At 43.9% G+C, this 250,589-nt stretch overlaps 4 protein-coding genes across 5 annotated transcripts; 1 reads left to right on the top strand and 3 right to left on the bottom strand.

The window, feature by feature from the left end:
* The first annotated feature begins 7,864 nt into the window (after positions 1-7,864).
* LOC119660822 (39S ribosomal protein L21, mitochondrial) lies at positions 7,865-8,603 on the top strand. Its single transcript, XM_038069682.1, has 2 exons — positions 7,865-8,025; positions 8,087-8,603. The coding sequence occupies exons 1-2, from the start codon at positions 7,971-7,973 to the stop codon at positions 8,551-8,553; spliced, it is 522 nt and encodes a 173-aa protein (XP_037925610.1). The 5' UTR covers positions 7,865-7,970; the 3' UTR covers positions 8,554-8,603.
* A 7,561-nt stretch (positions 8,604-16,164) lies between these two features.
* On the bottom strand, positions 16,165-17,270 carry LOC119660821. The gene is made up of 3 exons (XM_038069681.1): positions 17,058-17,270; positions 16,329-16,913; positions 16,165-16,260 (listed from the first exon to the last, which is right to left on the bottom strand). The coding sequence occupies exons 1-2, from the start codon at positions 17,173-17,175 to the stop codon at positions 16,387-16,389; spliced, it is 645 nt and encodes a 214-aa protein (XP_037925609.1). The 5' UTR covers positions 17,176-17,270; the 3' UTR covers positions 16,165-16,260; positions 16,329-16,386.
* A 9,485-nt stretch (positions 17,271-26,755) lies between these two features.
* Positions 26,756-142,596, bottom strand: LOC119660814 (epidermal growth factor receptor kinase substrate 8-like protein 1). 2 transcript variants are annotated; one of them, XM_038069655.1, is made up of 10 exons: positions 142,429-142,515; positions 141,312-142,286; positions 107,974-108,363; positions 107,770-107,913; positions 106,439-107,656; positions 104,009-104,197; positions 76,571-76,670; positions 58,845-59,111; positions 27,271-27,602; positions 26,756-27,172 (listed from the first exon to the last, which is right to left on the bottom strand). In XM_038069655.1, the coding sequence occupies exons 3-10, from the start codon at positions 108,259-108,261 to the stop codon at positions 27,059-27,061; spliced, it is 2,652 nt and encodes an 883-aa protein (XP_037925583.1). In that variant the 5' UTR covers positions 108,262-108,363; positions 141,312-142,286; positions 142,429-142,515; the 3' UTR covers positions 26,756-27,058. The 2 variants fall into 2 exon arrangements, with proteins under 2 accessions (XP_037925583.1, XP_037925585.1); XM_038069657.1 differs by lacking the exons at positions 141,312-142,286; positions 142,429-142,515 and adding an exon at positions 142,575-142,596.
* Positions 142,597-170,570: 27,974 nt separating this feature from the next.
* LOC119660815 (inositol polyphosphate 5-phosphatase OCRL) lies at positions 170,571-177,187 on the bottom strand. Its single transcript, XM_038069658.1, has 10 exons — positions 176,551-177,187; positions 175,892-176,493; positions 175,647-175,820; positions 173,820-174,149; positions 172,412-172,612; positions 172,203-172,338; positions 171,531-172,061; positions 171,287-171,476; positions 170,974-171,204; positions 170,571-170,882 (listed from the first exon to the last, which is right to left on the bottom strand). The coding sequence occupies exons 1-10, from the start codon at positions 176,635-176,637 to the stop codon at positions 170,752-170,754; spliced, it is 2,613 nt and encodes an 870-aa protein (XP_037925586.1). The 5' UTR covers positions 176,638-177,187; the 3' UTR covers positions 170,571-170,751.
* Positions 177,188-250,589: the final 73,402 nt, after the last annotated feature.

Below are 250,589 nucleotides of genomic sequence, written 5' to 3'. Positions count from 1 at the left end.
TAAAGTATAAATATTTCACTATTGCAGTATTCATAATAATTGCCTTATTAAGCCAAGTAGATGGACAAGTTATCAAAATCGTAGATATGGATAAGGGACCAGGATACATAGTGACCCAAGGGGAAAACCAAGAATTAATAAAGGCGTATGAACAGAAAATATACATGTTCAATATTACTGATTATCTGGTAAATATTAATACTTTGAAAGAACTATACAATAACAATAGTCACTATCAAAATCAATTTGCTTACAAAAAATTACTCAAGCTAGAAAATATGATCACGCATTTAAATAATAGAAGTAAAAGAGGGCTAATCAATGTTGTAGGAAAAGGACTTAAATACTTATATGGTACCTTAGACGACGATGATAGAATTAAAATAATGTCAGAAATAGATAACTTACATGAAAACCAGAAAAATATAATTAAAGAAAGTAATAAATTTAGCAGAATATCCGACATATTAAATAATGAGATTAGAAACATAACAAACGCACTAAATACTCAAAACAGGAATTTGAAAGATATAGTCCAAACAACCAATTCCAAATTAGATTCTTTTAACGAAATGATTATGCGAAATGATTTCCTGCAGCACCTTATCGAAATTGAAAATCATGTAACCGAATTAAAACAAGCCATTAACTTTTCAAAACAAGGAATACCAGACAGTAGACTAATTTCCGAATCCGAAATAAACTTAAAACAATTCACGAATATTAAAGTAGGTACATTTTTAAAAGAAAATATTATTCATTATATCATTCAAATCCCCATATATTCAGAAAAAAAATATTTTATTGTAAACATTATACCTATATGTAAAAAGGAAAACATTAAACTTAATATAACTCCAAGCCAATATTTAGTTAGAAATAAAGAAATTTTCCATGTAACAAACAAAGAGACAGATTTAGTAGATGTCAAAGATGGCTGTATTTTAATTGCAATATGCATAATAACCTTCTGCTACATGTATGTAAAATGTCAAAAGAATAAAACGAAAATTATAGTTAAGACCGAGCCTAGCGTTGAATATCAGCCCACAGCTTTTAAAAGAACTCCTACCCCAGATTCATTTAAACGAGTTGTTTTTCCACCTATGGATAATCCTATTAAAAATTCGACTTTCTAAATTTTTCGGGGACGAAAAAACTTAAGGAGGGGGGAGTTACATATGCATAATGACTATCCTCTGATAAGACCGACTGTAAGATAAACAGATGAACATTAACATGAACATTCACATCTGTTTATCATAAGATAGGATAAGAAATGCATAGTGATAAGAAGTAGTCATCGACTCCTACCACTCATGAGTCATGTGTATGTAAGTAGTGATAAGTTTGAAATGTATGTAAATGTAAGGATCAAAGTACGAGCCTGATCTCCTATAAAATGTCATGCAAGATGGTCAGCTCGCCAGTTGTATTTGACGTATCGGAAGATACGTGTCGAAAATAATAAAAAACGAAAATATAGAAATAAAATTCTTCTACCAAACCCTATCTCCACCTCCACGTGGTGATCGCTGGAAGTTCTTTCTTTATGGAAAACTGCAGACGGAGAAGGATGAAGCCGAGTCTCCGCGCCTAAAAACGGGACAAAATATACCAACTGGTCCTCCAGGTTCGGGGTTGGGTAGGACTGACAACCCTATACGGAAAACCGATGTTACGAAGCCACGAAAGGAGCCTCGGACAGGATGGATCATATAACGACGAACCCGGCAACGACAACGGATTAACGATTTGAACATTTTCTCATGGAACGTGCGCTCCTTGTACAGACCAAATGCTGCTGAGCAGCTAGTGGATACCCGGTCCCAATAGAAGGCTGATGTAACAGTGCATCTCTTGTAGCGATGGACAGGGAGCGGTTTCCTGGAAAAGAACCACTACACCATATATTATAGTGCTATATAAACCATGTGCTCGGAGTAGGTTTCTTAGTCAGCCAAAAAATGAAACCTGCTGTTATCGGCTTTGGCAACATAAGCGAAAGGCTATGCACTCTGCGTTTGCGGGGCAAGTTTAGAAATGTAAGCCTCATAAACGTTCACGCCCCTACAAAGGAGACTGCAGAGTTGGAGAAGGATATCTTCTATGAAGCAGTTGAGGGGACCCTCGAAGCCTGTCCTAGATATGATATCAAAATCATACTTGGAGATTTCAAAATTCAAGTAGCGACGGAGCCCGTATTCAGGCGATACGTTGGCTCCCATAGCTTACACAGGGATACCAATGATAAGGGCCTGCGGATTATTCAGTTAGCAGCATCACACAAAATGGTTGTTGGGTGTACCTGGTTTGCACGGAAAGTGGTCTACAAACACACGTGGGCCTCTTCAGACGTCCTGATTGAACGCCGCCACCTCTCAGCCTTCATGCATGTCAGAACATATAAGGGGTCCAATACAGGCTCGGACCACTATTTCGTTGGCATGGTGCTCCGAGCTTGAGTTACGACACCACCTACAATCCCCTCTGACAATCAGGTGAGAGTGAATACTGAAGTCATTTCTTATCGCGAACTCCGTCGGGCGGAGAAGCGAATTTACAGACGGGAAAAGGAAGCCCAGGAGAACTAACAAGTCTATGAACTAGAAAAGTACGGGGAGCAACCGCACCAGGCGCGGAAGTTTTACCAACAAGTCAGCAGGATGAAGCCTTATACACCACGATGCTCATCCTGCCGAGACAAAAAGGGAAATCTGATTTCCGACAGAATGAGCGTATTAGAGCGATGGGTTGAGTACTTTGATGAACTACTGAACAAACAGAATATCGACGAGTTGGAGATCCCGCCAACTAAAGACGGCGGACAAATACTGCCACCACCAAGTATAAGAGAAAGAGTCCGTACAATTCATCGGCTTAAAAATCATAAGTTGCCAGGAGCCGATGGAATTACAGCGAATCAATGCCTCACGTCTGGCAAAGCGGCATTATGTGTCTCATACATAAAAAGGAGATATCACACAGTGCAGCAATTATAGAGGTACCACGTTGCTGAGTACCATCTATAAAATATTCTCCGCTATATTGCTAGGCCGGATAGCCTCATACCAAAGAGGCTTCACTCCAGGCAAATCCGCAACAGATCAGATTTTCTCTCTACGGCAAGCGATGGAAAACCTGTTGCAATATGGACAACAGTTGCACCATCTATTCATCGACTTTAAAGCCGCCCATGATAGCATAACCAGGGTAAAACTCTACACGGCCATGAGAGAATTGGCCATCCCGACGAAACTTATAAGAATGACTAGGCTGACCCTGACCAATGTGCGAGGCCAGGTAAAAGCAACATGCTCACTCTCAAGACCATTCGACATCAACAAGGGTCTACGACAAGGGGATGTCCTATCATGAGTTCTCTTTAACTTGGCCCTCGAAAAATTGATGCGTAATGCTGAGGTAAATGCAAGGGGTACGATCTTCTTTAAGTCCACCCAACTACTGGCCTATGCTGACGATATCGACATCATGGGAAGAACCACCCGAGATGTACAAACTGCCTTCATCCAGATCGAGCAGGCGGCTATCAGGGCGAGATTTTGGCCTGCACATCAATGAAGGCAAGACAAAGTATATGATAACAACGTCAGCACCGAAAATCAACCAACCCGCAGCATCGAACCGCACTGGTCAAGCTGGGAGAATAAGGATAGGAGACTAGAACTTTGAGACCGTTGATAATTTCTCCTATCTAGGGTTGAAAATCACAATCGATAACAGCTACAATGAGGAAATCCGCCCACGGTTGTTGTCAGCCAACAGAGCCTATTTCAGCTTACAAAAACTGTTCCGCTCGAAACGTCTCACCATAGGGTCAAAACTCTTACTTACAAAACTCTTAGAAGACAGTGATCGTGCCAGTTTTTATGTATTCCTTGGAGACTTGGGTTCTTAGCAAGAAGAATTGCAAACTCTTGCCCGCGTTCGAAAGAAGAATCCTCCGAAGAATTTTTGGCCCCCTACATGAGGATGGATGTTATAGTGGGCGGGTTGCTTAATCCGTATGGATGAGAATGATCCAGCCCGGAAAGTGTATACGGGCAATATCTATGGTAGGAAAAGAAGACGAGGCAGACCCTGCCTGAGATAGAGCGATGACGTACTTCAGGACGCCACACAGCTTTTAGGGATATCGAATTGGTGGACCTCGGCGCAACACCGGGATGTCTGGTGTTCCTTATTAAGGCAGGCCTAGACCGGATTCCGCTTGTTGCGCCGTTGATGATGTTGGAGAAACCTGCTCCGAACGCATAGTTTACTGGATGGTCGCTGTGTAGCGACTCTTCTCCAGGAAACCGGTCCCTGTTCAGCGCATTTCCTGCAACACTGTTACATCAGCCCTATATTGGGACAGGGTATCAGCAAGCTGAGAAAATGCCCAAATCGTTATTCCGTTTCCGTTGCGAGGTTCGTCGTTGTAAAATCCATTCTGTCCGAGGGTCCTTTCGTGGCTTCGTAACAAGTTGCTTTCCGTGTAGTGTTGTCAGCCCTACCCAACCCCCAACCTGGAGGGCCAGTTGGTGCAATCTGTTCCGTTTTTAGGCACCGGAGACTCGCTTTCGTCCTTCTCCGTCTGCATCCTTTAATTAAGAAAGAGCTCCCAGCGGTCACCACCTGGAGGTGGAGGCAGGGTTTGGTAGTAGAGCTGTTGGTGTTGTTTCAGCAGGCGTTTCCCAGGTTATATGCTCCTTCGTGGGTACCAGTCGTCTAGAGAGCTCAAATTTGTCGCCAAGAAGTTCATTGAAGTTTATTCAAACCGTTTTTCTAGGGTTCAGTCCTTGTATTACAAGCTGTTCGCATGCAATAGTCAGACTAAATTCTAAGTAAAGGTGATTTGAGAGTAAGACTCCATCAAGTACTCGCCAGTTTCTAATCAACTCTAACAAGTTTGAAGTGCAGATTGCTAGGTCAGTTAATTCACCTCATCTTGGCCTCACAAATGTAGGAGCGCACACTACGTTCGCGGTCATCAGATCAGCTGAGCGTTCGTATCACAACCTATTAAAAGCTCAAGGCTACTTGATTCTGCATACACTACCAGATCCTTTAATTCTTGCCTTGGCGGAGGACACAAAGAGTCATAGGATAAGTAAACAGATTCTACATATCCTCATTCCCAAAAAACTTCGCCTTCTTTGGCAGTACCTTCCGTTGTCGTCGCCTAAGAGCCCACGCAGGTTTACGGTGTCCGGGGTACATGGATCTGTTTCCACATACCGGCGTTAGACCAGTTGCGTCCATATTACTAGCTTCCCTTTCTTCTATTTATCCGGGTACAGGCGGCCCTGTAGTCCCCTCTCCTTTACGGTTAAAGTTTCGGAAGAAGAAGAAGAACTGGATATCTATTTTGGCTTAGTGTGGCAAAAGGTTTATTAAAGTCGGGCTAGCAGAGTTCGATTTTTTCCTGTAACTTTTCCTTTAATACCACTATTGATTTTATAGCTTCTTCATTCAATTCAATTTTTACGTATTTGCTTTTATTCCTTTTCTTAATAAATCGCAAATTTCTCCTTTACAGATTCGTTGTCACTCATAGGATATGAATATTGCTTTGTCCAAATTGTAGAGATATCTGTGGCGCAGCAGGGTTAACAACATTTGAAATTTATTTCGAATGGTAGTTGCGGCTGATAAGGTGCATGAGGTGCAAGCGCGTCCAGCTATAGCGGCTGTTCAGCAACCTTCTGACGGAGTTGGCGAACTGAAGCGGGAGATGGCCACTCTTGTGGCCAGTATGGCTGAGATGAGGGCGACGCTGGACGTTCAACGTTCAGGCAGCAGGTTGCGAGCTCGTTCACGGTCTACTCCTTGAAAAGGGCGGCCGGATAGCAGGTCGTCAGAACAACCCACGGACCCAAGCATTTGTTGGTACCATCGCACGTTCGGCGAAAAAGCTACCAGAAGTACGCTCCCGTGTAAATTCGCGCCTATCTCAAAAACCTAGATCCGCGGGGGGTCCTAGCGACGGCCACTCAGAACGCAGCGCCACGTCGCCTAACAATTTGTAGCCCTCCCAGCAGGCGGAGTTATCTTGTAGATACTGGTGCGCAGGTTTCGTTTCTTTTCGTACCCCAGCATCATCGGCTATTTCCTTAACCTTTGAAACTTGCGCGCATTAACATCTACGGATACGAGCACTAAAAAAAAATACTTGCGGGATTGAGTTTGGTGATCCCCATGTACAGTTAGTCATAAACCAGACCACTCCAGATAAGAAAAATGAAACGACAACGACAAATAGAGATAAATTTGAGACGCGAGAATCAATTTTCTGATTAGGCTTAAAATGCGTATGAGCAGAAAGATGCATTTTAATGAGTCGACGCGATAATGTATTTCAGATAATTCTAATAAGCGTTTCATTTTTCTTATCTAGTCAATAGTTCAAAGGTTGATCTTAAGATAATGTTGTCCACATATAAGGACACCAAAAAGACATGGAACGAGCAGTTGAGTTGTTAGAGTTGAGTGTTAGAGTTGAGTTTGTCGAAACAAATAAAATTATATTAATAAGTAAATCGCGCGTTTTCATTTTCAAGGAAACATATATCTAGTTGGAGACAACTAATATTCACACGCTGATGAAGGGATTCAATTGCACCAGCGGTTAAAAGACTTGACCGCGTGGTCTATTGAGTCACAGCTCAGCAAAGATGGAATGTTGCGACAAAAGTGCGTTCGAAAATGAAAACGTCACAAACTTCGGCCGCGCTTGGTGCTTTCGCCTAATGGAACACTTCGCAGGCTTTGCGTGGATGGCAAGCGCTTAGTTCCATTCGTCTCCTATTGGTAACTTTTGGAGCGGGTCGTTTGGTGCTCGCCCGGCTCGTGATCGAAATATTCCGGTGATTGTTGTCAGTTTTCGATCCACTTCGGATTTTTACTTTAAAACTTTCACTCGAAATGTCAAATCAGGAGAGGAAAAAAGAAAACATTTCATTAAATCGCATCGCATGCTATACATACGATTATATCAAGCATTTCCTGAATAATTACCTCCTCAAAGTTACGTTTTGTCAATTATACGCTCATGCGCTGTTTTCGATGGTGGTTACTGCAAATTAGTCTTCCTTGTTGTTTGGGATAATGAGGCATCCTAAGCTCGCATCCACTTGATGCTAGACTGGACCAAATGGGGACCAACTTATCCTCACGTTTTTGGTCTACGGACCCTTCGTTTGGGGCATAGCATCAAAAATAGAGACTAACGGTCTCGTCCAGGGCAGAGGCAATTCTACAGATGCTGCCCCACTTCTGCCCTGGGAGCAGCCTGACCGAATGTAGCAAGAGGTGGAAAATGGTCCTTCATATAATCGCAAAAACACGACAAGGGTGCTAATTATACCCAAGTCAAACAGCCAATAGTTTGAGCCTAAGCTAGACTAAAGCTAGATTATTGTTTGGGATAATGAGGGGTCTTAGTTCCACATTCCCTTGATTACAATAACGAACATCTCGTACCTACCCTTTCAACAAGCAAGGTAATAATGTTTCTGAGGGTTAATATGCTTATTGCATACAAATGTTGTAACTGGGATGCCCGCACGTAGCTCCCCACCTCTTCTGGTAGGTGGTTGTGATCGTCCATGTTAATAAACGAAAGAAAGTCCTTTTGACAGTAGAATGAAAATTCAGGGATGTGGTTCTGAGAAAGACGAAATCATAGAGGCAATTCTAATCTCATTTCAAAATTTCCTATCACAGTTAATTGAGCTCGCTAAAAACATTTGAATGTGCCATGACAGTTCAGCCCGCAAAGACATTGCGACTTAAAAAGTTCAAAATCAAATGGAACGCCATTCACTCCGGTAGTGGCTTGTCCGAGCGCATAATCCAAAGTGGCTTTAATCGTCCGAACTGTCAGCACAGAGGATGACATTCTGGTTATAACCAACGAAAGAGTGCCTCGTTTCTGATTTTTAAATAATTTCTGTGCTAAGTAGGGAATGCTGGCTAATGTCGGAAGGTTATTACGGAGCTTATCCATTGCGTCCGTGCAAGGTACGATTTGTGCGCTTATCAACGTTCAAAAATTGTTAGAAGTGCTTTAATTTAACTTCAGGTGTAACGCTTAGGAGGGGCTTATGCAGTGTAAAGGATTTTGAACCAAGCAATGATGTCCTCACAAAAGTGCAACATCAAATCAATAACCAGAACACAGGCCGAAACTTCGCAGTTGTTCATCTTTGCGGGAAACAATTTAAAGTATCAACAGGTGACATAGTTATCGTGGAAGGATATTGGCCACCTACAGTCGGCGATCAGGTTCGGTTAGAAAAAGTGATGTTGGCGGGCTGTAAGGATTTCACTCTATTCGGTCGTCCCATCTTGGAACCAGGCACGGTTGATGTGCAAGCTACCGTCGTTGATAAAACCCTGTCGCATACAAAAACCCATTTCCGAAAGAAACGAAGGAAACAGTATATGCGAATCAATTTCCAGAGAGTTTACCAGACAATGTTGCGAATTAATTCGATTCAGATGCGAGGGCTAGACCAAGGAAGTAATATTCAAAAAAGCTTGTTTTAAAGTAGGAACTGTTCTAGATTAGCGTTTGGAAAAATACAAAGTTGTAAATGCTACTTGTTTCAATGAGCTCGGCGGGTTAGTACGGTTAGGATTGCCATGTTTTGGGCAATTACTGACCGCGAAAACCGAAGGACAACTGTGGGTGAAGACGCTTCTCTCAAAATGGAGACTTTGATTGAATGAAGCCTACATTCCCGTTTCAAAACGTTGTAAAATAACAAATAAGATTGATACCAAATTATACGAATGGTCACTGTGTATTGCGCAAGATAATTCCTTTATTTGAAGAGATGAGATTTCAATTTTTCAAACGGCCAACCCATAAGAGTGGGGTTTTTCCCTACTAAAACCACCTCCCGCTATTGTGTGACCACATTTTCTCTATCCAACAGCTTGCTTTGCATAACTTAGGTTCATATTTGTGGATGCAATGTCCTGTGGGCACTTGGCTTTCTTGTGAAACTGAATATTCCTCGTTAGCATTAGTCCTCAGCCAATTTATTCTTGATGAGAATAAGTTCTTCGGCTTAACTTTTACCAAATGCCTTGACGGACTAAAAATCGCGCTTAATTCCTAGTTTTCTTGAAAAATATATTTTCCGTTGCACAGATATAGTTTCATTCGATTTGAGTTTCTGTGCGCTTATCCATTCTATAATATGTTCAATAACTGTTCGTAGCTTTTTCACTGCTCAGCATTTTTCGTAGCAAAGAAGGCAGTGTCATCCGTAAATATCGCCAGTTTAGCTTCGTAACTGAAAGGACAAATATAAAAAAACAGTATTATACCAAAAAACACTGCCCTGGCTGAATTTTTTTAATGTATTGTAGTATATATTAACTCCAGAGCACACCCTGCGTTATTTATAACAATATGATTATACATTTTAAGGTCTTGCGTGAAACAAAACCTTATTAGAATCGATTCGATGTCGGTCTGTCTGTCACACCCGATTTATTCGGAAACCGCTGGATCGTTAGTCACGAAATTCGGTGACAACGTGTGGTCTGTAATCCCCTTTACATATAGCAAGTGGCGTCATTTGGCGAGAGGGGGGTGCAATTTTTTTTTCACAGAATATGGTCGCGGTATCAAATGAAAGGGCTCAATTAGTACTTTTCAAAACTGGTCTCATATTTGATGTCTGGTGAAATGACGGGAAGTGGCACCTCAAAAATAACCTTCAAAAAGTGTGTAGGTCTCAAGATATATCCCGTTCCGAAATTTGTACAAATAAAGTTAATAATAGTATATTAGCATATTTTGGAAATTTTACCGAAAACCATGCTAAAAAAAATTGGCAACAGCATAAGAGATAACATAATTAATAACTTTAACACAAAACCTTTATACCCGAGGCAGCAGCTTCCGGTATTTCGGCATGTTTTGTAAATTCTTTTAATATTCATGCTATAGAGAGCCGTATAGGGCATCCGTGGTTCCAATATTCAGACCCTTAGTAGGTCTATTGTAATATAGATATATCTATTCCCTTTAGCCAAACACAAACATCCATGACTAATCATGGGCAAGGCGTTGAGATCGTTAGATTATCGTGTCAACCATCTGAGCCATCGCATCGCCCCAGGAGTCTTAATAGAAAGCACTTTTTTTTATTCGTTTTGAGAATGAAGAGGGGTCCTAAGTCCGCATCAACTTAATGCAGGACCGGACCAATTGAGGAGCAACTTACTCCTTCTTTTCTGGTCCACGGACCCCTCGCTGGGCGTGGGGTCCTGCATTAAGTTGATGCGGACTTAGGACCCCTCTTCATTCTCAAAACGAATATTTCAGCCATGGCCAGCTTTGGTCAGCAAGGCGGATTTGCGCGCAATATAATTCGTAGGCATGTCGTGTTTTACGAATTATATAAAGGAGCATTCAACATCTGCGAGCCGCTACGGTCACGCTGCTCCCAGGGCAGAGGTGAGGCAGCGTCTGACGATTTGCCTCTGTCCTGGTAAGAAACCGTAAAGCCGCCGTCACTTCACTTTTTTTTATGTTGATTTGTTCAGCATGTTTACATGGCGTACGATGTCCTTTATGGTTCTGATTGTTGGTCGATCACTAAACACAATCAACGGTACCTCACTGTTGCGGCGAATCAGTGGTGGTACACGCATTGCTTATGTTCGAAATGAGGACATCCACGATCAATATTTGATTGCAGCCATTGTAAAAAAATTGTTAGAGATGCCTCTGCAGTCATGTAATTCACGCTAACGGACGCTCTGAGTTTTAAAATTATTTTATTTTTGACCGTATGATACATTTACAAATTCCTAAGTAGGTGGAGCAAGTAAAAAACTTATCTTACAAGCTAGGAACATTTATTAAAACTAAATCGCCATGTAGGACACTCAGAGTAAATATCATTTCATATTTTTTTCCTTAAATTGATGCTTAACATATTTATTACATTAGATATTTTTTATTAATAATTTGTATCGAGTAATGGTCGAAAACTTAGTGCTTTCAGAATTAGCTTCTTGGTTATAAAAGATACTTCTAAGCAAATACATACATTCTAATATTTGAATATGTTTATATACCTTAATCTAAAAATACGTATCTTAATTTACTTTAATCTAAATTGATATCATTTTTCTTTATTTCTATATTTTTTTTTGTTTATATTTTTAATCTATCTGCTCATGTATGTATGCATGTGCATGTATATGAACATACACTTACATTATAGTAACAGCTCAATGTTCCATATATTTGAATTATTCATTCTTGAGTAGTTCTAAAGTTGCCATCTTTACATATATTTACATATTTGCCGATTTCTTTTTTCGTAAAGTCTAGCTGGCTCTTTGAATGATGGTAATTTTCCATTAATTTGGTATTATGGAAGCAAATTAACCATTAACAGTTCTGCTGAAAAGTTCGCAGGCTGGCATAGAATTTTTTTTATGGTGCTCTTCTTCCTTTTTTTTCCTTGAGCCTTTGTCCCGTTCACAAGCGGGGTCGGCTCGTCGTAATCATAACGCAGTTCTCCATTGGCTGATAGCGTTGACCCGAGATATTTAAATCGTTCAGTTCTGGCAGATCACTGGTGCTGACAATGTTCGTGCGTGTTTCATGGAGATCGGTCGTGAAAAGTTCAGTTTTGTTTAGATTCAATCTGAGACCGTGTTGCATGAGGCGATTTCATGCTAGCAAAACATCCTTTACATAAACGTTGGATATCCCGTGTGACGGACTCCATAACAAGAACAAAGAGGAGTGGTGAGAGGGCGCTTTCTTGATGAACAACAACAGAGACACGAAGCGGTTTTGATACACCCGCCGTACTTAGAACTTTACTTTTCGGATCGTGGTAGAGCAATTGAACCCAGTGCACAACAAGTGCAAACAGAGTAAATTGTGTGTTGTGTGTTTCTCCATGAATAACCGCGCAGTGTGTATTGCGTCAGTAGTTCCGCAGTTTTTAATAAATCTGGCTTGATTGACGCGATTTCGCGAATACGGTTGTCAAGAATGCGTTCAGAAATGGTATGGGAAAATAACCGGATCGGACGGTAATATGAACATTCTGCTGGACTACCTTTCTTTTTCCATATTGCAGTGGTACTTTCTTGTCGGTCAGATGATGTTCTTCCTTTCTTAATAATCCGATTAACGAATCCACTGAGCCACAGTGTGGAGTCTCAACTCTTCGCTTTCCAGAGCTCAGACGCGATGTCGTCAGGTCTTGTAGCTTTCCCCTATTTCATTCGCTTTATTGCCTCCTCGACTTCAATTGTGCTGCCAGCGATAAATGACTCTGCGGGGAGGTCGTCAGGGCCAGTGGCTTAACTCCGTTTGAACGGCACCTTCCGTCTCGCTGAACAACGCATACTACGCTGAACTTCCCGAGATTTACTTCGGAGACTACGTATCGGAATTCAAGCGCATAGTACTCGCAGCGATCCATAGAGGCTCTCACGGTTCCGCAGTCAGTCAGATCTTATGACATCTTTTCAACATTCTCAGGCGGATCGCAGTTCTCCAACCCTGAGAAGTGGCCGACGCAACATTCAAATGAACGTTAGCGACCATCACATGGTGACCTCTTTCGAGGTCGATGTCAGTGTTTCTCTTGTTAAACACATCCAAGAGACAACTTTACATTCTCTTGATTGCAAAGTGGTCCATCTGATTGCTCAGTTGAAATACCACTGACTTTATAGCAGTTTCTGCACTCGAGCAATGCGCTACCAATGACAGGGCAGTGTGAGCTGCCGAACCGTGCTTCATCATCACATGTCCACATGATCGAGCGAGGTGCTATCAGAGCCTAACTTGGCATTCAGGTCAGCCATCACGACCACGGTGTCCTCTTTAGAAAGTTTCCCATTAACTGTGTTTAATTGCTTGTAGAAAGTATCCTTCTCTACTAAATCCGAAGTCTCCATTGGTTCATAGCACTGTACAATTGTGATGTTCCTTAACATGGACCGGAATCTTGCAATCAGAAGTGTGTGAGAAACCGGCTCTCAGTTATAGAGAGCTTCGCGATAGCCGTCACAAGTAATCCGACACCGGAATCGCGTCTATTAACACTTAGCTTTTCAGAGTAAAAATCACATTTCCATTAGTGTGGTAAGAGGGCGAGGAGTACTCTCCAGAGTCCCACCATTTTACTTCGCCTAAGCCCAGAATGTGCAGTTTATATCGTTGGAATTCCCGCTCAAGTTGGAGAAAGCGAATATTCTGAAGAGCCTCACTACCATTGTAGAGGAGCGTGCGCACATTCCAGAAATCAATCACAGTTCGTTTTCGATAACCAAAGCTCGTTGTCGTCAGTTCAGTCCCTATCCGAAGCGTTGTTGACGTTTCTGTAGCAATGAAGTTTCAACATTGGTAGGTTGTTAGTCCACACATGTCGTTCCTTACGACAAGCAGGGAAGGCTTTGGGCCCCAACTCACAGGACACCTCCTACGATTTTAGCTTTTCTGGAATTAACGTTTCAATGTGCGTGGTTCGGTAAGTTTTGAGCTCATCGACTTGTTGTTTCCCAGGGTAACTTCATATCTTCTACCAAACTCCGGCGACCGGAGAGACATAAATCATTGTAAGAACTGAATTCAGTTCTCCCAGTAACTTTTTCAATGCTCTGTGCCCGAAGCCTGTTGTTCCCCCCAGAGATATAAATAAGTAATGCATTTGGAGTTGCGAGTTTAAGAGTTCTTTGCAGTGCGGCTAGTTTACAGTGAAAAATTTCTATCTTACCTTATCAGGAAAAATTTCTATCTTACCTTATCAGAGAAGGCGTTTTGCTCTTACTATTTGATTAATGTCCTCTGTGATTTCCTGGTGGGTGAAAACCTCTTTTCAGTGCGAGACGGGAAAGTTTTTTCTCGAAATTCAAAAAAAAACGTAGTTTTAAGGAATGTAGGTTCTCAATTTTTCATTTTTGCCGAAATCGCTCGCATTCTTTACAGTGTCAAGAATGACACAAAAACATGAGGAAGTGTTTTTTTTTGTGTCAGTGATACCATTTAAATTGAGGTTTTTGATCGCTTCGAAAAAGCGTAGATCATCTAGGCTTTTCCTGGTTTTGTCGCAGCGGAAAACTTTGGTAACTAGCGCTGGGAAGAATTTCTTGATGGATGCGTTCGTTATGACTATTAGCTCGTCTCTTCCATTTTAGGGGAAGTCTTTCAGCAGGGGCTGAAACTATAAACTTGGAAAAATTGGAGGCATATATAAGACGCGGGGATACTGACCCAGCTCTTTGTTTCCGTCTCTTCTTTTTGGGACATATTTAGAGCATGGACATGGATACATGTGAACCAAAACAGCGGCCTCCACTTATAATCAGCGCGTTGGGAACGGAAATGATTGGCTTACTCTTTTGTTTTTTTAACAACAAAATCTGCCCATATAGGACCAGTGGTACTGACTGGCATGTAGCAACAAGGCTGAAGTCGATAATTTCCATGTAGAACCACGTGCTTATTGACGCTGTCAAATGTCCGACAAAACTTGCCAAGCAAAGCAAAGCTCAACCCGAACCTCACTCTCACTTATTGCAATAGGACATAAAAAATGTCATTCACCCACCAACACATGATAATAATAATCGCTGGCGCAACAATCCAATAAGGTCAGGGCCTCGAAGATTGCTAGAGCACCTTATTCAAAACTGTAACGGTACACTATAGGATTATAGTACCCTATAAGAAGCAATGTGGTCAGCATTGCGCTCGCTCGAGATCATTACCCTGATTTGACCCAGGTACTCGTTCACAATTGAGTCGGCTGGTATCCGACGTCAAATCACGATACACATCCGACTGTCACCAATGAGATTTGAACCGCGACCTTCCGTACGATGGCCTTGTGCTCTAACCACTCAGCTATCCGAACATTAGCAAATACCGACCTAAATATTGGCGCCGCTTCGATCACCCACTTGTTGCAAAAAACTGTAATATCGAATCTAAAGCTGTCCTTGAGGAGCAGGTAGATGAGGTCTCGAGTGACACGCGTTAGGTGCACATATGCTCGAATCCAAGACTTACCACTGGAGAATGCATAAAGTTGCACCCTATCAACTTGTTCCGAGCAGGGCCCAAACGGCAATTCCTCAACAAGTACATGATAACATCTCTTACATCGCAGTTTACGACCAGGTTCATTAGAAGGATGCACACTTAAAAAAGAGCGACAAATACATCGGGAACCATGCTTTGTAATGGAAACGACTATTCTATGATGGGCAGCGAATATGTCGTCGTAGAGGCGCTTGGCGCAGATTAGCCGAAGATCCTTGGAAAGAAACTTAGATAGGATAAGTTATGGCACATTCTGACATCTAAACAGCCCGAAACGTGAAAAGAATACGTAGCAGAGTCTTAGAAGGGAGATAGTGGTGAATGAATCACATATAAGGAAAGAACGGCAATCCAAATAGGCCTGAAGGGCCTCCTCAGAAACCTGTTTCTGTTTTGCGGGTTATCGATGATTCTAGCAGTGTACAAGTTATATGCAGACTTCAAGAAGTGGCAAAGTGAATACATTGTGAATACTGAACAACAGCTATGAACACATTCTGTTAAGGGAAAGTCGCACCGCGTCCTTGAAGAACTATTGTGCCCTATGAACACATTACACTTCACTAAGCAAGTGCCATCGACCAGATTTTCCAGATGCATTTTACTTCTCCTACTGTCCGGATAGCTGAGTGGTTAGAACGCCAGGCTGTAGTACGGAAGGTCGCGGTTCAAATCTCACTGGTGGCAGTGGAATTTGTATCGTGATTTGACGTCGGATACCAGTCGACTCAGCTGTGAATGAGTACCTGAGTCAAATCAGGGTAATAATCTCGGGCGAGCGCAATGCTGACCACATTGCCTCCTAGTGTACCGTTACGGTCTTGAATGAAGTGCTCCAACACGCTTGAAGGCCCTGATCCAACATGGATTGTTGCGCCAACGATTATTATTTTACTTCTGTTTGGTGTTCCCATAGGCAACAATGCTGGCCGGTGCGGCAGCCCTAGCTTTACTTCTTACGCTTCAGATTGAACAAATTGTTCGAACCATATGAAGCCGCGGAAAGCAAAATAACTTTGTATATCGAAGCTAAAGTCAATTCGCTCCAAAAACACTAAACGTTTCAAATGGATTTTGCAACTTTCATTTATTACTCTTCTCCTGCCTCACAGATTATGACAACACTAGTGATAGGACCCGAAATCAATGCGCGACATCTGAAATAATTGAATAAAAAATAATATAATAATGCGCTTCGTTCTGTTGATGTTGAAATGACACCTGCCTCCTTGTTTTTCCCACAACTCTTGTCTTGTCTAGGATCACTTATCTATTTATTCTTCTTATTGGCCGCGCTGTGGCCCTTTCTCCTCGCCATCTAATTTCCTAATTCGATTTTGACTAACGCAATTGGTGAAAGCAGTGACTTTTTCAGCACACTTTAAACTCTCGCTAGGATGGGCGCGATAGCACTCAATCAGTTGGGATTTAAGGTCCTGACACGGTGGAAGCTGGTGTGTTGGCGGAGCATTTTGGAATCGAGCACGCACATCTTCAATTGCAGCAGAGTATTCCTTCTCCATAATTGCGTTAGTTTTGTTTAGTGTCTGTTCATGTTGTGCCATCCGCCGGCGCCAGTATAAATCATTTTGCGCCAGTTCAGCATCCTTCTGTCGACGGACTTCAATGGCTGTGATTGTTGGTTCGCCACCGTGCTCTTGGACAAAGGCTGCCTGCGAATATCTCCCGGGACTCGGGTACGAGCTGGGAATCCCAACACCAGGTGATGGTGGTGGCACCGGTTTCGGTTGTTTTGCGTTGCCGGCACCGTCAGTGGACGGGCTTGGTTTTTCCTTAGTGGCAGTTTCGCCTAGAAACAAGAACAATTTAAAAGCTTGTATTGTTGCATAACGAACCGAAACCACATATTTAGGGTTAGGTGCGGGTTGATGCTCAAGCAATACAAAAGCCGCCGTACAAACATTTCGTACTGAAGAATCGGGAGACTTCTTACCTTTCGCTAAGTTGTTACGAAGGCGATGGACTACGGCATCTGAGATGTCAATTACACCCGCGGGCGTCGGATTTTCCATGGTTACAGTTCGCGTTTGACCCGACTGACTAGCCCCCATGATTTCTCACACGGATTAATTGCTATGTCGTAAACGGCCACTAGCAATCGTACCGCGAACTCTTGGACTATTGTCAATGTGAAGTTACAAGCATATTTGCTTATTGGAATAGCGTAAAGTGCTTTGCTTATTGGAATAGCGTAAAGTTTTGTACTAGAATCTCTGCATTTGGAGGTAAAATTTGATTTAAAAATAAAACTTACAGAAGATGAATTCGTCTTCATTACCAATTCCATCAACCTGGAGCTGAAAGTTACACTGGCTAAGCAAGATGTAATATCACATAACTTTCGAGAAAAGTCATGTTACAGTAAAATATTACCAGCACCGCCTTTTACTACCCTAACGGTTCATGACAACATCAAATATATATAAACACTTAACCACAGTTAGATACTAGACAGCTACCACACTCCTCCTTTCCCCTCAAGGGGGGAAGTCAGTGCGAGTACACACGATTTCAAATTGTTTTGCCCTTGAGCATGAGCGAGCTGTATCGAAAACCCGATCAGCTGTGTTTGACATTCCGCCCGGACTTGCCAATGGATTGGTGAGATTGGCAAGTGTTTGCTTATGCATAAGTGAATACGTGAAACAACTTTTTGATCTATGGGTGAGCACCCCGTGTACCAGAATAGCAAAAGCTCACCGATCTCTCTCTTACCAATACGATTTGTCAAAGATTATGCCTTTTCCTTGTTTAGCCTCTCTGATGTGTACAGATAAGCTTTTGCGGCAGAGTGGGGACATTTTAGTGTGGGTACTGCCTATAGTAGATCTACTGTGGCTGATACTACCAAATGTTACTTATTACGGTACAATTCCTATTACTTATTGCGGCACAATTGTTGTTTGTTTCCGCGCCTCCGCAATTTGATGAAGTTCTCAAATTGACGCATATGCGGAATTTGTGTGAATTTGTGTCCGTGGGCCCCTTGATGACAGATTCTGGTGTTGTATATTGTATGTATATTTCTTTCGTTTTTCTGTGGGTCGCGATTTAATGATGGATTCTGACACAATGGATTAAAATAACGCTAATATAATCAGTAAAAGTTTTCGATATCTGCTTTCGTTTTCGAAATATTGAAGAATGAATTTTCCAAATTGTGTCATAGCCATGGTCCCGATGGCTGCGGGATGATAGATTTTCATCAAATAAAATAAAGTGGGAAATAAACCAAAATGGAACGAAAATAAATAAAATGTTTTTGTTCCCGGTTAGCAATTTGTCGTTTCGTATTAATTAAATGGATAAACTCCATGAATTATTTTTTCGAAAATATAATTTAAGAAATGCGGCAGGAGTTACTTTGCACTGCCCTCGAAGATAGGTTTGGATTTGTGTAATGTCACTCTTCTTCCCTATCAGTATTCTCTTATACATTTCTTGCTGATCGGTATTCCCCAAGAAGACTAAGACAAGCAAATCCAGTGGCAAAATAGCACGGAATCTTATTGTATACGTTTCGGGTAGGGACGAGGTAGATAAGTGGCCCCTGACTTATGCGGTTAATTTATTGGTGTGCTGATGCTGCCTAGATTGGTTTCCTGCGTATCTTCCCCATCGTATCTCAGCAAGAAACGAATGCATCCGAAAGATTGATCTTGGGTGCATCTATTTCTAGAAATGTCCTTTGACATGTGCGAATCAAGTTCGACTACGCTCGGTGTAGCCGAGGGAATCCATAAGCAACTGCGCAATGTCTAATGTTATAACTGCCACGTGCTCGTCGCAGGGCACTAACGTATGAGCAGACTTTTTGTTACGCAACTACTATCTCGTTCAAAGATGTTAACGATTTTCCGCCACCGTAAAATTTCAAAGAATGCGCTGGCAGTTCCAGTTCATATATTCTCCTTGATATTCCCCTATACATACGCGACGAGAATGTAGTTAATTCTAAAGCCTAAGATAATAACAATAATCGTTGGCGCAACAATCCATATTGGATCAGGGCCTTGAAGTGTGTTAGAGCACTTCATTCAAGACCGTAACGGTACACTACAGTTCACTGTACGAGGCAATGTCGTCAGCATTGCGCTCGCCCGGGATTATTACCCTGATTTGACTCAGGTACTCATCCACAGCTGAGTCGACTGGTATCCGACTTCAAATCACGATACAAATCCCGCTGCCACCAGCGAGATTTGAACCGCGACCTTCCGTACGACAACCTTCCCTAACATCCGACACAATAATGGATGCGTTCGCGCGTGGTAGGATAGCTGTCAAATCAAGTTCATTAGACGGATTTGTATGGAGCAATATACAATAAGTCCAATGCGCCATGCGTCTCGCAGAAAAGTTCGGAAAATTGAACTTTTGGGATGCGTGACGGCAGGCAGTTTTCTGACACTTCACGTCATTTCCAATTTCATTGCCCGTTTCATTTTCGACAGTTACTTTTGAAAGTTTTGAGTGAATTCCTTTTTAAGAGTGCAAAAGCTAATTATTGGAAATTGAATTTAGGCCGGAGCTATGCGTACTCTTAGTGGCATTTATTGTATAATTTTCACAGCATAAAATATGCACACAGGACGATTGTCCGGGGAGAAAATCATGGCGTTGCATATACTCTTTTCAAGTTTATGCAATGCATCTTTGTATCTTTTATGCTATGGAAATCACAAAATTATATGCCACGGAATAGAACCGACGCTAATTATTAGTACTTGCAACTCAATTCTTCAGTTTTCACAACGCAATGTTCATTCAAATTCAAACGTAACTGTTGATAATGAAAAGCACCGCCAAATTGTAAATGACCGAACTTAGCCGACCTGAAATCTTCATTATACATTCACTGCGTTTCGTATGAAGATTGCGAGCTTCGCGGACGCGCACGACAAGTTTACCTGTAAAACGGAATTTTGAGGAGGTAATTATTTTGGAGATACTTTATGTAATTGTATGTATTGTATCAAAATGCGATTCCTCATTTGGTCTGCCATTATCTTGCAATCCCTTCAAGTCACAACGCAGAAGCTATCAAAAGCTGACAAAACGCACCGTGGTTAAAGCCAAATCTGAAACGGTACGGTTGACGGCGCTCGCGAGCGTTGTGAACTTCAAATCACATTCACCTATTCATGCTGCGTATGGTTCGGAGATAGGCTGGTGCGTAGTATCCACGTATTTTATTGATTTTCTGCTTAAATCTCGGAAAGGCATCTGCGCCATCTATGAAAATCTAACTATGCCAGGGTTCGAACTGGAAATGCATAATATGACATTGTGTCCATTATTATTTTTGAATTGTATGGCCTATTCATTTTCGTCGGAATTTCCGTCCCGCCAGTCTCTCCAGTGTCGGATACTGCGCAGGTCACGAGCACCGAGAGGCATGAAGTGTTTTTCCACTGGATACCCGGATTTTTTTCATTCTCGGGGGTTCGTGAAATGAGAAACCACCTCATGAGCGGTCACCATGTGCAGGGATAAACCGACATGAATGATCCGAAGATAAACAGGCGGCGCTGCAACAACCCGCCTCCGAGATCAGCTATCCTACTCAAACTCCGCCCCCAGTACCCCACCTTCTTTTTCTTCAGCATTTTGTCCCGTTCGCAAGCGGGGTCGGCTCATCGTGATTGGTTTCGAAATTTGGCTCTATCGAATGCCTGATCTGGGTGCAATCTTGGGGCTTTCAAATCCCCATCCACCGTATCAAGCCACCGTGGTTTGGGCCTGCCTTTTGGTCGTCTACAATCGACTTCGATGTTCAGACCAATCTTAGCGAGTGAATTCTCGTTAGCACGAATTGCGTGACCACACCATCAAAAACGCCTCTTTCGCAATTTTTCCACGATCGGTACAACCCTATAACGATCGCTGACGCTTAAGTTAAGTCCTTGAGGGTTTCACGTGAGCACCTGCCTGGAAGACTTAATTCCACGGTCTTCTTAGGACACGGATTGATTTTGTGACCACAATCAAAGCCTCATTGAGACAAGCAACAACGGTACCAGTCTATACCAAGTGCATGGCTTGAGGGTTTCACGTGAGCACCTGCCTGGAAGACTTAATCCCACGGTCTTCTTAGGACACGGATTGATTTTGTGACCACAATCAAAGCCTCATTGAGACAAGCAACAACGGTACCAGTCTATACCAAGTGCATGGCTTAGCATTCATACTGGTGGATGCAAGACCTACTTAAATCTCTACCGAACAAGGGAGTACAGCACCCGTGTTGAAACGCAACACCACGCCGATGCCCGAAGGTCTCTTCTCGCTTGATCATTACCACAACCCTCATGAAACTCCCACTAGGGAGACAACCGCAAATAACCGAGCTGTACTCACATACAACGGGAGTTCACCCGAAGTATGAGAGTCCAGGGGCTATACCGGTTCCCATGGTACCAGTATACTCCTGGTAAGGTTTCGTGACCAAATTGACACTTCAGCTGAGTCCCCGTGCAGACTCGGGTCTGATCGCCCTGATTAGGCCTCCGGAGCATTCGCCTACTGCATCACGGCCGGTGCCGCCACTATGGAGGCTCTCCTCGGTCACTTGGTTTTGGTTTGGCCGACAGGGTTGCCGCCCCGTCTTCCTCACCGCCACCTCTGAGGACCAGTTGCGCTGACATGTGGAACTGGTCCAAATGTCGGCAATGTTTGTGGAAGTGGACGATAAGCAAATTCTTCAGTTCAAATCTGCTCGAAGTATTCTCGCCACCTATCCGTTCCGGCTCGACGGTTGGTAAGCAAAGTACCGTTCTTGCCATTAACGCAACAGAAGTGTTCGATATCCTGCGTGCATTCATTACGGCTTTTAGCAAGTCAATACAAATCTCTCTTGCCATCCCGAGTGTCTAGTTTATCGTAAAGATTTTTGAAATGGTTCCCTCGGGTGACAGCGAACGCTTTCTTTGCATCCCGGTTGACATTCTTATAAATTTGTGGCGGCAGGATTCGTAGCATTCGAAATTTATTTCGAATGTTGCGAATGCGAACAAATAGATGGCGAGGAACTCTCCACTTTTTATAACTCGTCACGGGAGTGGAGGACTAGCGGTGAGACAATGCCGTTGCTTGGGACAGGAAAAGACCGCATGGAAATAAGCGGGTCTCTTCTGTCTCCAACCTCGCCTGTGGACAGCCGTGTTTTTGTTGGTGATAACGGTGAATTAAATCAATTTAACCGTTTGGGATCATTGTCTGGAATTCGATCTTCGGAGTGAGGTGTTTTGTGGCTGCTAGTTGGACCGTGATCGCATCCTCAGGATTGATTCGGATTTCACGTTAATTGCAGTACAGGAGACTGTCGGTGAGGGTTCTCGCTTCGGCGCAGTTCGGGAATTGGAAAATGAACAAAACTAATATAACCTTTCCGTTCTTTTGGAAGACATCACCGACCCTCGTGTTCGGATACTTCTCCAAAAGTTCAGCCAGATTACTACCGAGTGTAGTCTCTCAAAACCAGTGAAGCACAATGTGCAGCACCACATTAACACTACTGGTTCCCCGATCTTCTCGAAGGTGCGCCCTCTTCCACCCCAGAAACTGGCTATTGCGCGGAAAGAATTTGAACAACTTGTTCAACAGGGTATCTGCATATGGTCCCTAAGCCAAATGTCGAATGGCGCCCCTGTGGGGATTACAGAAGGCTAAATGCACAGACTGTTCCTGACCGATATCCAATTCCCCTCATCCATAACTTTGCGCATCAACTCGCGAATTGCCGCATCTTTTCGACCTTGGACTAAGCCAAGGCTTATCACCAAATCCCAGTAGCTCCTGAAGACATTCCAAAGACGGCAATATGCACACCCTTTGGACTCTTCGAGTTCACCCGAATGACTTTCGGATTGTGCAATTCATTCACTCAGTCCTGCGAAACCTCGATTTCTGTTCCGTATATTTGGATGATATTTTGGTCGCTTCTTCCACTGTGTCTGAGCACTTAGCCCATCTCGAGTGCATTTTTCAACGTCTCCTTGAGACCGGTTTAGTCCTAAACGTTGAGAAATGCAAATTCCTTCAAAAACAGGTGAGATTTCTCGGCCACTCCATTTCCCCTGAAGGAATACAGCCCGATCCAGACAAGGTGCAAGCAATTACAAGCTTCCCGCGTCCGAAGATAGTGAGGGAGTTGACGAGGTTCTTGGGCATGCTAAACTTCTATCGTCGTTTCCTGCCCAAGGCCGCCCATCACCAGTCCGTTTTGAACGCGTACTTGTCTGGCCCCAAAACTAAGGACACACGAGAGATCGTGTCGTCTGAAGAGGCTATCCGCGCGGTTGACAAATCCCGTCAACAGCTGGCCGACGCTATACTCTTGGCATTTCCTCTGCAAGATGCACCCCTAGCCGTTTTTGTTGATGCCTCTGACATCGCAGTAGGTGCTGCCCTTCACCAAAAGGTGGATTAAGTCTGGCAGCCGTTGAGCTTCTTCTCGAAATAGTTGAATCCCGCTCAACGGAACTGCAGTACCTACGATCGCGAACTGCTCGCCGCGTACTTGAGCATCAAATACTTCCGTTTCTCCCTAGAAGGCAGGCCGTTCACAGTGTTCACGGACCATAAGCCTCTCACGTATGCTTTGAAACAAAAGCCCGACAAAGCGTCCCCTCATCAGCTTCGACACCTGAGCTTTATAAGTCAGTTTACGTCAGACATCCAGCACGTGTCCGGTAAGGACAACATAGTTGCTGACGCTTTGTCTCGTGTCTCCGAGGTTAACATCCCCGCCTCACTCGATTTCTCGGCTATTGCCAAGGCGCAGGAGGATGACGCAGCACTTCAGAGCCTCAAATCCAACCCCAAATACAAATTTCGGGAGTTGCCCATATTCGGCTCAAACCTCTCTCTCTGCTGCGAAGACTCGGAAAAGGGACCTCGGCCATACATTCCGGCGACATTTCGCAAGGAAGTGTTCCACGCAGTTCACGACTTGGCGCATCCAGGCATCAGGACAACAAATCGGCTAGTCGCCGAGAAATACTTCTGGCCCTCCATGAACAAGGATAACAATTCCTGGGCCAGAGAGTGCATCGCATACCAGAAGTGTAAAGTCTCCAGGCATGTAAGGAAAGAAGTGGGCTCATTCCCCCGCACTACCAAGCGTTTCCACACGATACACTTCGCCATAGTAGGGCCTTTGCGAGACTCGCACGGTTACAAGTATTGCCTCACAATCATCGACAGGTTCACGCGGTTGCCTGAGGCAATACCTCTGAAAGACATTACGGCGCAATCTTGTGCCGAAGCCCTCTGCCGAGAGTGGATACGTCGCTTTGGCATCCCTGCAGTGGTCATCACTGACCAGGGAATGCAATTTGAATCCACCCTTTTCTCGGAGTTAGGCAAACTCCTTGGTTTTAAACGCCAGCGGACTACTGCATACCACTCGCAATCCCATGGGATTCTAGAACGTTGGCACCGGACGCTGAAAGCCGCCATTATGGCACGCGACGATCCGTCCTGGACTCAAGTCTTGCCTTTCGTCCTACTCGGCCTACGTACAACCCGACGAGAGGAATTTGCTGCCTGCCCCGCGGAGCTGGTATACGGGGAAAACCCAAGACTCCCAAGCGATCCGGTTTTCGACAAGAGATGGGGTCTCACAGAATCGGGGTTGGTGCGTCTGCTGAGGGACAATCTCCGACGCATCAAAGCCACACCACCCACCCGACACTCGTCCACACATGCCTGTTCGCCCAAGGAACTGGACACGTGCACGCACGTTCTGGTCAGGACGGAGGCCGTCCGGACGCCGCTGCAGCCTCCATTTGAGGGCCCGTACCGCGTTCTCGAGCGGGGAGAACATTAGGTTTCATCTGGGGGCGGAGTGATGTGGCGCGGCAGGATTCGTGGCATTCGAAATTTATTTCGAATGTTGCGAATGCGAACAAATAGATGGCGAGGAACTCTCCACTTTTTATAACTCGCCACGGGAGGGGAGGACTAGCGGTGAGGCAGTGCCGTTGGTTGGGACAGGAAAAGACCGCATGGAAATAAGCTGGTCTCTTCTGTCTCCAAACTCGCCTGTGGACAGCCGTGTTTTTGTTGGTGATAACGGTGAACTAAATCAATTTAACCTTTTGTGATCATTGTCTGGAATTCGATCTTCGGAATGAGGTGTTTTGTGGCTGCTGGTTGGACCGTGATCGCATCCTGAGGATTGATTCGGATTTCACGCTAAGCAATACAGGAGGCTGTCGGTGAGGGTTCTCGCTTCGGTGCAGTTCGGGAATTGGAAAATGAACAAAACTAAAAATTTACCAAATAGCAGGAGTTTTATCGTCGAGAAATTTGTGGTAGAGGCGTTTCTTTTTACGGACCTTCATTTTAAAATCATCATTCCAAATCCAAGTGGTGACTCCGAGTGTTGAGAGGCCGCTTTGTGGATCGTGTCTTTCATTTGGTTCCACGATTCTTCCACATTCGTAATGGTCGACAATCGTATGAGTGAGATCGTTTCTTCTTTCTTCTCACCAAATCGCCACCATTTAATGCGCGGCGGGCCAGTGCGTTCCTCACGCTGTTTTATCGGTGGCTTAATTCGCAGGGCGCCAATCAACGGTCGATGTTGAAGTGCGATGGTCTCATAGGGAACGACTTTGCAATCAGTGACGGTGGTAAAATGTTGGCGTCTTATGAGAATATTATTGATTTGCGTTTTGCTGTTCCCACTATAAAATGTTGGAAGATGAGACAATCGTTTGATAAACCGTTTATTCATAAGTACAAGGTCATGGGTGTCCGCAAAATCGATTATACGCTCGCCACCCTCATTGCACGCTCCGAACCCCTTTCCCCCATGGCACCTGTTACCATCTGCCTTTTCATCCACATCAACATTAAGGTCGCCGGCAATAATAATATAGTCGTCAGCAGGTCATCATAAGTCTTTTCATCGAGAAGTTGCCAGAAGGCATCTTTCTCGGCATCAGGTCGACCTGTCTGTGGTGCGTACGCGGTGATGAAGTGAATAGTGTGATGAGCTGATATAATGGTGAGCTTCATCAGTCGATCATCAAATCGTTCGGCTTCTTTAATGGCATCACGGAAACCCTCTGAGATGACAATGCCAACACCATATTGAGTGTGTCGGTTATCAAACTAGAGAAGTTTATTGCCATTTTTACCGCGTTCCATGTCGCAGCTTTTGGCACCAGACCATCGGGTTTCTTGCAGAGCGCAGATATCAATGCGCCTCTTGCGAAGGGCTCTTGCGAGTCTCTCCGTCTTTCCAGTTAGGGTACCAACATTTAGCGTGCAGACACGTATTTGTTTTGTTCGATCTCGTCCTTAAAATTGAGGCTCCTTGGTCAGATTGCTACCATGGTGTCCAGCACTGTATAGTCCACATCGAATTGTTTGAGCATCGCCCTCCTTCCCAGGTAGTTTTAGCATAGGAAAAAACTACTTCTTTAACATTTAAAACAATTCACAAGTCGGTGACGATACACATATACTATATGCACATATATCGTTTTAGCAATATGTATGACCTATTCTTACTCAACATTAAATTTAATAATTGAAACCTGCTTTTAGTAGTATTAGAAAGATATATTTAATAATATCAAATTGGACATGACATAATAACACAACAACAAAATGGTATAATTTGTTTCTTCCTTTTAGTTTTATTTTTAAATATATAAGTAAATAGTTGTCTCTAGCTTCGATTGTATATGAGTGTTGTATTTAAATATTTATTTATTTACTATGTATATGTTTATATAAGGGTATTCGATATGCTATAAATTCTTCCTATGACTGAATAACAAGTAAAACCGATAACAATGTGGACGATTGGTGTATCTTTTTCTAGTAAACACTGGAAGGCACTGTCAGAATTGCGTTTGAAGCAGAATCCGCTTTTAGGATTTTTGTATAAATTCGTTTTTACGATCGGAAGTTTGCCTATACAGCATCTTCTTGCACCGATGGGGTTGAAGTATTCTGTGTTTCCAAATCAGTTTTCCTCCGAGCTTTCGCCAGGATTGCTTGCAACTCCGATGTTCGAGCGGTTTTATACTAAATAAATTTTACAAAAAAATATAAAAGAAAAAGCAGAATTAAAGATTTAGTTGCTGACAATTTGAAAGTAAAAAACACGGCCAACTCAAACTTACCCCTGAAACATTGCGCTGGATGATTAGCTGCGATGCAAGCCTCTTTCCCTCGTCATGACCACAATAGTCTTCCAAAGTTGTTCGTTTCAGTGCAAACAACTCGTTTCCATTCAAACCTTTCATTTTTTTTATTACCTTCTCGGAAAATCCTTTGGCTCGTAACCATTGCTCTACCTCCTTTGCTGTGGAAGTCTGTTGTATGTAAATTTCCGGTGTTTTCAAAATATCCAGTGTGCGGCGTTTCTCACGGAAATGAGCAAGGACTGTTCGAAGTTCCTCTTGCATTTCGTTTTGGGGATCGTTTGAAGTTGACTGTTGTGATTTCAAAGTAGCTATTGATAGCAAGTGTTTGGAATGAGAATAAAAATTCAAAATTAGGGAAGCCCAAACAGGTTAGAAAGTAAATTTAAAGAGAAACTAGTGCAAAAACTAAATGCCAACTTTGGGTTCAGTGAAATTGTGTACTTGACCGATTAAGGCTTTTTGGCTACACGTGTATAATTGGAACAATGTACCGTAAGACTAGCAAAATAGAATTAGAGTATACTATTATGCTAGCTCCACAGGCTTAGCACACTTGTTTCACACAAAACCTTCAAAAGATATGGCCGATTATTTGTTGGTATTTACAGTATTCACCAAGAATGACTACTTAGGATTAAAAATAAAAAAACATTAACGTTTTTTACGGAACCTAGCCGCTTCTGGTATAAAGGTTTTGTGTCATCTTCACATATTTCAAATGCACGTTTTTCAATTCGGACTAAGAATTTAAAATCTTCCTTCGTACATGTACATGGTATGTAGAATATGAACATATTAAAGGCATAAATATTGTATACTGACGCGTACATACATATATGTATATACCTTTGCGGGTTTACCTTCTTTATTCCTAAAAGGGACACAGTGTCGAATCCCGCAGATGCAAGATCTATCGCTCACTCACCAACCCTCTAAAAATTCATAGCGTCCGAAACCAAGAACCAAATTCTTATCGAGTTGGTAGTTGTGGGATAGCCAACTAGGAGCCGAAAAATTTTCTTTAATTGCTACATGGATTACGCCACGCCTTTGTCACCACAAGCCAAATACCGAACATTGGTGACATCAACATCCGAGTTATAACCGTGACAGACTTTTACTAGTGCTTAGGAATTCTGCAAGTAACCTATGCCTTCAGCACCTCGAGGATTTCTTCGATTGGCATATCATTGGACAGATGGTAGTTTCCAATGTTCGCAACGCATCTGTGCACTCTTGACGATGGATTTCCAAGGATTACTTGCGTGACACGACCAATTTTCTTTCTCAACTTTTCGACTCTTTTGTTGAGTCGAAACATCCAGAACGGTAAAGTCCTTCTGCGCATACCTATGTTATTCGCTCGTTGTTGATTATGCAGACGAATAACGGTCGCAGCTGCAACGTAGACCAGGCTATGAACCTATGTTGCAGTAATCTTACTAGCCAAACGACCAACCACAATTCTGTCAACGGCAGCAATAATGTTCACAGTTGCAAAGTAAACTTTACTTTTGTGATCCCTGGTCTAGCGTCTGGAAGAATATCAGCATATTCTGTAAATGCGACCTGGAATGCGGTCAAACCCTCATTATAAATTGGGTCGACATCCCCAGTCACTAAGCTACTCCTGATTAGTGGGTTCATGGAATGCCTTACAGGTGGAGTATTCGTGTTGCTCCTTTGTTCGGTTCGGTAAGTTGATGACTCCAGACCGAATTCAAGTAAAATTTCGTAGAAAATTTATTGCCTGGTTGGTAGGACAACTCCATTATTTTTCACTATAACCCGGTATTAATTGACGACGTTCTGCTCCGGAACATGACGCAATGTACATTTCGACAATATGCCATGTTTGACTTGGAACCTGTATTTGTTTTCATGCAGAAGATGGGATAGTGGATTCAAAGCGAAATAAAACCGCAGTGGGCTTAGAGACTCACCTTGGAAAATGCCACGCCTGATTGTTATCTCTCCTGATGTTTGTGAGGATACCGATAACTTGGTGCTCTAATTCTTCATTACTGTTCTCAAGCGAAGAACCATACTCGGGTTGATTTTGTACAAGTGTAACACTTGTAGTAACCACGAATGTGATATGGAGTCAGAGGCTGATTTATAATCGATGTTGGCTGTCGAGATATTTCGTTTTTTATGGACCGCCTGTTTTACAACTACCATATCGATTTTTACAGCCTCGGGAGCCTTTTGTGCAAGTTATGTATAAATAGACATCCGGTCCCATTAATTCCCATGATACCAAAATTCTGGTAGATCAGGTGAAACTGCACATGCCGGAAATGCAATCGCAAGCATAATATGCAGGTGTAATGTGCAGACGCTGCCATCAGCATTTTACAATAATAAATACGGCTGGTCATACATAGCAAGAGAAGTCCGATTAATTAGCCTAAGAACGTCACTATGTCCGACGGTGGATTGATATTTTAAAGTAAATAAAGTTTTGTTATTGAATTAGAAATTGGTGTACGTTATTTGAGTGAAATTTCTTTTTTTCTCTTTTTTTATCCGCTCGGCTACCTAACTACAAAACTGGCGTTGTCGGTAAACGCCACAATCGAGTAAATAAATCGCGAAGGAAAACTTATTCGAACATTGTGAATGAAAAAGGTGTCGTTTAAAAGCCGCGAAGGTACAAACGAATCACGAAACTAATAAAAACCAGAAATCGCGACGTGAAATTAATTAATAAACAAGTCGGAATACCGGAAGCTCGCGCTTTGGGTATAAAGGTTTTGTGTTTATCTTATGTAAGAAACTTCAACACACATTTTTCTATCCGTACATAACTACAAATCCAACATAATCCTTCATATTTTTCCAAACTACGAGACATACATACATATTACAACAATAGATATTACGCTCACCCTAAACAAACAAACTGCCTATTTCCGAATACTGTACACATATATGCACGTATATAAATTGTTCGTATCCATATTTCCGATTTACTTCTTATATCTATCTGAATTAGGCACTACCTTGCGGGTAGTTCATTAGCACGCGTATATTATATACCTACATACACATGTCTGGTTGACAAATAACTAAAAAACTAAAACAAAATAATTCTCTGCGACCCAATTCATAAGAACTCATTTCGTTGTGGTATTGACGAATTGATATGTGATGATGACATCATGCAGGTTGTAGAATGCACGAAATTCACAAAAAATGGTAACATTTTACCCCCTATAACTTTGTTAATAATAGTTGAATTTTCTTCAAACTTGACCAAATTGTGCATTATGTTCTTCATTATACGCATGCCACTGGGATGAACATAAGGGGGGTTTCCGGGTAAATTTCTAAAATGTGGAAATATACTATTATTAACTTTATATGTGCACATATCGGAACCGGACATATTTTGAGGCCTAGATTTCGTAGTGATGCACCACTGTGATTTTTTTCAGATTTTTCGGTTGGATAGGTTCCGAGAACGAGACCTGTTACACTTTATGGGGGTCATATTTTGAGCCCTCACTCCCCTATGTTTCACCGAATATCAGATATTGAACCAGTTTCAGAAAGAATTAATTGAGACCTTTGATTTGACACCCCACATGGTTACATTCTGTGAAAAAAAAATTTGCCTCCTCCATTCACATGTATGCGGAGCCCCCCTTAAACTTAACACAAAATGGCGCCACTTACTGCATGTAAAGGCAACACCAGATTACATACTCTCACCAATTTTCATGACAATCGGTCTAGCCGTTTCCGAATAAATCGGGTGTGACAAACAGACAGACGGACAGACCTGTGAGGAACGGCCAGATCTCCCATCAGGCGCGATCCCAGCTGGCGGATTGGGGCATACCTATTGATGTGTAAATATGTGTTCATGCACTTTTCTTTTCTGACTGTGCATGGGCTAGTGTTTGCTCATCTCTGGTGCGGGGACCAAAAAGGCTATAGGAAGGACACCCAGAAAATAAAACCAACAGGACGAATTGAGAAGGAGTAAAGTTACGGTGCAGGGGCCCGGAAGCCCAGTACCGGCGGCTTTTGGGAGTGAGCAAGCGGGCTCCCGGCCGTCGATATCCTTCGACCGCAGTGCCTCGGTGGTGGACAACTTGGCCACCGTTGCATCTAATACTACAAGTGTTTTAGATTTGGAGAAGGAGGTGTTCAAACGAAGCACAACTCTTCCAAGAACGCCAATTGTAAAGGCAAAGAATGATGGGCTAAAAGTTGATAGCTGGCCAAAAAAGATCAATAGATCCATTCAGGAGAAACTCATCAATTTTACGATCTCCTCCAATATCAAAGCCGGCAAAAGAGAAAGCTCATGGGAGCTCAACAACTGGAAAAGGTGAAGGAGTCAGTAAAAGGAGTAATCTGGCCAGGACTCACGGACAACAGAGCCCTGACCCAGAACAACAACTTTTACGCAGCTTGGGACTAAAATAGTTGAGCTGTCCGAATTGATCAAGGACAAGCACAACGTGCACCAAGCCATTAAGAACATGGTGGGAGCCATCAGGGTGCTTTACAATAGGTCACAGGAAGAAATAAGAAAGCCTAAGGAAAAGCCGGACATCCCAGCCTCAACAGTGTCACACGCGACCCAAGTGACACCCAAGCACAAAGTCGCCGACCTTCGCTCAAGTAAAAGAGTGTGAGACAAGGAGGGGAAAGCTTTGGGGAATCAACAGGCCCCAAAAAGGAAAAAAAGGGTCTTGACCAGTCCAACAAACGGAACTAAAAGTTCAGAAGGGCCCAAAGTACCAAAAGTAGTAAAGTCGGCTAGTGAACCGAAACTGAAAGAAAATAAGAACGATGGTTGGACTAAGGTCGTGGATAAAGAAAGAAATAAGAAACCAAAGGTGCGAATTCGCCCGGAGGCAATTGTAATCTCCAGCAAAGGACATCTTACATATGCGGAGATACTGAAGAAGGTGAAATCTGACCCCGACCTAAAAGACCTAGGCGGAAGTGTCAGTAAAATCCGGAGGACCCAGAAGGGGGATCTCATGTTTGAGTTGAAAAAATCCAGCGTGGGAAAAACCGACGGCTTTCGTAACCAAGTTATAAACTCACTTGGGGAGAATGTCGCGGTTCGTTCCCAAAAACATGAGGTCTATATACAGTGTAAGAATCACGATGAGGTAACCACCAGAGAAGAGATTTGCACTGCCTTGAAGAAACAATTCAAATTGGAGGAATTCAGGGAAGAATCCATCGTAAGCCTAAGAAAAGCTTATGGAGGTACTCAAACGGCCAAAATGCGACTGCCAGTGGAGTCAGCGCAGAAGTTGTTGGCCGTGGGGAAGATTCGAATTGGATGGACTGTTTGCCGACTAAGGGAATAGATCTCTAATGTTGCCTAATGTTTGGGCACTTCGCGAAGGCATGCACTAGCGGCATCGATGTCGAAGATGTGGGGAAAAAGGACATATTGCCAAAGAGTGCAATAGAGACCCCAAATGCATTTTGTGCGAAGAAAAGGAGGGAAGGGATAACCGGCATATTGCCGGAAGTGGTAAACGCCCAGAATTTAGGAAGGCGTTAAATGCAGTGAAAAAATGAGGTTAATACAAATAAACCTTAATCATTGCACGGTTGCACAAGATTTGCTTGCGCAGATCACTTACGAATCCGCGATGGAGACTACTATTATTAGTGAACCGTACAGAAATCTTTACGATGGTGTATGGGTCACAGATTCGACTAAAGGAGCGGCGATATGGGCGTGTGGTCGTCAAGCCATACAATATTGCATGGGTCAGGCGGCTACAGGCTTTGTGTGGGCAAAACTAAGCGGTATCTCTAGCTGTTACCCCCACCGAGCCTCACACTGCCTGAGTTTGAAGACCTGCTAAACGATCTTGTTCACGACGCAAGGGAACGAAGTCCAAAGGTAATAGCCGGTGACTTTAATGCGTGGGCTATCGAGTGGGGCAGCAAAAAGACTAACGCAAGGGGACGGTGCTTATTAGAAGCATTCACCCAGCTGGATGTAGTTCTGGCCAACGAAGGCGATATAAACATCATCATCATCATCAACGGCGCGACAACCGGTATCCGGTCTAGGCCTGCCTTAATAAGGAACTCCAGACATCCCGGTTTTGCGCCGAGGTCCACCAATTCGATATCCCTAACAGCTGTCTAGCGTCCTGACCTACGCCATCGCTCCATCTTAGGCAGGGTCTGAATCGTCTTCTTTTTCTACCATAGATATTGCCCTTATAGACTTTCCGGGTAGAATCATCCTCATCCATACGGATTAAGTGACCCGCCCACCGTAACCTATTGAGTCGGATTTTATCCACAACCGGACGGTCATGATATCGCTCATAGATTTCGTCATTGTGTAGGCTACGGAATCGTCCATCCTCACGTAAGGGTCCAAAAATTCTTCGGAGGATTCTACTCTCGAACGCGCCCAATAGTTCGCAATTTTTCTTGCTAAGAACCCAAGTTTTCGAGGAATACATGAGGACTGGCAAGATCATAGTTTTGTACAGTAAGAGCTTTGACCCTATGGTGAGACGTTTCGAGCGGAACAGTCTTTGTAAGCTGAAATAGGCTCTGTTCGCTGACAACAACCGTGCGCGGATTTCATCATCGTAGCTGTTATCGGTTGTGATTTTCGACCCTAGATAGGAGAAATTGTCAGCGGTCTCAAAGTTGTTTTCTCCTATCCTTATTCTTCTTCGTGTTTGACCAGTGCGGTTTGATGTTGTTGGTTCATTCGTCTTCGGTGCTGACGTTGCCACCATATATTTTGTCTTGCCTTCATTGATGTGCAGCCGAAGATTTCGCGCCGCCTGCTCGATCTGGATGAAGGCAGTTTGTACGTCTCGGGTGGTTCTTCCCATGATGTCGATATCGTCTGCATAGGCCAGTAGTTGGGTGGACTTGAAGAGGATCGTACCTCTTGCATTTACCTCAGCATCACCATATTTAACCAATTCGGCTGTAATTCCATCGGCTCCTGGCGACTTATGATTTTTTAGCCGATGACTTGCACGGACTGTTTCTCCTAAACTTGGTGGTGGCAGTATTTGTCCGTCGTCTTCAGTTGGCGGGACCTCCAACTCGCCGATGTTCTGGTTGTTCAGTAGCTCATCAAAGTACTCAACCCATCGCTCTAATATGCCCATTCTGTCGGAAATCAGATTTCCCTCTTTGTCTCGACAGGATGAGCATCGAGGTGTATAAGGCTTCATCCTGCTGATTTGTTGGTAAAACTTCCGCCCCTGGTGCGGTTGCTCCCTGTGCTTTTCGAGTTCACAGACTTGTTGGTTCTCCCAGGATTCCTTTTTCCGTCTATGAACTCGCTTCTCCACTCGACCGAGTTCATGATAAGTCTCTGCGCGTGCCTGCATTCTTTGAGAATGCAACATTACTCGGTATGCGGCATTTTTCCGTTCCGTTGCTAGTTTACATTCATCGCCAAACTGGCCGTTCCGACTCCTTTTGCGGCTGGGGCCAAGTATGTTTGTGGCCCTATCCATGATAACGTTTTTCAGGTGATTGTGAAGATCATTTGTTGATGCTTCATCTCCAGGTCCTCTGTAGACTGCAGTTATTGCGGCATCCATTTCCCTCTTATAGGTGTCGCGGAGGGCTGTGTTGTGGATGGCTTCGGTATTCACCTGATTGTCAGAGAGGATTATAGGTCTATATTGGCCCCCCTATATGTTCTGACATTCATCAAGGCTGAGAGGTGGCGGCGTTCGATCAACTCGTGGTCAATTTGGTTGAAAGTGGTCCCGTCTGCGGACGCCCACATATGTTTGTGGGCCGCTTTCCGCGCACACCAGGTACTTCTAACAACCATTTCGTGTGACCCTGCTAATTGAATAATCCGCAGTCCGTTATCATTTGTTTTTTCGTGTAAGCTATGGGAGCCAGCGTATCGCCTGAATACGGGCTCCTTCCCTACCTGGCTGTTAAAATCCCCAAGTATGATTTTAATATTATATCTGGGACAGGCTTCGAGGGTTCGTTCTACTGCCTCGTAGAAGATATCCTTCTCCGACTCTGCAGTCTCCTCTGTAGGGGCGTGAACGTTAATGAGGCTTATATTTCTAAACTTGCCTCGCAAGCGCAGAGTGCATAGCCGTTCGCTTATGTTTTCAAAGTCGATAACAGCAGGTTTCATTTTTTGGCTGACTAAGAAACCTACTCCGAGCACATGGTTTACTGGATGACCGCTATAATATATGGGTAGCGGCTCTTCTCCAGGAAGCCGGTCCCTGTCCATCGCATCTCTTGTAACGCTGTTATATCAGCCCTATATTGGGACAGCTTCATCTCTGTACAGGGAGCGCACGTTCCATGAGAAAATGCGCAAATCGTTAATCCGTTGTCGTTGCCGGGTCCGTCGTTTTAAAGTCCATTCTGTCCGAGGCTCCTTTCGTGGCTCCGTAACATCGGTTTTCCGTGTAGGGTTGTCAGCCCTACCCAACCCCCAACCTGGAGGACCAGTTGGTACAGTTTGTCCCGTTTTTAGGCACGGGAGGCTCGCTTTCATCCTTCTCCGTCTGCAGCTTTTCGTTACGAAAGAGCTTCCAGCAGTCACCACGTGAAGGTGGAGATAGGGTTTGGTAGTAGAGCTGTTGGTGTTGGTTCAGCAGGCATTTCCCAGGTTTTATGCTCCATCGTGGATACCAATGCACGTTTCGCCCTGGAACCTATACTACCCTTTGGCGATATAAACACTTGTCGGAAAAGGGGAACTGGTTCAATTGTAGATCTAACTTTTGTCAGCCCTGCGTTAGCACGTGACTTGTCCTGGCAAGTTAGCGAGGACTTAACGTACAGCGACCACCATACTATCACTTTTGAACTAAGGATGGAACCACAAGGCAGGAAACCCGCACGCAGGAATCCGAAATCCAGAAGAACACCAGGATGGTCTGCCAAAGCGATAGATGAGTAGACATTCATGGAGATGTGGTTAGACTTGCCTAGCAAAGCAGGCGCCTTCATGGATAGAGCTCTCCATGTAACACAGAGTATCTTTAAAGGATGCGACGCGTCGATGCCTCGGAGATGCTCATTCCCCACTAGAAGACCCAATTATTGGTGGAATAGCGACCTCGAAGACTCGCAAGAACCTCAAACTCGCCATCCAGTGGAGTAAGAGGGAATGTTTTAAGGAGCTCCGTTCGGAAGCGGACATAAATCCGTGGGATAGCGCCTATAAAATCGTGACAGGACGATTCAGAGGCCGATCGTCTCCGTAGATCACGTGCCCTATACTCTTGTTGAAAATAATCCAGGGGTTATCTCCCCAGCAAGAGGGGGGTACTGACACCTTCCAGCGCCCCCAGTCACTAGGGACGAGCTAATGGAGATCTGCACTCGAATAGGCGACAGTAAAGCCCGGGTCTTGACGGCATACCCAATAAGGCCCTCAAACTTGCCGTCAAATGTAGACCGGATATGTTCGCGGAGCTGTTCGAAACGTGCATGTCGGAGGGTATCTTTCCTGCACCATGGAAGGAGCAGAAGCTGGTGCTGTTGCCTAAGGCTGGCAAACCGCCAGGGGAACCGTCCTCCCATAGACCCATATGTCTTCTAGACATCATCATCATCAACGGCGCAACAACCGGTATCCGGTCTAGGCCTGCCTTAATAAGGAACTCCAGACATCCTGGTTTTGCGCCGAGGTCCACCAATTCGATATCCCTAAAAGCAGTCTGGCGTCCTGACCCACGCCATCGCTCCATCTTAGGCAGGGTCTGCCTCGTCTTCTTTTCCTACCATAGATATTGCCCTTATACACTTTCCGGGTGGGATCATCTTCATCCATACGGATTAAGTGACCCGCCCACCGTAACCTATTGAGCCGGATTTTATCCACAACCGGACGGTCATGGTATCGCTCATAGATTTCGTCATTGTGTAGGCTACGGAATCGTCCATCCTCATGTAGGGGGCCAAAAATTCTTCGGAGGATTCTTCTCTCGAACGCGGCCAAGAGTTCGCAATTTTTCTTGCTAAGAACCCAAGTTTCCGAGGAATACATGAGGACTGGCAAGATCATAGTCTTGTACAGTAAGAGCTTTGACCCTATGGTGAGACGTTTCGAGCGGAACAGTCTTTGTAAGCTGAAGTAGGCTCTGTTGGCTGACAACAACCGTGCGCGGATTTCATCATCGTAGTTGTTATCGGTTGTGATTTTCGACCCTAGATAGGAGAAATTGTCAACGGTCTCAAAGTTGTATTCCCCTATCCTTATTCTTGTTCGTGCTTGTGTTTGACCAGTGCGATTTGATGTTGTTGGTTGATTCGTCTTCGGTGCTGACGTTGCCACCATGTATTTTGTCTTGCCTTCATTGATGTGCAGCCCAAGATCTCGCGCCGCCTGCTCGATCTGGATGAAGGCAGTTTGAACGTCTCGGGTGGTTCTTCCCATGATGTCGATATCGTCAGCATAGGCCAGTAGTTGGGTGGACTTGAAGAGGATCGTACCTCTTGCATTCACCTCAGCATCACGGATCACCTTCTCGAGGGCCAGGTTAAAGAGGACGCATGATAGCGCATCCCCTTGTCGTAGACCGTTGTTGATGTCAAATGGTCTTGAGAGTGATCCTGCTGCTTTTATCTGGCCTCGCACATTGGTCAGGGTCAGCCTAGTCAGTCTTATTAATTTCGTCGGGATACCGAATTCCCTCATGGCCGTGTACAGTTTTACCCTGGCTATGCTATCATAGGCGGCTTTAAAGTCGATGAACAGATGGTGCAACTGTTGTCCATATTCCAACAGTTTTTCCATCGCCTGCCGCAGAGAGAAAATCTGATCTGTTGCTGATTTGCCTGGAGTGAAGCCTCTTTGGTATGGGCCAATGATGTTCTGGGCGTATGGGGCTATCCGGCCTAGCAAGATAGTGGAGAATATCTTATATATGGTACTCAGCAACGTGATACCTCTATAATTGCTGCACTGTGTTATATCTCCCTTTTTATGTATGAGACAGATTATGCCTCGCTGCCAATCGTCAGGCATTGATTCGCTGTCCCATACCTTGAGCACAAGTTGATGAACCACTTGGTGTAACTGGTCGCCTCCATATTTAACCAATTCGGCTGTAATTCCATCGGCCCCTGGCGACTTATGATTTTTTAGCCGATGAATTGCACGGACTGTTTCTCCTAAACTTGGTGGTGGCAGTATTTGTCCGTCGTCTTCAGTTGGCGGGACCTCCAACTCGCCGATGTTCTGGTTGTTCAGTAGCTCATCAAAGTACTCAACCCATCGCTCTAATATGCCCATTCTGTCGGAAATCAGATTTCCCTCTTTGTCTCGGCAGGATGAGCATCGAGGTGTATAAGGCTTCATCCTGCTGACTTGTTGGTAAAACTTCCGCGCCTGGTGCGGTTGTTCCCTGTACTTTTCTAGTTCACAGACTTGTTGGTTCTCCCAGGCTTCCTTTTTCCGTCTGTGAAGTCGCTTCTCCGCTCGACGGAGTTCGTGATAAGTCTCCGCGCGTGCCCGCGTTCTTTGAGAATGCAACATTACTCGGTATGCGGCATTCTTCCGTTCCGTTGCTAGCTTACATTCATCGTCAAACCAGCCGTTCCGACTCCTTTTGCGGCTGGGGCCAAGTATATTTGTGGCCGTATCCATGATAACGTTCTTCAGGTGGTTGTGAAGATCATTAGTTGATGCTTCATCTCCAGGTCCTCTATTGACTGCGGTTATTGCGGCATCCATTTCCCTCTTATAGGTGTCGCGGAGGGTTGTGTTGTGGATGGCTTCAGTGTTCACTCTCACCTGATTGTCAGAGGGGCTTCTAGGTGGTATTGTTATTCGAGCTCGGAGCACCATGCCAACGAGATAGTGATCCGAGTCTATATTGGCCCCCCTATATGTTCTGACATTCATCAAGGCTGAGAGGTGGCGGCGTTCGATCAACACGTGGTCAATTTGGTTGAAAGTGGTCCCGTCTGGAGAGGCCCACGTATGTTTGTGGACCGCTTTCCGCGCAAACCAGGTACTTCCAACAACCATTTCGTGTGACCCTGCTAATTGAATAGTCCGCAGTCCGTTATCATTTGTTTTTTCGTGTAAGCTATGGTAGCCAACGTATCGCCTGAATACGGGCTCCTTCCCTACTTGGCTGTTAAAATCCCCAAGTATGATTTTGATATCATATCTGGGACAGGCTTCGAGGGTTCTTTCTACTGCCTCGTAGAAGGTATCCTTCTCCGACTCTGCAGTCTCCTCTGTAGGGGCGTGAACGTTTATGAGGCTTATATTTCTAAACTTGCCTCGCAAGCGCAGAGTGCATAGCCGTTCGCTTATACTTTCAAAGCCGATAACAGCAGGTTTCATTTTTTGGCTGACTAAGAAACCTACTCCGAGCACATGGTTTACTGGATGGCCGCTATAATATATGGTGTAGTGGCTCTTCTCCAGGAAACCGGTCCCTGTCCATCGCATCTCTTGCAACGCTGTTACATTAGCCCTATATTGGGACAGGGTATCGGCTAGCTGCTTATCAGCTTCATCTCTGTACAGGGAGCGCACGTTCCATGAGAAAATGCGCAAATCGTTGTTCCTTTGTCGTTGCCGGGTCCGTCGTTTTAATATCCATCCTATCCGAGGCTCCTGTTGTGGCTTCGTAACGGTTGTTTTCCGTGTAGGGTTGTCAGCCCTACCCAACCCCCAACCTGGAGGACCAGTTGGTACAATTTGTCCCGTTTTTAGGCGCGGGAGACTCGCCTTCATCCTTCTCCGTCTGCAGCTTTTCGTCAAGAAAGAGCTCCCAGCGGTCACCACGTGGAGGTGGAGATAGGGTTTGGTAGTAGAGCTGTTGGTGTTGGTTCAGCAGGCATTTCCCAGGTTTTATGCTCCATCGTGGGTACCAATCCACGTTTCGCCCCGGGACCTATACTACCCTTTGACCAGTGTCTTCTAGACACTATGGGAAAAATGTTGGCGCGGGTCATTTATAATAGATTATTTGCAGTCGTCGAGAGTCAAGGGGGCCTTTCAGATAGGCAGTATGGGTTCCGTTAAACCAGATCAACCATTGATGCCATCAAAATGGCTACTGGCTTGGCCGAAAATGCAATTCACGGAAGGGGTTGTACCAGCAAATATTGCGTGGTGGTGACCCTGGATATGAGGAATTCATTTAACACGGCCAATTGGAACCTTATACGAAAGTCTCTGGCGACGATTGGTGTTCCCACATACCCCGCCGCTATTATCGACAGCTACTTGAAAGAGCGAACACTCTGGTATGATATGGATGATGGACCTAAAGAGTACGTTGTCTCCGCGGGTGTCCCACAGGGCTCTGTACTAGGACCACTACTGTGGAACATCATGTATAATGATGTACTCAACCTTCCGGTTCCGGAGGAGGCCACGGTGGTGGGTTACGCCGATGATATAGCACTGGTTGTGGTCGCAAAGCATTTCGAGTATGCTGAGTTGTACTCAAGCGAAGCAATCAGTGCTGTTAAGGCTTGGTTAGAGAGTGCTGGACTGGCACTCGCGGAGGAAAAGACGGAAGCGGTCCTCATCATCACGAATATTGCCCTGGCAAGGATGATGCCGAACGTAGGAGGCCCGCGGTATAATTGCAGGCTGCTCATAGCATGCAGTCCCAGGTTGGGGAAAAGCACTGCAGGTTTTAGGCAATACACATAAACGGAGTACGGTTTACAGAAGAACATCCCTAAGGGTGTGTTCTACCTTCAGGACCGTCTCAGACGATGCAGCATTCGTCATCTCGGCAATGATGCCGATGGACATTCTGGCAACCGGAATTATGAACATTTATAACACCAGGTCCATCTCTCCCTTATCTCAGGTGAAAAAAGCCGAAAGGAAGAGATCCATAAGCAGATGGCAACAGCGATGGGACCAGTCAAAAAAGGGTCGTTGGACTTACAGGTTGATCCCTTCCATCGGTGAGTGGCTGGAGAGAAAGCATGGGGAGATCAATTATAATCTCACCCAGTTTCTCACCGGCCATGGAGGGTACCGTCAATACGTGTACAGGTTTAAATTGGACACCTCGTCTAATTGTTCAAACTGCGGGGTTCCAGAAGAACCAGCGCACGTTTTCAGGTTCGTGGAAGAAAGGAAGAGCCTAGTGGAAACTCTAGGTGAAGTGCTATCACCGGAAAATTTTGTCCGGAGAATGGTAGCCTGTCAGGAAGACTGGGATGCGATCAATTCCATGATCGCTGTAATCCAGGGGGTAGAACCGGGGTTGTTTTAATGGGTAAAAATCCCACACTCTGGGATGCCCAGGCCGGAGTCTTTTGAAGATTTCCACCTTCTCAAAAAAAAAAAGACAGACAGACATTGAAACGATTTTAATAAGGTTTTGTTTTGCAAACAAAACCCTTTAAAAACATACTATATGTGTGTAATACTGTTAAAATCCAACATCTTCTCACATTTAATACATTGTACTCCTGCCCTCATTTTTAATTGCAGCTCTCATGCGATTAGGTGTATTGCGAATACAATTTCTAATAATTGTTTCTAAATCAATGTCATTATACCGTATTTTAAGACCATCTTTGAAATTTGTAAACCTAACAATTCTTTATCGGGTTTAAGTCCGGAGAATTGCCGGGCCAAAGCAGTAGATCCGCATCCAGTGACTTTAGATAATTCATGCTACCTAGGATAATTGATGCACAGGAACTGCAGAATATTAACTCCGCCATGCTATTAACATAGTATGCTGGTCCCAGGCCCAGGTAAAGGAGGAGGGTTTGAGGCAACGTGCTCTGTACTATCCTCAGTAAAACAAAAATAAAATGCTGAGATCAGGGAAAGAGATAAATAGAGTATAGTTGGAGTTATCCTACTATGCTAAATCCTACCTGATCTCTCTCTCCGCGACAGGTCGACCAAGAAAATGCATAGAATGTCGTTACAAACATGATGATCGGATTAAGTCACAGGCCTCGGAGAAATGCTAGGGCGTCCACCTCAGTCGACGCAGCAGGACGGGCCCCGGTCCTGTCGAGAAATGGGCAAGGTTTCTTGATGCATGGACGGCGTCAGGACGTAAGCAAGTTAGTCCGCACACAACGAACAAAACAAATACGTGTCTGCACGCTAAATGTTGGTACCCTAACTGGAAAGACCGAGGAACTCGCAAGAGCCCTTCGGAAAAGATGCATTGACATCTGCGGTCTGCAAGAAACCCGATGGTTTGGTTCCAAAAGCTGCGACATTGAACGCGGTAAAAATGGCTACAAACTTCTCTATTTTGGTAACCCACACACTCAATATGGTGTTGGCATTGCCATCTCAGAGGGTTTCCGTGATGCCATTAAAGAAGTCGAATGATTTGATGATCGGCTGATGAAGCTCACCATTATATCAGCTGATCGCACTACTCACTTCTTCACCGCGTATGCACCACAGACAGGCCGACCTGATGCCGAGAAAGATGCCTTCTGGCAACTTCTCGATGAAAACACTTGTCACGTGCCTGCTGACGATTACATAATCATTGCCGGCGACCTTAATGGTCATGTGGGTGAAAAGGCAGACGATAACAAGTGCCATGGGGGAAAGGGGTTCGGAGCGCGCAATGAAGGTGGCGAGCGTATAATCGATTTTGCGGACACCCATGACCTTGTACTTATGAATACATGGTTCATCAAACGATTGTCTCATCTTCCCACATTTTATAGTGGGAACAATAAAACGCAAATCGATTATATTCTCATAAGACGCCAACATTTTACCACTGTCACTGATTGCAAAGTCGTTCCCTATGAGACCATCGCACCTCAACATCGGCCGTTGATTGCCGTCCTGCGAATTAAGCCACCGATAAAACAGCGTGAGGAACGCACTGGCCCGCCGCGAATTAAATGGTGGCGATTTGGTGAGAAGAAGGATAAAACGCCTGCTAATTGGCAAATTTATAAGAATGCCAACCGGGAAACAAAGAAAGCGGTCGCTGTCACCCGAACGAACCATTTCAAAAATCTTTACGATAAACTGGACACTCGGGATGGCGAGAGAGATCTGTATCGACTTGCTAAAAGCCGTGATGAACGCACACAGGATATCGAACACTTCTGTTGTGTTAATAACAAGAACGGTACTTTGCTTACCAACCGTCGAGCCGCAACGGATAGATGGCGAGAATACTTCGAGCAGATTTCAACTGAAGAATTTGCTCATCCTCCACAATCATTGCCGACATTTGAAACAGTTCCACCAGTCAGCGCAACTGAAGTCGAGGAGGCAATAAAACAAATGAAATCGGGGAAAGCAACAGGACCTGACGACATCGCATCTGAGCTCTGGAAAGCGAAGAGCTGGGACCCAACACTGTGGCTCAGTGAATTCTTTAACCGGGTTATTCAGGAAGGAAGAACACCATCTGACTGGCAAGAAAGTACCACTGTTCCAATATGGAAAAAGAAAGACAGCCCAGCAGAATGTTCAAATTACCGTCCGATCCGGTTACTTTCCTATACCATGAAGATTTTTGAACGCATTCTTGACAACCGTATTCACGAAATCGTTGAAATAACCGTGAATCAAGCCGGATTTGTCAAGAACTGCGGAACTACTGACGCAATACACGCTGCGCGGTTACTCATGGAGAAACACCGTGAGAAGCATCGCCCTCTTTCCATTGCCTTTCTGGATCTAGAGAAAGCGTTTGACCGTGTACCACACGAACTCATCTGGTATGCTTTACGACAACACTTCGTGCCAGAAGAACTCGTGTGCTGGGTTCAATTGCTCTACCACGAGCCGAAAAGTAAAGTTCGAAGTATGGCGGGTGTATCAAAACCGCTTCGTGTCCTTGTTGGTGTTCATCAAGGAAGCGCCCTCTCACCACTCCTCTTTGTCCTTGTTATGGACACCGTCACACGGGATATCCAACGTCCAGCGCCCTACACACTGCTTTATGCAGATGATGTTTTCCTAGCATCTGATAGCAAAAATGATCTCGAGCATAAAACAACCCCATAAAACAGGCACAATCACTGTCAGCGGCAGTGATCTGCCCAGAACTGAGCGATTTAAATACCTCGGGTCAACGCTATCAGCCAATGGAGAGCTGCGTTATGAAATTGCCACACGCATTAACGCAACCTGGATGAAGTGGCGTTCCACATCTGGTATCCTTTGTGATCGACGTATCAACGAACGTCTCAAATCTAAAATTTACCGCAATGTCGTCCGTCCAGTCGCTCTCTATGGTTCTGAGTGTTGGCCGACCATAAAAGACAATGAACGGCATCTTGCGGTAATGGAGACGAAGATGCTACGTTGGACTAGTGGCGTCACACGTTTAGATCACATCCGAAATGAGGATATCCGCGATCGTTATGGGGTTGCACCGATCATGGAAAAGTTGCGAGAGAGGCGTCTTCGATGGTATGGTCACGCAATTCGTGCAAACGAGAATTCACTTGCAAAGATTGGCTGAAGGCTGAAGAAAAAGAAGAGGAACTGCAGAATATTGATATATGACACAAAAACCCATTGTATTACGTTGACGTACTACCAAGGTCGCGATGTATCTTCAATAAATTGTAGGCCCCTCTTCAGGAATGTCTGTAGTTGCATCATCATTACTGCTGGTGGATATTTAATCTTTTTAACCATACAGCCATCAGACAAGTGTTCATAATTTGCCACCGCGGTCAATGCCTCTAGGTGACATTCATGAGTAAAAATCACTTAAAGAAATGAAAAATAGAAAAACTTCTTTTACCCAATTTGTCTTTCTCAAATAAGCGGCCCATAAAAATCATTATTGCCGCATCGATTCTGTTAACTTTGGCTTTTTAGCTGGTCTCCTGCATTTCAACCCCTTGCGTAACGTGATGGTATATCTCAACGCAAGTTTATCTTGAGTCATCCAAAGTACTCTGGCAGGTTGCATTTCGAGCCTCCTGAAACTTTGCCAAAATTAATCGGTCTTCCTTTTCACTAGCCTTCCGCTTTCTCTTGCAGTTTTTTCGACTACTCTGAAAAATTTCTGCTTTTTCGTGTGCAGTACTGAATCTTCTCGCTCCTTTTAGCCACTGATAACTCGAAATGCGGTCATTTCAGGTAATCACTACACGCTACGCTTCCCTCATTCAAAAAGGGCACAACTCACATCTACCTCCTTTTTCACCCATTTCCTGTTAATTTGCCATTATTAAAAAACTGAAGTGCATATCCAAACTAAAATCCATGTTTTCACTCATTGTACCGTTAACCACACTACAAATCTGGCAAATAACTATTCTAAGCTTAAATTCCTGATTTTTCTCAGAGAACGAAAAGCACAACAAATTGAAAAATCGACCAGCTTAAAATACAACTTTCGACAGAATGAATCGACTGGCAATTAAATAACGGTGCTAATTCTATTTTAACATCTCACTATAGGTAGTGGGAAAACAAATGAAGGTGACAATATATTCTGATTTTTCCTCACAATTAAAAACCCAGGGATATAGTAAATTTTCTCAAAAAAATTCATCGTTTATAATTCAAAGGGGAGATACTGTACATAGACTTACAACGAATCGACAATACCTGCAACATAGCGTAGCCTTTCTGTTTTGTGAAAATTTAATTTTTGTCCAATTTAGCCCTTCTACATTAAGTTGGGTTTTTTTGGGTGAATCAACGCCAAAGAGCTCCCAGCAGAAGGAATGTGGAATGTATTTTTCGATTAATTCAGGCGATCGTACCGCGACTCATAAAAATAGTTACTGTTATGAAGGAAAAGGCATAATCTTCGTCAAATCGTATTGGTAAGAGAGAGATCGGAGAGCTTTTGCTATTCTGGTACTACTGCCGTGCTCTTCCATAAGCAAAAACTTGCCGATCTCACCAATCCACTGGCAAGTCCGGGCGGTATGTCAAACACAGCTGATCGAATTTTCGTTACATCTCGCTCATGCTCAAGAGCAAAACAATTTAAAATCGTACGTACTAGCACTGATTTCCCCCCTTGAGGGGCAAGGGGGAGTGTGGTAGCTGTCTAGTATCTAACTGTGAGCACGGTAACGAAACCGCTAATCGTGGGGCGGTTCGTAATCTAGGAGCCACGATAACCAGTAGCATTACTCCGCCTGATGCAGCTGTTTCGCCATAAATCGTCTGGAACGTCAGCGGGACACACTAAGCCAAGGCATTACTAGGTTAATTCAAATCAGCACTTACAATGCCAGCAGACGGATGAGAAATAAAGTGCAGCGTGTATACCAGAGCTATACCATCATTTCAATGCCGAGCATTCATCGCAAATTCATAGATTGTATGGAGCCAATGCGATGAATTGCATTCCAGTGCAAGTGTTTTTTATATTTGCCTCCAGGGCAGCGGAATTGGTTGCTGATGGATCGTGTGGTGTATTAGTCCGATAAAAATGAACAATAAATGCTTGAGTTTTCAATTTGATTTGCATTTGTGTGTAGTGCATCGATAGTAAAGCTTTTTGCACATGATGAATTTGCAATTGGTTGTGATTTAAAATAAAAAGTTTCGAATTGTTTTATTGAATCAAGGTAAAGATTCATTTTTGTGCGATTGGTGATCCGCTGAGGTAATCTTTTGGATCGCGGTCATTTGCCATCAAGAGAAAAATTGTTGATAAGATATTGAAAAAAAGACTTACGTTCGCCTTATTAAAATCGGTTCAATGTCTGTCTGTCTGTCTGTCACACGCACTTTTTCGGAAACGGCTATACCGATCCAGACGAAATTTGGTGAGAAGGTGGGAACTGTGAACGCCCAGATATGCAGTGAGTGATATCCTTCTACGTTGAGATTTGGAAGAGGTCCCCATACATGCAGAAGGGGCATACAACATTTACAGTTTATCCCAGAGTTATAAAAGTTGGTGGTAGTATAGAATATAATATGAAACATTATTCCCGAGTTTGATCACAATCATACTATTACTAACAAAGGTACAGTAGTTCAAAGTTGAGTTTACCGTGTAAATTTACTGCAACTAAATATCAATATCCCATTAAAGTGAGTAGTCTGACATGCTAAATGCATATACATAACGGGCTACGTACAAATAGTTCTGCACTCAAATATACTCACAGAAGAAGCAAACAAAACCTTTCATACCTGAAGCGCTGAGCTTCCGATTTCCCAACTTGTTTGTAAGTTGTAACATATAATGTTGCGAATTGGCTCAACGACTGCGATGTTAAGAATAAATTCCTTTGTTGGTCGCGTGTGCTATTTTCTACCGATGCGATAAAATCCTCGAATGTCGAATATTTTTCCAGTCAAGGCTTTCCCAGCCACTGTTATGGATGTCGGGCTATCTTTTAACCATTTCCTTTCAGAAATTGTTGATACGCTTAATGAAGAAACTAGCTTCCTAATTCTTCACGGTATGAAAACTACAAGTCGAAATTTCCCGACGATTTGCTTTGCAATCTCTCGGAAACAGACCTCACTGTGCTTTTTTTTCGATGAGGACTAAAAAAGCAAAATAGTTCCAGCAATATCCAGCATATTTTTTATGCGAAAATTTTTACAACAACATTATCGACAGCTTTCAAAGATAGAAGAATTGAACTAAAATAAAAATCAAATTTTTTTTGAATACTTTGTCTTTCTCTAAAGACATGTTAATTATTCAAAATTTGTGTATATCTTAAATAACGAATTTTTTGTTAGTTATTAAAGAATTATTAATTGAAGTACTACCCTTTTATGTAACTATTTTGATGACTTGTATAGTATATATTTTCTCATGCATGTTATTGCATGCTATGTTGTTAGCATTTAAATCATTTTAATAAATACCAGTTACCATACAAAAACTATTTTGTTTATTTATTTATTAACGAATTTATTTAGATATATACATATAAATATTTATTTATATATATTTTTTATGGTTTCGGTATGCAAAATGGGGGCCAAAACGTTTTGAAATCAGTGTTCATACTTCAACGTCCTCAGTCATGCCCTGGGTGCACAAAGCAGCTAACGAGAGAGATTCTGACTCCTCAAAATGATTTTGAAAGCTCAGCTCTTCAAATTAAAGAAAAGTTACATCCCTTCATTCTCAACCCATGCCACGCCACTATTCCAGGCGTGATCAGAATGAAACGTACGCGAGGAGCCAGCTTAGTTTTTTCAGATCAATAAACGAATTCCAACAGCGCGTCCAGACAGTATAGTTTTCGGTGACGAAAACGAAAGGATATTGGGGTAGACTTTGGGGGTTACCTCCCTCTACAAATTCATAGCGTCCATAATTAGTGGAAGGGTCAATGCACACCTAGAGGCCAATAACATTCTGTCCGAGGAGCAGAAGGGCTACCAAGTCGGGTCAAGGGATTGCAAAGAGCAACTCATTATCGACTCGGTAGTTGTAGGACAAGCAACTAGAGGCCAAAGAAACCTCCTTAGTTACTATATCGATTATGCCACAGCTTTCCAGAGGGTTCGGTTCGTTGAGTCCCCTTTGGTTTTACATGGCACTGAACCCTCCTTCATGGCTACCGAATGATGCTTGAGGGTACGGTTTTGCAATAAAATATGGCCTACGTACTAAGTGCGAGCTGATCCTTGATGTTGTATCTTGTATATTGGTTCTAATGAAGTGTCTAATCCAAATCATCCGCAAAGGTCATCATGAGGCAGATGTCTGACATAGTATTGGTGACCTCCACATCCAAACTATAACCGAGAGAGACCTTGTAGAAGTCTCTCCTACCTAGGAATTCTGCAAGGAACCCATGTTCAAATTGATGATCTGAAGGATGCCCCGCATTCCGAATTGCTGCGATGTGTAAACTTGATGCTGAAACCGCATCTTTCGGGGAAGAATAAAGTAAGTGCATTGAATGTATTGGTTATTCATTCACCGGCATATGGATTCGTAATATAGCCGTGGACGAAAACTGATCTAGAAAACGTCCAGCGGCGGATGCGAACTACTGGGTGTCTATTCCAAATGCATCACCCAAACTCTGTTGTGGTGCAGATCAACCTGCCTCGTAACATCGGAGACAGGGACGTGGTTGCCGTGGTGGTACAAGATCATCGGCAAGTCGACTCAGTGTTTTACAGCAAAGAACAGGTGAGTCCCTTGCATGCGGCTGTTTGTAAGGCAGACTCTGGCCTGTCTTTACTTAACTTGAAGAATCAATCTTTCAACCCTCTGAGTGGGGCCCCACTGAATGGAATTCAAAAGCAATGCACGGTGAACACATGAATTTCTTTGGCAGCTATTTGTGTGTGTGGGGAGCTCCTTGCTGTGACAGACCTCAGGATCTCCTCGACAATGTTGTCTGGAGAGAGATGCCCTGTGTGTAAATAGAGCTGCTGACAAATCCCATCCAATCTTCCAGAAGGAAAAAAAGTGTGATAGATGTCGTCCACAACTCCATTGCAAAACACATAATCCGGATATCGTGCCTTTCCAATCTTGTGCAGGTAAGACTGAAAACCTCCATGCCCACTTAAAAATTGGGTAAGGGAATAGTCAGTCTCACCATGCTTCCGAATCAGCCGCGCACCTAAGTTGCCGATGAGCCGCACAGTCCATCTGCCTCTATTTTCATTTTGCCAAGAGAGCTGTGTCCGGATAGCTGAGTGGTTAGAGCACAAGGCTGTCGTACGGAAGGTCGCGGTTCAAATCTCACTGGTGGCAGTGGAATTTGTATCGTGATTTGACGTCGGATACCAGTCGACTCAGCTGTGAATGAGTACCTGAGTCAAATCAGGGTAATAATCTCGGGCGAGCACAATGCTGACCACATTGCCTCCTAGTGTACCGTTACGGTTTTGAATGAAGTGCTCTTACACAATTCAAGGCCCTGATCCAACATGGATTGTTGCGCCAACGATTATTATTATTATTATTAAGAGAGCTGAAATTAGTCTAGAGTGCGTCGCCGTTCTTCACGAGCAACAACCTCTCTTGGCTCTTCTCCCTTGCGCTTGTATATGACTTGACGCTCCTTAGCAAGAAAAGCAACGGGGATCACTTCACTGTTCGCTGCTGCTTTAATTTACTCAAAAAGCTTATCTTTGAGTTAACGGTCAGCCCGAGGTACTTTACGGCTGGTTTTGACTCGATTGTCGACTCGCCGAACGATATGGGACGCAGGGTCGGAATTCTTTTTTTAGTCAGGATGACTACTTCGGTTCTTTCCAGTGCAAAGTTGAAATCATGCGCTCCGTGTACAGAGATGAAGCTGCTGAGCAGCTAGCTGATACCCACTATAGGGCTGATGTAACAGCGTTACAGGAGATGCGTTGGACAGGGACCGGTTTCCTGGAGAAGAGCCCCTACACCATATATTATAGTGGCCATCCAGTAAACCATGAACTCGGAGTAGGTTTCTTAGTCAGCCAAAAAATGAAACCTGCTGTTATCGGCTTTGAAAGCATAAGGGAACGGCTATGCACTCTGCGCTTGCGAGGCAAGTTTAGAACCACCAGTTTCCCCGATGACCTCAAGTCGAACACGCTCCCTCATCATGGCCGGGATTGTATCGCTGGGAGTTATAAATCGATATTGGTCTGCGACTCACTGCAAAGCCACCTGCGCGAATTGTGGGAAACGCTCGGCGAATTTCTGGTGCAAAAAGGGTCGGTAAGCTGTTGTACCGTCCCGCCGTTATTTCGTAGTGGGAGCGGATGATGAAGTTGTTCATTTCCTCAGTCCAATTCATCCGCTGCCTACGCGAACCTGCTGTAATGGTCGCCACAGATTGTAATGCTGCAGCAGGCGGAAGTAATGCTCCTGGTCACTCCACGATTAGCGGTTTCGACGCCGTGCTCTCAATTTCCGGAACCCGACCCAGACACCAAGTCAGATGACTCTCGCTGGTTATTCGTATCAGATCTCAAATTTCTCCTTCTTCTAATTTTTGGGTTTGCTTTTTATGCCTAACTGCCAGGTGTGGTAATACCTTCCTCAATGAGTAATCTGCAAAACTGCAAAGTTCCTGCACCTTCCTAACCTACCCCCGAGACGCTCTATTGGTGTACAGCCACTAAAAATTAAAGCGTTTAAAGAAAAGTCAATTACGAGGTGATATTGAGATTCGCCTGAACTTCGTACCAGAGTGGCGTAATTCACCACGAAGCGAAACTCCCCCACCGGAGTGGCTCGCCTATTTGTTGTTGGCGTATTGACGGCCGTTGGACTGGCGAAGCCGCCTAGGAGAGTTAGTATGCGGTGACAGGCAAACAGAATCACCAATTTTAGGATTTCGAATTTATTTTCATCTTTGATGATTGTTATTAAATGTAGAAGATTTGCAATTTTTAATTATTGTTATTAAATGTAAAACATTTTCAGTTTTAATGATTGTTGTTAACTGTAAAAGAGGTAATACAAATAATGATTTGTTATTAAAATAAATATAGTTAGAATTGCATTCACAAAGACCACGAATTACGACACAAAAAAACCTAATTGCCTGCGAACAGTGCTAAGACGAACCGAAGGTGACATAATTACAATGCAAAAGGATTTGCATTTTATCCACAAACAGACGGTTCTGGTATCGTTCATAGATTTCGTCGATACGTAGGCTACAGAAACGTCCATCCTCATGTAGGGGGCCAAAAATTCTTCGGAGGATTCTTCTCTAGAACGCGACCAACAGTTCGAAATTTTCTTGTTTAGAACCCAGATCTCTGAGGAATACATAAGGACTGGTAAGGTCATAGTCTTGTAAAGTAACAGCTTTGACCCTATGGTGAGACGTTGTGAGCGAAATGGTTTTTGTTAGCTGAAATAAGCTCTGTTGGCTGCCAACAATTGTGCGCGGATGTCATCGTCATAGATGTTATCAGTTGTGATTTTCGATATTAGACATATCTCATAAGAAATTTTCAAGGGTCTCAAAGTTGTAGTTTCCTATCTTTATAGTTTTCGTTTGATCAGAGTCATTCGATGTTGTTCGTTCTTTGTTCTTTGGCGCTGACGTTGCCACCATGCACTTCGCCTTTCCTTCATTAATGTGCAGCCCAAGGTTTCGCACCACAAGCTCGATCTGGATGAAAGTAGGCTGTACATCTCGGGTTATTATTCCCATAATGTCAATATCGTCAGCGTAGGCCAGTAATTGGGTGCACTTGAAGAGGATGGTACCTCTTATATTGACATCTGCATCGCGAATCACTTCTCCAGGGCCAAATTAAAGAGAGGACCCATGATAGGGCATACCCTTGTCTCAGACCATGTTGATGTTGAATGGTCTCGAGAGTGATCCTGCTGCTTTTATCAAGCCTTGCACCTTGGTCAAGGTCAGGTCAGTCTTATCATTTGCGTTAGGATACCGAATTCTGTTATAGCCGTGTACAGTTTTACCCTGGCTTTACTGTCATAGGCGGCTTTAAAGTCGATAAAGATGATGAAACTGATGGCCATATTCCAGCAGTTTTTCCATCACTTGTCACAGAGAGAAAATCTGATCTGTTGCTGATTTGCCTGGAGTGAATCCTCTTTGATATGGGCTAATGATGTTCTGCGCGTATATCGCGAATATCTTATAGATCGTACTCAGGGACATGATATCTCTATAATTCTGCACTACATGATATCCCCCTTTTCATGTATGAGACAGGTAATGCTTCGTTGACAGTTGCCAAAAATTGAACTGGAGCACCTATGATTGTGAGTTATTAGCCGCCCACATGGTAATAAAGTACTTGCAATACTCCCTAGAAATCAGGCCGCTCAGTGTTCACGGGTGACAAGCCTCTTACCTTCACTTTTAAGCAGCAGCCCGACAAAGCGTTCCGTCGCCAACTCCAACATTTGAGCTTCATAAGCCAGTTTACTTCGGACAGGCCGCTATAATGGCACACGATGACTCTTCGTAGTCGCAAGTCCTACCTTTCGTTTTACTTGACCTCCGTACAGCCCATCGTGAAGAGTTTGCCGGCAGCTCCGCCAAGCTAGTATATGGGGGGATTTGAGACTTCGCAGAGATCCTGCGTTCGACACCAAGTCTGCCTTTCCACTACTGGGTTTTTGTGTTTGCTCCGGGACACGGTGGCAAGATTAAAATCACCTCCGCCATCTCATCATTCTTCGACGAGGGTTAACATTCCCAAGGAACTGGTCTCGGCCCACGTGGATGCTTTCTGGAAGTCATTGTAAGCACCATATTAGGGCCCATATGAAGTGTTGAAAAAAAGGGAGCACTTCTTAAGGGTTGACCTCGGCGGTAGGCCCAAAAGCATTTCCGTGTCCAGGTTAAAGCCTTCTGTCCACGGGGCTGAGTTCTGTCTGAAGTCTCTGGGCCAGGAGTCGGGTTTTGTCGCTGAAACCCAGTATCAAGTGGGGTTGGGGTAGTGTGGAGTCGGTTAGCGGAGATTCGTCTGAACTCCACACCAGAGTGGCGTGATTCACCACGAAACGCCTGTTGGTAGTGGATTGACGGCCACGGGGCCGGCGAGGCAACCTAGGAGAGTTACTCTGCGACGACATGCAAAAAGAGAAGCATGAATTTTATTTACTTTTAATGATTGTTATTAAATGAAAAAGATTTTCAAATTTTAATGATTGTTATTAAATGTAAAAGATTTTCAACTTTAATGGTTGTTAAATGTAAAAGAGGTAATATAAATAATGATTTGTTATTAAAATAAATATAGTTAAACTAATACTAATACTAAAGCTCTTTGCCAACCAAGACGCAAATCAACGAAAAATCACGATTGTTGTCAGCCAGCAGAGCCTATTTCAGCTTACAAAAACTTTTCCGCTTGAAACGTCTCACCATAGGGTCAAAGCTCTTGCTGTACAAGACTATGATCTTGCCAGTCCTCATGTATTCCTCGGAAACTTGGGTTCTTAGCAAGAAAAATTACGAACTCTTGGCCGCGTTCGAGAGAAGAATCCTCCGAAGAATTTTTGGCCCCCTACGTGAGGATGGACGATTCCGTAGCCTACACAATGACGAAATCTATGAGCGATATCATGACCGTCCGGTTGTGGATAAAATCCGGCTCAATAGGTTACGGTGGGCGGGTCACCTAATCCCTATGGATGAGGGTGATCCCACCCGGAAAGTCTATAAGGGCAATATCTATGGCAGAAAAAGAAGACGAGGCAGACCCTGCCTAAGATGCCTGCTAAGAAGGGCGATGGCATAGGCCAGGATGCCAGACAGCTTTTAGGGATATCGAATTGGTGGACCTCGGCACAAAATCGGGATGTCTGGAGTTCCTTATTAAGGCAGGCCTAGATCGGATACCGGTTGTCGCGTCGTTGATAATGATGATGATTTTATTACATTAATTATAATCGTTAACGCAACAATCCAATTGGACCAAAGCCTTGAAGTGTGTTAGAGCACTTTATTCAAGACCATAACGGTACACTATAGGACACTGTAGGAGACAATGTGGTCAGCATTGCGCTCGCCCGAGATTACTACCCTGGCTCAGGTACTCATTCACAGCTGAGTTGACTGGTATCCGACTACCAGTTACGATAACAAATCTCTCTGCCACTAGTGAGATTTAAACTGCGATCTTCGGCCACGATAGCCCAGTGCTCTAACCACTTGAGCCATCTGGACACGTTTATTACATTACAAACATTTGGTATCAAAAACCTAACAAGTTCACGACAATATACACTCAAAGGGAGCCCACAGCGTAACGAACTTCACAACGCGTTTACACTCTTCAAGATCTCGCAATGAAATGAAGTTGCAAGACCGGTTCATCCGTGTGTGACAAACGAACCGCTTGGGACATCAGTGTATACACTAGTACCTCTATTTCTAGAGCAATATGGCTCAAATTATTGCTCTCTGAAATTAGTAATGTTCACACCACAGTATTTCTAATAAGCAGTACCCACGCTAAAATGCCCCGACTTGCAAATGGATTGGGGAAGCCTATCCCTACACTTGATACGCCCCAAAGAAGGACAAAGCATAATCTTCGCCAAATCGTAATAGTAAGAGAGAGATTAAAAGAGCATGTCAGCCATATTTGATTGAACGAAGAAGTACATATGTGTCATGGCCGCTGCCAAATTTGTATATTTTTGTATTTTGAATCGAGAAAAAAATAAATTTCTGAATGAAAAAAAAGCATTTGAATGGCATCTATTTCGCGTAGTCTCAAGCAAACTCTATTCGGAAGTTGCCGATGCTATAGTTTCATTCATGAAATGCTTGCACCGCGAAAATTTCATTCCAAAAGTTGAAAATTTAAAGTGTACGTTTCATTGTTTACTTCAGTGCAAATAAAAAGTAAACAGAGGTGATACAACGAAACGTGAGTTTTGAGAAGCAATGGAAGGGGAAATTTTATTTGAAAAGGTTTAGTTTATCTCGAAGTATTTTTACTTTTATTGGAAAAGTAACAGAAATGGGATCAGTATTTGTATAAAAAGAGTTTCTTACGGCAAAGTTTAAATGTAATGGCTAAATTTGTAACAAAAATGCATCATTTATACGTGTTCGCCATTCAAAGTTTCCTCTTTACTTGGAAGTGATGAAACTTTTCGTAAGAACAATAAGAGCGTATTACATCAAAGTTGTTATTATTATTTTTTATACAATCATTTTAATCTCATAGACCAAAACAAACTAAAACAAGAAATGAGTACCAAGTTTAAAAATTTGTAATTGTTAATCTATTCTGCTAGTATCAGTAATCATGGTCAGTGAAATAAGTGTTTATTGCCGGAAATGAGGTATAAAGCTAATCGACGACTGAATGACGTCAGTTATGCTTTTACTAGATTTATAACCGATATCCAGAATATAATTGGATGACAATTTAAGATAGATTAACAATTTCACTATGCACTGTATTTCGTTCAAAATGCCAAACGGTCCTAATTACTTCCAAATTGACATCGGATTGGTCCCAAACATTTTGACGATAGCTTCTCATCTGGTAATATCAATTGGATGAGCTTTTGCTATTCTGGCACTAATACCTTGTTCACCCACATGGCCAAAAGTAGTTTCACGTATTCACTTATCTATATACAAAAACGTGCCAATCTTACCTATCGATTGACAAGCCCGGGTGGCATCTCAAACACAGCTGATCCGATTTTCGTTATATCTCGCTTATGCTCGACCGCGGCGAATTGCGTCACCCAAAGTCCGCGCCCATAAAGATTCATTTCGGATTAATTGTAGTGGATCTTATTAGAATTACTGAGCGAATGATACATTTAAAATTCCTCTATAGAAAGCTTGGTGGAAGCAAGAATATGAAACATTCTCGGCGCTAGATCCATGTTTGCTCTCCTACCAAGTGAGGATGAAAGAAGTAAAAGCATCCAAGATTAATCTTTTGGATTCCGTGGCCCTTTATCGCTGCAGTTGCTCCTCCTGTGTATAGTCTTCTTGTTACACACGTTTTTGAAAAATTCATTAAGAATTAACAAAAAGTGTCGTGGATAATCACATGCTTTGAACATAATACACACTGGCGCGGGGTTGGTTGAGAATGAAGGGTAGTAAAACCAATATATACAAATAATTATTTACATATATACTTATAAATAAATAAATAACAAGGTGCATAATAGACAGGCTTTAACAATCAACTGGGTATAGGAGACACGAGCGACATTTAGATACGTTATACAGGGTGCGGCAGCATAACTTCCTTTTTTAAAATGCGCGCCACTCAGTTAGTTGATGTCATAGCGGAGCGCTAGTGGTCTCGTTCAATAGGGGATACTGTAAAGTTTTGTCCCGACACGGTTCAGTCGCCATCATGCGTTGGAATAGTGAGGAGCGTGCCTTTGCCATTGAGGTTTACTTTTCAAGCGGATTTTCGGTTATTGCAACACAGCGTGCATTTCGAAATCGCTTTAATTTAGCCCCGTTGGCTCCCGTCCCAGACCGCAAATCAATTGTTACATGGGTCACTACATTCAGACAAACTGCAAGTGTGACAAAAAGAAGAACTGGAGTCCCTCGGCCCGTTAGATCACCTGAGAACATTGAAGCAGTGAGAGCGTCAATGTTGCGATCGCCACGGCGTTCTGCGCGCAAACACGCATCTGCCCTTGGACTATCCGATCGTTCTGTGAGGAGAATTCTTCGTGATGATCTTCATTTTCATCACTATAAGATGGCGATAGTGCAGGAACTTTCAGAACGTGACTTTAATTCTCGGATGAACGCGTGTGAGCTTCTTCTTGATGTCGTTCCCGAGGGTGCTATTGTTTTTTTAACGATGAACCCCGTTTTCATTTGTGTGGGTCTGTTAACAAACAAAACATGCGCTACTGGGCTGATACCAACCCTCGAGAATTGCATCAAAAGCCTTCGCATTTACCCAAAGTCAGAGTGTGGTGTGCAATTTTATCAGTTGGAATTATTGGTCCCTGGTTTTTTGAGGAAAATGAGGTTACAGTGACAGTGAATTCGGACCGGTATGTAAACATGCTACAGAATTTTTTTTCCCACAGCTAAAAAATTTGGTTTTGGGGGACACTTGGTTCCAACAAGATGGTGCAATAGCACACACTTCAAGAGCATCGATGGCTGTTTTGAGGGAACACTTTCCAGAGCGCCTTATCTCAATTAGAGGCGATTTGGAATGGCCGGCACGCTCTCCCGATCTGTCCCCTTGTGATTTTTTTCTATGGGGTTTTTTGAAATCCCGTGTTTATGTGAACCGTCCAAGAACCCTACAAGATTTGAAGACCAACATCCAAGAAGAAATTGCCAACATAACACCTGCTATGCTAACAAGAGTCATGACAAACACCAGAAATCGGTTTACGCAATGTATGGAGAATGGGGGACGTCACCTAACAGATTTGATCCTCAAAACAATATAAATAAAAAAACTTTAGACATGTACCTACATTATAAAAAATAAATAAATATTTTCCGATGCATACAATAGTTTTTATTGAGTTTTGAAAAAAGGAAGTTATGCTGCCGCACCCTGTATTAGCGGCTTTTGAATTGAATTTGAAATATTTGCTTGTTTTATTTTCCAAAAATTGGTATTGTTTTCTTGTTGTTTTGTCAGATTGCTCTGGAAAATGAGGCGGGAAGTCTGTTCAACGTGATTAGTGTATTTGGCACTTATCGATGAAATTTTCAAAGTCTTATATAAGCTTCTTCAGCCATTGGCATGTTAAAATATAGTTGGCAAACTGGCCAACCTAAAACTAGGCGGTACAAAACGGTCAAGGAGAAATATAGGAGTATTTTTTGTGGAAGACCACATTAATCATTTGCGTAATTTATTTAGATGTATATTCTGTGGAACTTGGAACTAGCTATAAGAGTGTTAAGAGTTCCTTGCAGCCGTAACGAGCAATTTTTGCATTCTATTACAAAATAAAAGTTTTCTATTTAAGATAGTTTTCCTATGTGACAGTTTCCAGAGATCGACTTTTCGTTTTATATATATTTTGAATATGTTTGGAGTATACCCGTGTCTACAAAACGAAAACATTAAACGCATTTTTCTCGAAACCAAATTTTTTCAACATTTATTATAAATGTGACTGAAATGATTACATTTAAAAAAAAATCTGAAGGTTCAAATATCGCGGGTCACATAGGAAAATCCCCTTCAAAAATATATTAAAATTTCTACTTACAATTAAGGGTGTTAGTGCGAGATGATGATTGTGAACTTCCTTCTGTAACCGGTACCGGGGGTGGAGGAGGTGGCGGTGGTGGAACGTTTGGTACGCTATTAAAAATAAAATTATTGACACGTTGCGGCTGTTGCGTTGGGGTTGCGCTTTTCCGGGATTTCTCATAAGAATTTTGGTCATTTTGATCAGCCTGGGGAGAGTATGTACCGTTGTAAATTTCCTCGTTCCCGTTGGTTTGATGATCACGTAGGTATGAGTGTGGCTTTTCTAAATTGTAAATAAGGATAAAGAAATTTCTTTTGTCATAAGTTGATTCTATTTTAATATTGAGAAATGCGTTTCATATGCTCCCTAGAATACAATAAAGTGTACAATACCATTTTCCAATTGCAGGAAAGAAAACACAGTCAAAACGAATTAGCTATAAAACAATCAAATGCAATAAAAAGTCAACATAAACCACTGAAAGTAAAATACTGAATAAGGTAGAAAACCAGAAGCTGGAGGCTTCAGGTATGAAAGGCTTTGTGTACGGAAGTTTCAATGTTTCGCAGCTAAAATTTAAAAATATTCCTTCATGTATTTCCAAACAACAAGCTATACCAATGTGTATACATATTGAAGATATAATTGCAGGAAAGTGGCGATGATTGGTATTTCCGTGTATTCGTACACATTTGCCGGTCTCCCGAGTCAATTTTCCTTATTTTGTACTGTCGATAATTGGTAATCCCGACAATTCGTACCAAACAGCCAGTCCCTTAACAATACGAATTATCGGAATTCTACTGTATTCGATCATCTTAAACAAATAAACATTGCCAATTATCCCTTGCTGGTGGTACAAACATATACAATTTATCTACGTTACAAGTTTGACAGTAGGAATATTTCAGCTTTACTCCATACACAAAACCAAATTTATCCGAATTGACGTCCATATATACAGGTATGTGTAGACTCGGGAAACTGAAATTGATATACATACAAGCAACTGAAAAAAGCTAAAAAAAATTAAAACAACATATTTTCATACGACCTGCGTATGCATACTATACGTGGATTCTCCGTACTTTAGCCCTTTATTGTAATATTGTATATTGTAACAGTATCTGCCCATCGAATTATGAACGATAAACTTTTTCTGGAAAAATGTTTCCCATGGATACGAAAGGTCGTGTAGGCTATCAAACGAAAGGGCTCAATTAGTACTTTCAAAAATGATTTTCTTTCTTATATTGAGTGAAACACAGCGTTGTGAGGACTTAAAATATTTACTCCAAAAAATGAAACAGGTTTCGTTCTCAGAACGCATCCAACTATTACTAACAAAGTTAAAGGTCGATTGTTTTTTTTGTATTCCACGTGAATTCATTGTTCTCCAAGACGTGCGTGACGTCATCGCCATATAAAGTGAACTCACACAAACGGACGCATTCTAGTTTTCCCTAGCTTGATTCTTTTTAGTTATTTGCAAATTAGTATCATATACTCGAGACAGACGAATGCTTATCTATTTGTTAATAAAGTTTCCGGGGAGTACAACTACTTCTTGGTAAGGGATAATTATTGGTTAATACGGTCCGCCGTCTACTGATTATTAGGCCGCATTAATTTAAGAAGCAGCTCGCTCCACCATTCAGTGGATCACGGGCTCCGTTCCGCTTATTCCTAAACAAAAGAAGTTGTATTAGCTGAAACCACTTTAGTTGCAAACTTGGCGGTTTCAAACGATATAATTCATATCCTTGTCGGATTTTGAATTAAATAAAAAGAGAGAAATATGCCAGCTGTAACCGATTTCGAACACTGCTCCACAGGGTGGAGACGCGAGGCAGAGTCTGATGAGATCGCCTCCTCGCCATAAACAACATTTACGGATAATATTCTATCAAGCACTTTAGTACCAGCGTCATTCAACCATTCAGACCAGCCTAACATCTTTCTCGGTCTCCATAACTCAAAGAAGACAGTTTAACTAGTCGCCAAAATATACATATTTGCACAATAGAAATAATTAGTAAAGGAAACGTAGTTTTTTTGTTTATAGTTCATTTATTGTTCCAAAAATTTACTTCATCGTTTTTGACGCAGGTTTTTGTTAACAAATGTTTCCCTGACGATGTACTATTCTATGATTCCAAAGCATTCCTAACGTCAATTCAGGATGCTTCCCTCAAAAATAAAATCTATAAATGGTGCCTTCTTCATACCTTCTTAATCACCAAGTCCAGTTGTAGGCTATGCAACTATACAGTACACAAACCTCCATGCAGCATGTTGGGCAGAACCAAGTACATCAATTAACATAGCTCCGTCTGCAAGATTCTCTATCAAAACTTTGCATTGAAATATAACTTACTGGCAAACTACCATCCGTGTTATAAGTTTATACTGGAGGATTTTTCTTAAGAGAACAAATTTCTCTAAAGAGGTGCTTTAAATGCCTCATGTTTGGGCACTTCGCGAAGGTATGCACCAGTAGCATTGATCGATCCGATCGATGCAGAAGGTGTGGGAAGAAGGACCATATTGCCAGGGAGTGCAATAGGGACCCCAAATGCCTATTGTGCGAGGTGAAAGAGGGACAAGATAACCGGCATATTGCCGGAAGTAGAAAATGTCCTGAATTTAGGAAGGCGCTCACTGCAATAAGAAAATGAGGTTTATTCAGATAAACCTCAATCATTGCAGGGTCGCTCAGGATTTACATGAGCAGACCACGTTTGAATCAGAGATGGAAATCGCCATCATAAGTGAGCCGTACAGAAGCCGTCACGGTGGCGTATGGGTCACAGATTCGACTGGTGGAGCGCCGATATGGGCTTACGGTCGACAGGCCATACAATGTACTGCAAGTCAGGCAGCCAGTGGCTTTGTGTGGGCGAAAATAAGTGGTGTATATGTATACAGCTGCTACGCCCCACCAAGTTTTACACTGTCTGAATTCGAGCAAATGCTTGATAATATTGTTCTCGACGCGAGGGAACGAAGTCTAAAGGTGATTGCTGGTGATTTCAATGCTTGGGCCCTAGAATGAGATAGCGGGGAATCAAATGCTAGGGGGCGCAGTTTATTAGAAGCTTTTGCGCAGATGAACATAGTTTTGGCTAACGAAGGTGCTGTAAACACCTTTCAGAAAGTGGGATCAGGCTTGGTTGTAAACCTGAAATTTGTCAACCCTGCGCTGGCGCGGGATATGTCGTGGTGCGTCAGCATTCACCAGGCAATTTTCTTTGAGACATATATCGAGCGACAGGGCCAAGAGCTATCATGCCCGAAACCGAAAAAGATTTCAGGCTGGTCTGCAAAATCTTTGGATGAGCACACTTTCGTAGAGGTTTGGTTAGATCAACCTGATAAAGCAGGCGCTTCTACGGAAAGATCCGTCCATCTGACTCAATGCATCGCCAAAGCATGTGAAGCGTCCATGACTAGGAGGTGCTCATTCCCCAGCAGAAGACCAAACTACTGGTGGAATGATGAACTGACCGGCCTTCGATCAGCCTGCCACCGAGCCAGAAGATCAAGGGCAGAAAGAGTGCGCCTATAAGGCAGCCCGCAAAACCCTCAAGCTCGCCATCCAGCAAAGTAAAAGGACATGCTCTAAAGAACCCTGCTGAGAAGCGGACGTAAACCCGTAGGGGAGTGCTTATAGAATCGTGATGGGACGATTTAGAGGCCATTCATCTCCGCAGATCACGTGTCCCACTCTCTTGCTGAAAATCATCCACCACCTGCTGCTGGAGATCTGCGGTAGAATAGGAGACAATAAAGTGCGAGCCTGGGTGGAGGCCCTTAAGCTTGCCGTGAAATTCAGGCTGGACCTGTTTGCTGAGTTATTCGAAGCGTGCATGCCCGAAGGGATATTTCCAGCGGCATGGACACCGATGACCGACCCCAGGAGTACGTTGTTTTCACAGGTGTCCCGCAGGGCTCCGTATTGTTTCCATTGTTTCCACTACTGTGGAGCATCATGTACAACAATGTCCTTAATCCTCCCCTTCCGGAGGAAGCCATAGTGGTAGGTTTCGCTGACGACATAACGCTGGTTGTTGTCGCAAAGCAACTCGAAGATGCTGAGTTATACTCAAGCGAGGCAATCAGAGCTGTGTAAAAGTTGGCTAGAAAGCTCGGGTTTGATACTTGCGGAGGAAAAAACAGAAGCGGTCCTCATCACTTAGCGCCGGAAGAGAAATTACGCCTGTATTAGAATCGGGAATAATATCATCACTTCAAGCCGGTCAACAAATACTTAGAGGTGATGACAGAAAGGAAGCTCAGCTATAAGCAACACGTACAGTATGTTTGCGGTAAATCATCCACTGCTAGTATGGCCCTGGCGACGATGATGCGGAACATGGGAGGGCCACGGTATACCTCGAGGCTGCTTATAGTCAGAGTGGTGACCTCAATCATGCTCTATACGACCCCACTTTGGAGGGAGGCGTTGCAGATGCCAGTTAACACTAACAAACAGTCTACCGGAGGACAGACCTGAGGGTATGCTCTGCCTTCAGGACTGTCTCAGATGATGCAGCATTCGTCATCTCTGGAATGATACAAATTGACATCTTGGCAGATGAGATGGCGAATATATACAATGCAATGGGAGAGATCCATAAATAGATGGCAAGAACAATGAGAACGCTCAGGAAAGGGTCAGTGGACTCACAATCTGAGTCCTGCCATGGAGGAGTGGTTGGAGAGATGACACGGTGAGATTAATTATAATCTCACCCAGTTTCTCACGGGACATGGAGGTTTAAATTGGACACCTCACCCGACTGTCCAAATTGCGATGGAGTCCCAGAGAACCCAGAGCATGTCTTCTTCCATTGAGGTGCTGGTACCAAAAAATCTGGTGCCAAAAATAGTAGCACATCAAGAAAATTGGGATGCGATCAACTCCATAATCGCATCTAACCAATCCAAACTGCGAAATGCAGAGGAGAGGAGAAAAACGTGGTCACCTGCCCCGCGTATAGAAGAAAGGTGACTAAGCTAGAATGAATTGACTCCGCCCCGTGATCGTGGTTCCGCGGGGCAGGGAGGGAGTCGGGAGTGGTTTTAGTGGGTAAAAGTCCCACACACTGGTGTGTCCAGAACAGTGCCTTATAGATTTCCACCTCCTGAAAAAAAAGACAGACAGACACCGACTCGATTCTAGTAAGGTTTTGTTTCACACAAAACCTTAAAAATGGGGTGACACCTGCATTGTTCAATCTGGCACTGGAACAAATTATGCGAAAATTACCTATGCCTATGAATCGTCGCATATGTCGATATAAACATCATGGCGCGATTTTGCACAAGCAGCAAACCAAGTTTTTTTACGAACTTATGAAAACAAGACGAAAATTATGACGTAAACTAGAAAAATGGCGCCCACCAGACAAAACGTAACGATTGATGAAAATAAATTAGAAAATGAAGATAACTTTCATATACTTGAGTACAGCTGAAGAAAAATGAGTTGTATTAAATACTTGACGATCTGTTACGATATGAAAAGTCTCCGCCGAAACATTCAAACACGTTTGGTATGTAGCACTAAGAAAGTACTGCCCCGAGGCGAGCCAGTGTAGGGAGCGAATAAGTCTCCCGTACTGTGTCGTTCCGAGTACTCGCACGCCTACTTACGCCAACCAGTTCTCACCATGTGCTTCCAGGGATCGTTATTTCTTATATACACATTATGAAAGTCATGCATATTGTCTGTCTGTCGATTTATCGCCTCAGAAACAGTCACTCCTATTGATACCAAATTTGGTGGAAAGGTAGAAACTGTGAATCCTCTTGCATATAGCGAATACCATCATTTAAGGGGTGTCCCTATATATGCAAAAGGGAGGTGTACAATTTTTTTTCACCGAATATAGCCCTTTGTTTTCACCGAATATAGCCCTGCAAACATTAGTTGCAAAGAGGAGTCCGGGGGCCGAAACGGACCAATTATCTCGGCAAAGGTAGCGAGGGTCCTCAGAATGGTCGCTTTCTTCAACTTGAGCGAGAATTCCAGCAAGCAAATTCCCAGGTGCTGGGACTCCTCTCCCTTTTTAGGCAATTTTTGTACTCTGGAAAGGCAAGTGGTAGCAGATGCGAATTCGATGTCTGGTTGCTGCTGACTTCTACCGCAAGGCACGCTCTCTTTACTTCAGAGCTGATTTCTGACAGACCTCTATCTATAAGATTCCGATCCAGATGAAGGACCATCACAATTGTACAATATTACGCACCGACGGAGACTTCTTATATAGAGGAGAAGGATGCTTTCTACGAGCAATTAAACGCAGTTCAGGGGAGGTTTCCTAAAGGTGACATAGTGATCGTGATATGTGATTTGAATGCCAAGGTGGGATCTAACAACACCTTGCTGGGACATGTCATGGGGAAACACAGTCTTGGCGACCGCAATTGTAATGATGGGAGGTTCGTGGATTTTTGCAACTTCCACCGCCTCGTCATTGGTAGTACATTTTTCGAGCACAGTGCCTGCCATAAGATCAGTTGGGTTTCAACTGACCGACGCCATACGAGCATTCAGATCGACCAGTTCGTGATCATCTGCACGTGCGTAACAAGAGAGGCGCTGACATCGGCGTCGAAAGAGATCACCATCTGATGGTCGCTTACGTTTATTTGCCAGGTTTGGAGAGCTGCGACCCCCTAAGTTCAACATCGACCGCTTATATGACCCAACTGTCGCTCGAGAGTTGCAGAAGATTGGGCCGCTATCAACAGTGCTCTTTTCTCGGGTGCTACACAGGTTGTCGGCCACGTCCCAAAGGGGCGTTATAAGATCTAGCTTACTGCAGAATAGTGGAAGCGGATCGATGAAAGGAAGGGTTTGAATACTCTACTGACTGCTGCCAGTGATGACGGTCGTGACGCGCTCCAACTACGATACCGAGCGAAATCCTGAAAAGTTCAGCGTAGTGTAGTAAAGCCGCTGGGCTTGACGGTCTCCCGTAGAGTTATTCATCACTTCACCTGCAGTTACTGCCGATTTGCTGTTTGCACTCGAACAGAAATCTTGGGAATCTGAGCCTTTCCAAGAGAGCGGAAAATGAGGATTATCTACAAGATCGTGAAGAAGGGGACCCATTTCGAATGTGACGATGGGAGCGGTATTTGCGTGCTCCCCGCCGTTGCAAAGATAATAGCTAAAATTAATCTGGAATGCATGAAAAAACATTTCGAAAAGATGATAGACAGAGAGCAGGTTGGTTCCCGCTCGGGATCCTCCTGCATTGACCACATCAACACCCAACGGATCATTTTGGAACAGTGCGCAGTGTTTAGATATCTTCAATGCACCTGCTCTTTATCGATTTCGGGAAGCTTTCGATAGCGTTAACAGGGAGTGTACCTGGACCGCTCTATGCAAAACGTACATTCCAAAGAAACTAATAGCTATTATCAGAGCGACATATAATGGCGAAAATGTCACGGGGCACCGGGGCAAAATCTCGGAGGATTTTCAGGTCTAAAGCGGAGTCCGCCAGTTGCATTCTGTCGCCGATATTTTTTTTTGTTATCGGTGACGTTCTTCATGCTGCTTTGTCTGGAGGACGTGCAGGAGTTCAATGGATGATGACATCTTTCCTCAAACACCTCGGTTATGCTGATGACATACGCTTGCTCTCTCATAGGGTCCTGGACCTTGGTCAAATGGCTCTAGATTTAAATAAACACCAATAAAACCAAGGTTCTCAGTCTAACGAGTCAACACACTCTCCCTATCTGCATTCATGAGCAGAGCATCGAAAGTGTTGATCAATTTGTATATCTAGGAAGCGCGGTTTCTGCTGACGGTGACACCGAACTGGATTTTGCCCGACGCATTAACAGCACTTCGCTGCCCTGTCTAAAATCTGCAAATATGCAAATAAAAATGCAATTATCTCAACACCAAGATCAACTTGAGACTGGTCTGGGCTAGTGTTTTGTTTTTGTATTGCAATGTGGGAGTTGCACATGAAAGTGAACTCCACTGTTACTCAAAAACTTCAAGTTTTCGCCAATACCTGTATGCGTCGTGTCATCGGAGTGCGCTGGCTTGACACTACCTCAAATGAAGAACTTTTGGTTGTACTATATATAGCGTGGTTGGTTGTACTATATACAGCGTGCCCAAAAAGCCAACGATAAAAATAATAATAATAACAATCGTTGGTGCAACAATTCATATTGGATCAGGGCCTTTAAGTGTGTTAGGGTACTCCTTTCAAGACCGTAACGGTACACTACAGGACACTGTAGGAGGCAATATAGTCAGCATTGCGCTCGCCAGAGAGTATTACCCTGATTTTACTCAGATACTTATTCACAGCTGAGTCGACTGGTATCCGACATCATATTAAAATACAAATCCCACTGCCACCAGTGAGATTTGAACCGCGATCTTCTGTACGACAGCCTTGCGCTTTAATCACTGAGCTATCCAGACACAAAAGTCAATGACAATACTTAAAAAGCTGGTAGAGTAACTTACACGTATCCAGAAAAACATAAAATGCCATTAGTAAAACGTTGATGGGTTTCGAGATAATGGCTATTCAATAGAATTCGTTAAAATCGTCATCTTCATTCAGATTTTCGAGTGTCCCTGCTAAAAAAATTCGTACTAGATTTTTATTTTAACTTTTCTCTACAGATTGGCCGCTTCATTAATCAAATACAAATACAACAAATTTTTTTTAAACTCAAATATGATATTTTTTATTTTTCATCCCTAAAGTTTGAATCCTCATACACCTAAAAAAATATTGAGCTAACTTCGCCAGTGACCTGGAAACTACATTAAATGATAATGTAGTTTTGAAAACTAGACAGCATCTGCCAGGTATTCATCAACGAAAAGACGGTACTGAAAAGACGGTTTTACTGAACAAAGAATTCATTGTTCAGTAAAATGTTGGTACTGTTGTTAATCCACTTTTGGGATTATTTCACAAAATAAGCAATTTGAATTGTGTTTAAAGTACCGTTTTTATTCACCGTAACCAAAATTAAATAACATGTCCGAATTGCCTACCACCAACGCAAACGATTGCATGTACGTCTTGCATTTTTTGAAACATTCAGTTCTTGGTCCGCGTCAGTTAATTGCAGACTTAAGTAATTTTTTTATTTATTCTGCTTGGCATAAGCCTAACCTTTTATTCAACCTCAGTAAAAAAAATCTGGCGAGTTCAATTCTGGCGACCTGGGAGGGCATAAAATCGGATCAACTCGGCAAATCCATCTCTAAAGGTACATAATGTCGGATTTCACGAACATAATGGATTGAGCAGCTATCATTTGAGACGAAATAGATCGGAGTGTGGCCGAAGCCTGTTGTCGATCTGTTAGATAATTTTACAAAAAATGTAGTTAAGCTGTCAGTTCAGATTTCCTGGTAATTTGAACGTCCGTTGAAGATGCCGGTCCACAACTTTGAATCGGTATGGTTCTCGAATGGAGTGAAAATTTTCCCATGCATAACTATGCAAATTGTTTAATGATATAGACAGCAGATTATTCTACAATTGCTTACTATAAAGTAAAATTGATAGACCTCAAAACTATAAATTTTAGTTTTCAATTTAGATATATATTTCGGGAGCAACTTGCCCCTTCAAATTTTAATGGCTTTGTACTGATGAAGGGGGCAAGTTGCTCCCGAAATATATATCTACATTGAAAACTAAAATTTGTAGTTTGGAGGAAGCTACTTGTCTATCAATTTTAGGCTATACTACAAATAGCAGACAATATCTAACCTCTTACTATAAACTGTTCGCGGTACGCTCACAATAATTTGATTTATTACTTTAAAGATGGTAGTCCCGTCTTTTTTCCAGTATGTGGGTTCAAATTTTAGGGATGGAAAATAAAAAAAAGTTATATTTCAGTTTAATTTTAAATTAAATATTAAAATGCATATTTGAATTGTTAGTCAAATGTTGCTTTTTGATTAATAAACAGTATAGAATTCTATTAAATTGCCATTACCTCGAAAACCATCTAGTTTTCACTAAGGCTATTTTATGTTTTTTTTATGTTTGTGAGTTGTTCTACCAGCCCTTTAAGTATTATCGTTGACTTTTTGGACACCCTGTATAATAGAAGCAATGGATAAAAGATAATAGAAAATTAATTGGTGTGGGAAAAGTGGCAACGTGCGGAGTAACACTCAGATGAGACTAGGTTCTAGAGAAACCAGCAAATCTTAAATGTACTGCTGTACTTTAAGTCTCATGGTGCATGGTGGCAGTGCATAAAATTTAGGCGCAATCGGCACGCACTATCAACTCGCGATGGTCTATTCTCACATCATTCTATCCATACAATATATAGTTCCGTAAACATCATAACACAACTGCCTACCCTCATGTACTTATATTTACGTATCTAGCCAAATATTCAATTACGTCCCAAGTCAAAAGCAGACAGCGCGATACAGATGACAAACATGTGAACACATTTCCCGTTTATTACCTCCGAGCTCACGCGACCTTGTATAGTATCAAATTGTAAACGTGCACTTCACATGTCTTGCATTCAAAATGGCACATGTGCACCCCACCGTTAAGAGAATGGGTGGTGACGAAGTGATGGTGTCTTTCGATGTGAAGGCATTTTTTACCAACACGCGAGTGAAAGGCTCAACTTTCGAACTCGAGAGATGACTGAGCCAGTTTGGATCTGGGCCGGAATGGAGAAGATAAGTTTATATCTATGCAAACCTTGCCAGGCTCTGCATGAACGAAAACTATTTCACGTTTCGGGGTAGATTCTACAAAACTGCTTCGGGACTAGCGATGGGGAACCCCTCTCGCCGTTACTTACTGAAAGGTTCATGTCATCAATCGAAGAAGAAATTGAATTCAGGGGAATAATGCCTAAAGGATGGGTTAGGTAAGTAGACGACGTATTTGCGATTGTAAGAAGAGACGATATCGACATGGTCATCTCCTCTATAAAATAGAGGTAGAAAAGAATGGGGCTCTACCCTTCCTAGATCTAAATATTGTCAACTCTACCGGGAAGCTTAAGTTCGAGATATCCCGTAAACCAACAGCAACGCAGAGAACGATACCAACATACATTTTCCCAAAAAATGGCTGCCTATAATTGCAAGATTCACCGTCTGAACACGTACCCTCTTTCGGAATACGGTTTCAATAAATAACGACAGCATATTATTGACACCGCTATTAAGAATGGGTATAATTCTCAGAAAATTGAGAAACTGATCGGAGCAACACAATAGCATAAGGAGGCAACCACCAGACGGATGGGTATCCCGTATTCCTATTTAACACCATCAGGAATTGGATAAAAAGGTTTCAACTAGAAGTCGTAGGTTGGAGTCGATCCTCCTCCTTGCGGAATTTGCTGGCAAGCGTTAAGGATGCTTTGGTAGCGGAAGAAAAAAGCAGAATCTACCGAATAACGTTCAGCGACTGTAATAAGCTATACCTATAGTAGGACAGACTAAACTGGATTTAATGAACACATCAAGCAAGCGGTAGGTAGTGTTCGGAAACAAAACTCGTGTATAAGATCATCAGGGGCAGCACACATAGTCAAACAAGCCCATGCCATTCAACAGGAAAATCTTGAGCTCTTGCGTCATACAAACCAAACGGCAACCTTGGACCCTTGGGAAAGTCTAGAAATTTTGAGAGAAGAGGTGACGCGGTTTTTAAACGCAAATTCAGGTAACTGCTCTTCAAAATTAATAAGATTCGCCGCGGTAATTAACAGGTAATTAGGTTAATAATTTAAAAAAAAATTTAAGTAATTAGTGATTAAGTATAAAAGAACCGTATAATCACAATTGCTTTTAGTAGCTTTGAACTGATGAAGGGGGCAAATTACTCCCGAAATATATATCTACATTGAAAACTTAAATTGGAGTTTGGAGAAAGCTATTATACTTGTCTATTCAATTTTAGAATAGTAAGCTAAATTGATGTCTGTTAAAATATTGTAGCATAAGCATATTCTGTGTATATATAAGACATAACCTAAACTAATAACTTATCATTCATGCGTTGCGTTTGACATTAACGACGATAGCATCGGTAGTATTTGCTTCACAGAAATCGACAGTAAGCGCCTGATAAAAATCGACAGAAATACCATTTTAAAATAGGCAAGCGTATTACGCGACCGAGCAAATTGAGCGAAATTCGCTCCAACTAATTATAACTTAAATATAGTTGATGTTTTTTATTTTTACTCTAGCGTTTTCTTTTTACATCATCCTGATTATCCACGACATGGCGATCCGCACCATTCACTACAAAATTTTGGTGCAGCCGATAGTGCTTTGCGCATTACCAATCCGGTAGGATTAAGGAAGCACGTAATAGCTTGAAAACCCTACACACGAACCATTGCTACCTTCCTCACAAGGCAATTGGACAGCTGACATAAATAGTTTAGTTAATAGTCTAACACTTCGTGCAGAAAAAGGGGTATTTGGCTAAACATTTGTTTTGAAAACCGGACTTGTCAGAAAAGTAATTGATAAAAACATGAAGAGGGGGATATGTAAAGTCATAACCTTAAAAGCTTGAACTCTTAAATCACTTAGCACAATATTAAAGACAAAAACGGACCCGAATGTCAACCACACCCACCAGCATGAAGGAGAAACAGCCGCCGGGACGACTATGCAGAGATACCATTTTAGGAAGAACATTAAATAAGTAAATAAGCTTCAATTGATCTACGAGAATGAACTAACATATTCCGATTGGGAAACGTTAAATAGACATTTCGAACAAAGGCAGCAAAAAGTGAGTGAAATAAAAGGAGTCACCGATAAATTTAAGGCAGATTTATTGATATTTAAACACCCCTGTCTCTCTCTCCAGACAAAAAATAGTCCAACACGAGACATAAGTTTAGCGGAGAATAGTTTTAGTATAACTGTATGCAAGGTTTCCAAAACATAACCATGCCTACTCGCTAGTCCAGAGCAACAGTCTTTACGTGCTACGTTCTAATGGGGCAAATACACACTCAAACGTCCTTATATAAGAAATACACAAAACGTTTCATACCTGAAGCGTCCAGCTTCCAGGAGTCAGTGTGAATCCCTAACATTGATGCGGGGTTTTTCTAAGATTTGCTCCTTCATCCATAAGAGAAAAGAAGAAACCTTTTGCACCAGTTGGAAAGTGATCAGAAAACCAGATATGATGATTAACTACTATTAATAGTTAACTACTCAACAAAAGTGTCGTGTGCTGAGCCGTGCAACTTTCTCATAGGACGCGGGTACGCATAGAAAATTACCGTTAATTTTAACGTTTTTGACAAATAGCGGAATCTAATCTCCGATCGAACAGGCATAGCGATGAATAGAATACTTCGAACTTTGCTTAACGCCCAATCTTTTCAGTTCCAGATTCTGATAGCTGGATTCGATGGAATATTTACACCACCACCATTCACCGAAGAAACAATCCGTGGATTATACCACCACCACAATTCACCGAAGAAACAATCCGTGAATTATACGATTACATAAAAACAAATCAGATCATGCGTCAGTTGCTGGAAAAAGTTACTACTAAATTTTCATCGAGTTAAAGTTGAAATGGCACCAATTACAACTGAATTTATCGAGTTAAAGTCAAAATGAGACCTAACTACTATTAAATTTTCATCGAATTAAAGTCGATATTATACCAATGATGGAGCACAAAATGCGCCAAACAACTGCTGAAGCAACGGCAAAAGATCCGTGCTACCAGCAAATAGTATTTCCATTTCCATGTAGTGACCGCTGGGAATTCTTTCTTTAAAAAAACGTTGGGTTGGATAGGACTGACAATCCTATACGAAAAACGATTATTAAGAGGAAACACAGGGAACTTCAAACTGGATTGATTTTACAACGACGGACCCGAACAAATAATGTGTGCATTTTCTCATACAAGGTGAACTCAATGCACAGAATAGGAGCTAATAATTAGTTAGCCGATACCCTAGTGTTCCAATATAAGGCTGATACCACAGTGTAACAAGGCAGAGACCCCATCCCTGGAGAAGAGCCTGCTCTTAGCCTTGATGAATGCACGAACATAGAGAAGCCGATGCAGACTTGCATCGCTATCTTGTTAGCATGGTGCTCCAGGCTCAAAAAACAACATCACCTCGAATTTCCTCTGACCCGGTGACTCTGGTGAGAGTGAACACTGAAGCCATCCATACCAAAGTCCACCACACCATCCATACAGGGAAATTGGATGCCACAATAATCGCAGCTAACAGAGGTTCAAGAGATGAAACAACGCCAAATGGCCTTCATAGTCACCTGAAAGACGCTACCTTGTACCAATGATACACAAACATATTTCACCCCAGCTCCGGAAAAAGCTTGGCTCAATAATGATTGTTACCTAACAATGGTAGGACGGGAAACCGGAAGCTAGACCCTTCAGGTATGAAAGGTTTTGTTTGCTTGTTATGTAAATATATTTAAGTGCAGAACTATTTCATTTGTACGTAGCCCATAATGTATATATACAGATATTTAGCATATCAAACTACTGACTTTAATATGATATTGGTATTCAGTATTTGGGTTGCATTAAATTCACATGGAAACGGTAATTTCGAGCTTTTGTAACTTTGTAAGTAATAGTACGATTTTGATCAATTTGAAGATATGCTTCATACTGTACTCTAGATTACTGCAAATTTTTGTAACTCTAAGACAAAACTCAAGCGGGGTTTCTACTCAATTTCCCCAAAATTATAGAAATATACTTGTATTAACTTAATTTGAGCAAATATCGATATGGGAAGTATTTTGAGGCCTGGACACCGTATTGAGGCAGGTACACAATTTTTTTTTTCAAATTTTTCGGTTGGGTGGTTTGCGAGAATGGGCCCGTTAAAAAAGGCAACATTTTCGACCCCCGCACTACCCGCTTTTCCAACAAATGTGAAAACTAAGGTCGGCTTCGAAAAGTACCAATCGACATCTTATATTCGGTGAAAAAAAAAATAAAACCCCCCTTTGCATATATCCCTTCTTAAACTCAACATAGAAAGATGAAATTTATTGCATGTGTAGGCGTTCATAGATCCTACTTTTCTACCATATTTCGTGTCAATCGGTATAGCCGTTTCTGAGAAAAGTGCGTGCGACAGACAGACGGACAGACATTGAGCCGATTTTAATAAGGTTTTGTTTTACAAACATTAACAGGTACGTACCATGAACTCGATCGAGCGGAGAAGGAACTTCACAGATAGAAGAAGGGAGCGTGAGAAAACCAACAGGCCTATAAACTCGAACAGAACAGAGAGTAAGACGCGAGAGTTTCAACAACAATTCAGCAGGATGCAGAAATATATACTCCCACGGTAGTCATGTCAAAACAAAGAAGGAAATCTCATTTCCGATCCTCTCAACTGAAGACATAGGGAATGTTGTGAATGAAAGGCACTACCATCTTCAGGTCCCCCGGCTACTGGTCTGTGCTGCCGATATTGACATAAGCGAAACCAGCAATATACAAACTGCCTTCATGCACATCGAGCAGCAGACGAGAGATCTTGGGTTGCACACTAAGTAATGCAAGACGAAATGCAAGGTGGTAACATTAGCATCAAAAACGAAGGAAATGTTGTCAAGGTTGCATCTAGGCTGAGTAGGTAATGCAACATATGGGACTGTACATTAACTCATGCTAGACAAAATTTACGATGGGAAACATATGCAGTTATAGAAAGGAAGATGCAACTTCGAAATAAATTTTTCCATCTGGGATAAAAAGTATAGCTGATAACAATGTTAATGAAGAAATCTGCACACGAATGTTAGTAGCCAATAGAGCCCCTTTTTAGTCCCTCAAAATCCTTCCGCACAAACTATTTTTTCAAAAGGTTAAAGCTCTAACTACAAAACCGTGATCTTGCTAGTCCTCATGTATTTTGCTTGGGTTATAAGCAAACATTGTGAACTCTTAGCCACTTAGTTTGATGCGGGACTCAATTGATCCCAATGAAGGCTCTGAATAGGAAGTCCATATGGGTAAGTTTAGATAGGTAATTTCTGCTTTCCGCAACCTATACCAGGAAGGCTGCGATAAGCCAGTTGTCACAGCCACTATTTCCGGATAGCCAACGACGAATGACGAAGAGCACGTAAAGGGAGCGTCAAAAAGCAATCAAAACAAATCAATTCCCCGCAGAGGATAACTACGAGTACAGTTTAATTAAGCAGAAATAATAATTGAGAATTCCACCTTCCAACCACAACAAAACTTTCAGTTAGTACAAAACACTCCTTTCATTCGTGCCCTTAGCCGAAGTGATAACAACAACACCACACTCTGGATGCACCCAAGGAAAGTTGAGGAATTCTACAAATATGGCATGTAACAGAACCCGAGAAGTATGTGTTGTTTCACCGAAACCATTGTTGTTTATTGCACGAATGAACTGCTTCAATTTAAACAAATAGGTAACGAAATGTGAGGTATACATTGTTCTTGTCTTTTTATTTAACTTACAGTGTACTCTTCGTTACTTGTTATAATAGATACATATGTAGAATATAGATTTATATATAAAATAAAAATAATAGATAACAAGTATCAAGAATATTTACGAGCTCTGCCGATATAGGATGCGTAGCATAGCATATATATATATATATATATACTGGTATTAAATTGAATATTTGTTTTAAAATCATTTTTTGTCTCTTTCATTATATTATTCTGTTAAAATAAAAATAACATGCCCTTAGGGAGTTTGCGCTACTTCAGATGTCAGCTACAACTAGCTCAAATACCGGAATGTTAAAGATTAGATAATATTGTGGGACCGAAATCGTGCTCCTTTTTATTGCTAATTAATTAAATATCAACTGGAAAACAAAAGGAGAAAGCAATCCTTGGCGAATAAATCGAAATATGAACTACAGAAATATTGAAATTGAGTAGTCTAAAACAAATTGGAAATTTCCAAAATATTCATAGACCAAAAAAAAAATATGCAAAAGGAAATAGTCCCAACAGAACAATTTAAGAAATAAAAAAATTAATCTCACAAATGTGACAAACAGTAGAAAGTAAACGTGGAAAATCACAACAAAATTGAAATTAGATTAAATATTTTCGTTTGAATGTGTTCGTGTACATTATAAGTGTTTGTAGCTTATACTAACATACATATATATAGTTTTAACTTTCCCTTCTAATTCTAGATACAACACAAACATACTGAAGCTATCGAATTATAGTTTTTAGCTGTGGAATAACATTATAAACGAGAAAATAATAAACAACATAAACATTTCACAAAAATATGGAAAAATGAATATATAATTGCAAATTTATAGTTTCTAAGCATGGAATGATAATATTTAGCCTTAAATATGAAAAGATGTATTCCCAGTACTTTACTTTTGATTTTGTTTCTAACTCCTATCCATGACAAGGCACAATACAGAAAAGTTTTGCTAAACCACATGCTTATTGCTGAACTATGTGAAGGAAGAACAAATTCACAGAAAACTCAAATAGAAAATTGAAACACGAACAAACAACTGGACAAAGTACACATAAAATATTAAAAAGAGTGTTTATGCTCTGTGCCTTTCTTGTTATAAATATACTACTGTAAATGTTTAATGATTTCAAAAAACACAAAAAATCTTTTTAAAGTGATTTTTTAAAAATATCGGAACTCTCCTTTCTTACCGATGTGCTTGTTTCGTACCCAATCAGCGGAGTTCGGTGTAGTCGATGGACCAACCATCATATCATTTCCAGATTGCACATATCGTTCAGAGACGGGATCCTGAAAAAGGAAAAGAAACATGTAATAAATTTACATCATAGTATCTTAAGCAGGGATAATACGGAAAAGGCCAAAGCACTATATTTAAATTCCAAAAATTCAAGAAGGTTGGTGAAATATTATTTCGTGTCTTGCTGTGCAAATAATTCAGCATAAAAAACACGCATGCAGGAGTTAGTTTTATACTTTCAATTTTTGGAGATTTTCCGTCTTCGCTGCCGCCTTCAATTATTTCGTTCTATAGCACTCAACATTTGTATCACACAGAAGGTGTTCTCTAAATTCATCCCCGAAATGATCAAATCAATAGCTTTTTTATCGATAAAAGCAGTTCTGGAAGGCTTAAATTATTCAGATTGATGAACCCTCTACTTTTGAAACAGTTTACTATTGTGGTGGGAGCAGCTGCAGCTTCTAGGATAGAAGTTGTTTTTGCAAAATGTTACCGCGAAAATTCGCTTTATAACGCTAAGAGCTGTTTTGACTCTATTATTCATTGATTGAGCAACTGAATCACGCTGGTAATATTTGGAGGCTATTCTAAAATTGACAAATTTTCTGTTTAAGTTGTTGTAGCTGCGTTGACCACAATAAGCAATTGAATTATAATATGGAACACAGACTGTCTACTTTTAAAGAAGTGAAATTTTTTTGCACTTCCGATCATGAACCATCGAAATCGCACAGTAACAGCACAGGTAGTCTCTGCATACACATCTTTATACTAGGGACACTGTCGTACTTTATAATATAGGGTTGACGTTGTAGTTTAATCGTAGCTTAAGAAGAGCCAAACACTATTACACTATTATTAATTTTATTTGTGCAGATATTGGAACCGGATGCATTTTGCGGCCTGGATTTCCATGCACCACTATGATATTCCTCAGATTTTTCGGTTGGATAGGTTCTGAGAACGAGACCTGTTCCACTTCCTGAGGCACACATTTTGAACCCTCTCCTCCTCCTCTATGTTTCACCCAATATCAGAAAAATTTCATTTTCGAGAAGTACTAATCGAACCCTTTCATTTGAAATCCCACATGATCATAATTGGTGAAAAAAAATTTACACCCCCCTTTCACATGTATGGGGAACCTCCTGGCCGAACGCAAGATGCACAAGAAAATTCACTCCAGTCTTTTACCTGGGTGGCGATAGAATCTACGCAAGTTTTTTGAAAATTCGTCAAAATATCGGTTTTTTCACTGAGCGATATTTGAACCTTGGGCCGGATAAATATTCAACGAAACATCTTGTATACATTATAGCCTACATTGCTGCTCGTGGTGCTAGAATGAACTTAAGGCAGGTTCTGCAGCCAATTACTGAAAATTATAGTAATGTACTATTATTAGGGTACCTACCCTACCATACTGTTATTACCTTTATTTGAAGGAATATCGATATGGAAGGTATTTCGGAGCCTCTTGACTTCTTTTTCAGATTTTTCGATTGGACAGTTTCTGAGAATGGCCCCGTTAAATAAATGATCACTTTCGATTCCCCGAACTCCCCGTCTTTCCAACACAACATATCTAAACTAACACCAGCTACGGAAGGTACTAACCGAGACCTTTCATTTGATACCCCACATGACTTTATTTGGTGAAAAAAAATGTACGCCCCCCTTAAATTCGACGTAACAGGATGTAACTTACTATATGCGTGAGCGTTCACAGTTCCCAACTTTCCACCAAATTTAGTGTCAATCGCTGTTACAGTGTCCGAGAAAAATGCGTGTGACGGACGACAGACAGGCAGACAGTAAATCGGTTTTGATAAGGTTTTGTTTTACACAAAACCTTGCAAATGAACTGAAAAAATGTATGAAATTGTAAATATTTAAATAATAGCAAATAAATATTAAATCGAATCTTAAAAGCTACAATCGCTGACCAATTAACGAACGGGCTTGTATCATCGGAAAACTGAGACCGTCTCCGTAGCAGTGGCTCTCAAATATTCGCGAATCAACATACCGCCAGTGCTCTTAACGAGACCAGCAATAAGACGACTATTCGAATAGAAAACTACGAAGGACGAGACCGAACCGTAAGCAACAGTCTTATTGTTCGTTTCAGTTTGAATTGTCATTTGTTGGACTCGGACGCGGTTTTGCCCTTAAGCGGTTTTGGTGTTCGAAATTTTGAGAATACGAAAGCAGCGTACAAAATCCCAGCGAAGTATACGAATTCATCTGTGCTACGAGCCGACGGAAACAACGCAGCATCGTAAACCTTCGGCACCCTACGACGGGCACAGGCGGGAAATTTATTTAATTTATTCTTTTGTTCTTATTTTTTTAACTTTTCCTTCTTTTTTACATTTATATTTTTTTTTTGTTTAACTGAATTTGAATTACTAGTGCACTGCAAGTGTCGGTGGGGAGTCCAATTTTTGTGACAATCGGTCTAGCGGTTTCCGAATAAATCGGGTGTGAAAGACAGACGGACAGACAGACACCGTCTCGATTCTAATAAGGTTTTGTTTCACACAAAACCTTTAAAACTAGGCTCGCTGGGTGCCTCGGCGACGGCTACACGAAGCGCAGTACCAAGTCGACTTATAATCTTCGACCGCCTGAATAGACGTTGCTTTCTAGTCGACACGGGTGATGAGCTATCGGTTCTCCCGGTACTACGACTGGCTGCCGCCAGTAATAATTTCGAGGAGCGCAGTGCTGACCATATTGCCTCCTACAGGGCGCTGTAATCCCGCAGTGTACCGTTACGGTCTTGAATGAAGTGCTCTAACACACTTCAAGGCCCCGACTCAAGTGGATTGTTGTGCCAACGATTATTATTATTACTTGAAAACTGCCGTATTTTCATGACATTGGATTTGGCGAAGACGTATCATCAAATCCTTGTCGCTCTCGAAGACATACCGAAAACGCCTATCTGGACACCTTTCGAACTGTCGAGTTCACCAAGATGACTTTCGGCTTTTACAACGTTGCGCAGACTTTCCAGAGGTTCATCTACTCTGTCCTACGAAACCTAGACTCCTGCTTCGCTAGCATGGACGATGTTTTGGTCGCATATTCTTCCGAAACTGAGCTCTTGGAAGATGCATCAACGTCTCCTTTAGGCTGGACTTGTTCTAAATGTTGAAAAACGCAGATTCGTACAGAAGCAGGTGAAATTTCTCGATCCTATGATTACCCCTAACGATATCCAGCTCAACCCAGACAAGGTTGAAGCGATAAAGAACTTTCCCTTGCCAACCACGGTGAAGGACTTGCAAAGGTTCTAGGGCATGTTAGACTTCTACCGTCGTTTCTTGCCCAAGGCCGCCCATCATCAAGTGATCATCAATGCTTACTTGTCTGGGCCCAAAAATAAAGACTCCCGCGAGCTTGCGTGATCTACCGAAGTCGTCCAGGCGTTTGAGACGGTCGAACAATGGTTTGTTGATGCAACGCTGCTGGCATTTCCTCAGTCAGTCCCTAGCCGTGTTCGCCAATGCCTCAGACACCGCGGTAGGCGCCGCTCCTCACCAACGGGTGTATCAAACCTGGCAACCGTTGAGCTTCCTTTCGAAGCAACTCCACCCAGCTCAACGTAACTACAGCGCCTACGATCGTGAGCTACTCGCCGCGCACCTCTCCATAAAATACTTCCGCTTCTCCCTTCAGGACAGGCCGTTCTTTGTATTCACGGACCACTAGCTCCTTACTTGCGCGCTTAAACAAAGTTCAATGCTGACCACATTGCCTTCTATAGGGTACTGTAATCTTGCAGTGTACCGTTACGGTCTTGAATGAAGTGCTCTAACGCACTTCAAGGCTCTGATCCAATTGAATTGTTGCGCCAACGATTATTATTATTAGAAGATTTTATGGTTAGTAGTTACATTCTAATTTTAAATGTGGATTTCTCGAAACTGCATGATCAAAATCAGGTGCCACCATAGCCCAAATTTCCAATGAAATTCGTTGAATTCTTAGTTCCTTTGTACTTCAATAGTGAACTATGATATCGGGCTGAAAAAAATGCTACGCATGCTCAAGATATTAATAAGCATATTGTGAAAAATGCGCCTTTGTATCAAGTTCTTTACGAAAAATTCCCAAACAAAGGAGAACATCAGCACTAAAAAACAGAAGCAACAGCATCAAACCGCATTGGTCAAATGAGAACAATAAAAGTGGGCGACTACAACTTTGATACCGTTGATAATTTCTCTATTTCAGTTTAGAAAAACTGTTTCGCTCGAAACGTCTCACCATAGGGTCAAAGCTCTTACTGTACAAGACAATGATCTTGCCAGTCCTCATGTATTCTTTGGAGACTTGTGTTTTTAGCAAGAAAAATTGCCTTAGAATTCCTATAGGCGTTTTGTTGTGTATCACCCAGACCCGATGGTTTCTCAGTGAATGGTAATGATACAACGAAGCGCTCACTGCTGTCTCGTTTAATTGCCTGCGCAAAGTGAATTTCACATTGTTTTTCTGTCATTGATAGAATAAACGATTCTATCCTGAATTGAAGTTACGTTACGTTACGATGCCAAACAGTGGAGTGCAGGATAGATTGACGCGGAATATAGTTCCCTGGGAGCCAACCTGTCTCTCTCTGAGGGTGATATGTCTCTCTTCGAGGGTGATACCTGATCGCCTCAGTGAATAAGTCTGACTTTACCGTATTACGCGACCCAGTACCGCACACAAACTGGTCAACCAGGCAGAGGAACATCTCCGAAATACTGAGAGCCAAGTGATGACACTCAAAAAGGAAGAAGTCGGGGCGTCAAGTAATGGAGCCAATGCCAATGTCAATGCGACGACTTCAACTCATCATCAACGGCGCAACAACCGGTATCCGGTCTAGGCCTGCCTTAATAAGGAACTCCAGACATCCCGGTTTTGCGCCGAGGTCCACCAATTCGATATCCCTAAAAGCTGTCTGGCGTCCTGACCTAGGCCATCGCTCCATCTTAGGCAGGGTCTGCCCCGTCTTCTTTTTCTACCATAGATATTGCCCTTATAGACTTTCCGGGTGGCATCATCCTCATCCATACGGATTAAGTGACCCGCCCACCGTAACCTATTGAGCCGGATTTTATCCACAACCGGACGGTCATGGTATCGCTCATAGATTTCGTCATTGTGTAGGCTACAGAATCGTCCATCCTCATATAGGGGGCCAAAAATTCTTCGGAGGATTCTTCTCTCGAACGCGGCCAAGAGTTCGCAATTTTTCTTGCTAAGAACCCAAGTTTTCGAGGAATACATGAGGACTGGCACGATCATAGTCTTGTACAGTAATAGCTTTGACCCTATCGTGAGACGTTTCCAGCGGAACAGTTTTTGCAAGCTGAAATAGGCTCTGTTGGCTGACAACAACTGTGCGCGGATTTCATCATCGTAGTGGTTATCGGTTGTGATTTTCGACCCTAGATAGGAGAAATTGTCAACGGTCTTAAAGTTGTATTTTCCTATCCTTATTCTTTTTCGTGTTTGTGTTTGACCAATGCGGTTTGATGTTGTTGGTTGATTCGTTTTCGGTGCTGACGTTGCCACCATATATTTTCTCTTGCCTTCATTGATGTGCAGCCCAAGATCTCGCGCCGCCTGCTCGATCTGGATGAAGGCAGTTTGTACGTCTCGGGTGGTTCTTCCCATGATGTCGATATCGTCAGCATAGGCCAGTAGTTGGGTGGACTTGAAGAGGATCGTACCTCTTGCATCTACCTTAGCATCACGGATCAGTTTCTCGAGGGCCAGGTTAAAGAGGACGCATGATAGCGCATCCCCTTGTCGTAGACCGTTGTTCATATCGAATGGTCTTGAGAGTGATCCTGCTGCTGTTATCTGGCCTCGCACATTGGTCAGGGTCAGCCTAGTCAATCTTATTAATTTCGTCGGGATACCGAATTCTCTCATGGCCGTGTACAGTTTTACCCTGGCTATGCTATCATAGGCGGCTTTAAAATCGATGAACAGATGGTGCAACTGTTGTCCATATTCCAACACTTTTTCCATCGCTTGCCGCACAGAGAAAATCTGATCTGTTGCTGATTTGCCTGGAGTGAAGCCTCTTTGGTATGGGCCAATGATGTTCTGGGCGTATGGGGCTATCCGGCCTAGCAAGATAGTGGAGAATATCTTATAGATGGTACTCAGCAACGTGATACCTCTATAATTGCTGCACTGTGTGATATCTCCCTTTTTATGTAATGACACAGATAATGCCTCGTTGCCAATCGTCAGGCATTGATTCGCTGTCCCATACCTTGAGCACAAGTTGATGAACCACTTGGTGTAACTGGTCGCCTCCATATTTAACCAATTCGGCTGTAATTCCATCGGCTCCTGGCGACTTATGATTTTTTAGCCGATGAATTGCACGGACTGTTTCTCCTAAACTTGGTGGTGGCAGTATTTGTCCGTCGTCTTCAGTTGGCGGGACCTCCAACTCGCCGATGTTCTGGTTGTTCAGTAGCTCATCAAAGTACTCAACCCATCGCTCTAATATGCCCATTCTGTCGGAAATCAGATTTCCCTCTTTGTCTCGGCAGGATGAGCATCGAGGTGTATAAGGCTTCATCCTGCTGACTTGTTGGTAAAACTTCCGCCCCTCGAGCGGTTGCTTCCTGTACTTTTCTAGTTCACAGACTTATTGCTTCTCCCAGGCTTCCTTTTTCCGTCTGTGAAGTCGCTTCTCCCCTCGACGGAGTTCGTGATAAGTCTCTGCGCGTGCCCGCGTTCTTTGAGAATGCAACATTACTCGGTATGCGGCATTCTTCCGTTCCGTTGCTAGCTTACGTTCATCGTCAAACCAGCCGTTCCGACTCCTGTTGCGACTGGGGCCAAGTATGTTTGTGGCCGTATCCATGATAACGTTCTTCAGATGATTGTGAAGATCATTTGTTGATGCTTCATGTCCAGGTCCTCTGTTGACTGCGGTTATTGCGGCGTCCATTTCCCTCTTATAGGTGTCGCGGAGGGTTGTGTTGTGGATGGCTTCAGTGTTCACTCTCACCTGATTGTCAGAGGGGATTCTAGGTGGTATTGTTATTCGAGCTCGGAGCACCATGCCAACGAGATAGTGATCCGAGTCTATATTGACCCTCCCTATATGTTCTGACATTCATCAAGGCTGAGAGGTGGCGGCGTTCGATCAACACGTGGTCAATTTGGTTGAAAGTGGTCCCGTTTGGAGAGGCCCACGTATGTTTGTGGACCGCTTTCCGCGCAAACCAGGTACTTCCAACAACCATTTCGTGTGACCCTGCTAATTGAATAGTCCGCAGTCCGTTATCATTTGTTTTTTCGTGTAAGCTCTGGGAGCCAACGTATCGCCTGAATACTGGCTCTTTCCCTACTTGGCTGTTAAAATCCCCAAGTATGATTTTGATATCATATCTGGGACAGGGTTCGAGGGTTCGTTCTACTGCGATGATTTTGATATCATATCTGGGACAGGTTTCGAGGGTTCGTTCTACTGCGACGACTTCAACTAACTGCTTAAAAAGCGTGGACAAACAAAAGCAGATCAGTATATCAGACGTCAGGAAGGAGATAGGCCTCAGTGCCACAGGTGCTAATTTGCCCCTGAGTTATCTGAAGGAAGGCTTGAAACCAGAAGAGGCCCTGAATAAGACTCAGGATAGACCTAAGCCATCGGAGCCAAGAAGGCGGGAAAAAGCGATTTGTCCACATGCGAGGAATGCTCCCAAAAATCCCGACCCTGAACACAAGACGAGGTAAACCCCGAGTAGGTCAGAGTAAGAAGCCCGCAATTATGTCAACCGTAAGGAGCAGGAAACTATTGAAGACCTTGGTGTCAGGCAGATGTATAAGGGATGGAGTGCGATGTTTTTAACCAGGCCATATAGCCAGTGAGGAATGGCTTAGGACTATAATCCCAAAATTTACACGCTAAAAAGGAGTAGAATTGTCGACATGTGCTGTCGACGGTATACCAAGGTAACACAAGGTCTTTCTTCCTAAAGCCACAGAACGATGATCTCCATACGTGATTATGGATAGTCTTCAGAAGCAAGGTGGGGGGCCAAAGGTAAACTGCTCAAGATCGAAGTAGATCGCCGATCCCTGCATCGAAATGAGATAATAATTGTAGATATAGATACCTGTGCAAGTGCACAGGGAAAAGCCGAGAAAAGACACTTCGGAGAAGACATCGGGTGGAAAAACTACCGAGGTCCCCGCAGGAATCTCGGAGACCATAGAGGCTGAAAGGGCTGGATCAAGCAGTGAAATATACCCACACTGAAGGGGAGAAGCTAGACGATTTAGACCTCAATCTTCCAGGGCACAGGGTGGACAGCGACTTGCAAGAAAGTGCAACGTCGGAGGAGGAGAATAATACTCCAATAGTGGAGAAAAGCTCCAAAAACTAACGGAGCCAACGGCCAGCACAAAGATAACCCAGACAAGCCTCCACCATGCAAAAGTTGCATCTGCAGTAATTGCAAGGGCAAGTTCTAAGGATAACATTCGAATAGTGCTGGCTCAGGAGCCCTGGGTGTACTGGCGGAGATTCGCGGTCTGCAAGGAGGAAGCATGCAGGTAATTTGGGACTCCTCTGCATCATTCAGAGTTCCTGACCCGAGACCTCGTGGCTGTACAAGTCTCATTGAAAGCCAGGAGGAGCACTTAAGAGGCAGTCGTGGCATCGAGCTCCTTTTCGGTAGACGACATCTGGACCCCACTGGAGCTAGTCGCTAGACTGGTGAAGTTCTACGAGAGAAGCGCGCCAAAAGACAAGAGGTACTAGACATAACTCCAGGGAATAGTCTTGTAGAAATCACTAACTGTGGAGATCACTCCACTAACTTCTGGATATTCCTATTTTTAACTTAACCCGCTTGGGCACGCCTCAAATGTCGAGGGTAAAGTGATGCGGACCTCCCTCAAGAACTTTATGAGGTCCGTCGTATAGTGTTTCCACCGGCCTCCGGGAGGTGTCAATCCTTAACAAAACGTGTGTGCACGACTCAAGATCCCTGGGCACGCTGGCGACGTTTTCCGTGTGGTTGGAATTTAGGCTCAATCTCATATCGAGAGCTGAATGATTGGGGAGTCCCAGGTTCTCCCCGTATACAAGTCCCGCGGAGCTTGCAGCAAACTTCTCGTGGCTGATTGTCCGTAGCCCAAATAGGACGAAAGGCAGAACTTACTTCCAGGAAGTGGCCTTTAGCTTCCTGTGTGTGCTAGGCAGTTTTTCAGTGGCGTTTGAACCTAGGGGTTTGCCAAATTTCGAGAAAAGAGAGGATTCAAACTGCATTCCCTCGTCGGTGATGATGACCGCCGGCACACCAAAGCTTAATGTATTTCAGGAGAATCGCCTCAGGCCACCGCATTATTGAGCCAATATTTGAAACCGTACGAGTGTCTCTTTTCTCACATGCTTCGAACTTTACCACTTCTGACATGCGATGCACTGTATGGCCCAAGAATGTTCATGGACGGACAGAAATATTTCGCTGTGACTAACAGGTTCGTCGTCCGGATGCGCTTGCGAAAAGCGGCCGAAATATATGGCCTTGGTCGCAGTATAATGTAGAGGTTGAGCCGAAAATAGGGAATGTCAAAGTGTATTTGGAGCTACTCAGATCCTGAAGAACTACGCCGCCTTTTTGCGCCTTCGCGATTGCCGGGATTGTGGCGAGGATCTTGATCTCTTCAATGCGCGGCAAAGCGTCAGCAACTATGTTATTTTTTCTAGACACGCATTGGCTGTTGGAGATGGAACTGGTTTATGAAGCTCAGGTGCCTCAGTTGACGGGGAGACGCTTTGTCGGGGTTTTGTTTTCAGGCAAATGTAAGAGGCTTGTGATCCGTGAACACTGTGAACGACCGGCATTCTGAGGAATAGCAAAAGCATTTTATTGCGAGGTACGCAACTATTAACTCATGATCGTAGGTGGTGTAGTTCCGTTGGGCGAGGTTCAACTGTTTCGAGAAGAAGTTCAACGGTTGCCAGCTTTGGTTCACATTTTATTGAAGAACAACATGTCTAAGGCATCGACGAAAACGGCTAGGGGTGCATCTTTTTCAGGAAATGCCAGGAGCGTGACTTTCACCAACTGCTGCTTGCTTGACTCAAATGCCTGCATAGCCATTGTGGATCACTCAGTCAGTCGGGTGTCTTTGGATTTCGCCCTAGACATATAGTTTTTAGGGTTCGATCGATGACAGAGTGGATGAATCTCTTAAATGTTTGCGCCGCATTGCACAGACCAAAAATCATCCCAGCTGGGAGTGCTAACGTCTGCTATAATAAAACGCCAAGAATACGTTCGTCGAAGTTCAAACCTCAGGTCAACTTGCCTGTAGCCATAAATGCGAAGAAACAATGAGTTTGCTGACACCAGCCAGTAGCGTTAGACGATGGTACTTGGATACAGGGAGAACCGAAACTTCAGCGCTTGTATTAATTAAATAATTGCGTCTGTTCAGGGAATTTTCTGGCCTTTTCCGTGAACCTTCGGTGGCGCCAGTATAGCAATTAATTATTGTCCTTAGGAAGAGGAGAAAGTAAAAATCTTATCCTACGTTTAAAATAACTTAAAGTAGGGAAGTTAAAAGGACCAAGCTGTTTGCGTTGTAATTTCGGCAAGGAATCGGGGAAAGAAAGTAAACTTCCGAGTTCTGCGAAAGGCACGTTGAAAATGTCTGCGCTACGTGTGTTATAAGACGCAGGACGGCAGGTGATGTCGTCAGCGGCGGAGCAGTCCATCAGACCCGAGGGAAGTTTAAACAAGTCGGGAAACCGGAAGCTAGACGCTTCAGGTATGAAAGGTTTTGTGTATTTCTTTGATAAAGAGATTTGGGTGTGCATTTGTCCCATTAGCATGTAGCACGTAAAATATGCATATATTATGTGAAAATAGCCACTTTCAAGGCAGGATCATGCTCTGTACTGTAGTCTATATTGCTGCAAAATTTTGATTCTAGGGTGAACTTAAGGAGGGCTTTCCTGTCAATTACTAAAAATTGTAGTAATATACTATTATTAACTTTATTTGAATAGGTATCGATTGGAGGGTATTTCGGAGCCTAGGCACTATATATTGGCAGCCCCCCGATTTTTTTCCAGATTTTTCGGTTTGGTAGTTCCTGAGAATGGGTTCGTTAAAAAAATGACCACTTTCAACCCCCCGCACTCCCCACGTTTTCAACAAAAGTCAAAACTAAGGCCAGCTTCAAAAAGTACTAACCGAGACCTTTAATTTGATACCCCACATGACTATATTTGATGAAAAAAAAATTTACACCCCCCTTTTGCATGTATGGGGACCCCCTCCTTAAATTCATCGTAAAAGGATGTAACTCACTATATGCGTGAGCGTTCACAGTTCCCACCTTTCCACCAAATTTGGTGTCAATCGCTATAACCGCTTCCGAGAAAAATGCGTGTGACGGACAAACAGACAGACGGACAGACAGACAGGCAGTAAACCGATTTTAATAAGGTTTTGTGTTTACACAAGGTTCAGAAAGCGAAGGCGGGAGGGGTAGTCCACATGAAGGAAGCTTTTCTTAAAGAAGAGGGAATAGGTGAATTTACGCTGCACATTTTCAAGGGCAAGATAATCACAGTTACAGGAGAGTGACCAGATCACGAAGCAATACTCGAGGGTATTCCTCGTGAGGGAAGCTAAAGAGGATTGGATGGAGTCAAAATCAGAAGAGGAGCGAAGCATAAAGCCTGACAATTTTGCTGCTCGATTGATGACATCGAAGCAATGGATGTCAAAGCGGAGCTTATTGTCGAAAGTGACCTCGAAGATAAGGAATGTCCGTTAAGAGAGTAGGAGAAAGAACTAGGTGAAGATTTTAGGGAGTAGCACATAGAGTGACATTTTCTGACGTTTAGCGCTAAACCGTTCGTCGGGCACCAACGAACCAGAGTGTCCAGGTTAAATTGAAGGGAAACACAGTCCATAGGTGACGATATAGCGGAAAACAGCTTAAGGTCGTCTGCATAGAGCAAACAGGGGCAAGTAAGGAGGGGAGGAAGGTCTTTAATAAAAAATAAAAAAAAAGGGAGGGGGGGGGGGAACATGGACTGACGAAAAGTAGCAGCACTCGTCAAATATTCGTTTTTAGACTTAAGGATTTGACCGAGGAACGTCGAGATTTGAAAAAAAAAAACTAAGTCAGCATCGTTTCTAGAAGACAGGAACTTCTTCCTCGCAGTCTGCTTTTGACGTAGTTTTTTGTGAATTTCAATGGTGAACCAGACGGGGTAAGAGCGCAAGCACTTAGGAGAGAAGGGAACGTAACAAGGAAGAAGATGACATAAAATGGTATAGAACGTGTTGAGTGCTTGGTCACACGTAAATGGAGAAAGAAGGGGGACCCAGTTGATTGACGCCGGGGCTGAGTTCAAACATTCGAAATTCGCCTTACGAAAGTTGAACTTGGCAGACTTGCGAGCGACAGGAGAGTGGAGTCAGGATATCTGGACATCGAACTCGAGAGCAGGATGATGGGTGTCAGGGGCAACGTAAGACGAAGCATGAAGGGATTGGGAAAGACAACGCACAAGAAGGTTAGAAAGGACAAGGTCAAAAGTGCGATTTAAGTGCTTTCTAGAAAGGTTAAACTGGAGGGCGCCGCAGGTGTACATGAAAGTGGATAGAGGAAGGGAAGGGTGGGTCGAGTTAGTAGGGAGGGAGGGAAGGCCAGGAGAGCATAGGAAGATTAAAGTCGCCGCAGAGGATGAAAAGAAGTGAGGGAAACAAAACGATTAGGATGTCTGATAATCTGTCGAAGAAATCCTCGTACAGAAAAGGCGGGCTTAGGCACGGAAAATATACACATGATATGATAAAGGGACATAGGTTTGGCGGAAAGATACGTATGGTGACAGAATCGTAAGAGGTGGAGGAGGAAAAGATGGTTTCGGCACAGAGTGAGGACTTAACAGCTATTAGGGCAACAACGAAAAAGAAAGTAACCTTCGAGGAGCTCAGAATCTAAAATCCTGTCATCCAGCCAGGATTCAGAAATGCAGCTAACATGATGTTGGAATGCTAAGGCAGACAGTTTGCAATCCGACAGCTTGGTCCTTAGACTCCTTACATTTTGATAAAAGAGCGTATAGTTGTCGGAATCATTCAAGTTCGGCGAGGCAGGCGGGCGGGCCGGAAATTTTCACGAAGCTTAGTCCTCTGATAAGGTTTGACGAGGCCATAGGGTCAAAAGGAAGTTTGGACGATAGCATCGAAGTCGTGGGGATATGTCACTTTGAAGGAAGCTACCACTCGGTCAGGATAGCCATCCTTCGTCAGCATAACACATGAAAGAGATGACAAACTTGAGTTGGCTTTGCTTCTGATATAGGCCAGAATTTCGTCGGACGTGGTGGAGTACGCTAGCCTTGACACGAACAGCTGTTTCGGGCCAATGGTTGCCAATGTGTCCATTTACTGTTGTAGTTGCGCGAGTTTATCCGCCGCGTCGCTCGATACTTCGGCAACCATGGGTGCACCTCGTGAATTTTCTCGCCAAAATAGCACGAGTACCCTCAGGAAATCGCTGCAATTTCCTTAAGCAGCTGACGGGGTATTCGGTCGCCCAACATGAGTTCTGTGAGCAAGTGATTCAGCTCGGTTGTCTCACTTACTGACAGACGCCGTATTAGGTGCTCCTTAAACAGGTGGTGCGAGTCCTTCACCAACAGCCGAGATGGATTCCTCGTCCAGCCCGACCAGCACGTGGCGTCAAATATGACGCTGGCTAGCGCGAATTGCACCTCGAAACGGCGAAAGCACGTCTCGGGCCTCTTGCCCTATAAAGGTGGCCCTATTGCTGTGTAGCCATCGCTGGAGCGGAGTGTAGTGGAGCACGCAAACCAAGCGAACCAAAACAGTAGTGGAAATGAATCAAAATAACCATGGAAACAGAAGCGAAAATTGTAACAGCCGTGTACCGGAACGGAGCACACCACTATTGAGAATTATCTTTGACCAGCGAGGAAAAGAATGTATGCCGTTCATTGCGGCCTGGCTCCTTTTATTTTTTTTAAATAAAAGTAAGCGAAAAACTTTTCAGCGAGTACTGTAAATTTTGTTTGGTGACAAACTAAGTAGATTAATGCAGTAGTAGCGGGAAACCTGACGTGTGAACTAAGTAGTGGTCGTGTTTTCCATAGTGCCAACATGATTGCACTTTGACAAAAAAATTCACCCAGGAAGTGGCCGAGATCTTGTTTTTGTTATCCAGGCGTTCACTGTGGTTGTGCTGCTGACTTTTTTCCTGTTTAAATAGTACGTGTGCGCCGTTGCGATGCTTCGTCTCGGTCGTCTCGTGGCCAAATTTCTGCCGTCCAAATACGAGCTGCCGAAATTACCGCAGTCGTCCTTCTCCATCTCCATCTCCTGTTATTTTTCCAGTCACCAGAGACTGCCTATACACAGGAAGGAACCGCACCGGTGACAGTTAGGTCACAGAAAAGCGGTGTTCGGCACACGTGCTGCCGGTGGTTTGGTCACCAATGTAGAGATCACTCCACTAACTTCTGAATATGATTTAAGGGCCGGTTCCTATTTTTAACTTCTTATGTAAAGCTCGCGACATAAGACGGTTATTCCCAAGTCAAAATAGATTTCAAATTACCATCTCGGCGAAGCTTCGTCGACGTGTTCAGGGAGAATAGAAAGAAATTTACTTTGTACCGATATCAAGGAAAAACACAATTATTTTCTCAAGTTTACCTAACTTAAATACTTTTGGCATGATTTCATTCAACTGTCGCCGCCTGGGTTGAATGCGCAGCCTCACCGCTAGATCCAATAAAACTTTTCCTCGCTGAACCGAGCGTTTTGAGTATGCGGCGCTGCAGTACTCCACTGCAAGTAAATTCACGCAGCGGTCTCTACACTCTGATGAACGAACTGGCCAGGGATTCGAGGCTGTCGATTGAGCCCTCTATGGCGGATCACAGAATAATCGGATATCACATTGAGAGCAACTCTGAACTAAAAAGAATGATAAGGAATCCCAAGAAAACGGATTGAGACCCCTATGCGGCGCACCTGAGCAAAAATATGGCTCGATTGCAAAGGTGCAGTGATATCAGGAGCAAACCGGCACTGGAAACAATGGTGGAAGATCTCAACAAAGTCGTCATTAAAGCATATAAGGTAAGTTGCCGGGCTAACACAGCCATTAAGAGATTAAGAAACCTAGCCAGAATGAGAACAGAGGTACGAAAACTCTTCAACCGGCCAAAACGAGTAGCAGATTAATCGAGGTACAAAATGCACTGACTGCGTATAACAACGCGAACAGAGAAGGAAATCGAAACAACTTCAGGGAATTCTGTGAAAGAATCGAACAGACCACAAAAGGAACCAATATCTGCTCTGTCTGAAGAAAGAAGATGGGACGTTTGCCGAGAATGACGAGCACGCGACCCTAGCCCACGGTGGAAGGCAGCAGACATGGAGACGGGCATAAGTGGTCTTTATTTCGAAAGCGGGTAAAAAGGGTCGTTTTCATCCTAAATCTTTCAAACTGTTGGTACTCAATAAGGTGGAGAAGGCCAGACAACTATATTAGAACTAACGTTTAAAGGATAGCAGGGGCAACGTAACTGCCCTGTATCAACCAGCGGATGTATTACGGGATGCCAGAGAAACAAAGGAAATAGCACGATGTGCGTTTTTAGATATCGAAGAAGCATTCGATAATACATCGCACACAGAGATACAAGATGCTCTAATCCGCAAGTTAGTAGAACACCCTTGCTTTCTGGATCGGCAGAATGCTAGAGAATAGACAAATAGAAGTATCGACAGGCACAAATTCCATTGTCATGAAAACTACTCAATGTTGTCCACAGGGCAGGGTACCAGCACCGCTTATGTGGAGTATGGTAGTGGATAAATTAATAAGAGCTAACAAATACTAGAATACATGTCTAGGGTTACGCTGGCGGCATCTGTAGGGGCAAATATGAGGATATCCTATGTGATAGAATTCAAGCTGGACTGAGAGTTAGTAGTGCCTGGTGCAAAAAGGCGGGGCTGTGAATAAGTCCAGCCAAAACCCCGAAGATACTACTTTGGATATACGCTGCAATAGTAAGGCCAATGGTTCCCTAGGGGGCGGTAATCTGCGTAGAAAGAACTGAGCTCACAACAGCCAAAGACTGACTTCCGTGTGTAACAGTGGGGCAATGAGAACATGCCCAACGACATCGTTGGAAGCCCTTCTGGGATTAACTCCTCTCTATCTGCACATACAGATGCAGGCAAGCAGGACAAGCAGTGAGGTGGGGAGCTGCCTAAATCGAAGGAAGATTGATATTCTTTCTAGGCGGTACTACGAATTACTGATACTAAAGGATAACATGACAACGAGGTTTCATTTCGATAAGAAGTTTGGAATAAGTTGGAGTAGCATATTACAGGCTGAAATATACGCAATAGATAGGTGTGCCTTCTTTAATCTCCAAAAAAAACACAGGGGGCTATTCTGACTGAATGGCGATCAAGGCACTTGGTCACAACAGGTGAACTATGTATGAACACGATGGGCTTGCACAATAAGGTCTGGATACTCTGGGTTTCAGGCCATGTTCAGTTGGAAGACAATGAGGCAGCAGACGAACTGGCCAGGAAGGGACGCCCTTGCACGGAACGGAACCATTCTGTGGAATCGAAAACGGGTTCGTGGTTATGACATTAAAAAATGAAGAGGACCGGGTGAAGGAACTATACCGAGCTAACTTACCAGGAATGGCGCAATCCAGGGTGCTTATGGAGGGATACGAACCCAATCACAGAAAAGAATGTTTAAACTTCACCAAGAAGAGCCTGCGGATTATAGTGGGAATACTGACTGGTCACTCCCGACTAAACTATCACTTGGGAAAGCTAGGAATATCTATGGACACTGCCTACAGGTTCTGTGCGGATCGCGATGAAACTTTCGTACACATTCTGGCATAGTGTACGGCACCTGAGGAAATACTTAATACCAAATACCAAGTTGAAATCCTTAGAAGTAGGGAATATATTAAAATTTCTGAGGGTTATAGGCTTACTTAACATACTATAGTTAATAGTATCAATATAATCAGTAAAATGGGCACAATAGTAATTTTAAGACGCAGTGAAACTTCTCCTTAACAGAACGAGAAGGTTTGCCATTCGCCGGCTGATGTCCAACGTCGGAGGTTCGTTATCCAGCAGGCGTCGTTTGCTGATGGGCGCGATTCAATCCGTCCTCCTTTACGGTTCCGAAATTTGGGCTGACTCCCTCAGTAAGAAAATGTAAGGTAAGCGAATAGCGCAAATACACAGACGAGGGGCTCTGCGAGTTGCGTCCGCCTATCGTACCGTCTCGGACAAAGCTGCAATGGTGATAGCAGCAGTTATTCCGATCGCTCTCCATGATCCCGAGCGGACTCTTATATACCTCAGGAAACACGAGGGAAATAAGGAAGATGTCGCTTGTGAAAAGAGAGTCCGTACTCTTTTCTATAGTCTCCACATCCTTTATAATGCCTCCTTGTTCTTTTATCTACGACTCCGCAAAGATAGAATTTGTTGATTGCAGCCCGTGATTCCGTTTGATGAGGAAAGTGGAACAATTGAATAGTTGGATGGATTAGGAGGTTGATTAGTATTTTGAAAGGATTATATCAGAACCGCTCGAAGGACCAAATGTTGATTGCCTTATATAGGGGTCTGCTCCAGACTCTTCTCTGAGGCAAAAGTAATATTGCCAATGATGTTAGGGATTACTACTTTTAAGAAGGAATAGGAAGAAAATCGGTGGTTCTAGTATAATGCTTTATTGGTCACTATCCGCCATGTTATTTATATATATATATAGCATGCTGGAGGAGGTTTGAGGCAACGTACTTTGTACTAACCTCCATAAAACAAAAATAAAATGCTGAGATCTGAGTCCGATCAAAAAGAAACTCGGGGCTACATGCTAAATATTGGTACCCTCACTGGAAAGAGGGATGTACTCGGAAGAGCGTTTCAGAAAAGGCGCATTAACATTGGCACTCTACAATAAACTCCATGAAGCTGCACTCCTGAACTGTTCCGCTCGAAACGTCTCACCATAGCGTCAAAGCTCTTACTGTACAAGACAATGACCTTGCCAGTCCTCATGTATTCCTCGGAGACTTGGGTTCTTAGCAAGAAGAATTGCGAACTCTTGGCCGCGTTCGAGAAAAGAATCCTCCGAAGAATTCTCGGCCCCCTACGTGAGGATGGACGATTCCGTAGCCTACATAACGAGGAAATCTATGAACTTTACCATGACCGTCCGGTTGTGGATAAAATCCGGCTGAATAAGTTACGGTGGGCGGGTCACTTAATCCGTATGGATGAGGATGATCTATGGTAGAAAAAGAAGACGAGGCAGACCCTGCCTAAGATGGAGCGATGGCGTAGGCCAGGGCTCCAGACAGCTTTTAGGAATATCGAATTGGTGGATCTCCTTGTTAAGGCAAGCCTAGACCGGATACCGATTGTTGCGCCGTTGATGATGATGATGATGAAGCTGCATCATAAAACATGAATGCAATGAAAGTGGTTATAAACTTCTCTATTTTGAAAGGCAATATAATTTTGGCATTACCATCTCCGAGGGTTTTTCGTGATGGCATTAAATAACTGGAGCGATTAGATAACTGGCAGATGAAATTTACCGTTATATCGTACGATTCCCTTCTCCACTGCATACGCACCACAGACAGGTCGACCCGACGTAGGGAAAGATGGCTTCTGGCTACTTCTCGATACAAAGACCTTAATAGTTATGTGGGCGAAAAGGCAAACAAAGATGAAAAGGGTTTGGAGTACGCAATGAGGGTGGCAAACATATAGTCGATTTTGTGGACGCCAAATACTTTGTACTTGTGAATACATAGTTCATCAAAAGATTCCTTCATTTTCCTACATTTTATAGTGGGAACAATAAAACCCAAATCAACTATATTCTCATAAGACGCCGACATTTGACCACCGTCACTGATTGCAAAGTCGTTCCCTATGAGACCATCGCATCTCAACATCGGCCGTTGATTGCCGTTCTGCGAACCAAGCTGCCGATAAAAGAGCATGAAGAATGCACTGGCCCGCCGCGCATTCAATGGTGGCGGTTTCGTGAGAAGAAAGAAGGAATGATCTCACTTACGCGATTACCAACCATAACGAATGTGGAAAAATCGTGGAACCAAATTAAAGGTACGATCGGCGCGGCCTCTGCAACCCTCGGGGTCACCAAGCCAGGTAAGCAGTACATCAACCGCGCTGCTCGACTTTGGAATGACAATATTGAAATGAAGGTCCTTGAAAAGAAATGCCTCTACTACAGGTTACTCGACGACAAAACACTGGCCAATCGGCAAATTTATAAGAATGCCAACCGGGAAGCAAAGATAACGATTGCTGTTACCCGAGCAGCCCATTACAAAGATCGTTACGATAAACTAGTCACTCGGGATGGGGACATAAATCTGTATCGACTTGCCACAAGTCCAGTGTTCATCTTCCACTTGCACAATTATTGCCGACATTTGTACCAATTCCACCTGTCAGCACAACTGGTGCTCAGAAGTGGCGGTGAGGAAGACGGGGCGGCAGCCCTGTTGGCCAAACCAAAACCAAGTGGCCGAGGAGAACCTCCATAGTGGTGGCACCGAGAGACGCTGTACTCACTTTGGTTTGCCGGCAGTGATGCAGTAGGCGAATGATCCAAAGGCCTAATTAGGGCGATCAGACCCGAGTCTGCACGGGGACTCATCTGAAGTGGCAAATTGGTCACGAAACCTTACCAATACTTCGGGTGAACTCCCGTTGTATGTGAGGACAGCTCGGTTATTTGCGGCAGGCCCCCTAGTGGGAGTTTCATGGGAGTTGTGGTTATGCTCAAGCGAGAAGAGACCTTCGGGCCTTGGCGTGGTGTTGCGTTTCAACACGAGTGCCGTACTCCTTAGTTCGGTAGAGATTTAGGTAATTCTTGCATCCACCAGTATGAAGGCTAAGCCATGCACTTGGTATAGACTAGTACCGTTGTTGCCTGTCTCAGCGGGGCTCTGTTTGTGGTCACAAAATCAATCCGTGTCTGAAGAGGACCGCAGGATTAAGTCTCCACGACAGGTACCTACGTTAAACACCAAAGGGCTTAACTGTCTACACAACTGAAGTCGAGGAAGCAATCAAGTGAATGAAATCTGAAAAAGCAACAGGACCTGACGATATTGCATCTGAGCTCTGGAAAACGAATAGCTGGGTCCCAACACTGTGGCTGAGTGAATTCTTTAATCGGGTCATCCAAGAAGGTAGAACACCATCTGATTGGGAAGAAAGTATCAGAGTTCCAATATGGAAAAAGAATGTCGAATCAGCACAATGTTCAAATTACCGTTCGATCCAATTACTTACTACATATTATGAGTATTTTTGAACACATTCTTGACAACCGTACTCGCGAAATAACAGTGAATCAAGCCGGACTTTTCAAGACCTACGGAACTACTGACGCAATATACGCTGTACAGTTACTCATGGAGAAACACCGTGAGAAGCATCGCTCTCTTTACATTGAATTTCTGGATCTAGAAAAAGCGTTTGACCATGTGCCACACGAACTCATTTGGTATGCTCTACGACAACACCTTTTTCCAGAATCGTGCGCTGGGTCCAACTGCTCTACCACGACCATAAAATTAAAGTTCGAAGTGTGGCGGGTGTATCAACACATGCCTCTGTCAGTGTTCATCAAAGTGGCGCCCTCTAACCATTCGTCCTTGTTCTTGTTATAAGCACTGTCCTAAAGGATATCCAACATCCAGCGTCATATACACTGCTTTATTCAGATATTTTCCTAGCGTCTCCTAACAAAGTTGACTGAGCAATTTCTTAAAAAATGAAATCATCGCCTCATGCAACACAGTCTCATATTGAATCTTAATAAAACAATAGTTTTGACGACCGATCCTAATGAAACAGGCACTATCACTGTCGGTGCGAGAAAGGCGTCTTCTATGGTGTGGTCAGGTTATTCGCGCTGGCGAGAATTCCCTTGCCAAGATTCGATAGGAAACGACCAAAAGGCCAACAGAAACAACGGTGGCTGATACGCTGGATGGCGATTTGAAAGCCTCGAAACTACAACCAGAGCAGGCCTTTGATAGAGCGAATTGGCACAACCGATCAAGATGAGCCGACTCCGCTTCTAAACAAGACAGAGGCGGTAGAAGATCACTAACAGCTGATTAACTCACAATATTTATACTGTACCTAAAGCTAGTGGGTGAGGGTTGTATACGAGTCAGAACTTTAAAAATCTCGATCAATACTTCGTCAAAGAACATAGAATTTATGAATAACACTCAATAAATTTCAAAATTCGGGCCCCGCAATATAGTTTAATGTATGAAACAATGAATAGATCAATTTCTTTCTTTATTTGGCATTACTAGCACATTTAATCTAAGAATATTTATGAGAAAATTTTGTTAACTCCGCTATGTTATCCGCATAGCATTCTGATCCCACGCCCAGATAAAAGACTAGGGCTTCACGCGACGTACTTTGCGCCATATTTAGTAAAACAAAAATAAAATATTGAAATTAGGGAAATCTTGGTGATAGATTCCGCGAAAAGTCGGAAAGCAGAAGCTTGGCGCCTCAGGTATTATAGGTTTTATTGATTTGTTATGCAACAATGTTACACAATTATTCCGGTGTATAGACGTTGAATATAACCCATACTCAATTCGATGAGGTACTGAAAATTTATCTCTTAGGGAGTAGTAACTTAACTCGAAAGAGGCAACTTTGACCTTCTGTAACTTTGTTGATAATAGTAGAATTTCCACAAGCCTTTCCATGTATTGTTGCTTCATATTAAAACAAATACCACCGGAAAATTTTATAAACCAATAATGAAGTTTAGGGAGTTCGCAGGAAATTTTCAAAATCTAATAATATACTATTCTTAACTTAATCTAACTCCGCAATGCTATTAACATAGTATGCTGGTCCCAAGCCCAGGTAAAGAAGGAAGGTTTGAGGCAACGTACTCTGTACAATCCTCAGTAAAACAAAAATAAAATGCTGAGATCAGGGAAAGAGATAAATAGAGTATAGTTGGAGTTATCCTACTATGCTAAATCCTACCTGATCTCTCTCTCCGCGACAGGTCGACCAAGAAAATGCATAGAATGTCGTTACAAACATGATGATCGGATTGAGTCACAAGCCTCGGAGAAATGCTAGGGCGTCCACCTCAGTCGACGCAGCAGGACGGGCCCCGGTCCTGTCGAGAAATGGGCAAGGGTTCTTGACGCATGGACGGCGTCAGGACGTAAGCAAGTTAGTCCGCACACAACGAACAAAACAAATACGTGTCTGCACGCTAAATGTTGGTACCCTAACCGGAAAGACGGAGGAACTTGCAAGAGCCCTTCGGAAAAGGTGCATTGAGATCTGCGCTCTGCACGAAACCCGATGGTCTGGTGCCAAAAGCTGCGACATTGAACGCGAACGCGGTAAAAATGGCTACAAACTTCTCTATTTTGGTAACCCACACACTCAATATGGTGTTGGCATTGCCATCTCAGAAGGTTTCCGTGATGCCATTAAAGAAGTCGAACGATTTGATGATCGGCTGATGAAGCTCACCATTATATCAGCTGATCGCACTATTCACTTCTTCACCGCGTATGCACCACAGACACGTCGACCTGGTGCCGAGAAAGATGCCTTTTGGCAACTTCTCGATGAAAACACTTGTCACGTGCCTGCTGACGATTACATAATCATTGCCGGCGACCTTAATGGTCATGTGGGTGAAAAGGCAAACGGTAACAGGTGCCATGGGGGAAAGGGGTTCGGAGCGCGCAATGAAGGTGGCGAGCGTATAATCGATTTTGCGGACACCCATGACCTTGTACTTATGAATACATGGTTCATCAAACGATTGTCTCATCTTCCCACATTTTATAGTGGGAACAATAAAACGCAAATCGATTATATTCTCATAAGACGCCAACATTTTACCACTGTCACTGATTGCAAAGTCGTTCCCTATGAGACCATCGCACCTCAACATCGGCCGTTGATTGCCGTCCTGCGAATTAAGCCACCGATAAAACAGCGTGAGGAACGCACTGGCCCGCCGCGAATTAAATGGTGGCGATTTGGTGAGAAGAAAGAAGAAACGGTCTCACTCATACGATTGCCAACCATTACGAATGTGGAAGAATCATGGAACCAAATGAAAGACATGATCCACAAAGCGGCCTCTGCAACCCTCGGGGTCACCAAGCCGGGTAAGCGGTACATCAACCGAGATACTTGGCTTTGGAATGATGATGTTGAAATGAGGGTCCGTGAGAAGAAACGCCTCTACCACAAATTTCTCGACGATAAAACGCCTGCTAATTGGCAAATTTATAAGAATGCCAACCGGGAAACAAAGAAAGCGGTCGCTGTCACCCGAATGAACCATTTCAAAAATCTTTACGATAAACTGGACACTCGGGATGGCGAGAGAGATCTGTATCGACTTGCCAAAAGCCGTGATGAACGCACACAGGATATCGAACATTTCTGTTGTGTTAATAACAAGAACGGTACTTTGCTTACCAACCGTCGAGCCGCAACGGATAGATGGCGAGAATACTTCGAGCAGATTTCAACTGAAGAATTTGCTCATCCTCCACTTCCACAATCATTGCCGACATTGGGAGCAGTTCCACCAGTCAGCGCAACTGAAGTCGAGGAGGCAATAAAACAAATGAAATCGGGGAAAGCAACAGGACCTGACGACATCGCATCTGAGCTCTGGAAAGTAAAGAGCTGGGACCCAACACTGTGGCTCAGTGAATTCTTTAACCGGGTAATTCAGGAAGGAAGAACACCATCTGACTGGCAAGAAAGTACCACTGTTCCAATATGGAAAAAGAAAGGTAGCCCAGGAGAATGTTCAAATTACTGTCCGATCCGGTTACTTTCCTATACCATGAACATTTTTGAACGCATTCTTAACAACCGTATTCGCGAAATCGTTGAAATTAACCGTGAATCAAGCCGGATTTGTCAAGAACTGCGGAACTACTGACGCAATACACGCTGCGTGGTTACTCATGGAAAAACACCGTGAGAAGCATCGCCCTCTTTACATTGCCTTTCTGGATCTAGAGAAAGCGTTTGACAGTGTACCACACGAACTCATCTGGTATGTTTTACGACAACACTTCGTGCCAGAAGAACTCGTGTGCTGGGTTCAATTGCTCTACCACGATCCGAAAAGTAAAGTTCGAAGTATGGCGGGTGTATCAAAACCGCTTCGTGTCTCTGTTGGTGTTCATCAAGGAAGTACCCTCTCACCACTCCTCTTTGTCCTTGTTATGGACACCGTCACACGAGATATCCAACGTCCAGCGCCCTACACACTGCTTTATGCAGATGACGTTTTCCTAGCATCTGATAGCAAAAATGATCTCGAGCAACTTGTTCAAAAATGGAATGATCGCCTCATGCAACACGGTCTCAGATTGAATTTAAACAAAACTGAATTTTTGACGACCGATCCCCATGAAACAGGCACAATCACTGTCAGCGGCAGTGATCTGCCCAGAACTGTGCGATTTAAATACCTCGGGTCAACGCTATCAGCCAATGGAGAACTGCGTTATGAAATTGCTTCACGCATTAACGCAACCTGGATGAAGTGGCGTTCCACAACTGGTGTCCTTTGTGATCGACGTATCAACGAACGTCTCAAATCTAAAATTTACAGCAATGTCGTCCGTCCAGTTGCTCTCTATGGTTCTGAGTGTTGGCCGACCATAAAAGACAATGAACGACGTCTTGTGGTAATGGAGACGAAGATGCTACGTTGGACTAGGGGCGTCACACGTTTAGATCACATCCGAAATGAGGATATCCGCGATCGTTATGGGGTTGCACCGATCGTGGAAAAGTTGCGAGAGAGGCGTCTTCGATGGTGTGGTCACGCAATTCGTGCAAACGAGAATTCACTTGCCAAGATTGGTCTGAACATCGAAGTCGATGGTAAACGACCAAAAGGCAGACCTAAGCAACGGTGGCTTGATACGGTGGATGGGGATTTGAAAGCCTCGAGATTGCACCCAGATCAGGCATTCGATAGAGCCAAATGGCGAAGCCGATCACGACGAGCCGACCCCGCTTGTGAACGGGACAAAGGCTGAAGAAAAAGAAGAATTCTTAACTTAATCTGAGCAGATATCATAACGTAAGGTATTTTCCGGCCTAGACGTCATATGTGTGAATCATCACAATTTTCGGTTCGGTAGTTTCTAAGAATGGGTCCTTGAACACCGCATTTCTTGCCTTTGAAACTAACGTCAGACCTAATATCTACTTGGAAAAGCTCCAATCAACTTTCCAAGCAATTAAGGCTTCTCGGGAGATCGTCATCAACATCAACGGCGCAACAACCGGTATCCAGTCTAGACCTGCGTGAGTAAGCAATTCAAGATATTTCGGTTTTACGCCGGGGACCACGAATTGGATATCCCTATAAGCTATTTGGTGTCCTCGCCAACGTCATCGTTCCATCTCAGGCGGGGTCTGCCTCGTCTTCTGTTTCTACCATAGATATTGCCCTTATAGACTTTTCGGGATGGGTCATCCTCATCCATACGGATTAAGTGACCCGCCAACCGCAACCTGTTGAGCCGGATTTTATCCACACGCAGAGAGTCATGATATCGCTTATAGATATCGTCGTTACGCAGATGACGGAATCGTTAATCCTCCTGTGGGGGGCCAAAAATTCTTCGGAGGATTCTTCTTTCGAACGCGGCCAAGAGTTCGTAATTTTTCTTGCTAAGAACACGGGTCTCCGAAGAATACATCGAAACTAGCAAGATCATTGTCTTGTACAGTAAGAGCTTTGACCCTATGGTGAGACGTTTCGAGCGGAACAGGTTTTGTAAGCTGGGTGCAAACCAAACAACCGCGCGGATTTCAGCGTCGTAGCTATTATCCGTCGTGATTTGTAGTCTCCTTTCATTATTGTCCTCTTTTGACCAGTGCGATTTGATGTTGTCGGTTTTTTGGTGCTTTGGTTGCCACCATATGTGTCGTCTTGCCTTCATTGATATGCAGCCCAAAATCTCGCGATGCCTGCTTGATTTGGATGAAGGCAGTTTATACATCTCGAATCATTCTTCCCATGATGTCAATATCGTCAGCATAGGTCGGTAGTTGGCTGGATTTCTCTCGCATTTACCTGAGTATCACGCATCAGTTTTTCTAGGTCCAGTTTAAAAAGGGTGGACGATAGGGTATCACCTTATCTTAGACCGTTGTTGATGGCGAATGGTCTCGAGAGTCATCGTGTTACTTTTATCTGGCCCCGCACACTGGTCAGCCAAGTCAGTGTTATTAATTTCGTTGAAATGCCGAATCTGAAACTGAATTATCACCATTATCATTGGTGTTTTTATACAAGCAGTGGGAGCCGACATATCGCCTGAATACGGCCTCCATCCCAATTTTGATACTATAGTTAGAAGAGCCTTGTAGGTTCTACTCTACTATCTCGTAGAGGGTATCTTTTCCGACTGTGCAGTCTATTCTGTAGGGGCGTGAACGTTAATGCGACTTATATTTCTAAATTTGCCTTACAAACGCAAAGTGCATAGTCTTTCCCTTATGCTTCAGCCAGTAATAGAAGGTTTGATTTTTTGGCTAATTAATAAACCTACTGTGTCCGGATAGCTGAGTGGTTAGAGGACTGGGTTGTCATACGAAAGGTCGCGATTCCAATCTCACTGGTGGCAGTGGGATTTGTATGGTGATTTGACGTCGGATACCAGTCGACCCAGCTGTGAATGAGTACCTGAGTCAAATCAGGGTAATTATCTCGGGCGAGCCCAATGCTTACCACATTGCATCCTACAGTGTCCTCTAGTGTACCGTTACGGTCTTGAATGAAGTGTTCTGACACACTTCAAGGCCCTGATCCAATATGGATTGTTGCGCCAACGATTATTATATTATTATATAATAAACCTACTCCGAGCACATCGTTTAATGGATGGTCACTATAATATATGGTGTAGTGGCACTTCTGCAGAAAACCGGTCCCTGTCCAAAGCATCTATTGTAACGCTGTTATATCAACCAAAGCAACATCCCATCTGTACGCGCACGTTGCCGGGTGAACTTGGGAGAGCATAGTAACGAATATATTATTGTGGGACAGAAACAGCGCACAGGAAAAGCTATCAAAACTATTCTATGGATTGCTAAGAGCGATAACAGATTTATCTCCCATAGGACATCTTAATTCATTGCCAGTGAATATTAAAAATAGTACTTACGGATGCCTGCCTTCCCTTATTGTAGTTTTGCGTATAAAGTGGGTTGTTAAAGACATCGTTTCCATTCCCAGCGCTACTATTTCCACCGTTATCATTGTAGCTGTACTGCGTAACTATCGTATGTGGTACATGAGCAACCTGCCCCCGAATATTCCGAGCTTTCCACCATTTTCGGCTATCATCCAAAACCTGTAGAGTATTATAGATTATAACAGTATGTCAGAAAAGTAAAAATAGGTTGTAAAAGCGCAGGTAATTTCCTTAGCTGCACCTAGTGCAGAGAAAAAGCCTTTCTAATTTAAAAGGTATGACTACAGTGGCGGTAAAAATGATGAGACACTTCCTATTTTTCGACAAATTGTAAAAAAAATAAAACGATCCCGAGTCGCTGTGTATGTATCTAGAGGTAATGGGGTACACTTTCCCGGGTAATTAACAGAGGGTATCCGATCATAATATACCGGCAGGTGGAAAGGATAACACACTTGATATTTTTGCCAATCCAGAATGGAATTTCAGCGAACAAACCCAGCTGCTTATGATGTTTTAGTCTTTATCCTGCTTTTCTATAAATGGATAATATATTTTTTTTGGAATTTGGCCCAGTGCAGAGCAAGCAGTTGTTTATAACTCTCTTGCGTCGTGAAATTGTTTGGATTTAGAGTAAATGGTTCGGGGTAGATCTAACAATAGTCGATAATATTCAGTTTTGGAAATCCTGATGAAAAATCCATTGGTTTCTGTTGAAGTACTCCTTAACAATCTTGTGAATTCCGATATTACCTTGCTGGAAAATAAACGGTAAATCCACAATGACTGCAAAATTGTCGTTAAACTCCGCCCCAGCCATTCCCACATATCGGCAGCTATTTATTTTCAAGTTAGAAACACAATTTCTCACTGTTCATCATACTTCTGCCTCCATGCTATCTCTAGCTGGATATATTTAGTTCTTTCTTCAAACCATGGAAATGATAACTGAAACAGTTGGACCCATAGAGGTCGAATTTCTTTTCGTTCATACAAAGTTCTCACCATTTTTGCTTAAAACGCAACTAGCTTCCAACTAACTTTCACTTTTTTGACTCACCGACCCCTCGTTTTGGCCGTGAAAGGAAGTCCCTATCTACCTGGTCCAGTCCAACATCAAGTAGATGTGCATATAATAATAGTAATCGTTGCCGCAACAATCAATTCGACTCAGCAACTCATTCACAGCTGTGTCGACTGGCATCTGACGTCAAATCACGATACAAATCGCACTGCTACCAGTGAGATTTGAACCACCACCTTCCGTTCGACAGCCTTGTGCTCTAACCACTAAGCTATCCGGACATAGGACCCCTCATCCCCCAAACAAAAATTTAGCTTTAGCCTGGCTTACGCTTACAATATTGGCGATTTTATAAATAATAATAAATAAATAAATACTTTGCCGATCGGCCGCTCAGCAGACTCATCGGGTGCCGACTTTTTCTCTTGTTTAGACTGTGCTTTGCATGATTAGACTAAATTGTCCGTTTTCTGATCATGATAATTCATAATGTTAATGCTAAATTACATTTACTTTGCTGTGACAAGGGTTTCTAGTTTACATAATATACCAAGAACTATATATTGTTTGTTTATCGCTGTCGCAACCGTGCTGTGCGGATAGCTGAGTGGTTAGAGCGCAAGGGTGTCATACGGAAGGTTGCGGTTTAAATCCCTTGGTGACTGTGGAATTTGTATCGTAATTTGACGTCGGATACCAGTGGACTCAGCTGTGAATGAGTACCTGAGTCAAATCAGGGTAATAACCTCGGGCGAGCGCAATGCTGACACACTGCCTCCTGCAAGGTATTGTAATCCTGTAGTGTACCGTTACGGTCTTAAATGAAGCGCTCTAACAAACTTGAAGGCCTTGATCCAATATGGATTATTGCACCAACGGTTACTATTAACCGTGCAGAAGCGTCAGTGATGAAAAGCCGAATAATAGGCAGTTAGCGTCTGCGACTAAAAGCCTATTAATATGCGTCCGGTCGACGAAGTCTTAAGTCGGATATAATTCATGACTTTGTCGTGTTTGCCATTATATAAAAAGGACCGATTTCCTTCTGTTGCCATTTTCGGCCACGCCTCTGCCCTTGACGAAACCGTTAGTTATTCTTTCCATTTCTTGAATACTTGAGTGTTACGCCCAACACGAAAGATCCGTGGACTAAGAAAGTGAGAGTGAGTTGTTCTCCATCTGGTCCAGCCCAAACATTAAGTAGACTCAGAATCCCTTATATCCCAAACAAAACAAGGCATACACTCTCTGGAATTCGTTTTTTTATTTGACGATTTCTTGAAAAAAAAGGGGAGTGTCTTATCATTTTGACTGGCATTGTATGTTGCAAACAAGAACCTTGGCACCTTTTTCAGAAATATTAGAATGAGTCTCACCTCCAGATACTCGCCCCGAACAACCGTGAGCTCCTTATCATTATTTGCCGTGCGTGGATACGTGACTTGAACAATTTTAGCACCACGTGATTGCAGCTCATCCAGCCATGCCTCAATCGACTGATCTTGCGTCATGCGTGAGTTCATCTCCCTACCAGCAACTGAGACTGCCATTATCGCGCTACCACTACTAACTGGGGTAGTTATTGCACCTTGTCCATTGGGCGGGATTGCGCCATTTCGTTCAATCGAGTCAATAGAAATATCGCTTCGAGTGCTAAAATCACGATGACCACTGTTTCCACCAGTGTTTCCAACACCGGCTGGGTTTTGGTATGGACCCTGGCTTGACCCATCATAGTCACCGTAGTCACCCAGGACCGTACTACCATGATGCGTTTCAATTCTACGCTTCACATTTGTTGGAGTTGTGGGACGTTCGAGTTCATCGACGACAGGATAATCTGGTGACCAGCCATCGAAAAAGACCGGATGGTAGGAGCCAACATGGCCTTTCCAAGTGTCTCTTGGTTGTGTCCAAGCATCGCCTAACGATCTCCAGAGTTCAGTTTCTTTGCTTGTTACGCAGTTTATCAGTAAATTGATGGCTTCACGCGTCAGCAGAGGATTAACTACGCGTGCCGGAATGTGTGAATCGTAGTACGTATCGCTTGCGGCCTCAACAATTAAGGCTAAAGGTGTGAACAGGAAGTGCACTAATTCTGGCGCGTTCGGATCATGAATATGAGCTTTCAATTTGGCCAAAAGGTTGAACGAGAGCTTAAATTTGGCAAAAATGTCAATAAATTCCTTTTCATTCGGAGGTCTAGTCCGTAATGTTAGCAGACCTTCTCCGGGGTCCTTCTTTTTCGACTTCCGATTACGACGGCGCCGTTCAAGCTCACGTGATGCAGCTGCAACATGTTGTAACCTCGCAATAAACTTTTCAATATCATCAAAGCAATGATTTAAAACGGTAACATCGCGCTCATATTTATCTCCAGATATCGTCGATGAGGTTTCATCATTCAGACCACATAGCTCAGAATCCGTCTCATTTTGGTAAGCTGCTCCTGTCATGGCAGACGATGAGGAATTGTGATGATTGGCTCGCATTGTGGACGATGGCGGTAAAGGATCACGATGCGGAACCGATCCCTTCCCGCTTCGTAATTGTTTCAAATCTTCGACTAGGTGGACGGCTGATATTGATTGACTCTAGAATAGAAGATTTTGATGGGAATAGGTTATTTAATTAGTTTTGCAATCGCTGTTGTACTCGCATTTATTAGAATAATTCTGAGACGCTATCCAAAAAAATCTGAACTTACTTGGAATATGTGCATCTCCGATCGTGATCCTGGTCCTCCGGCAACAATAAATACTAGAATGTTATTGTACATTTCCATTGGATCATTACTAGTAAATGCGGTCGGTTCTTGTATCAACGAGGCTGGAAAACGTTCGATTATATTCTGCAGAAAATAAAATTAGATTAGACTTTCACCAAACTGCCAACCGCATCAAGTACTCACCCCCGATTCAAAGTCCATAATAAGCACCCATTGATTATCTAAACATAATTGCATCTTTTGCGACCAGATTCCTGTTGTCTTCTCCAATTGTAGAAGGCGTCGCATTCCATCGGCTGGATATACAATACCAGTTTCCTTATTCACAGTGAAGGTAGCCAAATGTTCCAACAAGTAAATGGGCTTATCGCCTATGTCACTATCAGGGCGATCATCTCCGCCACCACTTCGTGACTCATGCTCATCCCCGGAGTAGCCTCCACCTCCGTTATTGGAATGATATGATGTCATTTTGGAGTTAATTTACAGATGAGAGTGTCTTTCTGGGGTAAATATGGAGAATAATTTGAATTGGTCTGCTTTCGCGTGAAATTGACTTTTTTAAGCAAAGTCCTGAAAACAGAGATGAGAAAGGGACCGTTAGTATAGGGAAAATCAATAAATCTGAAGATATATCTGCTTAGATAGAGGGACAAAGGAGGAGGGCACAATTAGGAAAAAACAGGTTGGAGAGTTGAGTGGAATACAGTTATCAGAAGGGTGAATCAGACATGGTATACTCAAACGATTCCTATTTATTTTGTACATTTATTAATGGTAAAAAATATAAACAAAATATCTAACTTTTTTTATATTTTCTCCATCACGATCTAAGCATACTTCCTAGTGCTTCGAAAACTTGCAAATCCCCTTCTCTGAAGAGACCTTGGGAGTGCGTCATCAATCAATAGCGCCCACAATCATCTATTTCTTTAATTTAAGTATAGCAAGAGATTATTCAGTTTTCGTAAACATTTCCTCCAGTTTACACTTGATGCAATCATGTCAGCCCTGTTGTAAATTGGTCAGTATCTTTCTCGATATTAGAAAGGGCGTAGCCTCGTGGAAAAACTTAGCAGAACCTATAATATAATAATAATAATCATTGGCGTAACAATCCATATTGGATCAAGGCCTTGAAGTGCGTTAGAGCACTTCATTCAAGACCGTAACGGAACACTATAGGATTACAGTAACCTATAGGAGGCAATGTGGTCAAGATTACGCTCGCCCGACTTTATTTCCCTGATATGACTCAGGTACTCATTCACAGCTGAGTCGACTTGTATCCGACGTCAATTCACGATGTAAATCCCACTGTCATCAGGGGATTTAAACCGCAACCTTCCGTATGACAGCCTTGTGCTCTAACCACTCAGCTACCAGAGCCTTGCCTCAACACAAAGGGGCTCGCCCAGAACAACGTACTTTCTTTCAGACGGTAAGTGTACACTGTAATATGTTACGGCTAAACATTTTCGGCGAGAGTCAGTATTGCTCTTTTCTGAAAAGTGTGTTGGAGAGTTCACGACTTATTCGGAAGAAGATCACTGCCATCGTTCAGCAAATGGATTCTCTAGCTTTCACAGTAGGAGTGAAATCGAGGTGAGAAAAAACTCAAAACCATCACTTGAATGCTCTGGTTTGGAAAGGCGGAATTTATACGGACTTGGGATCATCAAATTACAAGCGTCGGCTTTCAAAGCCGGGGATAGGCAAGTCACGGCGCTTAATCTGAAGCAGCATCTTAGAGATAAATTGGCAGGATTCTACGTAAAACAATAATTGCATTAATCATTTGTGGGGTCAATGGCTGCCAAACATTCATATACTTCATCTGAGAACCATGGTTTGTTAGTGGGCAGATGTGACTTATCGTATGTTAATGTAAGTTATTCAATATGTGAAAATTAGAAGCATGGGGATACTAGGCGGCTACAATGTTAACGCCCACCATATCAAAATATGTAGCTGTGGCCGAAATGCAGACCTCCAACCATTGGATTTCGAAATCAATCCGTAGGAGGCAGATTGAGCAACATACTGACTAATGCTGAGCGATCGATTCATGATCCATTCAAAGCACATCAAATCCCTGCCTAGATTCTCATTATCAATATGAGAGATGTTTCTCGGCACGCCAAAGAAGAGTAAAACACAATGGTGGAACTTGGATTTGCCGAAACAAAGGAGTATCGGATAGCTGAGTGGTTAGGACACAAGGCTGTCGTACGGAAGGAAGCGGTTCAAATCTCACAGGTGGCAGTGCGATTTTTATCGTGATTTGGCGTCGGATACCAGTCGACTCAGCTGTGAATGAGTACCTGAGTCATATCAGGGAAATAAAGTCGGGCGAGCGCAATGCTGACCACACTGCTGCCTACAGGGTAGTGTAATCCTGTAATGTACTGTTACGGTCTTGAATGAAGTGTTCTAACATACTCCAACAACCTAAGCCAATTGGATTTTTGCGCCAACGATTATTATTTTCCGAGTTATCACAATCTCGGCGGAAATGTTCCCGTGATCAGCCCATGCTTGTATACAAGGTTTTGATGGATAACCTTACATACAACATTATGCCTGGTGAATAAACAGTACAGCCAGAAATGAGATGATCCAACGTCTCTAACGCCGAACCACAGAGTCGGCACTGCTCGTTCTCCACCCGTTTTTTCATGATGAGCTTTTTATAAGTGCGGGTAGCGACCACGCCGTCCCGAATGGCACACATAAACTCCTCCGTCTCAGCAAAGAGTTCCCCAGCATACAGCCATCTGTTCGGCAAATGCAAATCACATGTTTACCGTGCATTGCCTTCGACTTCCATTCATCGATCCGCTCTTGGCCCCACTTCACCTCACTCAGAGGATTGAAAGATCGATCCTTCAAGTTAAGTGGAATCAGTCCACAGTCTGCCTTACAGACAGCCGCATGCAAGGGACTCGCCTGCTCTTTGCTGTAAAAATAAGCGCGCAGCGAGTCGACTTGGCGATGATGTTGTACCGCCACGTCAACCACGCCCCCACCATCGATGTCACGAGGCAGGTTTATCCGCTCCACGGTAGACTTTGGATGGCATTTGGAATTTGGACATAGTTGTCCGTATCCGCCGCTGGACGTTTTTCAGATCGGTCTTCGTCCACGGCAATATTCCGAATGCATGAGCCAGTGAAATGATAGCGAATACATTCAATGCGTTTATTTTATTCTTCCCCGAGAGATGCGATTTCAGCACCAGCTTTACACGTCGCAGGAATTCGGACAACAGAGCATCGAGCAGGGGTTCCTTGCAGAATTCCTAGGTACTTGTAGGAATCTGTCTAGGTCATAGCCGGGATGTGGAGGCCACCAAAGATGACCTTTGCAGATGGCTTGGATTCGGCACTTGTCTAATTCAAACTCCATCCGAGTATCACTATCTACCTCTAATCTAATCTATCTAATCTAAGATGGTCTTCAGTACCAGCATACAGCTTGATGTCATCTAAGTACATCAAGTATGTTAGTTCGCACTTAGCACGTAGGCCAGACTTTATTGCAAAACCATTATTATTATACTATTATTAAAGGAGTACTGCAAGGGAACATTTCAACCTAACTCCGTTAAACGGTCATCGTTAAGATGATTTTCTGAATCGACTAGCTCACTGAAGGCGCCCTTCAAGTTAAATTGGATCCTTATCCTTCCTTCATAGAACGGGAGATACACAGAAATCAATGAGGAAACGGCAAACTATCTGCTTGAAGTGTACTTTTCCCACAACAGCCATGCACAACTCTAAGTGCAAAGGCTTGTGCACGTAAAATAGTGACCCTTAAGCAACAAATGAAAATCGCTCCTCTTTTTATAATCGCAAGCACGACAAGCCGCCAGTACTTTAAGCCAGGCTAAAGCTAAATTTTTTGTTTGGGATATGTGCCCGGATAGCTGTGGTTAGAGCACAATGCTGCCGTACGGAAGGTCGCGGTTCAAATCTCATTGGTGGCAGTGGGATTTGTATCGTGATTTGAAGGACACCAGTCGACTCAGCTGTGAATGAATACCTGAGTCAAATCAGGGTAATAATCTCATCTAATAAATGAACAAAATGGGCGTTTAATTCGTTCCAAAAGTCTAAATCTACAGATTCAGATGACTTTATACCTCTCTTCGTAAAGCCCAGGTTCAATCCGGCCTGTCAATTACTTCGTATCGAGACTTTTAGCATCATTACATTTTTCACTTTTTCATATTCTGCTGAAATTTTTCTCCACTATTCGTTCCATCAAGTATTATTTGTTCGAAATGGGGCATTTGCGAAGCGAACCGTAAATATAATCCCACAGGTTCTCAAAAGTATTGCAGTACGAGGATTGTGGAAAGGTTTTGAATACCTTCGGACAATTAAGCATACATTATCACATGCGTGTATTTCACTCGTTTCGGGTCCCTGTTTTAGCATATCTTGATTGTTTGACAAATATCTAATTTCTCTGCGCTCGGATGCAAATTTCTTCAAAATATCGGGGTACACACTGGCATCCAAATCAAATCCATGACACCACTCAGCGAGATGTGTATATGATGCTAAAGTCTTCATACGAAGTTTATCATGTCATTATTACGCTTTTTTATTTTGCATATGAAAATTGTCTTTTTCTATTGTTATTCGAGCTCAGTAAGGATTTTATTTTATCATTTTCAATGATTTTTTTTGCATTGCATCTAACAAGCTGTACGTTACGTTCGTTTAAAAAAAACACAAAACATCATCTTTTACCGCTTTTCTGAACATTTATGTATTTACTTATTAAATACTATTTACACTTATGTACGACGATATACGGATTTCAATTTTGCCCAATAAATTAGGGAGATATTAAAGTAGCATTTATTCCCAAAACGGGCAAATGGGCTCACGAATTAATTATCAACATTTGTATTGAAAACCCTAGAGCATTTTATCAGGTGTCGAAATAATGAGTCATCGGTTTTAAATAAGTAGGAATACCGGAAGCCGGGCGCTTCGGATATAAAGGTAGTGTTTATCTTATGTGTAGTACATAGCTTAGAATACAAAATATTCCTTCATATTTTGCCAAACCCCAAGATTCACATATGTATATACAAATCAACGACATAAATACTATGTTCACCCTAAATAAACAAACATTATATAATATATTTTGTTGAGGATGCTGGGAGTCCTAGGTCGGCACCCACGTGGTGACGGACCGAACCATTTGGGGAGCAACTTGCTCCCCCTTTTGCAGTTCTCGGACTCCTTTTTTGAGTAAAACCCAATGTTTACAGAAAAAAAAAGACAAAAAGTTGACAGACGGTTTCGTCCAGGGCAAAGGCAACTCATCAGACGCTGCCTCACCTCTGCCGTGGGAGCAGCATGACCGAAAGCGACGATCGATGGAAAACGCTTCACTTAAATATAATCGCAAACACGTAATGAGTACGAATTATATTTAAGTGAAATCCGTCACAGTCCAGACCTAAACCAGGCCGATGTAAATAAATAATATTTTTTGTTGAGGATGCTGGGAGTAAGTTGCTCCACAAGTGGTTCGGTCCGTCACTACGTGGGTGCCGACCTAGGACTCCCAGCATCCTCAACAACACATATTATTTATTTACATTGGATTTGGATTGTTGTTCTTTTTGTGTTCGAGAGGAGAATTCTCCGAAGAATTTTTGGAGAAGGACTTCAAATTCAGCTTAATGGGCTGCGGACTCCTTATTGCTGAGTTGAGCAAGCCTAGATGGGCCACAGGGGTAATATCTATGGAAGAAAAAGAAGACGTGGCAGGCGTAAACAAAGACGCCAGACGGCTGTTAGAAATATCGAATTGGTGCTTGCAAACCAGAATATTTGGAGTTCTTTGACGAGAAACAGGTTGTTACACCGTGGTTGATAATGAAGTAAGGTTAGAGCTGGCCGGAACTATTTAATTTCTATGATGGCGCAGTAGCGTCGATTGCAAAAAACAGCCGAGCTCGTAAATCGTCAACAAACGAATACCTAAAAGGATAGTCGGAAGCGAAACCCAAGGATATCGACCAGTGGGAAAGTTAACGAAAGCACCCCGTGTAGAAATTTCCCAATTGAAGAACGCTTTGGAAGCATTCATATGTATATATGAAGGTGATCTATTCTCGAGTTCAAAATCAAAATTTTAGAGAAGCTGGAGTCAGTGCAAGAAGAAATGGATTGCAGGACTTGATACAACCATTAATCATTTACTATTTACTTAATATTGAATAGAACAATAATTAACGACGACGAAATAAAAGTTTGCAAGAAAGACATCGAACTACTAACGAAAAAGCCCAGAAAACTACAACGGATAAGTCTTCATTGAGGAGAACTTTCCGGTCTTAGAAGACGTGCTGCACTGCATCAAGCCGGTAACTGAGATGTTAACAGAAGTTACGAGAATAATATTAGTATTATCTAATTTCATCTCAATCTGCCACGAAAATTGTGCTTCTATGCAGTCGTATGTAATGCAGTGTTAAAAAGGAGAACAGTTCAGTTAGAGGAAGTGATCAATCCAATGACGCTGGTCGTGCGTAAAAATGGCAATATAAGGAAACAAAATGTTAATGCCAACAAAAGTCAAATGCCATTGGGGTAAACAACCAGCACATTATAAAGATCATAACCAAAAGAACTCTAGTGGTTTGAGAAGAATAGTGCATGAACGCTAGTGAATATATTAAAAGAAAATTAAAGTAACGTAACGTATACGTTACCATTGTGTAAAAAGCTTGACCGTAATAATTGCGGATCTTTCCATATTCCTTGGTGGCCAAGGGCTACTACAGAAGAAAAACGTGGGCTATTGAAGATACTTTTTCATAGAAATGGGCAATTCATGAGTGAGTCGACTCAAACGCGCCATTGATATAAGTAAGTTGACACATCACAGAGTCGAAGTTATCATTCGTTTTGAGAATGAAGGGGGTCTTAAGTCCGCATCAACTTAATGCAGGACCGGACCAATTGAGGAGCAACTTACTCCTTCTTTTCTGGTCCACGGACCCCTCGCAGGGCTTGCACCCAAACTTTTTTAAAAAAAGTCAAGCGACGACGGCTTTACGGTTTCTTACCAGGGCAGAGGCAAATCGTCAGACGCTGCCTCACCTCTGCCCTGGGAGCAGCGTGACCGTAGCGGCTCGCAGATGTTGAATGCTCCTTTATATAATTCGTAAAACACGACATGCCTACGAATTATATTGGGCGCAAATCCGCCTCGTTGACCAAAGCTGGCCAGGGCTGAAATATTCGTTTTGAGAATGAAGGGGGTCCTAAGTCCGCATCAACTTAATGCAGGACCGGACCAATTGAGGAGCAACTTACTCCTTCTTTTCTGGTCCACGGACCCCTCGCAGGGCTTGCACCCAAACTTTTTTAAAAAAAGTCAAGCGACGACGGCTTTACGGTTTCTTACCAGGGCAGAGGCAAATCGTCAGACGCTGCCTCACCTCTGCCCTGGGAGCAGCGTGACCGTAGCGGCTCGCAGATGTTGAATGCTCCTTTATATAATTCGTAAAACACGACATGCCTACGAATTATATTGAGCGCAAATCCGCCTTGTTGACCAAAGCTGGCCAGGGCTGAAATATTCGTTTTGAGAATGAAGGGATTTGCGCTCAATATAATTCGTAGGCATGTCGTGTTTTACGAATTATATAAAGGAGCATTCAACATCTGCGAGCCGCTACGGTCACGCTGCTCCCAGGGCAGAGGTGAGGCAGCGTCTGACGATTTGCCTCTGCCCTGGTAAGAAACCGTAAAGCCGTCGTCGCTTGACTTTTTTTTAAAAAAGTTTGGGTGCAAGCCCTGCGAGGGGTCCGTGGACCAGAAAATAAGGAGTAAGTTGCTCCTCAATTGGTCCGGTCCTGCATTAAGTTGATGCGGACTTAGGACCCCCTTCATTCTCAAAACGAATATTTCAGCCCTGGCCAGCTTTGGTCAACGAGGCGGATTTGCGCCCAATATAATTCGTAGGCATGTCGTGTTTTACGAATTATATAAAGGAGCATTCAACATCTGCGAGCCGCTACGGTCACGCTGCTCCCAGGGCAGAGGTGAGGCAGTGTCTGACGATTTGCCTCTGCCCTGGTAAGAAACCGTAAAGCCGTCGTCGCTTGACTTTTTTTAAATAACGAAGTTATCATGTTTAAGTGAAGACGATCGGATAATATGTATATATATATATATATATATATATATATATATATATATATGCATGCATGCTACTGCCGGAAGCAGGAGCTATATAACCCCAGCACACCTACGTATATTTATTCAAAAAATAAATCTATTGTTTCTATAAAACTTTAATTTCTCATTTTCAAATACCAGGAAACAAAAACTGTTTGTGAAACCACCGCCATATTAGAAATAATTGATAAATAAATCGAAAATAGAGTCAATATTTAGAAGTAAATATATTTAGAAAGATGTATGGCCTCTGAAGTGCTAGCTAACAGTTTTTAACACGGCATTATACAAATTTTAAAAACGACTGTATGTACATATACTTTTCCTATTTCTGAATTACTAATATCTATTGCTCGCCGAATAAGAAACCAAATTTTAAATTTGAAGGATTATCCTTTTTGTGATTCGGAAATTTTAATTTCATATGTGAACAAGTCAGAAAGTGCATATAACTAAGTTATAATTAAGTACTATCATTATATGCAGGCTTTTCCGCATCATTGTTACCGCTCGGTCAATATATACACGGTCCATATTATTGTAATTCCTTTGAGATGCCAAGAGAACTCTGGGAAATATCGAATAAAATGTATTAAAATAATTAACTATGTTTGGCTTCTAATCACAGTCTATATATAAACTATGTCCAATTCAGTTGAGTAAAAAACTGTCTCTTTGAAAATATGATTCTTTTTTAAGGTTTTGTGTAAAACAAAACCTTATTAAAATCGGTTTACTATCTCTCTGTCTTTCCATCGCACGCATTTTTCTCAAAGATGTCTATAGAGATTGACACCAAATTTGGTGGAAAGGTGGAAACTGCGCATGTATGCTGACGCATACAGTAAGTTACATCCTTCTACGTCGAATTCAAGGGGTTCCTACATATGCAAAAGAGGGGTGAAATTTTTTTTCGGCTAATATAGTCATGTGGAATATCAAATAAAAGGTTAGTACTTTCTCAAGCCGGTCCCTGTTTTGACATTTACTAGAAAGGTGGAGAGTGCGGGGTCGAAAGTGATCATTTCTTCAGCGGACCCATCCTCAGAAACTACCCAACCGAAAAATCTGAAAAAAATCAGGAGGCTGCCACTATATGGTGCCTAGACTCCGAAATATCCTTCATACCGATATCTGTTCAAATAAAGTTAATAATTGGCTGCGAAACCTCCCTTAAGTTCATCCTTTGGCATGATCCCGCCAAGTTTGGTGGAAATCGCACTATTACTGACAAAGTTGTAACAAGTCAAGATTGCCGTTTCTGTGCAAATTTTCTCACATAATATATGCATATATTACATGCTAGGCTCTAATGGGACAAATCATCATCATCATCATCACCGGCGCAACAACCGGTATCCGGTCTAGGCCTGCCTTAAGGGTTATATACAGTTAGAACTTTCATAAAAACGATTTTTTTTTATTTTATTTTCTTAATGTACATATATTTAAGAATACACACAGAAAATTTCATATCGTTCCGGTGAATATTTTCGAAGTTACATGCAAATTTTAAAAGGCGTTTCAGAGCGGTTGGAAGCATAAGGCCGGAGCGGCAGCGCTTACCTGGAACGCTGTGTCCCTTTTGTGCACCTACCTATTCTAAATGTTCCCTTCTAATGTATTTAGATGGGTAAAACATCAGTGTGTTATTGTCGTTTTTATACCTAAAAGGTAAATTTTAATTTTGCTCTCCCCAAACTGGAAAATATTTAAGAGTGGTAGTCAGTATAAGCAGCTAAGCCAAGCAGTAAACTTGTGAGTTCGTTAAAATTCTACTTGTAATTTGAAAATGAAGGCTTCTAGAGAAATGAGAAAATCTCTTAACATACGTAAGTCGAGACCAAAAAAGCGAAAAAATGTTTTTAATCCAAAAACAGCCGAAACGGATGAAAGTAGTTTCAGTGCCTCGGCAAAAAAATTTAAAGAACAAGAGGAAACCTCAGTTCCGCGTGATCCGTCTGTTGAGTATGCAGCAATTTCTGAATATGTGAAATGTAAGACTTGTGACGTAAATGTGAAGTTTCAAACTGCTTCTGGATGAGGACTTGGTTCCAAAATTGTTTTGCTGTGTGATAAGTGTGCAGATCGTTACATAAATTCTAGTCCTTTTGTCGCGCACTCTTATGAAATAAATCGACGATTATTTGTCATGAGAGTCCTCGGATTAGGGTTAAAATGTGCAGCAAAATTTTGTGGATTAAGGAATGGGATCACTATTATATTATATGAAGGCAATAGGAATCACACTTGGACCCAATGCGCATTCATATGCTGAAAAAAGATGAGCAGCGCGTGACCATTTCCGATATCAGAGCGCGTGAGAGCACCCGAGATGGAAGAATGGCTCGCAGACATCAGCTCGAGTTATTAGAAGCTGCCGAAGCGACGGAGGGTTTATTATATGGTCCTGGAATAGACGACTCAATGTAAGTTGAAAAAAAAAATTTTTCATCTTATATAAAGTGCTTTTCAAACTTTAAACGCGTTTTTCTCAAAATGGTGTTTTCAAAGTCGGTGACCAATATTACTCAAAAACGGCTAAACCGATTGATCTCAAATTTTGACACAAGCTTCTTAAATATATTTTTTAGTAATTGATCGAAGATTTTATCTTACCGATTAATACTTTTTTTTTATAAACAATTTAAGGCCGAAATTTTGGCCGAAAATCAATTTTTTTTCTCTAGAAACCACCATTTTGTCAAAAAAATTTATTTTGCTTATTCCTTCGATTAATTACTAGATTTAACATTACTTTAACGAAATCTGTTTGGTTTTTTAATTTCAGAGGTTCCAGTTCAGTGATATAGTTATCACCGCAAAACGTCTTTTTGAGAGGAGCTTTCGGAGATCAGCTGTAGCTCCTGTCCAAATAAATATTTTTACTAGTTTTAAGTCTGAAAATATTGTTAAAAGATACCATAATATATGTTCAAATATTTAGAACAATAACTTTAGAAGGTTTCTCAAAAAAAATTCTGGAAAATTGGCTTTTTTTCGGCCTTCTAACTGTATGTAACCCCTTAATAAGGAACTCCAGACATCCCGGTGTTGCGCCGAGGTCCACCAATTCAATATCCCTAAAAGCTGTCTGGCGTCCTGGCCTACGCCATCGCTCCATCTCAGGCAAGGTCTGCCCCGTCTTCTTTTTCTACCATAGATATTGCCCTTATACACTTTCCGGGTGGGATCATCCTCATCCATACGGATTTAGTGACCCGCCCACCGTAACCTATTGAGCCGGATTTTATCCACAATCGGACGGTCATGGTATCGCTCATAGATTTCGTCATTGTGTAGGCTACGGAATCGTCCATCCTCATGTAGGGGGCCAAAAATTCTTCGGAGGATTCTTCTCTCGAACGCGGCCAAGAGTTCGCAATATTTCTTGGTAAGAACCCAAGTTTCCGAGGAATACATGAGGACTGGCAAAATCATAGTCTTGTACAGTAAGAGCTTTGACCCTATGGTGAGACGTTTCGAGCTGAACAGTCTTTGTAAGCTAAAATAGGCTCTGTTGGCTGACAACAACCGTGCGCGGATTTCATCATCGTAGTTGTTATCGGTTGTGATTTTCGACCCTAGATAGGAGAAATTGTCAATACAGATTACACAAGTAAAACGGCTGAAAAACTTCGAAGGGCGAATAGCAACTCGCTTGATGTGGATTGAGATCAGATGGTGAAATATTAATAACAATAATAATAATCGTTGGCGCAACAACCCATGATGGATCAGGGCCTTGAAATGTGTTAGAGCACTTCATTCAAGACCGTAACGGTACACTAGGAGGCAATGTGGTCAGCATAGCGCTCGCCCGAGATTATTATCCTGATTTGACTCAGGTACTCATTCACAGCTGGGTCGACTGGTATCCGACGTCAAATCACGATACAAACTCCACTGCCGCCAGTGAGATTTGAACCGCGATCTTCCGTACGACAGCCTTGCGCTCTAATCACTCAGCTATCCGGACACTTTCTACTTTACAAAATTAAAGCTTGTGAAGATGTTGAATTTCAAACTGCGTGTTAGCTGTAGTTGTGGTGATAAATACATCGACCCATGTCCCATGATCGTAACCGACAACGAAGTGAATCGTCATTTTTATAATGCGATTGATTGGTATTGGAGTGCACGGTGTAAAATTGTTTTGTGGATTGATGGATCTTGGAACTGGATTTTATTTAAACGCTTATTAATAAACTAGTAAAAAATATTGATGGAGCGGTAGCAAGGGTTTTTGACTTAGTGATGCGCAGAGCTGCCAACGAAGAAAAGCATATGAATATCGAAGCTGGATATACCAAAGGAATTTTATGTTTCTGGGGATTTTTCATGGTCGAAAAGGGGCTTTTCTTCTCATCGGCCCCGTTTCCTCGAAAAGAAAGTATAGCGAGCAATTGAAGCCAAAAAAGCATTGACACGGAGAAAAAAATCTATAAAAGGTGCAAACAAGACTAAAATCTCAAAATATTCCTTCATACTTTTTTCAAACTACAAGATATACGTACATATTACAGACATAGATATTTTGCTCACATTGCCTATTACCAAATACTATATTTATATTTCATTTTTTTTAATCTACATATATTACAGACGTAGATATTATTCTCACCTTAAATAAACAAATTTTGCCTATTACAGGATAATATAAATTGATCGTACTCATATTTCCGATTTAATTCGTCCATAAAAGTATACACACGTACATATAAAGTACGTGTATTGAATACCCCATGTTCAATATATAAATATATTTATCTGAATTAGGCACTACACCAAAGCTTCATTTACATTCCGGCGACATTTCGCAAGGAAGTGTTCCACGCAGTTCACGACTTGGCGCATCCCGGCATCAGGACAACAAACCGGTTAGTTACCGGAAAATACTTCTGGCCCTCCATGAACAAGGATATCAATTCCTGGGCCAGAGAGTGCATCGCATGCCAGAAGTGTAAAGTCTCCAGGCATATAAGGAAAGAAGTGGGCTCATTCCCCCGCACTACCAAGCGTTTCCACACCATACACCTCAACATAATAGGGCCTTTGCGAGACTCGCACAGTTACAAGTATTGCCTCACAATCATCGACAGGTTCACGCGGTGGCCTGAGGCAATACCTGTGAAAGACATTACGGCGCAATCTTGTGCCGAAGCCCTTTGCCGAGAGTGGATACCTCCCTTTGGCGTCCCTGCAGTGGTCATCACTGACCAGGGAATGCAATTTGAATCCACCCTTTTCTCGGAGTTAGGCAAACTCCTGGGTTTTAAACGCCAGCGGACTACGGCATACCACCCGCAATCCAATGGGATGCTGGAACGTTGGCACCGGACGCTGAAAGCCGCCATTATGGCACGCGACGATCCGTCCTGGACTCAAGTCTTGCCTCTCGTCCTACTCGGCCTTCATACAAACCGCCGAGAGGAATTTTCTGCCAGCCCCGCGGAGCTGGTTTACGGGGAGAACCCAAGACTCCCAAGCGATCCGGTCTTCGACAAGAGATCGGGTCTCACGGAGTCGGGGTTGGTGCGTCTGCTGAGGGATAATCTCCGACGCATCAAAGCGCCACCACCCACTCTGTTGCTTGTTCGCCCAAGGAACTGGACACATGCACGCACGTGCTGATCAGGACGGATGCCGTCCGGAAGCCGCTGCAGCCTCCCTGTGAGGGCCCGTACCGCGTTCTCGAGAGGGGAGAACATTTCTTCCAGCTCGAGATCGGTGGACACGAAAAGGCGGTCTCTTTGTCCAGGCTGAAACCCGTGTGCGCCCCGAAGCAGCGTCGTGTCCGCTTTGTGGATTAACGGGGAACGAAGTTCCGGGATCCGTCGCCGAAATCCCCTAGGTTTCGTCTGGGGACGGAGTGATGTGGCGCGGCAGGATCTGCAGTATTCGAAATTTATTTCGAATGTTGCGGATGCGGACGGGTAGATGGTGCGGAACTCTCCACTCACTCATTTTTAGAACGCACCAGGGGAGTGGAGAATTAGCGGTGGAAAAATGCCGTTGGTTGGGACAGTAAGGACCGCATGGAAATAAGCCGGTTTCTTCTGTTCCAACCGCGGCGGTGTAGACACCAAAATTATAAAAAAGAAAAGTGCATCTGTTGACTAAGTTGGGTTGCAGTTGTTCTTCGGAAATTCCATTAATTTGACCTTTGGAATAAACTGTTCTTAAAATTTTTATTTTTATATCAGATTTTTAATTCCTGCATGTACCAGGACAAAGACTAAAATTGTGGAATAAGACTAAAGCCCCACAGGCCAATCAAAATCCAACAGCAATAACACCGAAACGGGAAACATTTATTTTGAAGTTACATGTATTTGATTGTTCTCAGCTGCTTTTTAAGTTTTCAATACGGATACCAGTCGACTCAGCTGTAAATGAGTACCTGAGTTAAATCAGGGTAATAATCTCGGGCGAGCGCAAAAGCGGACCACACTGCTTCCTACAGTGTACTATAGTGTACCGTTACGGTATTGAATGAAGTGCTCTAACACACTTCAAGGCGCTGATCCAATAGGGATTGTTGCGCCAACGATTATTATTATTATTATAATACGAAATTTTCCTCAGAGCAATATAGGTGGAAATAATTCTGACTCTCTTGTGTCGACTCAACAAAGTGAGTCGACTCATTGAAGAGTCATATTTCCCACCACTACTTTCTCTATTCTAGTTAGGGTGTTCAACTTTGAGATTATTTGCATTATCTGTTAAACAATCTAATACATTATACACCAATCTAATTACACTTAGCAGAAAAAGCCTGCGTACTTACTGATGAGCAGACTTGTTAGCACTGATGAAGGAAACAAGTGGCTCCCGAAATATCGGTGTTTGCAAGAATAAATATCCACACCAACGAAAAAGAAACAACAAGCATAATTACACGCAGAAAAATAATAAAGGTCTTAAATTGAATAGAGAAATATGTGAACTCAAACATGCCTCAAGGTTGGGAATGTTTTATTAGTCTATTCAATTGTATCCTTCAGGGGATTTGCACGGGGCATGGTTGCTGGATGGCAATGCTCCGAGAGTGACATCTCGTGGAAATGGCTTGAAGGTTCATGTTATAGCTGCCTCCGTCCTGATAATAACCTCAGCAGGGCTGCAAGTACGTTCAAAGCTATAACACCGTTAAGTTGCCAGTGCAGGCTCAGCTGAGACGGACTCCTGACTAACGTCTGATCCCGGCTTTGAACACAAACTCCCACAAACGCGTGATCTCCCTGCTCGCATACACAATCACGGGGATCATTTAAGCGACTGCACTTTCTAGCGGAGATAGCGGCTTGCAGCTACGATCCCAATTAAAATGAAGACAACAACAAACACGACGACACAACCGACAACATCCGAATTTTTTTAGAAAGAACAGGAATACACCACGTGCACCGTTTCTGGCAGCTTAAATCTATATCTATAATGGCTATAAATCCCTTTGCAGGAAGCGCCAAGTTATGACGGTTACCCATTTAAAAAGTAGAAAAGACCACCGTCCGGTGAAGGCTACTGGAAGTGAAAAACGAAGTACTACCGTGGAGACTAAGAGTCCTCTCGGCAAAAAGGAGAGACGCCATCGAATTCGAGCTCGGAAAAGATGCACAATCAGACGGAAATGTTGCAAGTCATCTCACCGGAGAGGATGGACCTCATCTGAAAGACAAAAGTAGATGAAGATAGGCTACTCAAGAAGTACGGGGTGGTGCTACGGAAAATGAAGCCTGCTACCATTGCCATCGAAACATCGAAAACAGCGGGTTTTTGCCGGCGAGGACGCAACAGGAAGAATTCTGCAAGATGGTAACGAAACGGACCAAGCAGCGCCGAAAACAGGAGAAAATTCAACAACAACATCCTAAGTTGAATAGCGACAGCAGTAGTTCCACAGTAGCAAAGTCGAAGTCGACTACATTAGAGTCAAAGAAAAAGAAAAGGAGCAAACTATGGTCAGAGGCTATTCTCATTATGCCGAATGAAGAGAGATCTTTTGCGGAAGTTCTTCTAAAGTCCACAACAACACCAAACCAGACGACACTGGGGTAGATGTTAAATCGATCGAGCGCACTCGAATTGGCAATATACTTGTAGAGCTTGGGTCGAAGACCGAAAAGAAGAATACGTTCTACGAGACAGTCCAGAGTGTTCTGGGCACGAATGCAGTAGTTTCCAGTCTAGAACCCACGTGCACCCTTACAATAAGGGATCTGGACTGTCTCTTTAATACGGAAGAGGTGGAGGGGGCGATAAAGAAGAGATTATCCAGATTTGGGCAACCATAAGGTGGGAGCTACGTCTGTCAACTTTAGAGAACAAAAACTGATCATTGTCACTGTCCATGAGACGACAGCGAGCCAACTTCTTCATTGCAGAAATAAAGATCGGGTGGAGTATTTGCAGAATAAAGTGAAAGGCAGTTCCAACCCGCTGCTTTAAGTGCTGGACATACGGATATACAACAGGGACTTGCAAGGGGCAGCACAGAAGCACTTTCTGTTACGAGTGTGGTGAACCCGGGCACAAAGCGAACGCTTGTGTTTGGGAAAGTGCCGCGCCATTCGCAAGGACCGCGGTTTGCAAAAAAAGATATGACCCATGTTCCCGCTTCTGGGCGTTTGCAGATCTTCAAGGAAGAATTACAGAAAATAAAAAGTCAAGCACTATGATTCACATCTTGCAAGCAAACATGTATAGCGTCCCAGGAAATTACCCGTGATTTGTGGACGGCTGAATTTGCAAATTCAGACTTCGGCGGACTGTTCAGAGCACAAGAGGCCAAGACGAGGTGACGCGTAGATTCGCAGAGTATAAGGGTCAGGAAAAGGAACTTTGCCATGAAATTAACAGGTAGGAGGCACACTGCTGGCAGGAGCTAATCAACGACGTAATCAGAGAACCATGGAGCCTCGGGTATAAGCTGGTTACCCAAAAACTCGGTGTCCATCGGTCGCCCTGTTCTATGGGAGCAGCGAAGATGGAAGAAATGGTGTAGGCACTTTTGCTGCCCATTCCATCGGAACTGACGCTATCTGCGAAGGAATGAGTACTGAGGGATGCCCACTCTTCACTGCAAAAGAGCTAGGAGGCGGTCCTGTCCATAAAGGACAAAAAAGTGCAGCTCATATGTAAATGCAAGCCGAACTTGAGGGTATTTTTCCCTCCCACTGGAAGGTTACGAGACTCCTGCTGATAAGCAAGAGCAAAGATGACACAGAGGCACCGTCAGCGTATTCTCCGCTCAGTATGTTAGACACAGCGGGGAAAATGCTGGCGAAGCAATATGTGCTGCGGGAGACTGCTCACCAACACAATATGGTTTTAGAGCGAGGCGATCCACAATTGATACCACTGAGGAGGTGGTCCAAGCGGCAAAAGTGGCTGAGGCATACAGTTGCCACTGTCGTCGAGTGATGTTCCTTATGACCCTGGACATAAGAAAGTGGTGCGACATGTTTGAAGCACTGGAAAATCGTTTCCATACTCCAGGCTACCTATTGCGGGTGTTGAGAGATTATTTAAAGGACCGTGCTTTACGTCACGAAACCCGAGAACGACAGCGCAGGAAGGATGTAACATGGAGGGCGCCTCAGGTATATATCCCTGATCCGGACCTTTGAAACGTCTTATACGATAAGCCTTCTAAGACTCGAGATGCCTGATGAATCGCATCTGGTCGGACACAGGGACGATGTTGCGGCATTGATTATCACACACGCGGTTGAGCAAGCTTAACGCACGCTGAGAATGATGATGCGGAGAGTACGCAGATGGATTACTGAGTATGGATTCTCCCTAGCTCTGGAGTAAACTTAAGTTGTTTTGCTGACCAAGGAGAGAGTTCCCACAGTCCTCCCTTATGTGAGAATACCCAGTTTCCTGTGATATTGACATTCAGTCTTTGGAATTTTGGTGGAAATCGCACTATTACTGACAAAATTGTAACAAGTCAAGATTGCCGCTTCTGTGCAAATTTAAGGCTTTGAATTTTAATATCACGCCAAAGTGGATATTCTCACATAATATACGCATATATTACATGCTAGGCTCTAATGGGACAAATCATCATCAACGGCGCAACAACCGGTATCCCGTCTAGGCCTGCCTTAATAAGGAACTCCAGACATCCCGGTTTTGCGCCGAGGTCCACCAATTCAATATCCCTAAAAGCTGTCTGGCGTCCTGGCCTACGCCATCGCTCCATCTTAGGCAAGGTCTGCCTCGTCTTCTTTTTCTACCATAGATATTGCCCTTATAGACTTTCCGGGTGGGATCATCCTCATCCATAGGAATTAAGTGACCCGCCCACCGTAACCTATTGAGTCGGATTTTATCCACAACCGGACGATCATGGCATCGCTCATAGATTTCGTCGTTATGTAGGCTACGGACTCGTCCATCTTCATCTAGGGGGCCAAAAATTCTTCGGAGGATTCTTCTGTTCGAACGCGGCCAATAGTTCGCAATTTTTCTTGCTAAGAACCCAAGTTTCCGAAGAATACATGAGGACTGGCAAGATCATAGTCTGTACAGTAAGAGCTTTGACCCTATGGTGAGACGTTTCGAGCGGAACAGTTTTTGTAAGCTGAAATAGGCTCTGTTGGCTGCCAACAACCGTGCGCGGATTTCATCATCGTAGGGGTTAGCCCTAGATAGGAGAAATTGTCAACGGTCTCGAAGTTGTATTCTCCTATCTTTATTCTTCTCGTTTGACCAGTGCGGTTTGATGTTGTTGGTTGGTTGTTTTTCGGTGCGGACATTGCCACCATATATTTTGTCTTGCCTTCATTGATGTGCAGCTCAAGATCTCGCGCCGCCTGCTCGATCTGGATGAAGGCAGTTTGTACGTCTCGGGTGGTTCTTCCCATGATGTCGATATCGTCAGCATAAGCCAGTAGTTGGGTGGACTTAAAGAGGACCGTACCTCTTGCATTTACATCAGCATCACGGATCACTTTCTCGAGGACCAGGTTAAAGAGGACGCATGATAGGGCATCCCCTTGTCGTAGACCGTTGTTGGTGTCGAATGGTCTTGAGAGTGATCCTGCTGCTTTTATCTGGCCTCGCATATTGGTCAGGGTCAACCTAGTCAGTTTTATTAATTTCGTCGGGATACTGAATTCTCTCATGGCCGTGTACAGTTTTACCCTGGCTATGCTATCATAGGCGGCTTTAAAGTCGATGAATAGATGGTGCAACTGTTGTTCATATTCCAACAGTTTTCCCATCGCTTGCCGCAGAGAGATTATTAACCCAATTGGAGTAGATATCGATATGGAGGGTATTTTAAGGAATGGACACTATACAGAGGCATCTTCATGATTTTTTTTTCAAGTTTTTCGGTTGGGTAGTTTCTGAGAATGAGTCCGTTAAAGAAAATGTCATATTCGCATCCTACCTTTCAACCAAATATCAAAACGAAGATTGACTTCGGAAAGTACTTATCGAAACCCTTTCATTTGATACCCCACATGACTATATTCGGTGAAAAAAAAAGTTTGGTGAGAAAAATGAAATCAAAATAAATAAATAAAAATCAAAATGAAATAAAAATAAGGAAAACGGAAGATTCCATATAAACGTATCACCCTGATTTTTGGGTTAGCTGTTTCCGAAATTGAGTCCTATCTAATTTTTAGTGTGTACATTTTCACTCCTCACTCGAACATTTGCAATTTACCTCAAAACATAGTTTCAGAAAGTACAAATTGAGACCCTTCATTTGATACCCAACCCGACTACATTCGGAAAAAAAAAGTTGACATCCCTCCTTTTGTATGTATTGGCAGACCACTGGATTTGTGGAATTCCGTAGTCCAGATATGTTCACCAAATTTCATTTGAGTCGGTGCACTCCTTTTGGAGAAAAGTGTGTGTGACAGCCAAACAGTGAATCGATTTTAATAAGATTTTGTTTTACACAAAACCTGATGGGGAGTGGTGGATTCTTCATAAATGGAATTTTAATATTTCACTCGAATGCCAATTATTCTTGTTAATTATGACGTCAGCATCTTATTTGCGTGGCTTAAGATGCAGTAAATTCGTGCAAAATTGATAAGTTTGAACTGCTGCAACCTCGATACTAATAGTCGGATTTCCACGAAACTTGGCAGTATTATATGCGATATTTTTCCTCTATGCTAGGAAAAACTTAAATCAAAAATTCATAATATACTATTTCCAAGTTTATTTGAGCAGATATCAGAATGAGACATGAGATATTTTCGGAAAGTACTAATCGAGACCATTCAATTTATGATGGTGAAAAATTCCTCCTTTTGCGTGTATGGGCAGCCCCTTTTCAACTCCACGTAAGTATATGTTACTCACTCTATGCGTGGGAGTATAGTCGCCGTATGTCCACCAAATTTCGTTTGGATCGGTGTAGCCGTCTTGGAGAGAAGTGCATTTAACTTCGTATATGTATTTGGAGTAATTAAAATATGTTTTTTTCTAGAAAGTCTACAATAGAACATGTGTTCCAACACAATACAAATCTATCTTCTATTAGCGTTAAAAGTTCGATAAGTTTGCAAATTCCAAACGAATTACATCATGTGTGTTTACTTCAGTTTTTATTTGTATTTTCTCGCTTTTTTATCGGATTATGTTACTCAGATTGAAAGATAATAGACTTCGGAATGCCGATTGGTTGTCGTATATTGTCTTCCAGCTTTGTTTTTATCGAGAAGATTGATTGGACGATCATATAACTAGTTAATATTTTCATTATCGAAACCGAATGTAGATTCCGGGCAAGCAGGCGAGGTGACTGTTGAAGGTGGCAGCGTAATAAGATTGAAAATAAGTGAACCAGTCATGTCGCCTATCTAAATTACACATTTGCACGTGTGAAAATGAATGAGAATTGATGTAATTATTATTTTTGAATGGATATAGGTGGGAATTGTTATTATTTTATGATTGATAATCTCCTTGGAAGTAAATATCAAAAATTCCAAGAAAATCTATTAATTCTCGGTTTAATGTTAGTTTAATCTCCCAAAAATTCAAGATATATTTCAATAAGCAACCTAGATTCTCTTGAGACGAAATTTTGAAATTATAAAACGACATTTTCACACTGAATAAAGATGACGGACTAAATATATCTCACGAAGTTCCCTGGTGGTTCTGATGATTAAGATTTTAGAAATTTGGTTCCAAAAGATATGAAGTCATTTTTTTCGATTCTTTATCCTTCTATCTTCTGATCTCAATATTAAAAAACATGGGATTGAAAAATATATTTCATTCCAGAACACACTATTTCCCACCAGCGCATTTATTAAACAAGTCGGGAACCCGGAAGCTAGACGCTTCAGGTATGAAAGGTTTTGTGTATTTCTTTTATAAAGAGATTTGGGTGTGCATTTGTCCCATTAGCATGTAGCACGTAAAATATGCATATATTATGTGAAAATAGCGACTTTCAAGTGATATTGACATTCATAGTCTTGAATTTGCAGAGGAGCACAGATTTGACCTAGTATAACTTTGTTAGTAATAGTGTGATTTTCACCAAATTTGGTAGGATCATGTTCTATACTGTAGCGTACATTGCCGCAAAATTTTGTGATTCTAGGGTGAACTTAAGGGGGGTTTTCCTGTCAATTACTAAAAATTATAGTAATATACTATTATTAACTTTATTTGAACAGGTATCGATATGGAGGGTATTTCGGAGCCTAGGCACCATATAGTGGCAGCCCCCTGATTTTTTGGTTGGGTAGTTCCTGAAAATGGGTTCGTTAAATAAATGACCACTTTCAACCCCCCGCACTCCCCACCTTTTCAATTAAAGTCAAAACTAATACCGGCTTCGAAAAGTACTAACCGAGACCTTTAATTTGATACCCCACATGACTATATTTGATGAAAAAAAAATTTAGACCCCCCTTTTGCATGTATGGGGACCCCCCCTTAAATTCGTCGTAAGAGGATGTAACTCACTATATGCGTGAGCGTTCACAGTTCCCACCTTTCTACCAAATTTTGTGTCAATCGCTATAACCGTCTCCGAGAAAAATGCGTGTGACGGACAGACAGACAGACAGACAGACAGTAAACCGATTTTAATAAGGTTTTGTTTTACAAACAAAACCTTAAAAAAGTACAGCGTCCATTTCGTTCCATACTGAAAGTGAAAATAATGATAATACTTGGGGATAAAAGTAAATATTATTATTTCTTAAATTCTATTTTATCTTTATTTTGATGCAGCTTTCAAAAATAGGTCATAATAGGAAGAATATTCATTTCATTTCGAAATATAACACGGTAACCCTCGCACCCACTAGATTAGGGAAAGTATTTGAGTATCCTGAGAATTTCTATGGAAAAGAGCCACCTGAGGTTAATCAAGCCTAATCCGTATGGAAAATTGGGTGAATAGTGAGATTTGTGCATTTGCAAACATTATTACGGTAAAAAAAAACAAAGTCTAATCAAAAATCATATTTTAGTTCGGATTTGGTAATGGCACGAAAAACTGATATTTCCAATTAAAAAACGTACGATTTCTGCACTGCTGAGAACAAGGAGAAATAGTAAGAGAAATTTCTCGTTTTGAGGGAGTTTGTAATGTAATGTAATGTGATATGTAAGAAACTTTCTACGCACATTTTTCTATTCATATATTAGCCATATATGAACCCAAAATATTTCTTCATACTTTTTTCAAACTACAAAATATACGTACATATTACAAACGTAGATATTATGCTCACCCTAAATAAACAAACATTACATATTACTGAATACTATACATATATATACATGTATATAAATTGATCGTACACATATTTCCGATTTACTTCGTTCATAAAAGTACATATATGTACATCTAAAGTACGTATATTGAATACCGCTGGTTTAATGTACAATTATTATATATTTATCTGAATTAGGCACTACCCCAAACCTTTATTAGCATGCACGAAATTCACACAAAATGTAAAAGTTTCAGCTTCTAAAACTTTGTTAATAATAGGTGGATTTCCTTCAAACTTCTCAAAGTTATGCCTGATGTCATCCTTTATGCAAGTGCATTCTAGTTCTAGCATTAACTTAAGGGGAGTTTCCGGTCAAATTTCTAAAATATGCTAATATACTATTATTAACTTTATTTGTGGAAATATCGAAACGGGATGTATTTTGAAGCCTAGAATTCGTTCAGATACACCACCAATTTTTTCAGATTTTTCGGTTAGATCGGTTCTGAGAACGAGACCTTTTACATTTATAGACCAGTAGCTTACTCCAAACTACAATTTTATTTTATTATGTATATATAGTAGCTAGAAGCTTTGTACTGATAAAGGGAGTAAATTGCTCCCGAAATATGTATATATATTTATATAAAATATATAAAATAAAATGATGGTTTGGAGTAAGCTACTGGTCTATTAATTTTAGACTTAACTACAAAGAGACCTTTTTGAGGGTCATATTTTGAACCCTCACTCGCCTACCTTCCACCCGATATTAAATATGAGACCAGTTTCGGAAAGTACTTTCATTTAATACCCTACATGGCTACATTCTGTGAAAAAAAATTTCGCACCCTCCATTCACATGAGAAGCCGAAACGATTTCTGCATTCCTGGATGTCGAGCTTGCAAAAGTGCTCCCATCACTCCAGGACTTTGAAGAGGCCCTCATATGGTGGGTGCAGCGGCTTCCGAGAAGCGTCCACTCTACTGAGGACCTGCGAGCATATCTCGCGATCCCTGGGGGTATCCGCCGTACGTCGGGAAAGTGGAGTTGGCCATAGTTTCGAAACCGCGTCCCTTAGCAGAGGCAGCATGCCGGAGTCGCTTAGCCCTGCTCTGATATCCAGTACAGGTCGGCGGAGAGACAAACTCAGACTCTCCACGGGGCTGGCCGTGAATTAAGGCGGCCTTCAGCGTCCGGTGCAGACTTTCCAGCGTTCCATTGGACTGCGGGTGGTATGCAGTGGTCCTGTGACATTTGAAACCCTGGAGTTAGGCAAGCTCCAGAGTTCGAGAAAATGGTGCTTTTGTAGGAATTTGCATTCCCTGGTCCGTGGGATCCATTTTCGACAGAGGGCCCCCGGACATGATTGTGCAGTAAAGTCACTCAGTCTTGCTTCAGGCCACCGCGTAAACCTGTTGATGATTGTGAGACAATACTTGCAACCTTGCGAGTCTCTTAAAGGGCTAATAATGTCGAGGTGGATGGTGTGAAAGCGCTTGGTCGACCGAGGAAACACGCCTAGCTTCTTTTTAAGTGCTTGCACTTCTGGCATGCGATGCACTACTTTGCCCAAAAGTTGATGTCCTTGTTCATGGACGGCCAGAAGCATTTTCCGGTGACTAACGGGTTCAACGTCCTGATGCCGGCGATTGTCGTATAATTGACCCCCGAGATTCGTGACAAAGGAGCTGCAACGACGTTGTCGTTTCCAGACACGTGTTGGAAGTCGTAAGTAAACTAGCTTATGAACCTCAGTTGCCGACATTTGCGAGGAAACTACTTATCGGGCTTTTACTAAAGCGCAAACGTAAGGGGTCTGTGATCCGTCAACACAGTGAATGGCCTGCCTGAAACGGATTCTCCCTTGAGGTGAGTTGCGTTGAGCTGGGTTTAGTTGCTTAGAAAAGAAGCCCAACGTTTGCTAGGTTTGGTTCACCCGTTGGTGAAAAGCCTACTGCTGTGTCTGAGGCATTAACGAACACGGATAGGAGTGCGTGCATCTGGCCGAGGAAATGCCAAAAGTGTGCATCAACCAACAGTTGTTTGACGGTTTCAGACGCCTGGATAGCATCAGTAGACCACGCAACATCGCCCGAGTCTTCTGCCTGGGTCTAGATAAGAATTGAGGATAGCTTGAAGAAGTGCGGCCTTGGGCAGAAAACGAGGATAGATGTTCAACATGCCCAAACACCTTCGCAGATCTTTCGCCGTGTTCGGCAGGGGAACATTTTTCAACCTTGTCTGGATCTGTTTAAATTCCGTCAGGAGTGATCATGTGCCCGAGAAAATTCACTTACTCTTGTAGGTCCTAGTGAGCTGTCTGAATATTTAGACGCCTGTAATCTCCGCAAGGCCTCCATTCGCCGTTTGGCTTATTGGAAGGTCTACATATACGCTGGTTCACGAGGTCTTCGAACTCTTTCTCTGCAACAGCTAGCTTCTGGGATGATAGGGGACGCACTTTTAAGAAGATTGAGTAGTCGGTAGTGGAAGAAACTACTTTCAGTACTGATGTTGCAGTAGGCAATGTCCTTCAAAACAATGGGAAGAGTGTCGTTCGCGCGGGTGGAAATTTTCCCTGACGACTTCAACGAGGCTGCGGGATCTATTAACGCTTTATTCTGCAGCAGTCAATATTGAGACAGGAAGTCTGCACCTAAGGTGGGAGTGGTGATATCTGCCAAACAGAAGGTTGTGTGTTCATATCATGTCGAAGGTACCACTTTATAGTAAAAACTACATTTTATGTCGAGTACATATCCCCGTTTTATTTTTATTCAAATTTAGAATTTAAAAAGTAGATAGCAAAAAGTAAATTAACCGGCTCAACAATGATTTACTCTATCCACCTTTAACACTGTAGTTAAAAAATTAAAAATTAAAACTTGAATTGCTCTTTCGTGCCACTGCACGATGTTACGGTTAGAAGAAGGTACCATACCACATCATCCTCGTGCCGGGCGGCCAGATTGTGAGCGTTAGTTCAGTGCATCGACCGATGGTGCGTTCCATGCGACGCATTGCTGGTAATGCAGGGGCTGGTTCATTGCGCCGCCACACATACAAAAGAAGGGTATAGAATTCTTTTTCACCTAATATAAGTAATATAGGGTATCAAATGAAAGGTCTCGATTAGTACTTTCCGAAGCCAATCTTAGTTTTGACATTTTTTGGGAAGTCGGGTGGTGCGGAGGCTGGAAAGCATCATTCTTTTTTCGGCCAGGCTTGAAAATATTCTCCATATAGATGTCTACCCAAATTAAGTTAATAATAGTATATAGCTGTGTTGGGAAAATTGACTCTTTACCTGAAACCTCAAACTTCCTATGTCGACTTGTTATAGTTTTCTTCTTTTAACAGCTTTAAAATGATATCCTGTTTTACGCGTTTAACACTAGAAGAACCCTTTACAAGTTCAAAACTGGTTGATTAATCATACCCTACTTGATCCCTTAGTTCTTGAGTCGGTGGAGGACACAAAGAATCCAACGACGTTTCTCCTCTTAGCATTAATCTGGTATTGTAAGATGATCGCAATTCGGTTGTAAGAACAGAAGACGATTCTCTAACACTTTCGGCTTCAGGACAAAGGTTCTCGGTCTTGAGGATCTTATAGCGTAGAAGATCGTAATTCGTTTTATTGATCCAATGCCATATATATTATTAACCCGAATGCATGGCTCTTGTCCAGAAATACATAAGAGCAGCCCTGCAACTTTGTTAGCCTCGCCAGTAGAAGTTAATTCTACTAACATTTTTATAGAGATGTATGTAGTCTTATATGAAAATGAACGCTAACTGATGAGTCTACTGTGTCCAGTGTGGGTCTCAGCTTTGCCTTTTTTTGCGATACTTTTCGCTGCCAACGGCTCGGAGTTAACCGGGTGCCTAGGCTACATAGATCCATTTGCACATATTCGCTTCCCTTCCTCTGATTTTCCTGGTAGGAGCGGGGAAGAAGGTACTGACGGCAAAACTTAGAAAAGGAAAAATCTTCACTGACGATTTCGTCCAGGGCAGAGGCAACTCATCAGACGCTGCGTCGCCTCTCCCCTGGGAGCAGCGTGACCGAAAGTGGCGACAGGTGGTAATCGCTTCATTTATATATAATCGCAAACACGATATGAGTGCGAAATATATTGAAGTGAAATCCGTCCCAAGTTCAAAGCTAGACCAGGCCCAAGTTCTTTTTGAACTGGTCCGGTCCGTTATCAAGTAGATGAAGACTCAGGACTCCCAGCATCCTCAACAAAAAAAGGCAAAATTTAGTCAGTAGTCCCCCCTCCTTTGCGCCTGAAGTTTTCTTCTGTCGAGCGTACCCTCCTCATATTTCATTAATTTTCTGGAAAGCAATAGGTTTCTCCTCTTCAAATAATAGTATTGACTTTTGTGTAGAAGGTTTCTGACTTAGGTTTTCAGCCGCTTCAAGTGAATAACTTCGTTCTTTATATTAAGTAGGATGTTAAACTCCCGGTGAATACTGGAGCGTAATATATCATGATGCGGGGATATTTGTTCTCAGTGTGTTGCACCGTTTGAAAAATTTCAATGTTGTAAGCGCGAGCAAAGCACCAAAGTTATAGATAACAAGTCCAGATTCGCATTGTCACTGTTTAGTATATCAGTATATTGAATTTGTTGAATGTCCAATTAAAATTTTTGAATCTCAGCCCGACTTAAGTTTCTGTGGCCTAAAAATGTTTCCTTCAAGCAGTCTTCTGTCTAGGTGGATTCCAAAGCAATTTAATAGCTTCGACTGAAAGGTGGATACGCCCTTAAGCTTAATTGGAAGCCAGAAATTGGAGCCATATAGACGTCGCTTTGTAAACAAGTTTTTAGAGTGTATCAAGTTCGGGAAAGAACCACATGAGTGAGAGCCTGATATTCCTCTATATTTCAAATAGTATATTTACCAACTGCGGAAACCCTGTGAGATAGCTTGACATCAATTATCGTCTAGTATTAAAATCAAATTTAACAAAACGGAGACCACTTTTATATAGTCCCAATCGACATTGCACAGACTTTCGATTTTGTTACTTCCTTTAAATCGATGATGACTGCCGCCACGCACGCACGTAGAATCTACTACCATCGGCGCTAGAATACACGATTGCTTCAAGCTCAGCTATGTGATGAGACCATACTCACCAGCTGCTGTTACTAAAAAGAACATGGTATTACGCTCAGGGGACTGACTGCTGAGATAGGTGGGGATTCCATGTTACCAAAGTCGGGATTGCTAAGTGGAAACTTCTATAATTAGGGATGATTGGAAATCCTGAAACGTTGTTCCAAAAGAAAGGGGACTTGACATACCCTCCAGTGTAATTCAGACCGAGGCGTAAATGGCAAACTTTTCTGTTGGAAAAAATCCAGGGAACAAGTCCAGGCGTGTAAAATCTGTATTCTCTCTGACAGCGACGCAGCTGTTCTATCTATATCAATTATAAGTTGGTGTAGGTATGCCAGTTCAGACAAACTCTGTACAGACACTGATATAAAGCCGTGGAGGAGCGCCTACAGAGTTGTAATAATCAGGAATAAAGGTCGCACACCTCCACGAATTTCATATCCTTTCATCTCGCTATGAAGATTGTTCAGGGATTATTTTCTCGAGAGGGCAGGCACGAGGACTGCTTTAAAAACTCTCGGACGCAGTAGAAAAATCTGCACATCGGCAAGTAAATATGTATAACAATGAAGTCTGTACTGTGGTCTAAAACTGGCTCCTGGTGATCCATCGTTGTACCTAAAGCGATTAATCTTTGACACATTATTCCTATTTGTTGAGAGGCTTCCCATTTTGCTCTACGCACTAGACAGGGAAACTGAACTCCATATTGCACGTAATGCTGGGTATGGAAGGAACGCTGCTCTAATGGGGTGCTGTGCCTTCAAAATCAAATTGGGTGAAGCGCTACTGGAATGATGCCGACTGACATCTTGGCTGATGAGATATCGCGCACCTATAATGGGCCAAACCCAACTGGTGGACACGTGAAGAACTTCGAAATTGAAAAATCGTTAAGCAAATGGCAACAGTGATGGGTATGATCGGCAAAGCATTGTTGGATCGGCAGATAACAACATAAAGGACGCCGAGGTTGCGTTAAAAGATTAAATAGAACCAGACCTAATTTCTCACCGGGCATAAAGGATTCCGTAGATACCTGCATAGTTTGCGCAGAGCTTTCATAACTACAAAGTGACAGGCCGAAGAACGTATTCCTTTGTTGTGTTAGATTTAGTTCTGGAGGAGACATTAGATAGGACCGTAGCACCGAAAACCTCGTTGGGGAAAAGAGGATATGGTAGAACGCATTCAAGATAAGCTAAAGGAAACAAAGAAAGCGCAGTTGTAACGTAATCTATGAGTGAATTAAGAGGTGATTAGAGCTATGTAAGTCGGCACTATGCTGTAATATTAATGGTGATTTACAAACCATAATGGAATTATATCAAAAATCAAGCGGTCGAAAGTGTACCTCCTTGTTTCTTTGTGTACCGTTAGGTTAGGTTAGATAGACTTCGGATCTGTCAGTAATATTTGGAAGAACCAACATACTCTCAGAAACTGCCACCTCAGTAAACTCTTCCCCTGTGGGACGTTCACCTTCGTCCCTAACAAGATGAAAATTCGGTAGATCATCGTTATTGAGGCTTTTCGTGAGTCCTCCGTTGCAAAACTACCACTTAGAACCAGCAGACGATTTTACTGAGAATGGCGATCACACGTTACTCGCATATGTATATGCCAGTGCCTTTTGAAGATTTTTGCCTCCGAAAAAAAAAAGCGCGCAGACAATAAATCGATTTTGATATGGATTCTTTTACAGCTTACAAAACACTTATTCGGGATTCTATATCCAAAACACGAAATACAACCAGAGGAAGCACCAATGAGCCATTCGTATGCAACGAATTATCAAAAAAAAAACATATTCAAGGGGAAAATCTATAATTTCAGACAGGTCAGGAAACCCCGACAGGATCGACCCGCCTTCCTGTTAGAAATAAGAACTGGTGGACGCGTGCGAGATTACGTACGAATATTTCCACATAAAAGAAGACATTGCACCGATTCCAACAAGATTTCGTTTTACTCGGGGTTTTTCATCTCGTGCCAAAGTGGAATCCTGTTTACAACAAGAATATCTGTTTTTATATTCTTCTCTGTCCTACTGATATAGGTCCATCACTCACAGAGGAGACACATAGATTTACACAAGACCTTATAAATAGTCCACCTTTCAAATTCCCTCTCCATCTCCCCTCCCCTTGGGAGAGAATCCCATGAATGGGATGAATGGATATTGTTGATATTGTTATTCCCCAGGTGGAATGTTTTCACTTCCAAGGCGTGGGACAATCCAGTGACATCTGGTGCATATTAGGTAATCATTAAGATTCCTATGGATGTTCTTCTCTTCGCTACTAATGCCATAGCAACACAACTTAGGTATTACGTTGTGACGTGAATTTGCCTTGAGATTCTCATTCTTTCTCTTCCTTGTCCCATGAATCTCAGGGAATACAAAATCATATGTAGTGAGTCTTCTTGTATGCTTGCAATCATTCGACAGTTCACTTTTCCACTTTCCTTCCTTCACGCAGCATTCCATTAGGTTCACCTCCACAACTCTGCTTCCCAGGGCCAAACGGGTTCGGATAGAAACGACGAAGTTGCTGAATGGCAATGATCCTTGTTATTTCCCAATCAAGTCAGCTCACACCTCCCAGTTTGTAGACCCCGATAACCACTAATCAGCCTGGTGGTGAACTAATGGGAGCGGCGACAACGACGACGACCCGGCATGGCTTTGACTTATGATTTGGCAAACGCTTGGGAATAGGTATGGCACATTCTGTACGTTCAAAGCTATGACGCCATTGAATTGGAGGTGTAGGTTCGATTGCTCTGAACACAAACTCCCATAAGGATTTGTGTCAACCCATGCATGACCACCCTGCTCGCATAGGCAATCACGTAGATCATTTAAGGCGACTGTAGTTTCTAGCGGAGATAGCGACTAGCAGCTGGGACCCAAATTAAAATGGCAATAACAATAAACATGACGACACAACTGACAATAACCGAAATTTTTAGAAGCAGCAAAAATACCCCACCCTCACCGCTTCTGGTAGCTTAGATGGGAGATCCCACTATAAATTCCTTTGCAAGAAGCTCCAAATTACGAAGGTCACCTACTTAAAAATTAGAAAGTACTACTATCCCAACGGTGAAGACGACTGGAAGTGAAAAGCGAATGACACCGTAGAGATCATCTCGCCCAAAAAGAAGAGACGCCACCGAATTCGAGTTCGGAAAAGGGGCCACGAGAAAATATGGCAAACTCTGACCTGCGAGATACATCTTTGTCGGTAGAAAAGGGTGACGAACTCCCCAATCAGATGAAAATGCAAGTTATCTCTCCGGAGAGGATGGACCTCATCCCGAAGAAAAGGGTAGAGGAAAAGAGTCTCCTCAAGAAGTGGCGAAACATTTCCATGGATGTCAAAAATTGCAGAATGGAGATGGAAGAACTGCTGCACTTTATTTCACACCAACGAAACTCCTGGAAGATAGCCGAGAAGGAGCTGAGGAAAAAGCACATCGCTTTTCGGAATAGGCCCGCAACCTTGGAGAACGAGATTGGAAACAGGAGATTTTAACGCCAAATCCCTCGAATGGAGGATGCCATGACCAGATGCTCGAGGCACTCCGATTTTGGATATAGCCGCCAGGACAAGACTCATTGTCCTAAATACCGGTAAGACTCCGACGACCTGGTTGCGAGGACACTATCCATAACTTTTGCTACGGAGTCCTTAGCGCCAACGATCCAACGATTGAAGGTAGCGGAAGGTTTCACGGCCAGTGATCATCAGTACATTTCCTTGGAAGTGACAAACGGCTCTTCCCAATGTTCTGTCGTGCGGCGAACACTTACTAACGGGCGGAATATCAGGAAAATCTACGTTGCAAAATTCGTCGAAGCTTCCACAAAAGGGGTGAATCAGCGACAAGACCCAGGCGTAAACAGAAAAACCGCAACTGAATGGCTAATTCATTCAACAATGAGTAGTATGTGCTGAGGGAGACTACTGACCAATATGGTATTAGGGCGGGGCGATCCACAATTGATGCCATTGAGGAGGTACCCAAGCGGCAAAAGCGGCTGATGCACGCAGTTGTCACTGTTGACGAGTGGTGCTTCTTGTGACCCTCGACATAAGAAACTACTTCAATTCTGCGAGGTGATGCTGAATGCTCGAGACACTGGAAAATCGTTTCATACTCCTTCCTAGCGCAAGTACCAAAACGGGGCGCTCTGCGAGTTGTGTTCGCTTATCGTTCCGTCTCGGAGCCAGCTATATGCAATGATGATCGCGGGAGTTATCCCGATCGCTCTTCATACTGCTGAATGGAGGCTTATAAACCTTCTGTCTTGAGGACTTCCAATTCACTGTAAGAATTTATACGCATTTATATCCATGAACTTCCTGAGCTACAACATAGGGTCTTCTTTATGAAACCGTCTGACGCGGCTGTTTCCCCAAAATTGGCGTTCTGGATCTGCCTTAACGGACACTAGAGGAATTAGTTTGAGACTGGGCCAGTCTTGTTAAACAAAGTCAGGTAACCAAGCGAAAAATGTTGGGAACATTTGGAAATTCTCGAATCACGGGTGTTTGTGTTCGCTGCTTGCTTTACTCGTGGTAATAAGATCATCATTCACTCACATAACATTGAAATGGGAAGAAATCAAATAGGAGAAAATAACAGAAGCGGCTTTGAATGCCTATGCTCCAAAAAGCAGCAAAAATCTCGTATTTCAGATTCCTACTTCCCCCGCCGATGAATCGGATGGAATTGGTCGCTTTATGTAGGATTTGGTTGTTATCTAATTCTGCATCGTGTTGGGGTATTCTACCAAAGTTCATTCATGTCACCAGGCTAAGGAAATAATCCAATAGGTGGGCAATAGTTTGAACTTCCAGTCCATATGGTTTTTACAGCTGCAGTTTTGCTGATATCAGTTGCAGATTCCATCCCCACAAATGGCACATTTTGTTAGTGCTTCCACTTCTTCATAACTGTGAATATCTATATACCTCACACCGGTCTTCCGATAATATACCGAGAATTAAAGGTCTGATTCTTCGCAACAGATAAGATATTGTTAGAAAAATCAAAGTAAATTACAATAGAAATCTTTGAAATCTGAGAAATTAATTCTTGTAAGGCGGACTCAGCCAGGACAAGGCAACTTATCAAACATTCTCGTCAAATCATCGATTCTAACACCTTAAATCAGTTCAGGTATTCTACTTCGAATAAACATCTCTATTTGGGGGTGAATATCCCTTAGGATGTCCACAAAACAATTTTCAACGATCAACGTACGCTATGCGCAACGTAGCTATCGGGAGAAAGTAAAATATCGGACTTGCAGGGCGTTCGTGCAATAATTCAGTATTCCATGATTGTTTTCAGAGAGTGCAACCTAAATCCATATAAAATCAAATTCAATCAAAGAAATTGTTTTCCAAACTCACCTCTGAATTTATTAGCAATCAGCAACATTCCATACTAGACGAACTGTGAGCGCACAACCTTTCGCGCTCAGTGTGAGGGTGCGGAAACAACGTTTGCGTATACCTTCCGTCCAAACAACGAATTCTATTTAGATATTTGGTTTGAGGCACATATAGGCTACACCGCGGATAAGAGAAACAGAAATCAAGTCTGTTCTGCTGAAAATATGTCCCGTTTTTATTATTCTCGGCTTACTTGCGATGTTTGTGTTCTAAGGCCCTTTTTTCGATACACCCAATCCGTCCTCCAACTACACGTGACGACGGGGGTAAATATGAATTGTGCTACATTCGAAGTAATCCCGAAAGGTGTCACAATGAGGCTCGGGTTCCCGTCCCGTTCCGATGTGGAATTTCGACGCCGAATCTTGCGGTTCACTTATTTTGGCGGTATTATTACTCTACTGAAGGAATTTCGTTCCGACTACTTCTGCCACAAAACAACAGACACTTCTTGCTTCACACAATCATGAAAAAGAAAAAAAAAACTACGAGACCAGCCTCGCGAATTGCATTTGTGTTGAATTATTTCCAAAATTCATGGCAGGTGCACTGGAAGTTTTCTGGAATCTATGTTGTGTATAGTATTTGACGTCGCTGGGTTTTTATTATTCTTGCCACTATTTGTTGTTTCCGCCTCTGCAGATAGGGGTATGTGTGTGTATTGATGAAGAGATATAGAAAGGTGTTGCACGACAGCCAGCTAATCGACCACTGACCAAGCTTTCCAATTAACTGTTTTTAAAACTTTTTCTAGATTCGGAGGTGTGATTTCGCTGGGGCCCCGAAAAGGTGGTAGTTTGTCGCGCGGCAGTACACGAAGACGCTGAGGCAGATAACGCCAAACTTAGCAAGGATATGGTCATGTAGAGGGTGCCTGGTGCATGAACAGATGCGCACAGATCCGAAGCCGACTCGCTATCCTTCCCAAGAAACCTGTGGAAATTCGCCAAATATACGCACAAATGGCGAAGTGAAGAATATTGAAAACAACCGTCAACGCTCACGTCACACGCACGACGTGTACTGTACACGTATAACAGGTACGGGGAACAAGAAACCTCAGCTCGAGACTTACCGATCGGAAAAATTCAAAATGAAACTAAGCCATCGCCTCAGAAATTCCATTAAAAAGTGTGTAGAACCAGTACCGATGTGTGAGTTCTTTCTGCACAGATACAGCCACATAATTATCAGCGTCTACCTATCACTTCGCATACTCACCTGTATCAAGTTATATCTACGCGCTTGCAGCGTACAACCGCGAGAATGTGTCAGGTAACTGAAGGTAGAAACAGAACAGCGGAGAAATTTGACGCGATCTAGCGACTTGTAACCTAGGCTTGGGTAATGCTACGTTTTTCCAGTTAGCATTGTGAGCTAGCCGTGCTACGGATTTAGGTGTTGGTCGGCGGTAGATTACCCTCAATTTACAAGTTTCCGTATACATCTCATAAGATTCTCTTCCTTACCCGGAATAGCATATGCATTTGCTTTAAATCACATTTCGGAAAACCTTTTCATGTGTACATACACAGTGTGAATACGTTCCCTTAAGAAAGGATGACAGAATTGACCAACAAGTCACTACTTCAAGTGCATACGACTTTTACATTTACTTAACTAAAAGTAAGCTTTCAATTAAGACTGATCATATTCTATATGCCTCACCAACTTTAAAACAGTACTATCATTACTAATGTCCTAAGGGCTTCATAAATGTCTAGCAAATAAACTTTTGTGAAAAGTAGGATTTGCAGCAAAATTTTCAACATTGATTGAATGAATAAAAAATGTTTTCTAGTGTTGCAAAACAGAATTCTGAAAATCGAACCCAAAAGGATCGCTGGTGATTCTCAGAATGTAATATTGAGCGGCAGAAAGAACATATGAATTGAAGGGAGTGAGCTACTTCCGAAATATATGTATATCTACATTGAAAACTAAAAATTTCACGTTCAAGAAGTAGAGGAAACTCAAGGAGAAAACAGCGGCATCCTGGGGGGGGGGGGGGGGGGGGGGGAATAGGGTAATTGTCAAACATTCAAGACATGCTGAGACAGTGACCCGAAAGTCCCCAAGTGTTTGGTTGTCCGAATCTATTCAGAACCTCTCCAAAATTCAATATGCCCTCGGACTGCAATATTAGCGAGATCCAGCGGAATTATGTGGAGAGTAGGCTTCAAAAAGGTTCCCATTTTGAACAAAAACTACTTGATGCAACGTCTTCGTCTGCAACGTCAAATCCAGCCAAATATGTCCAAACTTCGGTTGAATTCATTCCACTGGCCAGTGAAGGCTGTAGGGTATATGATGCTAAGTCTCCACAGTAGGGAGTATTAACTAATAATTTTTTTTTTTGAGTTTTTAATGTCATCATCACTATTTTTCGTTCTGTCCAGATTTCAATTTTGCATACGTAAAGCGCTTTTGTTATTCGCCTTCAACAAGAGTTTTATTTTATCTCTTTTTATTAATTAAGGTTTCTTCTGTCTGTGCGTTTGTCTGCTGTCCCGCACACGTATTTTTCTCGGAGACCGGCCCAGCGATTGACAGCAAATTTGGTGGAAAGGTGGAAACTGTGAACGCTCGCGGATACAATGAGTGACATTCTTTTAGGTCGAATTTGAGGGGGGTCCCCATACATGCAAAAGGGAGTGACATTTTTTTTACCAAATGTAGTCATGTGGGGTATCAAATGAAAGGTCTCGATTAGTACTTTCCGAAACTGGTCTTAGTTTTTACATTTGTTGGAAAGGTGAGGAGTTTGGAGGGTCGAAATTGATCATCTCTTTAACGGAACCAACCAAAAAATCTGAAAAAAACCAGGAGGCTGCCTAAGCTCCGAAATAGACCCCATACCGATATCCTTTTTGATAAAGTTAATAATAGTACATTACTATAATTTTTAGATATTGACTGCAAAACCTCCCTTAAGTTCATCTTAGCAGCAAGCAATTTGCTGTACTATAGACTATAACATAGAGCATGATCTTACCAAGTTTGGTGGAAATCGCACTATTACTAACAAAGTTGTAATAGGTAAAATTTGTCGTTTCTTTGTAAATTCAAGCCTATGAATGTCAAATATCACCCCAAATTGGATACTCATACATAATATATGCATATATTACATGCCCGATTAGTACGGGCAAAAGCACACTCAAATGTCTTTATACAAGAAATACACAAAACCTTTCATAGCTGAGCGCCCAGCTTCCAGTTTCCCGACTTGTTTAATATTGTTTCCAGCAGACTGTGCGTCATTTCTTGTAAAATAACAAAACACATACAACTCATTTTATCCCCCTTCTGAGCACTTATGTGTTTCAAATGACGGTGTCCGGATTTCATTTTTGTTCACTGTAGATTGATTCATACCTCCGGCATGAGGCCATGTATCGGATATGTGTCAAGCAAAAGAAAAAAAATTGAATACATGTATTTATAATTAAGTTGCATTAAAAAGGTAGCGTGAATAAAATTTTAAACTATTCATTATATCGTTGAAACAATAATAACCCCTCCCAAATTTATCTTAGATACCTTGGGCGGTCAACTGATGAAAAATTAGTTGATCCATTAAGCCGGAATGTCATTACATTTTATGTATCCCTTAGACAAGACTTCCATAGTGATTTTTTGTATCTTGGCTACTCGGGTTTCGACACAAAACTGGATCCTTCTTAAGCTATGTCAGCACTATGGTCGATTCAAACCAGCAGTGTACTTTTCATATCTCCAATTACAACGTTCCGTATTCTATTCGCATCAGTTCAGATAATAAATCACTCCCTTCATCTATAAACGCGGCAGAGGTTTTTTCGCTTTTAGTGGCACCGTCCGAGTTTTAGTGCGTAGCAGGATAACCCTTTCTTTTCCATGCATGTGAATTGTCTTAATATAGACAACACCGGCATATACCGCAAACACAACAGCGGAGTGACTGCGTGCTCCGCAGTGAGAGAGCTGTTAAATGCAGTTCATTACACATTTTTTTCATTTTAAAATCATTTATTTAAAAAACCAGTGACTTACATTAAATACATAGCGTTTGTTTCTTATTACTAGCCTAAATGTAGCTTATGTGTCATAATTAAAAAAAAAAAGGGTGGCTATTACAATGTTTGGCCGGCCCGACCTTCTCTGACATTACTTTTTTCGGTGTATTTACTTTACACATAGATCTTGACAATTCATGATTAAAAAACTGGACATATATTTGAAAAAACTGCGCCTGCACCTAGAGCGCGAGAAGGCTTATTTACTTACTTATTCTAACTTAATCTAATCTAATAAATAATACTTAAATCTAATTCTTATAACTAATGTTTTTATAGCGCTCACAATTTCACGCTTAACCTCTGTGCACCCCTACCAGGCAAGGAGTGTCGAAGAGAGAGACAATGGCGGGTTTTAATGCAGAGCTCACAATTTGGCAAGGCCTTAAGAATGTGGCCAATGGGGTGGAGTTACCCTCCAGATAAAGTTGCCTCATAAGTGGATTGGGGTGATTCTCCGTTCTTTCGAAGAATCTTTCTAACAGGTTGAGAGCGAACTCTCGAAGAGGTTTAACTTCTGCTCGCCTGTACACTTCGGCGTTGCGGCCGCACTTCTTGATTTTCCAATTGTACGACAAGCCGACGCAGTGTCTCAAAATTTTGCGCTCGAAGGACTCGCACTTCTTCATAGCTTTGGTCGAGCAAGAGATCCATGTAGGGGCTCCGTAGCAAAGAATCGGTCTTATGAGGACTTTGTATAGGGTCAGTTTAGATTTAGTGCAAAGTCCTACTCTTTTACGAAGAATAGAGTAGATTTTACTTAGTGCACCGCGTGCTCTGCTGAGAGCAAGATTAAGGTGGGGGTCGAATCGTAGGTGTTCATGAAATAGCATTCCCAGGTATTTCATTTGTTGTGAACTGTTTACTACGGTATTCCCGATGCGTAGCTTTAAGCGTTTAGCTTTTCTGTGGATAGATCTAGATCCCAAGTATCTGGATTTTCTCCGAAGAGTAATAACCTGTGTTTTAGCCTCGTTGATTTTTATCCCCCAGGTCTGGTAGTACTTGCAGAGATTTGTTAAGTATTTCTCTATAGCATTAGCTGCCTTACCGGGTCGGAGGCTCGACGAGAAGATAAGCGTGTCGTCAGCGAACTGTAATAGTTCTGTGCCGCTCTCTGGGATTGGAGCGTCGGCCGTGAAAATGTTGTAGAGTGTAGGTCCTGAAATGGATCCCTGCGGTACACCAGAAGTGACCGGTAGGAGATCGGAATAATCATTTCTCACGCTGACGTAAAAATGCCTATCTTCGAAGAAACTTATTATAAGTCTGATCACCGGGATAGGGAAATCAAGGCTGATTAATTTGAAGATAAGTCCGTTGACCCACACGGAATCAAATGCCTTTTCGAGGTCTAATGCACACACTACTGTGGGCTTGTTATTGACGTTAAGTCTGCTACTCACTGAATCGTGAAGGTAGTTTAGTGCGTGTTGGGTCCCGTGCTTTGTCCGGAACCCGAATTGATGGTTCGGAATAATGTTTTTCCGATCGCAATGTTGGACTAATCCCACTGTCCATACTTTTTCGAAGAGCTTGCCCAAGTTGGAGAGGAGAGAGACGGGCCTGAAGTTTTGTGGTTCGTGAGAGCCGCCTTTTTTTTTAATGGCGATTATCTTTGCTACTTTCCAAGTAGTGGGAAAGTAACCATTATTGATGCAGTTGTTGAAGACTGCAAGAAGGAACTTCATTGATGCCCTAGGGAGGTTTTTGATGACAATATTAGCTATGTCATCTGGTCCAGTTGATTTTTTGCCGTTAAGGCTTTTAGTGATGGCTGCGAGCTGTGATAAGCTCAAAAAGGTTTTTGGGTCATTTGGTTTGCAGAATGGGTTAAAGGTGGAGATGGTAGTTAGTTTGAGTGAATGCTCATGAAGAAAGTCTTTGATTGTCGTGTCTACAATCGAACTGACGGCTCGGTTGTTACTAGGTAAAGGAGAGTTTAGTTGATTTAGGAAAGACTCCGCGAGTATTTGAGCTTTCCTAGCGTCACTGCCGATGTTTTCATTGTTCTTGGTAAGAACGAAGTTTTTGGATCTGTTGCGGCCTGTCAGCCTATTTATATGTACAAACATATTAGATCCGGGTTTCACATCTGCTAGCTTGCGAGTGAGTTCCTTGTTACGGAATTGTTCCACCATTTGACGGATTAATGTACTAAGGCAGTTAATCCGCGAAATTAACACTTTATATTCCGTGTTAGTTCTGTTGCCATTTTTGTGGAAGTTTCGTTTGAGATTTCTGCGCCAGATTTTTCTGACTTTCAGGTGTTTCATTATCTCGTGCGGCAGTTTATTGAACTGAATCTCATCGATTTTGATGAGCTTTGTGTTTCTGCGTGTGGCAGAGTTGATGGCATCAGTAGCCAAGATGATGGCCTCATCGATTTCTTTGTCCGTTAGGTTTTGCGAGACAGTGATTTTTTTCAGGTTTAGCTGTGGTGCTAATTCTGCCCTGAATTTATCCCAGTTAGTATGGGCGAATGATCTTATTGCGCTAGGTACTCGCTTTTGCAGTTGAGAGTTTAGGGAAAGTATAAGTTCAACTGCGAAGTGATCGGACATCCCTGATAAAGTTTTGCACGTTAACACCTGCAGTGTGAGAGTGGCGTCTGCGGACATTAGAAAATAGTCAAGTATTGACTGACTTGCAGGCCTTGTGGGTGTGTCTGGCAAGATCATCTCAAGCTGGTTGAATGGACTTTGATTATGGATCCATTTTTCGAGGGCAACCCCATTTCGGTTTTGTGCCAAATCGCCTTAGGAAGTGTGCCGTGAGTTAAAGTCCCCACCAAAAATTAGGTATTTAGATTTAGACTGGAGATCGCTCAAGATTTGTAAGTCTTGGCCCAGTTGTTCAGAGGGAGAGTTACACTTTATGTAGACTGCAGCTATTAAGATGCGTCTATTGTCGTTAGTTTTAACTAAGGCCGCTGCCGCGGAACAGGTCTGCAGGTTTTTGATGGAGACTTCCTCAAATGCATAGTCTTTTCTGACTAAAAGGGCGGAACTGCTGTTGGTGTCGTCCCGGATAATGTTATATCCGGTAAAATTAACGTTGTGCCTGCTTTTTAAATGTGTCTCTGAAACACAGAAGAAGTCTGCTTTCAGGGAATCGACCAACTCTTGTGCGGTGGCACGTTGGGCGTGTGAGACCAAGGACGCGGAGTTAAATGTGACGACTTTTAACTCCATAAACTCATCAAAAGTTGGATAGCGGCTAATTGTCGCTGTTCATTTGTTTGGGCCGAAGCGAGAGTTTCGACCAAATTTTGGAAGGCAAATTTGTTGCCTTGAGGGACTTGAGGGGCTGTAGCTCTAGGAATAGTGTTCCTAGTTGTTTGGGTAAGAGGAGTTTGGGGGGGCTGCAGTTCTAGGGAGAGTATTCCTAGCTGCTTGAGCGTAAGAAACGCCCGGTTTGGCCAAGCTTTGTGACATCTGAGTCACCGCCTGTTTGGCTTTCATAGTCTCGGCATTTTTTTTCGCCCTGCCAGCTTCCCTTCTGGCAACCATGTCCTTGTATGCCGGGCATCCGCGGTAGTTGGCGGGGTGTCCGGCCTGGCCGCAATTGCAGCAAGTTGGTTTGTCTGCGGTGGGATTTGAGCATTCCCCTCGCACATGGGTTTTCGTGCCCCTCACGCACCGGTGTACGATGGAGCAATTGATGGCGATATGCCCGAAGTTTTGGCAGTTGTAGCACTGCACTTCTTGAAACGGCTTGACTTTCTCAAGCGAAATTTTCTGGTGAAGGATATATTTCACCTTAAATGCTTCGTTTAGATCTTGTTCTGGCTCGAAAGTAGCCATGAACAGCCCCGATTGCGACTTCAATGGAAGCGCCGGGTTCAGGCTGTGGGCCAGTTTGTCGGCTCGTGTGACTAGATTTGAAATACTTTTCAACTTTAGGTGCGGGTACTCTTCGTTGAGTTCGCGCATTATGTCAGCCGGCTCAGTCTCTCTATGAAGACCACGGATGACCAAGGACTGAGTCCTTAAAGACGGAGGGGTACTGGTCGTGGCATGCAGTCCCTTTTCCTTAATAAGGTTGAAGATCGCTACATGATCCTCAAGACTTTGAGCAAAAATGAGGGTCCTATCGGCCCTCGTATTTTTTAGGGTTGCTTTTAACCCTTTCTCTTTTAATATCCTCAAGAATTGAGGAATATTAATTTTATACCCAGTGATGGGCGGAATTTTTGCCTTTCTTGGGCGGGTAGCCTGAGGGGAGGGTGCCTAAGGGTTTGCCGGAGGGGCATTAACTCTACTTACACTCACCTTTTCTTTGTTTCTCTTTTTCCTCCGCTGGACGAAGTTGAACTCGTCGCCTTCCTCTTCTTGGATGACGACGCACATCTCTCCATCTTGATGATGTTGTTGATCCTTCTGTTGTTGCTCCTTCAGTTGTTGCTCGTCTTGTTTTTGTTCATGTTGATGTTGTTCACGATGATGTTGTCGTTGCTGCTGCTCCGACGTTGCGATTGGCATCCTCCCTTCGAGGGATGCCAAGCGATCCTCTAGCCGCTTTATAATTTTTAGCTGACAGTCCAGCTGTTGGACCATCGCAGCCTTTTCTTGTTTTAGCCCCTCGATTTTTTCGAGGAGGGTCGCGTTCATTGCTTGCAGCTCTGGGAAGCTGCCTTCTTCTTCCGATGACATCTCCTCGGGGTGTATCATCTTACACCTCTTGGCGGACATCCTGTCCCCAAGCTCGTATTTGCTGTTGTGCGCAGCAGCTCTGGAATGTAACAATATTTTTTTAATTTAATGTTCTTATAATAGTTACCCTTTCTCGGACGTGAATGGCACCACTGTCCAGAACGTATACTTCCTTCTGGATTCTTGTTCAGCTCTGCTCTTAATGACCGCTCGCTTCGAGAGCTCGGAGCGAACTGCCTGATGTTCATTACACGGACTTGTACGAGGCGATATACAACAAATCCGATACGCAATGTGGCACGCGAACAAGTTCGAAAAATTGAACTTTTAGGATGCGTGACAGATAAGTTTGTTGTGTCATTTGGAATATGGCGGCGCTTTTCGTTTTCGGCTGCTATTTTTGAATGTTATTAATTTGATTGAATTTGTTTTGAGAACTGCGGAAGGCGCTATTTGCCTTGCAAGTGCTAATTATTAGTGTTACTTGCATCAGTCCAATCGCTTTCATTCATAAAAATTTAAATCAAGCCAGAGGTATGTGCACTCTTAATGGTATTTAATTGTTTGACTTTCATAACATAAAATATAGGAAGATTCATACGCTAATTGTAGAAATTTGCAGATTATGTGCACTGCCGTAATTTTCCCCGCGAACAATCGACCTGCGTGCATATTTTATGTTATGAAAATCATAAAATTAACTGCCACTAAGAGTCCACATACCCCTGGCTTAAGTTTATTTTTTGAGAATGGAAGCGACGGGACTAATGCAAGCGGCATTAACAATTAGTAATTGCAACACAAATAGTGCCCTCCACAGTTCTCAAAACAAATTCAATCAAATTATTTACATTCAAAAGTAACAGGCAAAAACGAAAAGGCCCGCCATATTGCAAATTGCTTCAGAGCGAACCTTGTCGACATGGAGCGAAATTTCATCATCATCAACGGCGCAACAGCCGGTATCCGGTCTAGGCCTGCCTTAATAAGGAACTCCAGACATCCCGGTTTTGCGCCGAGGTCCACCAATTCGATATCCCTAAAAGCTGTCTGGCGTCCTGACCTACGCCATCGCTCCACCTTAGGCAGGGTCTGCCTCGTCTTCTTTATCTACCATAGATATTGCCCTTATAGACTTTCCGGGTGGGATCATCTTCATCCATACGGATTAAGTGACCCGCCCACCGTAACCTATTGAGCCGGATTTTATCCACAACCGGACGGTCATAGTACCGTTCATAGATTTCGTTATTGTGTAGGCAACAGAATCGTCCATCCTCATCTAGGGGAGCGAAATTTGCCGACCTAAAATCTTCATTGTACATCGAGACCGAAACTGCGTGCGGTTCGTAGCTTCTCTTGTTCGCATTCCGCACGCATCGTAATTGTGTTTGGGTCTATACACGTACTCTGATGCGCTACAGTATCTATATAGCTCCTTCCTTTTGTTTGTTTTTTTCTCTTGGAAGTTTGGCTTGCAAGTGCAGAGGATTTCCTGAGGATTCCACATTCGCATATTTTTCGCATTAAACCTTAGCTGGAGTCGTGGGGTCAAAGTGGATCCTACCGTCCGCATTTTTGCTCTAATGCTCTCTAAGTAATCTCATTCATCATCATCAACGGCGCAACAACCGGTATCCCGTCTAGGCCTGCTTTGATAAAGAACTCCAGACATCCCGGTTTTGCGCCGAGGTCCACCAATTCGATATCCCTAAAAGCTGTCTGGCGTCCTGGCCTACGCCATCGCTCTTAGGCAGGGTCTGCCTCGTCTTCTTTTGCTACCATGAATATTGCCCTTATAGACTTTCCGGGTGGGATCATCCTCATCCATACGGATTAAGTGACCCGCCCACCGTAACCTATTGAGCCGGATTTTATCCACAACCGGACGGTCATGGTATCGTTCATAGATTTCGTCGTTATGTACACTACGGAATCGCCCATCCTCATGTAGGGAGCCAAAAATTCTTCGGAGGATTCTTCTCTCGAACGCAACCAAGAGTTCGCAATTCTTCTTGCTAAGAACCCAAGTCTCCGAGGAATACATGAGGACTGGTAAGGTCATATTCTTGTAAAGTAAAGCTTTGACCCTATGGTGAGAGGTTTCGAGCGGTACAGTTTTTGTAAGCTGAAATAGGATCTGTTGGCTGACAACAACCGTTCGGGGATTTCATCATCGTAGCTGTTATCGGTAGTGATTTTCGACCCTAGATAGGAGAAATTATCAACGGTCTCAAAGTTGTATTCTCCTGTCCTTATTCTTCCCGTTTGACCAGTGCGGTTCGATGTTGTTGATTGGTTGGTTTTCGGTGTTAACGTTGCCACCATATACTTTGCTTGCCTTCATTGGTGCGCAGCCCAAGATCTCGCCCCAATGGCCGCCTGCTCGATCTAGATGAAGGCAGTTTGTACATCTCAGGTGGTTCTTCCCATGATGTCGATATCGTCAGCATAAGCCAGTAGTTGGGTGGACTTATCGTGGATCGTACCTCCTGCATTTACCTCAACATCACGGATCACTTTCTCGAGGGCCAGGTTAAGGAGGACGCATAATAGGGCATCCCCTTGTCGTAGACTGTTGTTACGAAGCCACAACAGGAGCCTCGGTAATTTTTTAACGATTTCAAAAAAAGAATTGAAAACTGTTTAGAGCACATAAAACATGTCAAAGGGCGTCGTGGAAAAATCTGAACGCAAAAGAGGGCATTCTAGCTATGTGACCGAAAAGGAACCAAAAACAATTTCAACAGTGTTGCAAATATATTTGTAAAAGTCATTTAGTAAAGAGGGTAACGTGTTCTAGATGTCAAATGCAAGTAGCTGAATAGAATAGAATCTTTTAAGGAAGTTGCTTCGTTCTCACTAATATTTTGAAGTTACGTTTAGTTTGTCATTTTTTTATATTTCATTGATCTTGCAAAAGGATTCTGCGTTGTTTAAGTTCAGAGCCTAATTATACCTAAAAGGTATGGGTTTTCTTTATTTTTTCATATTTTTCAACTATCAACAGTACACAATCAAAAAAAAAATGCTGGAATTCAAAGACTGTAAGTAATTAGTAAATACATGATAGAGTTAACAAACATTTAATTGTATTTAAAAAGTTATTTTTTAAAATATGCAGATTTGCCCACAATTTTTATATATAATACTATTTATTTGCTTATTTCCAATTGGGTTCATCTGAACCCACAACACCAATAATGTAGCTAGAAATATTCACATCAGTTAAGGGTTAAACTGAATGTAAAGAGTATAACGCGCTGGATGGGTGCGTATCGACAGTTCCCTCCATCGTCATCGTCGGACACATTGACATTAGACCGATTTTAATAAGGTTTTGTTTTACATAAAACGTTAAAAATTGAACACTGGAATAACACTTTTAATAGGGAACCATATTAGCAAGTTTTCAGAGTCGACGGTTTTTTATTGGACAGATCGTTAACTTAGCTTAGCCATCCCCCCAAAATGACATTTTTCACATTTGCAGGAATTCTAACTCAAAAAGTAATGCATCGTTATGAAATTTGGAGGTCTGATTCTCTGCAGAATTACTAAGCAGAGGAACCATCTGGGATGATATCATATTTCTAGGGAGTTTTTACCAAAATTAGTGAAAAAGCGGCGAAAATAGATGTACTTTTTTGAGCACTTGCAAAAGTTTTGATTTTGACTATTTTCAGCTCCGTTGAGGTTCATATGCTTAGAAAATGAGTTATCGATGTAAAATCAAGAACTTTTTTGTTCCAGATAAAAATTGGAGTCACTTCATGTCCGGCAGTTGGAGAGCTCTAATGACGACCATCAGCGAACTCTGACTTAAATATTTCAAAAAAAACTTCTCAAAAGTTGTTCGCGATATGACTATAACGTCCAAATTTTATTGAACTCCAAATAATTTTTTCCACTAAAAAAATCCCAAAAAAGTAATGGAAAAAGGCTTTCTAATGGGGTTTCCCCCTTTAATAGGTTTTAACGCGAATATTTTTGTTGGGGGAGTAACAAATGGAATCCTACGGAGAAGAAACTATTTGGTGCTGTCATTTCAGCTGGTCTTATGACTGTGAAATGTAGGGTTACGTTAGTAGGGTCAAAGAGAAGTGCAGTAATTGACCTAACCATCTGCACTTCTAAATTGTTATGGGACCCACACACTGTCAGACAAACTGCGTAACGTTGCGTTGTACAATTGCTTACACTTACCAAAATTTTGTTCAAAAATTACTTACAAATTGGGAATGTACAAGTAACATGTCATCAAGTGCTATTGCATCAATTGTTATCGCGTACGACTCTTAGTTAGTTTAATTCAAGAATTACATTTATCTTCCCTTCTTCACTACAAACATTTTTTGAAGATGAATTTAAATACTTTTGGAGATCTTTTGAAACAGAACACATAATTAAGGCACGCAATATTTCCTAAGCAAAGGTTGTTTGCTTCTTTACCATATCTGATAATGATGATGATGACTGAAACATGAAAGCTCAATTACGGTTCAAACACTAGAAACAAGTCGGAATACCGGAAGCTCGCGCTTCGGGTATAAAGGTTTTGTGCTCATCTTATGTAAGAAATTTCAACGCACATTTTTCTATCCGTATATATGTGCAAATCCAACATAATCCTTGATATTTTTCCAAACTAGGAGACATACGTACATATTACAGTAATAGATATTACGCTCACCCTAAAAAAACAAACTGCCTATTTCCGAATACTGTACACATATATGCACGTATATAAATTGATCGTATCCATATTTCCAATTTACTTCTTATATCTATATTAATTAGGCACTATCCGCAAAGTTCATTAGCACGCATATACTATATACCTACATACACATGTCTGGTTAAAGTAATTGATATTCATATGCAAATGACTAAAAAACTAAAAAAAATAATTCTTTGCTACCCCATTCATAAGAACTCATTTCGTTCTGGTATTGACGAATTGATATGTGATGATGACGTCATGCAGGATGTAGAGTGCACGAAATTCACAAAAAATTGTAAAGTTTCACCCGCTATAACTTTGTTAATAATACTTGGATTTTATTCAAACTTGACCAAACTGTGCATTATACCCTTCATTACACGCATATCAAATTTTGTACTTCTCGGATGATCATAAGGGGGGGGGGGCGGCGTACCCGGTAAAATGTGGAAATATACTATTATTAACTTTATTTGTGCAGATATCGGAACCGGATATATTTTGAGGCCTAGATTTCGTAGAGATGCACCACTGTGATTTTTTTTTTATTTTTCGGTTGGATAGGTTCCGAGAACGAGACCTTTTACACTTTTTGTGGGTCATATTTTGAGCCCTCACACCCCTATGTTCCACACAATATCAAATATTTAACCAGTTTCGAAAAGTACTAATTGAGATCTTTCATTTGATATTCCACATGGTTACATTCTATGAAAAAAAAATTTGCACCCTCCATTGACATGTATGGGGAGCCCCCCTTATTCTTAACACAAGATGGCGCCACTTACTGCATGTAAAGGGAACACCAGATTACATACTCTCACCAATTTTCATGACAATCGTTCTAGCCGTTTCCGAATAAATCGGGTGTGACAGACAGACAGAGAGACAGACACCGTCTCGATTCTAATAAGGTCTTGTTTCACACAAAATCTTAAAATATATTAAGGGTTGAATTTTCAACCCCATCCCCGGAGAAGGTGAGAAGTTAATGGGGGAAGGCACCCCCCGCGGCTAGAGGGGCAAGAGGACTTCTTTTGTAGCCCTCCTCCCGACATCTTTCCTTTCCTTAAAACCCCAACTTCACCATGATGATATGAAAAGGGCCCCACGTGAGCCGCCATGACAAGGGGTGTGACTGCTGCGTTTTTTCAAGGGGTTGGACAGCGAGGACATCTCGCTCCTCCCTTCATGCTCTTCTTTACCCCTGGGGGGATAAGGCTCAAAATTTAACGCTAACGTTTTGGCATGAATGTAGTCCCAATTTGCCTTAACGGAACTAGAAAAAATGGACATTTTTCTTTTTTCTATAATAATATACAGCTTTTCCGCATCCTGTCGTTCCGATAGAAGCGGCTTGAAATTTTAAACTTGACTATAACTTTTTAAGGGGGGGGGGGAGGGTGACTGTCTGCAGGTTTGATTGGATTTGAATTAGAGGCGTCCTGCTTCTGCCGAGGTTCATCAATTCGATATCCCTTAATGCTGTCTGGCGTCCTGGCCAACGCCATCGCTACATCTCACTCACCGTCTGTCTCGTCTTCTTTTTTTGTCATAGATATTATCCTTATAGACTTTCCGGGCTGGGTAATCCTCATTCGTATTGATTAAGTGACCCAACCACCGCAACCTGTTCAGCCGGATTTTATCCAGAACCAGGCGATCATGGTATCGCTTAAAGATTTTGTCATTATGTAGGCTACCAAATCGTCTATCCCTCTCGAACGCGGCCAAGGGTTCGTAACTTTTCTTGCTAAGAACCCAGGTCTCCGAAGAATATATGGGGACTGGCAAGATCATTGCCTTGTACAGTAACAGCTTTGACCCTATGGTGAGACGTTCCGAGCGAAACAGTTATTGTAAGACGTTTCGAGCGAAACAGTTATTGTAAGCTGAAATAGGCTCTGTTGGCTGACAACAATTGTGCGCAGATTTTATAATCGCAGCTGTTATCGGTTGCGATTTTCGATCCTAGATAGGAGAAATTATCAACAGTCTCAAAGTTGTATCTTTATTGTTCTCGTTTGACCAGTGCCATTTGATGTTCTTGGTTCTTTAGTTTTTGGTACTGACGTTGCCGCCATATATTTCGTCTTGCCTTCATTGATGTGCAGCCCAAGATCTCGTGCTGCCTGCTCGATCTGGATGAAGGCAGTTTGTACGTCTTGAGTCGTTCTTCCCATGAAGTCGATATCGTCAGCATAGGCCAATAGTTGGGTAGACTTAAAGAGGATGGTTCCCCTCGCAGCTACTTCAGCATCACGGATCACTTTTTCCACGGGGCAGGTTAAAAAGGGCGCACGATTGGGGATCCCCTTGTTTTAGACCGTAGTTAGTTTTTAATGGTCTTGAGAGTGACACTGTTACTTTGATCTGGCCTCGCACATTGGTCAGGGTCAAACTAGTCAATCTTATCCATTTCGTCGGGATATGGAATTCTCTCATGGCCGTGCACACTTTTACACTAGCTATGCTCCTATAGGCGACCTTAAAGCCTATGAAAAGATGGTGCAATTGATATCCATATTCACAGGGTAATCAGATTCGACATTGAGGGTAACTCCGAAATGAAAAGAATAATAAGGAATCCCAGGAGAACGGATTGGGAATCGTACGCAACGCACTTGAGCAACAACATTGCCCACCTTCAAGGGGGCAGTGACATCAGGAGCGAACTGGAATTAGAAACGGTGGTGGAAATCCTCAACACAATCGTCATTGACGCATCTGAGGCCAGCTGTCCGGCCAAGACAGTCAAGTCGTCAGGGGATGTACCATGGTGGAACAAGAACCTAACCAGGATGAGAACAGAGGCACGAAAACTCTTTAACCGGGCAAAACAAACCGGGGACTGGCGGAGGTATAAAAATGCACTGACTGCGTATAGCAACGCGATCAGGGAAGGGAACGGAACAGCTTCAGGGAATTCTGTGAAGGGATTGAACAGATCACAGAAGCAAAGGAGGCTGTACAAGGCTGTAGCCAAAGACGGGGGAATATCCTCTATCTGCTTGAAAAAGGAAGATGGGACATTTACCGAGAATGAGGAGGACAGGGTACACCTGCTTCTCAGAACTCATTTCCCGGGGTCCTACCCTCGGTGGCAGGCGACAACAATCTGTCTGACACCCCAACAACGAATGAAAGGGGAAGGAAGGAGAGCTGGAAACTAACAAAAGAGGTATGCTCAGAAGCTAGGCTAAGATGGGCAGTGGGAACTTTTCAACCAATGAGTAGATGGCATTTTAGCACTTATCCAGAGAGGCCTAGGAATTATCTTAGAGTCTCTTCTGAGGGTGGTAAGGGGGAGCATAGCACTGGGTTACATACCAAGGGCATGGAGAAGGGCAAAAGTGGTCTTTATTCCAAAAGCTGGTAAAAAGGATCCTTTTCACCCTAAATCTTTTAGACCAATCTGCCTAACATCGTTCGTACTCAAAACGGTGGAGAAGGTTATAGACAACTATATTAGAACTAACGTTCTAAAGCGTAATCCCTTACATCACTGTCAACACGCTTACCGGGCAGGGCGGTCAACTGAAACTGCTCTGTATCAGCTGACAGTGGTAGTACGGGACGCCATAGAAACAAAAGAAATTGCACTGTGCGTGTTTTTGGATATCGAAGGAGCATTCGACAACACATCGCACACAGAGATACAGGATGCTCTGAGCCGCAAAGGAGTGGGAAATACCCTGGCACTCTGGATCTGCAAAATGCTAGAAAGCAGACAAATAGAGGTACAAACAGGTACAAATTCTATTATCATGAACACCACTCAAGGCTGTCCACAGGGTGGAGTACTATCGCCGCTGATGTGGAGTATGGTATTGGATGAACTCCTGGACGTGTTAATAAATACTGGAATACAAGTCCAGGGTTACGCGGGCGACATTGTTTTAATCTGTAGGGGCAAATATGAAGATACCTTATGTGATAGAATCCAAACTGGATTAAGGGTTACTAGTGCCTGGTGCAGGAAGGTGGGACTGCGGATCAACCCAACCAAAACCACCATAGTACCATTCACTAGGAGCCGTAAGCTGGATCACCTGAGAGCCATAACATTACATGATATGGAGATGAAACGAGAAACAGAGATCAAATATTTGGAAATTACGCTAGACCAAAAATTACTCTGGAAGACACATGTCGGAAACACTTGTCGGAAAGCCACGAGGGCTCTGATGACTTGCAGATCCATAGCAGGAAAAAATGGGGTCGCAGCCCGAAGATACTACTTTGGATATATACTGCAATAGTAATTTAACTACACGGCAGCGCTATTCTTCGGGCCTGGTGCGTTCAGCTCGAAAGACAAGAAAATCAAATTCCAAGTTGGTATCAATTGATAAACAATTTGGTTTAAATAAAACGATACCGAATTTAGTTAGATATTAAATTTAATTTCAAGCCGATTTTATTAAAACACTACACATTCAATGAATGCTTTAATTTGGATAGTCGAGGAATTTTTTGTTTAACACGAAAAAGTGCTGTTGCACTTTTCATAGATAGGAGAGACCGGCTTATTTCCATGCGGTCTTTTCCTGTCCCAATCAACGGCACTTTCTCACCGCTAGTCCTCCACTCCCGTGGCGAGTTCCGCGCCATCTATTTGTTCGCACTCGCAACATTCGAAATAAATTTCGAATGCCGCGAATCCTGCCGCGCCGCATCACTCTACCCCCAGATGAAACCTAGGGGTTTCAGCGACCGATCCTGGAACCCCGACTCTGTGAGACCCGATCTCTTGTCGAAGACCGGATCGCTTGAGAGTCTTGGGTTCTCCCCGTATATCAGCTCCGCGGGGCTGGCAGCAAATTCCTCTCGGCGGGTTGTACGTAGGCCGAGTAGGACGAGACGCAAGACTTGAGTCCAGGACGAATCGTCGCGTGCCATAATGGCGGCTTTCAGCGTCCGATGCCAACGTTCTAGCATCCCATTGGTTTGCCTAACTCCGAGAAAAGGGTGGACTCAAATTCCATTCCCTGGTTAGTGATGACCACTGCAGGGACGCCAAAGCGAGGTATCCACTCTCGGCAGAGGGCTTCGGCACAAGATTGCGCCGTAATGTCTTTCAGAGGTATTGCCTCAGGCCACCGCGTGAACCTGTCGATGATTGTGAGGCAATACTTGTAACCGTGCGAGTCTCGCAAAGGCCCTACTATGTCGCGGTGTATCGTGTGGAAACGCTTGGTAGTGCGGGGGAATGAGCCCACTTCTTTCCTTACATGTCTGGAGACTTTACACTTCTGGCATGCGATGCACTCTTTGGCCCAGGAATTGATATCCTTGTTCATGGAGGGTCAGAAGTATTTTTCGGTGACTAACCGATTTGTTGTCCTGATGCCTGGATGCGCTAAGTCGCGAACTGCGACGAGATAAAGCGTCAGCAACTATGATGTCCTTGCCGGACACGTGCTGGATGTCTGACGTAAATTGGCTTATAAAGCTCAGGTGTCGAAGCTGACGAGGGGACGCTTTGTCGGACTTTTGTTTCAAAGCATATGTAAGAGGCTTCGCGAGCAGTTCGCGATCATAGGTACTGTAGTTCCGTTGAGTGGGATTCAACTGTTTCGAGAAGAAGCTCAACGGCTGCCAGACCTGATCCACCTTTTGGTGAAGGGCAGCACCTATTGCGATGTCAGAGGCATCAACAAAAACGGCTAGGGGTGCATCTTGCAGAGGAAATGCCAAGAGTGTAGCATCAGCCAGTTGCTGTCGGGATTTATTGAACGCGCGGACAGCCTCTTCAGACCACACAATCTCTCGTGTGTCTTTTGTTTTGGGGCCAGACAAGTACGCGTTCAAAACGGACTAGTGTTGGGCGACCTTGGGCAGGAAACGACGGTAGAAGTTTAGCATGCCCAAGAACCTCCTCAACTCCCTCACTGTCTTCGGACGCGGGAAGCTTGTAATTGCTTGCACCTTGTCTGGGTCGGGCTGTATTCCTTCAGGGGAAATGGAGTGACCGAGGAATCTCACCTGTTTTTGAAGGAACTTGCATTTCTCAACGTTTAGGACTAAACCGGCCTCAAGGAGACGTTGAAAAATGCACTCGTGAAGGGCTAAGTGCTCAGACTCAGTGGAAAAAGCGACCAAAACATCATCCAAATATACGGAACAGAAATCGAGGTTTCGCAGGACTGAGTGAATGAACCTTTGAAAGGTTTGCGCCGCATTGCACAATCCGAAAGGCATTCGGGTGAACTGTGCATATTGCCGTCTTTGGAATGTATTCAGGAGCTACTGGGATTTGGTGATAAGCCTTGGCTAAGTCCAAAGTCGAAAAGATGCGGCAATTCGCGAGGTGATGCGCAAAGTCGTGGATGAGGGGAATTGGATATCGGTCAGGAACAGTCTGTGCATTTAGCCTTCTGTAATCCTCACAGGGGCACCATTCGCCATTTGGCTTAGGGGCCATATGCAACCAAGAAGACCAACAACTGTTTGAGGGCCTGCAGATACCCTGTTGAACAAGTTGTTCAAATTCTTTCCGCGCAATATCCAGTTTCTGGGATGGTAGAGGACGCACCTTCGAGGAGATCGGGGAACCAGTAGTGTTAATGTGGTCCTGCACACTGTGCTTCACTGGTTTAGAGAGACTACACTCGGTAGTAATCTGGCTGAACTTTTGGAGAAATGTCCGAACACGAGAGTCGGTTGGTCCTCCAAAAGAACGGAAAGGTTATTGTCAGTTTGAGATACCACTTAGCCTGACGAATTAAGGTTGGTCCTGGGGTCTATAAGGTACTTATTTTGCAAGTCCACCAGCAACCCATAGTGACACAAGAAGTCTCCGCCTAATATGGGGAAGCTGACATCCGCCAGGATGAAACGCTATGAAAACGTCCTACGCAAGCCAAGACTCACGTCCACTTGCCTATAGCCGTATGTGTTGATGCGGGAGGAAATTGCTGCCGCCAGTTTGAGGGGTTGTGGATAAAGTTTATGATGCCGGGGTACGGGGAGAACCGAAACCTCCGCACCAGTGTCGACGAGGTAGTTGCGCCTGCTGAGAGGGTTGAAAATAGTTAGGCGACGTGGCACTGCGCTCTGGGTGGCCGTCGCCAAGACCCCCCGCGGACCTAGTTTTTTGCGGTAGGCGCGAATTTACAAGGTAGCGTACATCTTGTCGCTTTATCTCCGAAGTTACGATGGTACCAGCAAATACCTGTGTCCGCAGGCTGTCTTGACGACCTGCTAACCGAACGCTCTTTTCGTGTGGCAGACCGTGAGCGAGCTCGCGATCTGGCACCCGAACGCTGAGCGTCCAACGTCTCGGCCACGCTGGCAGTTAAAGCGGCTATCTCGCGCCTTAAGTCGCTCACCTCATTCGACGGTGGTTGAACGGCCGCCATGGTTGGGCGAACGTACACCTCCTGCTCCTGGTTGGCCGTTGCTGGCAGTTCCTCCAAGGAACCGGAGACGCAAACTAGGATCGCCTAGGTGCCCTCCGGGAGCCGTCGCAGCCAGAGCGACTTGATCAGGTCATCGCCGATCTTGGTCCCACTCAATTGCCTCATTTCGCGAAGCAATTGGCTGGGAGTTCGATTACCCAACGTTAAACTCGCCAGCAAGTGGTCTAATTTTGCCGACTCGCTTGCCGACAGGCGCCTGATCAACTCGCTCTTGAGCTGCGAGTATGATGCCGACTTCACTACGTCGGACACCAGAAGAATCGACTCTTCGTCCAGGCCGACCACCGCATAGCTGAAGCAGGTCGCGTCCGAAATAAATTTCGAATGCCGCGAATCCTGCCGCGCCACAGCAAGGCCAATGATTACCTATGGAGCGTTAATCTGGGCAGAAAGAACCGAACTCAGCACACAAGCCAGGGAATTACATAAGCTCGAATGGCTGGCTTGCGTGTGTATCAGTGGGACAATGAGGAGGTGCCCAACGGCATCCCTGGAGGTCCTTCTGGGATTAACCCCTCTCCATCTGCACATATAGATGCAGGCAAGGAGATCAATATTCAGGATGGCCGGTAGTATGAGTGAGGCGGGGAGCTGCCTAAATCGAAGGAAGATTGATATTCTTTACTGATAGCGAAGGATAACATGACAACGAGGTTTCACTTCGATAAGAAATTTGAAACACGTTGTTGTAACAAGGCAAACTGGGAGAGCGTGGCTGCGACATACGGCTTAAGCCAGCAACTGATTACTTGGTACACTGACGGATCCCTCACAGCAGAGAGAGCGGGTGCCGGTGTCATTGGTCCAAGGAAAATGTACTTTGAGCCAATGGGCAGGTACACTAGCATATTTCAGGCGGAAATATACGCCATAGACAAATGTGCCTCCTTTAATCTGCAAAGGAACTACAGGGAGAAGAACATAGCTATTCTCACCGATAGCCAAGCAGCGATCAAGGCACTTAAGTCCAACCAGGTGAACTCTAAACTGGTATGGGAATGCCTTGAGAGATTGAATACACTCGGCTCGTCCAACAAGGTCTGGATACTTTGGGTTCCAGGCCATGCTTGGTTGGAAGGCAACGAGGCAGCGGACGAACTAGCCAAGAAGGGAGCAGGGACGCCTTTACACGGGCCAGAACCCTTCTGTGGAATCGGAAACGGTTTCATGGCTATGAATCTAAGAAATGAAGAGAAACGGTTGAGGGAACTATATTGGGCGGGCCTACCAGGGATGGAGCAGTCCAGGGTGCTTATTGGGGGATACGAACCCATGCGCACAAAGGATTGCTTAAACTTCACCAAAAAGAACCTCCGAATCATAGTGGGAATTCTCACTGGTCATTGTCGGCTGTACTATCACCTAGGGAAACTAGGGATATCTACGGACACTGCCTTCAGGTTTTGCAAGGAGGAGGACGAAACCTCTATACACGTCCTGGGACAGTGTCCGGCACTTGTGCAAAGTAGGTCGAGATATCTGGGAGAACACTTAATACCAGATGCAAAGCTGAAACATCCTGAAGTGGGGAACATACTAAAGTTCCTAACGGTTACAGGCCTGCTTGAGATACTATGATCAATAGGTACACTATAACCAGTAAAAGGGGCACAATAGTTCTTCAAGGACGCGGTGCGACTTTCCCTTAACAGAATAATAATATTCCAACAGTTTTTCCATCACTTACTGCAGAGATAAAATCGGATCTGTTGCTGTTTGGTATGGGCCGATGCTTTTCTGAGCGTATGGGGTTAACGGAGCAAGGTAGCGGAGAATATCTTATATATGTTACTCAGGAACGTGCTACCTCCATAATTGATGAGCTGCACGATATCTCCCTTTTTATGTATGGGGCAGATAATACCTCGTTGCCAGTCGTCAGGCATTGATTCGCTGTCCCACACCTTGACTATAAGTTCATGAACCGCTTGATGCAGTTGCTTACCTCCATATTTAACCAGTTCGGCTGTAGTTCCATCGGCTCCTGGCAACTTACGATTCTTAAGCCGATGAATTGCACGGTTACTTCTACACTTGGTGGTGGCAGGATTTGTCGTCTTTCGTTCGTGGGACTACCAACTCGCCGATATTTTGTTGCAGTTCATCAAAATACTCAACCCATCGTTCCAATATGCTCCTTTTGCTGCCAATCAAATTTCTCTCTTTGTCTCGGCAGAATGAGCATCTTCATCCTGCTGACTTGCTAATAAAACTTCCGTGCCTGGTGCGGTTGCTCTCTGTATTTTTTCAGTTCACAGACCTCTTGGTTCTGCCAGGCTTCCTGTTTTCATCTGTTCAACGGAAAAGCGACTGCTTCTCCGCTCGGCCAAGTTCGTGATAAATTTCCGCGCGTGTCCGCGTCCTTTGAAAATGCAACTTTACTCGGTATGCGGCATTCTTCCGTTCAGTGGCTAGTTTACATTCGTCTTCGAACCAGCAGTTCCGACTCTTTTTACGATTTGGGCCAACTATGCTTACGCCGGTATCAATGATAACGGTGACAGGTGTGATTGTCAAACGGGATTATAGGCGGTGTTATTATTCGAGCCCGAAGCACCATACCAACGAGATTGTTATCAGTACATCTCTCAACGCTGTTACATCAGCCCTATATTGAGGCGGCATTAGATCTGTACAGGGAGCATAATGGGGCAACTTTTTTCAACTTCGACGGCTTGTAAGTTTAGCGTACCGTTACAATAATGCATTTTGGAGTTTAGATAAAAAATCGATTTTGAATTTTTTTTAAATTTAAGCAGTTATATCTTCGAAGGTATCCTGACCTTTCCAATTAAAGAACTATCCATTTATTAGAAATTTTATGTAGTTTATGAAAATTGTATCAAATGACTGAGGGAGTGAGAAATTGTGATTTTTTTGGGAAGGACAACATTTCTTACACTATTCACGAAATACCCTGTAATGATAAAAGATAGAGTCCCATTCTGTGGATTAATTTTCATCAAATGAGTGGCACTATCTACCATTAAAATTTGTACCATAATAAACGGGACGCTTTGCCAAGTTGAGCTTCCACAATAATTTTAAATAGTCAGAACCTCTCTCGTTAGCTATTTGGTGCACCCAGGGTCCACCAACAAGAACGTGCAAGGTTTTGTCCCTCATGTTCCCGTATCGAAACCGCAGACACACACACCCATATATAGTTAAAAAAGCCCACGGACCCTCTTCCCGCCCAACCGGACCGAGGGGCGGCCAACCTAAGGATGGGCTGAAGGCAACTTCCAAAGGCCCGCATCACAGCGATGATGCATTTCAACGCAAAGTGTGTGCGACCATGCGAAAATGTATTACTACATCCCGATTGTCGCAAACACTTCAGTCAATGACGCGGAGGTTCTACACTACAGAGACATGGATCTTATATCGAAGACAGTGCGGATCAAGACTGAAACCCATTAGGTCAGATTGTTACCGGACAGGACTCTTCGGACTATAGCACAGGTTGCAAGGATAACCGCTTTTTGCATCTCCATGTATAGTCCAGCCCTAAGATCGAGCGTTTTCGGCGCTTTATGTATGTTCTGCGGGACTAATCCCGTCGCTGAAATTACTACTGGGACAAGTTCGATCTTTTGTAGTCTCCAAGCCTGCTTCATATCGTCTGCCAAGGGGCCGTGGTTCCGGATTTTTTCGTGCTGTTTTTCAACAGTGTTCCGGTCCGACGGTACGGCTACATCGATTATAAAGCACGTTCGTTCTTCCTTCAGAAGCAGAACTAGATCGGGTCTGTTATGATTAACACTGTGGTCGGTGGCAATAGTGTGCTCCCACAGTAGTTTGACCCGATCATTTTCCAAGATTCTCTGCGGAGTATACTTATAGTAAGGATGGTAGGTTTCCACTAAGTTATACTTCAACGCAAGGTTTTGATGGAGAATCTTGCAGACGGAGTTATGACGATTGGTGTACTCGGTACTGCTCAACATCCTGGATGGTCTCCTCTTTACAGTTGCATAACCTACAACTGGAGTTCGTGATTGAGGAGTCGTGATTTTTTTGTTGGGAGCGAAGCATCCTGAATTGAAGTTAGGAATGCTTCGGTCTCATAGAAAAGTACACCATTTGTTGGAGGCTTTGATGTCAATGCCTGACAACAACAAATTTTTTATATGACCTCCGTGAATGGGTTTCTCTTTCCACATGTCGATCTTCTGTTAGACTGAAGTAACATTCGACATGGGATCCCATTCTCTGCTTCTCAAGTTCAAAGGAGATAATTTATTATCTGCCATGACGGTAGCCTGATGTATTTGGCTAGAGGATTGTTTCTCATAGAAAAACTCATGAAGAGAATACACTTGATTGTACTGCAACGTTTTTAAATCAAGTACCCCTCTTCCTCCCTGATGACGTGGGATAGTGATCCTCAATTTTTCGGCAGCTCTATTGTGCATGTTGTTGTTTGCAAGAACTACCCTTACCCGTCTATTGACAGATTCTAAATCAGTATTACTCCACTGTATCACACCGAAAGTGTATAGAAGGACGGGAATGGCGAAGGTATTGATTGCCATGATTTTATTTTTCCCGTACAGCTCAGTTTTAAGGACAAGATCCGGACGCCGTTCAAATTCCCCCAGCAACTTAGATTCGATTACTGCCACAGCAGGTGCTGTTGCTTGCAATATGCCGAGGTATTTGTAGACGTCGTCCGAATCCATACCCTTAATTCGGATGTTATTTTGGCTGTATCCTTCTTTTTCGGTGTGTTTTCCCCGAACAATTGTTTTTATGCGACATTTCTCCAAATCCAACTGCATGCCGATATCCCTGCTGAGCTGGATGGTGATGTCCAGCAAGGAGCGGCATACATTTCGACAATATGCCATGCTTGACTTGGAACCCGTATTTGCTTTCATGCAAAAAATGGGATAGCGGATTCAAAGCCAAACAAAGCCACAGTGGGCTTAGAGAGTCACCTTGGAAAATGCCACGCCTGATTGGTATCTCTCCTGATATTTGTGAGGATACCGATAGCTTCGTGCTCCAATTCTTCATTACTGTCCTCAAAAGAAGAACGACATTCGGGTTGATTTTATACAAGCGTAACACTTGTAGTAATCGCGAATGTGATATGGAATCAAAGGCTGATTTATAACCGATGTAGGCTGTCGAGATATTTCGTTATATATATATATATATATATATATATATATATATATATTTTTGGAGCCATTCTTCAAACTAATAATAGCCCCTATTCTGTTTAACACACTTTAATAGCGGTAAAGGAGGACGAACACAAAGGGAAACGTTCTGCTTGTCCGCGGCTACTTATTTACAAGATTAACTTGCGATATTCGTAGCTGTCATTATCCGCAACCCATGACACGCGCCTGGTCGCTCTGCGTTTGCAACTCAGGTGAGGATAAACCTGGTGCGGCTGGTATATATATATATATATATATATATATTTCTTTTTTCTGGTCAGATCCCTTTTGAGCCTTTACAAGATTTTGAAGTAACCTTTTAGGCTTAATATTGGTTACTTTGATCCAAAATTAATTAATTACTCAAAAGCATGAAGCCTTTGTCAACTACAGACATGAGTTTGTTTCTATTTAATTATCGTTGTTGGGATACAAAATTTGTTTGTTAGTTTTGAGTTGGTATTATCTTTTACGACTTTAACCAATTATATCAGTTTTATTGGATCACTCAATTATTAATTGTATTCACTATCGATTTATGATTCCACTATCGCGACACTTTATTAATGAACTAGAAAATTACTGACTGCGCCAGTTTTATAGCTAGCGGATGCACTGAACAAAAAAATAATCGAGAAAATTTTAAACTAATTATACTTTATTCAAACTTGTGTAGGCTCGGAGAAAGTTTCCGCTAATAGGAGTACAACTGCAATCGCGCGAGTGTAATGTTTACGCGCTTTATATATTCCAATTATACTGATGCAACTTACCAGTGCACACTTGCATTTTTAAGGTTTTGTTTGCAAAACAAAACCTTATTAAAATCGGTTCAATGTCTGTCTGTTTGTCTGTCACAGGCACTATTCTCAGAAACGGCTATACCGGTTGACACTAAACTTGGTGAGAAGGTGGGAACTGTGGACCCCCAGACATGCAGTGAGTGATATCCTGTTACGTTGAGATTTAGGGGGGTTCCCCTACATGTAAAAAGGAGGGTGTACGATTTTTTTTACCGAATATAGTCATGTGGGGTATTAAATGAAAGGCCTTAATTAGTACTTTTCGAAGCCGGTCTTAGTTTTGAGATTTACTAAAATGGCGGGGAGTGGGAGGGGTGGAAAGTGATGATTTCTTTAATGGACCCATTCTCTGAAACTACCCAACCGAAAAGTTTGGAAAAAATCATGAAATTGCCTCTATATGGTGCCCAGGACTCAAAATACTCTCCATATCGATATTTGTTCAAATTAATTGCATAATAATTGCATATTACCATATTTTTGGGAAAATTGGGTAAAACCCCCCTAAGTTTATCCCAGAGTTATAAAAGTCCGTAGTAGTATAAAATATAATATGAAGCACGTTATCTCCAAGTTTGATCAAAATCATACTATTAGTAACAAAGTTACAATAGCTCAAAGTTGCCTTTACCGTGTAAATTTACAACAAATTATATGGTGGCTAGGCTCCAAGGTTTTGAATGTCAATATCACCCGAAAGTGGATATTCTCACATAATATTAAGTTGGGGGAAAAGTAATGTTGTATTTTGTCAATAGATGGCCACACATATCTTGTGTTGCACTTATTGCATCGGGTCATACTATAAGGCGATTTGAAGACGACAATCTGGGCTACAGATGTCTCTTTGACAGTTTTATGATCGTACGTTTCAGTCTCAAGTTATAGCGCGTCACCAGTCCGCCAAGCAAGAAATTCGTCATATTTGACATTTTTACTACCTGAGAGGTAAAGGTGCAGCGAAGGCGGCAAAGCAATTTTTTTAACTTTATGGATCCGATACTGTAACGATTCGCACAGCCCAGCGTTGGTTCGATCGATTTCGTTCTGGTGTAGTGGATGTCGAAGATACACCCCGTACTGGTAGGCCAATCGTCGTAGAAATCGATAAAATTGTCGAAACCATCCAAGTCGACCTGCATGTGAGCATTCGCTTGATTGGCCAGGAACTGGGTATGGACCATAAAACCGTTTGGAACCATTTGCAGAAGATTGAATTCCGAAAAAAGCTGAATGTTTGGCTGCCACACGAGTTGAAGGAAGAAAATCTTTTGGACCGAATCAACGCCTGCGATGCACTGCTGAAACGGAACAAATTCGACCCATTTTCGAAGCAGATGGTGACTGGTGATGAAAAGTGGATCACGTACGAAAATCTCAAGTGGAAAAGATCGTGGTCGAAGCACGACGAGCCGGCCCAAACCATCGCCAAGCCCGAATTTAGGGCCAGGAAGGTTTTGCAGTGTTTGGTGGGGTTGGAAGGGAGTCATCCACTATGAGCTGCTCAACTATGGCCAGAACCTCAATTCGGTCCTCTACTGTGAGCAACTCGACCGTTTGAAGGAGGCGATTGGCCAGAATTGGTCAATAAGAATGGTGTTGTGTTCCACCAGGACAACGCTGGGCTTCACATATCTCTGATGACCCGCCAGAAGCTACGGGAGCTCGGATGGGATGTCCCATCGCCCCTGAAGTGTAGTCCGGGCCTGGCACCAAGTGATTACCATCTCTTCCGGCCCATGCAAAACGCTCTTGGTGATACTAAGTTGGCCTCAAAAGAAGCTTGCGAAAACTGGCTGAGTTTTTTACAAATAAGGAGGGGTAGTTTTATAAGAATGGGATAATGGAATTGCCTTCTAAATGGCAGTGAGTTTGCAAACAAAACGGCGCATATTTGACTTAAATCGGATAATTCTATGTTAAATAAACCGTTAAAATTCGATCACAAATACGACATTACTTTTTCCCCAACCCAATATATGGGTGTATTACGTGTTAGAAATTCACTCAAATGTCTTCATAAAAGAAACACACAAAATCCTTCATACCTGAAGCGTCCAGCTACCGGTTTCCCCGACTTATTTCAATTTATATCCACATGTATGAGGTTGTAATGTTTATGCCTCAACTTGCTCGCCTAATGTTGATATTCGCAGAATATAGCGTCAGATGTAAGGCACCTTAGAATACCTAGTATTGACTTTGTGGGACCGAAGGGCAGGTGAGATGTGTTCATGCTGTTCCCACATCAAAGAGCAAAGATCTCTCAATGAAATTGGAAGTCAACACAGAGATTGTAATACAAACAGCAATTATCAAACATCAATCATCGAATCTACATTTGGTGCTTATGAGCCACATTAAAAATAACAACTGAAAATACAAAATAACTTTTAAATTATTTAATGCATTGAATTTCAGGTACGTCCCCTCTTAATACGATTCGCCATCTATTTTATTTGTGTATTTTCTATTTATTTTGGATTTGTATAAATCGAACAATCGAACATTTTTTTGCTATCTTCGGAATAACATTTTCTTCTTTAGTGGTTGGTACTGTACTACGAATATTTAAATTCATTACGTGCAAAATTGAATATCCCACGTGACAGGAATCTTTTAATGAAATTTTTACGTTGTAGGCCATGAATATCATGTGATGAACGGATGAGGATCATTCCGAATAGTTTCGCTGCAATGAAATAATTACTTGCATTAACATACCGTAGCTGTGCGGTTTAATAGGAAGTAAGCAACTCCCTTTTTGAATAGGAAATACCCACCAATAACTTCAATGTTGGCATTTCGGTTTTGTTCGATGAACTCGTGCAGAAACATGGTCAAATACAGAAAAACATTTTTGCGAGGTGTAGACAATTTATGAATAGCACGCAAGCACAATTCGAATGGATAATCGGGATTAAGTACATTCAGGTCGAGAGGATGAATTAATGGATTTCCGGATGATTCCAATAGCATTAACAGTGCTTCAGCTGCTGTGTGGGGAGTTCCAGCTGCGAAAATAGAATTAAAGTCATAGGCATATACCAGCAGAAGCATTTTCGAAATAACGGAGAAATAGTTATATGTATTTACGGAATTCTTCGGCTGCTCCACAGCTGTCAAGCCAGTCACGGATCTCGTTTATGTTATCATTAACTTTGAAGCTACGTTCTAATTGGAATAAGTTTATCTCCTGCATGCCAACGCGATAAAGGTAATCAATAAGAAGGAATATTTCGCGGGGCATTGTTATTTTGAACGGTTCTGTTGTTGATTTCATTTGCTGGAATAAGGCTTAACATAATATATGATCCAATTGCAGTTGTGCTTTACTTACAATCTCTGTCAGTTCCGACCACTGCATATCAACTATTGGCTTATCTAGACAACAAAGAGTTTCGACGGGCAATCCAAAACAGCTAGGTTTATACTCACCCATAACTGTTATGAATATATCACGACCATTCTTAACGTGAAGGACTAGAATGTCTAAAGGAATTTTTCCTATGTGATTTCCCTGCTTCTTAATAACCCGCCAGACAGTCTCCGACTTAATGTGGATTTTAACACGAATACTCAAACTTCGACCGGTTATAAGGGTGCCATAACATGGGTCTATGCTTATCCAATCTTCACATATTCGCATATCTGTTTCTGTTTTCTCCTTAAATGAGAACTCGACGGGTAGGTGACAGTTATTGGCGACGGTAAAATCACGGAAATATTCTTCATTGAACTTGATTTCTTCAAAATCGAGATCAGTTTTTTCAACTGTAATTTGTGGTTGATTATCATTTTCATATTTGTCAACCCGTTTGAGAATTTTCTCGTGAACCCGTTTGTACTTTTGTTCGTCCTTGGTTTTAATCTACAATAGGGAATCTGAAGACATTTATTCAATATTTCCAATTGAAATTATGAGAACAAATATCTAGAACGGTAACTCAACATGTTCTCTACTATTAGTTATTTACATAGATCTAAATATCCTTGAATTGTGAATACTAACATCAGCAAGAAATGTTGCATATACTGGTTTATGATCACTAAGTTGTATTTTCATCACATTCCTGTAGACTATTTGTTTAATTTTATCACCTCTCCACAGAATCCTATCACACCATGCTGGCTGACGATGTTTCTCACTTTACGGAATCGATTAAAATAAAAAGTAATATTAGAACAAGAGAAGAATAACATTTTTCCGCTTGGGCATACCTACTGTCCCAGTTGTCTGTCCCTGGATCATATTTGTATGTAGGCTGAAAGGTTATTTCACCTTCATAATAATTTTCAAAAACCCGATGTGCCGCTCGTTCAATATTTAACTGGTCAAATTTTAGCATGACTCGATAATCAGTGATTTCATCACTTGTCATATTTAGTCGATAGTTTAAATCACCAATCCAAAATATGTGGCTGAAAATGAACACAAATATATGAATTAGGTAAGCTGATTTGCTCTCGGCGATTGTCATTGTATTACGAGCATGTTTATTAAGGAGGGGGGAACGTTAATTCGGGCAAAAATCACAATTTTGTGTTTTTTTTACGGTACAACTAACACCCATTTTTTAAAACAATGGTATATTAAGATATGGCATTCGAATATTGTATAAAATCTTAATTAAACAATATTGAAAAATAAGGCAATGACAGTAATTATTCCCAAATGTCGCGGAAAAAAGTAAAATTGCGATGCCATTCACAACTCGGTGCTGGATCATCTGAAATAAAAAAATCAAAACTTTTTCATTAGATGATCGCTTTCTCCAGATAACGTTTAGGTTGTAAGTGTTTTAAGAAACTTTAATTTTTCACTTTCTGGGAACACTTGAAGTGGAAAACGCGATTCTTTGTGGAAAAAAATCGCCTACTTTATTATTGCAAAATAGTAACAAATTTGGAAAAAAGATAATGTACGGAAATAGTGAGTAAAATTTTAAAAGGATCGGTGCAGTAATTTACAGTTATGAGGGCACAGACTTTGAAAACGTGAGTTTTGGGAGAACACCTTTTATGTTTTGAACACCACGAAGTTGGAATAAGCGTTCATAAACGAGTTTAATCCACTTAGCTCACACTGAATCATCGATTTCAGCAGTTTGTTGTTCCTGTCTACGACAAAACCTGTCTTCTTTAGCCAGTTTTTCAAATCGCGGCTCCGGTCGGCTTATCGGCCCCACTCAAGGGCGCTTGGTCCACACAGGTTCTCATGCCTTGCATAAATGTTGGCAATCTTAATGATGACAGAGGTTCGCCTCAAGTGCTTTGGTGAGAAGAAGTTGGTTCGAACTCTCATTGTTGTTCTGCGTAAAACCTCCGACACATCGTTTCAAGACGCATCTTAATTCAGATTTTCATAGATAGGCTTGATGGTATCCAAAACATTCTTGGGAAGAGCACAATAGGTGTGTTTGAAGGAATTCAATGCATTAGTAGCTGCAGCTTTTTTTCTTTCAAACCACGATTCCGCGCTGTGTAATATATATTCCTTAGTTTTGCTCTGATTCATTTAAAATTTTCTTGAAAGGCTCCCCACTCAGAAAATCATATTAAAAAAAAATGCAAAAACATAATAAAAAAAACGTTACTCCCCCTCCCCTTAGCTTCTATAACTACTTACTCGTGATTAGAAATATCCTGTGTGGAAAATAATAGCCTTCTATTAATTTCATTGAAATCCTCGTTCCGCCGTTGCACCTCACTCACATGAGCAGCCAAATGTGAATTAACAAAACACAAACTGTCTTCATTTAATGTTAAACTTACTCCAACGCCGCCTTTATTGCCCATGAGATTTAATGCTCCCGTTCCAACCGATTGTTTTTCGCATCTTGTAATATTTGGACGAATGCTTCGTTTTACTACAATGGTTAACATCATCCCGACTAGGCGAACTGAGCAAAGTTCTTCATATTGCGCGCCTTCGTGCAATGACTTCATAATATTGTGGCTGTAAAATAAGGATCGGATGTAAGCTTTACAAATGATTTTACAATGGCAATTTAACTGTGAGCTAATACCTCACGTTTTCGGAAAACTGTCTTTGTGCATAACGAAGAACTACAAGCAACGAATGAAAGTGAAACCTATATTTCCTTCCAGAAAACTTGACATTTCGCAGCTTATACATCGGAGATAGTTCGGGATGCAGATCCTTACACCCTTGCAAGAGATTCTTACAGTCTTTCCTATACCACCAACTGCGAACCACGTGGCCATAATTATTGAGAACACCCGATCCCATAGGCAGCTGCCTTCAATCCATTTCTAAATCAACGATGACTCTGAGGTGTTAGCCGGGAAATTACAAGTTTCTTAAACTTCAATTTTCTCATGGAAGAATTCCGAACAAAATTATTACTATTCTTATTTCATTTTACTTTATTGCTCTTCACTGCATATTAATCTCATATGGAACTACTACCATACGGTACTAAACTAACTAGACTGAACGAATCGTTTTTGATGTGTTTACCAGAGCATTCGAGCCCCTTGCTGAAAGGATTTACATCGTGCTTGGATAATTCCTATATTTGGTTGCAAGCCGTTCTGTCAGGACCATCCTAAAGGATGAGTTCGCGAAGATTCAGGAATCAAATAGGGTAATTTGAACTACAAGGCAAAGCCAGAGAGAGCATTATTTTGATTATCTTCACAGAAGGATAAAACGAAAACCCTATAGAGCAGTATGTTAGGGACACTGCTCCCTAAACTACCGGCTTGAAAAAAACTCGGATCGCGGATCATCCAATAGACAGAAGAGAAACTGAAAGGCCTTTTTTTGCAGGCGGATAATTTGAATATCACGAATGATTCCGTGGTCAGAAAACTGGTGTCAAATCTACCCGATATAGGATAATAACCCAATCGGACGATAATTCGAACATTCCATTAGACTGCTTTCTGTTTTCGTATCAAAATGGCTGCTTTACGATTAGATATTCTTTTTCCAATGAAGTTTGGAGAGCCCATTGAGTCACATTAATGAGTTAAGAGTTTTTTTTATTTTCTAGAATTTCATCGTCAGCTTTCGCCTCTTCCCAGTGTTTCGTTTCATTCGATTATTTAGCCGCCTTCAGGCGCGAAAGTAGTCATGACAACGCCGACGCCATATTGAATACGTGGGCTACCAAAGCAGACGAGTTCATGTTGCTTGTAACAGCCTTTCGGAATGTATTACCGTTTGGCGAGCGCAGATGCCGATGCATCGCTTTCGACTTCCTTCGTGTTGTTGTTCACGTACGCCCTGATGCCGCCTTTATGGCAGAAAATCGAATTTCATTAGTTTTGTACAGAAAAACACCACTGTTTTTCTGGCAACATCCGTTAGTGGCAAAAAAATTATGTCAATTTCTGAAATTACCTGAATCGAGCGGGCATTCATATCCCCCGTAGGAAAACTATTTGATCAAACTGTTAGAAACTGGAAAAACAAAGGTAAACTTACATAACAGATCTGTCAGGACGAGACTCGCTGAGCGTAATCGCTTTCGGTGAAAGATCAAGTTCTTGAAAAGCGATAGCGTAGATATCCGGTGGGTCTTCAGATGCAGCCAGCCACGGCCTCAAGTTTGTCGCGTTGCATTGTTGTCCGTTTACATTCCAAGTGGCACAATAAATCCTAAGAATATAAAATAATCGTGCAAATAATGTCTTTCCTAAAAAGAAACGGCGAACACCATTAATACTGACCTGTAAGTCTTATTTATTATATATTCGTGTTCATGTTTCTTGAGCTCATACTGAAACTTGGATTCCCCCTTGAGCAAAGGCTTTGAACCATCCGCAATACAGCGGTCAATCGCAAGTAAATCATCTTCTCGCCGGTATCTTGCCAGCCAGCTAAATTCTTTTTCGCTCCCGAAAAATCCACTTTCATCAGTAGTAGTGCCGCCACCGGTGCCACTTTCGTCATCATCGAAAGGTGGTGGCACAATCGCCTGGGGATATGTATCCGCAGTTCGCACCTTGTAGTCAAAAATGTCATCTACTAAAAGCTTGAAAGAAGTGTATTCGTCCGCATCATCTGGGTGTGAGGGGTAGAAAGTTGATTTTCGGGCGCTCTGGGATGATGACAAGCTGAACCCCAAGACGGAAATCGTGTTACGAACTTCTGACTCCATACGGAAGCCCTTATCTATTGGAAAAATGTTGTCGACGACCAAATCAGAAAAAGTGCGGGGTTTATCACAGGCCAAAGCGAACGAGAAAACAGCATAACTGTCTTGTGTCGCCACCAACGCCAAGATTCGATTCGAGGTTTCTACACCAATCCGTTGATAGGCATGTAGAACCTGGAAGTGCATGGTATGAAAGTGATGCCGCCCAAACTCGCAAATACCAAGACGTACCGCCTTCACTGTCTCCCCTGGAAGAAACTTTTCCTGGACGATCTGGAAAATGAATGTCGGTGTGTTTTCTACTGTGCCGTTATTCATAGCTTCGTAGTGCACTTTACAGCTGCTAAAGGCGAAGCAGTCTAACTATTTTCCGGTGTTTTTGTACTTTTGTCCCGAATTAGGCACTCCCAAAAGTCCATAGTCTTCAAAAAATAAACAACAAATCCGACTCGCTTACTTTGGCCTCTTGAGGCAATGGAATAGTTTTAAGCACGGTTGAACCTGAACTCAATTGTAGACACTTCGTTTCGACAAAACAACGAACCACTCTTGCTTATTTTCATGCATTTATTGACACTGACATCCTATGAATACAAAACAATTGACTAAGCTAGGAGGATGAACCTTAGCAGATTGCTTTGACGTTTTCCAAGCTGCTTGCATTTAGGCGCTCGAAAGCATTCTGTCGGTGAATGTCATTTCTTTTGGTTCCGAAGGTTTATAGCGGACTTCCAAATGGTACGGGTCTGAGGGCATTCGGAGCGTTTAACTGCTATGGCATTTTTAAAATGCTTTCAATGAACTCTAATAATTGCAGCAGGAAATTTTGAGTTGAGATGAGAGAAATGTCGTTGCAGGCTAAAAAATGCCGTTACCATGACGAATAATAAAACTCAGCTGCTGATACCTAGTTGGGTGGAATGTGAGATCTCAATCTGAGAAGAGAAAACATTCCCATTAGCTACATTTATAGCTGTGTCCATTATGTGCTCGCTATTAGATATTTTGTGGGTACGGGTCTGAGGGCATTAGCCCTAACTACAGTCAAGGAATTAAAAAGTTGGACAGTTACTGCAGTGCTCTTTGAAGTCAAATACCTCGGAAACCATATTTAAATGAGTTATGTAACTCTTTATCGGGGTTTTCTATCGTTATTATTATTTTAGTCCATACCATAGTATATAGACCGGATTTGCGAATGTATTGGAAAAGCTTATCCATATACATCGAACACCCTCAACATCTAGCAGTATCTACATAATGTGGTTTAGTACCTATGATGTGTACGAATAAAGTTTTCCAATATATTCATAAGTACGGTCCATTTAGTGTGGATACTATTTATTTGATATACTGTGGTGCAGATAGTACAGGCACTATGGCTCTAGTAGTGCAGCGGTAAGGCTTCCGCTTGTGCATAGCTGGGCTTCAAGTTCGATTCCCGGCTAGTGCGTTCTTCTTTGTTTCCTTTTTAATAATAATAAAGTTTATCTCACATCAATTTGAACTTTCCTTCCTAGTAGGTGTAAAAGAACTTTTCAGACTGTTTTCTTCTTCTTCGAACAATAGACTGGCTAAAGAATCCGCGTTCTTTCTCGGCGACATAGCAAATCGAGGAGTCAATTCTTCGATGTTTGAACAAGTCGTAACTTACAAAGCATCCAAAAGACATTCGTTCTTGCATAGTGCTTGAGGGGTCATCCCGTGTGTCGGGTTGGAGAAATCGATTTTTTTTGCATGAATTGTATCTAAGTATATATAGTGGAGAATATGTTAGCAAAGGGATTTTCCGATATTCCGAGTCGTTCAGAAATTACAGTGTTAAACAGGTAAGGAGTTTGCAGCCGCGGATAGTGTACTCGATGGGAAAGAGCATCGAATCTTTTTTTACCTGTTAGTTTTTTACCTGAGCCTTATAAATTTGAACACAGGTATAAATATAAAAAGATGGAAAACCAATCAATTGTCTAAACTTATTTGTTGTTTGGAATAAAAAGGATAATCCAGTCTAGAGTGAGCACTGAAAGGCTTTCAAGCTATACTCAGTTATATTTTGTTGTAAGCATTGTGCTGTTCGTGTGTTCAATATTTTTTTTAAATGGATCGTACGAAGGGAGAACGCTTTAACGTTCAACGTCATGCTCGCACTAGAAAACCAGTATTTCATGGGAATCGATACTTATCAGGGAAGAAAAAGGACTTCGCATCAACATCAGCAAAGAAACTTTTAGCAAGCATGAACATGGATGCTCCAAATGCGACAAGTTTTGTATATAGTACATTGGATTTTACTGGAGTTTTCTCCGGTATTTCTGCAAATAATAAAATATACGTAGTAGTAAAAAAGGAATGCGTAGGATGTGTCGAGAAAAGAATAGGAACGCGGCTTAGAAATGCAAAGAAGAATCACAAAGGCATTGGTGGAAAAGGGGCTGGAAAACTTACTGATACTGACCTCACTACATTTTTTTGGGCTAGCTATTCGTCGACACGTAAATTCGATAGAAGGAATGAAGCAAGAAATTTGGGCAACTTTCTTCCATAAATGTTCTACAGACGAAAATCCTCAGTATAAAAATTGTCCAGCAGGCGAGGACAGTTGGTGCAAATGGCGCAAAGCGGAAGCTAAAGGAGAACTGAATAGTTTCCACCACGAGAAGGCACCTTTGACTGAAGAAGTTCAAACAGTCATCAAACCGATCTGGACTTTCGCTCCTAAACACCTTCATTCTGGGGCCAAGGTCGTGGAAATAGCCACTTTTCTGGCTGTAATTATTTTCAATGAAGGATTCAATGGCATTCTCAAAATCCTAGTGACAGTGGGATGTCAAGTTGGTCACATATGTCAGGTTTATGTCGACCGCCGTAATGAAGCGCGAATTTGGCGGTCCGAACAACGGTCGACTGACCTCGCTAAAAGAGCGAAACCAGAGAGCAACAATCGGCTTTACAAGGCTTTTTTGAAGAAACGGAGGGTGCTCTCTATAGACCAGGTATAGCAGATTAATGGTGAGTTAAAATTTTACTGTTGATAATCACATTTAAATTTTCAAATGCGTTTTTCTCGAAACTGTATCTTCAAAATCGGCTGCCACCATAGCTCAAAATCTATCCAACCAAATTCTCTGAAATTTTCACGACTTCTTTAATACATATTTCTACGGTCCGCAAACTAGGATAATTGCAATCGGAAGCGCCAAGAATTTACCTTTTAATATTTTCTAATTATCCTAGTTTGCGGACCGTGGAATATTGTCCACATTAAAATGCCGTTTACTTTTTTTTCCTCAGATGAACACAGCGCCCTCCAGCGTTGCAGCAGAAAAACACCTTTTTTTGGAGATGGGTGCATAAATTGACACGTATTCCAAAAACTAGCCACGATATCAAGCTGAAAAATTTATCACATATACTAGAGATATCATTAAACATATGGTGAAAAAATCACGTTTCAATCTCTATCCACTCCTCCAAAATAATTTTTCAAAAAAAGGCAAAAAAACGGCCTTCATACGAGATGACTCCCTTAAATGTCTGCCATGAACTTCACCTTACCATTTGAGCAAATACGCAGAAATTCGCAGTCTCAATCAGCTCCACATTCAAACTGCCTAAGAGGAATACTTGGAGAGCCGAATTATGTTGACCTGCAACTGCGTTGGCAATCGAAAAGCCAATAATACAGTCAATATTGAATTTTTACCTGCAGCGCAAATAAACACTGGTGGGGACCACCCGAAAAAAACTACAGACTGGGTTAGATAAATACATCCTAGCCACCTCCAAACGCTTGAAGAGACCTGAGCCTAACAAGAAAAAAGCGCCGCAAACCCTCACAGAATCGATTCAGCACCCTTCACAATGAAGGTAGTGGAAATTCTACCTAAAATGTACAATTATTCTAGCCTCCGCCAATCTATTTACGTGAACGTAACAGTTTCACACTAGTTAATTCCCCCAACAGTTTGTAAGCTTCTTCAATTCGCTTGGTAGAAGATTTATTGTAGCGGGAGACTTCAATGCCAAACACACGTACTGGGGTTCGAGATTGATCTCGCCTAGAGATCTCTTTTGGGCTGTCATATCGACGAACTGTGAACTTGATGTGTTATCGAGCGGCCATTCAACCTACTGGTCAACTGATTACTGTAAAATACCTGATCTTATCAATTTTGCTATGAAAAGAAATATGAATGGAAACCAACAATCTGCGCAACCTTGCTTTGATCTAAGTTCCGATCATTCGCAGTTCTCATAACTTTTTCAAATCTCCAACCAATTCTTACATTAAACTGACTGCAAAGAAAGCTTCAGTATCGCAAATACATCTCTTCGCATTTAAAAGCAAATGTATCCTTGAAATCAAACATCGTGCTCGACCAGGCTGTCCATGCATTCCCAACCATTGCTAGAATGGCGGCGTACTTATCGAAAACTTCTTGAACGAAATTTAGTGCTCGTTGATATGAGGCTGTAAAATTAATATTGATTCGGTTATCCGTTGCTTGGTATCATACATCCAAGTTGTTAATTTGGTCTAATCCTAATTTCAGCTGTATCTGAAACTGGGTAAACCGTTGATTAATGTTTGCCGATATTCGGTTGATGGCTTTGATCGTTTTAAACATCAACTTCCCTTGGGCGTCCATCGTGTGCCGCAGTTGTTACTAGTTTTCGAATAGGTGGCCAATATTTCTATATGCTTCGTCATTTACTCCGAAAAGTGCAGTTAATAATGAACCAAAAAGTCCGCGCTGTGATCTAATTCTAAAGAAATAGAGTGTGTCGATCTTGCGTTTCACTTCAAGTTCTTCTATATGTTGAACGATATCCCTACATCTATGTCTAGCGATATTCTGGTACTAGTCATGTATAAGTCTGATATGTTCTTGCTGACTGTGGCCATACTAGACTCATCTTCCCCAAGGTTGCTCCAAGGTGGGTGTACGTTGATTTGTAGGGAGCCCCGATGTAGGTTTAGCGAAATCTACATGCTTGTTGGTTCGTATGCTTCTCCTCCATTTGCTTGTTTGGAAGTTGATGATTGGTGCTGCTAGCAATTTCTGGTCCTGCGTTCTCGAACGCAAACGACAAATTTTAATGATATGACATCTATTTTCAGGGTGACTACACGAATGATTCCATCAGCTGTGGGATGGACCTCTACTACTCTAGCTAATGATCATTTGGTTGATGAAAACTTATCTTTCTTCACCAGTAACAAATATCCCTTTTTCAGGTTCGAGGAATAGTCCATTCTGGTCGCTGCTGTAGGCGGTGCAGATATTCTACGCTCCATCGCTGCCAAAAATGATTACTCATTCTCTCCACCATTTTGTAGCGTATTGTATTGTATTTCAAATAAATGTTTCCTCGTTAAGAAATACTCAGGTGTTAGAGCCGTCATGTCATTAGGGTCAGTGCTAATTTCGCATAGTGGCCGAGAATTGAGGCATGCTTCTATTTCTGCCAGAAGAGTGAACATCTCTTCAACATTCAGGATCTGTTCGCCTATTGTTCTGACCAGGTATCTCTTAACAGTTTTTACCCCGGCCTCCTCTGAAATGTGGGCTCCCGGGGTTGATTGCCATATCTTCCGTACAATTCTCCTGGATTGCTGCGAAGGCTTTTTGTAGCTGTTTATCATCTCCTACAAAACTGGTTCCGCAGTCACTATAAAATGTTTTGCATCTACCTCTCCTAGCGACAAATCTACGAATTGCTGCTACACATGTCGCTGATGACAGATTAATTGATTACTCGGTCTCGCTGTTGCTTTGAAACAAGGCATGCAAATCTGCAATATTGGCTTGGCAATCGATTTACCATTTGGAATCCAGAAACGTTGCAGTAGAGAGTTCAGTACTGATTGTAATCCACCGCGCAGTGTTTTAAGGTGGATGTTGCGAATGATCAATCTCTTCTGGGAGATGTGCGTTGTGTAATCTTCCTCCAACTCTGTTTATCCCATCGGCATCCAGCGAGGGATTGAGGTTATGGATAGGACTGCTTCTAGCTACTACAGATTTACATAGCAGCACCTTAGTCTCAGACAAGAATGCCATGCTGTTGAGCTAGTATTATGCATCTTGCTTCAGCTTCTTTTAATTCCTGGAAGCTTCATGGTCCTACCCGCCTATGTTGCGGATTTCGTGTGTTGTAAATGAATCGTTGAATAAATGCCTCCACTTTGTGTAACCGAATTAACGATGAGTATCGGAGCAACAAGTCTGGTTCAGGCAGTGGGTTATTTGCTACTAATGCTCTCGAGCGACATGTATTAGAAATAGTGCTTTTTTGTTCTGGCGTTAATGCAGCGGGTACGTTAAGCTTTGTTTTGCGAAGCCGTTGTGGCCCATCCCACCATAGTCGACAGTTGAGAATGTCGCTAGGCAGTATTCCTTTTGATGCTTGATCCGCGGGATTATCACGTGTCGAAACATGGTTCCATTGGCTGGGTGTTGATTCCTGGTGAATTGTACTCACTCGGTGGGCAACAAGGACCTTTTAATTCGTTGCAGGTTTTTTGTATCCTGGATAGTAATATTGTTGAGTCGGTCTAGTAGGTTGGTGGCATTTCGTTCCATTCGAGGGCCTTCTTTAGTTTTTTCATAGGCTCCACAAATAACACTGGCTTGCACGACTCCAGTCGTGGAATGGATACTCTTTTCAGTGGCACAACTCTTGTTTTAAAGGTTAGGAGGACTGAATGAAGGGATTTATCCTTCCGTTGAACCCGAAGGTAAATTACAGCGCTATGCTTAGTTTGATGCATCGCAGAATCCATGCAGTTCGATGCATTTTTGATCATCAGAGCCTGTCCAGCGAGGAATCCGGATTCTCTCCAGCAAGGGTAGTTGGTTTCGAGTCAGAATCCACTTCCGAATTGCACTCAGAGGCACTTCATTGAATTCCCAGTGTCCGGACTTCCTCAGCCAATGCGATATGCAGCGATTGTTGTATCTCACGATCTGCAGGTGGTATCGAATCAAGAAGCCCTTGGTGATTAGCTGTCCACCGTCGCAAGTGAAAATCTCGTTTTACAATTTCTGCAGCTTCTAGATGGATGACCTGTTCATTATCTGCATCATTTTGTAGAGTCTGGATGGCTAAGAATGAAGAGCATGTCATTCCATATGTCACGGCGGTAAGTCTAAAATGTTGAATAGGTTTGTTCGGTTGGCGCCCCCACAAAATTCGTTGAAAGTCTCTGTCAGGTTTATGTTCCCTGATTTGTCGGTACATTTCAGCGGTGTCTGCAGAGATTACGTATCTCTGTTTGCACCAACGCATGGTAAGCTGTACAATGTTGTTTTGGATCTGAGGTCCAGCATATAGCACATCGCGCTTGTCCTGTAGCTCGCTGTCCCTTCACCTCACCGTTCTATTTCAGCAGAGCTACGTAAATCTTCTGCAAGTTTTCTACTTGCTCGAAGATTGCTGCGGTCGCCGCTTTATCGACGTTATACCGCTCGCTCAGGCAATTTTCCCTAGCTTCTTTGGCCACTTTAAATAACTCCTCGGAAGTTCCTTCGGCCTGCCGTTCTTCAGTCAACCCCCTACCTGGTTGCTATGGCGTCGTTACCCGACACTTCTTATTTCCTTTAATTTGCTCCCACGTTGGAACTCACAACGTGAATATAAGAGACTCGTTAGGTGTTCGAAACGAGACTCCTTTAAAGCGTACTGTGAGGAACTGGAAGGCGAAAGAGAGACGTCAAGGCTGTGCAGAGTCGTCAAAAGGGATGAGTCGGCCAAGTTGGATTCTCTTAGAAAACCCGATGGTACTTTCACGAACTCCAGACTGGATTCAGTACAGACCTTCCTGGAAGTACACCACCCGGGAGAACGAGTGAGGGAAGTGATAGGGGGAGAGTTGACGGTTCTTCCAACCCCTGCAAGGGGAACTGGAACACTGCGAAAGTGGTTGTTACCCATCAAAAGGTGAGAACTGCCATACTCCTTTGAACATTTCAAAGCACCTGGCACGGATGGCATTTATCCGGCAATGCTAAAGGAGGATATGGAGCATTTAGAGCGACCTCTAAGAAATATTTTTCGTGGATGTCCTGCTCTGGGCTACGTGCCTTCCTCTTGGCAACAGGTTAATGTAGTCTTCATACCGAAACCTGGGAAAGATGACTATTCTAATCAAAAGAACTTCAGACAGATCAGCTTGACTTCATTCTTGCTGAAAGGTTTGGAGAGACTGGTGGAGCGTCACATTCGTGGAAACGCACTTAACTCACACCCACTTAGTGGAAACCAACATGCTTACCAACGTGGAAGATCCTGTGAGTCTGCTCTTCATTGTTTGGTCACAAAGATAGAGGATGCAACTTTGAATGGTGAGTACGCGATGGGGGTGTTCGTGGACATTGAAGGGGTTTTGACTGTGCGCCTTTTCACAAACTTTGTGGTGCCGCCAGAGAGCATGGTGTTGATAATGCTTTAATTAAGTGGATCCATGCTATGCTAACGCAGAAACTGCTGTGCGCTGAGGCGGGTGTCGATCACTACCTGACTGCAGAAGCAAAGAAGGTCTGCCCCCAAGGAGGTGAAATATCTGGGAGTCACTCTAGGTAAAAAACTTCTTTCGAACAAACATGTAGAGGTAAAGATGAAACGAACTATCACAGTTTATGGGCTGTGCAGACGGACCTTTATCTCGACATGGGGACTCACGCCTCATGTGGTAATGTGGATATATGTTGCCATCATTAGGCCGATGTTCGTATATGCATCCGTAGTGTGGTGGGTTAAGGTGAGACGAAAAGGTTTTCACCGTAAACTAGCCGCACTGCAAAGAACTGTGTGTCTGGGTATCACTGGTGCCATGAACACGACATCCGGCGCAGCTCCGAATGCACTATTCAAATTTGCAGCCCCTGGATATATTTATTCAAAGCACTGCAATGAGAGCAGCTCATAGACAAATTCCATTAGATCTATGGGGAAACAACGGATGTGGGGGGCACAGAGCATTGGAAGCGCTATTGGCAGGACTGAATCCAGTTCTTACAATGCCTTCCGATTCTCGTGTCCCCATACATCTGTTTGGTAGAAAATATGAAGTTACCATGAAACGTAGAGAGGACTGGGAACACCCAGGAGAATGCGTGGCGGGATGTGCGGAAGTCTTCTACACCGATGGCTCAACAACAGAAGAGGGTTCTGCAGCCGGAGTCTACCTCTCGAATAAAAACGGGAAGTGGACTTTTCCTTTGGGACAATATGCAACGGTTTTTCAAGCCGGAGTTTATGCGACCCTAAGGGTGGCAAACTGGGTGATTGACGAGCGGTTAAAGGACAGGCGCATCGCAATCTGCAGTGACAGCCAAGCTGCATTGAGAGCATTGAGTAGTCCTTTGATCACCTCGAAAATCATTCAGGAATGCGGACACCGTTTGAACTCTATCTCTAGATCCAATACGGTGGAACTATTTTGAGTACCTGGTCACACAAATGAAATCTCGGACGCTTTAGCGAAAGAGGGGTCGATCTCCCCTATGCCGGGACCGGAGCCAGCAATTGGAGTATCAGTAGCGTTGGCTAAGTCTGTTTTCAAAAACTGGGAACAAGCTTCCCATAATGACAGGTACCACAGCCTAAATGCTGCTCGACACACCAAACTTTTCCTGTCAGAACCGAACATACGTACCGCAAAGTTTATCCTGTCGAAAAGCAGGAGGGCTTGCAGGTGTATTGTGGAAATTCTGACAGGCTACAATTCACTAGCTGGTCATATGTTTGGCATAGGAATTACTCTAGATGATACGTGTCGCTCCTGTAATAAAGAAGCGGAATCCACGGAGCATTTCCTCTGTCAATGCCCCGCCTATGGACGCATCAGGCATCAGATCTTTCCTGCCGATGTTCTCCAATTCGCACGGGTAGCATCACATCCACTAACGGAAATCCTTTGATACCTTAACGAGTCCGAAATATTCCGTTAGACGGGGGTGGTGAGTACAATGGGCCAACACTGCCTGAGTGCTCAGAACCTGTAGCTTCTCCCCCACCATACACACACACACACGCACCAACTCACTTCGAACCCGCCCTAAAATGGTCCTTCACCTTTAAAAATTCAGTCTTCTTCAATTTCACTCAGAGGAAATTGGCACATTGTTCGGGCACAGAGCCTGCCATAATGATCAACACCGTACGGGCAATCAGATCGACCATTTCGCGATCAGGAGTAAATTTAAGAGTTGCCTCCTGGATGATCGTTACAAGAGGCGCTGACATCGGCCTCAAAAGGTGTCGCCATCCAATAGTGACTTACGTTCGCTTGCGTGTTGCATCCGTCACTTCTCGCAGGGTTCGAGAAGTGCGACTACCAAAGTTCAATACACGTTCCATCTAATCAAGAGGCAAACAGTAACAGTAGTGGTATTTCATTGTTGAAAATCAAACCGAAATAAGAAAATCTCCCACTTATGCTACACCTCGTATATCTCCTTATACTGCCAGACTAGAGTCAAACTCAACAGGGTCTTCTTTCCCCGCTGATTATTCCAAGCCCGTTCCCTTGGCTGTGGTTTCGCTAGATAGTAGATAGGGACATAGAGTCTGTGTCTACTGCACTGTGTCTTAGGAGTACCTGTGCCTTTCGGCCGTACCCCCTCCCTTCGGGACGACTTGTTTTCTGGCGTGGCCAGATGGTAGATTTCTTGCAAAGATGCGTCCCTACACCCCTCACCGGGGGTTGCGACTCTAGCTTGTCGACTTGTTTAACACCACAACCACCTCGAGTCCAATACCAATGTTGAGTTTCGCGCTAGGGCGCGAATGGGCCTTACTCAACCCCGAGGTACGCGTTCGATGTAGATTCCTCGACATCCGGTGTGATCATCCGTTCGACAGCCTTTAGGCTATTCTCATAGATTAAGGAAACGCATTTCCGAGCTCTACGTGAGCTCATTGCCTACAACAATAGTTGCAGGCAATGCTCGTTTCGCGTCGCTGACCTCGCCAGCGGACTAGGCGAGTCTTTTCTCACCCCCTCTCTAAAACTCATCCATTTAACACTCATTCAAACTCGCTGTGGCCCCATTCCATTCCATTCATTCAACAATCCCAATCTCGTTGAAGACCTCTCCTTCAACCGAGAACTTAACTCCCCTCCTAAGCTTATAGGCAAAGTGTCTTTCAATTGCCGCAAGCTTTATCGGTAGCTCACCAGCTACCACACACAGAGCATCCGTTGAGACAGTCTGGTATGCACCTGTAACTACCATGAGGGCCATTCGTTGGGCAGATCTAACTGGCCCAATATTTGTGTCGCTCGTGAATGGTGCCCACCCTACCGCTCCATACGTTAGGATGGGAACCAACAATCCTCTATATATGATGGTCTTGGCCCTATAACATGAACCCCCATCAGCGTTAGCAGGTCTAACAAGGTTGCTGAATATCCTTTTGGCTTTGCTTGCTGTCTCCATCATATACCGGCGATGGTTTGTGCTAGCACTCACCCATAACCTCAGGTATTTTAACTCTGATACGACTCGTATCGTATTGCCCTGGATTCTTAAAGTTGGCCTTCGGGCCAACTTTCCCTTCAACAGGATTGCTTTCGTTTTATTCACCGAGAGTTTCAACTTCATTTCCTTGCACCAGGTACTAACGTATTCCATGGTGCTCCGAGCAAAATTTTCGATGTATGATCGACTCCTGTCCTCAATCAGGATGAGGATGTCATCCGCGTATGCAGTTGGAGTAATCTCCACTGCAATGTCGGATAACCCATTTATTAGTCCGTCAAACACCAGGTTCCACAGACTTCTTGCCCTGTGGGCAACCCTTGGTGATTATTTTCTCTTCCCGTTGAAAATTTTCTTCTATTGCATCCTTGCGATTTTGGAGGTAGCTATAAATGAGCGCATACACTGTAGGTGTATACCCCTCACCTCCAACTCTTTCAGCACCGCTGGCCACCATAGGTGGTCAAAGGCGCCTTCAATATCGAAGGCAATTGTCAAAACATACGGCTTATCAATCGTTCACTTTCAACACTTCCTCCCTCGTTTTCATTACGATGCTTAAGAGATCTCTTGATGGATTGCATGAGGGCACGTTGAGTTTCCGTGTTCACTTCTGGTTCTTCATCAGGGAAGAATCCATCCAGCATGGGTCTTGCAGTGTCTACCCAATTTTCCGTTTTCTCTCCCACGGTGTTAATTGTACCGAGGGGTTATTCCCTACGGAGTCTCCCCATGGCTGACCTGTACGGAATTCCCCATGGATTTTCATTCCCAATTTCAGAGACGAACTTCGTCCAACTCTTTTGCTTGGATTTGGGTAGCTCGTCTTTATATTCTTTACGAGAAAGTCTAAATGAATGCAGCTTAGTATCCCTAGCCTTCTGGAGCTTTCTTCTCGCCCTGTTGAAATCGCTTTTCAGATTTTAAACTTGCCCGCTCCAGCCTGGTATATTTCCGCTCCGGATTTTTTTCCGAGGAATTGCCTTCTCACTGGCTTCAATTATGAATTTCTGCATTTCCTCGGCGAACATTTCAGCTCTAATCCTGCAGTCCATAGTAGCTCTATGGGCGCTTTCCGCTGTGCTCCTCAGATCTCGTTCGAACTTTTCCCACTTGGCACTCCTGGTGTTAAACCTAGGCCTTTTATTGGGTCGCACAGGGCGCATTTCATCCCTGCGTAGAGTAATTTCAATTACCCTATGATCGCTGGATGTAAGGCTGTCTACCACCCTCCATTCCTTTACCAATCTGGTAGCCAAGCCCCGCGTGGCCAGAGTTACATCAATATAAGATTCTCTACCCGGAACATTCCCTCGAGATGTCAGAAGCTCGATCGTTTTATTGAGGATAATAAGCCCTCTCCTTGCAATTGCTTCCTCTAATTTCCTCCCTCTTGCCAATCTTCTATCATTCTGATGTCTCCTGGCACATACCGGGTCCCATAGGGGCGAGATCGTTTATCACCTATGATGTCCAGTGCCTTTTCCATAGTTTGTATCCCCGGTTCTATTTTGTTGGCGTACTGGAAATATAAACTTATAAAGTATATACTACCAAACCCCCCTGTGGCCTGCATTACCACGCAGTGTGAGTCACTTAAGTGGCTCAATTTAAGCGCAGTTATTCGGTCCTTTCTGTACAGGTCCGCTGCTTTGCATTTCGTATCGCTACGTTCCATTGCAACGACTGTTGTTGTGCTGCCTAGGCAGCAAACTTTTCCCCTGTAGACGTATGGCTCCCGTGCCAATACTATGTCTACGTTTTTTTTCCTAATGAGGTTTGTCACCTCATTTGACACTGTCCTTGAACCCTGCATATTAAGCTGGTGGATTCTTAACATGCGTAGTTAGTTCGCATAACCCTCCATTCCAACGAGGCCTTGCGATGCGGGCAGCTTGCGCTGTTGGCAGCATGCGCCGTGTTCTGCCTTCTTGCCTTCGTACAATTTGCACAGTTAGCGGCTTTATGTTTATTCGTACAGTCTCCGTACGAATGGCCCTCTTGTCCACAATGTGGGCAAACTTCCTTCTCGGTGCAATTCCGAGCTACATGCCCATACTGCTGGCATTTGTAGCAGCGGGTGGTGTCCAAGTAGTCCTCCACTCTATGGGACATCCACCCAACATAAACCCTATCCCTTTCAAGAAGGTACCTTCTGCACCTCGAAGACCCAATGCACTGTCGACGCATCCCTATTCCCCGTTCTAAACAGTGTCCGGGCGTCTGCACTCTTTTCTCCCGCATTTTGAGACTTCATCGCCTCCTCCACCTCCTTTGGGTCCATCTCCCTTGGGATACCCCGAACGATTATCCTCGGTAGATTACCAGTTTCTTTCCGCGCCGATAGGCCGGCCTTCTCCAAACTGGTACTCGCTAAAAGAACCTTTAGGTCTTCCTCCGTTGCCGCTCCAACAATGGCCCCGTTATTTTGCGTGCTCCTCACACCTTTACTATAATTTTTATCCCTTGTGCGGCAGGGTTTATAGCCTGTTGGAGAGCCTTCCTCGCGTCGACTTCCTTATCGGCTGCAGTTATCCAAACTGCGAATAGTTCTTTCTTCTTCTTGCTTATGGCCTCAATTGCCTTTGTTTTCGGCGGCGCTTTCATAGCAGCAACCTTCGCAAAGGTCGTCGGTACCGGTAGCGGTAGGTACAGCTCGCTGGATAACTACCGCTGGTTTGATTCCAATTGGCGTTCGTAGCACTTTCGCTGCTTCTCCTGCAGCCCTTTTCCCCCTCAGCTCACCATTCTTTTCTAGCAGAGCAACGCAAATCTTCTGCAAGTTTTCTACTTGCTCCAAGATTGCAGCGGTCGCCGCTTTATCGACGCTTTAACGCTTGCTCAGGCAAATTTCCCATATTTCTTTGACGGCTTTGAACATCTCATCGGATGTTCCCTCGGCCCGTCGTTCTTCCGCCGGTCCCTTGCTGGGTTGTTGCGGCGTCGTTACCCGACGCTTCTTGCTCCATTTTACTTCCTCCCACGTTCCTTTACCCACTTCGCACTCCAATTCGCACGTGCACTCGCGTCAACGAATTCGCAATGTATGGAAAATTTCCAAAACAAAAGCGAATCGTAACGGTTTTTTTCAAAAATTTGAATTTAGTTGTCGCGAAACCTCAAAACACGGTCAACGATCAAACTTAACCACACAACGCAACAAAACGAATATCGCACTTAAATCACCCTCAAAAATTCAAATCGACACTCCACTCGCGTAAAACACGTCTGCCCGCTTCGAATGTCCACAGAGAACTACATAGATAGGGACAGAAGGAATCTCGTTAATCCATTTAGGCGCGTCACTAGTTAGGTGACGAGGCATTTGGCTATTAAATACTCTTTATTTTCTTTATGCCAGGATTAAAAATTAACAATTCACTGACAATAATAATGCATGTAATTTCACTCGGTTCCCACGTAGAGTCCTTGTCCGCTGAGGTGGTGGCCAGTCGTAGTCTGCATTAACATTTTCATCGCCGGATGAGCCGCATGAAGCTGTGGTGGCAGTCGATGCCTCTTTTAAGGACGCCATGTATAACGGATCGTACCGTCTCTTCCAGCAGCTCGATGGCGTCCATGAGGAATTTATTTAGGTGGAACCAAGCACCCCGAGCTCCAATTATAAAGGGTAGGACCCTGATGTTCGAGTTTGTTTGTTATTGTATGCGATCGGGAGTGGCATGGGATCTTCCCAGTGCATCCTGATATCGGAAATGTTAACTCGCGGTTTTTTGATAGAAACAAGTCAAGCTTGTAGAGGGTGTCGCTTGCCGCACGTATGTGCAGCGGCTCCCCTTGGCCCCGCCAGTCGCTCTTGGAGTGCGCGGAAGGGCACTTTTGCAGCATGTGGCATATCGTCTCATTTTTGGTCTTTAAACGCGGCATCTCCGGAGTTGCGCTAAATTGGATGGTATGCTCCTGCACGGCAGCAAATTTAATCGTAAGTGGATTGCCCGGACAAAGTCACTCAACGTCCAATAGACCGGAGGGTAGTTCAGTCAGGCTTTGCATTGTCTGCAGTTTGCCATCGAGTACAAACCGTTCCCCGAAAAGGAGAGCTCCAGTTCTTCTTCCTGTCGAGGTTTAAGCTCTTCACCAAATGGCAGGTTTAATTTGAGGCAGTTGTTGTACCAGCCACGGTCGCAGGCGGCCCGGGGACAGTTGATGCAGCAATTGAGAAGCAGATCGTAGTGCTACCTGTTATAACGTTGGACATCAGTGGTTGTTTTAATCTTTCATCGATTCCCAATCGCGCGATGGCCAGGGATGCCACACCGTACCACATCGCAGGCCTTTCTGAGGTCAATTGGGACTATGGCGAATGGTTTGCCTTTTTTGGTCTTGGACCTCATAAAATTCCTCAGACACAGTGTTGACCCAGCAACCAGCACATGTGAGCCAATGGTGATTGGCTTCCAGTTGTTTGTGTTCTCTAGCCCGATGTCCTTTTTTGGCACCAGGACGGTGCGATTAATGTTTAGCACCGGGGGCACCCTTCTCATCAGGATGATCCCGTTGAAGAAAACCGTTAGTGTATATATCGGCGTTTTTCTCAGCCTGGCAAGATCGATCCCATCAGGGCGAGGTGACAATGGCTTGACTTTTTTCATGAAGGCCTGGATCTCTTCGCAGGTATTGGATTTATAGAGATCTCGGCTTTCTTTCCGGTCTTTGATTGGGACTGATGAGCGAGATACCGCTGCAAACAGGTGCGAAAATAAGTTATTATTTTAGAGCGCTATGGTTCTAAAGTGATCGCGTCGAAAGACTTGCCGTCCAGCAGTCTTTGGGCCGCCTCGCTGGGGGGGGGGGGGGGGGGGGGGGTACAGCCACGCTCTACGGTGTCGCCGAGATGATGGTAGTTGAGCGGGGTCGGGGTTCGGGGTCGGTTGTCGTGCTCCATTTTGCCGAGAACGGCTGCCACCCAGTCCTCAAAGGCCGCTGTCGTTTCCTCTATAGGTGATATAATTAGGGTGCGGCTTATGTTCGCATCGAAATCCGGCACCTGGTGTTCATCTGCCAGGGACTTAATAAAATCCTTGACAGGATCTGCGATACATGGCTGCACTGGAGGAGTCGTTGTTGCAGACACCACACACGATCGCGCCAGCCTGACGTTTGGTCGGTAGTATCGTTGCTGGTTGACGTCTCCGATAGTCGTTCCAGCAGAAGTCTCCGCCTTCCCCTATTATCTTTGATCGACGTTAGGAGCCGGAGATATTCAAAATTTTGAAACTTTATTCATACCGAAACCGCCTCGCACAGGGACTGACCTCATGCCTATGACATTTGGCTATCAAATGATTGGTTTCTGAAATGTGCGAACGTTCCGTGACAGCAGAAGCGAGGGTCTGGAGAGTACTCCCCTCTATCTTGCGCCAATGTGCTTGTGTATTCTGGAAAGCTGTTGGCGGCATGCACCGTGTTGTACTTTCTTGCCTTAGTGCAGTTTGTACAGTTCGCGTCTTTGTGTTTCTTCGTACAATCTTTGTACACGGGTGTCTGCGCTGTTTTCTTCCGAATTTTGCGACTTCAGCGCCTCCTCCACCTTCTTTGGATCCATTTCCCTTGGAATACCCTGAACGATCATTCATGGCAAATCACCAGTTTCTTCTCGCGCCGATAGTCCGGCCTTTTCTAAACTGGTGCTCGTTAGAAGAGCATTTAAGTCCTTCTCCGTTGCCGCTTCAACAATCACCCTATTATTTTGTGTGTTCCTCACGCTTTTAATTTTTATCCCTTGTGCAGCAGGGTTTATAGCCTGATAGAGAGCCCTCTTTCCATCGACTTCCCTATCAGCTGCAGTTATCCTAACTGCGAACACTTCCCTCCTTTTTTGCTCATGGCCTCAATTGCCTGTGTTTTCGGTAGTGCTTTCATGGCAGCCACCTCCGCCAAAGTTGTCGGTACCCGTTTTTCAGCGTTGCTAGGTACAACTTGCTTAATAACTACCGCTGGTTTAATACCAAGTGGTGGTCTCAATACCTTCGTTGCTCGTCCTGTAGCTCGCTGTCGCTTCATCTCACCGTTCTTCTTCAGCAGAGCTACGTAAATCTTCTGCATGTTTTCTACTTGCTCCAAGATTGCTGCGGTCGCCGCTTTATCGACGTTATACCGCTCGTTCAGGCAAATGTCCCTAGCTTCCTTGGCCACTTTAAACAACTCCTCGGAAGTTCCTTCGGTCTGCCGTTCTTCAGTCAACCCCCTACCTGGATGCTCTGGCGTCGTTACCCGACACTTCCTATTTCCTTTAATTTGCTCCCACGTTCCCTGACCCCCACCCCCCTTTCTTGTCTCTACAGCTTATCCTCTGCACATGTTTAGCCCACGTTCTCTGACCAACTTATCCAGATCTTCTTCGGAGCCACTGGATACATCTATTGCGGGGTCTGCTCATTTTTAGCCTCTGCAAACTCCCCTCTGCTATGTTTACCATAGCTTCTAGCATTGCTCCCTTAATTGTCTTTACTTTGACATTCGTTCGTTTCCGCACAAGGGATTGTTTCCCTTTAGTTTTCCGGAGGTCACTCATAACGACCTTCGAAATCCCTACTTTTCACTTAGATTCCACCTTAGTACCCTTTTCCCCTAAATTTTCGAAATTTTCACTTTTACTCTAAACTTAACCAAAAGCGAAATTTCATTCAAATTTTCCACTCAACCTAAGTGTCACTCACGAATTTCAATTACACTTCCAAGGTCCACATCTAGAGCGGAACAACTTTGACTTAGTGACTTTCCCTGAAAATTTATTTTTTCCGTCACAACAACCCTAATTTACCGAGAACGGCAACTCCTTTTCGCCAACTCCGAGTGGCTTCCAAGCCTATCCACCAAGACGAACATCTTTCCCTCAGTAACCTTTACTCTAAAGCAAATTTTTGGTTACGGCAACCCTAATTTGCCTAAAACGGTAACACCTTTTCCCCAACTCTGGGTAGCTTCACTCACACACTTCCACTCTTAAATTAATTTGGTTACAGCAACCCCAATCTCTAGAGAACGTTAACAACTACCTGCCTACTCTGCATCGCAGGTCCGAGCTCCGTCTGCAGAGTACTCACTCCAACTCACTTCCTCCCTTGAACACCACCTTGTCATGGTGGGGGAGCCTGTAGTAGTATACTACTACACTAAGGGTGTCCAAAATATGAATATGGAAACAAAGGATATGAACTCTCCAAGTGGTAAGAAGTCACAGACTTCGAATCCACCCGCGACCATGAGCAATCATGTCGCGGTCGAGGCGCGGGTTTTGGAGGCCTCACCACATTCATACTCGCCTATAGATAAATATGTAGAAGGCATGCTTTCCAACTCAGTGGAAAGCTTGTATTTAGTGCCTACGGCGAAGTTAGCCAGAAAGGAAAGTACGGAAACTCTGAACTTGGGAGAAACTGGAAATCCGACTACGGCCAGCCCGTCCGCGGTACTGCAGCCCAAATCTACCCGCAAACGGAAGAGGAAGGCCTGGCAGAAGGGAACTTCGGCCACTAAGGAGGGGGGACTACAGGCTGAATCCTGTCTGTCAGAACCTTCTCCTTCACCTTTACGGGGAAGAGCGGAAGAACGGGAAGCTGGTGACGTGGACGCTATTAGTTTAATGATAGTATGTGGAAATGGATCCAAGCGGCCCGGACACCGTGAACCTGAAAAGGCCCCAACCCGACGGCAGAAGAGAGAACTGCGAAGGAAGATGAGGCACCTTGGGAATGAGGACATGTATGTGGCTGTACCACTAGGCGCGGTAACGTCCAGAGAAATCGGACGCAAGAAAGCGGAATCTCCGGCGGATGGTGGGGATAAACTGAAAACGCCGGTAAGATCCACACTGGACGCACCAGACTCTTCTGTCAGCGGTAATGAGCGCAAGAAGCGTAAGACCAACACATCTGCTGTGGCCAACATTTTATTGTGCTTCGCATCAGGGCTTACATCCACGCGTCTCGCGGGGATTAGGACCGGTGTGCCGGGAGGTGATAAAATCAGCGAGAGAGATCTCAATGAAAAGGACGTATGCGCAAGCTGCAGCCTCTGTTCTGACTGCTGCCGTGGGAGTTTTCTCTGAGGATGGGAAAATGTCAAAGGGACAATTTACCATCCTCCGGGAATAATAATAATAATCGTTGGCGCAACAATCCATATTGGATCAGGGCCTTGAAGTGTGTTAGAGCACTTCATTCAAGACCGTAACGGTACACTAGGAGGCAATGTGGTCAGCATTGCGCTCGCCCGAGATTATTACCCTGATTTTACCCAGGTACTCATTCACAGCTGAGTCGACTGGTATCCGACGTCAAATCACGATGCAAATTCCACTGCCACCGGTGAGATTTGAACCGCGACTTTCCGTATGACAGCCTAGTGCTCTAACCACTCCGGGAATGCCTGTGGAAAAAAATCTGGAGCCTGGAACGAATCCACGATTTAACAATCAAGGTTTTCGTGATGGGCTTCTCCATTTGATGTGCACTGACGAGGCTGCCTTAAAGTGGCTTCAGCAGGTAATCTCAACTTTGAGTTTCGGCGGTCGGCCCAAGTTCACTATTGTGAACACTGAGCTACGCAGGACAGAACATGTCGGATGTTGGTTACCGAGCCCTCGAAGGAAGGCAGAGGACATCATCCGCATGCTGGGTGAACAGAACCTGGGCATGGACTTTGGACACTGGAGGGCAAAGTTCATGAATGCCAGGAAGGACAAATCTACAAACGTGGAGGGTTTCAACTTGGTATTCGAACTGGACCAAAAGAGTCTGGATGTGCTCCGGGGAAGTCACCATATGGTGCTCCACTTTTTCCTATATAGACTGAAATTCAGTCATATCAGGAAACTGTAGGGCATCATCTCCATTTTGACCGTTAGGAACAATGATGGACTTCGACTCACACAATATAGAGCAAATTGCAGCATCTTCGGTGCGCTCTCCAACAATGGTACTGGGCGCGGAGGATAGCGCATACAGGGGCGGAACTCCAGTATGGGGGCTCGCACTGGTGAAGGGACTACATAGTGAATCCTACCTGCTAGTAACTTCTCCCACACCTTCCAAGGAACGGGCGGAAGGAAGGGAAGCCAGAGACGTGAACGGAACTGACTTGACACCGCAAACCAATTAAGGTGCTAAGTGGAAAACAGACGAATGTTCTGCGGTATGAGATGAGATTTTTCATGGATCGATATGCGAATTGCGGTACTTCTAAGTACGGCTTTTCTCAGAGAAATCAAACACGAGAGGATCAAGTCTCTGGCGGTACGGTGTGGGGAAAACCCCGTCACACGCGGACTGCCGCATACGCTTCTAATTTTTTTCCATAACACAATAGACCAGTTTAGATTGGTCAAATCAACCTCCTACCTGTTGGCAGCGAGAATGACAAAGCTACAGGATTTCCCCTATACCTTTCTGGTGCAAGAGCCTATGACGAAACATCCATAAGACCGAGAGCTTGTGTCCAGATGTCAAGAAGGTTAGAGGCAACCAAGCTGAGATAGTACTGTTCCCAGGACGGTCACCATACAATACCAGATAAATGGCGAGAATTCAATGAACTTCTTGGCAATAAAGTCCAGTTCCCTAGGCGACTAAGGGCTCTTTTGGCGCTGGAAGATAAATTCAAACCTCTGAACTGCACACTTTTAGAGTGCTATGAAAAGGCTTGTCCTATTTCCCGAGGCTAAAGCGGTAAAACCGTTCCTTGGTGGAACCGAGAACTGCAAAAACTCAGGGAATCAACCAGGCGACTTCTGAACCGTGCTTGCAAAAGTAACAAGAACGAAGACTGGATAAATTTCAGGAACTCACAACGTGAATATAAGAGACTCGTTAGGTGTTCGAAACGAGACTCCTTTAGAGCGTACTGTGAGGAACTGAAAGGCGAAAGAGAGACGTCAAGGCTGTGCAGAGTCGTCAAAAGGGATGAGTCGGCCAAGTTGGATTCTCTTAGAAAACCCGATGGTACTTTCACGAACTCCAGACTGGATTCAGTACAGACCTTCCTGGAAGTACACCACCCGGGAGAACGAGTGAGGGAAGTGATAGGGGGAGAGTTGACGGTTCTTCCAACCCCTGCAAGGGGAACTGGAACACTGCGAAAGCGGTTGTTACCCATCAAAAGGTGAGAGCTGCTATACTCCTTTGAACATTTCAAAGCACCTGGCACGGATGGCATCTATCCGGCAATGCTAAAGGAGGATATGGAGCATTTAGAGCGACCTCTAAGAAATATTTTTCGTGGATGTCCTGCTCTGGGCTACGTGCCTTCCTCTTGGCAACAGGTTAATGTAGTCTTCATACCGAAACCTGGGAAAGATGACTATTCTAATCCAAAAAACTTCAGACAGATCAGCTTGACTTCATTCTTGCTGAAAGGTTTGGAGAGACTGGTGGAGCGTCACATTCGTGGAAACGCACTTAGCTCACACCCACTTAGTGGAAACCAACATGCTTACCAACGTGGAAGATCCTGTGAGTCTGCTTTTCATTGTTTGGTCACAAAGATAGAGGATGCAACTTTGAATGGTGAGTACGCGATGGGGGTGTTCGTGGACATTGAAGGGGTTTTGACTGTGCGCCTTTTCACAAACTTTGTGGTGCCGCCAGAGAGCATGGTGTTGATAATGCTTTAATTAAGTGGATCCATGCTATGCTAACGCAGAAATTGCTGTGCGCTAAGGCGGGTGTCAATCGCTACCTGACTGCAGAAGCAAAGAAGGTCTGCCCCCAAGGAGGTGAAATATCTGGGAGTCACTCTAGGTAAAAACTTCTTTCGAACAAACATGTAGAGGTAAAGATGAAACGAACTCTCACAGCTTATGGGCTGTGCAGACGGACCTTTACCTCGACATGGGGACTCACGCCTCATGTGGTAATGTGGATATATGTTGCCATCATTAGGCCGATGTTCGTATATGCATCCGTAGTGTGGTGGGTTAAGGTGAGACGAAAAGGTTTTCACCGTAAACTAGCCGCACTGCAGAGAACTGTGTGTCTGGGTATCACTGGTGCCATGAACACGACATACCGCGCAGCTCCGAATGCACTATTCAAATTTGCAGCCCCTGGATATATTTATTCAAAGCACTGCAATGAGAGCAGCTCATAGACTAATTCCATTAGATCTACGGGGAAACAACGGATGTGGGGGGCACAGAGCATTGGAAGAGCTATTGGCAGGACTGAATCCAGTTCTTACAATGTCTTCCGATTCTCGTGTCCCCATACATATGTTTGGTAGAAGATATGAAGACCCCTGAGAGAGGACTGCGAACACCCAGAGGAATGCGTGGCGGGATGTGCGGAAGTCTTCTACACCGATGGCTCAAAAACAGAAGAGGATTCTGGAGCCGGAGTCTACCTCTCGACTAAAAACGAGAAGTGGGCTTTTCCTTTGGGACAAAATGCAACGGTTTTTCAAGCCGGAGTTTATGCAACCCTAAGGGTGGCAAACTGGATGATTGACGAGCGGTTGAAGGGCAGGCGCATCGCAATCTGCAGTGACAGCCAAGCTGCATTGAGAGCATTGAGTAGTCCTTTGATCACCTCGAAAATCATTCAGGAATGCGGACACCGTTTGAACTCTATCTCTAGATCCAATACGGTGGAACTATTTTGAGTACCTGGTCACACAAATGAAATCTCGGACGCTTTAGCGAAAGAGGGGTCGATCTCCCCTATGCCGGGACCGGAGCCAGCAATTGGAATATCAGTAGCGTTGGCTAAGTCTGTTTTCAAAAACTGGGAACAAGCTTCCCATAATGACAGGTACCACAGCCTAAATGCTGCTCGACATACCAAACTTTTCCTGCCAGAACCGAACATACGTACCGCAAAGTTTATCCTGTCGAAAAGCAGGAGGACTTGCAGGTGTATTGTGGACATTCTGACAGGCTATAATTCACTAGCTGGTCATATGTTCGGCATAGGAATTACTCAAGATGATACGTGTCGCTCCTGTAATGAGGACGCGGAATCCACGGAGCATTTCCTCTGTCAATGCCCCGCCTATGGACGCATCAGGCATCAGACCTTTCCTGCCGATGTTCTCCAATTCGCACGGGTAGCATCACATCCACTAACGGAAATCCTTTGATACCTTAACGAATCCGAAATATTCCGTTAGACGGGGGTGGTGAGTACAATGGGCCAACACGGCCTGAGTTCTCAGAAGCTGTAGCTTCTCCCCCACCATACACACACACACACGCACCAACTCAATTCGAATCCACCCTAAAATGGTCCTTCACCTTTAAAAATTCAGTCTTCTTCAATTTCACTCAGAGGAAAATTCCTATAAAAAGCGGATCACAACGGCTTTTTTCAAAAGTTGGAAAAATTCACTTACAACACTTTTTTATCGAAATCCACGTTAATTGCACTACATTTAGCAACTTTTATGCACTTTACATGTCAATTACAACGTACAGTTAGAGTAATCCAATTCACTGTGTACGGAAAATTTCCAAAACAAAAGCGAATCGTAATGGTTTTTTACCAAAAGTGAATTCACTCACAACACAGTTTACTTACAGTTTGCACTATACTAGGTAAAATTAACGAATTTTACCCGCAGATTACTACGTATAGTTTGCAAATTCACTTTCCGATCGCGCACACACGTCCGATCAACTCGAATGCTCTCAAACGATAGTACATAGATAGGGACATGGAGTCTGTGTCTACTACATTATGCCTTAGGAGTGCCTGAGCCTTTCGGCCGTACCCCCTCCCTTTCGGGATGTCTTGTTTTCTGGTTGGCCAGATGGTAGATTTCTGGCCAGGATGCGTCCTTACAAATCCCTCACAGGGGGATGCGACTCTAGCTTGTCGTCTTGTTTAACACCACAACCACCTCGAGTCCAACACCAATGTTGAGTTTCACGATAGGGTGCGAATGGGCCTCACTCAACCCCGAGGTACGCGTTCGATGTAGATTCCTCGAAATTCGGTGCGATCATCCGTTCGACAGTCTATAGGCTATTCTAATAGATTAAGGAAATCTGAATCTGAATGGCAAGGTGGGCTCTGACAACAGCTTGTTCGGACACATGATGGGGAAATATGGTCTTAGCGACCCCAACCGTAATCGTAATCATTGGTGGCACATTGTTCGGGCACAGAGCCTGCCATAATGATCGACACCGTACGGGCAATCAGATCGACCATTTCGCGATCAGGAGTAAATTTAAGGGTTGTCTCCTGGATGATCGTTACAAGAGGCGCTGACATCGGCCTCAAAAGGGGTCGCCATCCAATAGTGACTTACGTTCGCTTGCGTGTTGCATCCGTCACTTCTCGCAGGGTTCGAGAAGTGCGACTACCAAAGTTCAATACACGTTCCATCTAATCAAGAGGCGAACAGTAACAGTAGTGGTATTTCATTGTTGAAAATCAAACCGAAATAAGAAAATCTCCCACTTATGCTACACCTCGTATGTCTCCTTATACTGCCAGACTAGAGTCAAACTCAACAGGGTCTTCTTTCCCCGCTGATTATTCCAAGCCCGTTCCCTTGGCTGTGGTTTCGCTAGATAGTAGATAGGGACATAGAGTCTGTGTCTACTGCACTGTGTCTTAGGAGTACCTGAGCCTTTCGGCCGTACCCCCTCCCTTCGGGACGACTTGTTTTCTGGCTTGGCCAGATGGTAGATTTCTTGCAAAGATGCGTCCCTACAAGTCCCTCACCGGGGGTTGCGACTCTAGCTTGTCGACTTGTTTAACACCACAACCACCTCGAGTCCAACACCAATGTTGAGTTTCGCGCTAGGGCGCGAATGGGCCTTACTCAACCCCGAGGTACGCGTTCGATGTAGATTCCTCGACATCCGGTGTGATCATCCGTTCGACAGCCTTTAGGCTATTCTCATAGATTAAGGAAACGCATTTCCGAGCTCTACGTGAGCTCATTGCCTACAACAATAGTTGCAGGCAATGCTCGTTTCGCGTCGCTGACCTCGCCAGCGGACTAGGCGAGTCTTTTCTCACCCCCTCTCTAAAACTCATCCATTTAACACTCATTCAAACTCGCTGTGGCCCCATTCCATTCCATTCATTCAACAATCCCAATCTCGTTGAAGACCTCTCCTTCAACCGAGAACTTAACTCCCCTCCTAAGCTTATAGGCAAAGTGTCTTTCAATTGCCGCAAGCTTTATCGGTAGCTCACCAGCTACCACACACAGAGCATCCGTTGAGACAGTCTGGTATGCACCTGTAACTACCATGAGGGCCATTCGTTGGGCAGATCTAACTGGCCCAATATTTGTGTCGCTCGTGAATGGTGCCCACCCTACCGCTCCATACGTTAGGATGGGGACCGACAATCCTCTATATATGATGGTCTTGGCCCTATGACCTAAACCCCCATCAGCGTTAGCAGGTCTAACAAGGTTGCTGAATATCCTTTTGGCTTTGCTTGCTGTCTCCATCATATACCGGCGATGGTTTGTGCTAGCACTCACCCATAACCTCAGGTATTTTAACTCTGATACGACTCGTATCGTATTGCCCTGGATTCTTAAAGTGGGCCTTCGGGCCAACTTTCCCTTCAACAGGATTGCTTTCGTTTTATTCACCGAGAGTTTCAACTTCATTTCCTTGCACCAGGTACTAACGTATTCCGTGGTGCTCCGAGCAAAATTTTCGATGTATGATCGACTCCTGTCCTCAATCAGGATGAGGATGTCATCCGCGTATGCAGTTGGAGTAATCTCCACTGCAATGTCGGATAACCCATTTATTAGTCCGTCAAACACCAGGTTCCACAGACTTCTTGCCCTGTGGGCAACCCTTGGTGATTATTTTCTCTTCCCGTTGAAAATTTTTTTCTATTGCATCCTTGCGATTTTGGAGGTAGCTATAAATGAGCGCGTACACTGTAGGTGTATACCCCTCACCTCCAACTCTTTCAGCACCGCTGGCCACCATAGGTGGTCAAAGGCGCCTTCAATATCGAAGGCAATTGTCAAAACACGTTCACTTTCAACACTTCCTCCCTCGTTTTCATTACGATGCTTAAGAGATCTCTTGATGGATTGCATGAGGGCACGTTGAGTTTCCGTGTTCACTTCTGGTTCTTCATCAGGGAAGAATCCATCCAGCATGGGTCTTGCAGTGTCTACCCAATTTTCCGTTTTCCCTCCCACGGTGTTAATTGTGCCGAGGGGTTATTCCCTACGGAGCCTCCCCATGGCTGACCTGTACGGAATTCCCCATGGATTTTCATTCCCAATTTCGGAGACGAACTTCGTCCAACTCATTTGCTTGGATTTGGGTAGCTCGTCTTTATATTCTTTACGAGAAAGCCTAAATGAATGCAGCTTAGTATCCCTAGCCTTCTGGAGCTTTCTTCTCGCCCTGTTGAAATCGCTTTTCAGATTTGAAACTTGCCCGCTCCAGCCTGGTATATTTCCGCTCCGGATTTTTTTCCGAGGAATTGCCTTCTCACTGGCTTCAATTGTGCATTTCTGCATTTCCTCGGCGAACATTTCAGCTCTAATCCGGCAGTCCATAGTAGCTCTATGGGCGCTTTCCGCTGTGCTCCTCAGCTCTCGTTCGAACTGTTCCCACTTGGCACTCCTGGTGTTAAACCTAGGGCGCATTTCATCCCTGCGTAGAGTAATTTCAATTACCCTATGATCGCTGGATGTAAGGCAGTCTACCACCCTCCATTCCTTTACCAATCTGGTAGCGAAGCCCGACGTGGCCAGAGTTACATCAATATAAGATTCTCTAACCGGAACATTCCCTCGATATGTCGGAAGCAAGATCGTTTTATTGAGGATAATAAGCCCTCTCCTTGCAATTGCTTCCTCTAATTTCCTCCCTCTTGCCAATCTTCTATCATTCTGATGTCTCCTGGCACATACCGGGTCCCATAGGGGCGAGATCGTTTATCACCTATGATGTCCAGTGCCTTTTCCATAGTTTGTATCCCCGGTTCTATTTTGTTGGCGTACTGGAAATATAAACTTATAAAGTATATACTACCAAACCCCCCTGTGGCCTGCATTACCACGCAGTGTGAGTCACTTAAGTGGCTCAATTTAAGCGCAGTTATTCGGTCCTTTCTGTACAGGTCCGCTGCTTTGCATTTCGTATCGCTACGTTCCATTGCAACGACTGTTGTTGTGCTGCCTAGGCAGCAAACTTTTCCCCTGTAGACGTATGGCTCCCGTGCCAATACTATGTCTACGTTTTTTTTCCTAATGAGGTTTGTCACCTCATTTGACACTGTCCTTGAACCCTGCATATTAAGCTGGTGGATTCTTAACATGCGTAGTTAGTTCGCATAACCCTCCATTCCAACGAGGCCTTGCGATGCGGGCAGCTTGCGCTGTTGGCAGCATGCGCCGTGTTCTGCCTTCTTGCCTTCGTACAATTTGCACAGTTAGCGGCTTTATGTTTATTCGTACAGTCTCCGTACGAATGGCCCTCTTGTCCACAATGTGGGCAAACTTCCTTCTCGGTGCAATTCCGAGCTACATGCCCATACTGCTGGCATTTGTAGCAGCGGGTGGTGTCCAAGTAGTCCTCCACTCTATGGGACATCCACCCAACATAAACCCTATCCCTTTCAAGAAGGTACCTTCTGCACCTCGAAGACCCAATGCACTGTCGACGCATCCCTATTCCCCGTTCTAAACAGTGTCCGGGCGTCTGCACTCTTTTCTCCCGCATTTTGAGACTTCATCGCCTCCTCCACCTCCTTTGGGTCCATCTCCCTTGGGATACCCCGAACGATTATCCTCGGTAGATTACCAGTTTCTTTCCGCGCCGATAGGCCGGCCTTCTCCAAACTGGTACTCGCTAAAAGAACCTTTAGGTCTTCCTCCGTTGCCGCTCCAACAATGGCCCCGTTATTTTGCGTGCTCCTCACACCTTTACTATAATTTTTATCCCTTGTGCGGCAGGGTTTATAGCCTGTTGGAGAGCCTTCCTCGCGTCGACTTCCTTATCGGCTGCAGTTATCCAAACTGCGAATAGTTCTTTCTTCTTCTTGCTTATGGCCTCAATTGCCTTTGTTTTCGGTGGCGCTTTCATAGCAGCAACCTTCGCAAAGGTCGTCGGTACCGGTAGCGGTAGGTACAGCTCGCTGGATAGCTACCGCTGGTTTGATTCCAATTGGCGTTCGTAGCACTTTCGCTGCTTCTCCTGCAGCCCTTTTCCCCCTCAGCTCACCATTCTTTTCTAGCAGAGCAACGCAAATCTTCTGCAAGTTTTCTACTTGCTCCAAGATTGCAGCGGTCGCCGCTTTATCGACGCTTTAACGCTTGCTCAGGCAAATTTTCCATATTTCTTTGACGGCTTTGAACATCTCATCGGATGTTCCCTCGGCCCGTCGTTCTTCCGCCGGTCCCTTGCTGGGTTGTTGCGGCGTCGTTACCCGACGCTTCTTGCTCCATTTTACTTCCTCCCACGTTCCTTTACCCCCCTTTCCCTTCTCAACTGTCTCCCCCTCAGCACTATCACTGGATTCACTCAGGATATCATACCGAAATCCAGCCCTCGTCAGTGGACCGGTCCCCTCTACCCCAACCTATCCAGATCCTCCTCGGAACCACTGGATACATCCATTGCAGGCCTCTCTCTTCCTTCGCAATTTTCGCCCTCTGGCCGCTCCCCTCTGTTATGTTCGCCATAGTTTCCATCATCGTTTCCTTGATCGTCTTCAATTTAACCTTCGGTCGCTTCCGCACAAGGGATTCTTCCCCTTTCGTTTTCCGGAGGTCGCTCATAATGGTCTTCGAAATCCCCAGTTTCCACTTCGACTCCACTTTATCCCTCTTTTCCCCAAAATTTTTAAAATTTCCTAAAAAGTTTTTTTTTCCTTACGGAAACTCTAATTTACCGAGAACGGCAACCCCTTTTTTCCAAACCTGGGTGGCTTCTAAGCCTATCCACCAAGGCGAACAACTTTGCCTTAGTAACCTTTGCTGTGCAGCAAATTTTTGGTTACGACAACCCCAATATCATCAGAACGGTAACACTTTTTCCCGTTGCTGGGTAACCTCAATCCCCACTCTTTAAAACAAACAACTTCCGTTCAGACGCTTTCACTCTAGGATCACTTTTCAGTTACGGCAACCCTAACCTTGAGAGAATGGTAACACCTACCTGCTACTTTGGGTCGCAGGTCCAAGCTTCGCCCACAGAGTACCCACTCCAGTACATATGCTCCTTCTTGTCCAAAAAGTCCACTTTCATTTAATTCCACCCAGTGGAAAATTCCCAGAACAAAAGCCGATCGTAACGGCTGTTTAAAAAGTTGGAAGTTTTGCACGACACCACTTTTTTATGAAAATCCACTGTATTCCCACTGCACTTGTCACTTTTGGTGCACTTCGCACTCCAATTCGCACGTGCACTCGCGTTAACGAATTCGCAATGTATGGAAAATTTCCAAAACAAAAGCGAATCGTAACGGTTTTTTTCAAAAATTTGAATTTAGTTGTCGCGAAACCTCAAAACACGGTCAACGATCAAACTTAACCACATAACGCAACAAAACGAATATCGCACTTAAATCACCCTCAAAAATTCAAATCGACACTCCACTCGCGTAAAACACGTCTGCCCGCTTCAAATGTCCACAGAGAACTACATAGATAGGGACAGAAGGAATCTCGTTAATCCATTTAGGCGCGTCACTAGTTAGGTGACGAGGCATTTGGCTATTAAATACTCTTTATTTTCTTTATGCCAGGATTAAAAATTAACAATTCACTGACAATAATAATGCATGTAATTTCACTCGGTTCCCACGTAGAGTCCTTGTCCGCTGAGATGGTGGCCAGTCGTAGTCTGCATTAACATTTTCATCGCCGGATGAGCCGCATGAAGCTGTGGTGGCAGTCGATGCCTCTTTTAAGGACGCCATGTATAACGGATCGTACCGTCTCTTCCAGCAGCTCGATGGCGTCCATGAGGAATTTATTTAGGTGGCACCAAGCACCCCGAGCTCCAATTATAAAGGGTAGGACCCTGATGTTCGAGTTTGTTTGTTATTGTATGCGATCGGGAGTGGCATGGGATCTTCCCAGTGCATCCTGATATCGGAAATGTTAACTCGCGGTTTTTTGATAGAAACAAGTCAAGCTTGTAGAGGGTGTCGCTTGCCGCACGTATGTGCAGCGGCTCCCCTTGGCCCCGCCAGTCGCTCTTGGAGTGCGCGGAAGGGCACTTTTGCAGCATGTGGCATATCGTCTCATTTTTGGTCTTTAAACGCGGCATCTCCGGAGTTGCGCTAAATTGGATGGTATGCTCCTGCACGGCAGCAAATTTAATCGTAAGTGGATTGCCCGGACAAAGTCACTCGACGTCCAATAGACCGGAGGGTAGTTCAGTCAGGCTTTGCATTGTCTGCAGTTTGCCATCGAGATGATGGTAGTTGAGCGGGGTCGGGGTTCGGGGTCGGGGTTTGGGGTCGGTTGTCGTGCTCCATTTTGCCGAGAACGGCTGCCACCCAGTCCTCAAAGGCCGCTGTCGTTTCCTCTATAGGTGATATCATTAGGGTGCGGCTTATGTTCGCATCGAAATCCGGCACCTGGTGTTCATCTGCCAGGGACTTAATAAAATCCTTGACAGGATCTGCGATACATGGCTGCACTGGAGGAGTCGTTGTTGCAGACACCACGCACGGTCGCGCCAGCCTGACGTTTGGTCGGTAGTATCGTTGCTGGTTGACGTCTCCGATAGTCGTTCCAGCAGAAGTCTCCGCCTTCCCCTATTATCTTTGATCGACGTTAGGAGCTGGAGATATTCAAAATTTTGAAACTTTATTCATACCGAAACCGCCTCGGACAGGGACTGACCTCATGCCTATGACCTTTGGGTATCAAATGATTGGTTTCTGAAATGTGCGAACGTTCCGTGACAGCAGAAGCGAGGGTCTGGAGAGTACTCCCCTCTATCTTGCGCCAATGTGCTTGTGTATTCTGGAAAGCATGTGGTAGAAGACGCGAATCTGGTATCGAATTAGTTCTAGCGGCTACTGCAAGGCGCGCTGTCTTGACCTGGGAGCCGGTTTCTAACAGACTTGTGGCTGCAAGATTCCGGTCCAGGCTTAGGAGCGTCACACCTATCCAGTACTATTTACGAACAGAGGCTTCCGATATAGTAAACAAGGATGCTTTCTAAAAGCGATTAGACGCAGTTTAGGCAAAGCTTCCTAAATATAACATTGTATTCGCGATGAGTGATCTGAATGATAAGGTGGGCTCTGACAACACCTTGTTTGGACATATGATGGGGAAATATGGTCTTAGCGACCGCAACCGTAATCGAAGAAGATTTGTGGATTTCTGCAGTTTCTATCGCTCCATCATTGAAGGCACATTGTTCGGGCACAGAACCTACCATAATGATCGACACCGTACGGGCAATCAGATCAACCACTTCGCGATCAGCAGTAAATTTAAGAATTGTCTCCTGGATGATCGTTATAAGTAGCACTGACATCGGCCTCAAAAGGGGTCGTCATCTGATGGTGACTTACGTTCGCTTGCGTGTTGCGTCCATCACTTTTCGCAGGGTTCAAGAAGTGCGAATCTCCAAGTTCAACACACGTTCCATCTAATCAAGAAAGTAGGCAAACAATAAAAGTAGTGGTATTTCATTGTTGAAAATCAAGCCGTAACAAGAAAATCTCCCACTTATGCTACACCTTGTATCTCTCCTTATACTGCCAGACTAGAGTCAAACTCAACAGGGTCTTCTTTCCCCGCTGATTATTCCAAGCCCGTTCTCTTGGCTGTGGTTTCGCTAGATAGTAGATAGGGACATGGAGTCTGTGTCTACTGCACTGTATCTTAGGAGTACCTGAGCCTTTCGGCCGTACCCCCTCCCTTCGGGATGGCTTGTTTTCTGGCTTGGCCAGATGGTAGATTTCTTGCAAAGATTCGTCCTTACAAGTCCCTCACCGGGGGTTGTGACTCTAGCTTGTCGACTTGTTTAACTTCACAACCACCTCGAGTCCAACACCAATATTGAGTTCCGCGCTAGGACGCGATTGGACCATATTCAACCCCGAGATACGCGTTTAATGTAGATTCCTCGACATCCGGTGTGATCACCCGTTCGACAGCCTTTAGGCTATTCTCATAGATTAAGGAAACGCATTTCCGAGCTCATTACCGCCAACGACAATTGCAGGCAATGGTTGTTTCGCTTCGCTGACCTCGCCAGCGGGCTAGGCGAGTCTTTTCACACACCGCCTCCAACCCTAATTCTGATTCATCCATTAAACACCCATTCTAACACCCTGTGGCTCCAGTTACTCCACTCATTCGATTATCATACTCTCCTCTAACACGCAGAATTTCTCGAACTTAATGTCTTCCATAAGTCCATCCGCCCACTTACGTATTCATTCACTCCCTTCCTGATTCATTCGCAACTTTCAATTCCCTTAAGTCTAAAACCCTAGAGGCCTTTTTAGTTTTAAGCACTTCCCTGCAGAAATCATTAAATGCGATCGTCATTTCCTCCCAGTAGTCGCAACCACTGCTTCTGCTGAGTCCAAATTGAACTAATTTGCTCCCAAAATCCCCGTGCCCCGTGAGGAATTGACTTACATAATGGTTAAATATGGAGCCATTTCATCTTCACTCTCTTTGCGGCATCAGGGAAGAAACTTTTCGTAATTCTTCCCTTTTCGCTACTATTCCATTTCCTCTGCCATTTCTTTATGATGGCACTTCTCAGCTTCCCCCTTTTCTGCTTCCCTACCGCTCCATACGTAAGGACGGGTGCCAACAATCCTCGATATATGATGGTCTTGGCCCTATACCCTAACCCCCACTCAGCCTTAAAAAGTCCAACAAGGTTGCTGAATATCCTTTTGGCTTTCCCTGCTGTCTCCATCATATGCCGGCGGTGGTTTGTGCTAGCACTCAACCATAACCCCAGGAATTTTAAGTTGGATACGACACGTATCGTATTACCCTGGATCTTTAATGTAGGCCTTCTGACCAATTTTCCCTTGAATAGGATTACCTCAGTTTTATTCACCGCGAATTTCAACTTCATTTCCTTGCACCAGGTGCTAACGTATTCCGTGGTCCTTCGAGCAAAATTTTCGATGTGTGATCGACTCTTGCCCGCAATGGGGATGAGGATGTCATCCGCATATGCAGTCGGAGTAATCTCCGCTGCAATATTGGATAACCCATTTATTAGCCCATCAAAAACCAGATTCCACAGACTTGGTCCAAGTATGGGCACCTGTGGGCAACTCTCGGTGACCATTTTCTTCCCTCTGAAACTTTTCTTCTATTGCTACCCTCCGATTTTGGAGATGACTATAGATGAGCCCATATAGTGCAGGCGCATACCCTCTCCCCCTCCAGCTCGTTCAGCACCGCTGGGTACTATAGGTAGTCAAAGGCGCCTTCAATATCGAAGGCAATTTCCAAAGCATACGGTTTATCGGTGTCCCGCATAATGCGGTTTACTGTAGTGCCTTTCCCCCTACGGAATCCAAACTGACGTTGGGCAACACGTGTCCCGCTCGTCAGTAGTGGGACGAGCCGATTCAAAATAAGTCTTTCCAGTAATTTGCCCGCTACAGGTAGCAGACATTTAGGCCTGTAAGACTTGACTTCTTCTCTGAGTTTACCCCCTTCCTTGTAGATTTCCATATGTCAGGGAAGACTTCAACACTTGCTCCCTCGTTTCCACTACAGTGCTCCAGGGAATTCCTGATGGATTGCATGAAGGCACACTGTCTTTCCATTTCCATTGCTGGCTCTTCATCAGGGAAGAATCCATCCAGCATGGCTCTTGCAGTGTCTACCCAATTTCCCGTTTTCCCTTCGGCAATATTAATTGCGCCAATGGGTTCTTCCCAACGGAGCTTATCCATGGCTGACCTGTACGGAATTCCCCATAGATTTTCGATTCGAATTTCAGAAACAAATTTCGTCCAACTCTTTTGCTTGAGCTTGCGAAGCTCGTCTTTATATGCTTTACGAGAAAACCTAAATGTATGAAGTTTAGCGTTCCAGTCGGCAGTATCCCTAGCCTTCTGGAGCTTTCTTCTCGCTCTGTTAAATTCCTTTTTTAGCTTGGAACCCTTCCCGGTTCAGCCAGGTATATTTTCGGTTCGGATTCTTTCCCGAGGAATTACTTTAGTGAGGTTAACACTCTCATTTGACACTGTCCTTGAACCTTGCATATTAAGCAGGTGGATCCTTAGCATGCGTAGTTAGTTCGCAAAATCCGCCATTCCAACGAAGCCTCGTGATGTGGGCTGCTTGCGCTGTTGGCAGCATGCGCCGCGTTATACTTTCTTGCCTTAGTGCAGTTTGAACAGTTCGCGGCTTTGTATTTGTTCGTACAATCTTTGTACACGGGTGTCTGCGCTGTTTTCTTCCGAATTTTGCGACTTCAGCGCCTCCTCCACCTTCTTTGGATCCATTCGCCTTGGAATACCCCGAACGATCATTCTTGGCAAATCACCAGTTTCTTCTCGCGCCGATAGTCCGGCCTTTTCTAAACTGGTGCTCGTTAGAACAGCATTTAAGTCCTCCTCCGTTGCCGCTTCAACAATTATCATATTATTTTGTGTGCTCCTCACGCTTTTAATTTTTATCCCTTGTGCAGCAGGGTTTATAGCCTGGTGAAGAGCCCTCTTTCCATCGACTTCCCTATCAGCTGCAGTTATCCTAACTGCGAATACTTCCCTCCTTTTTTGCTCATGGCCTCAATTGCCTGTGTTTTCGGTAGTGCTTTCATGGCAGCCACCTCCGCCAAAGTTGTCGGTACCCGTTTTTCAGCGTTGCTAGGTACAACTTGCTTAATAACTACCGCTGGTTTAACACCAAGTGGTGGTCTCAATACCTTCGTTGCTTGTCCTGTAGCTCGCTGTCGCTTCATCTCACCGTTCTTCTTCAGCAGAGCTACGTAAATCTTCTGCAAGTTTTCTACTTGCTCCAAGATTGCTGCGGTCGCTGCTTTATCGACGTTATACCGCTCGCTCAGGCAAATTTCCCTAGCTTCCTTGGCCACTTTAAACATCTCCTCGGAAGTTTCTTCGGCTTGCCGCTCTTCAGTCAACCCCTTACCTGGTTGCTCTGGCGTCGTTACCCGACACTTCTTATTTCCTTTAATTTGCTCCCAAGTTCCCTGACCCCTCCCCCCCCCCCTGATTTCTTGTCTCTACAGCTCATCCTCTGCACAGTCAGTTGATTCACTCACTAAATCCACCTGAAAAGCAGCCGTTATTAGTGGAGCACTACATCGCTCCATGTTTAGCCCACGTTCTCCGACCAACTTATCCAGATCTTCTTCGGAGCCACTGGATACATCCACTGCGGGGTCTGCTCATTTTTAGCCTCTGCAAACTCCCCTCTGCTATGTTTACCATAGCTTCTAGCATCGCTCCCTTAATTGTCTTTACTTTGACATTCGTTCGTTTCCGCACAAGGGATTGTTCCCCTTTAGTTTTCCGGAGGTCACTCATAACGACCTTCGAAATCCCTACTTTTCACTTAGACTCCACCTTAGTACCTTTTTCCCCTAAAATTTTCGAAATTACCACTTTTCCTCCAAACTTGACCAAAAGCGAAATTTCATTCAAATTTTCCACTCAACCTAAGTGTCACTCACAAATTTCAATTACACTTCCAAGGTCCACATCTAGAGCGGAACAACTTTGTATTAGTGACTTTGCCTGAAAATTTATTTTTTCCGTCACAGCAACCCTAATTTACCGAGAACGGCAACTCCTTTTCGCCAACTCCGAGTGGCTTCCAAGCCTATTCACCAAGACGAACATCTTTCCTTCAGTAACCTTTACTCTAAAGCAAATTTTTGGTTACGACAACCCTAATTTGTCTAAAACGGTAACACTCTTTCCGCAACTCTGGGTAGCTTTACTCACACACTTCCACTCTGAAATTAATTTGGTTACAGCAACCCCAATCTCTAGAGAACGTTAACAACTACCTGGCTACTCTGCATCGCAGGTCCGAGCTCCGTCTGAAGAGTACTCACTCCAACTCACTTCCTCCCTTGGACACCACCTTGTCGTGATGGGGGAGCCTGTAGTAGTTTACTACTACACTAAGGGTGTGCAAAATATGAATAGGGAAACGAAGGATATAAACTCTCCAAGTGGTAAGAAGTCACAGACTTCGAATCCACCCAGCAATTATGTCGCGGCCGAGGCGCGGATTTTGGAGGCCTCACCACATTCATACTCGCCTATAGATAAATCTGTAGAAGGCATGCTTTCCGACTCAGTGGAAAGCTTGTATTTAGTGCCTACGGCGAAGTTAGCCAGAAAGGAAAGTACGGAAACTCTAAACTTGAGAGAAACTGGAAATCCGACTACGGCCGGCCCGTCCACGGTACTGCAGTCCAAATCTACCCGCAAACAGAAGAGGAAGGCCCAGCAGAAGGGAACTTCGGCCACTAAGGAGGAGGGACTACAGGCTGAATCCTGTCTGTCAAAACCTTCTCCTTCATCGTTACCGGGAAGAGCGGAAGAACGGGAAGCTGGTGACGTGGACGCTACTAGTTTAACGCCAGTATTTGGAAATGGATCCAAGCGGCCCGGACACCGTGAACCTGAAAAGGCCCCAACCCGACGGCAGAAGAGAGCACTGCGAAGGAAAATGGGGCACCTTGGGAATGAGGACATGTATGTGGCTGTACCACTAGGCGCGGTAACGTCCAGAGAAATCGGACGCAAGAAAGCGGAATCTCCGGCGGAAGGTGGAGATATACTGGAAGCGCATGTAAGATCCACACTGGACGCACCAGACTCTTCTGTCAGCGGTAATGAGCGCAAGAAGCGTAAGACCAACACATCTGCTGTGGCCAACATTTTATTGTGCTTCGCATCAGGGCTTACATCCACGCGTCTCGCGGGGATTAGGACCGGTGTGCCGGGAGGTGATCAATCAGCAAAAGAGATTTCAATGAAGAGGACGTATGCGCTAGCTGCAGCCTCTGTTCTGACTGCTGCCGTGGGAGTTTCCTCCGAGGATGGCAAAGTGTCAAAGGGACAATTTACCATCCTCCGGGAATGCCTGTGGAAAAAAAGCTGGAGCCTAGAACGAAGCCACGAATTAACAATCAAGGTTTTCGTGATGGGCTTCTCCATTTGAAGTGCACTGACGAGGCTGCCTTAAAGTGGTTTTAGCAGGTAATCTCAACTTTAAGTTTCGGCGGTCGGCCCAAGTTCACTATTGTGAACACTGAGCTACGCAGGACAGAACATGTCGGATGTTGGTTACCGAGCCCTCGAAGGAAGGCAGAGGACATCATCCGCATGCTGGGTGAACAGAACCTGGGCATGGACTTTGGACACTGGAGGGCAAAGTTCATGAATGCCAGGAAGGACAAATCTACAAATGTGGAGGGTTTCAACTTGGTGTTCGAACTGGACCAAAAGAGTCTGGATGTGCTCCGGGGAAGTCACCATATGGTGCTCCACTTTTTCCTATATAGACTGAAATTCAGTCATATCAGGAAACTGTAGGGCATTTTGACCATTAAGAACAATGATGGACTTCGACTCACACAATATAGAGCAAATTGCAGCATCTTCGGTGCGCTCTCCAACAATGGAACTGCGCGCGGAGGATAGCGCATACAGGGGCGGAACTCCAGTATGGGGGCTCGCACTGGTGAAGGGACTACAGAGTGAATCCTACCTGCTAGTAACTTCTCCCACACCTTCCAAGGAACGGGCGGAAGGAAGGGAAGCCAGAGACGTGAACGGAACTGACTTGACACCGCAAACCAATTAAGGTGCTAAGTGGAAAACAGACGAATGCTCTGCGGGATGAGATGAGATCTTTCATGGATCGATATGGGAATTGCGGTACTTCTAAGTGCGGCTTTTCTCAGAGAAATCAGACACGAGAGGATCAAGTCTCTGGCGGTACGGTGTGGGGAAAACCCCACCACACGCGGACTGCCGCATACGCTTCTAATTGTTTTCCATAACACAATAGACCAAGTTTAGATTGGTCAAATCAACCTACAGCATGCCGAAGCTCCCTCCTACCTGTTGGCAGCGAGAATGACAAAGCTACAGGATTTCCCTATACCTTTCTGGTGCAAGAGCCTATGACGAAACATCCATAAGACCGAGAGCATGTGTCGTGATGTCAACAAGGTTAGACGCAACTATGCTGAGATAGTACTGTTCCCAGGACTTAGCTACGGTCATCATACAATACCAGATAAATGGCGAGAATTCAATGAACTTCTTGGCAATAAAGTGCAGTTCCCTAGGCGACTAAGGACTCTTTTGGCGCTGGAAGATAAATTGAAACCTCTGAACTGCACACTTTTAGAGTGCTATGAAAAGGCTTGTCCTATTTTCCGAGGCTAAAGCGATAAAACGGTTCCTTGGTGGCCACGGTGGGTGGGGGTGGATTCTCTTAGAAAACCCGATGGTACTTTCACGAACTCCAGACTGGATTCAGTACAGACCTTCCTGGAAGTGCACCACCCGGGAGAACGAGTTCTTCCAACCCCTGCAAGGGGAACTGGAACACTGCGAAAGCGGTTGTTACCCATCAAAAGGTGAGAGCTGCTATACTCCTTTGAACATTTCAAAGCACCTGGCACGGATGGCATCTATCCGGCAATGCTAAAGGAGGATATGGAGCATTTAGAGCGACCTCTAAGAAATATTTTTCGTGGATGTCCTGCTCTGGGCTACGTGCCTTCCTCTTGGCAACAGGTTAATGTAGTCTTCATACCGAAACCTGGGAAAGATGATTATTCTAATCCAAAGAACTTCAGACAGATCAGCTTGACTTTGATTTTTGCTGAAAGGTTTGGAGAGACTGGTGGAGCGTCACATTCGTGGAAACGCACTTAGCTCACACCCACTTAGTGGAAACCAACATGCTTACCAACGTGGAAGATCCTGTGAGTTTGCTCTTCATTATTTGGTCACAAAGATAGAGGATGCAACTTTGAATGGTGAGTACGCGATGGGGGTGTTCGTGGACATTGAAGGGGTTTTGACTGTGCGCTTTTTCACAAACTTTGTGGTGCCGCTAGAGAGCATGGTGTTGATAATGCTTTAATTAAGTGGATCCATGCTATGCTAACGCAGAAATTGCTGTGCGCTGAGGCGGGTGTCGATCGCTACCTGAGTGCAGAAGCAAAGAAGGTCTGCCCTCAACGAGGTGTGCTTTCGCCGCTTCTGTGGAGTATGTTGATCGACTCACTACTATGCGAACTGCAAAATTTGCCAATCCACGCTCAAGCTTATGCTGATGACTTGGCTGTGCTTGCTGTTGATCGGGATCTTGGAACGGTGTGTAGGAATATACAACGTGCCGTTGATTTGATAGACAGCTGGTGCCTCAGACATGGTCTGTCAGTTAATCCAAATAAAACCACAATGGTTTTATTCATAAAAAGGAGAAAACTGGATGGACTTTGTCTGCCTGAGGTGAGGGGTACTACCCTTCAACTCTCCGAAGAAGTGAAATATCTGGGAGTCACTCTAGGTAGAAAAATTCTTTGGAACAAACATGTAGAGGTAAAGATGAAACGAACTCTCACAGCTTATGGGCTGTGCAGACGAACCTTTACCTCGACATGGGGACTCACACCTCATGTGGTAATGTGGATATATGTTGCCATCATTAGGCCGATGTTCGTATATGCATCCGTAATGTGGTGGGTTAGGGTGAGATGAAAAGGTTTTCATCGTAAACTAGCCGCACTGCAAAGGACTGTGTGTCTGGGTATCACTGGTGCCATGAACACGACATCCGGCGCAGCTCTGAATGCACTATTCAAATTTGCAGCCCCTGGATGTATTTGTTCAAAGCACTGCAATGAGAGCAGCTCATAGACTAATTCCATTAGATCTATGGGGAAACAACGGATGTGGTGGGCACAGAGCATTGGAAGAGCTATTGGGAGGACTGAATCCAGTTCTTACAATGCCTTCCGATTCTCGTGTCCCCATAGATCTGTTTGGTAGAAGATATGAAGTTACCCTGAAACGTAGAGAGGACTGGGAACACCCAGAGGAATGCGTCGCGGGATGTACGGAAGTCTTCTACACCGATGGCTCAAAAACAGAAGAGGGTTCTGAAGTCGGAGTCTACCTCTCGAATAAAAACGAGAAGTGGGCTTTTCCTTTGGGACAATATGCAACGGTTTTTCAGGCCGGAGTTTATGCGACCCTGAAAGTGGCAAACTGGGTGATTGACGAGCGGTTGAAGGGCAGGCGCATCGGAAAAACTTGGACGCTTTAGCGAAAGAGGGGTCGACCTCCCCTATGCCGGGACCGGAGCCAGCAATTGGAGTATTAGTAGCGTTGGCTAAGTCTGTTTTCAAAAACTGGGAACAAGCTTCCCAAATGACAGGTAGCACAGCCTAAATGCTGCTCGAAACACCAAAATTTTCCTGCCAGAACCGAACATACGTACCGCAAAGTTTATCCTGTCGAAAAGCAGGAGGACTTGCAGGTGTATTGTGGACATTCTGACAGGCTATAATTCACTAGCTGGGCATATGTTCGGCATAGGAATTACTCAAGATGATACGTGTCCCTCCAGTTAAGTATCATGCACACACACATGACTCACATACGCTTCAATCATACTCGCAAGTCAGCGATATTAAATTTCCTAATCCTAAACAAGTAAATTAACGCTAACTTGGTTTTCCATTTAATTACACAAACCGATGTCGCTCTCCAATACTTAACATAACAATAACAATCTTATTCTGGAGACGACTTATTTGAATCAAGAGATCTCATAACAATAACAATGTGATCTTGCAGACTAAACAAGAGATCTCATAATAATAACATTTTCAGTCTATAAAAGATTTCTGTAGCCAACGATTGTCAGTTAGTAAGCTTCAGGTTTTAGAAATAAACGAATCTTTTTCACCCACGTCTTAGTGATTCATTGTAAGTAGAAAGCCCGGATAACGTGGTACAATTAAGAGCGTATCGACACTTCATTCTTTTCACCTCTGCTCGGACTTGAAACTTCACTCTCCTGTAATGAGGAAGCGGAATCCACGGAGCATTTCCTCTGTGAATGCCCCGCCTATGGACGCATCAGGCATCAGATCTTTGCTGCCGATGTTCTCCAAATCCCGATGGGTAGCATCACATCCATTAGCGGAAATCCTTTGATACGTTAACGAATCCGAAATATTCCGTTAGACGGGAGTGGTGAGTACAATGGGCCAACAAGGCCCTAGTGCTCACAAGCTGTAGCTTCTCCCCCACCATACACACACACACACGCACCAACTCACTTCGAATCCGCCCTAAAATGGTCCTTCACCTTTAAAAATTCAGTCTTCTTCAATTTCACTCAGAGGAAAATTCCTATAAGAAGCGGATCACAACGGCTTTTTTCAAAAGTTGGAAAAATTCACTAACAACACTTTTTTATCGAAATCCACGTTAATTGCACTACACTTAGCAACTTTTATGCACTTTACATGTCAATTACAACGTACAGTTAGAGTAACCCAATTCACTTTGTACGGAAAATTTCCAAAACAAAAGCGAATCGTAATGGTTTTTTACCAAAACTGAATTCACTCACAACACAGTTTACTTACAGTTTGCACTATACTAGGTAAAATTAACGAATTTTACCCGCAGATTACTACGTATAGTTTGCAAATTCACTTTCCGATCGCGCACACACGTCCGATCATCTCGAATGCTCTCAAACGATTGTACATAGATAGGGACATGGAGTCTGTGTCTACTACATTATGCCTTAGGAGTGCCTGAGCCTTTCGGCCGTACCCCCTCCCTTTCGGGATGGCTTATTTGGTAGATTTCTGGCCAGGATGCGTCCTTACAAATCCCTCACCGGGGGATGCGGCTCTAGCTTGTCGTCTTGTTTAACACCACAACCACCTCGAGTCCAACACCAATGTTGAGTTTCACGCTAGGGTGCGAATGGGCCTCATTCAACCCCGAGGTACGTGTTCGATGTAGATTCCTCGACATTCGGTGCGATCATCCGTTCGACTGTCTTTAGGCTATTCTAATAGATTAGGGAAATCTGAATCTGAATGGCAAGGTGGGCTCTGACAACAGCTTGTTCGGACATATGATGAGGAAATATGGTCTTAGCGACCGCAACCGTAATCGTAATCATCATTGGTGGGACATTGTTCGGGCACAGAGCCTGCCATAATGATCGACACCGTACGGGCAATCAGATCGACCATTTCGCGATCAGGAGTAAATTTAAGGGTTGTCTCCTGGATGATCGTTACAAGAGGCGCTGACATCGGCCTCAAAAGGGGTCGCCATCCGATAGTGACTTACGTTCGCTTGCGTGTTGCATCCGTCACTTCTCGCAGGGTTCGAGAAGTGCGACTACCAAAGTTCAATACACGTTCCATCTAAACAAGAGGCAAACAATAACAGTAGTGGTATTTCATTGTTGAAAATCAAGCCGAAATAGGAAAATCTCCCACTCATGCTACACCTCGTATGTCTCCTTATACTGCCAGACTAGAGTCAAGCTCAACTGGGTCTTCTTTCACCGCTGATTATTCCAAGCCCGTTCCCTTGGCTGTGGTTTCGTTAGATAGTAGATAGGGACATAGAGCCTGTGCCTACTGCACTGTGTCTTAGGAGCACCTGAGCCTTTCGGCCGTACCCCCTCCCTTCGGGATGTCTTGTTTTCTGGCTTGGGCAGATGGTAGATTTCTTGCAAAGATTCGTCCTTACAAGTTCCTCACCGGGGGTTGCGACTCTAGCTTGTCGACTTGTTTAACACCACAACCACCTCGAGTCCAACACCAATGTTGAGTTTCGCGCTAGGGCGCGAATGGGCCTTACTCAACCCCGAGGTATGCGTTCGATGTAGATTCCTCGACATCCGGTGTGATCATCCGTTCGACAGCCTTTAGGCTATTCTCATAGATTAAGGAAACGCATTTCCGAGCTCTACGTGAGCTCATTGCCTATAACAATAGTTGCAGGCAATGCTCGTTTCGCGTCGCTGGCCTCACCAGCGGGCTACGCGAGTCTTTTCTCACCCCCTCTCTAAAACTCATCCATTTAACGCTCATTCAAACTCGCTGTGGCCCCATTCCATTCCATTCATTCAACAATCCCAATCTCGTTGAAGACCTCTCCTTCAACCGAGAACCTAACTCCCCTCTTAAGCTTATAGGGGAAGTGTCTCTCAATTGCCGCAAGCTTTATCGGTAGCTCACCAGCTACCACACACAGAGCATCCGTTGAGACAGTCTGGTATGCACCTGTAACTGCCATGAGGGCCATTCGTTGGGCAGATCTAACTGGCCCAATATTTGTGTCGCTCGTGAATGGTGCCCACCCTACCGCTCCATACGTTAGGATGGGAACCGACAATCCTCTATATATGATGGTCTTGGCCCTATAACATGAACCCCCATCAGCATTAGTAAGTCTAACAAGGTTGCTGAATATCCTTTTGACTTTGCTTGCTGTCTCCATCATATACCGGCGATGGTTTGTGCTAGCACTCACCCATAACCTCAGGTATTTTAACTCTGATACGACTCGTATCGTCTTGCCAGGGATTCTTAAAGTGGGCCTTCGGGCCAACTTTCCCTTCAACAGGATTGCTTTCGTTTTATTCACCGAGAGTTTCAACTTCATTTCCTTGCACCAGGTACTAACGTATTCCGTGGTGCTCCGAGCAAAGATGTATGATCGACTCCTGCCCTCAATCAGGATGAGGATGTCATCCGCATATGCAGTTGGAGTAACCTCCACTGCAATGTCGGATAACCCATTTATTAGTCCGTCAAACACCAGGTTCCACAGACTTGGTATGGACCCCTGTGGCCAACCTTTGGTGATTATTTTCTCTTCCCTTTGAAAATTTTCTTCTATTGCATCCTGCGATTTTGGAGGTAGCTATAAATGAGCGCATACAGTGCAAGTGTATACCCGCTCACCTCCAACTCTTTCAGCACCGCTGGTCAAAGGCGCCTTCAATATCGAAGGCAATTGCCAAAACATACGGCTTATCAGTGTCCCGCACAATGCGGTTCACTTCGAAGATGGCACACTTAGTGCCTTTCCCCTTACGGAATCTTTGGTCTGACGTTGGGCAACACGTGTCCTGCTCGTTAGTAGTGGGTCGAGCCGATTCAAAATAAGTCTTCCCAGTAATTTGCCCGCTACAGGTAGTAGACATTTAGGCCTGTAGGACTTTACTTCTTCCCTGTCTTTACCCGCTTGCTTGTAGATGGCACTCGTGAGGGACTGCCAAAATTGCACGCTTCAAGATTTCAACCTCAATCTGATCTGCATCTGGTGCTTTCCCATTTCGGAAGCGGTTAGCTGCGTTTAGCACCTCGCCATTTCGAGTGGCTGTTCACTTTCAACACTTCCTCCCTCGTTTTCATTACGGTGCTTAAGAGAGCTCCTGATGGATTGCATGAGGGCACGCTGAGTTTCCGTGTTCATTTCTGGTTCTTCATCAGGGAAGAATCCATCCAGCATGGCTCTTACAGTGTCCACCCAATTTCCCGTTTTCCCTCCCACGGTGTTAATTGTACCGAGGGGTTATTCCCTACGGAGTCTCCCCATGGCTGACCTGTACGGAATTCCCCATAGATTTTCGATCCGAATTTCAGGAACAAACTTCGTCCAACTCTTTTGTTTGGATTTGCGTAGCTCGTCTTTATATGCTTTACGAGAAAGCCTAAATGAATGCAGCTTAGTATCCCTAGCCTTCTGGACCTTTCTTCTCGTCCTGTTGAAATCGCTTTTCAGATTTTAAACTTGCCCGCTTCAGCCTGGTATATTTCCGCTCCGGATTTTTTTCCGAGGAATTGCCTTCTCACTGGCTTCAATTATGCATTTCTGCATTTCCTCGGCGAACATAGTAGCTCTATGGGCGCTTTCCGCTGTGCCCCTTAGCTCTCGTTCGAACTTTTCCCATTTGGCAATCCTGGTGTTAAACCTAGACCTTTTATTGGGTCGCACAGGGCGCATTTCATCCCTGCGTAGAGTAATTTCAATTACCCTATGATCGCTGGATGTAAGGCTGTCTATCACCCTCCATTCCTTTACCAATCTGGTTGCCAAGCCCCGCGTGGCCAGAGTTACATCAATATAAGATTCTCTACCCGGAACATTCCCTCGATATGTCAGCAGCTCGCTCGTTTTATTGAGGATAATAAGCCCTCTCCTTGCAATTGCTTCCTCTAATTTCCTCCCTCTTGCCAATCTTCTATCATTCTGATGTCTCCTGGCACATACCGGGTCCCATAGGGGCGAGATCGCTTATCACCTATGATGTCCAGTGCCTTTTCCATAGTTTGTATCCCCGGTTCTATTTTGTTGGCGTACTGGAAATATAAACTTATAAAGTATATACTCCCAAACCCTCCTGTGGCTGGCATTACCACGCAGTGTGAGTCACTTAAGTGGCTCAATTTAAGCGCAGTTATTCGGTCCTTTCTGTACAGGACCGCTGCTTTGCATTTCGTATCGCTACTTTCCATTGCAACGACTGTTGTTGTGCTGCCTAGACAGCAAACTTTTCCCCTGTAGACGTACGGCTCCTGTGCCAACACTATGTCTATTTTGTTTTTGCTAATGAGGTTTACCACCTCATTTGACACTGTCCTTGAACCCTGCATATTAAGCTGGTGGATTCTTAACATGCGTAGTTAGTTCACATAACCCTCTATTCCAACGAGGTCTTGTGATGCGGGCAGCTTGCGCTGTTGGCTTCGTGCAATTTTCACAGTTAGCGGCTTTATGTTTATTCGTGCAGTCTCTGTAGCAGCGGGAGGTGTCCAAGTAGTCCTCCACTCTATGGGTCACCCACCCAACATAAACCCCACCCCTTTCAAGAAGGTCCCTTCTGGTACTTGAGTGCACCTCGTCCTAAAGATTTCCCGGGTGTCTGCACTCGTTTCTCCCGCATTTTGAGACTTCATCGCCTTCTCCACCTCCTTTGGGTCCATCTGCCTTGGGATACCCCGAACGGTAATCCTCGGTAGATTACTAGTTTCTTCCCGCGCCAATAGGCCGGCCTTCTCGAAACTGACTCGCTAAAAGAACCTTTAGGTCTTCCTCCGTTGCCACTCCAACAATGACCCTGTTATTTTGCGTGCTCCTCACGCCTTTAATTTTTATCCCTTGTGCGGCAGGGTTTGTAGCCTGTTGGAGAGCCTTCCTCGCGTCGACTTCCTTATCGGCTGCAGTTATCCAAACTGCGAATAGTTCTTTCTTCTTCTTGCTTATGGCCTCAATTGCCTTTGTTTTCGGTGGCGCTTTCATAGCAGCAACCTTCGCAAAGGTCGTCGGTACCGGTAGCGGTAGGTACAGCTCGCTGGATAGCTACCGCTGGTTTGATTCCAATTGGCGTTCGTAGCACTTTCGCTGCTTGTCCTGTAGCCCTTTTCCCCCTAAGCTCACCATTCTTTTCTAGCAGAGCAACGCATATCTTTTCTTCCTGCTCCAAGATTGCAGCGGTCGCCGCTTTGTCGACGTTGTAATGCTTGCTCAGGCAAATTTCCCATATTTCTTTGACGGCTTTGAACATCTCATCGGATGTTCCCTCGGCCCGTCGTTCTTCCGCCGGTCCCTTGCTGGGTTGTTGCGGCGTCGTTACCCGACGCTTCTTGCTCCCTTTTGCTTCCTCCCACGTTCCTTTACCCCCCTTTCCCTTCGCAACTGTCTCCCCCTCAGCACTATCACTGGATTCACTGAGGATATCATACTGAAATCGAGCTCTCGTCAGTGGACCGCTAACCCCTTGTTAAGCCCACGCTCTCTAACGAACCTATCCAGATCCTCCTCGGAGCCACTGGATACATCCATTGCGGGCGTCTCTCTTCCTTCGCAATTTTCGGCCTCTGGCCGCTCCCCTCTACTATGCTCGCCATAGTTTCCATCATCGCTTCCTTGCACAAGGGATTTTTCCCCTTTCGTTTTCCGGAGGTCGCTCATAACGGCCTTGGAAATCCCCACTTTCCGCTTGGGCTCCACTTTATCCGCCCTTTTCCCCAAGATTTTTAAAATTTCTACTTTACCAACTTTAGCAACCAAAAGCGAAATTTCACTCAAGCCAACCACCACGAGCAAATTTTAATCACGCCTTAAAATCAACCTCTAGGTTAGAATAACTTTTCCTAAAAAGGTTTTTTCATTACGGAAACCCAAATTTACCGAGAACGGCAACCCTTTTTCCCAAACCTGGGTGGCTTCTAAGCCTATCCGCCAAGGCGAGCAACTTTGCCTTAGTAACCTTTGCTGTGCAGCAAATTTTTGGTTACGGCAACCCCAATATCACCAGAACGGTAACACTTTTTCCCGTTTCTGGGTAACCTCAATCCCCACTCTTTAAAACAAACAACTTTCGTTCAGACACTTTCACTCTAGGATCACTTTTCAGTTATGACAACCCTAACCTTGAGAGAATGGTAACACTTACCTGTCCACAGAGTACCCACTCCAGTACTTTAAATCCGCCAAGATATGCTCCTTTTTGTCCAAAAAGTCCACTTTCATTTAATTCCACCCAGTGGAAAATTCCCAGAACAAAAGCCGATCGTAACGGCTGTTTAAAAAGTTTTGCACGACACCACTTTTTTATGAAAATCCGCTGTATTCCCACTGCACTTGTCACTTTTGGTGCACTTCGCATTCCAATTCGCACGTGCACTCGCGTTAACGAATTCGCAATGTATGGAAAATTTCCAAAACAAAAGCGAATCGTAACGGTTTTTTTCAAAAATTTGAATTTAGTCGTCGCGAAACGTCAAAACACGGTCAACGATCAAACCTAACCACACAACGCAACAAAACGAATATCGCACTTAAGGGGGTCATCACGTGTGAAGGCCGTTTTTTTTGCCTTTCTTTGAAAAATTATTTTGAAGGACTGGATAAAGATAGAAACGTGATTTTTTCACCATATGTTGATTGATATCTCTAGTATATGTGATAAATTTTCCAGCTTGATTTCGTAGCTAACTTTCGGAGTAGGTGTTAATTTATGCAGCCATCTCCAAAAAAAGGTGTTTTCTTGCTGCCACGCTGGAGGGCGCTGTGTTCATCTGAGGAAAAAAAAACTAAACGGCATTTTAATGTGGACAATATTCCACGGTCCGCAAACTAGGATAGTTAGAAAATATTAAAAGGTAAATTTTTGGTGGGCTTTTAAACTTAATTTTTTGGATTTTGGTGTTTTTTTACGGCTTTTTTTATGAATAAAAAAAAACTACCCGTCCGATTACAATTATCCTAGTTTGCGGACCGTAGAAATATGTACTAAAGAAGCCGTGAAAATTTCAAAGAATTTGGTTGAATAGATTTTGAGCTATGGTGGCAGCCGATTTTCAAGATGCAGTTTCGAGAAAAACGCATTTGAAAATTTAAATGTGATTATCAACAGTAACATTTTAGCTCACCATTAATTTGCTATACCTGGTCCATAGAGAGCACCCTCCGTTTCTTCAAAAAAGGCTTGTAAGGCCGATTGTTGCTCTCTGGCTGTGGCTATTTTAGCGAGGTCGATCGTCGTTCGGACCGCCAAATTCGCGCTTCATTGTCACTAGGATTTTGAGAATGCCATTGAATCCTTCATTGAAAATAATTACAGCCAGAAAAGTGGCTATTTCTACGACCTTGGCCCCAGAATGAAGGTGTTTAGGAGCGAAAGTCCAGATCAATGAATTTAACGACTCATTGTTATTCTGGGTCTCTGCTCCTAAACATCTTTTCAAGAGATCATCTCGTGACAAATCTTCGTAGATTGGTTTGATGACTGTTTGAACTTCTTCAGTCAAAGGTGCCTTCTCGTAGTGGAAACTATCCAGTTCTCCTTTAGCTTCCGCTTTGCGCTATTTGCACTGTCCTCGCCTGCTGGGCAATTTTGATGCTCAGGATTTTCGTCTGTAGAACATTTATGGAAGAAAGTTGCCCAAATTTCTTGCTTCATTCCTTCTATCGAATTTGCGTGTCGGCGAATAGATAGCCCAAGAAATGTAGTGAGGTCGTTAGTAACCTTATCAGTAAGTTTTCCAGCCCCTTTTCCACCAATGCCTTTGTGATTCTTCTTTCCATTTCTGAGCCGCGTGCCTATTCTTTTCTCGAAATGTCATACGCATTTTACCACTACGTATATTTTATTATTTGCAGAAATTTGCAGAAATACCGGAGAAAACTCCAGCAAAATCCAATATACAATATACGAAACTTGTCGCAATTGGAACATCCATGTTCATGCTTGTTAAAAGTTTCTTTGCTGGTGTTGATGGGAAGTCCTTTTTCTTCTCTGATAACTATCGATTCCCATGAAATACTCGTTTTTTAGTGCGAGCATGACGTTGAACGTTAAAGCGATCTCCCTTCGTACGATCCATTTCAAAAAAATCTCTGAACACACAAACAGCACAATACTTACAACAAAATATAACTGAGTATAACTTGAACGCCTTTAGTGCTCACTCTAGACTGGATTATCCTTTTTATTCCAAACAGCAAATAAGTTTAGACAATTGATTGGTTTTCCATCATTTTATATTTATACCTGTGTTCGAATTTATAAGGCTCAGGTAAAAAACTAACACGTTAAAAAAGATTCGATGCTCTTTCTCATCGAGTACTCTAACCGCGGCTGCAAACTCCTTACCTGTTTAATCCTGTAATTTCTGAAGGACTCGGAATATCGGAAAATCCCTTTGCCCACATATTCTCCACTATATATAGATACAATTCATGCAAAAAAAACATCGATTTCTCCAACCCGACACACGGGATGACCCCCTTAAATCACCTTCAAAAATTCAAATCGACACTCCACTCGCGTAAAACACGTCTGCTCGCTTCGAATGTTCACAGAGAACTACATAGATAGGGACAGCAGGAATCTCGTTAATCCATTTAGGCGCGTCACTAATTAGGTGACGAGGCATTTGGCTATTAAATACTCTTTATTTTCTTTATGCCAGGATTAAAAATTAACAATTCACTGACAATAATAATGCATGTAATTCCACTCGGTTCCCACGTGGAGTTCTTGTCGGCTGAGGTGGTGGCCAGTCGTAGTCTGCATTAATATTTTCATCGCCAGACGAGCCGCATGAAGCTGTGGTGGCAGTCGATGCCTCTTTTAAGGGCGCCATGTATAGCGGATCGTACCGTCCTTTCCAGCAGCTCGATGGCGTCCATGCGGAATTTATTTAGGTGGCACCAAGCACCCCGAGCTCCAATTATAAAGGGTAGTACCCTGATGTTCGAGTCTGTTTGTTATTGTATGCGATCGGGAGTGGCGTGGGATCTTCCCAGTGCATCCTGATATCGGAAATGATAACTCGCCGTTTTTTGATAGAAACAAGTCAAGTTTGTAGAGGGTGTCGCTTGCCACACGTATGTGCAGCGGCTCCCTTTGGACCCGCCAGTCGCTCCTGCAGTGCGCGGAAGGGCACTTTTGCAGCATGTGGCATATCGTCTCATTTTTGGTCTTTAAATGCGGCATCTCCGGAGTTGCGCTAAATTGGATGGTATGCTCCTGCACGGCAGCAAATTTAATCTTAAGTGGACTGCCCGGACAAAGTCACTCAACGTCCAGCAGGCCGGAGGGTAGTCCAGTCAGGCTTTGCATTGTCTGCAGTTTGCCATCGAGTACAAACCGTTCCCCGAAAAGGAGAGCTCCAGTTCTTCTTCCTGTCGAGGTTTAAGCTCCTGACCAAATGGCCGGTTTAGTTTGAGGCAGTTGTTGTACCAGCCACGGCCGCAGGCGGCCCGGGGAATGTTGATGCAGCAATTGAAAAGCAGATCGTAGTGCTACCTGTTATAACGTTGGACATCAGTGGTTGTTTTAATCTTTCATCGATTCCCACTCGCGCGATGGCCAGGGATGCCACACCGTACCACATCGCAGGCCTTTCTGAGGTCAATTGAGACTACGGCGAATGGTTTGCCTTTTTAAGGTTTTGTGTAAACACAAAACCTTATTAAAATCGGTTTACCGTCTGTCTGTCTGTCTGTCTGTCTGTCCGTCTGTTTGTCTGTCTGTCTGTCTGTCAGTCACACGCATTTTTCTCGGAGACGGTTATAGCGATTGACACCAAATTTGGTAGAAAGATGGGAACTGTGAACGCTCACACATACAGTGAGTTACATCCTTTTACGTTGAATTTAAGGAGAGGTCCCCATACATGCAAAAGGGGGGTGTAAAATTTTTTTTCATCCAATATAGTCATGTGGGGTATCAAATTAAAGGTCTTGATTAGTACTTTTCGAAGCCGGTCTTAGTTTTGACATTTCTTGGAAACGTGGGGAGTGCGGGGGGTTGAAAGTGATCATTTCTTTAAGGGGGCCATTCTCAGAAACTACCAAACCGAAAAATCTGAAAAAAATCAGGAGGCTGCCACTATATGGTGCCTTGGCTCCGAAATACCTTTCATACCGATATCTGTTCAAAAAAAGTTAATAATAGTATATTACTATAATTTTTTGTAATTGGCTGGAAACCCCCCTTAAATTCATCCTAGCGGCACGAAATTCTGCAGTGATGTAGGCTATAATGTAGAGCATGATCATACCAAGTTTCATGGAAATCGCACTATTACTAACAAATTTATAATACGTCGAAGTTGTTGCTTCTTTGAAAATTGAAGACTATCAATGTCAATATCACCCGAAAGTGGACATATGCATATATTACGTACTAAGAAATACACAAAACCTTTCGTACCTGAAGCGTCCAGCTTCCGGTTTCCCGACTTGTTTGGTCTTGGACCTCATAAAATTCCTCAGACACAGTGCTGACCCAGCAACCAGCACATGTGAGCCAATGGTGATTGGCCTCCAGTTGTTTGTGTTCTCCAGCCCAATGTCCATTTTTGGCACCAGGACGGTTAGTGTATATGTTGGCGTTTTTCTCAGCCTGGCAAGATTGATCCCATCAGGGCGAGGTGATGATGGCTTGACTTTTTGAATGAAGGTCTGGATCTCTTCGTAGGTATTGGATTAGAGATTAGAGATCTCGGCTTTCTTTCCGGTCTTTGATTGGGACTGATGAGCAAGATACCGCTGCAAACAGGTGTGAAAATAAGTTATTATTTCCGAGCGCTCTGGTTCTAAAATGATCGCGTCGAAAGACTTGCCGTCCAGCAGTCTTTGGGCCGCCTCCCTGGGGTTCCTTGCAAATTGTTTTTGTACCTCACGGTACAGCCACGCTCTACGGTGTCGCCCGGATGATGGTAGTTGGGCGGCGTCGGGGTTCGGGGTCGGTTGTCGTGCTCCATTTTGCCGAGAACGGCTACCACCCAGTCCTCAAAGGCCGCTGTCGTTTCCTCTATAGGTGATATCATTAGGGTGCGGCTTATGTTCGCATCGAAATCCGGCACCTGGTGTTCATCTGCCAAGGACTTAATAAAATCCTTGACAGGATCTGCGCTACATGGCTGCACTGGAGGAGTCGTTGTTGCAGACACCACACACGGTCGCGCCACCCTGACGTTTGGTCGGTAGTATCGTTGCTGGTTGACGTCTCCGATAGTCGTTCCAGCAGAAGTCTCCACCTTCCCCTATTATCTTTGATCGACGTTAGGAGCCGCAGATATTCAAAATTTTGAAACTTTATTCCTACCGAAATCGCCTCGGACAGGGACTGACCTCATGCCTATGACCTTTGGCCATCAAATGATTGGTTTCTGAAAGGTGCGCACGTTCCGTGATAGCAGAAGCGAGGGTCTTGAGAGTACTCCCCTCTATCTTGCGCCAATGTGCTTGTGTATTCTGGAAAGCATGTGGTAGAAGACGCGAATCTGGTATCGAATCAGTCTTGACCTGGGAGCCGGTTTCTGACAGACTTGTGGCTGCAGGATTCCGGTCCAGGCTTAGGAGCGTCACACCTATCCAGTACTATGTACCAACAGAGGCTTCCGATATAGTAAACAAGGATGCTTTCTAAAAGCGATTAGACGCAGTTTAGGGAAAGCTTCCCAAATTTAATATTGTATGCGAATCCCCAAGTTCAACACACGTTCCATCTAATCAAGAAAATAGGCAAACAATGAGAGTAGTGGTATTTCATTGTTGAAAATCAGTTCCCTTGGCTGTGGTTTCGCTAGATAGTAGATAGGGACATAGAGTCTGTGTCTACTGCACTGTGTCTTAGGAGTACCTCAGCCTTTCGTCCGTACCCCCTCCCTTCGGGATGACTTGCTCTCTGGCTTGGCCAGATGGTAGATTTCTTGCAAAGATGCGTCCTTGCAAGTTCCTCACCGGGGGTTGCGACTCTAGCTTGTCGACTTGTTTAACACCACAACCACCTCGAGTCCAACACCAATGTTGAGTTCCACGCTAGGACGCGAATGGACCATATTCAACCCCGAGATACGCGTTTAATGTAGATTCCTCGACATCCGGTGCGATCACCCGTTCGACAGCCTTTAGGCTATTCTCGTAGATTATGGAAACGCATTTCCGAGCTCATTACCTCCAACAATAATTGCAGGCAATGGTTGTTTCGCTTCGCTGACCTCGCCAGCGGGCTACGCGAGTCTTTTCACACACCACCTCCAACCCTAATTCTGATTCATCCATTAAACACCCATTCCAACAGCCTGTGGCCCCAGTTACTCCATTCATTCGATTATCATACTCTCCTCTAACTCGCAGAATTTCTCGAACTTAATGTCTTCCATAAGTTCATCCGTCCACTTATGTATTCATTCACGCGCTTCCTGATTCATTCGCAACTTCCAATTCCCTTAAGTCTAAAAGCCTAGAGGCCTTTTTAGTTTTACACACTTCCCTGCAGAAATCATTAAATGCGATCGTCATTTCCTCTTAGTAGTCGCAATCAGTCCTTCTGCTGAGTCCAAATTGAACTAATTTGCTCCCAAAATCCCCGTGCCCCGTGAGGAATTGACTTACATATTGGTTAAATATGGAGCCATTTCATCTTCACTCTCTTTGCGGCATCAGAGAAGAAACTTTTCGTAATTCTTCCCTTTTCGCTACTATTCCATTTCCCCTGCCATTTCTTTATGATGGCACTTATCAGCTTGCCCCTTTTTTCCTTCCCTACCGCTCCATACGTAAGGACGGGTGCCAACAATCCTTAATATATGATGGTCTTGGCCCTACAACCTAATCCCCACTCAGTCTTAAAAAGTTCAACAAGGTTGCTGAATATCCTTTTGGCTTTGCCTGCTGTCCCCATCATATGCCGGCGGTGGTTTGTGCTAGCTCTCAACCATAACCCCAGGTATTTTAGGTTGGATACGACACGCATCGTATTACCCTGGATCTTTAATGTAGGCCTTCTGACCAATTTTCCCTTCAATACGATTACCTCCGTTTTATTCACCGCGAATTTCTACTTCATTTTCTTGTACCAGGTGCTAACGTATTCCGTGGTGCTCCGAGCAAAATTTTCGATGTGTGATCGACTCTTGCCCGCAATGGGGATGAGGATGTCATCCGCATATGCAGGCGGAGTAACTTCCGCTGCAATATTGGATAACCCATTTATTAGCCCATCAAATACCAGATTCCACAGACTTGGTCCAAGTATGGGCACCTGTGGGCAACTCTCGGTGATCATTTTCTCTTCCCTCTGAAACTTTTCTTCTATTGCTACCCTCCGATTTTGGAGATGACTATAGATGAGCCCATACAGTGCAGGCGCATACCCTTTTAAACACGTCGTCAACTTACGAACTTGTTTTCAAAAACTTCGAACAATTGCAAGAAACTTCAGCAGCGACATCTTATTTGGTAGAAGTAAATCTCTATTGCTTAGAAAATCGGCTAAGTTTTCACTCTCAACTACGATATTTTTCTCCTTCAAGCTATTTATTTGTTTTACATATTTTGAATATTTTAATTTTAATTTAATAATGAAGGACTTATCACAACAAAGAGCAGTATAAATGTGTTCACCGCCGCGGTTGGAAACTGAAGAGACCGGCTTATTTCCATGCGGTCCTTACTGTCCCAACCAACGGCATTTTTCCACCGCTAATTCTCCACTCCCTTGGTGCGTTCTAAAATGAGTGAGTGGAGAGTTCCGCGCCATCTACCCGTCCGCATCCGCAACATTCGAAATAAATTTCGAATACTGCAGATCCTGCCGCACCACATCACTCCGCCCCCAGACGAAACCTAGGGGAACTCCGTTCCCCGTTAATCCACAAAGCGGACACGACGCTGCTTCGGGGCGCACACGGGTTTCAGTCTGGACAAAGAGACCGCCTTTTTGTGTCCACCGATCTCGAGCTGGAAGAAATGTTCTCCCCTCTCGAGAACGCGGTACGGGCCCTCATATGGAGGCTGCAGCGGCTTCCGGACGGCATCCGTCCTGACCAGGACGTGCGTGCATGTGTCCAGTTCCTTGGGCGAACAGGCAGGTGTGGGCGAGTGTCGAGAGAGTGGTGGCGTGTCGAGAGGGTGGTGATGCGTCGGAGGTTGTTCCTCAGCAGACGCACCAACCCTGACTCTGTGAGACCCGATCTCTTGTCGAAGACCGGATCGCTTGGGAGTCTTGGATTCTCCCCGTATACCAGCTCTGCGGGGCTGGCAGCAAATTCCTCTCGGCGGGTTGTACGTAGGCCGCGTGAGACGAGAGGCAAGACTTGAGTCCAGGACGGGTCGTCGCGTGCCATAATGGCGGCTTTCAGCGTCCGGTGCCAACGTTCTAGCATCCCATTGGATTGCGGGTGGTATCCAGTAGTCCGCTGGTGTTTAAAACCCAGGAGTTTGCCTAACTCCGAGAAAAGGGTGGATTCAAATTGCATTCCCTGGTCAGTGATGACCACTGCAGGGACGCCAAAGCGAGGTATCCACTCTCGGCAGAGGGCTTCGGCACAAGATTGCGTCGTAATGTCTTTCAGAGGTATTGCCTCAGGCCACCGCGTGAACCTGTCAATGATTGTGAGGCAATACTTGTAACCGTGCGAGTCTCGCAAAGGCCCTATTATGTCGAGGTGTATCGTGTGGAAACGCTTGGTAGTGCGAGGGAATGAGCCCACTTCTTTCCTTACATGCCTGGAGACTTTACACTTTTGGGATGCGATGCACTCTCTGGCCCAGGAATTGATATCCTTGTTCATGGAGGGTCAGAAGTATTTTCCGGTGACTAACCGGTTTGTTGTCCTGATGCCGGGATGCACTAAGTCGTGAACTGCGTGGAACACTTCCTTGCGAAATGTGGCCGGAAGGTATGCCCGAGGTCGCTTTTCCGAGTCTTCGCGGCAGAGCGAGAGGTTTGAGCCGAAGATGGGAAACTCCCGAAATTTGTATTTGGGGTTGGATTTGATGCTCTGAAGTGCTGCGTCATCCTCCTGCGCCTTGGCAATAGCCGAGAAATCGAGTGAGGCGGGGATGCTAACCTCGGAGACACGGGACAAAGCGTCAGCAACTATGTTGTCCTTGCCGAACACGTGCTCGATGTCTGACGTAAACTGGCTTATGAAGCTCAGGTGTCGAAGCTGACGAGGGGACGCTTTGTCGGGCTTTTGTTTCAAAGCATAAGTGAGAGGCTTATGGTCCGTGAACACTGTGAACGGCCTGCCTTCCAGGGAGAAACGGAAGTATTTGATTCTCAAGTACGCGGCGAGCAGTTCGCGATCGTAGGTACTGTAGTTCCGTTGAGCGGGATTCAACTGTTTCGAGAAGAAGCTCAACGGCTGCCAAACTTGATCCACCTGTTGGTGAATGGCAGCACCTACTGCGATGTCAGAGGCAACAAAAACGGCTAGGGGTGCATCTTGCAGAGAAAATGCCAAGAGTGTAGCATCAGCCAGTTGCTGTCGGGATTTATCGAACGCGCGGACAGCCTCTTCAGACCACACAATCTCTCGTGTGTCTTTTGTATTGGGGCCAGACAAGTACGCGTTCAAAACGGACTGGTGATGGGCGGCCTTGGGCAGGAAACGACGGTAGAAGTTTAGCATGCCCAAGAACCTCCTCAACTCCCTCACTGTTTTCGGACGCGGGAAGCTTGTAATTGCTTGCACCTTGTCTGGGTCGGGCTGTAGTCCTTCAGAGGAAATGGAGTGGCTGAGGAATCTCACCTGTTGTTGAAGGAATTTGCATTTCTCAACGTTTAGGACTAAACCGGCCCCAAGGATACGTTGAAAAATGCACTCGACCAAAACATCATCCAAATATACGAAACAGAAATCGAGGTTTCGCAGGACTGAGTGAATGAACCTTTGAAAGGTTTGCGTCGCATTGCACAATCCGAAAGTCATTCGGGTGAACTCGAAGAGTCCAAAGGGTGTGCATATTGCCGTCTTTGGAATGTCTTCAGGAGCTACTGGGATTTGGTGATATGCCTTGGCTAAGTCCAAAGTCGAAAAGATGCGGCAATTCGCGAGGTGATGCGCAAAGTCGTGGATGAGGAGAATCGGATATCGGTCAGGAACAGTCTGTGCATTTAGCCTTCTGTAATCCCCACATGGGCGCCATTCGCCATTTGGCTTAGGGACCATATGCAATGCGGAAGACCAACAGCTGTTTGAGGGCCTGCAGATACCCTGTTGTACAAGTTGTTCAAATTCTGGGTGGTAGAGGACGCACCTTCGAGAAAATCGGGGAACCAGTGGTATTTATGTGGTGCTGCACATTGTGCTTCACTGGTTTCGAGAGACTACACTCGGTAGTAATCTGGCTGAACTTTTGGAGGAGTGTCCGAACACGAGAGTCGGTGATGTCTTCCAAAAGGACGGAAAGGTTATTGTCAGCGTGAGATACCATTTGGCCCGACGAATTAAGGTTGGTTGTGGGGTCTATGAGGGCCTTATTTTGCAAGTCCACCAGCAATCCATAGTGACACAAGAAGTCTGCGCCTAATATGGGGAAGCTGACATCCGCCAGGATGAAACGCCACGAAAACGTCCTACGCAAGCCAAGACTCACGTCCACTTGCCTGTACCCGTATGTATTGATGCGGGAGGAATTTGCTGCCGCCAGTTTGAGGGGTTGTGGATAAAGTTTATGATGCCGGGGTACGGGAAGAACCGAAACCTCCGCATCCGTGTCGACACGGTAGTTGCGCCTGCTGAGGGGGTCGAAAATAGTTAGGCGACGTGGTGCTGCGCTCTGGGTGGCCGTTGCCAAGACCCCTCGCGGACCTAGTTTTTTGCGGTAGGCACGAATTTACATCTTGTCGCTTTATCTCCGAATACATCTTGTCGCTTTATCTCCGAATCTCAGATGGTACCAGCAAATACCTTTGTCCGCAGGCTGTCTTGACGACCTGCTACCCGAACGCCCTTTTCGTGTGGCAGACCGTGAGCGAGCTCGCGATCTGGCACTCGAACGCTGAGCTTCCAACGTCGCCCGCATCTCGGCCACGCTGGCTGTTAAAGCAGCTATCTCGCGCCTTAAGTCGCTCACCTCATCCGACTGTGGTTGAACGGCCGCTATGGTTGGGCGAACGTACACCTCCTGCACCTGGTCGGCCGTCACTGTCAGTTCCTCCAAGGAACCGGAGACGCAAGCTAGGATCGCCTGGGTGCCCTCCGGGAGCCGTCGCAGCCAGAGCGACTTGATCATGTCATCGCCAATCTTGCTCCCACCCAATTGCCTCATTCCGCGAAGCAATTGGCTGGGAGTTCGATCACCCAACGTTAAACCCGCCAGCAAGTGGTCTAATTTTGCCGACTCGCTTGCCGATAGGCGCCTGATCAACTCACTCTTGAGTTGCGTGTATGATGCAGACTTCACTACGTCGGAGACCATAAGAATAGACTCTTCGTCCAGGCCGACCACCGCGTAGTTGAAGCGGGTCGCATCCGATGTGATGCCGGACATTTGGAACTGCGCTTCCAAATGCACGAACCACAGCTCCGGGTTCCGCCGCCAAAACGGAGGAACGCGTACGGCGAGGGCGGTTGCTTGCGGGTCCGATGGGCCTGCCGCATCTTTGCTGTCGAACGACATCTTGAGTAACGAAAAGTACGAGTTTGCAATGAACACGCGGTGCGTTTATAATGAAACGCGGTGAACTTTGCTCCGACACGGCAGGCCGCACCCACAAATGCACGCACGAACACAGAAATGACGACCGAAGCGGACGCTCTCCAGCGAAGACCGAAATCACCACCCAGAAAGCCGCCAAGAAAACGGACAACCCGCGATGAGAAACACTTCAACGCCGTCTCCTGGAGCTGGTATAACTTTTATTTTAACTATAATCACGATTTAAACTCTTAGTAATATAATTAACAATTAGTGTGAATATTGCGAAACTAATGACAACAATTAAATTTGAACAGATTGATTCCCCAGTTGCTATCGTTATTGGAATGAAGTTGATGGCCATCTCCTTTCCTGTGAAACTCCTTGCGAGGGAAGCAATTATATTTTTTTTTATCGGATATAATTAGTTGTCCTTGCGTGTGCTACTTTCAAGCCGAGCCGACCGGACCCGTAGACGGACGGAGATTTATGCGCCTTCGACGAAAATTGAAACGAAGAAAGTTTATGCGAAGTGCCTGCCTGTGCCCGTCGTAGAGTGCGGAAGGTTTGCGATGCGACATTGTTTACGTCGTCGGCTAGTAGCACAGATGTTTTCGTAGCACTTCGATGGGATTTTGTATGCTTCCGTATTCACAAATTTTCCAATTTAATAAAACCGCACAAAGGCAAAACCACGTCCGAGTCAAACAAATGGCAATCCAAACAGTTGTATTGTGCGTAGAAAGATGTTGATGAATCGCAGCTATTTCCTGCCCTTGGTGGCCTTTTCGTCAGTCTTGGTCACTTTGCCACCGCTGGCGTCCTTGAAGTTTACAGCCTGGATTACACTGACAGCGACGATCTGTCTCATATCACGAACAGCGAAACGACCAAATGGAGGGAACTCCTGGAACGATTCGACGCACAAAGGTTTGGTTGGGACGAGGATGACGATGGCGGAATCACCAAACTTGATGGCCTTGGGGTTCCCCTCGGCGATGGCGCTGGTGCGAATTCGAGCGTCGGGGTCACCACTTCTTACGAACTTGTTTTCAAAAACTTCGAACAATTGCAAGAAACTTCAGCAGCGACATCTTATTTGGTAGAAGTAAATCTCTATTGCTTAGAAAATCGGCTAAGTTTTCACTCTCAACTACGATATTTTTCTCCTTCAAGCTATTTATTTGTTTTACATATTTTGAATATTTTAATTTTAATTTAATAATGAAGGACGGTACAAAGTGGATGGTAAAAATCGTTTGATCCCACAGTTTATGACTTATCAGAACAAAGAGCAGTATAAATGTGTTCACCGCCGCGGTTGGAAACTGAAGAGACTGGCTTATTTCCATGCGGTCCTTACTGTCCCAACCAACGGCATTTTTCCACCGCTAATTCTCCACTCCCGTGGTGCGTTCTAAAATGAGTGAGTGGAGAGTTCCGCGCCATCTACCCGTCCGCATCCGCAACATTCGAAATAAATTTCGAATACTGCAGATCCTGCCGCGCCACACCCTCTCCCCTCCAGCTCTTTCAGCACCGCTGGCTACCATGGGTAGCCAAAGGCGCCTTCAATATCGAAGGCAATTTCCAAAACATACGGTTTATCGGTGTCCCGCACAATGCGGTTCACTGTAGTGCCTTTCCCCCTACGGAATCCAAACTGACGTTGGGCTACACGTGTCCCGCTCGTCAGTTGTGGGTTGAGCCGATTCAAAATAAGTCTTTCCAGTAATTTGCCCGCTACAGGTAGCAGACACTTAGGCCTGCAAGACTTGACTTCTTCTCTGAGTTTACCCCCTTCCTTGTAGATTTCCATATGTCAGGGAAGACTTCAACACTTGCTCCCTCGTTTTCACTACAGTGCTCCAGGGAATTCCTGATGGATTGCATGAGGGCACACTGTCTTTCCGTGTCCATTTCTGGCTCTTCATCAGGGAAGAATCCATCCAGCATGGCTCTTGCAGTGTCTACCCGATTTCCCGTTTTCCCTTCGACAATATTAATTGCGCCAATGGGTTCTTCCCAACGGAGCTTATCCATGGCTGACCTGTACGGAATTCCCCATAGATTTTCGATCCGAATTTCAGAAACAAACTTCGTCCAACTCTTTTGCTTGAGCTTGCGAAGCTCGTCTTTATGTGCTTTACGAGAAAGCCTAAATGTATGAAGTTTAGCGTTCCAGTCGGCAGTATCCCTAGCCTTCTGGAGCTTTCTTCTCGCTCTGTTAAATTCCCTTTTTAGCTTGGAACCCTTCCCGGTTCAGCCAGGTATATTTTCGGTTCGGATTCTTTCCCGAGGAATTACTTTAGTGAGGTTAACACTCTCATTTGACACTGTCCTTGAACCTTGCATATTAAGCAGGTGGATCCTTAGCATGCGTAGTTAGTTCGCAAAATCCGCCATTCCCACGAAGCCTCGTGATGTGGGCTGCTTGCGCTGTTGGCAGCATGCGCCGCGTTATACTTTCTTGCCTTAGTGCAGTTTGAACAGTTCGCGGCTTTGTATTTGTTCGTACAATCTTTGTACACGGGTGTCTGCGCTGTTTTCTTCCGAATTTTGCGACTTCAGCGCCTCCTCCACCTTCTTTGGATCCATTCGCCTTGGAATACCCCGAACGATCATTCTTGGCAAATCACCAGTTTCTTCTCGCGCCGATAGTCCGGCCTTTTCTAAACTGGTGCTCGTTAGAACAGCATTTAAGTCCTCCTCCGTTGCCGCTTCAACAATTATCATATTATTTTGTGTGCTCCTCACGCTTTTAATTTTTATCCCTTGTGCAGCAGGGTTTATAGCCTGGTGAAGAGCCCTCTTTCCATCGACTTTCCTATCAGCTGCAGTTATCCTAACTGCGAATACTTCCCTCCTTTTTTGCTCATGGCCTCAATTGCCTGTGTTTTCGGTAGTGCTTTCATGACAACCACCTCCGCCAAAGTTGTCGGTACCCGTTTTTCAGCGTTGCTAGGTACAACTTGCTTAATAACTACCGCTGGTTTAACACCAAGTGGTGGTCTCAATACCTTCGTTGCTTGTCCTGTAGCTCGCTGTCGCTTCATCTCACCGTTCTTCTTCAGCAGAGCTACGTAAATCTTCTGCAAGTTTTCTACTTGCTCCAAGATTGCTGCGGTCGCTGCTTTATCGACGTTATACCGCTCGCTCAGGCAAATTTCCCTAGCTTCCTTGGCCACTTTAAACATCTCCTCGGAAGTTTCTTCGGCTTGCCGCTCTTCAGTCAACCCCTTACCTGGTTGCTCTGGCGTCGTTACCCGACACTTCTTATTTCCTTTAATTTGCTCCCAAGTTCCCTGACCCCTCCCCCCCCCCCCCCTGATTTCTTGTCTCTACAGCTCATCCTCTGCACAGTCAGTTGATTCACTCACTAAATCCACCTGAAAAGCAGCCGTTATTAGTGGAGTACTACATCGCCCCATGTTTAGCCCACGTTCTCCGACCAACTTATCCAGATCTTCTTCGGAGCCACTGGATACATCCATTGCGGGGTCTGCTCATTTTTGGCCTCTGCAAACTCCCCTCTGCTATGTTTACCATAGCTTCTAGCATCGCTCCCTTAATTGTCTTTACTTTGACATTCGTTCGTTTCCGCACAAGGGATTGTTCCCCTTTAGTTTTCCGGAGGTCACTCATAACGACCTTCGAAATCCCTACTTTTCACTTAGATTCCACCTTAGTACCCTTTTCCCCTAAAATTTTCGAAATTTCCACTTTTCCTCCAAACTTGACCAAAAGCGTAATTTCATTCAAATTTTCCACTCAACCTAAGTGTCAGTCACGAATTTAAATCACACTTCCAAGGTCCACATCTAGAGCGGAACAATTTTGTCTTAGTGACTTTGCCTGAAAATTTATTTTTTCCGTCACAGCAATCCTAACTTACCGAGAACGGCAACTCCTTTTCCACCAAGACGAACATCTTTCCTTCAGTAACCTTTACTCTAAAGCAAATTTTTGGTTACGACAACCCTAATTTGTCTAAAACGATAAAACTCTTTCTCCAACTCTGGGTAGCTTCAACGCCTACTCCTTAACAGAAACAACTTTCACTCACACACTTCCGCTCTAAAATTAATTTGGTTACAGCAACCCCAATCTCTAGAGAACGTTAACAACTACCTGGCTACTCTGCATCGCAGGTCCGAGCTCCGTCTGAAGAGTACTCACTCCAACTCACTTCCTCCCTTGGACACCACCTTGTCGTGATGGGGAAGCCTGTAGTAGTTTACTACTACACTAAGGGTGTGCAAAATATGAATAGGGAAACGAAGGATATAAACTCTCCAAGTGGTAAGAAGTCGCAGACTTCGAATCCACCCAGCAATCATGTCGCGGCCGAGGCGCGGATTTTGGAGGCCTCACCACATTCATACTCGCCTATAGATAAATCTGTAGAAGGCATGCTTTCCGACTCAGTGGAAAGCTTGTATTTAGTGCCTACGGCGAAGTTAGCCAGAAAGGAAAGTACGGAAACTCTAAACTTGAGAGAAACTGGAAATCCGACTACGGCCGGCCCGTCCGCGGTACTGCAGTCCAAATCTACCCGCAAACAGAAGAGGAAGGCCCAGCAGAAGGGAACTTCGGCCACTAAGGAGGGGGGACTACAGGCTGAATCCTGTCTGTCAAAACCTTCTCCTTCGTCGTTACCGGGAAGAGCGGAAGAACGGGAAGCTGATGACGTGGACGCTACTAGTTTAACGCCAGTATTTGGAAATGGATCCAAGCGGCCCGGACACCGTGAACCTGAAAAGGCCCCAACCCGACGGCAGAAGAGAGCACTGCGAAGGAAAATGGGGCACCTTGGGAATGAGGACATGTATGTGGCTGTACCACTAGGCGCGGTAACGTCCAGAGAAATCGGACGCAAGAAAGCGGAATCTCCGGCGGAAGGTGGAGATATACTGGAAGCGCATGTAAGATCCACACTGGACGCACCAGACTCTTCTGTCAGCGGTAATGAGCGCAAGAAGCGTAAGACCAACACATCTGCTGTGGCCAACATTTTATTGTGCTTCGCATCAGGGCTTACATCCACGCGTCTCGCGGGGATTAGGACCGGTGTGCCGGGAGGTGATCAATCAGCGAGAGAGATCTCAATGAAGAGGACGTATGCGCAAGCTGCAGCCTCTGTTCTGACTGCTGCCGTGGGAGTTTCCTCCGAGGATGGCAAAATGTCAGAGGGACAATTTACCATCCTCCGGGAACGCCTGTGGGCAAAAAGCTGGAGCCTGGAACGAAGCCACGATTTAACAATCAAGGTTTTCGTGATGGGCTTCTCCATTTGGAGTGCACTGACGAGGCTACCTTAAAGTGGCTTCAGCAGGTAATCCCAACTTTGAGTTTCGGCGGTCGGCCCAAGTTCACTGTTGTGAACACTGAGCTACGCAGGACAGACCATGTCGGATGTTGGTTACCGGGCCCTCGAAGGAAGGCAGAGGACATCATCCGCATGCTGGGTGAACAGAACCTGGGCATGGACTTTGGACACTGGAGGGCAAAGTTCATGAATGCCAGGAAGGACAAATCTACAAACGTGGAGGGTTTCAACTTGGTGTTCGAACTGGACCAAAAGAGTCTGGATGTGCTCCGGGGAAGTCACCATATGGTGCTCCACTTTTTCCTATATAGACTGAAATTCAGTCATATCAGGAAACTGTAGGGCATCATCTCCATTTTGACCGTTAGGAACAATGATGGACTTCGACTCACACAATATAGAGCAAATTGCAGCATCTTCGGTGCGCTCTCCAACAATGGAACTGCGCGCGGAGGATAGCGCATACAGGGGCGGAACTCCCGTATGGGGGTTCGCACTGGTGAAGGGAGTACAGAGCGAATCCTACCTGCTAGTAACTTCTCCCACACCTTCCAAGGAACGGGCGGAAGGAAGGGAAGCCAGAGACGTGAACGGAACTGACTTGACACCGCAAACCAATTAAGGTGCTAAGTGGAAAACAGACGAATGCTCTGCGGGATGAGATGAGATCTTTCATGGATCGATATGGGAATTGCAGTACTTCTAAGTACGGCTTTTCTCAGAGAAATCAAACACGAGAGGATCGAGTCTCTGGCGGTACGGTGTGGGGGAAACCCCGTCACATGCGGACTGCCGCATACGCTTCTAATTGTTTTCCATAACACAATAGACTAAGTTTGGATTGGTCAAATCAACCTGCAGCATGCCGAAGCTCCCTCCTACCTGTTGGCAGCGAGAATGGCAAAGCTACAGGATGTCCCTATACCTTTCTGGTGCAAGAGCCTATGACGAAAGATTCATAAGACCGAGAGCTTGTGTCCTGATGTCAAGACGGTTAGAGGCAACTATGTTGAGATAGTACTGTTCCCAGGACTTAGCTACGGTCATCACACAATACCAGATAAATGGCGAGAGTTCAGTGAACTTCTTGGCAATAAAGTGTAGTTCCCTAGGCGACTAAGGACTCCTTTGGCGCTGGAAGATAAATTGAAAACTCTGAACTGCACACTTTTAGAGTGCTATGAAAAGGCTTGTCCTATTTCCCGAGGCTAAAGCGATAAAACCGTTCCTTGGTGGAACCGAGAACTGCAAAAACTCAGGAAATCATCCAGGCGACTTCTGAACCGTGCTTGCAAAAGTAACAAGAACGAAGACTGGTTAAATTTCAGGAACTCACAACGTGAATATAAGAGACTCGTTAGGTTTCCGAAGCGAAACTCCTTTAGAGCGTACTGTGAGGAACTGGAAGGCGAAAGAGAGGCGTCAAGGCTGTGCAGAGTCGTCAAAAGGGATGAGTCGGCCAAGTTGGATTCTCTTAGAAAACCCGATGGTAATTTCACGAACTCCAGACTGGCTTCAATACAGACCTTCCTGGAAGTGCAACACCCGGGAGAACGAGTGAGGGAAGTGATAGGGGGAGAGTTGACGGTTCTTCCAACCCCTGCAAGGGGAACTGGAACACTGCGAAAGCGGTTGTTACCCATCAAAAGGTGAGAGCTGCCATACTCCTTTGAACATTTCAAAGCACCTGGCACGGATGGCATCTATCCGGCAATGCTAAAGGAGGATATAGAGCATATAGAGCGACCTCTAAGAAATATTTTTCGTGGATGTCCTGCTCTGGGCTACGTGCTTTCCTCTTGGCAACAGGTTAATGTAGTCTTCATATCGAAACCTGGGAAAGATGACTATTCTAATCCAAAGAACTTCAGACAGATCAGCTTGACTTCATTTTTGCTGAAAGGTTTGAAGAGACTGGTGGAGCGTCACATTCGTGGAAACGCACTTAGCTCACACCCACTTAGTGGAAACCAACATGCTTACCAACGTGGAAGATCCTGTGAGTCTGCTCTTCATTGTTTGGTCACAAAGATAGAGGATGCAACTTTGAATGGTGAGTACGCGATGGGGGTGTTCGTGGACATTGAAGGGGTTTTGACTGTGCGCCTTTTCACAAACTTTGTGGTGCCGCCAGAGAGCATGGTGTTGATAATGCTTTAAGTGGATCCATACTATGCTAACGCAGAAATTGCTTTGCGCTGAAGCGGGTGTCGATCGCTACCTGACTGCAGAAGCAAAGAAGGTCTGCCCCCAACGAGGTGTGCTTTCGCCGCTTCTGTGGAGTGTGTTGATCGACTCACTACTATGCGAACTGCAAAATTTGCCAATCCAGGCTCAAGCTTATGCTGATGACGTGGCTGTGCCTGCTGTTGATCGGGATTTTGGATCGGTGTGTAGGAATATACAACGTGCCATTGATTTGATAGACAGCTGGTGCCTCAGACATGGTCTGTCAGTTAATCCAAATAAAACCACAATGGTTTTATTCATAAAGGAGAAAACTGGATGGACATTGCCTCCCTGAGGTGAGGGGTACTACCCTTCAACTCTCCGAAGAAGTGAAATATCTGGGAGTCACTCTAGGTAAAAAACTTCTCTACAACAAACATGTAGAGGTAAAGATGAAACGAACTCTCACAGCTTATGGGCTGTACAGACGGACCTTTACCTCGACATGGGGACTCACGCCTCATGTGGTAATGTGGATATATGTTGCCATCATTAGGCCGATGTTCGTATATGCATCCGTAGTGTGGTGGGTTAAGATGAGACGAAAAAGTTTTCACCGTAAACTAGCCACACTGCAAAGAACTGTGTGTCTGGGTATCACAGCCATGAACACGACATCCGGCGCAGCTCTGAATGCACTATTCAAATTTGCAGCCCCTGGATATATTTATTCAAAGCACTGCAATGAGAGCAGCTCATAGACTAATTTCATTAGATCTATGGGGAAACAACGGATGTGGGGGCACAGAGCATTGGAAGAGCTATTGGCAGGACTGAATTCAGTTCTTACAATGTCTTCCGATTCTCGTGTCCCCATACATCTCTTCGGTAGAAGATATGAAGTTACCTTGAAACGTAGAGAGGACTGGGAACACCTAGAGGAATGCGTCGCGGGATGTACGGAAGTCTTCTACACCGATGGCTCAACAACAGAAGAGGGTTCTGCAGCCGGAGTCTACCTCTCGAATAAAAACGAGAAGTGGACTTTTCCTTTGGGACAATATGCAACGGTTTTTCAAGCCGGAGTTTATGCGACCCTAAGGGTGGCAAACTGGGTGAGTGACGAGCGGTTGAAGGGCAGGCGCATCGCAATCTGCAGTGACAGCCAAGCTGCATTGAGGGCATTGAGTAGTCCTTTGATCACCTCGAAAATCATTCAGGAATGCAGAAACCGTTTGAACTCTATCTCTAGATTCAATACGGTGGAACTACTTTTGGGGACCTGGTCGCACAAATGAAATCTCGGACGCTTTAGCGAAAGAGGGGTCGATCTCCCCTATGCCGGGACCGGTGCCAGCAATTAGAGTATCAGTAGCGTTGGCTAAGTCTGTTTTCAAAAACTGGGAACAAGCTTCCCATAATGACAGGTAGCACCGCCTAAATGCTGCTCGACACACCAAACTTTTCCAGCCAGAACCGCACATACGTATCGCAAAGTGTATCCTGTCGAAAAGCAGGAGGACTTGCAGGTGTATTGTGGACATTCTGACAGGCTATAATTCACTAGCTGGGCATATGTTCGGCATAGGAATTACTCAAGATGATACGTGTCCCTCCAGTTAAGTATCATGCACACATACATGACTCACATACGCTTCAATCATGCTCGCAAGTAAGCGATATTAAATTTCCTAATCTTAAACAAGTAAATTAACGCTGACTTGGTTTTCCATTTAATTACACAAACCGATGTGGCTCTCCAGTACTTAACATAACAATAGTAGTCTTATCCTGCAGACGACTTATTTGAATCAGGAGATCTCATAACAATAACAATGTGATCTTGCAGACTAAACAAGAGATCTCATAATAATAACATTTTCAGTCAATAAAAGATTTCTGTAGCAAACGATTGTCAGTTAGTAAGCTTCAGGTTTTAGAAATAAACGAATCTTTTTCACCCACGTCTTAGTAATTCATTGTAAGTAGAAAGCCCGGATAACGTGGTACAATTAAGAGCGTATCGACACTTTATTCTTTTCACCTCTGCTCGGACTTGAAACTTCACTCTCCTGTAATGAGGAAGCGGAATCCACGGAGCATTTCCTCTGTGAATGCCCCGCCTATGGACGCATCAGGCATCAGATCTTTGCTGCCGATGTTCTCCAATTGCGACGGGTAGCATCACATCCACTAACGGAAATCCTATGATACGTTAACGAATCTGAAATATTCCGTTAGACGGGGGATGGTGAGTGCAATGAGCCAACACGGCCTGAGTGCTCAGAAGCTGTAGCTTCTCCCCCACCATACACACACCCATGCACCAACTCACTTCGAATCCGCCTTCAAATGGTCTTCTTCAATTTCACTCAGAGGAAAATTCATATAAAAAGCGGATCACAACGGCTTTTTCAAAAGTTGGAAAACTTCACTAAGAACATTCTTTTATCGAAATCCACGTCAATTGGAAAACACTTAGCAATTTTCATGCACTTTACATGTCAATTACAACGTACAGTTAGAGTAACCCAATTCACTGTGTACGGAAAATTTCCAAAACAAAAGCGAATCGTAATGGGTTTTTACTAAAACCGAATTCACTCACAACACAGTTTACTTACAGTTTGCACTATACTAAGTAAAATTAACGAATTTTATCCGCAGATTACTACGTATAGTTTGCAAATTCACTTTCCGATCGCGCACACACGTCCGATCATCTCGAATGCTCTCAAACGATAGTACATAGATAGGAACATGAAGTCTGTGTCTACTACACTATGCCTTAGGAGTGCCTGAGCCTTTCGGCCGTACCCCCATCCCTTTCGGGATGGCTTGTTTTCTGGCTGGGCCAGGTGGTAGATTTCTGGGCAGGATGCGTCTTTACAAATCCCTCACCGGGGGATGCGACTCTAGTTTGTCGTCTTGTTTAACACCACAACCACGTCGAGTCCAACACCAATGTTGAGTTTCACGCTAGAGTGCGAATGGGCCTCACTCAACCCCGAGGTACGCGTTCGATGTAGATTCCTCGACATCCGGTGCGATCACCCGTTCGACAGTGTCTTTAGGCTATTCTAATAGATTAGGGAAATCTGAATCTGAATGGCAAGGTGGGCTCTGACAACAGCTTGTTCGGACATATGATGGGGAAATATGGTCTTAGCGACCGCAACCGTAATCGTAATCATCATTGGTGGCACATTGTTCGGGCACAGAGCCTGCCATAATGATCGACACCGTACGGGCAATCAAATCGACCATTTCGCGATCAGGAGTAAATTTAAGAGTTGTCTCCTGGATGATCGTTACAAGTGGCGCTGACATCGGCCTCAAAAGGGGTCGCCATCCGATAGTGACTTACGTTCGCTTGCGTGTTGCATCCGTCACTTCTCGCAGGGTTCGAGAAGTGCGACTACCAAAGTTCAATACACGTTCCATCTAAACAAGAGGCAAACAATAACAGTAGTGGTATTTCATTGTTGAAAATCAAGCCGAAATAGGAAAATCTCCCACTCATGCTACACCTCGTATGTCTCCTTATACTGCCAGACTAGAGTCAAGCTCAACTGGGTCTTCTTTCCCCGCTGATTATTCCAAGCCCGTTCCCTTGGCTGTGGTTTCGTTAGATAGTAGATAGGGACATAGAGCCTGTGTCTACTGCACTGTGTCTTAGGAGTACCTGAGCCTTTCGGCCGTACCCCCTCCCTTCGGGATGACTTGTTTTCTGGCTTGGCCAGATGGTAGATTTCTTGCAAAGATTCGTCCTTACAAGTCCCTCACCGGGGGTTGCGACTCTAGCTTGTCGACTTGTTTAACACCACAACCACCTCGAGTCCAACAACAATGTTGAGTTTCGCGCTAGGGCGCGAATGGGCCTTACTCAGCCCCGAGGTACGCGTTCGATGTAGATTCCTCGACATCCGGTGCGATCATCCGTTCGACAGCCTTTAGGCTATTCTCATAGATTAAGGAAACGCATTTCCGAGCTCTACGTGAGCTCATTGCCTACAACAATAGTTGCAGGCAATGCTCGTTTCGCGTCGCTGACCTCGCCAGCGGGCGACGCGAGTCTTTTCTCACCCCCTCTGTTTAGGCGATTTCCCACAAGCAATCGATCGCGTAAGTACGCATCAACAGTGTCAGCAATCATCGGCAGTGATTGCTGCAAGGTCAGCGTACTTTGCTGATTGATCAAGTATCACAATAAACAACAGCAACCTTGCCCATGTGCTAATGTACAACATGCACATGTGCTAATGTGCAAAATGCAAGCGATCCCGTGTTCCGGCTTGCTACTGAGCGATGTCGTCACCAGCACCATAGCATATGGGAATATTTTGACGACATCACCCAACGGTTGACTGTTGTGTATACAGTTTTTGTTTTGATTGGACCTTTCAAATAAACTTAAGTTCCGGGTTCCTGTAGCAAGTCGGGTCGTGTTGGAGTTCTGTTGGATTCGTGTTGGAGTTCTTTTGGTGTCGTGTTCGGAGTCTTTTTCATCGGATACTGAGATTTTTTTTGGATATTAAGTTTGGAGCAATCGAGTAGCTAGGATAGGTAGAAAGTTAGTGGTAGATAAGCAAAAATTAAATAAAGTATTAGTGAAACCCGAAAAGAGTGTTTGTGTCTTTATTGGAGCCGCTGGAACTTCAGAAACAATTGGTAAGACCCTAACTTTGTCCTTTCCACAGCCTTACTTGACAGCGAGGGATAAAAGAATCAGGACTTCATCGCTCCCAAGGGATAAGCGCGCCAAGTTAGATACTTGGCTGGACTTGGGTGCGAACTGCGCTCTATTAGGAGACTTCCCAAACAAGTGGTCCGTCAAGCCGGATGGGATACCAAATTAGGATCCTTCAAGTAAGTATCTATAAATTAAAATTTATAAAATAGTGAATTTTAATAAAATTTTTTTGTGCAAATTGTTGTTAATGAGTGCGTAGTTTACAAACGTGTTAGTGTTCCGCCGCGACAATACTGAACGGTTCATATAGTACATCGGTAAAGTTATCGGTGCTTTGTTTGTGCTGGAACAACATAGGAACGTTCAGACCAAAGGAAAGGTCCTTGTAGTGTTGCGTCTCCTACGTTTTCAGTGCACCATTTTGTTGTTACGTGGGCGCGTTCAGACCAAAGGAAAGGTCCTTGTTGTGTTGCGTCTCCTACGTTTTCAGTGCACCATTTGGTTGTTACGTGGGCGCGTTCAGACCAAAGGATAGATCCTTACAGTGTTGCGCTTCCCACGTATTCAGTGCCCCGTTCAGAGTATTGCCATTGCGGAGTGGAAATCACTAATTATTGTTGTTGCGGCGCTCAAATTAAGGGCGCAAAATTATTGTTGTTGCGGCGCTCAAATTAGGAGCGCAAAATTATTGTTGTTGCGGCGCCTAAATTAAGGGCGCAAAGTTATTGTTGATGCGGCGCCTAAATTAAGGGCGCAAAATTGTTATTGTTGAAGCGCTCAAACTTAGGGCGCAAAATTATTATAGTTGAGGCGCTCAAACTTAGGGCGCAAAATTATTGTTGTAACGGCTCTCAAATCAAGAGCGCAAAATTATTGTCGTTGCGGCGCCCAAATTAAAGGCGTAAAGTTATACTATCGCCGCGGAGCTCGGTATTATCGCGATCTTCAAATTTAGCCAGAATGGAGATTCAGGCAATTATTGATGCCCAGCAGGAAAGGGTCGCAAAACTTGAAAGTGTGCGGGAGTCCCTAGTCAAACTCCGGCAAGAAAAGAGGACGCGGGAGCGTTTTGCTGCGGATGGGAAGAAGTGCAACAGTTTTATTGGGATTTCCTCGCCGGCCACAGCCAACTTCTTCGCCAAAACGCTTCTAAGGACATTGTTTATTTCCGAGAAAATAAACTATCCGTTATGATCGGTATTTACAATGCTACTAAGGAGCTGATTGGGCGTGTTCATCACGATCTCATTCCCGAAAGTTCTCCCGTCGATGTAGAAATCACAGGTGGAAGGGTAACATCAAGTCCGCGTCCCGGACCTTCAGTCGAGCTTAATGAAGCTCAAGGGGAGTCGGAGGACGCGACAAAACAGCCGGAAAACTTGTTCTCTAGAGAATGGTTTCCCAGGGTTCGCGATGACTTGAACATACCTTTTAGTGGCATACCGTTGCCGTCAAGAGGCTTCGGACTAAGAAGCTCCGAGACCGAAGGCATTCCTTATTGGAATCGCGGCCATAGACCTCGTCCTTGTCCACCAGTCCCTGATATTCCTTCGTTTGATGGGGACCTTCGTCACTTTGAGTCTTTCCGTAGTATTTTTCAATCAATCTATTAAGCATCTGATATTGGGCGAGCTGAAGGGCTAATGATGCTGCAGAGCAAATTAAAAGGTGATGTGAGGAGAGTCGTAGAGCACTTAGGAGTGCATGGGGAAAACTACGATAAGGCCTGGGAACTTCTGGAACGACGCTACAGTAATCCTCGGGCGCTGGTTGAAAATGAGATCCAGGCCCTCATAGATCTTCCCCAGATAGTATTACAAGACCCCAGTACCATTGGAAGGGCACTTGATACAATGCGCTCAGTGGTTCAAAACCTGCGGAAGGCTGGGTTCAGTTGTGATCAAGGTGTACCTTTCATACTTTTTATCCTTACCCGTAAAAGGGATGTCTCCACCCGACGGGAATTTGACTCATTGCTTAAGCAGCCAAAACTTCCCGTAACAATTGATGATATTGATCTATTCCTGGAAAATAGATACATAGTTATGTCTCCCAATTGGGAGGGGTGGCGGACTCGCGAAGGTTCAAGCAGAAGAACATTCCGTTGCTAAGAAGGCAGAGACCTTAGGTGGTCGAAAAAAACCGCATAGGGAAATTTCCCTTGCCGCAAAAGCACAAGGGGGAAAAATAAAGCGTTTTCCATGCTACATTTGTATGGAAGATCATCTGGTATTAAAACGTCCACGGTTAATAAACAACAAGGACAAAGGGGATCTGCTCCGGCATTATGGTATATGTGTCTTCTGTGCCTCTCATAAGTACAAAAAAGGTACGGAATGTCAAAGGCGTAAGTTTTTGAAATGCGAGCTTTGTCATGGGCAGCATGAAACAGTATTGCATCCCGGCAAAGATCGATAGAGCGGGTCATACATGCAAGGGAGTATTTCTCATCACGCAGAAAACTCTACAAAACTTGCCCATTCCGAAACTATATTGCCCACATCTGTAATAAAGATAAAGGCAAAGGATGGAAGTGTAATTTCAGTTCGGTGCTTGGTCGACCAGGGTAGCCAGAGCAGTTATATCACTGAGGAGTTAGTTCAAAGGCTGCGACTAACTAAGAAGAGAGCCACTGTGGAAGTATCCGGAGTGGGAGGAGTACCCGCAGGAAG

This window comes from Hermetia illucens, chromosome 7 (assembly GCF_905115235.1).
Source record: "Hermetia illucens chromosome 7, iHerIll2.2.curated.20191125, whole genome shotgun sequence".
Lineage (NCBI taxonomy): Eukaryota > Metazoa > Arthropoda > Insecta > Diptera > Stratiomyidae > Hermetia > Hermetia illucens.
This window is presented reverse-complemented; position numbering and strand designations above follow the sequence as displayed.

Excerpts from the sequence above, each read along its gene's own strand:
- LOC119660821 (XM_038069681.1), bottom strand. The coding sequence starts at position 17,175 with ATGGGGGCTAGTCAGTCGGGTCAAACGCGAACTGTAACCATGGAAAAT. Across the intron at positions 16,914-17,057 it reads TCGTAACAACTTAGCGAAAG|GCGAAACTGCCACTAAGGAA; the intron begins GTAAGAAGTCTC and ends TCTTGTTTCTAG.
- LOC119660822 (XM_038069682.1), top strand. The coding sequence starts at position 7,971 with ATGCTGGCTAATGTCGGAAGGTTATTACGGAGCTTATCCATTGCGTCC. Across the intron at positions 8,026-8,086 it reads ATCCATTGCGTCCGTGCAAG|GTGTAACGCTTAGGAGGGGC; the intron begins GTACGATTTGTG and ends ATTTAACTTCAG.
- LOC119660815 (XM_038069658.1), bottom strand. The coding sequence starts at position 176,637 with ATGAATAACGGCACAGTAGAAAACACACCGACATTCATTTTCCAGATC. Across the intron at positions 175,821-175,891 it reads ATAATAAATAAGACTTACAG|GATTTATTGTGCCACTTGGA; the intron begins GTCAGTATTAAT and ends TTATATTCTTAG. Across the intron at positions 171,205-171,286 it reads TGGAGCAGCCGAAGAATTCC|CTGGAACTCCCCACACAGCA; the intron begins GTAAATACATAT and ends CTATTTTCGCAG.
- LOC119660814 (XM_038069657.1), bottom strand. The coding sequence starts at position 108,261 with ATGACATCATATCATTCCAATAACGGAGGTGGAGGCTACTCCGGGGAT. Across the intron at positions 59,112-76,570 it reads GGTACGAAACAAGCACATCG|AAAAGCCACACTCATACCTA; the intron begins GTAAGAAAGGAG and ends TTTACAATTTAG. Across the intron at positions 27,173-27,270 it reads TCCAGCGCAATGTTTCAGGG|TATAAAACCGCTCGAACATC; the intron begins GTAAGTTTGAGT and ends AAATTTATTTAG.